The 235753-nt window shown below is 36.1% G+C and overlaps 4 protein-coding genes across 9 annotated transcripts; 2 read left to right on the forward strand and 2 right to left on the reverse strand.

Annotated features, from left to right (window-relative positions):
- Positions 1-524: 524 nt before the first annotated feature.
- Positions 525-77707, reverse strand: LOC149801746 (ubiquitin carboxyl-terminal hydrolase 3-like). Of its 3 annotated transcripts, none has more exons than XM_089956072.1 (16): positions 77692-77707; positions 69212-69364; positions 59746-59806; positions 57878-57964; positions 41802-41885; positions 37113-37197; positions 32220-32311; positions 30275-30388; positions 22313-22426; positions 20555-20775; positions 14977-15063; positions 11357-11475; positions 7486-7605; positions 6121-6194; positions 2298-2338; positions 525-1403 (listed from the first exon to the last, which is right to left on the reverse strand). In XM_089956072.1, exons 2-16 carry the CDS (start codon positions 69297-69299, stop codon positions 1267-1269), a joined length of 1524 nt encoding a protein of 507 aa, XP_089812198.1. In that variant the 5' UTR covers positions 69300-69364; positions 77692-77707; the 3' UTR covers positions 525-1266. The 3 variants fall into 3 exon arrangements, with proteins under 3 accessions (XP_089812198.1, XP_089812197.1, XP_089812196.1); XM_089956071.1 differs by lacking the exon at positions 77692-77707 and adding an exon at positions 77194-77311; XM_089956070.1 differs by lacking the exon at positions 77692-77707 and having other exon boundaries at positions 69212-69495.
- A 5148-nt stretch (positions 77708-82855) lies between these two features.
- On the reverse strand, positions 82856-133949 carry LOC149801747 (peptidyl-prolyl cis-trans isomerase FKBP8-like). The gene is made up of 12 exons (XM_089956073.1): positions 133865-133949; positions 128405-128494; positions 122702-122835; positions 119737-119884; positions 114254-114341; positions 108252-108362; positions 106746-106820; positions 101785-101902; positions 101253-101342; positions 100787-100864; positions 99675-99809; positions 82856-99002 (listed from the first exon to the last, which is right to left on the reverse strand). Coding segments are annotated over exons 1-12 (1173 nt in total). The 5' UTR covers positions 133866-133949; the 3' UTR covers positions 82856-98897.
- A 220-nt stretch (positions 133950-134169) lies between these two features.
- LOC149801748 (U11/U12 small nuclear ribonucleoprotein 35 kDa protein-like) lies at positions 134170-156139 on the forward strand. 3 transcript variants are annotated; one of them, XM_089956075.1, is made up of 3 exons: positions 134176-134398; positions 146676-147545; positions 151554-156139. In XM_089956075.1, exon 2 carries the CDS (start codon positions 146686-146688, stop codon positions 147508-147510), a length of 825 nt encoding a protein of 274 aa, XP_089812201.1. In that variant the 5' UTR covers positions 134176-134398; positions 146676-146685; the 3' UTR covers positions 147511-147545; positions 151554-156139. The 3 variants fall into 3 exon arrangements, with proteins under 3 accessions (XP_089812202.1, XP_089812201.1, XP_089812200.1); XM_089956076.1 differs by lacking the exon at positions 151554-156139 and having other exon boundaries at positions 134170-134272; positions 146676-147627; XM_089956074.1 differs by lacking the exon at positions 151554-156139 and having other exon boundaries at positions 134176-134341; positions 146676-147627.
- A 13782-nt stretch (positions 156140-169921) lies between these two features.
- On the forward strand, positions 169922-210982 carry LOC149801749 (cytochrome P450 3A24-like). 2 transcript variants are annotated; one of them, XM_089956077.1, is made up of 15 exons: positions 169922-170159; positions 181428-181524; positions 183619-183715; positions 186053-186105; positions 186913-187009; positions 187479-187595; positions 189786-189874; positions 190615-190763; positions 199179-199300; positions 203565-203670; positions 206977-207134; positions 207678-207766; positions 209313-209450; positions 209824-209986; positions 210682-210982. In XM_089956077.1, exons 2-15 carry the CDS (start codon positions 181445-181447, stop codon positions 210754-210756), a joined length of 1533 nt encoding a protein of 510 aa, XP_089812203.1. In that variant the 5' UTR covers positions 169922-170159; positions 181428-181444; the 3' UTR covers positions 210757-210982. The 2 variants fall into 2 exon arrangements, with proteins under 2 accessions (XP_089812203.1, XP_089812204.1); XM_089956078.1 differs by lacking the exon at positions 181428-181524 and having other exon boundaries at positions 169924-170159.
- The last annotated feature ends 24771 nt before the right edge of the window (positions 210983-235753 follow it).

Raw genomic sequence — 235753 nt, forward strand, 5'->3', positions numbered from 1 at the left:
AATGAATAGGAAACATCATATTAAACTTTGGATTCAAAAGTATCAAGCAAATCATGATGCTGAAAAAAACCCACCTTTATCTGGGTTTAATCTCAAAACTCCAAAATTGTAATTATTAAGTCAATTTAGATCTACATACAGGCTGTGTACAAAGGGTAAACATTTACACAGACAACACAACAACTAGCCCCAAAAGAGGACAATCAGCTAAACATATATGCTAACCATGTCATATGTGGCAATTCACAACTGCAGGTGTATACTCTGTTACGATTATTTTAAAAGTGCACAAACATGGTATGCAAATGTTGTTTAAAACTGAGCAAGTTTTTTTTTTACAACTTGGGAACAAATACTTGAATTCACTCATAGTAAACAGTGTGCAACCAAATTTATGTTGGGCAGCAAAGCTCATTAGGAAACCGTCCTGTTCAAGGACAAGTGGCTAAATAGGTAACAAGAAATGGCAGATCGATAGACTGATTAATATGACTGGTGTAATAAAAATAACACATTGACACCTGTACTACTTTTATTTTATTTTTTCTTGCACATCAAGAACAAAATTAACCACATTAACCAGAAGCGAACTTTCATCCAAACTATCAGATGGACATTCATGTCGGGTTTTCTTTCAAATTGTGCTTTGCTCTTTGAACACAGTTATGTAAACATGTCATTGGCTTTAAGACACACAAAAAAATATTACAAGAAATTATGCTTGGAATCAACAGGTTGAGATTCAAAGCCTAACAGTTTTACATACACGTACTACATTTACACAAAGCTCCAAAACTTGCACACCAGAAAGACTTAGGGCTTCAACAGGGTCATACAGACCCATCCTTTTCATTCTTATGAGAGTACCTTTACATGTTGGGCAGGTTTAATTTATCTAGATGCACACATTAATATAACACTAGTGTCACAGAAGCTGTTAGTGTAATATTTGTGTATAAAAAATGGTTGCTACTAATGTAACTGTTGAAAACAAAATTTAAAAAAAAAAGATCCCAAGATCACAGTCCATTTTACATGACCATGTATGCCTTGTTTGACACAGAGTATGCACTAAAAGAAACTTGCTTGTTCTTTACATTTTAGTAGCAACTTGTGACACTACTATTGTACCATGCTATGACTAATAACCAATCACACCTGCCCTATTATATATAAGATTAATAATTTCCATTACTGCTCCACCGTTCAGTATTAATCTGCATTAAGAAATAATCTACATTTAGAATTACAGTCCACACTAAGCAGTCATTGTCCATTGATGTTAAGATATTCAGGGAGTTTAATTTCTCTCCGCACATAAAAGAGGATGTAAGCTTTACACTTCGCCACAGTCTCGGTGTCACAAGCTGTCACTGTGCTGTCATTGAAATGATACCACTGACCTGAAAACAAGGAGAAAAAAACATGCAATGTACCTTCTTTTTTATTTTGCCTTTCACTGTCAACCATCATTAGAGACCATCTTTAATGTAATAATTTTGATTTGTTTTAACAACTGTTACACATACTACAGAGTTGAAATTCTTTATTACAGTACGAAACCTTTTACTAACTAGACAGTCATTTCTAATGCTGAAGCTAAAATAGAAATCAATGCAGAGATAAAGCATGATTTATATGTTTTCAAGAGGTAGTTTCAGTGATCACAGCATCATATGCCGCAATGTTGGTTTGTTTTAACAACTGTTATACATACTATATAGTTGAAGTTCATGATTACAGTAAGAAACATAACCTTTTTCTAACTAGACAGTCATTTCTAATGCTGAAACTAAAATAGAAATCAATGCAGAGATAAAGCATGATTGATCTGTTTTCAAGAAAAAGTTCCAGTGATTACATCATCATGCTCTATTTGTGCTCAGGATGTAAATCATCACAAACTTAAGTCATCATCAGCAAAGGTAAAAATATGTAAAGATAAATTAAAAGCTAATATAATCTGAGGCTTATTGCAGTCAATATTTTAATTTTAAATATTTTTCACCTTAACAAAACTTTTCAGCTGTAATGTGTATAGCACTGCAGTGAACAGGAGCCAACCTTACAAGGCAATGAATTATTTAGACATCCTCGAAGTTTTCATACCATCCATTCATTTTACATCTACAATATGGTGGTGCTGAATACCCAGTCAATATGCCAGATTTTACAAGTTTGAACAAAACAATTTCCCCAAACATGACATTTCCAAAATTCATTTATAATTCTCATATTTATGAAGTTAATATCTACTGAATACTAATGACTGACTTTCCTTTTAAATCCACACTAACCTTCATTTAGAACATAAGCTGTGTAATGACCAGACCCAGCTCTGAAAAGGAAAGAAATATTAATTACACATACTTGAACAACACAAAAAGGTTTGTAAAATGGATCATGAACTGATTTATGATATTTCCAAATGTAACCATCTACCAATTTTTCAAATAATAATTATACATATTCTATTTATTTTACATTTTGGCAGTAAATTACTGGATTTTCTAAAAAAAATATAATCATGGAATCAAATAATGTCATGTTGTCTCACTACCCATCAACAGAAACTGATAACATTATGACCAAGAAATCTGAGGTTTTTCTAAGATGCGTGAAGTTGACATGTATGCTGCTTCCGATCAGTATGCCACTTCCTGTTGAAGATAAAACGAGTACAAATCCAACAAAGTGTAATTCGTTGCTATTTTACCTTTAATAAGGATGAAGATTTATGTTACTACATGTATTTATATTTTCTTTGCAAATGTTCATAAAACAGCATAAACAATAAACCACTGATATCGCACAGGATCCAGTAAGAAATCTTCCACTTCAATCTAAGTATTTTCACTCTGGGCTTTGCCAATCATGAAAATATAAAGTTTTCACACACTTGATGAAATATAACCATTATTCACTTGCAAATATCTGCTTTATATATTTATGATCTTAAAAAAACTATTTTCTGAAAGAAGACATTTCACTGCCCCCTACCATTTATTATAACCTGTTGTCTTGTTCTGTGCTATAATTTCCATAAAGATTTGATCTGATGACTACAGAATAAGCATACTCTATGTCAATGAAACTGTAGTTTATTACAAAATAAAGCCTGAAATTTAAAGGATCACATTCTCTGTGTGTATTCAGTAACCTACTTTGTATATGGTTATTTTGCATAATACAACAGGGCTCAATTCAGGAACCTACTTTGTGTATGGTTATTTTGCATAATACAACAGGGCTCAAGTCAGTAACCTACTTTGTGTATTGTCATTTAGACAGGATTCTGGTTTAGACAGGATTTTAACCTGTTACACACTGCTTATGAGTGTAAGCTAATGACTAAGGAAGGAAATACTACCACATTAAACTATTACTCATTTAGATGTGTCAACATCCAAAGCTTTTCCAGTGTAGGACTGATACAAAATCTGATTAGTTATAATATTGTTAATGATACAGGGGATATGATAAACAGATGGCTCACAAACAGATCTTAAGCACAAGAAATAGGTCAGTGACCTAGTTTTGATTACTTTCCTTGAGCTGTATGTACATAACAAATTTCATGTTGAAGTGAAACAGCATTCAAGACATTAAGAGTATAATTAATGAATAGCTGACAATACAAAAGTCACATAAGCATGAAAATAAGGTCACCATGAGCTAGTTTGGGTACTCACAGAGTTACTCTTCTTGATATACATGCACAAACCAATTTCCTTGTGTATGGAAATTGGGGTTTACAACATTAATGGTGTAAAAAACAAAATGGCTGAATAGAAGTCACCCAATTTTGAAAATGAGGTAAGTGACATCGTTTTGGAAAAGAAGGATTACTGACTCCAAGATGCATAGCTGCCAACCTTCCAGGCTCGCAATTAGTGAAAATAGGGATAAAAATTAGTGAATTTGGACATGAATTAGCGAAAAATACCATGACAATAACTCCATCCACTCTGAGCGTCAATACTATAATATATCAAGATTGCAATATAAAACTAAAACACTACATATATGCAGAAATATATCTGCATTTCTATTTATTATGGTATTCATAAACTTTACTTGTTCTTGTGGTTATTTATCAAGATATGATACTGTGGCAGATTTGAACTTCCTCAATTGCTTGATCGTAAATTTGTTTTCAAACCAGTTCAGACTTCTTGCCTGCTGATTGATCTTGGTGACTAAAACTGCTGACAAATTTTCTGCACCTAAGGAATCCCTAAAGTCTGTCTTATTTTTCCTTACTAGAGAAAATACTCTTTCACTGTCACTGTTGCTGTGAAGAATGCACAGGAGCTGCAGCACTTTTGGTTCTTCTACAGGAAAATTTGGAAGTGATCTTTGAGTCTGGGAACATTTGTCAGAACAAATGTTTAGCATGGTCTCCAGCTAATAAAGGTAGATTATGTTCAACAAGAAAACTCACAAATAATGCTTCAGCATTGGTAGCCTGCAGGTCTTCCGTCGATGGCTTAAAATATTCCATAGCTGAAATCTGCAAATTCTTAATTTTCCCAACTTCTATGTGTTTTTTTCAACCGATGTGCTTCCTCACATTGTCTCTGCTATGGCAGAATTAAACTTCACTTTTTGAGTAATACATTTCTTTTTCCTTGGTGGTGAAGCCATTTTCAAGATCTTACATGCAATTCCGAACAGTAATTCATATCAGTGTTGGTGACGCATGCGCAGAGCAAAATTCCAGTTAGGCCCCAGTTTCTCAAAAGTATTTGTAAAACTACTCTTATACATATAGATTAAAATAGGCTAAAATGCTTGCTACTGGGTCAACCGTACCAATCGGCTGTAGTTCTACTAATATCGCGACCAGCAGTACCGGACCGTTTCGGCAACTGCCAATATCATGACTAGCGATTAACGGGAAATCGGTTATTTTATTAAAGATTTAAAATAATTAAGAACTGGAGAATTCATTAATTTTTTGCCTGCGGCGTGAATCCATGAATCGCTGAAAAAGTCGTGAAATTCATGCCAAAATCGTGAGGGTTGGCAGCTATGAAGATGCATTAAGCTGCATGTGTCAACAAAAGGACAGCTGTAAATACAATAGTCACTCCAACAGAAATGAAAGGTCACAATGACCTTGTTTGGGGTACTGAAAGTAACTTTTCTTTAGCTGCACGAAGATATTGCGAGCATAATGACCAAATAATTTAAAATACAAAATGTAATTAATACCCAAAAATTGGTCACAAATGACCTAGTTTTAATATTAGCTATTCCATTAAAACATACATGGGACCCAGGGAAGGCACTTTTAAAGTGGAGTACTCACCAATAGATGTAGTTTTGAATTTTCTTGTCATTTCAACATGAACTCTGTGAAAATGAACTACCCTGGCATATATTTTTTAAAAACTGCCTTCCCTGGGTAAATGGAACAGCCCTATGGTATTTACTAACTTTGTGTTGCATTTACATAGTGTATCATGATATTGAGGGTGTAAAAATATAACTGAAAATATGAACATCACTCAATTAAGAAACTTGTGTAACAATGTCCTAGCTTTGCTATGGTTCAAATGGGGAAATACAAAAGTTACCCCAGCAGAGAAATCAGAGCACACTGACAACTGAGATATATTTGCATAATAATTTTTCTAAGTGCAGTTCAAAATAGCACAAAAGATATTTAGAGTGTAAGAGTAAACAAACAAAAAAAAATACAAAAGTTAATAGTGTGAGAATTAGGTCACATTGGTTATTTTGCTCTCCCCAAGATGCCATTACATGCCTAATTTCAAGAATGTACATGAATTTGGTCCAACACAGATGGCATCACAACAAATAAATGAACAAGCAAACACTATATGACCTCCCAGCTATGGGATTAAAAAGGATGACATGGAATGTGTATGAAATATTGAAGTTGCTATGACTACTGCTTGTAACTTGATAGCCAGTACACGATGAACTCAGGTTATCTATACAATATTAGTCTAATACTCTTAAGAATGCATAACACAGAAAATGTCAAACTACATATGTGAACAAAAGAACAACAGATGACCTTTTTACTAACAAACATGTGAACACAGACGTGTGCAGGCCATAAAAATGTTTGTCAGTGACATGTCGTACCCTGATCCATGATGGACTATAACAGCAGCCAAATCATACTGATTACTGCCAGAACAGCTTCCTCTTGTCTCGTGCTGAAAAAAGCAAATTATTTACATCTAGACTGCACTGTATCTCATTACAACAAATGATGGGAGACAATTTGTAACCAAAAGTTACACAAGATTTGCAGAAAAAGCAAGTCTTTTACATTTAACTCAAAACTGACCCAATTAAACATGTTAAATATACCTATCAGATAATATTCATATAATCATTTTCACTAATTTTATTATACTCGACACCAAGCTGTAGACAGAAACGGCAATTTTGTTAGCAACAAAGCATGCATTTATAACACTATACACCATATTCTCACTTACAAGTACAGGCCAACTGCATACAACACAGACTGATCTGCCATAACATAAAGTGCTATTAGATCAGGGTCTGTCTTGATTGCTCTACTGATCACTAAAATTTCTTTACATAGACCCAGATCTGATAGCACATTATGAGTGAGTATATAAGGCTATAACTATTTATGTCACAAATTCTCATCTTACAGTTCAGGTAGTTTCTACCCTGATATGTACCAGTTATGCGATAGCAACAGGATTTATATTACTGATAGTAAACTTACTATTAAATTCGTAACAAGCTTATTCAGTAATTTTCATACGTTCCTTACTCACAGAGCCTATCCAAGTACCAGTACAGTGAAAATGTACCATGGTACATACCACCAGAAAAATGCACTGCAGCAAGTCTGTATACAGGTAATACAGTGTACTAAAAGTTCATGGTACACAGATGGCCTGCCACAGTGCCTGAAGTGTCCTAAACACAAAACTACACTAAGCTGTGACTGGTGGACAAACAAAAATATCATTGACGTAATATTGTGTACAATAAAAGTCGCAGTAAGGTCAGGTGAAAACAAGTCAACTATCTTTCTCAGTGTATTAGAGCAAATATAGTAATTTTGCTTAACTCTCCTCTTTTATCAATGAATCTGAATTATTATTACTGGTAAACTTTATAGCAGATCATCTGGTCAAATTTACAGATATTATGACACACCTTTGGCATGTGAATGAAATATTCATGCACATTGTAACTAAAGACAAGTCAACTATCTTGTTTAATTAAGCACTATCAGGGATCAAGAGCCTTCCCCAGAAGTGTAATTACTTAGGTCTGAGTAATGTCATATATTATTACAAGTAACTCTCCCAACATTCGATCTTTAGATGGCCATTCACACCTTGGTGTGAAAAGCCAGAAGATAAAACAGAGAAACCCAACTAAATGGCATGTTTCTTGGGTACAAACAATAAGACATTGACACAACATGCACAAAAAAATCACAAAAATTAACCATACCATATTATTCAAAAGGTATTTATTCATGTCAAGACTCTGTAGTGGAAAATCAACATGCGTCTCTATCTTGACTCGAAAGCTGGAGTTCCATCTAAACCTCTTCAAATGTAGACATAACACCTGGAATTGCAACAGAGTATTTTTTTTAATATTTCATTTTTTAAAAGATATATCATTATTTCAATTACAATACAGGGTATTCAAGTCCCTAAAAGAAAGAGGCATGACAATTTTCAATTTAATTACAAAATGTATTTAAACAGGAAATTAACATCACTCGGCTGCATATTAACAGAATTACAATAAATAAGTCATGAATGTTTTTCACTGAAAATTATAATCTTTAAGCAAAAGATTTTATTTTGTTGAATTAGGTTGTAAAGATGTTAACTTTTTGATTTTCTTCCCACTGCTTGCTTCTGTTTAGTAAGCTCATTCAAACTACTGTAATCAACATGACCATCTGGTTCCTCCCATCTTTTAGATATCATATTTTCAAAATTTGTAACAGTTTTCAGTAGTATTAAGACCTTCCGCTTACCAGAGACATGATTTTGGTCTTCCATAAAAAAAGCTGAAAAAATTTTAAGGTGGGTTTGGGGGTCCTCCCCAAACGGTGTTTCGAGGGGCAGCACCCCCGATCCAGGGGTCCAGGGTGCCAAAGTCCCCCGGCAAAAAACACATTTTACACTCATAAAAAAACTGCTCCTGGTGCAACTTATGACTTCAATACATTCACAATATTTATTGTCACATGGACTTGTTCTCCAATACTATTGATGCTGAAATTATTTCATGTGCATGTCAGTGTTCACATTATAATTAAGTCACAAAAATTTGTCAATTTTTGCAGCAAACATATTATACTTCTCTCTTTTCATAACAAATCTGTAATATAAACACCCAAGTACTTCAACTATATAAAAATAATCCCATACATTCACTTGTCTTTTTCTCCAATGGACACAACCTGTGCCAGTTGAGCTCTTTTTGTGGCTTTGGCAAAGATTTCTTTAGCCTTCCTTTTTGTAACCACTGACTTTTTGGGCTCAATGTGCAATCATTTTTTTTCTTCTCAATGACAGCCTTTTTCCTTTCAAGCTGGTGCTTGTATTGACAACATGTGGTGCACATATTCTGACAGAGGGCTACATCTGTTCTCTCATGCAAGAAATCATTCTTCTTATTGTAATTAACTGCACTTTTTCCAGCTTACTTCTGAGCTTCAATTTTTCCATATGTGGCTTCTTTTGTATGTGCTGTTCCAAACTCTTCCAATCGCAATTACCATAATTCAGATATTTCTTGCAGAGGTCACAAAATGCCAGACCTTTAGCGGTCAGTTTTCTTATAAACTGACCAACTAAATTTCTGTCAACTTTTTGCTCCAGCCATTCCCATTTCCATATGTTTTTGAAACATTTATCTATAATTTTTTGTGTCACAGTCTCTCTCAACAACTCGGGATGCCATGTTTTGCAAGCATGCTTCTTCTTTCCATTGCCTTCAGTTTCCATTACACGAAGATTCATTGGATGAATTTAAACCTTTGACTAATCAGAATACTCTTTCCAAGAGTCATGTGCTAATATATGGAATGAATAATTTACAAAGGTTGTTGTGGAATGGGACTGGAGAGACCAGTTTTCAACAACCAAATCGGAGATGATATAAAAAAAGGACTATATCAAGAAAAATCTGATTCAAGTCAGGAGATAAGTGGAATTCTGCTTTAAAACTGAGAAAAATCATGTCTGATACTAAGATTTTTTTAAACCAGCAAAAATATAAAACATTAAAGTTTGAACTCAGACTAATTCTGTTTTACTGATACTAGAAAAAGGTGTTTAAATATCAGACCATACAGATACTATGAGAACTGATATTGTGGCATGAGTCAACTGAGGGTGTTGTCAACAGGCAGCAATTAAAACATATGAATGAACTGGATTTACATTATTTGTAATAAAGCAGCCAGTATCTCCAATATCAGAGCTTGTTATCTCAATTTCAGTCAGTGACACAATCTCGCGTGATAACCTCATTCTTTTTATAGTTCAATCTTTCTAACAAAAATATTATTACAAATAATGTTGTTCTGTACTAAAATTACTGAACCAGTCCAACAATTGCTCATTTCCATATTTAGGGTAATCATTTCCATATTTTGAGTCATGGGATTTGCAACGAAAAATATGGATTATCTTTCAGACATCCAGAGGTAAGATAACATGAATAGATGTGTATCATGCTGGTGATGTTGCCGAAGACAGTTTTTAGATAATTAAACAATATCAATATTAGAACTGGCTCCAATCAGCAGTTTGCACAAATTATTACAACCTGAACTTGCCCCCAGTTTACAGAACTTAAAAGTAATTATATAATTTTGAGCCAATTTATATCTACCATCAATTGCAGAACATGTATACCATGAATTGACTGACACGGTCTTACAAACCAAAGCAAACACCAGAATTCATTATTTATAAAAGAAAATACCAAAACATTATCATGAAAGTGTTCTTTATTGGCAAGCAAGGATATAAAATTACTGAGGTCGCTTCCAACCAGCAATGAACTTGCTAAGTGTAATGATACATAATCCTGACAAAGATGCAACATTACTGAGGCTTGAACTTGCTGGATGTAACAATACAAAATCCTGACAATTATATAATTTTCAAGAAAAAATATTTGAAAAATTGAAACAGTTTTTATTGATACATGAAGTACACGGACAAAGGGATAATAAAAGAAAGACCAAGAATTTTATATCCCACAGCTATACTCTATCACCAGCAAGTTGCTGGAACTATTTTCAGCCAAGTGAAAGAAATGGCATCAATCTATTTAAGACATTAACCAGGGGAGGTTTTTATTATTTTCACCTGAAATTCGAGTAGGAAAAACATTTTGAAAGCTATTTCTGAATACAACCTAATACATCAACTTCTAGGTGATTTTCAAATAACCTAATGCCTAGTTGTGTTAGAAACATTGTTTTTCATTGGCTATTTGGCTCAAGCATGAAGGATAAAAGTTGGAGTTTTTATTACTTTTGTATCAAGACCACTCTTTATTCCAAATACCCATCTTATCCTACTTTTTGCAAAGGCTCATCTCTCTGTTTGCAGTTCATACCGGTCTGCCTTAGAGCTGAGACCAAAAAGTCTAAAATCCGGACACAAAATCGGATTCTGACCACGGGCGAATTTTGGGTGGAAAAAAATTGGGTCCAAAAAATAAGGTTTCCCTTGCTGTATTTTGTAGTGCAACTAGAATTTCCAGATTATTTGGTATCATTGTAGAGCTACATCTGTCTACCTTTCTATAATACCACCCACTTTAGTGTATCATACATGACCTTGATGCTACAAAGATCGGCAGTAGGCTACTACCTCCTGCCATGTAAACTCGTCGGCAGGGGTTAATGTGTTAAATAATGCTTACAGATGTAAATTTGTGAATAGAGTCATCTTTGGTTGTTGGTGCAACTGAAATTTGAAATTCACATTTTAACAAGCATGAATCTTTATGAATTTAGTGAACAAAATTTGCAGCAAATCTTCATTACAATGTGTAAAAGCTTCATGTTGTACCCACAAACACAAAATAACTCTAATGATCCATCAGTATTGACTGAATCTAGCCTACTTTTAGGTGTATTATCAAACCTGCATTTAAACTTCTGTGGATATTAGGCAATCACCCAACTGAAACATGATGTTAAGGAACTGTACAACTTCCACTGAGAAGAAATGACCCCCGTCTGAAGCATACACATGACGTAAGTGACCATTCTAATCCTTCACTCCAGTACAAAACTGCACTGGATAGGTTTGACTAATTATAAATAATAAAAACTTGCATTAGGCAATCTTCGAATCCAGAATTTCTTGGTAGACCTCTGCTTCATTTTACAGTTACTACATCGGTATAACTCTGACTCCTCCAGCTCCTCCACTTCTGTAAAGCTTGTCAAGCAGTCTGAAATATAGTTTGAGACAAAATATTTATCAAGCAGTCTGAATTACAGTGTGAGACAAAATATTTATCAATCTTTTACAATATAATCAAAAAACTATTAAACGCAGTGCTGTAAATTCTAAACCCTAATCAATTTTTGTCAGAATAAAACTTAATTCTGCATGGGGCACATCCCTGTCCAAAATACTTCAATCACCACGTTCCACCAACCCATTCCCTCCCCTAAGGACCAAGACAATTAAATTAAAGAGTGATGTAATAAAAACAGATTTTTAAAAATTATTTGCAACACATGTATTGCGATCCTTGAAAAAAAAGATCTGTGTTTGTAAGAAATGTCCACAATGCATTCCCAAGGATTCTCATTCCAAATGGTACCATTTAAACAAATATAAAAATTATAATGGAATCTGCTCAGGTCAACCACCCATCCATACATACAAGCTTATTAAAGTTTACATGTCTACATCATGGCAAAACCATGCTAATGAGCTTTATACCCAAAATAATAAAAGTAAAAGAAAGTTTAATTTTTTTAATTGGAAAAGGGAAAACTGCTTCAGAAGTAGACAAATTCATAAACATATGCACACAAATATGTAATACTTTTCATTTATCTACATCAAATAGATTTTGTGCAAACTCGCAAATAAACATCTCGGAAATGGAAAAGAGTGTTATGCGTAGATCAATAAATAAGTCCAAATCAAGATTCTCCAATCAAAGAGCAGACAGCATAAAAACTGGAAATATTACCAAATAAAGATATCACTCCATATATCCACAGAGGTTTGATTTGCTCATTTAAACTTCGAACAGCCACTACTGCAACCAATTTGTCTTTCAAAGAAGACTGAATAATTATTGTCATTAATAGTGAATTATGCTATAGGGAAGGTTTCCAAAGTGAAACTCATCACAGTCAATTTTCTATTCTTTTATAAAATATCTTAATAGTCCATTCCAGAATATAAATTTTAAGCAATAATACAAAAAATAAATGTTACACTTATTTGTCACAATCTGGCATTTTCAAGAAGAGAGACTTTAAACTCTAATACAACAAACATAAGCTAACGTCATCCTGATCAGTAATAGCCTGGCTTACATCAGTAATAGTTTAAAGGAAGAGCTACTGGCCATGGAACCCAAGTGGGACTGGGATTGCTCATATGGCCATGTAAGCCAAATGGGTCTGGGATTGCTCATCTGGCCATGTAACCCAAGTGGATCTAGGATTGCTCATCTGGCCATGTAATCCATTCCTGGGATTGCTCATCTGGCAATGTAACCCAAGTAGGCCTGGGATTGCTCATCTGGCCATGTAACCCAAGTGGGACTTGGATTGCTCATCTGGCCAAGTAACCCAAGTAGGCCTGGGATTGCTCATCTGGCCATGTAACCCAAGTGGGACTTGGATTGCTCATCTGGCCAAGTAACCCAAGTGGGCCTGGGATTGCTCCTCTAGCCATGTAACCCAAGTGGATCTAGGATTGCTCATCTGGCCATGTAATCCATTCCTGGGATTGCTCATCTGGCAATGTAACCCAAGTAGGCCTGGGATTGCTCATCTGGCCATGTAACCCAAGTGGGACTTGGATTGCTCATCTGGCCAAGTAACCCAAGTAGGCCTGGGATTGCTCATCTGGCCATGTAACCCAAGTGGGCCTGGGATTGCTCATATGGCCACATAAGCCAAGTGTGTCTGGGATTGCTCATCTGGCCAAGTAAACCAAGTGGGCCTGGGATTGCTCATCTGGCCATGTAACCCAAGTGGGCCTGGGATTGCTCATATGGCCACATAAGCCAAGTGGGTCTGGGATTGCTCATCTGGCCATGTAACCCAAGTGGGCCTGGGATTGCTCATCTGGCCATGTAATCCATTCCTGGGATTGCTCATCTGGCCATGTAACCCAAGTAGGCCTGGGATTGCTCATCTGGCCATATAACCCAAGTGGGCCTGATATTGCTCATCTGGCCACATAACCCAAGTGGGCCTGGGATTGCTCATCTGGCCATGTAACCCAAGTGGGCCTGTGATTGCTCATCTGGCCATGTAACCAAGTGGATCTAGGATTGCTCATCTGGCCATGTAACCAAGTGGATCTAGGATTGCTCATCGGGCCATTTAATCCATTCCTGGGACTGCTCATCCCTCCAGAGTTTGAGGGACATGCAACATTTTAAAGGGACAAATGAAAATTATAGTTGTATTTATCACTGTAGTATATAATGAACTATGAGTGCTATAAAAATTAGATAATCATTCTTTTGCATCAATAGCTTTGTGATCTGCAATGTAATGTCATATTTTCCTTCAACACTTACATTAGCACAATAAAAGTTATATCACATCCACAAGTAACTCATGAAAACATTAACATGTTTGAATATCTGGTAAACCTGAAACAAGCTACACCAAGGAATTCTCCATCTAGATATTGCTCCTATTTAACCTAATATACACTCCCTATCTACCAGTACTTATTATAATAAATACTGATGTTTCCTGAATTATATTTCTTTCCAAACAAACAAACTAATTAAATGACAAGTTGCATAAATTTAGTCTCATTTGTCATTATCTAAACCTTAAATAAATAGACAATTCCTTGTAGGGTTGACTTTAACCTCAAATATGTTACACTCACAGCCATCATGCACTTTACACTGCAACTTGGCTGACTATTACAAACTTTATATGTTTTCACTGTCAGATATATTGTTTTAAAATCACCACCTTACAGCTTTGTCACCTTTGGCCATTTCAAGTGCTAACAAAGACAATGGTGGACATCCAGTAATTAAACGTGTAGGCATATTTTTTTCTGACAAAATAGCATGCCTAGATGGTGCACAGGGTCAAGATTTGGGGGACACAGGATAAAAAACTAATGGAAACCTGCAAGCCATGGTCACTGAATAATGGCAGTCATATCTGATGACCAATCAGAATGTCTGGCTATAATATAAAGGACTTTGAGGCCTGCATGCTTTCTTTTAAATTTGGTCAAAATCTGTTCAGCAATATTGAAAAGCAGCCATATTTTATACCAGGTCAGCATCAACAAAACAAAATCAAAAGGCATTCATGGTAGAATAGTTTCCATTAAATAGAGTCAAAAGTAAAGGTTAAGTGATTTCTGAGAAGTATTCGAAAGGTGCTTCTATTTTCAGGAATGGTGGCCATATTCGATGACAGTTCAACAACCTTTGTACAAACTTGAAATCCCTAATTACAATAATGCTGCTTTTAATATCTGGTACTAATCTGTCAAACATTTGTTTTTAATGAAGAAAGGTGAGATCAGTACATGCTGATAGATTACAGGTAACATATGATACAGTAGAAAAAGAGCAATAATGTAAGCTCACAGTAAGACTTAGGGGGTAACCTCCTGTGTATTAACTTGAACATGACTTCATGATATAGTTTGGAAAACAAGACTATATTCTCAAGGCTTGAAAACAAATAATTTTAGTCAGACAATTTTCTCTTACCTGCCAACTTACAAACTGGTTGTTCATTGTTATCCTTCGTCTTGGAACTCTTAGATGTATATTGAAATGGAATATCTAATGATAAATCTGAAAGTACAGAACATTGAGAAAACCATTCCTTACATACACATTCATAAACACACTTGGAATATCAGCTTCTCTTTGAACTTGACTGTGTATATATGAAAATATTTTCATGAAATACCTGTACAGAGCAATTATTCAAAGAAGTATAAAAGAAAACTGCCTCACTTTGTTAACAAGCTAGGTACATAAATATATAAGCAGGTCAATAAGCTGCATCAGTACATGAAAGATTTACTGTATATATTTGCTTGTAAGTACAGTCAGATCAGCACTATTTCCTGAAAATTATAACAAGTTCTTTGGCAAAACTCCCATGCTGGTAACACCATCTGTTGCATATGAGTTGTGATAACAGTATTTTTAAGATGGACACCATGATGACCACAGTGGATGTCACCTTGGCATCAAGTCTTTTAGTGAAAACCTCAAACCAATATAACTGTTCAAGACAAGTAGCAATAACAAGATTTTCAAGATGGTCATATTTAATTTTCGATTGGCACCATTTTCTTTTAAGACCAACTAGACATCACAAGTTTTTCAGTGAAACTACATTAAGTCCTTACGTAGAGACAACTGTGTTGTGACACCACTCAAGAAACATGGGAAACTACATTCCAGCAAGGCTAACATACTGAATCATCAATACCAGTCAGTCTTCACACAAGAGGATAAGAGTGATCTACCAAGCCTACATGGAGATCATTACCCACCAATGACTGACATCCAAGTTACTGAAGAAGGTGTATACAGCTTGTTGCGGAAAATTAACCCACAGAAAGCTACAAGACCAGACATGATTCCAGCAAGGATCCTGAAAGATCTAGCAGAAGAGTGTGCACCATACTTGAGTTATATTTACCAGAAGTGCCTCTCAACAGGTTATGTCCCTGATGTTGGAAAATAGCAAACGTTACAGCTATGTTAAAAAAAGGAGAAAGATTCAAGGCCAGCAATTACAGACTTGTCTCCCTTACATGTATCTGCTTCAAAATGCTTGAACACATCATAGTCAGCAACATGATGCAACATCTATATCACTTCAACATTCTAACTGACTGCCAGCATGGTTTCCGTGCCAGATGAAGCTGTGAAACACAGCTCATAACCCTAGTGGATGAGGTTGCCATATACTTAGACAAAGGGAAGCAGTATGACCTTGCTATCCTTGACGTCAGTAAGGCTTTCGTGTCCCCATGAAAGACTCCTCAGTAAGCTGGACCACTATGGCATCAGGGGTAACAACCAATAATATCAGAAATTTCCTATGAGACATCGCAGAGAGTTATAGAAGATGAAGCAACACCAGACCCAGCACCAGTCATTAGTGGGGTACCTCAGGAGAGTGTTTTGGGTCACATCCTCTTCTTGGTGTTCATCAATGATCTACCTGCGAGTGTCAAATCCAGCACAAGACTTTTTGCAGATGACTCTATAGTCTACTGGGAGATAAATGTCTCCAAGGACTGTAAGATCCTTCAAGAAGACCTGAACCAACTGGCCCTCTGGAAAAGAACATAGGGTATGTTGTTCCACCCAGAAAAATGCAGCATCCTAAGAGTTTACAGGAAGAAATCACAAATCTTGTCTGAATATACTCTTAAAGGGTACAAGTTAGCCAATGAGCTGGCAACAAAATATCTCAGTGGAATCATCCAGAGACCTCTCTTCGAAAAGGCACATAGGCAAGATAGTGAAGAAAGGGAACAGTAACCTTGGTTTCCTGCGCCGCAACCTCCAAATCAACAATGAAGAAGTAAAAAGTGTGGCATATTTCACTCTGGTTCGACCAGATCTTGAGTACTGCTGAACTTTGTGGAACCCACATAATAAAGATCTAATAAATAAGATAGAGATGGTTCAGAGGAGAGCTGCTGGATTCACCTCAAATAAATATCATAACACTAGCAGTGTCAGTGCAATGTTGAACCATCTCCAGTGGGAATCACTCAAATCCAGCCAAACCAAGGCTCAGCTGACCATGCTGTATAAGATTGCGACCAATCTAATGGATATACCAGTGGACAAATACCTGATCCTTGCATACAGCCAAACTAGCGCAAACCACAGGAAAAAGTTCCAATTAAAGTCAGCAGTGACATTTTGTTCCAAGTTCAGCTTCTTTCCATGTACAATAGGAACTTGGAACAAATTACCATCAATAATTGCAGAAGCTCCTGACTTGGTATCTCACAAACAGGAGCTTTCCAAAATCACATTCTAATGAACTAGTCAGCTACAAGTAAGACCTGGTGATTCTCAGGGCTATACTAGTTGAGGTTCCATATCTCATCACTGCTAGAGTAACCAGATTGGTCTGAGTATGAAGCAATGAAGATAGATAGATAGATAGAGATAGATAGATAGATAGACAGATAGATAGATAAATAGATAGACAGGTAGATAGATAGATAGATAGAAGATAGATAGATAGATAGATAACCCCATGTAAATATGACCATCCATTTCAGATCAGCAGTGATAAGATTTTCAAGAAGGATATCAACACCATTTTCATTTAGAAGCAATAAGACAACATAAGAAGTCTTTCAGTGAAAATCCAACACTGACATGACCATCCGTTCCAGAAAAGTAGTGAAACAAGATTGTAGAGATGGCCACTGTGAAAGCCATATTGGTCATCAATTCATTTAGGACCAACTTAATATCACAAGTCTTTCAGGACAAATCCTACGCTGATATGACCATCCATTCTGAAGTAGCCATCCTAAAATTTTAGAGATGGCCAATGTCATGGCCATATTGGACATCAGATCAGCACAATTTTCATTTAAGACAAACCAGACATTATAAAAAGTCTTTTAGTTCAAACTTCATTCCAATATGACTCTTCATTCAGGAGAAGTTGTAATAGCAAAATTTTACAGTTGACCATCATTATGGCCATACTGGAGGTCAGATTGGTCACCAAGGACCAACTAAACATCATACAAAGTATATTGGTCAAAACCCCATGTTGATATGACTGTTCAAAGGAGTAGCTATAATAAGATTTTCAAGTTGGCCAGTGTGGTGGACATACTGAACATCAGACTGGTACCATTCTCATTTAGTACCAACTATTAGTCTTTAGTGAAAACACTATGTCAATATTACAATCTGTTCCAGAAGAGTAGCTATAACAAGCCTTTCTGGATGGCCACTGTATCAGCCATAACAGATGTCAGATAAATGCCCTTTTTAATTAGGACCAACTAGACATCATAAGAAGTCTTTTAGTGAAAAACCCCATATGTTGACAGGACAATCCGTTATGAAGGATCAGTAATAAGATTTTCAAGATAACTACCAGATCATCATATAGGATGTCCAATTGGTACCATTTTTGATTAGGAACAACAAGACCTTGGGATGAAATGCACAATTTCATGGCAATCCTGTAGGTAGTTTAAAAACAGTGACAAACTTGTACTTACATACAGTTAGAGAGCTATTTTTAACTGCTCCAAATTTCATTACCTGCAGATCTTGCTTGTAATATGAAGTATTTTTAAAATCAGATAAAAACAGAGTATCTCAAGTGTTAAAAGCTGAGGAATGTTCCATTAAAACATACATGGTACCCAGGGAAGGCAGTTTTTAAAAAATGTATGCCAGGGTACTTTGATTTCACATTATAATGAGAAAGTTCTAAATTACATCTATGGGTGAGTACATAATATTAAAAGTGTCTTCCCTGGATCCCATGTATGTTTTAATGGAACAGCCCTAAGCCAATCAGATGGAAGATCAATCAATAGTATGCATCAAATTCAATTAAAGATCTTTATCATATATGCCTATATGCAGATTTTATTCCCTGGCTTAGCTGAATAGCATTTCGGAGTACCAGCTATTATTCATCTGCCTTTTCAAGTCCCTTGAAAGACACATCATTCTTATTACCCAATCAAAACTAACCAAAGTTTCAAGCCAGAAGACCTTCAAAGTAGGCTTGACCCAACCAAAATAAAATGCATCTCTGATGCACCCCAATAGATCAAAAACATTTTACAGGTTTCTGTATCACTTGTGTAATATAATGATGAGAAACCGTAGTATTTATGTTCTTTGACCAAATAACTTCAAAGACTGCTTTGTGCATACCCTACAGCTTAAAACATTTATGTGGACAACACTAGCAAGTGCAATAATTTCAGTAAAAGTGCATGAAAATCAAGTCAAATGGATCTACTTTGGCAGAGTAGAAAAGTCATGCAAAGGAATTTCAAAAATATTAATGCCAAGTCAACAAAAGACAAAGTTTAATGCATTATCAATATAAATGCATCAAGTTATCACTGTCACAAGTTAACATGGAACTGAAAATGCCCATTTTTCTGAGAATGCTTCAATGTGGCAACCTAAAGCGCAGATAATTTACACATGAAAGGTTCCTGTTTAATCTGAAACTCAATCCATATACAGGACTGTGTTCCTGCATAAAGGAATGGCAGCAACAAAGACAGCAAATATTTGTCAGTGTTCTTAACATTAATCATCATCAATATGTCAAACTTGTCTATCAATATGTCACACTTGTCTATCAATGCAAGCATTTTTGTTTAGTCCTCACACAAGTCAGAACTAGAGAAACCTGTGCTGGGTGCATCACTTACTACAAGTTGGAAACTGAACTGATACAATATCTCACCAATATAAAACTGCATTCTAAATTGGGATGAATTTCAATAAACCTCAGTCAAGATATGTTGTAGAAAACAAAGGTCAGAAGGTATATCATTACTTCTGTAAATGTTCAACATCTTACTTACTGAAGGTCTCATTAATATTAAGCTGCAAACCAAATCTGGTTGAAATCCAACAATCCTCAGTAACATTTGTCTCTCAAAATTAAGGTTACAAGGACAGGTAGTCAGGGCTGTAACTCCACTAGATGATAAAACTGGAAATAAACTCTCTTCAAATATTATCAATGTAAAGCTGCTTACCAAATTTGGTTAAAATCCAATATTTCCTATGATGGTTGTCTTGCAGATACCAAACTGCTGACAAATGAACAGTCAGAAGGCTGGACAATGTGATTTCTACAGGGTCTTGTCAACCAAATCAAGTAGGGTCCTAATAATCAAGGGTATTTTGTAGCTAAGAACAGGTTCTTAAGATTGAGCCAGATTACCAATAAAAAGGGCCACATCTCTCTACATTCAATGAATATGTATTTCCATAAATAAAAAAGTTAAACTATTTCAACATTTGTAGAAGACAACCTAGGATGATGGCACTGGACAACGGGGGGAAACAGGTAATTATCTGAACATTAAACTAGGCAATTCAAGAAACCCTAACAAGAAAAGGATAATTAAAGAAAATTAATTAAACAAGAATAATGCTTCTTTAAACCCATTTCCCTTGTAGGAATAAAGAAGTAAATATTACTAAGACAACTGTACTGCTACAGTAAAGGGTAGCATTGGAAGGAAATGAATTTAGTCACAAATTTATGCAATGGTTACATCAGTTAACATACCTAGGAATGGATCATGTTTCTTAGACTCCATCCCACATATAAGACAGTTGACTTCATTTTGTAGCAGACCACCAAAGATAGCAGTTACGATGGTGCTGCGGCCCTTGGGTCCTATGTATGGGCTGTTGTTGTCAGGGTAGGGCAGCAGAGCTAAAAGTTCTGTGTGCAGTCTGTCCAGCAAATACCGCATAAACTCATGAGCATCCTGCTGCTGGTAACCTCTGTAATAACATCACACCCTTGCACTTTACAAATCATGGCTTTTAACTTCACTGCATGGAAATGAAAGTCATGTAACCCTTTCAATGCCTGACATGACCATACTGTGCTATCTGAACCCATAAGCATGTGCACGTAATCTTACATTGAAAGAATTATAGGTAACTTGGTAGCAATTCTGTGCTTAATGAATACCTTTCTTTTACTATTTTGTACCCTTCCAAAAGACTATCTTATCATTGTAAAAAGAGTCAAGTCATGTGTAGGGGGCCCATTAACTGGTAAATCTATTTTAAAAATAAGAAAGGAAAATGAAGTAAGACAGTGATAACTACAACTCATCTTTTTATAGTATATAGACTTTTATAAATTTAACTTGAAAAAAAAAAACTAAATTAGATTTTCTAAAAAATCCACCCCATTTAAAAATGCATGTTAACCCTTTACCTCATGCAAGCATCTTTGGATGCCTTTACTCCATTCGCATGTAAGCGCCTTTTGACGCCTTTATTCCATTCGCATGGAAATGCCTTTTGACGCCTGCTGTAAACATCAGCCATTTTTAACTGGTTTTCGTAGCGCCACCTTCGGGGAAAACCCCCCTATTAATACTACATTCATTTCTGCGAATGACAATTACGTCAGATCACGTGGTCGCTATGTATGCACTGGTCGATATCTGCTATTTAAAGTAACTGGGTCATAATCTCCACTCTCTAAAATGGCGGTCGCGGATTTCATTCAGTACGTACAAAGTTTTCAAGATCAGAATAACAACTATGAAAGATTCAATAACTTAGGTAAAGGCTCTGATATTGATGTAGGCAGCAATTAGATTTTATAAATTATCAAATTCTGATGACTTAGTGACGTAGACGCAGACGAAAACCTTGTAAATTTCGAGTATCAGAAATGGCAGCTACGGTTGGTCACGCGACTTCACTGACATATTGGTGAACGAGTTCTCTCTTGATTTTGAAGCACATAAAAAATTCTTCTGTGAAAAATAATTACACAGCTATAACAATTGGACTTTACTCTTAAATTTTTCCACATATAATAGATGTGTACCAAAAATGTAAAATGGTTAAAACTGCTGTTAAACGTAACACACACTACATTGCTTAACAGTTCAAAGGCAGACCTATGCGTATGCTGTCGACTAGGTAACAGGTGTTCTATTTATAGTGCACTGCACTTTGTCACTATGCTCTATGAGGTAAAGGGTTAAGAGTGATTCTGTACATCTTAAAATGTAAATAACTATCCATCTTCTGTGAAAGAGAACAGAAAATTTCCTTTACTCTCCTTTGCCAAGGTAAACTATCACCCTACCCATTTTTACTGACCATTTGTAATGCATTTGAAAAATTAAAAGTTTCATGGAAAACATGGAATTCATATCTGTGCAAGTTTTGGCATATATGGTCTAATTCTCTCTGAACCATTCATTTACCTAAATCAGGGAACAACTTTCCAAATAACAGAGAAGAGAGACTCTGTTGAGAATGCCATTTTACTGCCCTGCCATTCATTTACCTAAATCGAGGAACAACTTTCCAAATGACAGAGAAGAGAGACTCTGGAGAGATGGCCGTTTTACTGCCCTGCCAGAGGGCAATTAGAATCTTCCTCAACTCCTCTACAAGTAAGCTGCAAGAGAACAGAAAACCTACAATGTAACTTAATGTATATACTCACTTATAAATCAACATCAACTGCAATCAACACAGACCCAGACTGACTACTGCATAATATGCCAGAAAATCTGGGTTTATGTTATTTGTTCTACTAATTCATCCTAACAAACAACATAGACCCAGATCTGCAGTGAATTATACGATGGTAGATCTAGGCCTGTGCAATTTGTAGTTGGGCTCCACACAAGTGTGAACACACATACAGTAAACAATCTGACAGCAATATAATTTGAATATCCTCTATGTTAAATATTTGAACAGAAAAGTAAAAACCAATTTTCTTCTAGTAAAATGTTTCTTTGATATTACTTAGCTGATCATAATACCTTAAGAGTACTACTAACTTGCTAAAAAGCTAAATGTTGTCTGCCCATACAGGTGGCAGGTAAAGTGGTCTCCCCTTGATAATGTGATTAGTGCAAAATCCCATCAATACTTCAATTTCTACTGGAGTGGAGTATATACTTTCTACATGGATGTAACTGTGGAGAGGCTGGGAGAGTGCTTTTGTATTATGATTGGCTAAGTATCATCAAAGAAACATTTTACCAGGAAAAATTTACTTCTTCTTCAAATGCATTAACCAATCATAACACCTTTGAAGAATAGGTAAGAAGTGGAGGAAGTTACATTCCCTTACCCCAGAGAGGCCATCTCCTGTCCCCTAAGGTATTTGAAGCAGCTTCAAGATAATAACCCAGCTTGAGAATAGATTCCATATGCTGGGGAGTGGCTTCTGAAAGGGAACAAATTTCCCTGCCACAAATCCAACAAGTCATGAAACCACATCCTTTGGTAACTGCCAAACAACCTGGCAAGATAACCTGCTGCACCATGGCAAAAGGCCCCACTAAGTCTAGCTGAGCCTTTTTGGGATGAAAGAACTCTGAGGTAAAAGCTAGAGAAAGTAGAATCGGACCTCCAGCCCACATCTTGTATAATTTCAGCTAGGGAAGAGTTTCACTTGAATCTAATGCTTGCTGCATCTGCCATAACTTCATGAGCGGAGATCTGGAGCGATTTCATTTGATCTTGGTTAATCCATGATATGCAGAGCAGATAACCTATTTTATCCAGGATGGAAGTGCCTACAATGATATTTTGGCCTTTCCCATGTTACAAGGTTATAAGAAGCAGAATCTCCCTTGACACCCAGGCCTGGTCTTTTTCAGGTACCACTTCAGAGCTCTCACAGAGTCATGTACTAGATGACCTTGGGATAAAGTGTCCAGAGTGTAGCTGAATTTTAACACAAAAGCCTGATTTCCAATGAGTATAAACCTGTTCTTGGCAACGAAATCAAGGGTTGTCATGAATAAAACTGACCCATCCTATCAGAACTACAAGAAGTTCGGGTCAACTGCTATTGCAATTATTTTCCTGATTCTGCCTGCCTTCACTAGTCTGTGTAGGAAGGTCTTAGACAAGAGATGGACTATGAAGCCCCTGAGAATGGTTCAAAGTCTTATTCAGCAGGTTAGTATCCACAATAGATTCCACTTTGGACAGACAGCCAATGCCTTTGGATTTGAAAAATTACAATTTCCCATAAGATCAGATAGGTATTGTTTTGTCTCATATCCTCTCTTCCTGTGTGTTGAAGATCATAGAAAGGCAGCCTTTTATCATAACTGGTACTGTTTTTCATCAAAGAGCCATAGTTGGATGTTAGTTATCAGAGATATTGATGAACTCAGTAGCATGACATGTTCTTGCTCACACCAATGTATGAAAATTCTACATTTTCCTTCATACACTATCCATGTTAAGGGCCTTCTAGGTTATGCAATTCTTGGTGAGAGAATTGTTTGTTATTGAGTACTTGCTTAAAATGATCCACACAGGTTCAACTCCAGAATGGGATGAAATTTCTGCAATCATGTTGCTTGATTTCTAAAGATTTCCACTGCTACATTTATGCGGCCGTTGATCCACTATTGAACAGAGCAATCTGGATGAGGTTCCACTCTAATTCTTTTGCTTTCACTTTGAGAAGTGCTGGAGGGTAAGCATATAAATCTACAATGTTCTAATCCATGGAAAGTAAACAGACTGTCTAGGCCTTAGATCCAGGGCTGGTGGAACAAAGTTTGAGAGTTCTGCATTCCACCTTGTTGCAGATATATCTATTATTAGTTAAGCCCATTAGGCACATATTTGAGTGAAAACCATGGGACAATGAGACCATTCGGTTTGTATTAGTTTATTCTTCAAGGATATTGAGCCAGCTAATAAATTTAGTCAACATGGAATATGATTAACTTGTTCATGGATTTGTTGTTAAAGACACCTCCCTTAGAAAATCCCAAATATTAATGCAAAGATCTGGAGACTTAGTTACCCCTTGCCTTTCAGAAATAATTCACCAAAGTGGAATGTTGGACCAAATGAGAATGTCCTTTCCATAGCTCTTCCTGCCACAAATGTTGACATGCAAATGAAAATCCTAACTGGGCCTCCAATGGCTTCCTGGAATGGTGGGAGGAATTGTGCACCCATACCCTCTGTGCTTCTTTCATCCATAAAGACTGCAACTAAGATTGTTATAACTGGGTCCATGAGGCAAAGTCTTGGCCTCCATTGGGACGACATCTGTAATGGTCTTATAAAAAGGAAATGGAAGACAATGAGGTTTGCTAACATATTCAGCAAATCCAGTAGGCAAAGAAATTCTCAGGTTGGGAGACTGTAACATCATATGTCAGCAATGAAGACACCATTGTACTGATTTTCAGAGCTTATTCTTGAGGGAGATACACCCTATTTACCTGTGCTTTGAACGCCATACCTAGATGGACAAAATTGTTGAGTTGGTACGAGGATGGCTTTTTCCTTGTTGACAAAAAATCTAAGGTTAAGAAGATTAACAATGGATATCATGTTTTGCTCACAAATATAATGATGATTTTGCAGACTGTCATCCAGGCAGTTTGATGTGAAGGTGGTCCTGACATAGGGGCATGATTCTGTCCATCAGGAGGTGGTGGAGAGTAGAGCATCTCATCAGCTGTAAGTAGCTGTTGTTACAGCACTGGCAATGGTGTGCTGGGCAGCGCGGTTTAAAACAGAGGCCATTATTACAGAAACAGATTCACACACATGTCCTGTGGGATTTGGAGTGTGAAATGATAAGCTGTGTTTAGCTTGCTGGAAGATAGCCACTGATAAATAAAATCCAAGATAAAACCGACTGTCACTATGATCCATACCAACTGCTGTGTCACTGAGACTTCCAGTCCATGTGTACTGTGTTTTTGTCATCCCCAGTGTCTTTGTTGTGAGGTGGACTGCCCATATGAAAAATTGGAGTGTGGGTCTCATGGAACTTCCAACTAAAGTTTGAGGGAAGGCACCACTACAAGAAAAAGAGTTCACTGACACCTGGATCCTGTAACTCTTGATGTGGACAACCCAAATGGTCAGGAAATCTGACTGAGGGAGTAATTTAAATGTTAGTCTGGCATTTTTAATCAAAAAGTTAATAGATGCCAGAACTTTAACCCTTGAGAGAGAAAGAGGACAAAACTAGCAGCAAGTGGAAGACTTCCTCGACTGAGGCCCAGTAGGCAGTCATCTCTTGTCAAATTGAGATCTAACAGAGATTAGGGAGTTTGAGAGCAGGTTTTAATATCACTGTATAAATGTGGCACGGCCAACATCACCTGTGCCTAACCAAGCCTGCAGAACACACACATTCTCCCTCTGAGTGTGAAAAGCCTGAGAAGAAGGTGAATCAACATCCTGTGTCCACTGATGCTCAAGCATCAGGTGAATTGTGTGACTTTTATGGCACTATGCAGGTTATGCAGATCCATGAGAGTGCCTGCATGATGTAGGTTTGGCAAACTGAACAAAGACCTTTCATCTTTTGGCTTACAGTGTACAATTATCAAGTGTGGTGGTGACCCATTATAATCACAGCCATATAGTACAGTCTAGTCATAATGGAAAATATGCCATCTTAGTCAGCATGAGGTTGTCCAGTTCATTAAGTAGGGACTGGTCATGGGATATTTGAGTCATGTAACCTGTCTGTAATTCCCAAGTACAAGATGGCAACTGAGGTGGTTTACTTTGATCTCAATCTACTCAACTGCTGGTGATAAAGGCAAATGATCATCAGATCCTTATGGTAATTGACCTACTGGTTCTGCCAAGAAAGTGTTATCATGATGTAGTGTGGAAGTAACTGTAGATCCTTATGGTAACTGGCCTACTGGTCCTGCCAAGAAAGTGTTATCATGATGTAGCGTGGAAGTAGCTGTAGATCCTTATGGTAACTGGCCTACTGGTTCTGCCAAGAAAGTGTTATCATGATGTAGTGTGGAAGTAACTGTAGATCCTTTTGGTAACTGGCCTACTGGTCCTGCCAAGAAAGTGTTATCATGATGTAGTGTGGAAGTAGCTGTAGATCCTTATGGTAACTGGCCTACTGGTTCTGCCAAGAAAGTATTATCATGATGTAGTGTGGAAGTAGCTGTAGATCCTTATGGTAACTGGCCTACTGGTTCTGCCAAGAAAGTGTTATCATGATGTAGTGTGGAAGGAGCTGTAGATCCTTATGGTAACTGGCCTACTGGTCCTACCAAGAAAGTGTTATCATTATGTAGTGTGAAAGTAACTGTAGATCCTTTTGGTAACTGGCTTACTGGTTCTGCCAAGAAAGTGTTATCATGATGTAGTGTGGAAGTAACTGTAGATCCTTATGGTAACTGGCCTACTGGTCCTGCCAAGAAAGTGTTATCATGATGTAGTGTGGAAGTAACTGTAGATCCTTCCTTATGGTAACTGGCCTACTGGTTCTGCCAAGAAAGTGTTATCATGATGTAGTGTGGAAGTAACTGTAGATCCTTATGGTAACTGGCCTATTGGTTCTGCCAAGAAAGTGTTATCATGATGTAGCGTGGAAGTAGCTGTAGATCCTTATGGTAACTGGCCTACTGGTCCTGCCAAGAAAGTGTTATCATGATGTAGCGTAGAAGTAGCTGTAGATCCTTATGGTAACTGGCCTACTGGTCCTGCCAAGAAAGTGTTATCATGATGTAGTGTGGAAGTAACTGTAGATTCTTATGGTAATAAGAAAGATCCTTATGGTAACTGGCCTACTGGTTCTGCCAAGAAAGTGTTATCATGATGTAGTGTGGAAGTAACTGTAGATTCTTATGGTAATAAGAAAGATCCTTATGGTAACTGGCCTACTGGTTCTGCCAAGAAAGTGTTATCATGATGTAGTGTGGAAGTAACTGTAGATTCTTATGGTAATAAGAAAGATCCTTATGGTAACTGGCCTACTGGTTCTGCCAAGAAAGTGTTATCATGATGTAGCATGGAAGTAGCTGTAGATCCTTATGGTAACTGGCCTATTGGTTCTGCCAAGAAAGTGTTATCATGATGTAGCGTGGAAGTAGCTGTAGATCCTTATGGTAACTGGCCTACTGGTCCTGCCAAGAAAGTGTTATCATGATGTAGTGTGGAAGTAACTGTAGATTCTTATGGTAATAAGAAAGATCCTTATGGTAACTGGCCTACTGGTTCTGCCAAGAAAGTGTTATCATGATGTAGTGTGGAAGTAACTGTAGATTCTTATGGTAATAAGAAAGATCCTTATGGTAACTGGCCTACTGGTTCTGCCAAGAAAGTGTTATCATGATGTAGTGTGGAAGTAACTGTAGCTGACAGTGATCATGATAGCTTGGATTGCTCCACGGTTGATTAACCTTGTGGACTATGACACCCATTGAAAAGTAAATCATTCACTGAAGTGACATCATCGTGTATACTGATTGCATCACTGTCCTTCTAAGGTCACTTCTGCACCCCAATACTAAAGCCCACTGATTTTCAATCCATGAGGTGCCTATCTGACATGTATTTGTAGACTGGCAAATAGAGCAAGTAACAAACGTAGAATGGCTGTCATTCCTTGGTTTCCATTGTTTACATAGCTTACATCTGGTCTTGTCTATGGTCTAATTCTGTCAAGGCAAAAATAGAGCAGATAATATATACAGGTGTACCCCAGCAGTAGTACTGAAGTATTCATGGGATTTAGTGCCAATCCCTGTATTATGGGGAGAGAACTTCCACCTATGTGGGCAGACAACTTTCAGGTTCTTAGCTAAAATGTTTCAGCCTGGGAGGGCTGGATTTGTGAGGTAGTAGTTGTTATCCCAAGGGGCTGTCCATTTAGTACGTATGCATGGAGGGTGGGTGTCTACTGATAATGTACGTACGCATAGGAAACGTGCGTGTGTGTGAAACCTCGATAATAATTTGTATTATATGTAACCTGTTTGACTGGGATCAGTTGGCATTTAAATTTTAGCAGACACTAAACAAACTTTTTAAAGTTACACAGCTTATTTCTTTTTGATGCAGCCAGACATTCAATGTCGGTAGACTATCTGTTTTATTAAACATGTTAATATTATTAATCCTTGATCGTTTCTGTGTGGATTAAATATAAGCTATTCTATAGAATTCAGGTGTGTGTGTGTGTGTCAAGCATACATACTGAGGTGGGGGCAGGTAAAAATGTATGCATGTGTACAGGGAGGGGGAGGGGTCAAGCTTTGTCAGATTTTTGCTTACATATTAAATGGATGGCCCCTATGGTATTATGATCCAGTAACATATTTGATGAAATATGTATTCCGATCAATTTGCTGTTTAAAAAGAAAAAAGAAGATGAAGCAATCACCTAAACATTTCTGTACAAAACTCATGTGATCATTTAGAATGGTCAATTTCAATAAGTCATTCTTTGTTCTATTGCCAGAGGTAGGAAAAATATTCCAGAGGATATTCAGAATTTTCTTAAGATCAATCTTTAATAATATCATTGAATACTCATTAAATCTTTAATAATATCATTGAATACTCATTAAAACCTCTCCCCAAAATAAGATCTCTCCCTACTAACAGCCACTTTTGGAATTCCATTTACTTGCTACGAGCAAAATGACCTTCAAAATATATATGTTACCTACCAATTTGGACAATATATTTTACTTCATTCTTTGTTGAAAACAAAACAAGATTTTTATCTATATGACACGATGCTCCAACCACTGGCAAAAATAAAGTCGACATCCACCAAAATTCAAAAACTTCTAATTTTAAATTTGTTAAATTGGCATGAGATATCTATATATGTACCCTGACTTAATTTTTCTACAAACTTACCTAATTTCATTTTCAATCTATATATGCATAAAAGCAACCCTGATTTCATTTTTCTACAAACTTTCCTAATTTCATTTTCTATCTATATATGCTTTCAAACAAGCTTATGCAATTTCACTTTTCTATTTACATATGCATACAAACTAACCTACCCAATTTCATTTTTCTACCTCAGATAAGGTTTTTGCTTAAACAAGCCTACTCAATTTCATTTTCTACCTGAAGTAGGGTTTTTGCTTCAACAAGCCTGCTCAATTTCATTTTTCCACCTCAAGTAGGGTTTTTGCATAAACAAGCCTTCCTATTTCATTTTTCTACCGTAAGTCAGGTTTTTGCATAATGAAGTCATAGCTTCTGTCTACAAGTCTACATCCAAGAACTTAGAAACTGAAGCAAATACAAAGATCTGCCATGACAATGCCCATTTTTATTGCATATTCAACCCCACCCCCACTCAAGTTTCTTGGGATGGTGGGATACATGGAAAAGCTTCTTAGAATCGAATAACAGATGGACAAGCTTCTTAGGATAGAGAAATTGATGGACAAGCTTCCTGGAATGGAAGGATAGATGGGCAAACTCCCCAGGATGGAGGGATAGATGGGCAAGAACTTACACATCTTCATCACTCTTGTCTCTGGTCTTCCTGGAATGTGTACATTTCAATTTGTGACTCTTGTCCTCTAGTGATGGTAACTGCTTGATATAGCCACAGAACTGCTGTATATTACTGAAATATACCACATATAAAAGTAACATCTATGAGCTGCAGTGTCAAAAACTCTTATAGAATTTTAAAGTATAACATATAAACAAAAAGTGAATAAATGCGACTTTCTTTTCTTTATGTCATAATTACAACTCGTATTTGTTTCACTGAATAAAAGAATCTATTTAATAATACAGTAAGCCACTGACTTGAAGTAATTGTAAAAAAATTGTTATTGCAATAAAATAAAAAGTGAATAATGGATATTTGCTTGTATCTACTCAATTTTTGCACCCATGAGATGAAATATATCAGTTATCCACTCAGAAAAAGCAAGCATTTTTATGCTCAAAAGTGTTGGCTTGCTAAAGTGTGTAACAGATTTTAGCAGCATATGGTTATCTCTCGTGTTTATAATTTATGTTTACGCCATGTATGGCATATGTTTGCATACAAAATTTGAAAGATCTTTCTCTCATAATTTAATGGAAAAAAAAACACATACTTGAAACAAAACATTTAGAAAAAAAGACATTAAGTTCACAGTGGGATTCAGACACAGTTCTCTTGCATGAGAGGTCAACATGTTACCACTGAACCAAGCAACTGATAACATTGCAAATGAATTTTTTGGGTTATAATATTATTGATGTCTATCTGAAAAATGTTCTTGAGGGAAAATATTAAATTTATAATTTGCTCCAGTCATATATCAAAATTAACTCTCTTAGAAAATCCACTAATTTGCAGGCTAGCATAAACAAAGGTGTAGATATACATATAGATGTCTGAACTTTATTAAAAGCATCAAGTCGCATATTTAACTTTATTATATTTGCACTTACAAATGCAAAGGGTAAAATTACAAAATAACTTTGTATTTTCATCTATATGCTCATTTCTTTTTTAATAAAACAGTTCAAATATGTCTAAAAAACTTATTTTTGGTGACTTGGTCATATACATGTCTGTTACAATAATTTATTTCCAAGTTTTGAATTTATCTAGATCTAATGATGCATAATGCAGATATGGTTCTATTATAACATGGCTATACATTTTCCACCCATGGAACTGAGCCCATGGTTTTCTGAATAACCATCTGTAATGCAATAATAATAATGTTTGTTCTGCCAAACTGATACCCCATCTATGTAAAACTACAAAATGTTATTGTTATATTTTTGGTTTTGGATCTGATAAAATGGGTGTAATGTTCTGCACACAAACCACGACATCTATATAAAAGAGATGCCACAATGCCATATCTACCCTTTGCCTGGTCATTTCCCCAAGATGAATAATAAGCAAACTGGTGACACTAACATGTCCAGTGAAGCCACCTTTGTCCTTGTGAAAGGCACTTAGCTCCCTCTTCCTTGGTTTGACCACACCAGTGGCCTAGTGGTTAAAGCATCCACTTCAGATGCGGGAAGTCATGGGTTCAAACCTCGACCGACTCATACCAAAGACTTATAAAAATGGTACTAACAGCTGCCTCACTAGGCGCTCAGCATTAAAATGTTAGTGTTAGGACTTGTCAGCCTGGTGTCAGTATAATGTGAATGGGTGGGACATCATGCTACATTACTGCTGCATGATGACCCAGTGCTAGACATTACTATAAATTGCCACACTGCTGATATTAGTGTGATACGACTGATTTTTTTTTTACAGCTAAGTTAAAAATCCAAACTCTATGCCTGCCGCCACCACCCTCCATTTCCTTGGCTTGATAAAGCCAGTGATGTGTTGAATGTACCATAAAACACAACCAACCAACCAATTATCACTGAGCAGAATTCAATGTAAACACTACATGATCAATAAAATGTAAACAAACTCCACTTACTTCAGTGACTGCAAGACAGCATTCATAAAACAAGTGTTCCCAAGATTACGTAACCCTGAAGATTTGGGTCTGATGGCTCGCACTTTGTCATCCTGAAAGAAAATATCTTAAAACGTAAATTATGACAATCGCATTTAAACACACACATACTCCACACAAGAGGTCACTTCTCCCTAAAATTTGAGTCTAGCTTGATCAGTGCCTTAAACACGAAACTTTTCTGGCACTAGAAAATGAAACATGTCTCACCATACTTAATCCAAGGATACAATACAAAAGAATCACATCACAACTTTGGTACATAATAGTGGAGTTATTGCACAATCAGTAGCATCTGGTTACAGTCATATCCATGTACCATTTATAAGTCACATCAAACAGCAAACAACAAAGATCTTGATCTGCCATAGCACACCATGCCTGCAGATCAGGGTCTATATTGTTTGTTCTATTGATAACTCCTAACAAACAGCACAGATCCAGAACTGCCTGCAAATAATGCACCAGCAGATCCAGTATGCAACTCAGTCACGCTTCATTATGAATGCTACATTGATTAGTGTTTGATATTTATGCTAGTCTGGTCATCATTGGGGGACTAAAGGAATTTTGCTTGTTTCAGGTATGCTTATCGGGGTGGGGGGGAATGGAATTAACCCTGCAAGAAACTGTACAAATACCAAAATTTCAACTCACACTGCAGAATCTAACTGGCTATTCTAATGTCATCATGACATTTGATGGTCAAGTGGCTAAATGGCAAGGACTATATGACATAAAATCTGAGTGAGTATTGCAAATAGCACCCATCACAAGGCCTATATGACATATAATCTGAGTGAGTATTGCAAATAACACCCCTCAAAAGGACTATATGACATAATCTGAGTACTGCAAATAGCACCCCTCAAAAGGGCTATATGACATAATCTGAGTACTGCAAATAGCACACCACACAAGGACTATATGACATATAATCTGAGTACTGCAAATAGCACCCCTCGCAAGGACTGTATGACATATAATCTGAGTGAGTACTGCAAACAGCACCCCTCACAAGGACTATATGACATACAATCTAAGTGAGTACCACAAATAGCACCCTTCACAAGATACAACAAAAGTTCAAGATACTGGCTTATTTGTGACCACTAAAATCTCCTAGGAACTCAGGGATCGTCCTGGGCTTTGCCAATGTTGGAAATGGCGATTTTTGTTCCTTATTGGCGACAAAAATATCCCATCTGGCGATTTTTTTGGCGACAGACTTTTTGGTTATTTAATTTGTACATACAATCATGGATTTGGACTGGATAAATTAAAAGGGAGAACAAAAGGAAGCCACAAACTTGACTAAGCAATGCATTGGAATCAATCTGTTACACAAACGATCCTTTGTTAGTATTGACAACCCCATCTTTACAGTGCATTGTTACATCATAATCTGCTTATGCTGACATCTTGAGTATTGTATGCTGTGATACAGTCAATCATGCTACTGAACTATACCTACAACTGACCGACTTCTGAAGACGCGAATAGAACTGATACAATTAATTGAATGGCTAATCCTTCTGTTGTTTTTTTTTACATATACCAATAGTTTTGCTGAACCTTGATAGACAACTGATAACCTCTGAAGTACCAACTACTGTGTATAAATACAAAGCAAATGGAAAAAATCTCAATCACAATTATATTTGTCGCCAGTGCAACATTATCATGAGCAAACGAAGTTAGACGTTGCGTGTTCATCATCTCATCCTAAGTTACAAAAATTAACAGCGTTTGGATTTAGTGCAAATTCATCAGACAATACAGTCACTGAACCCGATGATAAATCTTGCAGTCCAACATCATCTACATGTAGTGCTTCAAGTGCAACACCACATTAGGATGAACAGGGCAAAAATTCCCGAAAATTTCTAGACAGTTGGAAACTTGGGCGTCTGTGGCTGAGATATGATAAAACGTTAAAACAGATGTTCTGTGATGTATGTATCAAGGCAAAGTTCGTCAATTCATTTACAACAGGCTGTGATAATTTGAAGAAGGAGTGTGTCACCAAACATGAATCCAGGCGGGGTAAGTAATATTTGTGCATTTTACTCATTGATCTTTTCCTTTTGCCATCAATCCCGTGTTACGGCTGCAGAGACTTAAACTATGCAACGAGAAAAAGCAAAAAAAACAAGTTTTGCATAATTAAAAATAATTATTTATTTCTCAAAATACAGGAGTGAAAGAATCCCTAAATTGGGTGTGAATTTATGCTTATATATACGGTCCAATATTGCCAGGTGTTGACTCGTGTAAGTTTCATTTGTGGGAATGGAGATCCTATTTTGCTTGTCGAGAAAATTTATACAGCATTCAGTGATCATTCTTGGGATTTAGGAAGCAATTCACTACAAGCTTTGTGAAGCTAGCCATGGGGGGGGGGGGCATTTAACTACGGAATGCATGCAATCGACGGTCACATTATACGTCACTTATCTTACATTGCAATGTACAATCATAGGGTTTTATTATTATTAAAATGTCAACTAAAGTTGATAATGCATTTTTTTTCAGGTAACAACAGTCATACATGTGCACAAATGGTGATGCGGGATGCCAACACCATGGAAGCAGCGAAGATCACTGCCATTACTAAAAGCAAAAATGCTATTATTAATGCTATGCGGAACACTTTCTTTGCGGCTTGCTACAACCTGGCTAATACAATTGTCCCAAAGTTGCACCAGTTGTGTATCACACAGGTATTGAGAATATTATATTATAGCTTGTTAACAGTAATATTCTATGGATTTAAATGACAGTAACATAGGGAAAAACACGTGTACAACCTTAATATATTCAATGTGATGTTACTGTAGTACACCGTGATTGTTGTATAAATGCCAATTTTTTCTTAATCGTATATATATATATATATATATATATATATCAGAACATGTATAATTATAAATGAAATATTTATGGCAGACAAAATTAATGATTATTTCTATTTCAGGGTGCCACCCAACTCTCAGACCTCAAAGTAGATAAGCACACATCGTATGACAGTTGCAAAAGCACCAGTGAGTTTCAGCAGTCGTTGCCGATGTAATAGTTGATGAGATGGTTACTGAGGTCAAGGAATCTCATGTTTACAGTGTCATGCTTGATGAAAGCACAGATGTTTCAGTACATCAGAATTTGATTGTTTATGTTAGGTACTCAACTAGTTTGGTTGGCAGTGTTGAACCAGTGACACAATTTCTAGGTATTCGTCAGCTTCAAACCACAAACGCAGAATCTATATATTCAGAGTTGTTAGGTTTAATTAAGTCATTTGGTTTTAGTCTGGACAATCTGACTGGTATATCAACGGATGGTGCTGCAGTCATGTTGGGTTGCAAGAGTGGTGTTGTAACCAGGTTGAAGGAAGCTACTAAAGGTTTGCTTGCAACTCACTGCATTGCACATAGGTTAGCTCGGGTACAGGTGCTGCAGCTGATGAGGTTAGATACATGGTCAAGTTTCAAGATATACTGAATAATATGTACAAGTATTTTGCATATTCCCCCTGTAATATGTGTAGGCTTGAGGCAATTCAGTCAGTGTTGGAGTGTTCTCACACTCGCTTGCATCAGGTATTCCACACAAGGTGGTGTACAGGCAGTTGTTGATAATTTTCAAGCTCTAGTTAGTGTCTTCTTGGAAGACAAGTCTGCAAAGGCTCTTGCACTGTATAAGCCCATTACTTGTTTCAAATTTGTTTATACAGCACACTATATGGCTGACATTCTGAGGCCTTTGGCAGTTCTGTGTCAAGCTTATCAGAGATCTGATATTGACTTTACCGAGGTTAATCCCCTTCTCCACTCCACTATTGAGCTTCTTGAAAGTCTGAGATTCGAGTCTGGTAGTAACATTTCTAGGTTTCTTTCTGAGATTCCAGCAGAACCAAGTTTAGATTCATCAGGTTTGTGTACTTTTGAGTACAAAGGCCATACAATTAGCGATGGTGCTAAGCAAAGGTCGGAGGCTGCATCATCTTGTGCCAAATTTATAGATATTGTTATAGACAATCTAAAAGCAAGGTTCACAGAGGAGGGTGATCCGATAGTTTTGAGTGCTCTAACCAAGTTGTTTGATCCCTATTTGTATGGTTCACAGGCTAACAGTTCCATTCTTTCAGAGGTTTCAGGTATTGTTTCAGATTACTTGTCTACTTGTGGGTTAGGTAATCAGTCAGAGGTTAGTCAGGAGTTGGCTGGCTTTGTGGCTTATGCTAGGCTTCAAGATCTCAGGAATGGTAAGGTGTATAGAGGTGTTAAGGACTTGATTCAGTTGGCAGTGAGATCCAGGGCAACATACCCTTGCGCGTCTGCAGCTGCTGAGAGACAACTGGTGTCACCTGTCAGCACTGTAGACTGTGAACGTGGATTCAGTAAGATGAACCTCATAAACATGACATTAGAAATAAACTCTGCATCTCATCTCTCGAGAATTTAATGAGAATCAGCATGTACAGATGTGAAAAATTAGACTTTGAAACTGCATTCAACAAGTGGGCAGCCCTAAAATCGTGACGGATCTTCATGTAACACTTTGTAACATTTTGTTAATGCTTCTTGTAATTAAAGTATTAACTAACCCATCTTTTGTAATTTTCATTGCCTGTTACATTAATAGACTAAATTAACACTTGGAAAAATGTACACTATTTGTTCTGGCGACACTTTTTGAAAATTGGCGACAAAATATTGAGGTTGGCGATTTTTTTGGCGACAGCTTTTTAAAAGCCAGGACCATCCCTGGAACTAGTAATCTTTGAACCAGCAGTAATCCCTGTGCTAGTAAACAATTTTTGCAGGCAATGACCCCTACTGATTTTAGATTTACCTTTTTGCACCTTTTTCTATCTTGATTTTCTATAGAATCTGTCGATCCTCGTCTTCTTGAATTTTGTTGCTTCAGATTTTGGGCACTATGAAAAAGATATAAAAATATTAAAACAATCTAGATAATGATCATAAAATCTGTATATAAGAAAAATGAGAAAAATTTAAATTAGTTTATTGTTTTCATTTCAATCAAATTTTGGACAATTTAATTCAAAAGAAAAAATTCTAGTTATATTCCAAGCTCTAAAATCTACCTGCAACAAAATACGTAACCAAAGCCAGTAAATTATATGGCTGTAAAATTCCACATTTAGAACCAGCAATATTGCATAATGAGTAAAATTACTGCGAGTTTTCAACAGAACCCAGTCTGTTGCCTTTGTCTGTATACTTGTTAGTGTAACACCTGCATCTTGCTTTCATACAATTTCACACTACACTGTAACATTGTTGAGCATTTTGCTTAAGCAGGTAAGATAGTAACTTCTCAACACTAGACCTATAACAATATTACACTAAAGTTTCAGTTTAATACAGAAAGTGATACTAAACATATAAGACTTGAAAAGTTTTTAAGTCCAGTTAAGGAGATTTTTGTGCAGCTATTAAAAGATTCCATTTAGTTTTTGTCCACAGTTTAAAATAAAATTGCACAGTAAGCCACATAACAAATATGGTAAAGATGCTATGAGAAATTATACGTTGCACCTCTTTTTTACAAAGTAAAAAATATATAAAAGTTGTGCAGCTTGTTTCCATGATTGGCAAATGAATACAATGTACCAGTCATGGCAAATGAATACAATGTACCAATCATAATACTGGAAGTAGGGAAGAACTAAGGATGGCTTATGGGTAAAACATCAATGCACACACATCATATTAAAATTTTTTACCACTGATGTAGCATACATGTATAAAGATGTTTTTCTCCAACTATCACACACACCGATGAGAAAGTTAATACAAGATCATAGGCATCCAGTGTGGCAGGTCAAAAATGAAATAAACCGATATCAAATGCTGATGTTTTGATAAAAACATCCCAATAATTGCAAATCTTATTCCTTTCAGGGTTCACCCTTAGGGATCAGTATTATGGAGTGTAATTACTTAATCAGCTAATGAGTAGGATATGTGGATTAATGTGACTTCTGAATGACAGTAGTCAATGAGTAGGATATGTGGATTAATGTGACTTTTGAGTGATTGTAGTCAATGAATAGATATGTGGATTAATGTGACTTTTGAGTGATTGTAATCAATGAATAGATATGTGGATTAATGTGACTTTTGAGTGACAGTAAGCAATGAGTAGATATGTGGATTAATGTGACTTTGGAGTGACAGTAGTCAATGAGTAGCATGTGGATTAATGTGACTTTTGAGTGACAATAGTCAATGAGTAGGATAAGTGGATTAATGTGACTTTTGAGTGATAGTAGTCAATGAATAGATATGTGGATTAATGTGACTTTTGAGTGATTGTAGTCAATGAACAGATATGTGGATTAATGTGACTTTTGAGTGATAGTAGTCAATGAATAGATATGTGGATTAATGTGACTTTTGAGTGACAGTAGTCAATGAATAGATATGTGGATTAATGTGACTTTTGAGTGATTGTAATCAATGAATAGATATGTGGATTAATGTGACTTCTGAGTGATAGTAGTCAATGAATAGATATGTGGATTAATGTGACTTTTGAGCGACAGCAGTCAATGAATAGGATGTGGATTAATGTGACTTTTGAGTGACAGTAGTCAATGAGTAGGATATGTGGATTAATGTGACTTTTGAGTGATAGTAGTCAATGAATAGATATGTGGATTAATGTGACTTTGGAGTGACAGTAGAGTAATACCTCATGCATTCGCGTTTCTGGATTCACGAATTCACGGATTCGTGAAATTTTCATTGGTACTCTCTACGCACATGTTTTCTTTATTTTATTGAATTGTACCTTCGTTATATGACTTCTGTGACATATGAAGTTTACCTAGTTTACCTTCCTGACAATGACAAAGAAAACGTCAGTCATTAAGTTTACAGTCCCATTTGTTATATGGTTTTACCTTACTATGAGTGCAAAAGAAAACGGCAGCCAATGAATTAGTATAGGGGTAATATTAGTATACATGTACCATACTGTAAATGCGCTAGTGTGGCAAATACCCATTAAGCGATACTGTACTCTATTTTTACATCAACCATTTATTTCTCTTTTTAAGGGTAACGTATTAAGCTAACTTTTAAATGAAATTAAAGTGCTTTGGGAGCATGATTTGGGTCATATTTAGGGTTTAAACCCTAGAAATAAGCATTTATTAGCATTTTTAGTGACTCGTACCAAACATTCGCGATTCCTCCTGATCCGCGACTGGTTCTGGAACCTAACCTCGTGAATGTTCGAGGTATTACTGTAGTCAATGAGTAGGATGTGGATTAATGTGACTTTTGAGTGATAGTAGTCAATGAATAGATATGTGGATTAATGTGACTTTTGAGTGACAGTAGTCAATGAATAGGATGTGGATTAATGTGACTTTTGAGTGACAGTAGTCAATGAATAGATATGTGGATTAATGTGACTTTTAAGTGATTGTAGTCAATGAACAGATATGTGGATTAATGTGACTTTTGAGTGATAGTAGTCAATGAATAGATATGTGGATTAATGTGACTTTTGAGTGACAGTAGTCAATGAATAGATATGTGGATTAATGTGACTTTTGAGTGATTGTAATCAATGAATAGATATGTGGATTAATGTGACTTCTGAGTGATAGTAGTCAATGAATAGATATGTGGATTAATGTGACTTTTGAGCGACAGCAGTCAATGAATAGGATGTGGATTAATGTGACTTTTGAGTGACAGTAGTCAATGAGTAGGATATGTGGATTAATGTGACTTTTGAGTGATAGTAGTCAATGAATAGATATGTGGATTAATGTGACTTTGGAGTGACAGTAGAGTAATACCTCATGCATTCGCGTTTCTGGATTCACGAATTCACGGATTCGTGAAATTTTCATTGGTACTCTCTACGCACATGTTTTCTTTATTTTATTGAATTGTACCTTCGTTATATGACTTCTGTGACATCTGAAGTTTACCTAGTTTACCTTCCTGACAATGACAAAGAAAACGTCAGTCATTAAGTTTACAGTCCCATTTGTTACATGGTTTTACCTTACTATGAGTGCAAAAGAAAACGGCAGCCAATGAATTAGTATAGGGGTAATATTAGTATACATGTACCATACTGTAAATGCGCTAGTGTGGCAAATACCCATTAAGCGATACTGTACTCTATTTTTACATCAACCATTTATTTCTCTTTTTAAGGGTAACGTATTAAGCTAACTTTTAAATGAAATTAAAGTGCTTTGGGAGCATGATTTGGGTCATATTTAGGGTTTAAACCCTAGAAATAAGCATTTATTAGCATTTTTAGTGACTCGTACCAAACATTCGCGATTCCTCCTGATCCGCGACTGGTTCTGGAACCTAACCTCGTGAATGTTCGAGGTATTACTGTAGTCAATGAGTAGGATGTGGATTAATGTGACTTTTGAGTGATAGTAGTCAATGAGTAGATATGTGGATTAATGTGATTTTTGAGTGATAGCAGTCAATTAGTAGGATGTGGATTAATGTGACTTTTGAGTGACAGTAGTCAATGAGTAGGATATGTGGATTAATGTGACTTCTGAGTGATAGCAGTCAATTAGTAGGATGTGGATTAATGTGATTTTTGAGTGATAGTAGTCAATTAGTAGGATGTGGATTAATGTGACTTTTGAGTGGTAGTAGTCAATGAGTAGATATGTGGATTAATGTGATTTTTGACTGACAGTAGTCAATGAGTAGATATGTGGATTAATGTGATTTTTGAGTGATAGTAGTCAATTAGTAGGATGTGGATTAATGTGACTTTTGAGTGGTAGTAGTCAATGAGTAGATATGTGGATTAATGTGATTTTTGAGTGATAGTAGTCAATTAGTAGGATGTGGATTAATGTGACTTTTGAGTGGTAGTAGTCAATGAGTAAATATGTGGATTAATGTGATTTTTGAGTGATAGTAGTCAATGAGTAGGATGTGGATTAATGATTTTTGAGTGACAGCAGTCAATTAGTAGGATGTGGATTAATGTGATTTTTGAGTGATAGTAGTCATTGAGTAGGATATGTGGATTAATGTGACTTTTGAGTGATAGTAGTCAATGAGTAGGATGTGGATTAATGTGATTTTTGAGTGATAGCAGTCAATTAGTAGGATGTGGATTAATGTGATTTTTGAGTGATAGTAGTCAATGAGTAGGATATGTGGATTAATGTGACTTTTGAGTGACAACAGTCAATTAGTAGGATGTGGATTAATGTGACTTTTGAGTGAAGTAGTCAATGAATAGATCGGTTACAGAGGGACAATTTAATGGTCAAATGCTTATCACTGGAAAACATGAAAAAATGCATTAATGTTTTTTAAAAAGATCAGTTTTAAAAATAATTTTGGTTGCCAAACTGGGCTTTCACATTGGGAAAAATTACTGCATAGCATTAACTTTAAGTTTTGGTTCCACGCACCCGGGTAATGCATTTTCTACCATTCCAATGTGTTAATAAGTTCACACACATAAAAAATACTACACAAGGGACTATATCAGAAACTATACCTTCTTAATGACTCGAGGTTTTTCCTCAGCTTCTCCAAATGGCCAGATTTTGTATCATTAACAACAAACTCATCGCAGACATAGCTGAAAATAAAAAATGCGGTGTATCAAATACATGTTTTAATTTGGGTGAAGACACTGTGATTCACTCTAAATTTGTGGATATCAAACTTCCTGGTTTGGTTTAAAAAAATACAATATGTGGGTACTTAATTTAATGGATTAGTCATTTGAAGGAAAAAATAAGGATAAATGATGTTTACCACTAAAACTGATTATCAGACATTCACAACCAAGCTTTTTTTTATATAGCAAAATGGCCTAATCCATACTGCAGTAATTAGTGACTGGAATGACCTGCTGATTGTTTGTTTCCTCAAAACTTTTGATGTGTAAAATGCCTATAATAACAGCAATGTATCCTTGTGCTCAATGAATTAGTGAAGAGTACTAATAAACATAAAAAATGCAGAGAAAACACCGATTGTTCTTCATGCAAGAACTGTCTGAAGCCTTAATATATCTATTCAGTATGGAACGGTCTCACACAATATATAATACACCGCTCTTGTGATCCATACATTTTGTTGGATATTTTCATGTATAAATAATGACTAACATTCTTAAAAAATGTTCACACTTAAAATAGGTGAAAACTGTATAAGAGACTTTATTATCTGGAATTCGTATTCTTTCAACTTAATCAAATGCCTCAATTTTTTTTAGGCTACATAAAGTTTTAGTAAGAGAATTACTTAAATGTCTCCTGGACTGCATGCAGGTTTGGTGAGAACAACCTATACATTACGTTTAGGGTGGTGTATATGCAATGCCATTAAATATGGAGTGTTGGATGAGGTGGGGAATTAGCTTGGTTTATGTTCCTCTGTGATTTTAAATACATGGTTTTGTTTACCTGTGAAAACCATGAATACTGATACCCAATGAATAATAATGAATTCACAATATATAATCTGAATTTCTAATAAATACCAGAATATATTATATCCTCAATATTGTTTATTTTTTTAAATAGGAAAAATAGTGTTCAACTTTGGAGTGTTTGGGAAATCAAAGTGTAGAGAATACTGATGGCATGGAGGGTTTGGGAAATCAAAGTGTAGAGAATACTGATGACATGGAGGGTTAGGGTAATCAAAGTGTACAGAATACTGATGACTTGGAGGGTTTGGGTCATCAAAGTGTAGAGAATACTGATGGCTTGGAGGGTTTGGGTTATCGAAGTGTAGAGAATACTGATGGCTTGGAGGGTTTGGGAAATCAAAGTGTAGAGAATACTGATGGCTTGGAGGGTTAGGATAATCAAAGTGTAGAGAATACTGATGGCTTGGAGGGTTAGGGTAATCAAAGTGCAGAGAATACTGATGGCTTGGAGGGGTTGGGTTATCAAAGTGTAGAGAATACTGATGGCTTGGAGGGTTTGGGTTATCAAAGTGTAGAGAATACTGATGGCTTGGAGGGTTTGGGTCATCAAAGTGTAGAGAATACTGATGGCTTGGAGGGTTTGGGTCATCAAAGTGTAGAGAATACTGATGGCTTGGAGGGTTTGGGAAATCAAAGTGTAGAGAATACTGATGGCTTGGAGGGTTAGGGTAATCAAAGTGTAGAGAATACTGATGGCGTGGAGGGTTTGGGTTATCAAAGTGTAGAGAATACTGATGACTTGGAGGGTTTGGGAAATAAAAGTGTAGAGAATACTGATGGCTTGGAGGGTTAGTGTAATCAAAGTGTAGAGAATACTGATGGCATGGAGGGTTAGTGTAATCAAAGTGTAGAGAATACTGATGGCCGGAGGGTCTGGGTTATCAAAGTGTAGAGAATACTGATGGCTTGGAGGGTTTGGGTTATCAAAGTGTAGAGAATACTGATGGCTTGGAGGGTTTGGGAAATCAAAGTGTAGAGAATACTGATGGCATGGAGGGTTAGGGTAATCAAAGTATAGAGAATACTGATGGCTTGGAGGGTTTGGGTAATCAAAGTGTAGAGAATACTGATTGCATGGAGGGTTAGAGTAATCAAAGTGTAGAGAATACTGATGGCATGGAGGGTTAGAGTAATCAAAGTGTAGAGAATACTGACGGCTTGGAGGGTTTGGGTTATCAAAGTGTAGAGAATACTGATGGCTTGGAGGGTTTGGGTAATCAAAGTGTAGAGAACACTGATGGCATGAAGGGTTTGGGTGATCAAAGTGTAGAGAATACTGACGGCTTGGAGGGTTTGGGAAATCAAAGTGTAGAGAATACTGATGGCATGGAGGGTTAGGGTAATCAAAGTATAGAGAATACTGATGGCTTGGAGGGTTTGGGTAATCAAAGTGTAGAGAATACTGATTGCATGGAGGGTTAGAGTAATCAAAGTGTAGAGAATACTGATGGCATGGAGGGTTAGAGTAATCAAAGTGTAGAGAATACTGACGGCTTGGAGGGTTTGGGTTATCAAAGTGTAGAGAATACTGATGGCTTGGAGGGTTTGGGTAATCAAAGTGTAGAGAACACTGATGGCATGAAGGGTTTGGGTGATCAAAGTGTAGAGAATACTGATGGCATGGAGGGTTTGGGTCATCAAAGTGTAAAGAATACTGATGGCATGTTGTGTTAGGGTAATCAAAGTGTAGAGAATACTAATGGCATGGAGGGTTAGAGTAATCAAAGTGTAGAGAATACTGATGGTCAGAGGGTTTGGGTTATCAAAGTGTAGAGAATACTGATGGCATGGAGGGTTAGGGTAATCAAAGTGTAGAGAATACTGATGGCATGGAGTGTCAGAGTGATAAAAGTGTAGAGAATACTGACGGCATGGAGGGTCAGGGTGATAAAAGTGTAGAGAATACTGATGGCATGGAGTTTTTAGGAATTCAAAGCATAGAGTATGCTGATGGCTTAGAGGGTCAGGGTGATAAAAGTGTAGCGAATACTGATGGCTTGGAGGGTTTGGGTCATCAAAGTGTAGAGAATTCTGGTGGTTTTGAGGTTTTGGGTTATCAAAGTGTAGAGAATACTGATGGTCTGGGTCATCAAAGTGTAGAGAATACTGATGGCTTGGAGGGTTTGGGTGATCAAAGTGTAGAGAATACTGGTGGTTTGGAGGTTTACGGTGATCAAAATGTATAGAATACTGATGGCTTGGATTGTTTGGGTAATCAAAGTGTAGAGATGGCTTCAAAGGTGAGGTTAATATGTTACATTGCACAGGATCAAACAGATGAACACAAACTGCAATATTTACAATAATGTTTCTTGGGGTTTTATGATCACAAGTAAATTTCTCCTTAAAGCACATAATCTTAATTTAAATATTCTTTTTTTCTCCTTATCTCTTAGTGTAAAGTCAACATTGGATTGATTATCAATTTATAAAACATTTTGACATAAAATACTCAAGCAAATACTTTTAATGAGCTTTTTCTATCAAAATGATTTTTTTGAAGTACTACACAGAAACAAATTATATCAAGTGAAGTAATGATCCTGAATCTAATCATTTCTTTCCAGGATTCAAACTTCAGTTATGTCCCATAACACAGCAAGACTTTCTAAGGCCAAATGATCTAAGTACAGAAAACTATTATTTGAAATACACATGTAAAAGTAGTCTCATCTCATTAATCACACACAAAAGTTGTCTAATCTCATTAATCACACACAAAAGTAGTCTAATCTCATTAGTCACACACAAAAGGAGTCTCATCTCATTAATCACACACAAAAGTTGTCTAATCTCATTAATCACACACAAAAGCTGTCTAATCTCAATAATCACACACAAAAGTAGTCTAATCTCATTAATCACACACAAAAGTTGTCTCATCTCATTAATCACACACAAAAGTTGTCTCATTTCATTAATCACACACAAAAGTTCTCATCTCATTAATCACACACAAAAGTAGTCTCATCTCATTAATCACACACAAAAGTTGTCTCATCTCATTAATCACACACAAAAGTTGTCTCATCTCATTAATCACACACAAAAGTTGTCTAATCTCATTAATCACACACAAAAGTTGTCTAATCTCATTAATCACACACAAAAGTTGTCTAATCTCATTAATCACACACAAAAGTAGTCTAATCTCATTAATCACACACAAAAGTTGTCTCATCTCATTAATCACACACAAAAGTTGTCTCATCTCATTAATCACACACAAAAGTTGTCTCATCTCATTAATCACACAAAAGTTGTCTAATCTCATTAATCACACACAAAAGTAGTCTCATCTCATTAATCACACACAAAAGTTGTCTCATCTCATTAATCACACACAAAAGTTGTCTAATCTCATTAATCACACACAAAAGTTGTCTCATCTCATTAATCACACACAAAAGTTGTCTAATCTCATTAATCACACACAAAAGTAGTCTCATCTCATTAATCACACACAAAAGTAGTCTCATCTCATTAATCACACACAAAAGTTGTCTGATCTCATTAATCACACACAAAAGTAGTCTGATCTCATTAATCACAAACAAAAGTAGTCTAATCTCATTAATCACACACAAAAGTAGTCTAATCTCATTAATCACACACAAAAGTAGTCTCATCTCATTAATCACACACAAAAGTTGTCTAATCTCATTGATCAGACTTTCATTTGTACAGCTACTGTGGTTTCATTACTTTTGTGGGGTATAAATTTTCATGGATTTTGTAGTTGAACCAAACTACATATATGAAAGCCCATCACAATAACTCCCCCACCGCCTCTTTTTAAACTGATGCACTACTGACTATCAGTAATAACCACCTATATGATAATCAAACTTCAATATGGAAATATATTATCTTTTACATGTGTTTGTTTTATTTTGACCCATTTAGAAGAAGAAAAATAATTATATAGCAATTTACACTGTTTCAATGCACATGTACAGGAACGCATACAGTATCCTGTCTTCACCACTCATGTTTTGTGAGATCAGTCAGGATAGAGAGAAAACAGAAAGTACTCATATTATCAAAAATGAAAGAAAGAATAATGAAATGATGCATGATCAATCATTCAAGTAAAACTGCCATCGTTACTTGTATGACAAAATTGCACTTACTTTATTCTCTGTACTCCATGATTTAAGATTTAACCAGTCGTGATCCATCTGAATGAATACTCTGCATAAAACAGAGATAAATACATACATATATATTTCTATTTAAAAGGAAACAAATCTTTCCTGTTGAAATTTAAATTCTCATTTTATCCATATAATTTTGAGTAACAAGATTGCAAAATACTAAGATACGCCATGATACACAAGAGGTAATTGAACACCATGTATATTCACTAATTACAGCAAATTTCTAATGTGTGCGCTTGATTTGGATTTTTAACATAGCTTTATCAATTTTTTAGTTATATCGCTATGATGTCTGCAGTTTGGCAGTTTATAGTGATGACTAGCACAGAGGCATCATGCCGCAGACATGTAGCATCATGTCCCACCCAGTCACATATCCAGACACCAGGCCATTCAGTCCTAACACTAACCTCTTAATGCTGAGTGCTAAGTGTGGCAGCTGTTAGTACCATTTTTATAAGTCTCTGATATGACTCGTCCAGGTTTAGAACCCTCAACCTCCCACATCAAAAGTGGATGCTCTAACCACTAGGCCACTAGAGTGATCCAATACTTACGTCCATAATTCACTAACTTTGAGACAAATTCGCTCAATTAATATCAAGCAAATCAAGACCTCTGGTACACACAAACATTTATCTCATAAATAATCAAGAAAACTCCAAAATTGTACAAAAGTGCAGTTTTCTCAAAGGCACGGATAATTAGGACAAGTCTCTCAGGCATTTAATTTTGAAACACTTTCATCCACTACACAAAGGATGCCACAGCCTGTTGACTGCAATGTGCAAAGCACAGGAGGTCATGTGTTTTTTGGATGCATATGGAATGATGTCATTATCCACATCACTTAATTATCAGAACATAGAAATGGTACAACTTTATGAACAGTGGTTTAAGCACACTGTCAGATAGATCTTTCAACAGCCACATGCCCTGGTTTGTTGGCTGAATCAGTATTGTTTGATGTTGAGCACTGATGAAAACTGGTTTAAGGCACAATTCTTTATAGATATATGAATTGTGCAATTACTGGAAGTAATATTGCTTTAACCATTCAGGTGATCACCATTTGTTTTTAGCATACTTTTTTATATATTTTTTATGTTGGTATTTGTACTGGTTATGTCACAAAATATAATAACTATAAATATGCAAATTTTGACAGGCAAATCAACAATTTTAAGTACCCACAAAATTTTCTTTCTTTTAAAAACAAATCATGAAAATTGATACCCACAAAAAATAAATGTTACCACAGCATTGCTTTAATTTCACACCATGGATGAGAATAACAGAAAACAAAAATTAAACCCATTTATATGACAACCTTGATTAAGCAAAGTTCAAAATGAAAAATGTCTAGGACAATTTCATGTTGACTAAATAGCATGATATAAACAAAAGCAAGAGTCACTCAGAAAGTCTGAGACTCTAATGTCTGAAAACTATTTCCATGAATTCAAAACCAGAACATTTCTGCATGACAACTACTGAGTGCTGAAACCATTTCTGATAAAGTACAGACTTTGATGTCATAAAATGCATGTCACATCTTGGACAAGGTTTTCCAATAATTTCATATCACCATGTTACTTAATTGCAGGAAATTTATTTCCGTGTGAATGGAGATAGTTCCTCCATTGGTACCGTATAACAAAAAAATTGGAGGGTTCCAAAAAAGATGTAATGTATGACACCAATGGGATATCACTGGACAACAAATTTTTACAAAAGTCATGTTACTGAAATAAAATTAGTCAATTCTTATCAATTTTTATGTGCTGAACACGAATATGACAGTCAAATTGCAAAATTGGCTCTAGTTTTTTTGTAATCTGCAAGAAATTAATGTTTACATAACGAAATGCATTCCAATAGTAAAAGGTCAACTGTAATAGCCTACCTATAAAAAATCAAGTCATTGACTACATCTTAGATTTCTTCGCCTGTCTCTTGTACAGCTGTTCGGGAGCATCTCTGAGGAGTGTCCAGCAGTAGTCAGCCAGCATTGTAGTGGACCATTTTCCCTGGTATCTTTGTTCCCTTGTTGCGATATCTTGATGAAAACGTTCGCCGTGTTCATCACTAACAATACCACAGTTGCTAGGAAAGAAATCCAAATGGGAATGAAGGAAGTGAATCTTTAGAGACATATTGCAGCCAAGTTTCTTATACTTCATCAACATGTCTTCTACTAGTTCCTTATAGTTTTCTGCCCTAACATTTCCGAGGAAGTTTGTAGAAACTAGGCGAAAAGCATTCCATGCTTGTTTCGCGTCACCTTCCAGCAAGTTGTTGAACCGGTCATCTTTGAAAAGCTCTCGAATCTGAGGACCCACAAAAACTCCCTCTTTAATCTTTGCTTCGCTGAGTTGAGGGAATTTTTCATGCAGGTATCGGAATGCTGGCAAAGTCCGGTCAATGGCTTTCACGAAGTTCTTCATCAAACCTAGTTTGATGTGAAGGGGTGGTAGCAAGATTTTCTGAGCCTCAACCAGAGCTGGGTGTTGGATATTCTTCTCTCCAATGGCTACATTCTGCCTGTGAGTCCATTCCTTCCTCATGTAGTGCATTTCCCTTGCTCGGCTATCCCACTCGCATAAGAAACACATGTATTTTGTATATCCTTGCTGCAGTCCCATTAAAAGGGCAACTACCTTCAAATCACCACAGAGGTGCCAGCTGTACTTGTTATACTCAATGGAATTCAGTAGCTGCCTTAAGTTATCGTATGTCTCTTTCATGTGGACAGCATACGCTACTGGAATAGATGGAAGAATGTTTCCATTGTGCAAAAGCACATCCTTGAGACTCAGTTTCGAAGAGTCCACAAATAGTCTCCATTCCTGTGGGTCATGAGTGATTTTTAAAGCATTCATGAGGCCCTCAATATCGGAACAGAATATCAGATTACTTTCCTTTCTGAAGAAAGGCTCCAATTGCTGGTGGCGCTTTCGATATGCAGTAATTGTGACATCTTCTTCTAGAAGATTCCATTGTTGGAGTCTTGATCCTAGCAATTCTGCCTTGTTCTTTGATAAGTCCAAATCACGAATCAGGTCATTTAGTTCTTCCTGTGTTATTCTGTGTGGGGTTGATGATGCACCACAGTGAAAATCTGGATCACTGCATGCTGATGGACCAGGAGAAGAACAGGTCAACTCACCTTTGTCTTCGTCAGATGAATCAAGAGAATATTCTGCTGGAGGTTCTGGAATAGGAAGTCCCTCACCATGTGGAACTGGTCTCAATGCAGACGGAATGTTTGGGTAGACTATTCTCGACTTCTTTCGCTTCGTTATTCCGCCGGAAAGAGGAGGAACCAAGCAGAAGTAACAGTCATTTAGGTGGTTGCTTGGCTCTCTCCACACCATTGGGACTGCAAACGGCATTGATGACCTTTTGCAATTCAACCACTGTGAAAGCTGTGTTGTACATGTAGCACAGCATATATGCGGAGCCCAAGGCTTGTCTTGGTCACCAACCTTGCATCCGAAGTAAAGATGATATGCCTTCTTCACTTGAGAATTGATACTTTTCTTCTGGTTGGCAAATGTCACTTCCCCACAAATATAGCAAAAATTGTCCGCGGTATTAACACACTTTCGAGGCATTACTGTTCTTTATTGTACGTAAATGGATAAAATAATAAGTTTTATGTAACAGTAGCTTGAACTGTCTCGCACAACGTCTAAAATATTTTAAATGCTGAACCTATCTGATTGGGCTTTATATAGTACACTGCTTACGTCAGCTTCAGCAGCCGCCTGGCATTAGTATAATAGGCCTACACATGTATAGTACACTGCTGACGTCAACTTACTTCAGCAGCCGCATGGCATTAGTATTGCATTGCATCATAAAATGATGCAATCAACTGTGGATGATGTGAGCATGATGGTATTATGCAATGTTACATCATTATTCCGGATGTTGCTGCAGTCCTACTGGAGAAATTTACACAGTGAAACATAGAAAATGAGGTATATGAATATCTTCAAAACGAGAGCCAATACAAATTTTTCACGGTTATATTCGTGTTCGGCACACCAAAATACTACAGATTAGGGCCTTTTCAAGTCAGTAATGATTTCACTGTTGACCAGTGATATCTGTCCTAAGATATTCCCAACATTACTGAAAATACACATCTGAAGTTGGGATTGTGTGATAACAGAGACTCCAAAGAACCTATCTTACTTACTAAAGTGAACACTAAATCACATAAATATATGAAATATGTAATTATTAATTGGTTGGAGATAAATATATGAAATATGTAATCATTAATTGGTTGGACATTATTATATAAATGTGTAATCATTAACTGGTTGGAGATACAACAAGAATCTTTCTGCATTTTCATAAAAAATTATGAAATACATTATAAGAATCTAAAAATGAATTATCATCAAACCCAAATATGTCTGATCAAACTCCTGTAAAGAAACTCGACTTCCAGGGGGAAGGGGAGACAGGCATCAAACCCAAATATGTCTGATCAATCTCCTGTAGAGAAACTTGACTCCAGGGTGAAGGAGAGACAGGCATCAAACCCAAAAATATCTGATCAAACTCCTGCAGAGAAACTTTACTTCCAGGAGGAAGGGGAGACAGGCATCAAACCCAAATATGTCCGATCAAACTCCTGTAGAGAAACTTTACTTCAAGGGAAAAGGGGAGACAGGCATCAAACCCAAATATGTCTGATCAAACTCCTGTAGAGAAACTTGACTTCAAGGGGGGAAGAGAGACAGGCATCAAACCCAAAAATGTCTGATCAAACTCCTGTAGAGAAACTTGACTTCCAGGAAGGGGAGACAGGCATCAAACCCAAATATGTCTGATCAAACTCATGTAGAGAAAGTTGACTTCAAGGGGGAAGAGAGACGGGCATCAAACCCAAATATGTCTGATCAATCTCCTGTAGAGAAACTTGACTCCAGGGGGAAGGGGAGACAGGCATCAAACCCAAATATGTCTGATCAAACTCCTGCAGAGAAACTTTACTTCCAGGAGGAAGGGGAGACAGGCATCAAACCCAAATATGTCCGATCAAACTCCTGTAGAGAAACTTTACTTCAAGGGAAAAGGGGAGACAGGCATCAAACCCAAATATGTCTGATCAAACTCCTGTAGAGAAAGTTGATTTCAAGGGGGAAGAGAGACAGGCATCAAACCCAAAAATGTCTGATCAAACTCCTGTAGAGAAACTTTACTTCCTGGGGGTAAGGGGAGACAGGCATGTGAGAACAACAAGTAGAAAATTTAGTCAAAAAGTTTTTTCTAAATAGTTGGAAAATAAATACAAAACAATACAAAATGATCATAATGCATTACTCAATCAAGTCCACATTAGCAATGTTTTAATATAAGTTTACCCCCCCCCCATGTTCAGGATGGATAAATTATATACACTATTTAAAAAGCAGGTTTTTTCAGTTGTGAAGCAATTGGTAATAAATCCCTTCAGCCTGTCCAACTGGGCATGAGTTAACTCTATGTGGTATTGACAACTGTAGCAACAACTGTGGTTGCACGAAAAATGGATCAGTATTGCATATCATGCAATGAATGTATGATCAGAGTCTCAATTCCTTTAAACATGGCCACTCATTACTGTATTCCTTTTTGAATGTTTGAATAGCCAACTTCACTCGTTCTTCAGCGGACTTTCTCCATAACAGCAAGGATTGTCAAAAATAGCAATATTCTTGGATGAAGCAAAGGCCTTAGTTCCAACTCAGATAAATTGAGGCCACAAGGACGGGAAGTTAAGGTTAACGGAAAACAGTCAAAATTGGGCTTTGCATTTTACACTTTGTGGATCCAGCTGGGCAAATCCAGAATATTCCATTATTATTCTAAATGTGTAAATTGTTATTAGAGCATATAGCTGTGAAAATGGGGGTTGAACACATGTAGACAGGTCTGCTTGTTACATGGATGAAATGACTTTTCTTTCCGATTTGACAATTTTGGACTCACACTTGATCTCATTATAAAGGTACAATTAAAGTATGCTTGTTCTGTTTTTCATCTTCTGTTGCAAAAAAAAAAAAAAAAATGTTACATCAAACTACTTACATGTTATCACTCCATCGAATGGGTACACGTTACAATCCTGGTGATCCAATATGCCACAACGTTTTTACTCTTACCGATTGTGCTTGACAACTCACATCTTGTTTTGTTCCATAAGGAATTACTGTTATCAAATCAATCCCAATTCAACATCAAAAGTGTTCTTTTAACTTGAAATCTATTGACCAATGATTCATGTAACAATGGACACAAATAAAACTGGTTATGCACCATGAACAGAGGCAGGAGAATTCTTGTGAAGGTGCTGCAACACTCGAACCATTTCTGCATTAATTTAAGGCAAAATATCAGGTAAATTAAACTCACACAACAATTTACACATATTTGAACTATTTACCATCTATATGGAGCAAACATTCCACAAACACATGGTCGTTTACACAGATGCATCTGTGTTGTGAAAGTGTACATCTGTCACATGCCCTGTATGATGTCAGGCTAGTGTAAATAGCTAGCATACAAATGTAAAAAAAAAAAAAATACACTGATTGATGCAGACAATGTCCCATATGTGGACAGTATTTATTAAGCTGATTTAAAAATTCTAAAATGAGTGTTGAAAATTCCATAGGTGCCATCTTTTATAAGAATTAAGGACAATACATGTACTTCCTTTGCATGGTAAAACACAGTTGGAAACAAATGAGACTGGCATAAATTGATCTGATTTTTAGAATGTCACACTCAGGACATGAATGTTTTGTCTGAATAATTTATAGAATAGTTTGACACTTTGCTATTTATTTCTCTGCATGATTTCAAATGGTCATGCTTTCTTGGTAAATGACCTCTACTACTAAACAGCTGGCAATATGACACCAAGAAATTATGACATCCTCAAAATTTTAGTCATTACATTTATCTACTAGCAGTCATTTAAATATATTGTTATGTATACAGTTGTAATTGATTTAATTTAATCTAACTGTTTGTTTGTTAACATTTTTATTACATTACATGCTATTGTAATGTAATTTTATTTACTGGATTTGATATTTTCCAGAAATTCAGTTCAGTTTTTCGAAAACCTAATGTTAGAACCTTGTATCTAAAGCTGACCTAGTTCTTGGCCTTATTTCATGATTGTAAGTAAACAACTTTTTTTAAAAAAAATTAAAATTCTTTCAGTGTGGATTTCATAGAGTGAAATCGAGGCTGTACTGGGAGTATGTGACTAAAAAGGCTTCTATGTTTCTCTTGAAACATGTAGTAATTATTCCAAAATTCTGGTTTTACCAGAGGGCTGACCCTTATCCGGGTGTTGGTTTTGTGCAGTAGCCAGATTTAATAGTGATGTTTTGAGAAATAATTTCAGCTGGGCTTTTAAACACTTAGACGTCAATGTGTTTTTTTTGGTTGTGACCAGTTGGAGTTAAATTTTAATTTTTCTTCAAATTATTTGGATTCTAAGAGATTATTTTTCCTGGAAATACTTGTGCTCAGAATTAATTCATGTACAAAGATAGTTATTGAAATTTACAGAATTCAAACACTGGATAATTATTTTCTGTGGTTCAACAAAGAACTGTTGACATTTCAGTACTACACTGACTACAGTATATGTCATTGCCTTCCGTTTTGGATTTTTGTTGGGACTCAACTCAAATTCATTTGAACAGTATATTACTAGGACTTCTCATATTTTTTATTCTTGGATTTTTTTTGGATTTGATTCATAAAACCGTAAGTTCTTTTCCTCATATTTACCTTATTTTTCTAGGGAAATAAATTACTTGTTAAGTTTTATACAAAGCTTGTTGTCTCTTCACTCTTTCTGTGTTACTGTTTATGACAGCCTAAACACATAATATATCAATGCTATCTTTCTGCTCTTGACTTCAATATGAAGCACCAGATTTAAGTTTTGTTAACTAATTCAGGAAATACCTTTCTTTTATTATACAGATATACTGATTTAATGACATCAAATTCTGTAGCATTACCTGTAATGACAGCCACATTGGCCATAAGATCAGCACCATTTTCATTTAGGTCAAACTAGACATTATTTGAACAAATTTTTTAAACCCAATCCCACTGTGATAATCCACACAGAAGGAATAACAAGATTTTCCAGTTGGACATCATGGCAACCATACTTTGTATAAGACTGACACCATTTGCATTTAGGAGCAACTAGATATGGTAAGTGATTTGGTGAAAACCCTTTTGTCAATTTGAACATCAATTCCGGAGGGCTCCTAGTGATAAAAATAATTTTGAGATCCTCACCATGATGGCCATAAAAGCCATCAGATCCTCACCACGATGGCCATACAAGCCATCAGATCTTCACCATATTGGCCATACAAGCCATCAGATCCTCACCATATTGGCCATACAAGAAATTAGATCCTCACCATGATGACCATACAAGCCATCAGATCCTCACCATGATGGCCATACAAGCCATCAGATCAGCATCATTTTCATTCAGGACAATGTAAACAACATAAGAAGTGTTTGGTGAAAACACCATGTCAATAAGCCTTTCCATACAGAAGTAGCCGTAACATTTCAAGATAGCTGCCATGATGGTCATATTTGATGTTGGATCAGCACCTTGTTCATTCAGGACCAACTAGACATCAAAAGAAGTCATCTGCTAAAAACCCAAAATTGATAGGAGCAGCAATAAGATTTCAAGATGGCAACAGTGAAAGTCAGATTGGAAAAAGCTTTCTTTAAGACTAACGTGACACCACAAGTCTTCTGATGAAAACCACATTTTGATATCACTTTCCAATCAGGAAGAGTAGTGGTAAGAATTTTTTAAAGATGGCTGACATTGAGACCACACTGGAGGTCTGATCAAACCCATATTCATAGGATCCTCTTTGTTCAGGAGGAGCAGCAATAACAAGAGTTTCAAGATGGCCATGGTTACAGCCATTTTAGAGGTTTATTTTAAGACCAACTAGATGACTGTGTATGTCTGTGAAAAGTTTCACAGCAATTCTCCAAATAGTTATAACTTATAGTAATGGACAGACAGATGTATGTCAGACAACAAGCCATCCCATAAGCTTGTCTGGTCTAAAAACTGCTTTGCAAATATAAGTAGCATTTATTCATTGACCATCAAGTAAGGCTGGGTGCAGTTCTCCTATGAAGTTTCTGTCTATCCCAGTTTTGGGAACAATATTACTTAAAACGGCAAAACTGTACAGCATTTGGAAATTTAATGCAAAATACTATTGAATTTCTTGCTAATTTTTCACAATAGGAGAAATTTTGAATGCATAAATTCCATCCATTCTTCAAAGATAGAATGCATGAAGTTTAATGTTGATAACAGGGTGCACTGTCAGGGCAGGGGCCGTGAGTGGCCGAGTGGTCTAAAGCGCTCTCCGTTACAGATCACTGCCATCTCACCTCTGCATGCGTGGGTTCGAGTCTCGGATTCGGCTAATGTGGGTATGTGAGAAAGCTTGCCAGTAGCTTCTCGCAGGTCGGTGGTTCTTTCCGGGGTTTTCCCGGGTTCTTCCACAACCATTAATACTTGCTGCCATGTATAGCCTATCGTGTGCTGAAAAATGGCGTTAAACCCTACAACAACAGTCAGGGCAACAGAGTGCAGTGAAAGAAGGAGAGGATGTCTCTGTTTTCTCTACGCTGCAGTTTAGCCCCCTTTTTCTCATAGTACAATTGGAAAGTTCAGCAACATATCACAAAACAGCTATCTACATATATACTGTTTGCTGCATGTATCACATACTCCATGTTTCAACTATTAGGAAAGTCTAATAACTTGTCAAGATTGTATGGTTCTCAATGAGCAAGATTACTTCCTGCTTATGTAAGTGAATGACACAAAATTTAAATAATGTCTTACTTTTTCATGAGAATGCATTATTAGAATATATCGATTTTCAACGCATTGGGGGAAAAACACCAATGAATTAAAATCAATGACAATGGAGACATTCTCTCAACAGCCGATACCAGTGATGGGAATCATAGTTCAGTCAATTAAGTAATTAATAATGCACAACAAAAGTGAATAATCACACTGCTTATATACCGGATAACCACAGTCATAAATAATCAGAATATCCAGAACAATCAAACTGCTCTGAAGAAAAAGGCTCAAAGTGACCAAAATGAAATAACGTAGCTTTCACAATTTTTCAGCCATATCAGTACGATGTCTGCAGTGTGGTATTTTATAGTGATGTCTAGCACTGGGGCATCATGCCACAGACATGAAACATCATGTCCCACCCAGTCACATTATTCTGACACCAGACTGACTAATGCTAACACTAACCCCTTAATGCTGTGTACAAGTGAGGCAGCTGCTAGTACCATATTTTTTTACAGTTTTTGGTATGACTTGGCCAGGGTTCGAACCCACAACCTCACGCATATGAGGCAGACAGTCTAACCACTTAGGCCATTGGAGCCATCCCTTCACTTGTAATGACCTAACCTGATATCCTCTTTTCTTGATAAGTACCCAGTTGCCACTGTTAAAGTCCATAGTGATTGGTAATTTTCACCTTGAGGATTTTAGATAACAACTAATATGTAGATTACTCATCAAACAGGAAATGAACAGCCTTCGGTAAAACAAAAATTAATATTTAAGATCGATAACATCACTTACATGATGTGCAGTATGCAGTTTAAAAGAGCTTCATATTAATGTTCACAACTGCTGTTATGTAGTAAGACAGCAATAACAACAAAATTAGGCCAGACCCTCTTAAAGTGCAAGAGGCCCATTAGCTCAACTCCAGGGTACCCCTCCATGCCAACTCCAGGGTGACCTTAGACCCCTATTCTACAGTTGGAGAGAGTAATCTCCATGCCATTTTGTACAAGATACATAGAAAATACATAGAAAAGTCTAATACTTACCAGAAGGCAACAAATGTCTCACAGTCCATACAAACAGCATGTTGATCTAACTGCTCCTGGTGTTGTTTTGCATGTGCATTCACATATCTGCAAGAAAAAAGAATTTTGATGGTCATACTATTTATCAAGACTTCATTTATCATAGCAAGTTTGTAGCTAACTTAGACTTCCAACCTAATGGACTAAAATCAAGATTCACAAGATCAACATTCCATCTAATTGAATGGTAGATGTGCATGCTATGTGCACTGAATTGTGCAAGCATTACAGTGACTTGAGCAAAATCTTTAGATCTTCGTTGATTGCAATGCACAGGGGTCAATGACAGTGTTTGTCGAAAAGAGGCTGTGACGAGCATTTTTGACATGCTCATAAATATTACTTATTATATATTTTCATGTGCTACTGTTTTGATATAAAATGTATTTGTTAATTACTAATCTCCTCTGTACAAATTACAGTCCAGACAGATCTAAATGGGATAGTACTAATCAACATAATAAAATTAAATTAGCTTTATTTATCATTGCAAGTACATAAAACCATGAATGTTTGGTACAAACTTGTGTATTCTGACTTCTAACCTGTAAAAATTACCTTTCTGGTTGGAAAAATGATGTTTAAAAATTTAAATATTTACCACCCGACTGTTAGCCAATTTTTTCAAGAAAGTCGGCAAATTAAAGGGCAATGAAGAAGCTGAATACAAAATATGAACAGATGTGGTGCAGCAACTTCGAGCACCAAACCTGTCAATCACTGGCTCCCAAATATTTCATGAATTTTAAATAGAGAAATAAAATTTTGTTTGTACGTCCTTGATACACAAGTTAAATTTTTTACCATACTAAAGATTTAAAACAAATTTAATGGAATATGAAACAATGATATATCTTTTGTTGTTTTATGCTAATTACAAATCCTTGCAAACATCTTAAAAAAAGAAAATGTTTCAGATGAGAATATTTATGAATTCCTAAGGTAACGTTTGAAGTAGTTAATTGATGGAGTACAAGTACATGATAAATGGACACATTTTTAAAAGTACATCTTGACCATACACATGCTGCTGTTGATGCAGCTTTTATTCAGTAGTTAGTTGTAATAGATTGATGTTAATTACTATCCAGATAATAAAAGAAATCCTTAGTTAAATATCTAATTTGACCATCCTGTTATAAGTAAATGACTGAAATGATCTGCCAAGCAATATTTTGAAAGGAAACCTGACAGACATCTACCAAGTATCATTTTATTGAAGATAGGATAATATATCACTGATCCATAACTAATGTGATGTGAAAGTGAAAATTTGGGGTATTTGTCACATAGAAGCATGCATATATATATATATATATATATATATATATATATATATATATATATATATATATATATATATATATATATTATACATACACACACACATAAGCATATTTTATTAGGTTATTGAAGACATTTTTGTTTATACATATTCATGTGAAATTAGGAAACCTTATCGCTGGGAGCCGTGCGTGAAAAGAGAATGTATTAGATATTTATCTGTGGCTTGTGACAATGACCAAAATAAGGTAAGTTATTTCAATGCATACTCTAGACTTTGATTATGCATGAAATCTCACGTAAAGCCATGTTTCAAATGCAACTTATCTCCAAGTGATCTTTAAGATTTTTTTTACCTCTGTGCCTAACAATATGTACCTTTACCCTGATGCTTTAAATTCACAAGCACAAGGTAAACAACAATATATTTAAATATACCATAAAAATTTTTTTCCTGCATTCTATTACCATATTGTCTATTATCAAGTAACAGGTTTATTTCTTTATGCATTCAGCCATTACCATAGCAATGATGTGATGCTAACCTGCCACAGTTAATGACTCCACAGTTCAAACAAACCCATGGGCTTTTCTCTGTTTTACAAACTGAAAATAAAAAACAGAACAATAATGAATTACTTTATTTATAAATAATAACAGAGTTCAAATATATATTATACAACAGAGGTCAAATTGGGGCTACTTTCCAATCATAACCAAATGAGCATAATCTTGACTACCTGTAGACAGCCAATTTTGCAATTCAAGATATAAAAAATACTGTCTTCGTACAAACATAATAAATGGGCTTGATATGACTCACCTGGCTTACATATTGTAACAGCTGACCACTTCACTAAGCAGGCTCATGTCGTATTGTAAGAACACAACATACGTAAACTGTCTCCAAAACTTCAGCGTCATTTTACCAATTGTATAATCTGGAAACAATCTTTTTTCCAAAGATAAAGATATAAGCAGCTAAAATATTGATGATAAAAACCCATTTCCCACGTTTTATCACAACAGATCAAGAAACATAATAATAACAACAGATCTAGCTAGGTAACAAGCCCAGCCAATCATCTATCTGCACAATAATAATATCCATGGATCAGTCATTAAATGGCAAGGATGATATAAGCTTAACGACCTTCTTGCAGCAAAATTTAATCTGAAATTTATCTTCTATACTGGTAACAATCTAGTACAAGAATACCTCATATATATGCAAATATTTTGCTCATAATCCAACTCATCTATCATCTTGACTATTTAAAAAGTTCAGTCAAAGTACACAAGTCCAGTAAATACTAACATGATCACATTAATATCAAGAATATAAGCATACTACCTCCTGCCCATTACCCCCCCCTTGCAACCGCTATACGTTGCTAGTTTTTAAGCTGAGCAACCTAACAATGAGGAGGCTCATCCAGTGGGTGACTGGGAGAGTTTTTATGTAATGTTATTGGCTAAGTATTCTTGGAGAAAAAAAATTCTCCATTGAATACAGTCCTCACTCACATCAACCTTAGGCAAATAGGTAACAGATGGAGGAAATTCTGAGCATCCTAACTATACCTCAGGTATTCTTCAAGGAAAGACAGATTGGTTTCCCTATGTGAATGACAACCTGCTCTTAAAGCAAAGCATCCTATGGCTGTGTGACCCATTTCCACTCTATCAAGTTACAATTTAAGTGAAATCTCAGTCAAAATTCATTAACAAATTCAGCAAAGCTAAGATGCTGTATTAGTTTAAATTGGGTATTTAGGTCATCTGAGTAGCAGCCACACAACCCACCTGATTCAAGTTTTGTCTCTGTGGAGCTTAATACCCGATATAAAGCTTGAGAAGGTTGACTCTGCATGCCAGCCAACAGGTTCTATGATTTCTCAGACTGAAATGCTGCATTTGAACATGAGGCTCACAGAGACAGCTTTAATTTCAAAAGCTGAAATCTTCACGATGCAACTCTGATCTTTTGAGATTTCTGAGCAAGCTGAGTGTGTAACCCACTTAGGCAAAGATAGAGTTTAAGAGGCGACATCATGCACAGGGAAAAAGAGTTGCTTGGAGTTGTTAGACTTATCTCTGCACTTGGTTATGTATTTTTGATTTGTATTGTGTGCTTGACCTTTGTCCATGAATGAGGATAAAGTTTGTGTCTTGTTTGTACATTATGAATAGATGTTTACTTGAATTTGAGTTTATAATCTAGCCTTGATTATGACCTCAGAAGGTTCTGGAAGCAAACTTGTTAACAGTTTGGTGTTTTTTTCTATTAATATGATGGGGAGGGGTTCCCCAGCAAATGCTATTGCAGTATAGGTTAAGTGGGGACAAATATAAAGATATGCTTGTCAACAAAGTCTAAATTCCTATTTTAATATTAGTCTGCAATCACTTTTAGCTGTGTCCAGATACAGTTTGAGCAGAATCATTTTTACAAATTATTCACTGGAATTACAAAGTGCTCACTGTTTGGACCAAAACACTTTGGGATAGTTGAGGACACGTTCAAAGAAATCCTGGATTATATCACTGTGATACATTTGGGTTACTGGTACATCAGTACACTAAAGTTTATTGGAATTCTTTTAGAACATTCTATTCTTTAAGACTTGTGATCAAACTGTTTTGAATATCTGAGATTTAACTCAAAATACTTTAAGTACCTCTTAAAGTCTCACTTTGCAACTTAATGAATTAAAGTATTTGCTGATTTTATTAAACTTTTGTTGGTTTTGTTTTAGTATTAAACAAAGTACAGTAACAGAAAAGCCAACAAAGTTGTTAAAATTCAACAAATAATTTATGGTATTGCAAATTATTGGTAAATCCCAATTAATCCTATAATTACTAACACAAGTCCTAATGAAGAAAGTTCTAAATAAACTTTAGTGGTACTCCAAAAATCCAATGCTGGAACTATGTATATGCCTGAGATGGAACTTATCATGATGATGAGCCAGCAATATTTTGTTGGATCACAATAATAAAATCCAAGAATATATCCTTATTTGAATTTCAATATAAATCCAAGTTTCAATGTCCGAGAATGTTATTTTTGAGCACTTTGTATTTCCTGAGAAAAATAATTTTAATTAAATAATTTCATGCAAAGACTTGTAAAAATTGTACTAATAGCTGCCTTGCTAGGCACTCAGCATTAAGAAGTCAGTTTTAGGACTGCTCGGCCTGGTGTCCGGATAGTGTGACTGGGTGCTACATGTCTCTGGCATGATGCCCCAGTGCTAGGCATCATATAAACTGCTATACTGCAGACATCATTGTTATAAGACAAAAAAAATTGTTAAAGCTACGTTAAAAATCCAAATCAATATACTGTTTAAGAATAATATAATTTGAAACTGCTCAAATGTTATCACACAAATGACGTAACTTATTATCCAGTAAACTAAAACATAAAAAGAAAATCCAGATGAGGGTCAAAAGTTCATTTTTCTAGAAGAATCAAGTTATAATAAGAAGGTCTGTCACCAAACTATAACAAAACATGTGACAATCATCACGTAGACAATATCTAAGTTAAGTGAAGAAATTCAAATATACATAACTCAGCTTAAGATAAGAATCCTAATACTTATCCTTCAGTCAGAAAAAGGTAAATATTGTTATAAAAATGTCATTAGTTTTGGAGCAGGTCAGCTAATATACAATACATATTAAATATACATAACAACAGTCATAACAGCTTCAAGTAGTGCTTAATGGTATTGACAAGTTCTTGCCAGTTGGCATGTTGTAAATCCTACTGACGACAGGTCACCCCTTATAAATTTCTCTTGGGTGCAATCTTTTTCAACCTCCTCCCGTTCCATCACCACACTGATGTAGCTCAACAATATTACCTAAAGCCCAAAGATGTTGAGATAAACAGGGTACAGTAGTACTGTATTGACCTTTGGTCAAGTGGACTAGAAAAGGGGTGACATTGAGCCAGCAAACTAATTTGCAACAGGTGCATACAAAGGCATTGTCAATATCTACCAAGTACTTACTTTATAGCCTTGCATGACATTAGGGTTGGAGGACAATCTTAAACTGACAACACCCGGTATATCCCTTCGCACAGACTTAAAGCTTAATCCAGTCTATTCTATGGTTGGATCTGAGTAAAGCTGTTCATCAGGCCCGGTTGTGGTGTGGAGATGGAAGGATAGCAGTCTTTCGTTTCCTTATTGGCTGGGTTCTATCATCCCCAGCAGAGAGTTCCTGACGACAAATCCAACACCAAACTTAACTCTCTGGCTTTGTCGGCACTCTTTCCTTGCCAGAAGAACATATAATTCTTTTCCCTGAGGCACCCGGAGTCTGGTAGCCATGTCTCCTGTAGTGATGCGATGTCGACCTGGAGTCCTGCAAGTTCGTCATTGATGACTTAAGTCATTTGAACATCGCTGATTGCCTGGAGGTCATCTGAGAGCCCAGTCAGCATGATCCGGACATTCCAGGTACCTAGCTTGAGGATTAGAGGCTTCCTTGTTGGTTATCATTTGTTGTTTCTTGGTACAGTAGTTGCAGTCTGCTTGTCAAGTACTCGCATACCTCAAGCCCTAAGCACCCAGCAAGGCAGATGAACTGTGGTGGGACAGCAACTTATTCCTTATTGGTTGGGGGCTGCCCAGCTTGAGGCAGGCGGTAGCTGTCCAGTGAAACCTGTTGGCTTCTCGGAAGCAATCCCTGGCACCTGAATCTGCGCCAATCAAGCAGTGACCTATAACCAGTAAACTGTTGCTTCCGTGTTGTGTCAACGTTGTGAGATGAAACTGGAGTGTCTTCTCCAGGGTGCAAGCCTGGGCAGGGTGATATGGAGAATAAGCTGTTGCCCATGCAGCCGATTCCCCCTCTCCACGCAGCTGATGGATCCAAGGTTGCTTCACGAGGAGTATGGTCACCATGGTTACTGACCATGCAGAAGGCAGTCTGGCTTGTGCCATGGGTGGTTGGAAAGATATATCACTAAAATCCCCATCATAATATGTTTGTATAGCAATACACCAGGCAAGACAAACAAACCTACCATGAAGATTCACATAACTGTATAGAAATTAAGCCAAAGGCCTGGTAAGATGGACAGATCCATCATTTAGATCTCCATAACTGTAAAAAGACTTGGCAAGATGTGTGTGTGTGTGTGTGTGTGTGTGTGTGATTTGGATTTTTAATGTAGCTTTAACAATTTTTCTGTCATATCGCTATAGTGTCTGCAGTGTGGCAGTTCATAGTGATGTCTAGTACCAGGGCATCATGCCAGAGAGTTGCAGCATGATCTCCCACCCTCTAATATTATCCTGACACCAGCATGACCAGTCTTAACACTAACCTCTTAATGCTGAGCACCTAATGAGGCAAACGTTAGTATGATTTTTATAAGTCTTTGATATGACTCGGCCAGGGTTTAAACCTGCAACCTCCGCACCAGAGAAAGATGCTCTAACCACTAGGCCACCATAGCGGTCCTTGACAAGATGGACATGTAACCAACATTCACCAAAGATGATACAAGGTCTGAAAAGGCTCCAAATTCAATTCCTGCTGTTATCTATTCTGACTACACATAACAAGAGTTCATAAAAAAAAGTTCTATAACACACTTTTAAAAAAGGTTCTTAACTGTTTACAATAATTTTAGTAGTCCCTCTTAAAGTTATTTTACAATGTTATGTATATTTAATTGTTTGTTAGTTTTAAAAAATTATATTTCATTACATGCTATTGTAATGTAACATTGTATGCTGGACTTGACCTTGTCCTAAATAAAATGAGTTCATTTCTGCTTGATCTGATTGACCTTTTTAATTTTATTTTGTGTAAACTATTCTCACTGTGTATGGGCTTAATATCATGATCATTATTAATAGAAGCAGTAAATATGTTTATTTGGGTCTAAGTTTTGGAATTTCCTGAGCGTATCAATCTAGAAGGTTATTTTCCATTATGTAATTTTTTTTATAAAGAAAATGCTAACTGTGACCTGAGGTCAAGTAGAGAACCATATATATTCTAACTGTGAGGACTTGGTCATTTGTGATTTAGCATTTAGTACTTTCAATTTGTATTATGTTGTTTCCAGATGGGATGAGTTTTATTTCTTCAAATTACCAAATTCAAGTGATTATTTTCTCTGGAAATACAAAAGTGCTCTGATAAAAATATTGGATAAAGACATTTACTGGAATTTATTCTGAATTCAAACCTAGAATTATATTATTGTGATTCAACAAAAGACTTGGCACAACAACACACTAGAAGCTATAATAGATACATCGTTGCCTTCAGGTTTTATAAAATATTTATTCTTAACTTTTACTGACTTTTATTCATGACTTTAAATTATTAGGACTTGTGTCTGTAATTCTTTGATTATTCTAGGACTTAATTTGCAATACTATAAGTTCAACTTTCTCATTTTCATGTATTCTAGGGAAATAAATTATATTTGTTAAATTTTACAAAGCTTGTTGTCTTTCACTCTTTTCTGTTACTTATTTTAAGAGCATAGACTCATAACAACAACCTAATGTACTCCTTCAGTTATGTGACTCATATCTGAACATGTGCAACCCATTAAGTGACAACATTCACAATGACCTTAGTTCTCAGCGTTCACGATGGTTTCAACACTACGAATCTTTTAATTCTGGAAAAAGCTAAGTCACATGGAGCTAAATATGGTTTGTATGGTTGGAGTTTCAAGGCCCAATTTTTGTAAGGTTTAGACTACACACCTGAACAAGTGTGTGAGGGTGAGAACATATACCTGGATAGAGGTTTGACCACATTTTGCAATCATACCATGCCACTCACTGACGTGTTCTCTGGCACCATGAGATTCAAAATTATGAAGAGTCTGTTGATGAACATAATGCACATAAACCTTCCAGCAAATCTGGAACAAAGACAAGCTATTATACCATACATACTCACACATAAGATAAGACCCACTGCAAACTGAACAGACCCAGATCTGCTATGGCATAATGCACTGGCATATCTGACTTTAGTTTGTAAGGAGTAATCAGTAGAACAAAGTACATAGACCTTGATCTGCCGGTGCTACAGCATATCAGGATCCTTTTTTGCAGTTTGACTCAACATATAAATGAAGCTGATTCCAAATTTGTTGACTTCAATACTCTGTTTTCGTCTCTTATTCTCGGGTTCAATGTAGTGTCTCAAGTTTCATCATATCTAGGAAATTACAGCCTTCAATGTTGTATCTGTATATTAATACTCTGCAGATCTTTATCTCTTCTCATAAGATGTCCTTAGCCTACCTTTTCCTAACTCATTTTAAAATAACTAAATGGTGATTTTGCATCGCTTACACTATCTCTGCATCTCACAAACATATGACATTGCCATAAATATGAGCATAAACAAGACATTGCAACATCTCAATTTCTGGGGCCTGGTTTTAAAGAACAGAGCAAATTAATTCCTAACACTGTACATTCCACTACTTTCCAACCTAATCAATACACCATTGTCAAGTTTTTTTCTATTTAAATAAAAAGGTACCAAGTCTATATACATCCAATTTTCTTATATTCTATTTTTATTTAACATAGCTTATTCAACTTTAAATTACATATTTTTTAATTTAATCTATAAGGTGCATTGTTTTGTTAATTTACAACTTCTTGTATTGACATTCATAAATCCTATATTCTAACTATTTTTTTCAAAATTTTACATTATCTGTTCAGGAGGATGAACTATCTTTACAAATCAAAAGCAATGATCATTGATTACTTCCCTTGCATTAGTATGGAAACTGCTACTTTGGCCTCCATAGTGGTCAGTCAATCTGATGCAATATTATCTCATAATTAGGCATGGATGTCTTTATGGTTTAAGTATATATGCTAAGTTTGATAAAATATCAGATGAGAAATGCTGCCTCCAAAATGGTAACAAGCTAGTCAGATGAAGGATCACCTCATTAATATGTGTGTGGATCTAGCTTGACCTCTTGATGACAAGCATATATACAAAGTATGACCAAAATCTGATCCAAAATATAGCTTCTACCAAATGCATCCAATAACATATCGATCTCATTCATTATTGAATTCAGCGAAGATACTGAGTATATAAACCCACATTCCAATACTTGACAGAAGGGTTACAATAAGAAATTGTTGTCAACATACAAAGGGCCATATCACAAGCACAAAGCTCCAATAAACACCTGCATTTTAAGCATTTCCATGGCATAAATTTAACCATCTAACTCTAAAGACAAAATATTCTATCATATGTGTCTTTTTGGGGGCAATGTCATAAACTTGTCACGTTCAACTTCCTCCCTAGACATAGGACAGATAAACAATATTTAAAAATCACATCTAATGTAAATAAACATATTAAACCAGGTCATGGGACAGGCGACTGATTTAATATGTTCAAAGCAATCTTTAATGCTGGAAACTAAACATTTATTTGTGCAGAAATGTAAAAAAATCTTCAACATGAGCAACTGTGATAACGATAATGTATTTAAATTTAATGGCTGAAAAAGAAGGGTGAAAGTATTTTGGAACTCCCAGTATTTTTACCTTTTTTAATTAACCCTTTTTTACCTGTTACAGCCACTAAGACGCTTTTTCCTTTGTTGGAATGGACACTGCATTCAAAATTGGCCAAAAACTCAATACTGTTGAGCAACACTAACAAGTTCAGTCTTCTGCACAAGAGATAACATTTGTGCTACCATACAATTTTGGTAAATGGAGTGGGTAGTCAGACATATTAATGTTGCAGGTTTTACATATGGATACAGTAGGTATCACACAGTATTTGGTTACAGTGCCAGGGCAAAAAAAATCCCATTTTGTAGTTTTTTTATTTTTAAATTATGCAGGGAGGGGTTAATTACATGCTTTGTGGAATTTTACTAATTAATTTGCTGTATATTACTGGAAAAAGTATCAGTCACAAAAATATGCAGAAGCTTTAAATATCAACACTTTCCACAATGAACTCCAATTTTACTTGTACAGAAGCACTAAATTCAAGCCCTGGTATATTGGCATTTTCTATTCATTATTTTGGAAGTCTTTCTTACTATACTTACTGAGCAATGGTTCTACTGCATGTCTGTATTTAAACATACACTGTAGGTCTATACTGTGTCAGTATTTAGTGGTCATGGCTGCAATTATGTAATCTATTTTATTTCATGGAACAGAGAATGTAGTGTAAGCCTTAACAAACAACACTACAGAAAGAACCTTCCAAATTAAACTGAGTTATGTCTTAATTAGTCAGTTTCTTAACATAATCTGTAGAAAAGGCAACGTTTACGTGGACAATATTACTGTCCATGGTAAAATCCCCGGTCCAATGGATTATATAACTGTCTATGGTAAAATCCCCGGTCCCATACACGAAAACTTTATCCCATTTCTCCTGCTGCTACAGAGTGGCCTTCTTGATACCCCCCAACTAAAAAAAAAAAATTACCTGCGCGCTGTTTCGTGTTACCAATATTTACTGTTGCTTGTAGAATGAAATATTTTGTAAAACAAATATTAGTTTAACATTTTCAACCCGATAATAATTGCAAGTGACAAAGTTTATAAATCGTAGTGGAACTGGGGGGAAAAAAACATACAAAATCACAATCCAAATCTGGAGGAAAATCTAGCAAAAAAACAAAACAATAAAAAGATCGTGACAGCAAATTGACAGATGACTCAGCCTTATGCGCACATACAAATATGTAGGACGAGGTGTTTATTATCTTCCTTACGGTGACAAACTATTTACAGCACGTGTCTTACAAAAAACCAGGGTGTGTAGCCTATTGTGGTCATTTATATTAGAGTTATCGCCCTTGATTGTGCACACCAAACGAGAAAAATCTATTACGTTTACATTAACTTGGTTATAGCCATAAAAGAACCAATTATATCCAAATCTCGTAAATGTAATCATGCAATCTGAACTTTACTATTATTATAAATTTAACCTTACCCGAACATGTGAACTGAATTGGTCTACTTTCGGTCTTGACTGATGGCGTCGTCACTTGCACACTGTCTTCCAAATGAGGACACTCCATTCACACAAAGACCCTCAAGGAATTGGTTGGGTGTATATTAATCTCCTTCCGGAGATTTCTTCAGTCTATTAAGACATAAATTATGAGTATCAAGCCTGTTATTCGAATACAATTCAGTTAGATAACAAATTAACTACCTTCTCTCTCTCCACATTAAACAAATTTTACTGAACGTTCAATAATAGAAATAGGTCATGCTAATTCCTCCGCGACATTGATTGGTGTTTATTAAGCATATGTCAAATCCTATAACTCTCAAACTGGGCCTATACGTAACACTGATTTCTTTAATTTTCCTACTATGTTCTAAAGAATTCGGGTTCAAGGACCATTTCGCAATTGATCAACATAGCTGGGTCTATTTTTTATTGAATGTAAGTCACAGTCGTAAATACATGAGCGGATTAGAATAAGTCACGTGACTTACGTGCTGGAAAAATAATACCAACAGATTAGAATAAAGACCTGGAGCGTCTGTTCAAGTTGAAAAATAATTTCGAACAAACTAATCAATAATAAACGCTGAAAATAGAATCGTAAAAGAATCTCTCTCTCTCTCTCTCTCTCTCTCTCTCTCTCTCTCTCTCTCTCTCTCTGAACTTTACTGCAAACAGAAACAGACGATCTCAGATTATTTAAAGTTAATAAACGTTTCGAAAGTGAATAATATGAAAGTGGGAAAGCTTCTTTCTCTCTTTATATACATTATTTACTGATAATAATAAAACTTCTTTCTCTCCTTATATAAATTATTTACTGATAATAATCTGTTTGACAAGAAAAGAAACCTAATTTTACATTGTATAAATACATTGATACAATTTTATGGGTTAACCCAAAACAAAATAAAAGTTAGCGAATTAAAAAAACAGTCTACTCTGTTTTAATCTGTATGTTCCACTGTATACATTTTATCAATACATTGATGGACTTTATCGTGTTTTCTGTATCGGATATTAATCTTGTTTTTTCTGTTTTGTTTTTGCTGGGATTGAAAAGGTTGTGAATTGGTTATGTCAGTCTTGCAAAGGTGTTTTTTGTAAATAGGTGATGTATTATAAAGAATTGAATATCAAAACCTTTTCAATAGTGGCGTAGTTTATATAACAATGGGGTCAGTTATAGTTGAAAACATAGCTTGAAAGATTAATGTACCTAAATGAAGGACATGAAGGAATAAAGTAGGAATATATTACTTATTTCCCTATTATTATTTACTTATGTCTGCATATGAATCTACGAGAAACATACACAAGAACAAAGAACAAAACAATATCTTCGCACATAAATCTACCAACAGGACATTATCAGCAAGGGAATACTGACAGCGAAAACGACTTTCATAACCGTGCCCATTAACCCATCATAAAGGGAATACTGACAGCGAAAACGACTCTCATAATCGTGCACATTAACTCATCATCAAATGGAATTCCACTAATTACAACTTAAAAGCCACGGAAAATAGCTTCCCAATTGTACGAACGTTTCAACAATTGTTTGGTTGGAGTGACCAAGTGAAAAATGTTTTGGAAAGAAAGATAATTATTAATTGCGAGAAACAAACAAACTTATAATCAAATTATACTTCACTGAAAGTGTGGCCCGAGTAGAGGTGAGCGGTATTATTGGCATACCGGTTTTCCGCGATACTTTTTTTTTTTTTCTTTTCTTCCCAGTACCATAATACTTTATCACTGTACCGGTGCTCCAAAAATTTCAATCACTAAGAATGTACGAAATTCCCGAGTAATCTTAGTAGACTTTACTGAATTTAACAGCGTATTTTTACTATACATGGCAAAATAATTTTTTTAAAAATATCTTTTTTTTTTACAAAAAGGTTGTATTTGGCACATATTGGTGGCGAATATTACAAATATAATTATATTTAAAGTCCTTTATTCACAAGTTTGGCGCGTGTCACGTATGCCGACGAGGTGGCCAAATGGAATTTAGTAAGATATTCGAGACAAATCCAACTTTTGGCAAAAGTTCGGATAAAAGAAAGGAAACACAAAAAAAAAAAAACAACCCCACATGTCATGTATTGGTTATTTAATAACGTATATGAATATGTTAAATACATATATTTCTTTCTAAGGCTACGAATCGTTATACGATTTTCTGGATCCCACGTGTTTGCTGTCTGAAATTTACGTGACTTCTCAAGTCCACTAAATATTTTCTCGTTTGTTTAGTCATTACTATGCTTTAGGTTTACTGGCCCGGTCTGGTAAACCTCTTGCCCGGGTACTAAAAGTTTCCCCGCCTGTGATATCAGTAGTGTAGCTAGTAAATATTAGGCAACAATATCAACACTTCCTATCTTTATCAAATCAATAGACTCTTTAATGTCAGCACGACGTCTTTCTTAATATCAGCTACAGTGTAAGCTTGATCACTCCACTTGTTTTTAGATTACAACTTACGCAACGATTAACATACACATCTTCTATATGGTACTGACCTTTTACTTTTCGGGGGGTGTGTGTAAATCAGACCAAGATATTTTTTCCAGTTATTTACAGACCGAACGTAAACAAAAAAGTATCAGGCCCTTGCCTCAGAACACTGAATTTTTTGTATACTGTTATAACGTATCGCTTGTATACTGTGATAACGTATCGCTGTATGTTCAGAAATACCACGATATACTCCGCGCTCGCTTGGAAATGCCGCAGTATATCGCGGTTCAGAATCGTTCGTAATATTCTGCTCCAGGTCCGAGTAACAAACTGTGTGATACGAGTAGATGTAAAACATGTTGTTGTTGTAGGTTTTAACGCCATTTTCAACACAAGACAGGCTACACATGGCGGCAAGTATTAATGGCTGAGGAAGAACCCGGGAAAACCCCAGAAAGAACCACCGATCCACGAGATAAAGCATGTTGTAAGATAAAAGAAGGAAACTCAGTTAAAAATTAAAAATGATAAGATAGTACAAGTTAAACAGAACACGGATTGCAGTTCTAAAATGTGATTTATGAATTGATATGTGTGAAAATTGAAGCCTTTTACGTGGGTCAGACAAAAATTTAGCTAAGATAGAGAATGACAACAGGCCGCAAGTAAGAACAGATCTCAGATTTTTCAATTTAATAAACATAACATAACTGTTCAAAGGACAACTTCAAAGTCTTTCCCCTATACAGACTGCTGATAATAAATATTTAAGAGAAGAAGAAAAGGAACTTTATTTCATATGCACTCTACAACGGAATCCTAGCAATTCTAACTAGTTGTAGGGATCCTAAGTAGCAAAGTGGTCTACAGTGCTAGCCTTTACCGATCACTACCATCCCACCTCTGCCTGCGTGGGTTCGAGTTTCGGGCTCGCTCAGTGTGGGTATCTTCACGTGGATCGGTGGTTCTTACTGGGGTTTTCCCGGGTTCTTTCTCCACCAGTTATACTGGCCATCATGTATAGCATGTGCTGAAAAGGGCGTTAAACCCACAATAACAACAACTATTTGGTTGAGATTCGTTAAAAACTGAAGCGATGTACTTTATACCTTGTGTCAATACACTGATACAGTTTCATGGTATGACCGTGAAAAACCAGTATTTGGTGAGTTTGAAAGGCTGTGCTTTGTATTGGTTTTATGTGGACCGATTTGTGCATTGTGTCGGTGCATTGGTGCACTTTCTTGATATGTGTTGAGCGCATTTCTATTCGGCTTTGTATTGGCGTTTGGTGGTTTCGTCAGTCATGTAAAATATGTTTTTGTATAAAAGTGATATAATTGAGTCATAGCTTGAAATAAAGCAAAGTGTGTTTGGCTGTGTGTGTGTGTGTGTGTGTGTGTGGCAACCATTATCAGCATTTGAACCTGTCTCTACGGATTTCGTACGTACAATCCTGATGAAGAGTGCACCAAAGTCATGTGAACTTGATCCAATTCCAACATCACTGCTGCTTGAGTGCTTAGATCCAGTATTGTCTTCACTAACTGATATTATTAATACCTCTCTCATCTGGAGAATTCCCATCATTTTTCAAACTGCCATTGTAAAGCCTCTGCTAAAGAAAACCAACACTAGGCCATAACGATTTAAAGAACTACCGCCCAGTTTCTAATCTCCCATTCATATCAAAAAATCTTAGAAAAGGTTGTTCTATCTCAGCTTGTATCTCATCTGAATTCAAACAGTCTTTTTAGCAATGTACAATCTGCATATCGCCCTTGCCACAGTACTGAAACTACTCTTCTAAAAGTAGTTAATGACATTCTCTCTGCTTTGGATGGCAGAAAGATTACAGTCCTCACCCTCTTTGATTTGTCTGCAGCATTTGACACAATAGACCATGATATATTACTTCACCGTCTCCAGCATGTATTTGGCATTCATGATACAGCCTTACTGTGGTTCAAGTCCTACTTGGTCAACAGGACACAAATTGTGTCTGCAAATGGAATACAGTCCAGCCCAGTTAATCTATGTTGTGGTGTTCCACAGGAGTCTGTTCTTGGACCTGTTCTCTTTATTATATACACTCAGCCGCTCTCAAGTGTCATAGATCATCATCCAGTGTCTCACCAATTGTATGCTGATGACATCCAAATATATAAATCTAGCCACCCAAGTGAAGTTGATGCTAACATCCAAGATGTAGAGAGGTGCATTTCTGATGTGAAATCATGAATGACATGTAACAAGCTGCAGATGAATGATGATAAAACTGAGATCATTCTGATCACAACACAATGACTTTCTCATTCACATCCTTTACCTCAAACAATAAATATCAGCAACACCAACATTAAATTCACACAATCAGTACGAAACCTAGGTGTTACTCTGGACAGTACTCTCACATTGCACCAACATGTCATGAACATATGCAAGACTGCATATATTGAGCTGAGAAGCATCAGCTCCATTCGCAAATATCTTTCAACTGATGCCACTAAAACACTCGTGTGTTCATTAGTACTTTCAAGACTGGACTATTGTAACTCAATTCAGTCTGGGTCATCTCAATATCTACTCCAGAAACTTCAAAAGGTTCAAAACACAGCTGCTCGGATCATACTTAGAGTACCACGATCAGAGCACACCTCCCCGCTGCTCTGTACCCTGCACTGGCTATCCATTCGATCCAGAATCAAACATAAAATTTGTTCTCTGTGCTACGTTTCACTGACGGACTCCAGTCCAACATACCTATCCGATCTCACCCATATGTACACACCAGCAAGATACTTACGCTCCTCTTCTGACAATTGTATACTCATTATTCCCACTATGAAAACAAAGTCATATGGACAGCGTTCTTTTGCATACCAGGGCCCAGCAACGTGGAATGAATTGCCCACTGAACTTAAACACAAAGACACAGTGATCCCATTCTAGAAATATCTTAAAACTCACTTATTTCGACTGCACGAACAAACTTAAAGATCTAATAATGTTTCCTACCTTAAATATTTTCAGCATGTTTTTATGTTTTCTAATTGAATGGTGTTTGTTTTTGTAATCATATCATTATATATGTTTTTTATGTTATAGGTGTTGTCTAATGTTGTAAAGCGCTTAGAACTTCTAAAGATTAGGCGTCATACAAAGTCCTCATTATTATTATTATTATTATTATTATATATATATATATATATATATATATATATATATATATATATATATATATATATATATATATATATATATATATATATATATATATATATACAGACGATGGGTATTAAAATAGTTCTGAGCATTATTGCGCAGTATAATAAAGTTCTTTATTAATCAACAATACGTTAGTGCATTCCCTTAAAATACCGCCATGCGCCTCTTCACACTTGTTCGGTTGGATTATCTAGTTATTAAATGCCATTTTGTACTTATATTTTTATATGTTGTTCATACACTGGAAAACTGCATTTTCGACCGCATGTCAGTTTACAAATCGTCTGCCCATTTTCGAATCTTTGATTAATCCAAAAATCAGTTTCCGTTAAATTAGGGATATATGGAGTATGTGACAAAGTTTGGATGCTCTGCACGTTTAGAAAGTATGTATACTACGGCTTATTTATGCTCTGGTGAGTTGTCATGAAGTAGACCAGGGCTCTCGAACACGCGGCCAAGCCGTATCCTGTGCCCCGCAAAATGTGGCCAAGCCGTATCCAGTGGCCCGGAAAATGATTGGCGTCACAAGGTTTCATGAGAGATAACGAAGGTGGAGCGGCTCTTGGGCCATCGAAAATGCCCTCATGCGGCCCTCAGGGTGGTTCGAGTTTGAGACCCATGAAGTAGACTGATAACCTGGGTACCTGTGCGCAGACGGGTGATTGGTTAGTGCTCCACAACTCATAGAAACACTTTGGAAGGATAACTCAACCACAGGTACACGGCATACTATAAGTCTTTGGTATGACTTGGCCGGGGTTCGAACCCATGACCTCCCGCATCGGAGCAGGATTCTATTATAGATGCCTTGCATCCGAAAAAATTTTTTTTATTATATGCTTATTTTCTTATTCTGTCTAAGGCTTAAATATTTAAACAAAAACATTACAAGAAACAAAGTAAATGAATGTCTTTCGTATTCCAAACTAAATACACAAGCGCAGATTCATCATTACACAACAACATTATTAATGCGCACATAACACCGCCCAGATAAATTTCAACTTAGTCGCGCGCTAGACATAAGTTTAGAAAAAAAAGTGGCGTCTTTGTCTACTTAAAATTGAAATTTGGAGTCATATTGTGAATGAATGCACATTGCAACAAGTTTTCCATTTGCTCTGGAATGAATAGATTTTGGTATTTTTGTCGATTCTACGAAATTTCGTGATTATAGACTGGATTTATATGTGACAATTCCACATGAAATACATCGGATTGAAGAAGCGAGGGAGGTGCGTGTAGATATCTGCAAATGTGTTTCTGTTTGTGTCACTGAATGTTTGAAATAATAATATCGGAAAAATATGAAGTCTTTAAATAGAAATGATCAAAAAGACGCTGTGGAATTTAATGCTTATTTCATTTTGAGTACAGTAAGGAGGATGTAATTGCACTTACGTTCGAAATTACAGTAAAATTTCGAAATAATGTCTAATCAAGATTGAGAACCTATGACATGGTTTGTGTAATTCGGATTTGCAGAACTAAGAAAGTACATTCTGAGGAAATTCAGGATGTAAAACTGTAAGTATATTTTTTTTTGCCATTCTTATTATCAGCTAAAGAAGACAGTTTATGCCTTGCCACTTGTATGTTATTTGTAAGGACCCTTTCTGATGTCTGTGTATAGCTAGCATAAATCCGAAACATTGTATCAAACAAGTTAACGCGGAATGTGCCAAAGCAGCTGGTATGTGGCACTCCACGAAACATTTGGTTTATTTCATTCAAAAACAAATTTCATCAGCCAAAACGTAAAGCGCCTACTACGCGAGTGTACATGATCTGTTTACAAATCAAAAGTGCTTGCGTCTGTGTCCATTGTTTGTTTACAATAGAAAGTAGTTCCTTTATGCACGTTAATGCAATATAAAGGTGTGCAATATCGTCAAATACTGAACGATTCTAACAATGTAAATTTAACAGAGAAGAGAATGAGCATACAATAAAAAATTATATCAAGAATATAATGCACAATAGGTTATCGCTGATTGCCTTCGTGTCTCTTATAGACATGGTCTGGTGTCAGAACGAAACATAGAAGTAATCAGAAGAACTTTTTTGAATTTTTTTCCTTTAGGCTATTAAATTTTTTCGACATTTAGCGTGCGTCACCCACATGTGACTGAATACTGCCAAAGGACCAATTAACGGCGGGCTTTATGGTTTTGAGCTCATTCTTAATAACTTAAAGAGGGAGGGGAGTCCAAAGACGGTAACAATAACACAAGGGCAGACAAATTTGTACTAACCTTAATATTTCTAACTTAGCTTGCTCTTCATATTTCCCTCTGCGTAGACCAGTATCTTAAGCTGGTGGCTAGTAAACTCTTTGTCTCCCAATTGGTTTCACAGTGACGTCATTCGCACAACAGTTACGTCATTCCCCTACTGGGTTAGTATGAATTAAGTTTGGTAACTACACCTAAACTATAATGATTGGTTGGGAGCTTCAAACCTGGCGCGGTGCATGATGGATAGACTGGACGAAAATTGTGTACTTTGTTTAAAGATAGCAGTTAATTGTTTTCGGCACAGGGGCTCGTATCGTTGCTTACAATATACCTGTCATACATGTACAATATAACAACTACAAGGGAGGACACTTCTCTCCTTTCTCGCGCGACCCATTTAAGAATAAACGCTGTTATTTCAAGCTACGTTTTGCGTAGCGTAACAAATATGGTACCGATGTTTAACTCAGTCATTCGACTTTGCATGCGTATCCAAAGTTTGGCTTACTATCGTACCTTTAAGGAATGCCAGGCCATTTTCCCACGCTACTGCTCGACATGGCCGTGATCGCGCCCGCTTAATATGCGAGAACAACGCGCTGAATGGAATACTACCTTCTCATTGGCCAACTGAAAATAAGTTAGAAATAAATGCAGGACGTCATTTTCTTTTAGCCTATGAGAGGACAATATTCCATTCAGTGGGATTTCTCAGATAACACTTATTTATTTTATATGTCTCTACATTTGTTTCTCAATACTGAACTTTCCACTGTGTCCAAGTCCTAATAAATCATATGGTAATCTAAAAATACTTTCAAAGATGAATTCACGGTGATGTTTTTATTTTAGGTTATCCGGCATTATGAGAGGCTGGACTTTAAACAGAGCACAATGCAATGGGTCGCATATTTCACTTCCGGGTCACCATTAATGCCTCATTCACTGTATAATTTCGCCGAAGTATACCCAAACAATCGCACCATAATGATAAAATCTAAAAAATAAACTATTACTTTTACATCAATGTGAAGAATGCCTAAATCTAATACTTGTATCATCATAAAATGAGAGAGGAAAGAATGGTCCAAAAATAGACTAGGACTACATACTAGAGAACTGACCCGCAAGAAATAATTGTTACCCGAGTTCATTACTGTGACCATTGGAAATGTTACAGTTTGCAGCTATTTGTCTTATGTCAGCCTGCATCACCTCTTTCACTGTCTGCTACTTCTCTGAGATTATTGTCCATTGCTGGTATTTTCCCTCATTCTCGAAACATTCCGAATTTTAGGTGAGGCTTCATATCACTGAGATCATTCATGTGTTCATTTGTGCTAATTTCTGAAGGATTTACTAGCTTGGCACTGTCAGTGTGAATCACTTTGGCTATTGTTGGCCGGTCCGGTCCACGTTTTTACCTTTGACGCGATTACTTTGTCTCCATTTTTACACTCTCCCAGCTACACTCTCCAGCAGAAAGAACGAAATAAGCCAACGATCTCTCTCTCTCTCTCTCTCTCTCTCTCTCTCTCTCTATATATATATATATAGATAGATAGAGAGAGAGAGAGAGAGAGAGAGAGAGAGAGAGAGAGAGAGAGAAAGTTTAATTGCTATTCTATGAAGTCATATATGAGAACGATGAATTACGTTAAGCTGACGCAGGTTGTTGGGGTCAACAGTGGACACAGCTTCAAAGAAAATGAGTGGATGTTTGAATTTGGGCCGGCATGTACATTATCCTATGTGGCTTTATATAATTACAATCAGATTTCAATTTATATATAAATCTAGCTTCATTATCTAATTCTATTTTAACCATTAATGGGGGCTGGAGTGATGTAAGATATTGTGAATAATGATCAAGCTGTTAACGGGGGCCCCCCGAGTGGCCGAGTGATATAAAGCGCTCGCCGTTACGGATCACTGCCATATCGCCTCTGTCTGCGTGGGTTCGAGTCTCGGATTCGGCCACTGTGGGTATGTGACAAAGCTTGCCAGTAGCTTCTCGTGTTTGTTTTTTTTTTTTCTGGAGTTTTATCGGGTTCTTCCTCCACCATTAATACTGACCGCCATGTATAGCCTATCGTTTGCTGAAAAATGACGTTAAACCCTACAACAACAACAATAACAAGCTATTGACCAAATGGTAAATACAATAGGTTCAAGAAAATATGACATGGCGTTTTGGGGTGTTTAATAATTAAACGATTTGTTTCTACAGATCAAGAAGTCCCGGTTTGCAGAATTGCAAAATCAAAACTAGTGTCGTTAGTTGCTTGTTTACAGACTTGTCAAAATATTAAATCTCTACTCGAGCCTGCTGTGCTTAGAAATTTTTCAGTTGGAACACCAACGTTTCAAAATGTTGTTTTGCTCTACGCACTGTGTGTGGCTTGAACATAGTAACGTCAGTTCCTGCCTGTTTATATCCACCTGCCATTTATGTTCTTGGGCATCACTTGAGAGTGTTTTTGGAAGCTGATTGACAAAGTAGTTTCATTTCTTGCCAGTGGTGTTGTTCTTTCTCGGTATCCAATCAAAATCTGTACAAAAACACATGGCAGAGTGCGGTGCATATGCTTGTGAAAGTAATTAATCTAAATGCAAAACTTGTCACGTTTATTTATAAATTTCACCAACAGCTATGTTTCTGATATGTAACTAATGCAGCGAGTGTAGTCTCCGTGTCGTCAAAACATCACGGTCAGCTTACAAGTAAAGTGTTCCAAATATAGAAAACTGATGGCACCATTTCTTTTAAATACTCTAGGACAACGTCCAGTCCCATGTCGCTGCGTATTGGGAAGAGCTGGTTGTAGAGGGGAAATTAGCTATTTTCAGTAAACGATATATTACAAAATTAAAATTTCCACAATGGTGGTAAGCGCTGATGTTGCAGATCGTGAAGTGCTCACCGAACCATATCCATGACCTGAATAAAACAGTGATGCCAAATATATTACATAGAGGATATCTACGTCTTTTTTTTGCAGATATAAGGAAATATTTTACCAATAATATGGAAACATTGTATTGTGACGAGTGGCTAAGTGACGAGCGAAAATTTGAAACAGTTTTTACCTCACAAGTGAGAGTAATTTTTTATACGTATTCAAGATTTGCATGTATTTGATGCTTCATTCTGTGGTAGCGATTAACGATCGCACCACAATATCGATAAAACGAAGTTCCTAAATTTAAAATAATTCAGAACCACGACTTTTTACAAATTTAGATTGCACACATAATGCTTCAGCTTCTTTAATTTGTCAAATGAATGGCTGTTTTCATACGAAAGTGAAGTGATTTCTATATTTGTTAACACATTTCTTGCCCAGATTTATAAAGTGGACCTTGTTGTAGAAACGATATAGACCGGTCTAACAGACTTCAGAGCGTAACATCATCAAACAACAAATTTTAATCATTGTGAGTTTAGTTGTAAGGACCGTCTTTACACATTTTTAAATCTATTCAGCCTGATGTGGAGAGAGAGAGAGAAAAAAGTATTGAAAATGGATGACTCGTGGTTGCTAGCTGCTGTTTTTAGTTCGATCGTTTATGAGAGAGAGAGAGACAAAAAAATGAAATGGGCCTAAATATGGATATCCAGATTGAATAACATATATAAGGACAGATATACTTACTAAACATAGAAACAAAAGTAGATCAAAAAGTGATATCGCCACTGTGGCGATATTATTTCTCTCCCATTGATATATATTTCAAATAAATCTAGATTTATAACCAGCAAAATGGTATCAATGTTCCATCCAATGCAAAGGAGCAACCACTTTTTGTTACAAGTTCAATATAATTTTTTTTTGTGTGGAATAGCGCCATAAAAATCATTCCGCAGCCTGGCTAGATTTACTCTGTATCATGAGGGATTATCGGATAATCTGAAAGTAGTCAGATTAAGCTTATGGGTAATGAGGAAGGGATAGAGGGCGCAAAAGTTTGGGAAAAATTCCGGGAAAGTCCACCAGGAGTCACAGTCTCCGAGGAAATTGACCCCGTGCGGTCCAAACTAGTGACAACTATCGACTGAAACAGATCTTCCTCCACCGTCTTCAATACCCTCCCTAACACTCTGAATGGTGGAAATACAAAATATAAATCATAATTCCGTGTCAGAGTAAATGCATCCACATCAGATGTAACAAGGTGAGGAAACCATTAGACGTATGGCTTGAGTTTATGGCTAAGTATAGATGCAAACAAATTTATGTCATGCCAAAGTCTTCTTTGTTGCGATTCAAAACATCATGCTTTCTCATCCATTCAGTATCAGTTTTGTCGTCTAGACACACCAGTGGTTGCAACATTTCGAAAACTAATCGTTTCTATCCATAAACAACAATCAAACCAATATTTTAATTGGAAAATTCTCACCCCTTCAGGTAAGAATGATTGTAGTCTATCTTCATGCACTGTGGGCGATTAGCACCGCAACTTCAACCAGTACACGATCACAATCTCCATAAATTAAATTAAGTTTGTTTAATACTCCTTATTTGTCACATTTCTATGCTTTACGGAGGTGGGTGGGTGAGTCTTAAAAATCATTTGCTATTCATGCTACATTCAGGACTGGCAATATCGGCCTCTTGAATCAGATGAACCTATGGTTTTAAAGTCAGCACGTGAGTCATGTATGACGATTAATTTACTTTTGTTAAATCGCCATCTAAGTCATTTACTTGTCTATTCTATGCTGATTACATTTCAGCTTAAAAAATACGTATGCACTTGGCTGATATAATGAACTACCAATACATTACAGCTATCAGACATACGTGAGCAGTATTTACTAAAGAAGACTTCTATCAAATCTGGAATAAAATTCAGTTTTGCAAACAACCGTATCATTTTAAATTTAGGTACAGCGATTATATTTGATGGCAAATCATCAATACAATTCTGAGAGACCCATACCGGGATGACACCTGTGAAATTTGGTCGAATTCTGTTAAGCAGTTTTGGAGAAGATCAAAGCGCTTTAATTATTAGCCCAAAACCGTTTTTCTTCTTTCAGTCACATCGACCTTGACCTTAGACCCTAAAATCAACAGATTTCTTTCTTACCCAACATACAAGTCATCCGCAAATATTGGTGAAGGTACATATGGAACACTGCACTTTTCGTGAAGAAATAATTTTTCTTCTTTTACTCTGTGACCTTGACTGTTGACATAATGACCACGAAATCAGCGTCTTCCTTATCCTATATACAAGCCAGATCTGTGATGTAGATACAATGTATTGTGTGGAAAATTTTTCTACTTTCAGACAATGAACTTGACCTTTGGACCCCACAATCGATAGGTCTCTATTTCTGTAAAGAACATAGTGTGAAGCCACTGCATAATATGCTCTGACACAAGGCAGATGAATAAAAATGACTGCAGTATACAATTTGCATTTGAAAATGTAAAATAAAGATACTTTCTGGGAAATTTCTCAAGTACTTCCCGCCATTAGATTTTCTTTTCTTCATGTTACAAATTCAGATATTTTATGTGCCTTTTGCCCCTCAGCAAATGGCGCCCTGTCAGTGGCAGCTATTGGGCATGTCACAGTCACTACCCTACCGACTCCTTGTGTCAGGGTTAAAATCTAAAGTGTGATGCATAACCAACTGGCTGAAAAGAGAAACAAAGCACTCTCATTCGAATGTTTTGTTTTTATTAAAAGTAAAAGATCTTTCTAGCAAAAGAATGTTGACTTTCAAAACATACTTTACTCCTACTGCATTCAATTTCTTCAAAACTAAACACCAGCACATACCTCACACAACACAAGCTACCATCACAGAATGTGAAGAAATACAGGGTAAAAGGTTGACACCTTGCAAACAAATTAAGACTGCAACATGTGAGAAAAAAACATAATGCTGCCTTGTTTAAAACGATTAAAATATAGCAGCCTGTAATAACCAGGTAAATGTCACGATGTCTTTAAGATTTCCTCCTAACTAATAATTCTGCTAATTGCTCTAAACCCAAACCAAACCTAATAAAATTGTTATTATTTGTGCTATAATAAATTCCACAGAATAGTATAAATTAGCTAACTTCATAATCTGAGCAAAACCCAATTAATACTTGTTGTTTCATAAAAGCTCTAAATTAGTATATATTCTCTACATTTCAGTGTACTATGTGGGACCTTGTCGATTTGGTGTGTGTGTGATTTTAATTTTTAACATAGCTTTAACAATTTGTTCAGTCATATCACTATGATGTCTGCAGTGCAGCAGTTTATAGTGATGTCTAGCACTGGGGCATCATGCTGCAGACATGTAGTACAAGGTCTCACCCTGTCACATTATCCTGACAATAACCTCTTATAGCTGAGCGGTCTCCTTGTCGATTTGGCTTTCCCAAGTTAACCTGTGTCATTTAACACTAGCACAATGACTTAAGTCAAGCAATAACTGGTGACCCTGCTACTGCTTAGTGGCCAACAGGTAAGCAGATGCCATGTTAGGTCGATCAACACGGCAGACCTATTGATATGAAAAATTATATGCAACAATGAATATTATATACACACAAATTGCATTGAAATGAAATGTCTTAATGCCTGGATGCTCATTTTGATATTTGATAGCAAGAGTCCCTGAAGGGTCCAAAAAGGGTTTGCATGTATCCATGAGAAGTCTGTTTGTCAGCTACAAAATACTGAAACCATCTGTAATATTCTTGACAATCTCAATGTACAAAATTTGGTTTTCTAACAGAAGATAAAAGTAGTACAAAACTCTAAACACCTTGAACACTGAACAGACAGCAGATCATAATTATTGAAACTGTCTTGCATACTGTCAAGATATATCTAAAGGCCAAGTTTGGTCAAAATCCATAGTTATTATTTGTTTGAAATGTTGTCTTCACAAACCAGTATAATTCACAAGCTATGTTATGACCATCATACTTGCATAAATTAAAGGTATTTTTTAGACAGATCAACAAACCTGGTTGCATAAAAATCCACACATCATCACCTTTGTCATAAAATACTGCCAGCTTGTTGTAAAATATTTTAAGCTCACATACAAGGTTTTACTCAGAATTTACAACCTGACTTAACGTATAAAAGTATAAGTGCACTTGATTGTAAGATTATTTTCAGCTAGTTTCCAAATACAACACTACTGAGATGTACCAAGATATTACCCAAGTTTGATTTGGATTGTTAACAAGTATCATTCATGTAGCATAATTATAAATTCAGAAGTCTGAAGGCAACATCTAAATGGCATAATGTTGCTGCTTCCTGCCTCATTATACAAAAGCTTTACCAAAAATAAACTCCAGTAACAAAAAACCTTACCAGCGTTAAGTGTTACTTGCTTGCATAAAAACTTACTGCAATACTGTACAAAATCAGTTCATTGTAGGGCTGTTCCATTAAAACATATATGACATGCAGGGAAGCCATTATTTAAAAAAGACAATTTAAGCCAGGGTATTCTGATTAATTCCGAGTTCATATGAAAAGATAAAAAGTTCTAAATTGCATCTATGAATGCTTATTCCATATTAAAGGTGTCATCATAGTATATTTTACTGAAACAGTCCTTACAATTTAAGTATGTTATGCATCATAATATGGAGTTTTAAAGTTTTCTGTGGCTTTCATTTTCCACTCTCTCTGTGTGAAGCTATCTGCATTTCCTGTATTCAAGTCAGTACTTTGTTGCTCACCCTAGGAAAGGTGCAATTGTACAACAAAGCACACATGTGTACAAAATAATAAATGGATTGATGCATAAAATCTAACTAGACACTATTCTATACTTCATATAACATATGATGTATAACACTTGATTTCTTGCTAGTTGCATGAGTACACTTGGCTAGATTGTCATGTTCATCAAGTCTCAGTCTTAAGACCTATCCAACCGTAACACAATGTACACACTCAAGAAACATATATTGGAGAAAAAAAAGGAAAAAGAATTAATGATAAAAATAAATATACAGTGCCAACACTTCTTAGCAGCCATGTGTAGGATGGAAATAGTTGGTCTGTTTAAGGGAAGTGGAGTTTTCTAAAGGAGAATTTGATAAATGGTTGCTCAAAAATCAAACAATTGCTGGACATGAGAAGTGAGAGATATTTAAGGATGGTGATCATCTGGATTAGATCCAATGTTGTCTTATATCTGTTCAATAATGATTATTCATTCTTTGCACAAAACTGTCTTGAAAGAACTATAAAGAATGAGTAATGTTTCAACATGTTTGTTGTTGTTTAGGGGTTTTATACCATTTCTCAGTGCAAGATAGGCTATATATGGCAGCCAGTATAACTGGTGGAGGATGAAACTGGCGAAACACCAGTGAAAACCACTGACCCACAGGAAGCTATTAGCAGCTTACCCACATTGGTGGAGACAGAGACTCAAACCCACATGGACAGAGGTAAGATGGCAGTGATCAGTAAAGGTGAACTGTTCTAGACCAGTTGGATACCCAGGGACCCTCACAACATGTGAATGATCCTGTACTGTAAATTCGATATTATTAATTGGGTATAAATTTTCATAGATTTGTGGTTACTACAAACCACCAATTTAAATTCCAAACAAACAATGACCTATTAGTAATTACAACAGAACCTTTTCCCCAATCCATAAATGTAAATATTGACCAAGATTTTATTTTTTGCAAAAACATGAAAACAGATGGGCATGAAAAAAGTGGTATTCACAGTATTCCATCACTTTATAGTCTGTTTCATTAATGTTGTATATGGGACTGGGAAAAATCTGATAAAAGCACTTGCTTTATAGATATGATGAATTCATATTCAATTAACAATTCCAATTTATAATAATTGAAACTTTTTGTTCACATTATATCACTTGCAGCCTATAGACCATATAAACCTCTTTGAAGCAACCAGAGAATCCACGAGAAATCATCATTCCTCTATGTGCAACCATGTATGTACCCTTTACACATGCTGTAATCTTGGATTCAACCCAAGATTTAAAGATACAGAGGAACCATAATACACCTAAGCTATCCATAGCCCTTAAGTTGGCTTTTGCATAATCAATGCATACTGTACAGCTCAAAATGACATGATCATTACATTATGTCATCATCAGTATGATGTCACTTTTTATCTAGGTGTATCTCAGGGCTATGGGAGAGAATGTAATATGACATGATTATGACCTCTATCACTTTTTAAATAATGAAAATGAAGAATTCTTATACAATTTTAATAACTACAATAATGGTTCTATAAAAGAAAATGACAAATTTGACAAAAAGTATATTAGACCTGTGGAGATCTTTAGCAATTTACAGTCTGTTGTAAATTGTAGGTTAGGTCTTTCTATTGTGGAAACGAATGTGATCTCAGTAACTGACAAAATTACAAAGCGACAGGGAATTCCCCCCTCCCATTCTTAGCTAACAATCCATACATTCAGATAAATATTTGACAAAACATAGCACAAAAGAATGCACACCAGCCTATAAATACTTTAGTGAGATGGTTTGTTTGGTCCTTAGCTATGTACAAAAAAAATTGGACAAAGGGTAAATAATCAAACATTTCACAAACAATGATCCTGTTAAAATTTTTGCCTAATAATACAATACCACAAATAGAATATACATGTATCTGGTGTACTATGTACGCATAAACTAAATTTAAAGTCAATATGATTCTATATAAAATCTTACACACAATGTATATAGTCATGTAGAAGTCGGATCCAATTTTAAACCACATACACCCAGATCTGACATCACATAATGGGCTGGCAAATTGGGTCTAAGCAGGTTGTTAGGAGGAATTAGAAGAACAAACAACAGATACCCTGATCTTTTGAAGCATTATGCAATGGCAGATCAGGGTGTACATAATTTAATGGTGGACCCAACTGATAAGCGAGTAAGTATGGTACAGTATGTACACTAAACATACCTCACAGGCATACAAAAAGTGGCCTCATAGATAACTTTCAAACTACTTCCTTCTGACCTGGGGGGGGGGTCATTCTCGTTCAGGTTCAATTACATAAAGCTTTTGATTTAAGCAGGTATTATCAAGGGGTAATATCATACATGCTGATATTTTCAATGCAAATAACTCTGGTCTCACCTTTTTGTAACATTTCCCCTGTACTTTATTATGGGCTGCGCTGTAAAAGATAGACAAGTGGGTGGCATGTAGAGGATTTTGAGCTGTTTTGCCCATCTCCAATGGAGAAATATAATTCCTAAAATGTACTGAGTAAATAAAATATTGGTCTAATGTAAGCCCATTCATATCACATGGTCCTTGATCATTAGTGTAGATGGGAAAATATGTGTATACAAGTGGCCACTTGGTTGACAATCAGTATTTAAAGTTATTGATAAAATAAAATCATTTAATATTATGATAATCTTGATTTTATGTGCATGTTGCTAAATAAAAAGTGACTTATTTGCTACCAAAATGCAAATCTAAAATTTAGCCATCAGCACAACCTGTTCAAGTGTTTACAGTCCCTGTGCAATGCAGGCTACCAATCTGCAACCAAAAGCCAACAGAAGAGTCCAGTCGGTGATACAACTGGTTTGTATTCTGGAAATGGTCTTCTGTATAGTGCAAGCCAAGTTGTGTGCTATATATATATATACCAAGATATGTCTTCAATAATGTGCCAGCAAATCAGTGTCTACTCCATTTGCTATATGTATGACTACAACTGAACTGTGTGGACTACAAATTGCAAACATACTATGCAATGAAGATCACCGACTTGGTTGAGCAAACTCTGCTCCAGCCATGAAGTTATGACTGTAAAACGCAATTAGGTCAACAATGACACATACTGGGGTGATTAGAGTAGGCTGCTGTTCTTTGGAATGTTTATCATGTAATAGTTCATTGATACAGCCACAGCCAGCTAAAATATCTATTGCCAAGAAAAGCTGACAACTGACTCAATTAGGCAAACATAACTCTTTAATTACACAATTGGATTACATGAATATTCATCTATGCATATAATGGTATTTATTGATGACATGATCAACATCCAACAAAATATGTAAATCCATGGCTGCAGTTTTGGCAAAGTAGAAAAAGAAAATACTTTTTTATATTAAAATTTCATCAAAGATTTTCAGTTTTGCATCTAAATGTACCATTTACGCACATGACACAAGATAAAGTAATTAATTTTAATAAAGATATTTTATAATATCCTATATTGCAAGTATAATAAGGTTCAAAATTTGAAGACATTTTTTTTATAAAGTACTTACAAAGTTAAATATGATATAACAAATATAAAGATGTATCAAAATATGAACCACTAGTAAATCAAATTAAAAATTTCAGGAATTTGTTCTATGATTTAATTTTCATGACAAAAAATTTTTGAATAGGTTTCAACTCTTAAGTTGAAGGCTACTCTACAAACAAAATATTCAAGAAAGGATACTGTTGTGCAAAGTTATGACAAAGCAGATCAACATTAAGCTTCAACATTTTCAGAATTACATGAGCATGAAGTATTTTCAACCCTTACATGGCAACCTTGGATTATATACATATGAAAGACTTTAAAATCCGTATAACATGTACATCATATTTAATGTGAAGACTACATTTCGAAGACAAAAAAGCTAAATTAAACCTGGTGGGTCACTATTTCAAATACTGGTAAGTGACTAGTTGAGCCGGACAATGCACTCCATCTATTAAACATGCTGAAGAATGAAGGGTACATTATTCTTGATAATGAACAAGCTGAAGAACAAAGGGCACAGTATTCTTGATAACGAACATGTTGAAGAATAAAGGGCACAGTATTCTTGATAACAAACATGTTGAGGAATAAAGGGCATAGTATTCTTGATAATGAACATGCTGAAGAATAAAGGGCACAGTATTCTTGATCATGAACATGCTGAAGAATAAAGGACACAGTATTCTTGATCATGAACATGCTGAAGAATAAAGGACACAGTATTCTTGATCATGAACATGCTGAAGAATAAAGGACAGAGTATTCTTGATCATGAACATACTGAAGAATAAAGGACACAGTATTCTTGATAACAAACATATTGACGAATAAAGGACACAGTATTCTTGATCATGAACATACTGAAGAATAAAGGGCACAGTATTCTTGATAACGAACATGTTGAAGAATAAAGGGCACAGTATTCTTGATAACGAACATGTTGAAGAATAAAGGGCACAGTATTCTTGATAATGAACATGCTGAAGAATAAAGGGCACAGTATTCTTGATAATGAACAAGTTGAAGAATAAAGGGCACAGTATTCTTGATCATGAACATGCTGAAGAATAAAGGGTACAGTATTCTTGATCATGAACATGCTGAAGAATAAAGGGTACAGTATTCTTGATAATGAACATGCTGAAGAATAAAGGACAGAGTATTCTTGATCATGAACATACTGAAGAATAAAGGACACAGTATTCTTGATAACAAACATATTGAAGAATAAAGGACACAGTATTCTTGATCATGAACATACTGAAGAATAAAGGGTACATTATTCTTGATAATGAACACGCTGAAGAATAAAGGGCACAGTATTCTTGATAACAAACATACTGAAGAATAAAGGACACAGTATTCTTGATAACAAACATACTGAAGAATAAAGGACAGAGTATTCTTGATCATGAACATACTGAAGAATAAAGGACACAGTATTCTTGATAACAAACATATTGAAGAATAAAGGGCACAGTATTCTTGATAACAAACATATTGAAGAATAAAGGACACAGTATTCTTGATCATGAACATACTGAAGAATAAAGGGTACATTATTCTTGATAATGAACACGCTGAAGAATAAAGGGCATAGTATTCTTGATAACAAACATACTGAAGAATAAAGGACACAGTATTCTTGATAATGAACACGCTGAAGAATAAAAGACACAGTATTCTTGATCATGAACATACTTAAGAATAAAGGACACATTATTCTTGATAACAAACATACTGAAGAATAAAGGGCACAGTATTCTTGATAATGATCATGCTGAAGAATAAAGGACACAGTATTCTTGATAACAAACATATTGAAGAATAAAGGACACAGTATTCTTGATAACAAACATATTGAAGAATAAAGGACACAGTATTCTTGATAATGAACATGCTGAAGAATAAAAGACACAGTGTTCTTGATCATGAACATGCTGAATAATAAAGGACACAGTATTCTTGATAACAAACATACTGAAAAATGAAGGGCACAGTATTCCTGATAACAAACATACTGAAGAATAAAGGACACAGTATTCTTGATAACAAACACACTGAAAAATGAAGGGCACAGTATTCTTGATAACAAACATACTGAAGAATAAAGGGCACAGTATTCTTGATGACAAACATACTGAAGAATAAAGGGCACAGTATTCTTGATCATGAACATGCTGAAGAATAAACAGCACAGTATTCTTGATAATGAACATGTTGAAGAATAAAGAGCACAGTATTCTTGATAATGAACAAGTTGAAGAATAAAGGTTACAGTATTCTTGATCATGAACATGCTGAAGAATAAAGGGCACAGTATTCTTGATCACGAACATATTGAAGAATAAAGGACACAGTATTCTTGATCATGAACATGTTGAAGAATAAAGGGCACAGTATTGTTGATAAATGAACACACTGAAGAATAAAGGACACAGTATTATTGATAAATGAACATAGTGAAGAATAAAGGACACAGTATTCTTGATAAATGAACAAAGTGAAGAATAAAGGACACAGTATTATTGATAAATGAACATAGTGAAGAATAAAGGACACAGTATTATTGATAAATGAACATGTTGAAAATAAGTATAATGTATATTCTTTGAATAGGCAATGTATTCAAGATATTTAGCTTGCTGAGGAAAAGGACAATGTGTTTCAGGCTATGAACATATTGAAAAATAGACCAATGTATTTAAGTTATCGAACAAACTAAGAAATCAGATAATGTACTTTAGTTAATGTATGAAAATAGACAATATACTTTAGTCACTGAACATGTTGAACAAAGATCAGACAAAGTATTTCAGTTACTGAACATGTTGACCAAAAATCAGACAAAACACTTTAGTTACTGAATGTGTTAAAAATCAGACAATATACTTTAGTTACTGAATGTTTTAAACAAAAATCCTTTATTGAACATGCTGAAGAATGGGAGAATAAATTGTAGCTCTGAACATATTTTTTTTTATACAAAAGACCTGCAAGAAAAACCACTCTGCAGAGTTTTTTCAGGCTGATTGAAAAATGATAAGTTACTACAATATTTTTTAAAAATATTTTAGTTCAAAAGTTGATCAAAAGAAAATGAATTACTAAGTAGCATTTTATATAAAAGATAAATGTGTTTTTTTTTGCACCACTAACATTATAAATGAAAAATGCTTCACTGAGCTGCATGCATTTATGTTCATAAACATTTAATTGATCTTGATGGGTTTCTAGTGGCCCTTTAACATACTGGCTATTCCATGGTCAGGATATGGGTTTCTTGTGGCCCTTTAACATACTGGCTATTCCATGGTCAGGATATGGGAGCAATTTGCTTTTCCCAAAAACATACTGAGGCAACCCACTTAGCTCGCTAATACATTTCCTGAAAGATTTCAACATGTACATAATGTGCATAAATGCAATCTGAGATGCATAATCTCTATAACACACTTTTGCAAATACAGGTATTCTAAAGACACATTAATTTCATAACAACTAGATCATTTAATTTGTACAATGAACCCATTCCAGTAAAATAAAAAACAGTTTTAAAATATAGATCACAGTGACCAAATGTTAATGGATAATTCAAAGAAATATATTTATCAAATTTCAAGTACTTCTGAAAACCCCTTCAACAATTACCAACCTATAAAATGCTAACTGCAACCTTTCTCACATATCCACACTGGCTGAGCCCAAGACCCAAACCCATATGGACAGAGGTGATTTAGGAGCAAAGGATCAAGAGGGATGAATTGTAGATCCATATTTAATCTGTCAATCTTCCTTCAAAAATGCTTTGCTCAAGGTGTGTGCTCGCATACAATGACTGGTTTAAAATAAGAGTGATAGATCTTGCTGATCTGTTTTTCTTCTTTTAAAGATTATTTAGCTCCAATGTCAGTCTGATGAATCACTGAAACTATATTGATGTACTGATGGTTGGGGTCTGATCTCACCTATCCATAAAACACTGCAATTATTGCCTATTTACTGGTCCACAACACTACATCTGCATATGTATCGACTGTTTGAGACATTTACTGGTATTTCTTGTGGCTGATGATTTACAGTCAATTGAAAGGCCTTACATTGATCTGTACAGTCACCAAATTTAATATTTAAACTGTAGATGCAATTGGAATAATCTAACTCAACCACAACTGCCATTTCAAATTACAATGTTACATTTGCAGATAACTGGCTGTTCCATTATTATTATTGAGAGGGGGGGGAGAGAGAGAAATAAAGAGAGAAAATGAGAGAAATAAAGAGAGAAAAAAAGAGAGACAGAGACAGAGAGACACAAACAATGTATGTGTGTGTGTGTGTGTGTGTGTGTGAGAGAGAGAGAGAGAGAGAGAGAGAGAGAGAGAGAGAGTTTTAAATTCCAGTGGAATAATATTAACACTACTTCTATAGCCATTTCAAATTATCAAACTACATTTGCAAATACCTGGCATTTTCATCATGAGAGAGAGAGAGAGAGAGAGAGTGAGAGTAGGCGAGTGAAAAAAAGAGAAAGACACAAAGACTGGAAGAAAGAGAAATAAAAAGAGAGAAAGAAAGATATGAGAAAAAGTGAGAGAAAGATAGAGACAACATGTAAGTTCAAGTGGAATAACATAACCTCTGGTTACCATTCCAAACTACCAGGTTATAATTGCATAGAACTATCTGTTCCATCATTATTGAGAGAGAGAGAGAGAGAGAGAGAGAGAGATAAAAAGAGTGAGAGAAAGAGCAAGAGAACAAGTGAGAGAAAGAGAGAGACAGAAAGAGAGAGAGAGAGATAGAAAGAGAAAAGAGATATATATATATATATTGGTTCAAAAGTTGATCTAATGAAAATGAATTACCTTGTTCTACATCAAAATGTTACAGAAATCCCATGGACAATTTTTATTTTTAAGTACCATTTTATATGAAAGGTAAATATATATTTTTAAGCCCCACTAACAGTATAAATGAAAAATGCAACAATGAGCTGCATGCATTTATGTTCATAAACATTAAATAATCTGATTGGTATTAAATGGCACTTTTAATATATTGGCTGTTTTTTGGTCAGGAAATGGAAGCATTTGACTTTCCAAAAATACACTGAGACAACAAACTTAGCTGACTACTGTGGTTCCTGAAACATTTATTTAAACAGTTATGTTCATGATGTAATCTGAGATGCAAAATCTAAATGTCAACACACTTTTGCAAATACAGGCATTGTAAGGACAGTTAACACTTTCATAACAAATATAGATTTAATTGTACACTGAACATATTCCAGTAAAATTAAAAAAGTTTCAAAATATAGATCACGGTGACCAAATGTTAATGGATAATTCAAATAAATCTATTTATCAATTTCAAATGCTTCTAAGTAGCAGTTCAAAGTAAGAAGCAAAAAAAAAAACCTATACAGTTTCTTTCACACAGATGGCATGCATTTGATTTTTTACTAAATTAGGATTTGCAGAAAATACTTGCAGTTTTGTTTGAGGGAGAGCTAATTTTAATATTAAAGAACCTTAAGTCAATAATACAAAGACCCACTGTTGTACTAACAAAATCCAATCCCAGGCTAACAAGATAAACAAAAACATGTACAAACCCAGACTACATTACAAAATTATGTCATGCAATGACAATTCATTGCTATACACTGCACTGGCACAAAATCAATCTCTAGCTTGATTCGCCAACGACGCTGCTCAGCAAACCAAATGCTGTTGCTAGCCACTTACTACAAGTGACAAGAGTACCCCTAGTGAAACAGCACCGACATCATGTATGAGATAAGTGGTGACCATACTGCCATTGGAAGTCAGATGAAATAGATAAAAATACTCCAGAGGCATTTATAACAACAGAGCTTGAAAAGCTGCTCTGCAACATCAAATCATGCAAAGCAGCAGGATATGATAATGCCAATGCCTGAGTGCTGCTTTGAACTGAAAAGTGCAGCCAGACCAATGTTATCATCTGTGATTATTCCTTCACACATCCTTAATTCATGCATATTAGATGTATTACCCAGTCACAGACTGTTAGATGTATTACCCAGTCACAGACTGATGAAATCTCCATGAAAAGTTTCTTACTGATGACTTTTCATAGCCATTTTTGGCATATAAGGCCATACATGGCAGACAGTATATCTGGTGGAGCAAGAATTCAGGCAGGTCCTGAGAAGAACCACAACCCATGGGAAGCTAGTGGTAAACATTCTCAGATACACACATCGGCTGAGTCCAAAGCTTGAACCCACATCAACTGAGGTGGCATGGCAGTGATCTGTGAATGCACTTAAGACCACTCTGCGTGCCCCCTCCTGAGGCCCCCCTGTTAGAATGTAATTGTGTTTTTGGGTGTAGACCATGCAGAAGATTGAAAGATCAGATTGATCCAGTTCATCAGAGAGGCTACCAGACCAATCTGAATTGTCATTTACTCCATGTTACATCAAAGAAGGGGTATGGGTGGTTGAACATCCTGCTTAAGTCGGCCAAATATTTTGTCCTACTTCCTGCAAATGAACATCTGAATTTTGTATCATATTTCCAGTCTATAAAAAATTTAAATCCTATTTTCCTTTTCCAAATGCCAAACTTATATCTCATATTCATTCTGATAATGCCAAAATATGTATCAAGTCTTCTATTTGTTATAGCCAAACTGATATATTTTTTCATACAATAGTCAAAATTTAAATCCTCTGTTATATATGAAAGCAAAATTATAACTCAATCTTCAAGTGAAAGCTGAAATTTACCATTTTCAGTATGAAACCCAATTTTGTAACAGAAACCCACAATTTATATCCACAATTTTTTGTATAAGAAACTCTAAATATATATTCCAATTTCATATTAAAAAGCTTAAATTTTATATCCAATTTTTTTTCATGCAAAAGTGAAAATGTATATTCGATGTTTTTCGTGTGAATCTTCCTAAAATGACAGCCAAATTCAAATCTCTTTTATGTGAAACTTCCCTTCCATGAAAGCATAAAGTTATAGTCTAAACAACTGAAAGTTACATCCCATTTTCTGGCCCTCAAAGCCAATATTAGTTGCCATTTTCTTCTGTGAAAACAAAAGTATATATCCTTTCCCTGCAAGCCAAACTTCAGATTTTATTTCTCTTTTGTAAAAGCCAAATTTTTTATCCAACTTCTTTTTGTGCAAGCCAAAGTTTATATTATTTTCAATGTGGTAAATGTTAACTGCATATTCCTTTTCATTCAAAGTCAGACATAAAGCTGACAATAATTTTTTTTCGCCTGCTCAAATTTATAAACTACTTCCATTTTTGTGAGAGATATTTATAACTACCTTTGGTAAAAGGTATTATTATTTGCAAATACTTTTTGAGAAAGCCAAAATATAAAACTTTTTAATGCCAAAACTTATGTCCAATCTCTTTTTATATTAAAGCAAAAGTTTGTTATATCTACATTTTGTGAAAATATATATATTCTAAATTAACTGCATGAGCATTAAAATTCCAGTTCCCAAAACCAAAATATATGAAAGCATAACAAACATCTGTCTTGGTTTCAACCAGTAATTCAATTTGGAACAGATTTGTAACTGTAATTATATATTTTCATGTTGAAACTATTTTTTACTTTAGCTCCTTTTGTAAACTGCTGAATTTTTCTCCTTTGTTTATTTAAATTCTAAACAAAGTTGATCTTTTTAAATTTTATAAAAGCAATTTTTGTGAAAAATATAAACGTTTATTATGCTCCCTACATTGGAAAGCCATACTTTAAATTCTACCCATTGCAAAAACCATGTAGTAAATACTCAATTATAAGGCCTACAAAGAACCTGATCTGCCATCACATGATAAGGTTACAGATCTGGGTCTGTGAACTCTGCAAATGGACTCTAAAGCAAGTGTTAAATTTAAGTCCTATTTTGTGAAAGCAACATGTTACATCTTATTTCTTTTAAATGAAGGGAATTTGTATTGCCTGCTACTTATGAAAGCTAAAGTTCATATCATAATTCAGTTTTTGATAAACCAAATTTGTTATCCAATCTTTTACTTGAGAAAAGTCAATAATACATATCCTTTATATTTTTTTAAATTGCCAAATTATAAAATTTTCTGAAACAAATATTTACAGACTACTTTCTGATTAAGTCACAACATGTTGCCTTCATCCTTGTTTGAAGCATAAAATGATTACCTAACAACAATGTACATCTACTTTCTAACATACAACAGAGAGAAGGCTACAGCATATACTTCCACTGATCACTTTTATTAGTAAATACTTTTTGTGAAAGCCAAAATCAAGAAGACAACTCTAAATTATTTCTGAATGCCTGAAATAAGATTTTACTGCCATATCTACCTCTCAATGACTGCTTTATTTTTAAGTATTAACTTTTGAAGTAACTTTTATCATTAATCTTTTTTTAATTAAAAATACTGAAAAATAATGTACAAAAATACCTGCAAAGTGGTTAGAAAAATAATGCATATAACATACCTGCAAAGTGGTTAGAAAAATAATGTACTCAATAAAGATGTGCAAAGTGCTCAGAAAACTAAACCAATCTGTACCTGCAAAGTGGTTAGAAAACTAAACCAGTCTGTACCTGCAAAGTGGGTAGAAAACTAAACCAATCTAAAAAAGTATTAATAATAACTTTCAGTGAAAACTATACCTGAAGAAATACTGAAGTATAAATGATGGAGGACTGTCATATGATAGAAATCCAAGCTCAAAAATATTTTTAGTTTCATGTATGAGAAGCAACATTCACTGTACACAGGAATAAACACAGGTTTAGGATCATTTGCATTATCATAGTTTCTTACAAAAATGAAAATAACCTATTGTTAGGGAAAGACAAAAATGTCTGCAGTTCTTAGATATCAAAATTATTCTATTTTCTTTAAAACCATAATTTTTGTTCAGCTGAAAAGCAAGACAAGAAATCAACCAAATTTGGGAAAATAACTATATTCTTCTTCATGCCTTTATAACTTCAGAATACTGAAAAGTTAAATCAAATCCTCCATCTGGTTGTCACTCCTAATACTTAATATTAATGACTGAATCTAAAAAAATGTGAAGCCGCTTACAGCATGATAACAGGCAAATTTGGCATCATTTAAAGAACATTACTGTATAGGTGATCTTGGATTTCTACCATGTGTTGCAAACATCTGAGGTTTTCATGACAATGGAACTGACATTTACTTTATGTCACAATGTTGGACCAGATAATGAAAGTTCATTGACACTTTTAATTTTAACACTTATGCATACAACTTTATTTTATCAGTCTTTGAAATATTTAAAATAAATTAAATACCAAATTTTAAATTGGGTAATTTAACAATATTCCTAGATTAATGGTAAAATGTGTAACATGCATTGTTAAAAAAATGTATGTAATGGTCTCATTTATTTAATGTACTGCTTATTTTTATTCTCTGACATAGTTAAGAAACAAATGCCTTAGTAATAACTTGTATCCAGTGATGATGAAAACTTAATAATCTTTATGTGCTGAAGAAAACACTATAAATATATTTTTAGAAATCTATTATTTAACGTAATATCTCTTTATTTCAGTATATTGAGATTAATTTGTATTTCCTAAAAATATAGTTACATTGTTATCATCAGTGTCAATGAAAAGTTCAAATGCCGGAAACTTGACTGTCATGCTCAGACTTAATTTCTAAGATTTCCTAATATAATAAACTCTGAGATGTGAATTTTCTGCTTACAGATGTTAAGAAAGAACCTTAAATTCCATGATAGAACATCTCTGAAGGGGGGGGGGGAGGATTTCAAGCATAATGGAAAAATTGATTCCTGTGATTCAATTCTTGAGTTTTTAAAATGGAATGAACTTAATTTACTCGAATTATAAAGAATCAAGTATGAAATAAAACTTCAATTCTTGAGTTTCTTGAGTTTTTAAAATGGAATGAACTTAATTTACTCAAATTATAAAGAATCAAGTATGAAATAAAACTTCAATTAGGAAAAATGAAGTGACTTTGTTTTCATGTTTGTGATATATGCAGGTACAAAGATACTTAAGAAATTTTATAATAATGGGTGAATAATGAAATTCTAGACTTAATTGTACTGACAGGAAAATTCAACATCTCTGAGTATAAACTAGAAAAATCTAATTACTACCTTAATCACAATATTAAAAAGACATGAAAGAATGTTACCAATTAGTCGATTACACAGTGGAAAAGATGTCTAATGTGGTAACTGAGTACAATGTTGGAAAATGTTCTAAATGGCGTGTATTCAGATCAAACTGCTTGGAAAATTTAAAGTAAAGACACTGAAATCACTGAACAGAAATATGCTATGGAATCCTTGACATTTCTATGGTAAGTTGAAAAGATCTTGATTAAGTGGCCAAAAGAATGAGATCATTTAGCTGCTGAAGTATCTATACACTCCAAAACCAATGGCTGCAACCCCAGCTAGCACTGCTCCACCAGCCAAAAATTTGGACCAAGACCACTTCTGCTGCTGCTGCTGCAAAAAATAAAATAAAATACAAGAATATTTATTTAAAAAAATATGTTGATTATCTAGATACATATTATCAAATTTATTTATAGTACTGACTAATTTCCGTTACAGTTACTAACAATCCTTTCAATATCTACTTGGGCTAAAAAAATCTAACTTTTGATTTCTTTCAACACTGGACATGGGAATATTTTAATCAATTTAAAAAAAATTTTTTACTCTATATTTGCAATCAATGATTGCAAACAAATTTATCACTCAATGGGACTGAATTATTGGCTTTCAATGAGAAGTTTAAAGGCAAAATGAAAATTTATAAATACTTCTAATCTCAGGTGTATGGCACTAAAGCATAAGCAATACAATATATTATCCTATTAAACAACAATTTAACCAAATCTGACACTTAACAGACTAATGAATGTACCAAGAGACTGACAGCTGAATATTTTGACTGCTATGTGACATTCACAACAGAATACATAAAAGAAACTCCACTGCACACTGGTTATTTGTTTTGGTCTAAATACTGTGGGACCAAACCTAATACTAATCACAACTATAATATAATGGCTAAAACTTGTTGTCCTAACATTATCCATTTAGGTAAGTTTAATTGCATGTTCCAAGTTTGCTAATCTGCCAGCATCAAATCTCTGCTGGATAAATGGGTACCTTTGAAGGCTTCTCTTTCTTGGTGTCCTGAGGAGGAGGTTTTTTGACTCCCATCATTCTACTATATGTTGCCCTCTCTTTTTCCAATTCTTTTTTCCTGATTTGATTAAGCCTATTGACTGATGAATAAGCTTCCTGCAAGGAGCAATGATGAATAATTTATAAATAACTTCAGCATAAACACATCTCATGATCTTTTATATCAATATTTTGCATAACTTTCCTTTGTTGATTGCTCCAGGATAAAATGTAACAAATTATAGATAAATATACAGTGCTTAATGATAATAAGCTAACACTTAATAATAAATAAGAATGTGTACAAGTATATGGTTTAATGGCACATCAGCTAAACCCTGTCTAATATAGAGTGCTAAGTTAAATTTAGGGATCCGCAACAAGGCATACACAAATCATCAACTTTTCAAAAAATTTTAAAATGTTTACTAAAGAGATAGTCTGAAAATAAGCCCACCCCATTACTTTTCAAGAAACTGATTAACTTGACCCCATTTCTTTAATCTAAAGAGAATTCTGTAATTTATACTATTCATTTTATGATATGGCTAATAAAAAGATTATAAGGTACCAAAAGAATATTAAAAGATACACAAGTAAAACAATATTTAATTATTTAATGCCTTAAAGTTTGTAGTTTTATCATGGAAACATTAATGAATGGTCCAAATATGAAAGATCCATAAAGTTATACAAAATTCGGTGAAAGTATGTGGTCAGTAATTCAAGTAATTTCACATAAACAGTTACTATTATTTTAACTTGCTAACCCAAAATATAAACCATACACAAAGTCTGATGAGCATATATTTACTATAGTGAAAGATATATCAACATTTTTTGTCATTTTGATTTTGAAAATTATAAACCCAAGATCCAAAAACTTGACCATTATCATAAGTATAAGCCATTTACACAGTTTGGGGCTAGAAGTAAAGCATTCTTGAAACAACAAAAAAAAAACCAGATGAAAAATAAAGAACTTATAGATAGATGGTGTTTTGACATCATTTGTGTAGCTTTGTCAAGCATTCCTGTTGTGCATTAATAGCAGGATAAAACAATAACAACAAAAAAGAAAGAAAACAACTGACCTTGTTTTGGCTATTAATAGTGATGGTAACTTTGTACCAATGCAGTGCTTCTTCTGTTTCTCCAAGTTTCTCCATAGCCTTAATAAAGCACAAATCAATTAAATTACACTCAAGCTGCAAGCATGTGCAAAGATTTAATGATGTTCAAAGGCATCAAATTCATGCTTACTGCATTACTCTGGATGGTGTAAATATTACATTTTTTCAACAACACTATAATGTCACGAAAAAATTTTGATTTCATCCTGTACTCTGAAAGCAAATTTAATTTTAGGAATAAAATAAATCTGGCATTAAAGCAACAATTTTTAAAAGAGTGCGAAATAGATATGATCTTCCTGTTCCCCTTTCACATGTTAATCTAAATAAATGTGTCCTAGAAGATGAAATATTACCGATGAAATATAAAGACCATCATGAGGAGTCATTAGAGAAACAAAACTGAAAATTGTGTCAAGATTCTTACATTAGCCATTCTGAATGTTGCTTTCTCATTCTTGGGATTTATCTGGAAAATCTTAGAACAGCTTTCAACAACCTCCCTATACGCATCCATCTGAAATGATTAGGAAATATGCTTTTATTGACTTCAAGTCAAATACAATTTTATTTGTCTTTATTGCACATACAATTGTCAATGGAAAGACAACAGTCTGGTTACTGTAGCATTATGGTTAAGCTATTGCTCAAAATATTTTTATAAACCAAGTCAAATTCTTAATGCTACAGAGACAACAATGTTTGAGAACCAAACTTAAAGGTAAAACTCAATAGCAGTCAATGATAAATGACAAGCAATTATTCTGTTTGAGGAAAATATAACATAGCTATTACAAAAAAGTTTTAATTATATATACTGATAAAGTTTAAATGCTTGGAATCCCATGTATTCTCTGACAAAAGCATACATATCAGTGATAAACATGAAGAAAGACAAATTTCCAACAAAAAGTATCTGTTTGTTGGTCTGTCTTTCAGCTATATCAATGTCTGCATACCTTAAGCTGAGCAGCTGCAATGTTGGAGAGCACTTTTACTCTCTCCTCTAAGACTGACTGTAAGATCTCAGGGGACTCATTGTAAGTGCAATTCTCAGGATCCAGAATGGAAAGAGCTCTGAAACACCAGATAACCATGAAGTAAAGATAGTTTAGACCGTGATTGTCTACTATTCTACTGCATAAGTTCTTCAACTATCTGTTGTAGCCCACTTGATGCATGTAATGATGTTAGCATTGCTAAGAATACCTGGAAAAGGGGTGCTGGTGAAAAGGTTTGATAACCATTGATCTCCTGTACTATTTCTAGTGTACATTTAACTGTGATTATCACAGGCCTAGATCTAACTTTGTATAATGTGCAAGAAAATCAGGATCTACACTATTCTACTTATGAATTCAACTGAACAGCACAGACCCTGATTGGCTAGCACAATGTACGCTGGTATATCCTAACAGCATAGATTTTGATCTGCTAGCATGTTATACTGGTACATCATGATGTACACTATTCTTTCTACTTATGAATCCAATTTAGCAGCATAGATCCTGATCTGCTAGCATTTTATACACCACAGTATGAGGGTCTATGATTGCAACTACACAGCACAGATTCTGATCTGCTGCTAGCACATCTTATTTTGGTACATCATGATATACACTGTTCTTTTTACTTATGATTCCAATTCAACAGAATAGACCCTGATCTGTTAGCATATGATACATCACTACATGAGGGTTTATGATTTCAACTGAACAGCACAGGCCTACTCTGCTAGCAAATTTTATACTGATGATCATGATGTAAACTATTCTACTAAAAATTCAATTGAAAAATTTAAATTTTAATCTGCTAGCTTATTATACCCTGGCAAATCAGGATTTAAATTCTTCTTCTTTTGACTTCAATTGAACAGTACAGACTCAGAACTGCTGGCATTGTATGTATGCTGTATTGCAGCAATAAAGCTTGCTACCTTCTCTTTTTGCTGTGTATCATTGGAAAACCAAAGTTATCATGATGTATTTTAATTTTTGCTGGGATTATTTCCCTTTTCTTTTCAATGACTATCTGAAAATGACTTGTCTATTTGTTGAGAATCCCTCTTTATCCATAAAAATGAATAGTCTACTCACAACATAGCTGTTGCAGAAACACGTTCTCAAATAGTTGGCTCTGGCAGATACAACATTATATTGTTTACACACATTATATTGTTTACACAAGCCACAAGGCCATTTCACACCAATTTCAATGTACATCTTGTGTATAAAATGAAGTAAATAACTGTGTATGGCTTTTAATTACAACAGTTGTTTAAAAAGTCAATATTTGAGTTTCTTATGGCTTAGCAGAAACTCCCAATGTATGGGTTCAGGAAAACCATTTGTCCTCTTGTCCTGTACCATTAACCATATGTACTTGCTTATGAGTCTAATCCAACTGCAAATGGTACAGACCCAGATCTACCGTTGCATAATGTTCCAGCAGATCTGAGTCTGTGCAGTTTGTTAGGAGTAATCAGTATAACAAACAACATATACCCTGGTCTGCCAGCACATTAAGCTATGGCAGATCAGGATCTTTGTTGTTTGCAGTTTGTCTTGACTTTTAACATGGTTCCCAGGCTTTTCTAAATATAAATTTCCAGGTTTTTTCCAGGATGAAATAAAAATTGTCAAGGTTAACATATGACCATTACTGAATGGAATTAAAGTATATTTTGGATTATAAAATATGCATTTTCCAAATCTGAAGATGTTTCTATTTCAAGACTCTCCAAAACATATATGTCAGATAAGATTATCATGCACAAAACCACAAAATGAGTTACATGAAACAAATTTGAGTATATTCCTATAAATTGGCATTTAAAGCCATTTCAATGTACAAAATACAAATTCTAACTTCACTTTGCTGACCTGCATTATGTTGCTACATGGAAACAACATAATGAGCATAAATTATTTTGTTTCCTTTCAAACTTTTAATTCTAAAGAATTCTAGAGCAATATATGTGCATGTTTTACAAAGTAAACATTTCCTATCACAGTGTGAAAAAAATAAAAATAAATGAAAAGTATTAGAAACTTATCTTGTAACAAAAATAAGTTTAACCCTGAATTTATATGTGCCAATAAAATCTCAAACAAGATTTTTTTCAACCAACCTAAACTCCTTAAGACAATTTGGTTAAAAATTCCATCATTTAAAGACATTTACAAAATGGTTGATGTAAATTTTGACAACAGACCTTCAAAATTATATATTGTTGTATAAACAAGGACTGAATTTTCTGTAAAATCAACTTATCTTCTTGTAGTTCAATAAACCAGTCCCAAAACCTGTAGTGATACATGGGCTCTTATTGTTTCTTAATATATAATAAAAGGGACGACAATTCCCCATTTCAACTGTGTTCTATTTAAGATCAGAAACCAATGCTTCAAGCTACGTGTCACTGTATTAGATTCGCGCCAAAATTCAGTTCAGAGATTCAAAATTTTTCTAATCTGGGTCTCCTCCAAATATTCTAACCCCATTTTTCACATTTGGACATTAGGATGGAGTGTGGGTTCAGAGCAATTACATATATTAAAAAAAATGGAATCTGCCGCCACCGTAATATAGCTTTCCAGGTGGCCTAGCAAATTTAAACTATGTTATATCGACTTATACCTGCATAAAATCGACAGGAAAATTATTTATTTTTCAAACATGCGAAGTATTATAATCGTTATGTTGTTGTTGTTGTTGTTGTTGTTGTGGGGTTTAACGCCATTTTTCAGCACACGATAGGCATTGCATGGTGGCCAGTATTAATGGTGGAGGAAGAACCCAGGAAAACCCCAGGAAGAACCACCGACCCACGAGAAGCTACTGGCAAGCTTTCTCACATACCCACATTTGCTGAATCCTAGACTCGAACCCACGCAGACAGAGGTGAGATGGCAGTGATCCGTAATGGAAAGCGCTTTAGACCACTCGGCCACTCGGAGCCCCATAATCATTATGTCTTTAATCCGCTGACAGACTAGGTGAAACTTGGCATAGACCTGTCCCAGTACTTGCCATTTGTGTTAATAGTCACATGACTTCACAACTCGCACACAATGACATTGGAAGTCCATGAGTCACGCGATATCAACAACTCCTTTTTAATGTTGTTGTTGTACAACATTTCAATTATATTAAATGAAAGTCTGATACTATTTGTACAAACTAGAAAGAATATATAATTCTCAACATAATACTGATTTTGAGAACAACTACAAGAAACTTGGCTAGTCTGATTCATCAAGCAGAGTAGTCTTTTCTCTGACAAGTTATATATTCTCCAACTTTTAACTTCTCATATGTCTAAATTACAAAGATGTGGTACCTTGATAGAAAGGACAATTTCTGCACATTAAAATCACACAAATTAAATCAAGGACTAGGTGTGAAATTGGAATGTCCTGAGTTACAGATATTTATCTAAGTGGCAATGTACTAAAACAGTTTTATGCTTGTAGTCTCAACTCCAAACATAACATTTTCTGGGTCTGGACACATTTTAGTGTTGAGCTTGTGTCTGTTACCTGTGGATTTCTTAGTTGTTGTTGCTGTTGTTGTTGTTATGGGTTTAATGCCATTTTTCAGCACAAGATAAGCTACAGACAACAGCCAGTATATTTGGTGGAGAAAGAACCGGGGAAAAACCTGTGAAGAACAAACGAGCCCTGTGAAGCTACTGGCAAGCTTTCTCACAAACCCTTGTCACCAGGAGGTCTCTAAAACTATCATCTTGTTTGTATTTCAAATCAAACTGTAGTTTCTTTATTAACATGGCCACCATATATGCATAGCTGAGTCTATTTGTTCAGACAATAGGAATGAACTTATTCACTATGTTTTACAAGCTCTGAATAATTCCATAAATATATTTAATTTCATCACTCTGAACCCATGTAAATAAAAGTTACACTGCTTGCCTCTTCATTTTGTTCAATTTTTGTTAGAAATATTGGATCCAGATGACAGTTTTACCTTGACCAAGGAACCTCACCCCTTCATTGACTTTTTCAGGAGCCAGAAAAGGACAGAGAACAGGCTGGTTGTTCACATGTAAAACTTCAATACTGGTTTGACAAAAAACAATGAAACTTTTGCATCCTCTCTCTCTCTCTTTATATATATAAATCTGTTTGGAAATCTGGTTGATATATATATATATATATACAAACCAGATTTCCAAACAGTATACACCCACTGCAGACCCAAAAATGAAAATGTTTTTAAATTTTTTTTTAAAGTTGCTACAATGGCTTGAAAATCTAATTATCCACATTTACATTCATACTGATTTTCATTTGTCTAACTCACATGGTTTCTGCTTGATCATGCTAACATGTAAAAAAAAAACACAGTAAAACAATGGAGAAAAAAGATGTAATGGATGAAATTCTAATTAGGTCATTTGCACACACATATATAAACATGCTAGCCAAATTTCAATTTTTTCACATTTAGTGGTTTTTGTGCAATCTTACTAATAAACTTTTTGGGATGGATGGTCATACAGATGGACAGGACAAAATCTGCAAAGCAATGGTGGCTTAAAAACAATATGAATTCATTAACTTTGGAGGTTGTTAATTTTCATAGTTTTCCCCAAAATTTAAGTTTAAATTAGTACTAAAACTCCTGGATATGCTACTGGGATAGCAAGGTTCTTATTTTCTTCATAAGTTGATCCTTTTTCATTGAGTTTTAAAATTTGTGTTTTATATCAATCAAAAAATACATGAAAATTGGTATTATCAAAACAGAAGTCAAAATTTCTTACTATCAAAATATTACAGGACTGAGGAGATAAAAGTCTAACAATATATTAAGATAATGATACCTAAATTCTTAAATCTAATGGAAGATGAAAATTACATTTTCAGTACTGATAACTTCTTGTTAGTTTATTTACCTTTGATAGGAATGCAGAGCTCTCATCCACTCTGAGCGGCGGTAATAATAGTTGCCTCTCTCCTTCTTCTTCAGGCTGAAACAAACAAAAAATTTACTGAAGTAGCTGTTCCTCTACTGCCCCATAAGAATTTGCAGGAATACACAAAAATACATTCTTCCATTTTTTATCCTTCTTAATTGCTGAATATTGAAATAATGTCAAATATTCTCAAGAAACCAATCTTTTTATAGTAAAATGTTTCTTCAAGAATACTTAGCCAATCATAATACCTTTGGATAACTACTACCTCGCAAATCCAGCACTCCTAGATAACACTTTTAGCTATGTTATCTGTCAACCTATGTGTTAATTGGACAGAGTGATCTCCCCTTGTATTATAAGTATCGGTACAAATTCTGGTGAGGTTGGGCAGAGTCTTCTCCCCTTGTATTATAAGGATTGGTTCAAAATCTGGTGACTCAGTTACTACTAAGGCATGTGTAAGGCATGCAATGTGGTTCTAATTGTGGGAAGGATGGGAGGGTGTATGTGTATTATGATTTGTTACCCAATCATAATACCTGAGGAGAATAGGTAAGAGGTGGGTGGAGATACATTCCATTACCATGGAGAGACCATCTCCAGTCCCCTAATGTAAGACAGCTTCTAGATAAATCAACTGGGTGGAAGTCCAGCTGATGAGTGCTGCACTGTAGCTGAAGAATTCTTGCCAAAAGTTTAGTGGGGGCATTGAACGTGTATCGAGTCCCCAGGAAACTTGCTGGTTCCCCATGACGTCATTGTAAATCTTACATCAGCCACAAAAGTTTGGAAACTTCTCCCTACTGGGATTTGTGATAAAGATGGGATGGGGAGCTTGTACGTATGTCGTTCAGATAGGGATGGTCTCATTATACCTAAGATATACAAGGTCTTTTTTAAATAGCCAGTATAACCAGTGAGGAAAGCCGGGGACATTCTTTTTCTTTAAATTCCTAACCCTATGCAAAATGTGAAACTGTATAGCGCCACCAAAGGCACATCTACATCTAATAGGTAATTGGTCTATCAATTAATATCTGATTATCTTCAAGCGTTGCAGAGCCTAGACATTTACAAGAAGCATGAATGTATGGACAGATGGAAGAAGTGATAACTACTGGGCTCCCTAATGAAATGCATAACAACTATATCTGTTAAATTTACTACAGACAATTAGATAGTCCACACCCACTATATTCCCCATTTACTCTTGCTAGTTTGTTATCATTTTATTTTTATAACATATGCACAAAATCAACACATAATCCCAAACTGTCTGAAGACAGGGCAAAAATTTCATATAAATTTTCTACACTGCAAACCACATTATAACATTTGTTATATGAATTCCAAACATTTGAACACAAAGCCATCACAAAATTTTAATGATGGTGTTGTAACTGCCTCTTGAAAAGCGAGTCCCAAATCTCATTATTTATTAATGCAACTGAGAAAAAAACAAAAAGAAAAACTAATAATTACACATGCTCAAGCCTTTCTGGTGCAGACAATGCACTATATTCTGGTCCAGGTTCCTTCTTCAGCAACTCCAATGTGTAGATGATCTTTGCATTAGGAGGCACTTTATCTGGGCTGGAAATAATAGTGACCATATTATTTTCTGTGACAAAATCACCATCCTATGTGAAATGATATCATGTGACAAAAGCATCATCCAATGTCATATGACTTCATGTGACAAAAGCACCATCCTATGTCATATGACTTCATGTGACAAAAGTAACATCCTATGTCATATGACTTCATGTGACAAAAGCACCATCCTATGTCTTATGACTTCATGTGACAAAAGCATCATCCTATGTCATATGACTTCATGTGACAAAAGCACCTTCCTATGTGATACTATAAACAAGAGCACTACAAACAGTACACTTGATGCCTTTCTTCTGACCCTTTCCCAACCAATCACATTGCCCTTTGTTATAAGGACTTACCTACTGAATGATAAAGTGTGGACAGGTAAAATGTAATCAAAACATACAAATGGGTTAGAAAACGACAGCCTGGACAAGGAAATAAGACACATTATCTTTATTATGACTTTGACCTGCTGGGGTATGAATTTTAACATACACAACACTCAAATCAAGAGATACAAAAGGCTTACATTACATTAAAATATCTTCACAAAAAGTTTTATTCATACATCAATGGAGATGATGGAGTCATATTTACCATGCTTTGACCTCAACCTTGTAACAGGGAGCATGACTATTGTACTGGTACATGGTACACTATTTTGATATATTACTGGTTGAAGTTTCATTCAAATTTCTTCTGTAGTTCAAGTTATACTCCAGGCAGGATACAAGTCTGGGTTACATATTCCATAACTGACCTTCACCTTCGAGGCAGCGAGCATGGCTATGATATGTGACACACTGTCTTGTTTTGATGCAGTACAATGATGTGACCTTGACCTTGTAGCAGCAGTTGGCTATGGAATTTGACAAGCCAACTGTGATATATAATTAGCTTAAATTTGAATGAAATATCTTCAGTGCTTCAAAAGTTATTCTCTGCACAAGGATGCAAGTCATTTAATTATTTCTCCCTTGACATGAGCTTGAGGCAGAGGGATTGGCTATGGTATGCAACACACTGACAATTATGATATATGACTGGCTAAAGTTTCATCAAAATATATTCGGTGGTTCAAAGGTTATATTCTGGACAATGATACAAGTCACTGAGTTATATGTTCCTTGCCATTTGATCTTGACCTTGAGACAGGATGCCTGACTATGGTACAAGGCATACATTCTAGTCATGACTGATAATATACTTAGGCAAATTTCATAAAAATCTCTATTAGTAAGTTAAGACTGGACAAGCAATGGTTAAGAGACATGCTCAGTCTTTGAATGCCATCAATAATACATTTGGCTTAAGATGGAATAGTCTATCTGAGGACATGTGATTGCATTATTCATGCTTAGTTCTGCAACAATGTCCTTCAAAATCAACAAAAACTGATATTTTCACACATCATATTTTCAAACCCTAATTTTATTTCTTCATTAACCCCATCCTATAATAAGAAAATCCAACCCCCCATTTTAAAATGGAAGGGGCAGTTATCTGATGAGCAAGAAAAGGGTCATGAGTACTTTAACAGTGGTCAGCATAAAAAGGGTGGCACAATTCTGCACCAGCAGTTTATTGGTTGATGACAATGGTGTAAATGATAATCAACATGTGTAGGAGAAATTTCCTCCATCTATTTTTGAAGAATGGGAAGACTTTTCTGAACATTGGCAGGATTTTATGAAGCAATGGTTTGGCCTGAAAATATCTGGCATAATTTCATGAGCTAACATTGAGAACTGTAGAATCATGCATCTCTGAACAGACCTTCATACAATAATACACAGTTGTTTAAATGTATCCATTCAGTAAAGCAACTGTACAATACACTACAAAAAACCCTATTTAATGGTACTCAGACCATTAGAGAACAATGATTTTGGCAATCTAGATACAAGTAACAGAACTCAGTCTACTGGGTAAAAACCTCAGTTGACTGAATCTATTAGACGACAATGATTTTGGAAACTTAGCTACAACAAAACTTAGTCTATTGGGTAAAACCTCAGCTGACTGAACCCATTAGGGACAATTATTTTGGCCATAAACTGGCCATCCAGATAATTAATATTTTATCATCAGAATATTTAAATTGTATGGGGTCATAATGGGAGCCCGTGGAAGTGACCCAAGTCCAGATTATCAATGTTTTACACTATTTCTCACATGAACAGTCAAGGGGGCAAACTGGACCTTTTATTTCTTGAACAATGAGGATGGGCATATAATTGGCTAATATTTTCCTCAAAAATGAAGTTGTTGTTTTTGTAAAAGTCATGGATGGTGGTGTTATCAAGCATGGGCTCATGGGATTAGCTGGTTGAATGCCTTGTGTCTTTTGTAAACAGAACAAAACTCTCTCCCCATTTACTGAGAAATTGTAACACTCAATGACTGTCTTACTGATTTGAAGTAGATAATCAGATAATCATATACAAATATAAAACTCCGTTACGGATCACTGCCATCTCACCTCTGTCTGCGTAGGTTCAAGTCTTGGATTCGGCTAATGTGGGTATGTGAGAAAGCTTGCCAGTAGCTTCTCGAGGGTCGGTGGTTCTTTCCGGGGATTTCCCGGGTTCTTCCTCCACCATTAATACTGGCCGCCATGTATAGCCTATCGTGTGCTGAAAAATGGCGTTAAACCCAATAACAACAACAACAAATATAAAAGTATACTTGATCATTTCTAATATATATAATTGTCTCAAAGATCATTTAATAGTTAAAAAGAGATGGAATGCACCTGTCCCTGTGTATTAATCTGAAAATTGTTTTGATAATTTTATGAAGGTTTGCATTGCCATGAATATATGCATATTAATTTTGTGAGAATACATTGAATTGCCGGATAATAATGTCTTAATTGTAAGTCAGGTCAGTAATGTGAGGAAAACACAATGTCTCTTAGTTGTATACTTCTGATATTCTGTTCAGCTGTTTCTACTTGTCTACATGCATAGTACCTACTGTTAGAAACATGATTTAGGAATAAATTGTTATTTAAGCTACTGCATTTGGTTCTCAATCGTGTATGCTGGATTTGATTTACCTGATCACTAAGAAAATAATGTGAATGAATTTTATGTTTCTTCTGATTCAGGTGAGTTTTTAAATTTTGAATGAATGAGTTACTAATTATTTCAATGGGTAACATGTTCCATAGTTGAACTGTGGAAGATAGAAATGATTTCTGATAAAGTGTCACTCAGCACAAAGGAAGTCAAATATTATTTGACGATTGAGTGGTGTAGGTATCACTGTTAGGTGAATTATATCTTGTAAACAATGTGGAGCAAAACCATTGTTCATGTAAACAACTGAATTAATTTATGCTCATAGTGCTGATGATTCAGGCTAACCCACCCGATTTCCTCATATAATACTGCCTGAGCCACATTTCTGGTAGCACCTGTTACTATTTTCGTAGCCTCCAAATTATTGTTTCCAGTAATTCTTTTTCTTGCATAGTACAGTTATCACAGATACAATCAGTATATTCAAATATGGGAAGTATGTAAGAGTTATACATTCTTCTCAAGGACAAGTGAACCAATTTATATTTTAGAATCATCAAAATATTAACTGTCTCCCAGACCTTTTCAGGCAAATGGTTGCCATACAGCATCACATAACAATATAATACCTAAGTGTTTATGCTGCAAAATGTCTTGAATATCTGTATTGGACATCCACAGTTTAGGAAGGTTATTTGAGTTTTGCTTTCATGTTATGACCACTGACCTTTGTTGTATTTATGAATGTTCAAACTTACAATTTGACCAGCCTCATTTGGATATTAAATGATTGTAGATTGTGTAGTATGATCAGCAAATTATCTTAGTGATGATTGTATATACAGTATCATTTATATATACTAAAAATAATAATTGTCCAAGGATTTTTCCTTGAGGAACTCCTGCATTTATAGATTGAAAATCTAATGTTTGGGAATTAGGACAACTCTTATTTTCTTAATCACAAGTAATGTTCTAATCACAAACAGTAAACTACCAATCTTCTTATGTTTAATAAGTAATACAGAATGACAAACGTGATCAAATGCTTTACTTATAGTAACGAAAACAGTTCAAACTTCCTTTCCATGGCCTAGGGCTAAACAAATCGTATTATAAATGTCTGGTAACTTATTTGTTGTATAGTCACCAGGTGTAAAGAAAAACTGAGTAGATGCAATCAAGTTATGTTGAACAATATAATTAAACAGATATATGTAGACACATTTTTCAGATATGCTAGACAAAATACAAAGGAGTGGTATTAGATGATAGTTTCAAACATTCATTCTACATTCTTTTTTATATGTTGGGACCACATGTGCTAATTTCCAAGAATCTGGAAGTCTTGAGGTATTAAGATAAATGGTAAAGATCCAACATAGTGGATACTTAATTGAACTTTTAAGAAACATGGGATCCAGTAAGTCTAGATCACCTGATCCTTGGATTGATTTATAACAATGCTGTATATCTCATCTCCAATGATGCTGATGTAAGAGATAGTGGGGTATGGCAAATGATGTATGTCTAGTTCAACAAGTTCACATTGTGTTATATTATCAATCTGTATGCTAGACTGTTCACACAAGAAATTGCTAAATATTTTAGATTTCTCTCCACCATCTGTCACATTAGCCTGGTTATTACATGTAATCAATGAGTCACAAAATTTCTTGTTGGACTTTATCTGGATGTCTTTAACAAATTTCTACCACTCCTTAAAATTGTCTGAACAATTTTTAATTTCACCAGCCAACCGCTGATTGTGGAAATATTTGGATGCACATATTTTACTAATAATCTTATTTGGGCTTGGTTTGTGATTTGTCCAACTGTAAAGCCATTTTGATTGTTGAATGAGTTTTCTAATTTCAATGTGCATCCAGGGTGGATCTTTAGCACAAAGTGTTTTTTTTATACCCAATTTTGCTTACTGCATCCCAAAGTAGACCTGTAAATTTAGTAATGATATCATTAATATCATTATTTTTAAATATCTCATCTCACAAAACATTCTGCAGAAGTGAATTTAACAAAGTATAGTCTTCTTTATCATCGAGCCATATTCTCTCAAAGTCTGGATCTCCTAAGTGCTATGGCAAGATCATTATTCTTACACAAGTCTGGAGTTCCAAAGTTCGAATTGAGCAAGTACAAACTATAAACCGAAGGCATGAGTGATGTCATATGTTTATCACACAGTGAATATATGTTTCTTCTTCAGAATAACATCTTGCAGTCATAACCACAAGCATGTTTAAATCACAGAACAAAAATATGTTGTTGCTGTAGGGTTTAACGCCATATTTCAGCACGCAATAGGTTGTACATGGCGGCCAGTATTAATGGCGGAGGAAGAACCCAGGAAATCCCTGGAAAGAACCACTGACCCTCAAGAAGCTACTGGCAAGCTTTCTTACATACCCACATTGGCTGAACCAAGACTTGAACCTACGCAGACAGAGGTGAGATGGCAGTGATCCGTAAGGGAGAGCGCTTTAGACCACTTGGCCACTCGGGGCCCCAACTACAGTATGCAGTTCATGCATAATAAACCCACGTTGACTTATAGGATCATCTTCTCCTTTAATAAAGTTTTAGCACATTTTTATTGACAAGAATTCTTTAACTGATGACAAGCTCACCTCTACCCCTATTTTTAATGAAAATTAACATGGCAGTTCCCTGGGCTAACCATATAAGAAACACAGTAACCAACATATAACAGTTGATAGAAACTGTGGACACGGTTTTGTGACCACTTAATATGTGAAATTCATCAAAAGTCAAACAAATTACATGTATATAAAAAAGAGACCAATCTATAAATATAAGCAAGTGAACACTTCTTACCTTCCTAGTTCTCCATAAGCAAATCTGGCATCTGTGACAAGCTCACAAGTTTCTCTCACCTGCATCAAACACACAGCCAGGTCCCAGGCTGAGAAAAAACAAAACATAAGAAATATTTACATAACATATGGATACAAATTATATTATATAAATAAATGAACCAAGTTAAATCTGTTTCACAGCAAGGAGCACATATCACTGGACTAACTAAAAGGTCTCAACCAGCCAGGCTAGTTAGTAAGTAGCCCCACATACCTCACTTTTGAGTGAGAGAATAATGGAGCAAGATTGCAATCTAAGAAATCTCCACATGAACAGGACATAATTAGGCTGTTCCCACAGGAATAGAAAGGAAACAGAAAGATTAGTTACTGAACCGATACCTTCCTCCTGCTGTCTGGCCCACAGACCAGTGGTCAAAACTTGGTACTTGGTCCAAAGACCAATGTCAGATGCCCAGCATATGTTGATTGATGCTTGCCACCTGGTGCTGTGTTTGGTGACCAGTGGTTAGTGCCTGATAATCAGTGACCTGAGAATGAAAATGGAAGATCAGCAATATAAAACAAACCCAGTGATCAGTAAGTGGTGCCTAGTGCCAGGCAACAGATCTAGCTAGACGTCACCCAGTACACCTCCAAGTGACCAGTGTCTGGTGTCCTAAGCCCAATGGCTAGTATCCAGAGATCTGGTACTTAGTGACCAGTGACATACCTTCTATAACTTATAACTGTCAGACATATCCCACCTAGTACTGATGACCCAGTGACAGATCTTCAATAACTGTCATCTGATACGCTATCTTATAATTGTTGATTTGGTGTCTGATCTCTGGTCAATCAATAGTCTAAAGATTAGTCTTTACTGGAAAGTCTCTGTTTGGGGCAATTCAACTCCAACTAACAACTAATTCAAGGTGTAAGACATTCACAAACTATAAAGAAAGTATGAGGTCAAAAAATGTAAACTTTGTGCAAAAAATCTTGTTTCTTAATCAGTCATAGTGATCCTGACCTTTGATTCCAAAATCAACAGGCCTTCAACCTTACTTCAAGTACAGGCCATTCACAAAGTTTAGTCTAGAGACATGATACAGAACTAAACTTATTGAACACTAATTTTCTTCTCTCAGTCACAGTGACTTTACCTATTGATCTGTTGATCTAAAAACTAAACGGCTTCATTGTCATTTTCCATTCAAGTTATCTAAAAGCAGTCTCACATACCTTAGGGGAATGGAGATGGTCTCTCCAGAGATACCTTAGGGAAATGGAGTTAGTCTTTCTGGGGCAAGGGGATTTATTTAGCCCTCCACCCTATACCTATTCTCCTAAGGTATTATGAATAGGTAATGTATTTGAAGAAGAAACCATTTTTGTGAGTAAAATATGTTTTATTGATTATACTTACCCAATCATAATACTCATACACTTTCCCAACCTTCCCCCAGTCACATCCATATAGACAGCATACTGTCTGCTTCAGTAGTAACTGATTTTACAGGTTTTTGTGCCAATTCCAGTATCAAGGGGGAGTCACTCTATCTAACTGCCACCTAAGTGGGCAGATAACTTTTAGATTTTAGCAAAACATTTTAGCCTGGGAGGACTGGATTTGCAAGGTTGTTGTTGTTTTTGTTGTTTTTGTTGTGGGGTTTAACGCCATTTTTCAGCACACGATAGGCCATACATGGCGGCCAGTATTAATGGTGGAGGAAGAACCCAGGAAAACCTCGGAAAGAACCACCGACCAACGAGAAGCTACTGGTAGCTTTCTCACATACCCACATTGGCTGAATTTGAGATGTGAACCTGCGCAGACAGAGGTGAGATGGCAGTGATCCGTAACGGAGAGCGCTTTAGACCACTCGGGATTTGCAAGGTAGTAGCTCTCCTAAGTTATTATGATTGGGTAAGTATTAATAAAGAAGCATATTTTACTAGAAGAATGTTTGTTTCTACACAACAAAATTAATTAAACATAGCATACTTGGACCAAACTTTATGGATGGCTTGCTGTTGAACAGCCCAGATAGGTAGCATTTTGCACCATGGGTAAAAATTCCGCCAGATCAAGTTAAGCCTTTCAGGATGAAAGATCTCTAATAAAAACTGGAGAATGTACTTGGTTCTACATCCCACTGCATGGTTAATAACAGGTATAGAACAGTTTTTCTCATATTCGTGGCAAATGTCCTAACTCTGAGAGCCAATATGCAATGTGAATTTATTGGCGTAGGGTTATTTCTGATATGTGAAACAGATAGCCCACTTTATCTAGGAACAAAGTGTCCATGTTGATACATCATCCTTCCCATTTTTGAAGGCAAGATGAGGCATGATCTACCTTGATTGTCCAGGCCTCCTGCATCTGGGACTGGTGAGACAAAAGTTGGGATTTGGGCATTCCACCTTGTCACCAATTTGCCCATCATAGGAAAATCCTGTTGCGCATCTGTTGAGTGAAAAATGGGGGATGAATAAAACAATTCTGTTTGTATCAGTATTTGTTCTTGCTGGATATGTCACTGAGGACACCACTTTAGAAAATCTCAAACAAGAATATAAATGTCTGGGGAATTGGTTCCACTCTACTGTTTGAGATAAGTCATCACAGAGTTGTCGGACAGATTGGTAACTCCATTCCCATGTAGGTTCTCCAGACACAAATGAAAAACTTTCAAAATGGTTTTCATCTTGAGCATATTACCACCTTTCTATTGCATACCAAATAGGTAAGAGACTTGTTACCCCAGTCTTCTGTGTTTGCATCCACACCAGTCACTATTGCCAGATTCTGTACTTGCAAGGTGTTCTCGATGTGAGTCAAGAGTGTTTTCCCTGCCTTTGAGATACAACTTCATAATCACAAGACTTCTGGAAACCTTTGAGTGGGACACGGAGTCATGCTTCTTGCAAGTCCACAATGATCAAGCAGTCTCCCCACTGGACATCATTTAGAACCCATTGCTGCATCTCATTATGAACTCAAAGCATATAAGAGTTCACTGAATGTGTTTAGGTTGACAATCAATAGATAAGTGCTGCATTTACTGCAGAATGAGCTCTGGATGAAGGCTTAGGAGATGGGATGAATGTGATAAAGAGTCCACCAAAACCACCTGTCAACTCCACATGTCATTATGGTAAACCTTCCTCAAGCCATTGAACTGGATACATTCATTAGTCTGGTGGCTGATGCTGTGTGATTGTGGCCCATTGTGATCAGAGTCATTGGTCAAGTACAGTCATGAAGGAACATGGCCATGTTGGCTGGCATGACATTGTCCAGTTCTTGAGGTTGGATGTGGTATGGGATATTGATCCACATAGCAGGTCCGTAATTCTGATACATGAGACTGTAACTAAGGCTGATGTTGCTCTCCATCTCACTCCCCAGTAAATGATATGGTTTCAAACTCTTGCATGCAAGCTGATGATGTTTTGTCCCTAAAGGTATGCTTCTGTGTCTTTCCCTAAGTCCCAATAGATTTGTCTCCCATGGACTTCTGTCCATAATATGCAAGTCTGACATGTATTCAAAGAATGACAACTAGATAAAACTCCACATGTACAATGGTTGTCAGACTGGTCTTGCCCATTGTCTAAATCAATAAGACAGGCAGAGCAGACAATTTATACACATAATGTAGCGCACATACTGCTTTTAAATTATGAACTTAGTTGTGTCCATGCAGAATTATACACTATGATAAACAACTGTAAAATGGCTCAAGTGACCTGTACAGGTAGCTAAGGATTACAGTTTCGCTATTAACACAAACGAAGTGGATGCTAAATAAGTAGCTCTAGTAATAAGTTACCTGCAGGAAGGCCAATTTTTGACTGTCTATAGAGGTAAAATCACTGAAACATTACTTATAATAAATACATGTACAAACTGAACCAATTCTAGCAATAAGTTATCTGTAGGAAGACTAATTTTTTTTACTGCCTATACAAGTAAAATCACTGAAACATCCCTTATAATAAATAATTTTACAAACTAGATGCCAAATAACAAATTCTAGTAATAAATGATCTGTAGGACAGCCAATTTTCCACAGCACAGACAGGTAAAATCACTGTAACATCACCTAAAATAAATACATCTGAGAACTGAATGCCAAATAACAAATACTGGTAATATGTTATCTGTAGGAAGACCATTTTTGACTGCCTATACAAGTTGTTGTTGTTGTGGGGTTTAACGCCATTTTTCAGCACACGATAGGCTATACATGGCGGCCAGTATTAATGGTGGAGGAAGAACCCGGGAAAACCCCAGAAAGAACCACTGACCCACGAGAAGCTAGTGGCAAGCTTTCTCATATACCCACATTGGCGCCTATACAAGCAAAATCATTGAAGCATCACTTATAGTAATGAATGAGCTGGACGCTAATGAGTCAAGAATGTATAGAAAACCTAACTGTACATACCATATGTTCTATAAAGGTAAAATCAGTAATGCATCATGTATATAACTATGAAATGGATGCTAAGACAATATAGAAAAATTACCTGTAGGTACCTAGGCATAGCATAAATTGTACTGAAATATTAAAAAAACTTTCCATATCAGACCAAGCCTGCACTTATTAATACAGTTAGAGCAATGTGAGTGGACACCATGACTACCTGTGCAGGCATGTATCAAAGGCACCTACATGTGTGAAACTGGCAATGTGACTTTAACACTGAAAGTTAACTTTGTTTTCAATGATAGAAAGAACAGAAAAGTTGGAAAGTTATAGATGGAGTATACTTCCTTTCAAAAATGAAACTCCTCCAACTTGTTGTAAGGTAGAAAACTTCTAAACTGCTGGTATGGAATTTATGAGGCCTCTCTGTCTGCAGAAAGTGTGCTACTCGGCCTGAACAGAAGTAGAAACTGATGTTTTCATGGGATTTAGCACTAACCCTGGTATCAAGGGGGATCACTCTAACTGCCACCTAGGTGGGCAGATAACTTTTAGCTTTTTAGCTAAAAAGTTTAGCCTGTTATGGGTGAATTTATGAGGTAGCAGTAATTCTCCAAATGTATTATGATTCGGTAATGTATGTGAAGAAGAAATCATTTTTCTTCTTTCAGCCTGTGACCTTGATCTTTGCCATTTTGAATGCCAAATGAATTGGCTTCTTCCTATATCACAAAACAAAAACCATTAACAAAATTTGGTTCAGTCTGTGATGCAGAACTAATATTACCATGTAGCAACCATTGTGACCTTAACCTTTCACCTGCTGATTATGAACATGGCAGGCTTCTTGCTTGCTCCAAAATGCATACTATTGAGAAAGCCTGATTACATGCTGTAGAAATCGAGCTATTGTGCAAAAATGAAATAGGGAAGAGATGGCTGGACAGATGGATATTATAGCATCATATGCTCTGCCTTATGGTAGTTATATAAAAAGTGAGATATGTAACTTCTCAATTGAGATCATGATTGAAATGTCTGAGCATGAGTTCTGTCTCACCTTGGTGGACATCGCCATCTCCCAGGGTGAACACAATGCAATCCTCAACATCAACCTGGGTGCCATCTTCAAGCTGGCCTTTGGTGCACACAGAAACAATATCTCCAGGAACTGGTTTAGTATCATCACCCTGACCTGGTACCAACACCTTGGAAAAAAAAGAAAGAAATGAGTTCAAAAATGAAATCTGAAACCAAGATGAAGATGACTACTCTAGAACATAAACTCACTATTTTTTACAGTCCCAATTTTCACGGATTTCATGAATGCTACAAACCATAAAGTTAAAAGTCAACAAACAATTATCCTTCTGTGTAAACATGAGGTCATTTTCCCCAATCCACAAATTTAAGATCCCAAAAAGTGACTTTTTAAAAAAACAAAACCATGACAATTTATCCCAAAGAAAAGAAATAAATTCACTGCAAAATGCATATACAGTAGTCCCACCAACATTTGAGGCCACTGGCTGTAGCAGATTTAACTTAACTTACTGCATATTGACTTCTATTTGTAGGGTACTCATTTTTGTGGAATTGTTAGTTGCTACAAGCCAAGAATTTAAATACCCAAACATGTAGCCAATTAGGTTCGCACCATTTTCATTTAGCCTATTAGGTTTGCACCAATTTCATTTAGGACCAACTAGACACCATAAGAAGTCTTTTAGTGAAAACGCAATGTGTATTTTGCCATCCATTCAGGCGGAGTAGTGATGGTGAGTGATAACAATATTTACAAGATGGTCAGTGAGGTGGCCATATTGGATATCCTGGCTGCAGCATTTTCATCATTTACCAACTAGACATCTTAAGAAAATCCCATGCAAATATGACTTTCCATTCAAGAGAAAATAAGAATTCAATTGAAAACTCCATGGAAAGGTGACCATCAATTCAGGAGAAGCAGCAGTAACAAAATTTCAACACAGCCACTGTAGTGTCCATACTGGATGTCTAAGAGGAACCATTTGTTCCATTTAGAACCAACCAGACCTCAAAAGAAGTCTTCAGGTGTAAACCTCGTGTTGATTTGACTTTATGCCCAGCAGGAGAAGTGACAATAAGATTTTCAAGATGGCTGACACGATGGCCATATTTGAATTTTATATTGGCACCATTAACATTTAGACTCAGTGTGAAGTCTTTAAGTAAAACCCCCATGATTATATGACCATTTTTTCAACAGGAGTATCAATAACAAGATTATCAAAATGGTCACTGTGGCGTTCATTTAGAACCAACTAGATCTTGGGAGAAATGTGTGTGTAAAGTTCCATGGCAACCCTCCATGTAGTTTTGGAGGAGTAGCAATAAAAAGCTGGTGGTAATGGACAGATGTCAGACAATGGACAACAGGCCATCTAATTAGCCCTTCTGTTCTATGACCAGTTAAATCAATAAAAATATGAACCAAAACAGCTACTTTCAAACAAGAGTACGATAAACAGCATGTTATATGTTTACTCTTTGGTAAACAGTATCATACATCTAAGTCTTCTATGTCAAACCCTCTTTCATTAGTCAAATACTTGAGTACTTCAAGACATAGTATGCATTTAACTACGTCCTATGTTAGAATTACTAAGTGACATTGCTTAGCAATACTAAATTATGCTCTCCACCAGATCAACATATGTCTTCCTTATCTAAAATGCAAGCTAGGGTATATGTTCAGGGCAATTTAGGCACAACAGTCACCCTCAAGGCTGTCATTTTGCCAAAACATGTCCCCAAAGCATGTTTGTTTAACCGTGCCTCAATCTCATGCCAGTTCTGTGTCAATACAATGCATCAATATACATGTACATAGCAAAATGTTGACTTTTGTATAAATTTTCCCTCAAAGAGGAAGGTGTAAAGATACAAGTTTTATGCTCTGCAAGTCAATTTATTAATTAATTCCAGCAACTAAATTGCTGTCTACAGAAGTATGAAAAACATTAACTCACATATTATCCTTGAAGAACAAGTGATAATTATAACTTTTGGAGCCCAATTGGAAGCGAATGACTCAGTGCACCTATCAGGTCCATTAATAATAAAATTAATCAATATATCTAATAATTCACACAATTAAGGTCTGACAAGTTGATTTCTTGTACGTATACTGATACGTTGCTTTGACTGTAACCTATTTTAGAGGTTTAGGTCAATATGTTATTGCTGTGGTGAAGCAACATAAAGAAAAGTTTCAAAATTTAAAATACATTTTTAAAATTATTTAATTAGTATTTTAATCATGTGACATGAAAATATTTTGTTGAAAGCCATTTTTTATATATGACATTTCAGCTACTGATCCCAAAACCGACAGGTGCCTTCTTGACTCCAATGCAAGGCATGCAAAAAGTTTGGGCATGTTTTGTGGCACAAGACCACTAAGTTATATTGTGGAAACCATTTTCTTCTTAGAGATTCCCTCTGACCTTGACCTTTGTTTATCCTACATTTAATAGGTGTCTTCCTTTTCTCACATGCAAGCCATTTACAAATTCAAGTCTAGGTATATAAGCCATAAATGAATCTAGTCAAAGAAAGTGAGAAAAAACCCAAAAATCTTCAGTCTGGAAATCAATTTTCTTCTTAAAGTCAATTTGACCTTTTGACTCCAAAATTAACAGATCATCAGCTTATCTCAAATACAAATTATTTATAAAGTTTAGTCAAGGTCTCTTCTATACAGGTCAAGTTCTTGTGAAGAAAATATTTTCATTTTTTCAGTCGATACGAGTTTGACTGTTAACCTATTGACCTTGAAACTGACATCTTTCTTGCCCTAAATGCAAACTATGTTTGTTAATGGCAGATGGTGGAGAACTCCAGCTACTGTGCAGAAAATGAAAAAGCGAACAGACAGTTGGACTTGTAGACAAATGTCATAAAATGATTTGCTCTGCCCTATGTTGGCATATAAAACAAAAGGAGGAATGGTATACAAATTTTGAAGATATATTTTCACATACCTTCTTAACCAAAAGACCATTGCCAAGGATGTCCACTGGTTCCCCTGTAGTATTGTTGGAATTGTTGGTATTGCCTTCCTGGATTTCTTTTGTCACACTGCCATCCAGTTCCTTCTCTATGACTTTAGCCACTCCTGACAAAAGAAAATTTCAAAACCAGGGATGGAAGTCATTGCAAATTCCATCACTTTTATTTTGTCCTTGCCTCCTTTAATCCCCCAGGCTGCATTTTGGACTCAAATCCTTCAATGTTATATGCTCATCTTCCCAAAAATAATCTAAAATATCATTGCTTTTCCTCAAAATAGTGTTGATGGAATTACAACATAACATACATATTACTAATAAAACAATTTCATTGACCCAGAAGAGGCAGGGATGGAGGGCTTTTATTGCATTGGGATCTAAAACCTTCACTGACTTATAAAAGAGATGAGAGAAGGATGTTAACTATGCAATACTTTAAAACATATGTTAATGCTTTGGGATAAAAGGTAGTCATGATACTCTTTTTCATGGAATGAGATAGCTTTATTTTTGTTGCTTGATCCTTGATTGTAATTAGTACATGCTGAACTGTCTGTACAAATATATTTCCAATTTCAGAAGAATAAAAATTATTTAAAGTGATAGGAAAAGTTCCTGGGTAAAATAATAATAATAATAATGAGGACTTTGTATAGCGCCTAATCTTTAGAAGCTCTAAGTGCTTTACAACATTAGACAACAACTATAACATAAAAAACATATATAATGATATGAGTACAAAAACAAACACCATGAAATTAGGAAACATTAAAAAACATGCTGAGAATATTTAAGGTAGGAAATATTATTAGGTCTTTAAGTTTGTTCTTGCAGTCGAAATAAGTGAGTTCTGAGAGCCCTCTTGAATGTGATCACTGTGTCTTTTGTCTAGGTTCAGTGGGCAATTCATTCCACGTTGCTGGGCCCTGGTATGCAAAAGAACGCTGTCCATATGACTTTGTTTTCATAGTGGGAATAATGAGTATATGATTGTCAGAAGAGGAGTGTAAGTATCTTGCTGGTGTGTACACATGAGTGAGGTCGGATAGGTATGTTGGACTGGAGTCCGACAGTCAAACGTAGCACAGAGAACAAATTTTGTGTTTGATTCTGGATCGAATGGATAGCCAGTGTCGGGTAAAGAGCAGCGGGGAGGTGTGCTCTGATCGTGGTACTCTAAGTATGATCCGAGCAGCTGTGTTTTGAACTTTCTGAAGTTTCTGGAGCAGATATTGAGATGACCCAGACAGAATTGAATTACATTAGTCCAGTCTTGAAAGTACTAATGAACACACAAGTGTTTTAGTGTCATCAACTGAAAGATATTTGCGAATGGAGCTGATGCGTCTCAGCTCAAGATATGCAGCCCTGCATATCTTCATGACATGTTGGTGCAATGTGAGAGTACTGTCCAGAGTAACACCTAGGTTTCGTACTGATTGTGTGAATTTAATGTTGGTGTTGCTGATATTTAGTGTTTGAGGTAAAGGATGTAAATGAGAAAGTCTTTGTGTTGTGATCAGAATGGCCTCAGTTTTATCATCATTCATCTGCAGCTTGTTACATGTCATCCATGTTTTCACATCAGAAATGCACCTCTCTACACCTTGGATGGTAGCATCAACTTCAGTTGGGTGGCTAGATTTGTATATTTGGGTGTCATCAGCGTACAATTGGTGAGACACTGGATGATGATCTATGACACTTGAGAGCGACTGAGTGTACAAAATGAAGAGAACAGGTCCAAGAACAGACCCCTGTGGAACACCACAAATAGATCAACTGGGCTGGAGTGTATTCCATTTGCAGATACAATTTGTGTCCTGTTGACCAAGTAGGACTTGAACCACAGTAAGGCTGTATCATGAATGCCAAATACATGCTGGAGATGGTGAAGTAATAGATCATGGTCTATTGTGTCAAATGCTGCAGACAAATCAAGGAGGGTGAGAACTGTAATCTTTCTGCTATCCAACACAGAGAGAATGTCATTAACTACTTTTAGAAGAGTAGTTTCAGTACTGTGGCGAGGGCGATATGCAGATTGTACATTGCTAAAAAGACTGTTTGAATTTAGATGAGATACAAGCTGGGATAGAACAACCTTTTCTAAGATTTTTAATATGAATGGGAGATTAGAAACTGGGCGGTAGTTCTTTAAATTGTTATGGTCTAGTGTTGGTTTCTTCAGCAGACGCTTTACAATGGCAGTTTTGAAAAATGATGGGAATTCCCCGGATGAGAGAGAGGTAATAATAACATCAGTTAGTGAAAGCAATACTGGATCTAAGCACTCAAGCAGCAGTGATGTTGGAATTGGATCAAGTTCACATGACTTTGGTGCACTCTTCATCAGGATTGTACGTACAAAATCCATAAAGACAGGTTCAAATGCTGCTAATGGTTGCTGTTCAAATTCTGTATCCCAAATGTATGGTGATGACGAGTCAATTGTAATTGTGGTGTCAAGCTTATCTCTAATGGTTTGTACTGTGTCACGGAAGAAATTTGCAAACATGTCCGGAAGGTCAACTGGAGAGAAGGTAGTTGGAAGTGGTGTAGATTTGTTCCTTGACATCAGCTTGTTAGTAATCTCAAAGAGCTCTTTGCAGCTGGACCTTTCAATGATCTTAGCAGTATAGTGGGCTGATTTCGCTGCATGGACTATATTTGTGACATTCTTCTTAGCGGCTTCATAGATTTGCTTAAGAATAGTGAGTCTGGTGGAAAGCCAAAGCCTCTCAGCTTTAAGACGGTCTCTTAGCAGTGCAAAGCTGGTCCCTAACACTGTTATACCATGGAGAACACCTTTGAATTGATACTCTGCACTTGGTAGATGGGGCATGTTTGTCAAGCAGTGAACACTGGCAGTTATCAAGTTGTTCTGCGGTAGGAGGTAAGCAAGTTGTTAGGTTAGCTTGGATGTTGTGCATTAGTTTGGTTCTATTTATCATACAGAGATTTCTCTTAGTAGCAGATAAAGGTGGAGGGTGAGGGACTGATACATCAAGATGGCATATAATGCAGAGGTGATCTGATGCAAGGTCATGGGATACCAGGGAGGACCGCAGAATGTTATCATCAGGTCTATGAAGAATCCAGTCTAAAATGTGACCATGTTTATGGGTGGGTTGGTTAGCTGATTGTTTGAGGTTGAAAACATTAATGGAATCTATGAGTTTTGATGTATTTGGGTTTCCGGGACAGTCAAAGTGAAAGTTGAAATCTCCAAGAATAATCAGGTTGCCACCTATCGAATTTCCATAGTCCAGGAGATTTGGAAACTACTCCAAAAAGAGAGAGTCAGCCAGCTTGTTTTTTCTACTAGGAGGAGGGCGGTACAGGCAGAAAAAATGGACTGACCTTTGCTCCAGTGTGAGTGTGGTTTGGACTAGTTCAGACGATGTGTGGTCGAAATTGAATGTTGTGGTGTGGTTAAGACGTTTTATCATGGAGTTCTTTGTGATGACTAGGGCTGTCAAAAATCACGAAAAACCAACCCGGGTACCCGTTGCGAAATTTAACGGGTACCCGGGTACCCGTTAGCACATGAATGACATGTACAACCGTAGACCAACTAATTGTTATCCCCATTTCTTTAATATTTTGTATGGCAATAGAGGCTAACCGTGTAATGCACTACTCGGTCTGATGCGTCCGCACCGATGTAGCTGCGAATGATTTGACCGCACGCTATTAATTAATAAATTTATTTAGAATGACCTTTGTACACAGATGGTAGGTATAATCCAACTTTTAATGATCACTGTGATCAGCCGCGTTAAATCCTTTAGAACACTCACCTTTTTTTAAAGTATAAGTCCTTGTTAGAACAGACCACGTTTATTCATCGGCTTTTGACCGCAGATTTGAATTACCCACGCATGCGTGTAAAGCAGCTTTACCACATGTCAAGAGTAATGCGTTAAAACCGTCTGTGTGTGTGTGTGTGTGAGTGAGTGAGAGAGAGAAGACCACAAACTGTATTCACTACACAATAATAATAATTCAAACTAGATAATGTAATGTTTTCTGACCAAGAATGAAGCAATGCTCGGAGTACTATTTGCGCTCTCATTCTTATCAACGTCGATGCGATGTGTTCCAACGAGATGTTTCCGCAAAGTACTTGTGTTTCCACCTTTTGCAGAAAGCACCAGTTCACACAACTTGCAACGAGCATTATTATCATTTAGTCGTTCAGCATGCGCCCACACTTTAGAACCTTTGCCCATTACTCTTTCTTAAAAATTTATTTAAATACAAAAATAATATTACTAAGAGTCGCTATAATAACTGTTTTGTTCGACACATGAAGCTCTTCTAAAATGGCAATAACAAATAGGGCTATTATGCCCCAGTTATACCACGTGACCACGCAGTCGCAGAAGTGATATTATTTTGGAATTATAATTCTTAAGATAGTTATGACAAAAACGCAGTAGTATCGAAAGTAGAAATATCGGTATATGTATGATGGCTAACTTTCAAAATTAGCAGAGCTAGTCGACTAGAAAAACAACGAGCTGCTCAAAGATTACTTTGAGGCATTACGAAGATTTCAAGGTGTCTAGGTGATAATTGTTCATAATATAAATTGTGGGATTTCTTCGACATGTGTGTTCGGAAATCAAAGGTATCCATCTGGATTTCATTAAAAGAGCACGCAATGTACCGATCATTTAGCACCCACAATCAATAGTTATCGTCTACAAAGAGGTTTATTACCTGTAGAACAATGCTATGTTTTAACCTTGGTATATAATGCCTCGGGGATAACGGTTTGTCCTGTTGCACAATGCCAATGAATTTTATTAATCCAAACAGACTCTCTGATGTATTGTTTATTTATATTAAGCAGGGATCTGGTTTCTAATTAAAGCCATAGCTGTCACACCTGTTTGAAGTGGTTGGCGAGTGTGGCGAATTTTTTTTACGGGTACCCGCGTTTACGTTTCAATACCCGGGTTTTTCAATACGGTCGGGTACCCGGGTACCCGAGTACCCGTTGACAGCCCTAGTGATGACAGCAATTCCACCTCTGCGAGAATTACGGGGAAACAACTTGATGGAGTAACAACATAACTTACATTATTAACCAATCCTGGTCAGCCTAACCCATATATACTCTATTTCATGTTCCCACATTTCCAGGCTGGTTCCCATTTTTCCATATCATTAGTACCATGTGTCCTTCAAGTCCAAGATGTAAAATCTTGTATTCATGCCATCTCATCTATGCACACCTGAACATAAATGCTGTACTTGATATTCCACATCCTTAAGGCACTGCGGTCAAAAGTGTTCACACAACCTGTACTATGCACACCTGATCTTGCACTTTCCTAATGTATTTTGGTCAAAAGTGTTCACACAACCTGTACTATGCACACCTGATCTTGCACTTTCCTAAGGTATTTTGGTCAAAAGTGTTCACACAACCTGTACTATGCACACCTGATCTTGCACTTTCCTAAGGTATTTTGGTCAAAAGTGTTCACACAACCTGTACTATGCACACCTGATCTTGCACTTTCCTAAGGTATTTTGGTCAAAAGTGTTCACACAACCTGTACTATGCACATCTGATCTTGCATTTCCCTAAGGTATTTTGGTCAAATAAGTTCACACCTGTGATATGCAAACCTAAGGTACTGTGCTCAAATAGTAACTTACCATTTATACATTCACCAGGCTCTTTCACAACCTCTCCTAGCACAGCCTCCACAGGATCAAAAATTTCCTCAATTCCCTCCTCTACGGACACTTAAAATAGAAGAACAAATTATTTGTATTTTGTCTTATTTATTAGAAAATAAATAATCATTAAAAAAATGCAAACAGAACACTTTTTTCCTCTACCAAATGAGGTCATCAAAAGAATACAACGATGAATTCTTACAGTAACCCTTGTGACAGAGTGTTACGTGTTTAGGCTCTCATAAATAGTAACAAGGAAAAAGTGAGGACAACAAGCTTTGTAAAATTTAACAAATAATTTATTTCCCTAGAAAAACAAGGTAAAAATAGGGAAAAAAACTTACAGTTTTAAGAATCAAATCCAAAAATAATACAAGAATTAAAAATTAGAAGTCCTAGTAATAAAATGTGCAAATGAATTTGAAATCCAAAATGGAAGGGGATGATGTATACTGTTGCCAGTATAGTACTGACGTGTCTACAGTTCTTTGTTGAACCAGAGAAAATAATATTCCAGTTTTGAATTCTGAATAAAATTTCAATAAATGACTTTGTCCAAGAATTCTGTATGAGCACTTAAATATTCCCAGGGAAAAGAATTAACCTCTTGGAATCCAAATAATTTGAAGAAAAATTAAAATTTAACTCCAACTGGTCAAATCAGAAAAAAATATCACCTGCACATTGAAGTGTTTAAAAGTCCAACTGAGATTATCTCTCAAAACATCACTATTAAATCTGACTACTACACAATTCTGGTAAATCCAGAATTTAAAATAAAGGCTATTCACATGTCTGAAGTCATGTACACCCAGTACAACCTCGATTTCACTAAACTACGAATGAAAAAAAGAGAAAAGAAGTTCTTTACTTTAACTCTTACTAATTCTGAATCAAGGTTAGGAACTAGGTCAGCATTAAGATACAAAGTTCTAATATTAGGTTTAAAAAAATTAGTCTATACTATAATATGAAATGGAATAAAATAATTTAAAAAAACAAAACAAACAAACAAACAATTAAATCAAATCAAATATAAATTAAATCAAATATACGTAACACTGAGAGATAGAGGTTACCAAGCAGACACTGAAAGTAACAGTTTAATGTCTTTATCTCAATAGGCATTCAAGTAAAAACGTTTATAGAAGTGGAAGAAATTGATTAATGACCTTGACCTTGAAGACTAAACCCTAACTTTGAAACAGGAGATGCCACAAAGCAGAGTATGAATATATGTATGAGGTTTAACAGCACAATCATGGCGGAGTGCTGAGTAAATATGGAATCCCCCAATACACATGTAGCCCTCCGATACACATGTAGCTAAGTTACCCAGTGCAGTGCTCTATAAATAGAACACCTGTTACCTATTTGACTCCATACACATTGGATAGCCTGTTTACTGTTAAGCAGTGTAGTGTATGTTACGTTTAACAGCAATTTTAACCATTTTACATTTTTGGTACACATCTATTATGTATGGAAAAATTTAAGAGTAAAGTCTGATCATTATAGCTGTGTAATTATTTTTCATAGAAGAATTTTTTATGTGTTATAAAATCTTGAGAGAACTTGTTCACCGTCAAGTCTTTGAAGCCGCATGACCAACAGTAGCTGCCATTCTCATACTCAAAATTTACAAGTTCTTTGTCTGCATCTACATCACTATGTCATCTGAATTTGATAATTTATAAAATCTAATTCCTACCTACATCAATATCAGAGCCTTTACCTAAGTTATTGAAGCTTTCATAGCTGTGATTCTAATCATGAAAAGTACTGAACGAAATCCACGACCTCCATTTTGGGGAGTGAAGAATACAACCCAGTTACTTTAAATAGCAGGTTTCTACCAGAGCATAAACAGCGACTACGTGATCTGGCATAATGGTAATTCACGGCAATGAATGAGGTATCTAATAGGGGGTTTTCCCTGAAGGTGGCACTACAAAAACCCACTAAAAATGGCTGATGTTTACAGCAGACATCAAAAGGCGCTTCCATGCGAATGGAGTAGAAACGTCAAAAGGCGCTTCCATGCGAATGGAGTAGAGGTGTCCAAAGGCGCTTGCATGAGGTAAAGGGTTAATATATGTGACATTATATATGTATACAACTGACTAATCAGGACCCTCTGTTCATGAGCCATAGTTCCACCAACATTACCTCCATGTGTGTGTCTTTGATAGCATTCTGTGTTAAGACCTCACTGCTGTCACTTGTATGTAAGTTATTGGTAGTTAGAGCATGATGTCTCATCTTTATGTTTTAACCCAATAAAACAACAATATACAAAGTTACATTTCTATATATACCACAAACTACAGCACACCTTTGGTTGCCCAATCTGCCCCAAAAGAGTACTTGGTCAAGGTAAAACCTACTGACCTTATCCTGTTTCCAAGTCACCATGATCTTGCTCCTGGTGTAATGCTGGTGCAAAAGCAAAACACTACCAACACTATTTTGGGTTAATTCATAACTCACTGCAGCACTACTCAAAACATTCCAAAGGTTTTGGCCCAAGTTTATGGCAGTGATATTTCTGACCAGGACAAATATATGCGGCTAACTTTGGGTATGGTTCATCTGGCCATTACTACAACAAAACTTATCTGGAGGCAGCTTTACAAACATCTTGCGGAAGCTACTCTATGCAGCAATGTAAGGTTGATAACATAACTGGTTTCTGATCTCATTCTTTTGGTTGAACTGGTGCAGCAAGAGTTCTTGGAGGGATAAATATCAGTCTCTCATCTGATTCTTGACAGTATAAATGTGTTTTGGCATCAAATGGTGTCTATCTTGATTGCACTTCAGACAGACTATGTTTACACTACATTTTCAACCAATGAAGCCAAAGTATGCAAGAAAAAGGCTGGGTTTCACTTTCAAAATTCCATACAAAAATATAACTCAGACAACATGGGTCTCCTGTGCACTGATGAGGTTAGCCACCCACCATAAAATGTACTGGATCAGGACTCTTCCTACTTCTGCAATCCATTGCCTAGAGTGGTTGCAACAGTCACAAATGGGAGACTACTTTGATTCATATGCCCCAAGCTCATGTAAGCAGCTCACCTCTCATTCTTGGAAAAGGTACAAACAATAGAAAAACAAGCCTTGTTGAAAGATGGTGTTTGTAGAGCAAATGGCAACTACTAGTAGTTTTGTCATCAAATGCCCTTTGAGAAAAAATGTCATAAAGGCACTGAGGATAATGTGACATTTGAAATGTTTGATATTTATCTGTATTATGCCATATTCTTTCATGAAATCATTCTTTATTACACACATAAACTCAAGTGGATCCACTGCCTGGTGCAAAAGTTCAGAGCTCCAACCATGCTGTTATTGAATGCTCAAACAATGTGGTCAGTCATTATGTAATTCTGCAGTTTCTTCCCAGAGCCTGGAACAAGAAACCAATTTTGTCTACTAAAATGTTTTTTTTTCCTTCAATTATACTTACCTGATCATAATACCTTAGCAGAACTACTACTACTACCTCACTAATCCTGCCCTCCAAGCTAAAACATTTCAGTTAAAACGCTATAGGTTATACAGGGATTGACACCAAATCTTGTGAATACTTCAGTTACTACTGGATCAGAAGACATGATCTCTATATGGATATACCTGTATAGAAGCTGGGAGGGTTATGAATATTATGATTGGGTATTATTGTTGAAGAAACATATTTTACTAGAAAAAATTGTTTTGTTCTTCAATTATGTTACATGATCATAACACCTTAGGAGAATAGGCAAGTGGAAGGAGTTACATCCCCTTGCATTTGAGAGGCCATCTCCAGTCACCTAAGGTATATGAGTTAGCTTCTAGATAACCTGACTTGAGAATAGACTTCATATGTTGGGGTGTAGTTTCAAAAGGGGAAATTTGTTCCTCCCACAAATCCAGCAGAAGTCATGAAGCTGCATCCTTATGAAGCTGTTGAACGACCCAGGAAGGTAACTTGTTGCACCACTGCTATTGGTCCTACCAGGGTGAGCTGAGCCTTTTGGGATGAAAGATCTCTGAGACAGATTCTTTTGGGGAGACAGTGAAATCTGATCCCCATCTCACAGCATTGGTAATTTCATTTAGGAAACAGTTGTGCACAAATGGAATGCTTGTTATGACTGCCCTAACTTTGTGAGCTGAAATGCTTAATAAATTCACTGATCTTGGGTTATTTCCCAATATGCAGAGTGACTACCACATTTTATCCAGGGCAAAAGTGCCTGTGCAGATATGTTGTCATCTCCCGTTTTGAGGGATAAGAATAGGCAGGATCTCCCCCTAGCGTAATGACTTCGTCCATTTCAAGTAGCACTTTAGAGCTGCACTGGGTCCTACAGATGACCTTGAGATGAAGTCTGCAGAATAAAGAGTAATATGGCCACAAAAAAAATGCCTGATTCCTCATTAATGAGATTCTGTTCTTGGCAATGAAAGCTGGGGCCATCATGGTTGATACTGACCCATCTTGTCGGACATGCAAGTAGTTCAGGTCAACTGGTAGAATATTTCAGTAACCATGCAGTGGGTACAAAGGCTCTAACTGGCCATATAGGTAGTGAGATTTGTATAGTCATGTGACTCAGAATGCAAATGGCCAGATCCAGGTCAAATTTCAGCAACAACATACTTACGTCTCATCTGTCAATGGATTAAAGACATGACGAATGCTATGGTCATGATTTTTTAGAAAATAAATCATATTCCTATCCATTTCATACAGATATATCTCGATGAAAGGTCGTTTAAGTTTGCTGGGCCAGCTAGTAAGCGGCTACCCCATGCCTACACCAGATGGTGTCGGCAAATTCCAACTTTTTGATAGGGAATGGTCTCTGACCCTACACCCCAAGATAAATGTCCAAATATCAAAAATGGGGTGACAAGGGTGACTAATTCTGAATTGGTCAAGGCACATTTCACCAAAATTTCCTGTTATATACCACGTACATTTGTAAATTATATCTCAAACACAGTCTGTTTATATTCTCTAGTGACTGTTTCATTAATTAACCCAAAAAAATTTAATTACTGGATTTTCATTAATATATACACTGTACAAAAATTGCTCACTTTTGGAAAATTATTTTGTTGTTGCAGGCAATAAAATAAGTTGTTTGCACTTGATATGAGCATAAACCATAAAAAGAAGTATATTTAACTTGCTAATTTGTTATTTTTTATACTCTGACCTTCTCAAAAAAACATATTTATTTACCTGTGATGAAATTTACATTTGGCCTGTTATCCCTACTGTGTATATTCCCATATGTAATAGCTGGGGGGTGGAGTAAACTTGACGTTGCCCCTTGGTAAAGTACATGATTTTGACTTGAAATTATATTTTGCTTATTCAGTATTTGTTATATATACAATTCTATCAATATAATCATATTCTGTCGCACTTACTTATTCCAAATCTGCTGAGACTTCAGAATGATCATACGATTGAAATCTCATGTCTTCTGCTTTCGGTATCGAAGCCGTAAACTGGTGCAACAATAGGACAATCGGAACATGATACAAATAGCATGACTGATTCCAAAGTACCTCTAATGACAATTGTCTACTACGACATAAATTACTTACTTAAAGATAAGTAAGAAATCAATATTTTGTTAAACTTTTATATATTTTTATATTTATTCACTCTTAAGCTTAATTTAATGTAAATATTAATTGCAATAAAATAACGTATATATCGTAACTTCAATGCCGTTTTCCGATAAATGTGTTACTAAAATTCGACTTTTGGATCTTTAAAAGACATAGCGCTCCGTTCATTGAAAGAACCAAAGAATAACTTTTGTGAATTGAGTGTGTATATTCTTATATCGTGTAAATAGATGTAAAGCAACTAACTGAGGAAAGAAAAAAGACAGAAAGGTTACAAAGCGTTACAAGTACATAATAGTCGGGGGGACACAAGTCAGTCTAACTTGGGTACGCTGTGCACTGTACATCGCAAAACTCTAATTCAGAGATTTAATCTTTTCATTTTTGCACTAATCAAGGCGAGGATTGATCCATTAGAATGATTTTTTACATTTCGCACCAAACCATTATAGTGCATTTCATATCGATGCCTTTTCGTGCCTACGAAATTTTTGACCCTTGAGTTTAGTCCAACAATGTAAGACCTCGACCCTGATATTTATGTTTTGGGCGTAGAAGTCTTACTGCCCAGATAACATCTTTCTTAGGTGTGGTAATATACGGTTCTAACATTCTGTTGCTACAAATGATCTGACAGTTACATGTCACATATGGTCAACTCCAGGCTCCACACTCAGTTGTAACTCTACGTCTTATGATAACATTAACATAAGAAACTCGTGTGCATGTGTTTTCTGTTTAGGAGTGTTGTGTCCTAGCCATTAAAGTAGTTAGGCCAAACCTTTGTTTTGTGTTAATCAGAAAAACATGACATTGAGGTGCGTAAATTTATGTACCGGCGACGATTTTTCTGTGTCAAATTGGAAAAGTTTGCATATTTGATGCATGTCACATTGGTCGATAAAACACTGCAAATGCAAAAGGTATAGAATTGTGACATTATCCTAAAGACATCAATACTGAATGTATACCTTTAATTCATAATGATTTTTACCTAAAGAGAATAATTCAAACTTTTTTCTTAATATTTCTTTGCTTAAGTACATTTCTATTAAGTCCTTCTTATCCGGTTACTAGAAACACCAAAATACACTGAAAAACCGAAATACACAGAAATACACATGTATTTACATATTCTCTCTGTATATATCGGTTTCCACACACAAATTATTATTTGGTTCTGTGTGAATAATAATATAATGCAAAATAAAATATGATTTATGTGATTTTGATACGAATTATTTACTTTTTTCCTATTTATAGCAAAATTCATGTAACGATGTCACTCGGTTGTACTTGATTCGACAGACCTGATACATGGCGAATCATAGTAATACATACACAGAGTGAAAGGGAAAAGTATCGAAGTATCAAAAGTATTTGCCAACATTATATTATATATTTACTATAACTTTTAATGATATAGTTTTTGACAAATAAATAACATTTAATTTATTTTTTGTTTAAAAGGTCTCCAAATATGTAGCATTAATATACTGGTTATGATAATAAGACAGTTTGCAAGGATGTTAAGAAAGTATTCTTCTTGGAAATATGTGAACGGGGAATAGTCATACATGTTTGAATAATAATAAAAAGCAAAATAATCTAAATTTATATGAATTATTTATTCTTTACTTGATCTGACATATATATGATAAACGGCGAATTGAAATACATACACAAAGTGAAAGTGAAATGTAACAAAGTACCAAAAGTGTATTCGATAATATATATGCAAGAGTGGGATTAATATTGTAATCTTAACAAGCCACAATACATGATGATAGACAAAGACAACTCAGGTATGCATTTTTGTTAAAAACATGTATTATTCATTATTTGGCAGAATTTAATATTTACGTTTAATTTCACACATAATGTATCAGGTTTGAACGAATGCATAATTTGAGCACGCAGATATTTAATCCAATAGTATTCAGGATTATGTTCCTCTTAAAAATTGAACTACAAGTCATGTTGCACAAGACAAGGTAAAATAGACCTAACTGAAAATAATAAAATATAGCACATTATGACGAAATCTCTGGTTCATGTTTAAATTGTTTAGCTGTAATTGTCACAGTTTGTATTTGGTGCAACAACAGTTGTCTGACTGTCTGTCGAAATCATGTATTTTGTGTCTATGTCGATGTGGCGTCTGAAGCGTTTGAACAAGTTTGTGCGTTGTTGCTCTGTCATCTTTATCCAGTCTGTTTTTCTTGACTCAAATTGTTTATAGCTGTCTGCAAGCTGGAATTCTCCAGTGCATACTAGAGTACTCCTCAGATTTCTGAATTGTCCGGTTACAAATTCATGTGTTAGTTGTACAAATTCCGTCAGCGTTTTCGTCTTCCAGTCAACTGTCTGTTTTAAAACGTGGTTCATGGACTCACAATTATTTTTTTCCACATGTGGTCTATTTGATAGATTCTTAATGGATTATTGACTTTTAGTTTGATATTTGTCTTTAGTTTTTTCTGAAAGTAATTAAGAAATGTTCCTGTCATTTATGTAATCTCGTCTAAAACAAGGTCAGGAGTCCACAAATACTCTGTCATCTGTTGCGAGTTTCCATGTGGCGTTAACCCAGTAAATTTACCTACATATTCAACCAGTGCCAAATTACTTGCCAGACCCGCCTCCCCTAGCCATGTGACACTCTTTTTGTACATATTGTCCTGTTTTAACTGAGTATAGTACCTGTGGATCACAACAATTTGATCTTTGCCAAGTTGCGGATCAAAAGGTTGATACTCAGTTTTCCGCTGGACTTGTCTTTTTAAACAATACTTCCAATTTTTTAAAAATATCATGGTCAGATTACCGTTGTCAGACAGCAAATAGTAGGATTTAGGGGATGCACCAGCAGATGTATCCCATACACCACAGTCGTCTGAAATAGAACTTTTGCCATTATTTAACCTCTTTTCGAGGTTTTTCGCATTATTAACAATGAAATATGCATTTTCTTTCAAACCACATGGAATGCATTATACGCTAGATTCTGATTTTAACAAAAATTCCACTGCTTTTCCCGTGTCAAGAAAATGACACTGGTCAAATTTGCCTTTTGCTGGATGTCTGCATGTGTCATTTCCGTCTTTTACCTCATTGTGTATGTCAGTTACGTCGTCGATTCTATCATTATGTGACTCGTTACTAACGTGTTTTGCCGTCAAGTCAGAATTAACAGAAATAGCATCCAATGAGTCATCTAATGAATCATCTACTGAGTCATCTACATTTACAATGACCATATGCTCCTTGTTTTCATATAACAGTGGCACAAAGTGATTGGGAATAAACCCGTTTGTTCTTTCTGGGCCTGACTTTTGAGTCGACATTATGCATGCTGCGGGAGATGCGTCCTCCACAAGCTTTGAATAGTCACTAACAACAATGCGATTATCACAAATCAAATCTACAAAATTGTTGGATTTTTCATCATAGTACATAGGATTCAATATCAGTTCTATTGCAGTTCGTAGTCGCAGAAGTTCGTGAAAGTTTTCTGAACCAGTCAGTGCTCTAGAAACTGCTCTGTATAAACAGGTACCATCACCATAAACTGACATTGGTACAAGTTCCCTTAAAATTGCTGGATTATACAATTTTAAAATTTCCACAGAAACTGCATCTTTCTCTCCATTGAAAGACATGTGCTCTGATTCTGGAATCAAAATCCCGTAGATGATGAGAAGCTTACTTTCTGACTTTGAAGCATTGGTCAGGGCATTCATTTTCTTCAAATGGAAAGCTGTCTGCAGCCTGGAAATATATTTTTACAGTGTCATTTAAATATAAGTGAAATTCTTGTTATATTTAAATGACATTGTAAAAATATATTTCCAGGCTGCAGACAGCTTTCCATTTGAAGAAAATGAACGCTTGTTTGCTTTATCTTAAAACTTATGTATGCATAACCACACCCGCTATCAAAATCAGGGCCGTTTCTTTAATGTACTCAACATTGTTATCTTAGTTTGAATAATAAATGAGATCACGGGGAAGACAATAAAGGGTGTGCAGTAAAATAAAAATGAATAATAGAACGCGTGCAGGACAAATCGAGAAAAGTATTTTATTTTAAGAAACTTTGTCAATTGCAATTACAAACGGGGATTTAGTAGAAAGCATGAGCATATTACTCTCTCCCCAAATAGTAAGAGCAAATGTAAACAAAGAATAGGAACTACATAAATATATGACTTAAATCAATACATTCAATATTTTTGTCGTCCTCGCGAAGTTCTGCGCAGACAATAATAACATTAAGTGATTTCTTGTTCTCAACTGAAGTACGCTTTGAAATAAGTAAGTCAAGCAATTCAATAGTACATAACATTAATAATGTATTGAATGGACAGAATATATAGATGGATACATAGAGAGATACAGGAAAAGTATGTAATTGTCGCAAACATGTACATTCATTTCAACGAGAAAAGCGCCACGAATATAATCTTGTTTAATTCTTTGAATATCAAGATCAAAATATTTATTTGAAGAATAATAATGACAAACAATATGTAATTCATCAAAGGATCTATTTATCTATTTATAGAGAGAACATAAATTTGTATTACCTTTGTAAGGCCTGTCCAGCATCATATACATCTCCATTGAAAGAACACGTCGTGCAAAGAAACTCCAAGTAATCGTGAGACCATGATCTCAAGCCTTTTACACTCATGGAAATACAGTCAGTGGACCCATTGTCGGCAATTTGTGCATTGCAAAGCGTCAGTTTTACATTCACCGGAACAAATAACACATGGATATTGATCCATCCTTGTTGCTTATGTTTGTTGCGTATGTTTGTGTATGTGATAATATCAGTATTGTATAACGCTTTTATATCAAAACATTTACTTCTCATTTCCGGAGATTAAGTTCGTTCCGGAACGATCAGTCGTTATCATACTACCTCCGTTCCGGAACGATCAACATGTCCAATAAAGTACGACCAATTGACGCCTGCTATAACTAGGAAAAAGTAAATAATTCGTATCAAAATCACATAAGTCATATTTTATTTTGCATTATATTATTATTCACACAAAACCAAATAATAATTTGTGTGTGGAAACCGATATATAAAGAGAGAACATGTAAATGCATGTATATTTCGGTGTGTATTTCGGTTTTTTCAGTGTATTTCGGTGTTTCTAGTAACCTCTTCTTATCAGATTTTTTTTGTAAAAAATGTGCCAAACTAACAACATGAATACAGGTATTGGCTCACTTCTGTAATTTTGTTGTCATTTTGCTCAGTTCATGATTTTTTATTTGTTGTGTATTTTGTGTTGTAATGACCAAAAAGTGGATGAGATCATGCATCTTCTGAATATTATCATTTGTCTTTATTCAGTCTTAATAAATAATTGTATATCACTCAATGGTTGTCTTAAATAGACTTTTGAATTACCACATGTTTGTTGTGTCTTGTCTAATTTGTTTATTCCCCTGATGACAAATTTGATTCGAATTAAACATTGGAAAACTTTTTTAACTGTGCCAGTGCAGTGTTTGTGTTAGCATATATAAATGTTTGTGTGCAGGGCATTGGAACATGATCTCAGTATCAAGGATTAGCTCATTGTCTCAGTGAGAATGTAGTCCTGTATGGATTATATTGGGTACATGTATTACAATATGTATGATTGACAGAGACATGGTGGAATTTACAATGGATTATATTGAGTACATCTATTACATTACGTACGATTGACAGAGACATGGTAGAATTTACAATGGATTATATTGAGTACATCTATTACATTATGTACGATTGACAGAGACATGGTAGAATTTACAATGGATTATATTGAGTACATCTATTACATTATGTACGATTGACAGAGACATGGTAGAATTTACAATGGATTATATTGGGTACATCTATTACATTATGTACGATTGACAGAGACATGGTAGAATTTACAATGGATTATATTGAGTACATCTATTACATTATGTACGATTGACAGAGACATGGTAGAATTTACAATGGATTATATTGAGTACATCTATTACATTATGTACGATTGACAGAGACATGGTAGAATTTACAATGGATTATATTGAGTACATCTATTACATTATGTACGATTGACAGAGACATGGTAGAATTTACAATGGATTATATTGAGCACATCTATTACATTATGTATGATTGACTGAGACATATGCATTTTTCTTTCAAACATGAATATTGACTTGATGTTTTAAAAGCAGTTGCATGTACTTTTTGACATAGAATGATTGAATATTTGTCCTACAGATGCAGAAGAACATGGTGGAATATACAGTTGATTATATTCAGTACATCTATTATATTATGCATGATTGACAGAGATATGGTGGAATTTACAATGGATTATATTGAGTACATCTATTACATTATGTATAATTGACAGAGATGTGAGGGAATTTACACTGGATTATATTCAGTACATCTATTACATTATGTATGATTGACAGAGACAGTGGAATTTACAATGGATTATGTTGAGTACTTCTATTACATTATGTAAATTGACAGAGACATATTCATTTTTCTTTCAAACATGAATATTGGACTTGATGTCTTAAAAGCAGTTGCATGTACTTTTTGACATAGAATGATTGATTATTTGTCCCACAGATGCAGAAGAACATGGTGGATTTTACAATGGATTATATTCAGTACATCTATTATATTATGCATGATTGACAGAGACATGATGGAATTTACAATGGATTATATTGAGTACATCTATTACATTATGCATGATTGACAGAGACATGGTGGAATTTACACTGGATTATATTGAGTACATCTATTACATTATGTATAATTGACAGAGACATGGGGGAATTTGCAATGGATTATATTGAGTACATCTATTACATTAACTATGACTGACAGAGACATGGGGGAATCTACAAATCTATTATATTGAGTACATCTATTACACTATGTATGATTGACAGACACATGAGGGAATTTACAATGTATTATATTGGGTACATCTATTACATTATGTATGATTTACAGCAACATGGTGAAATTTACAATGGATTATATTATGTACCCAGTGTTTGTTACCTATTACAAGAGAGTGAGAGAGTCATTCCCTATTGGATCAGCATCTTTCCCTTTCCTCTATGATCTCATTTAATTCCTGTGAAATGTGTGGACCTCTGTGCTGGTTGTATGATTCAGGAAGAGCTGGGTGTTGTGTGCTATGTAAAGGCACTCCAGGAAGAGCTGGGTGTTGTGTGCTATGTAAAGGCAGTCCAGGAAGAGCTGGGTGTTGTGTGCTATGTAAAGGCAGTCCAGGAAGAGCTGGGTGTTGTGTGCTATGTAAAGGCATTCCATAAAGAGCTGGGTGTTGTGTGCTATGTAAAGGCACTCAAGGAAGAGCTGGGTGTTGTGTGCTATGTAAAGGCACTCCAGGAAGAGCTGGGTGTTGTGTGCTATGTAAAGGCAGTCCAGGAAGAGCTGGGTGTTGTGTGCTATGTAAAGGCATTCCATAAAGAGCTGGGTGTTGTGTGTTATGTAAAGGCACTCAAGGAAGAGATGGGTGTTGTGTGCTATGTAAAGGCATTCCATAAAGAGCTGGGTGTTGTGTGTTATGTAAAGGCACTCCAGGAAGACTTGGTGTTGTGTGCTATGTAAAGGCACTCCAGGAAGACTTGGTGTTGTGTGCTATGTAAAGGCACTCAAGGAAGAGCTGGGTGTTGTGTGCTATGTAAAGGCAGTCCAGGAAGAGCTGGGTGTCATTTGCTATGTAAAGGCACTCCAGGAAGAGCTGCATGTTGTGTGCTAAAGGCACTCCTTGAAGAGATGGGTGTTGTGTGCTATGTAAAGGCACTCCATGAAGAGCTGGGTGTCATGTGCTATGTAAAGGCATTCCATAAAGAGCTGGGTGTTGTGTGTTATGTAAAGGCACTCCAGGAAGACTTGGTGTTGTGTGCTATGTAAAGGCACTCCAGGAAGACTTGGTGTTGTGTGCTATGTAAAGGCACTCAAGGAAGAGCTGGGTGTTGTGTGCTATGTAAAGGCAGTCCAGGAAGAGCTGGGTGTCATTTGCTATGTAAAGGCACTCCAGGAAGAGCTGCATGTTGTGTGCTAAAGGCACTCCTTGAAGAGATGGGTGTTGTGTGCTATGTAAAGGCACTCCATGAAGAGCTGGGTGTCATGTGCTATGTAAAGGCATTCCATAAAGAGCTGGGTGTTGTGTGTTATGTAAAGGCACTCCAGGAAGACTTGGTGTTGTGTGCTATGTAAAGGCACTCCAGGAAGACTTGGTGTTGTGTGCTATGTAAAGGCACTCCAGGAAGACTTGGTGTTGTGTGCAATGTAAAGGCACTCCAGGAAGAGCTGGGTGTCATGTGCTATGTAAAGGTTGTAATAAAGATATGTAGGGAATAGTTATTTGCATGAAAGTCTGTAACCAGACACAATGCTGAAATGACATGGAAATCACCTCTCTAATTGATAAACCAGTCATTAATATTTAAACTTGATTGTGGTGATTGCCCAAATCTTGTTTTTTGATTACTTTAAAATGTAATTATTTAAATTATGCATACATTCTGCAGATAAATTGAAAGCTTAAATCTATTCTTGTATTCACTATATAATCATATACTATGGCCCATAAATTTCATTAAAAAAATCAGATTTCAATCAAGTAAATCTGATTTAAATAAAAACAAATAAGATATTTTTATTTAAGAAAAGTTATGATTTTATTCAAACCGTCCTCTTAGAGAAGAAAGTGAGACTTCCTTCTCCTCTCCTCATAATGTCACAGATGTCTCTGTCTTGGTTTCAAAGTATGGTGGACATGTCATGACATGTTCCTGCTCTGTGATGCTTGGCCTTGTTCAGCAAAAACTATGGACCTTCCCCTCTCCTCCAAAGATTGTTGACAAGGAATATGTGATCCAATTTGCCTCAGAGGACAGCTAGTAGGGAAAGTCATACACACACTCATGAGTGGTTACACGACTGTGGAAACCCCAGTTTGACACCTTCCTTTCCAGACAAAGGGGGAGCAGGCTGACAATGCCCTTTTCATCATGGTGGACTCCATGAGTTCTAAAGGAACAAGTGACTAAGGTTCTTCCCCTTCCAGTCTGGTTCCCTGCCCCTTCCCACCTGTTGCGTCAGGTGTTGGAGGAGATGAAGTTTGGCAATTCTGTAAGGTGGTGAAGAGAGTTTACCATCTTCTTCCAGACTTGTGTCCAAAGCCTTCTGGCACTGAAGACAAGAAGGTTATCTCCAGTCAGAAGAGATTTGGTGGGTCTCCTGTCCATATTTTCTGTTGCTCCTGCATTATGCAGTGGTCATCTGCAGTAGTAACTAAACTGGGACCAGTTTCTGACCAGAGTCCCAATTCCGACCACCACCACATCTTTATGTACACTGATACTTCAGATTCGGGATGTGGTACTTACCTGAGGAAATACTTGTTCAGGGATTATGGTCTTAGGAAGAAGAGATCCTCATATGAACAACTTGGAAATGCAGGTAGTGCTCCTAGCTTGGAAATGCAGGTAGTGCTCCTAGCTCTACAGTGGCATGTCAGCCTCATAAGGGGTCACTGAATTATCATCAAACAACAGCAGTAGCATACCTTCATCATCAGAGAGGTATGCAAGCTCCTTCTCTTTGCTTGAAAGTCTGGAACTTCCTCCAATGGGCAGGTAAAAATCTGCCATATTCAGGGCAAAAGGAATATCTTGGTAGACAATCAGTCCAGAGATGGCTATATAGTCCTTCCTTTTTTATATTTAACCACTTGGTAACAGAGTCAGATTTTCCCATGTGACTGAAACTCTTGTTCACTACGAGATTGAAAAGCAAGCGTCCCCTTTGTCTCTCCAGTAGGATCAGAGGTCCTGAATGGTGGATGCTTTCAGTTTGAGGTGGAATCATCTGTGCATATACCTTCTCACCTATCAAAACAATTTTAGTTGGGATCTCTACTTTTGTGCTCATCCTGGTATCCCCACCATGGCCTTAATGGTTGTGGTTCAGTGACTGACTTGACCTCTTGGTAGACAAGCCTAGGAGATTGCTATTGAACAGCAATCTGTTGTCAAAGTTCAAAGGTTCTTCTACACAACAAATTGCAGATTCTACACCTTGATATTTGGCTCATCTTAAGCAATCGATCCACCAGAACCAATTTTCAAGCAAAGCTTTTGGCTGCATCATCTTGGTTAAGAGGCAATCGAAGGTTTATGTTCCTGAGTTGAGAATATTTTGTAATTGGCGCAGTAGGAAATGCATTGATCTTAGCTGTTTCCATTTAAATGCAGTTGCAGACTCTCTTCTTTTCTATTTTGAGGATGGAGAATGTTATAAGGTGTCCCTATTTCATGTGCCTATATGGAGCCTTTCGTATTCTTTGGGTGTTATCTAAACAGCTTTATGAACCTTCATGTGAAATTTCTTTCAAGAACCTTGCCATTTTGTTCTTACATGGGTGGACATGATCAAAACCCCCTTAGAACCTTGGAGTGAAGCTTGTACTGAGAACCTTACCCACAGGACTTTTCCTGTTGTCCTGTTTTCCTTAGTATCAGCAAAAAGAAGGATCAAGTTTCATGTCTTATCAGTGAAAATGGTTATGTATGGTTCAGCAGTAATTATGTTTAATTTTATCTTCTTTGCCAACCTGGGTTTCTGGCTAAGAATCAGCTACTTTTATTAGCTCTACTTTCCACGGAGATCCACAGTTTCACTTGTGTCTGTGCAGGGGATGATAAAGATCGACTCATTTGTCCAGTTAGGGACATGAGGTTCCACAAGGCTTCCTTTAGATGGAGAAGGAAGGAGTCATAATTGTTTCTTTCTGCATTTCAAGGGTTCCTCTGATATTATGATGACCACCATTTATAGGTGGATGGTCCTCCTTATCATAAAAAGCTTATCGGTCTCTCACCGAAATAGACCTTTCTTTCATGAGAATTAAAGCCCATGAGGTTGATAATAATAATAACAATAATAAAGACTTTATTTAGAGAAGGTAACTTGACTAGTTACATAACTGATCTACCTTGAGGCCTTCTAGCTGTTATGTACAATATATACAGTGTATATAACATGATGTGAAACATCTGGGCTATTGTTAAATCTTGGGCCTACTTGAATCACTGTCTGGATATGTTATAAAAACTGCATTCTGACAGTCTCACTCCCATTTCATTTATTTACCGTTGATCTTTGGCACACCAAGGTGAGGGTATAATTCTCACTGGATCCTACAATAATAGCATATATATAGCATATGGCCCTCATAACTTGAAAATTTAGCATTGCAATAATAGCAGGTAATATATTACAGTTTTTACAATGTAAATATGCAATAATTACCTGCTACTGTTACAAATGATTGCCTCTGCAATTCCCACTCTTATGTCCAGTAATGTCAGTCCAAGTCAAAAGAATAAGGTATTTCATATGTTGGTTATTACATAACAGTATGACTAACTGGTCTTTAAGTAATAGAAAAGAGCAAAAACTGACAAGGTTTCTAAAAATTCAACAAATAATTTTATTTCTCTAGAATACAATTTGAAAATTTAAAAAGATCTTACAGTATTGCAAATTAATTCCCAAATAGTCAAAAAGGTTCTTTCATCTGTCTTAATGAATAAAGTTCTAATTAAATTTCAGTGGTGTTTGAAATAAGATCTGGTGTTGAAGGTGTTGATGTGCCTGTTGTGGCCTGTGACATAGTGATGTGACAACAGTCTTTTGATGAATCACAGTATTATAATTCAAGATGTCCTTGTTTGAATTTAATATATTTCCCAGTTAATGTCTCTGAACCAAGAATATTATTTATGAGCACTTTTTATTTCCAGTGAATAAATAATTTGAATAAATAATTTCACCCAAATCAAATAATGAACACAACAAATACAAATGATTCTGCTACAAGATCTTACAGCATGAATAAGTAATATCTTGCTAAATATAATACGGCTTAATGAAGTTTTCCATTCTAGAACAATCTGTTGCTAAAATTATAATAAAGAACATGGTAAACATAATGTCCTTGACTCAGACCATAATAGTCATCCTAATATTTATCCCACACACCTATAAAACTATTAGCTATATTTTATTTGTTTACTAAAATAAAAAAGCAACTTCCTTGTCTTTAGTCAGGAACATAGTTAACTTGATTTGGACAAGGTCATGTCCAAAATACAATTTAAAAATACCAGTTAACAAACAATAGTAATTAAATATACATATCAATAAGCAGTCAGGCTGGGATCATGTCCTTTATATTTGGCCCTCAATCCTAATTGGAGGAGGGAAGATTTAGATTGGACTAGGAACTTGGCATCCTTTAAAAGGAAAGTAATGCAGAATTAGCAAGTAAGTAACAGATAATTAAAATTAGCCCCCCCCAAAAAAAAAACATTGCATGTTGCTACATATATCTCATTAATCCACAGTGATGGCATAATTACATTTTTGTCTCACATTAATACAATAGATGAATAAAGTTCGATGAATTTTGACAAATTGTATTTAACTTAAAAAGCTTGATCTTATTAAAAGTTGTTTTTTTTTCTTTTATTTCAGAACCTGCAGTATGGAGTGGTCTCCCATTGCCAAAGTGTATGACCCATTAATGACAGGAAGCATTGATGGTACTGACATGGAACCACATGACCTGGGGATTGTGAGAGCCATGAATTCAAAGTATAAGCCAAACAAAGATGTTACAGGAATCCCAGAGAATACTATTTTTGTGGCACATTTAAATCCAAACACAAGTGAAACAACTTTGGAATCTGTGTTTTCTGAATATGGTGAGATAAAATATCTGCGATTAGTGAGAGATATTGTTACAGGCATCTCAAGGGGATATGCATTTATTGAATACACTGATGAGAGATCGGCACAGAGAGCAGAAAGGCACGCTGACAAAATGGATTTAGATGGGAAGAAGATTTTGGTGGATTTTGAATGTGAAAGAACATTACCTGGCTGGATTCCAAGACGCTTGGGTGGAGGTTTCGGGGGAAGAAAAGAATCTGGTCAACTTCGATTTGGTGGGAAAGAAAGACCATTTCGAAAACCAATTCTTTCAAATTCAGCAAAATTGGAAATTGGTGATGGTGTTGCTAGTTTCATGGAAAGATTCAGAAACTTGGATAAAGGAGACAGGCATGAAAGGGAAGGCAGTTCAGGCCGCAGATACGAAGAAAGACATAAAAGACAAGACAGAGTATACAAATCACGCAGTAGATCAAGAGACAGGTATTATCACAGAGATAAGAGAGAAAAATATTCTCAAGACAGAGATAAAAGAGAAAAAAATTCTCTTGACAGAGAAAGACACAAGGATAGAAAAAGAAGTAAAGAAAGAGATTCTTCTAGGATACGAAATGGTAGTGATACAAGTGAGAAATAAACAGTTCGATAACAGTTGAAGATAAAGCAGGAAAGGTATTTAATAAGTTGAGAAGAAACAACTCAGAAAAGGTGATATAAGGGTAACAAAAATGAAAATAAAATAAAATTTATTTCAGATGTATTTTGCTTATTATTATGTATATTTTCAATATCACAGATAATGTATTATTCAATGAGACCATTATACATATATATATATATATATATATATATATATATATATATATATATATATATATATATATATATATATATATATATATATAAGATTATTAGGTCATCAAGGTCATAGGAAGCACTTCTGTAATTATGTTGTCTATCTGTTCTTTGACATTTAGGTTTCTACAACATAACTTGATAGTTTGGTTTACACAACATAACTTGACAGTTTTCTGCATAAGAAATATACATTTTGTGTGGGTGTATCATCTATGAAATTGCTGAAATATTCATTATCTGGGGTTGAATCCTGGTTGTGTTCTTTATAATGCGACATTTTAAAGTAAATTGATTCAATGTCAAAGAAATGGAGTAATTTTTTTGTCTCACAATGTACAGGAGACACAACTTCCATAGTATCTAAAAGAGCAAAGGATTTAATTTTGAATGACAAAATCAACATGATTGAGTCAAAGGCACAGACACATACTTACCATGTGAACATGTAAGTTTTCAGAAATATATTTTGCAAAAATTTGGCAATTGTTGCAAACATTATCAATGTTGGAATGACAGTGTCATTTTATAACAAAAAATGAATGCCTTCTTTTTACTTTTTATTTACAGAATGTTAAAGTTGAGTTTTAAACAATTTGCCAGACTCAGCCAAAATTAGTTAATGATATGCTAGGTAAAGAACATGTAGAAAACAAAAGTATGCAGACAGGAAACTATTTCCTTTTCTTATGAGGTCTTGACTCTTGTGCTCTTGTGATTGATGTTTTACCCATCAGTCTTCCTGCCTGTTGCATACTACTCTCTCCGTCATCATGGATCTCCCTGTCTGGTACATACTTTTTCAGTTTCAGACATCATGGATCTCCCTGTCTGGTACATAATATTACAATTTCAGTCATCATGGATCTCCCAGTCTGGTACATATTACCCTCTCAGTCATCATGGATCTCCCTGTTTGGTACATATTATTACAGTCTCAGTCATCATGGATCTCCCTGTCTGGTACATAATATTACTCTCTCACTCATCATGGATCTCCCTGTCTGGTGCATAATATTACCCTCTCAGTCATCATGGATCTCCCTGTCTGGTACATAATATAACAATGTCAGTCATCATGGATCTCCCTGTCTGGTACATAATATTACCCTCTCAGTCATCATGGATCTCCCTGTCTGGTACATACAATCTCAGTCATCATGGATCTCTCTGTCTGGTACATAATATTGCAATCTCAGTCATCATGGATGTCCCTGTCTGGTACATAATATTTCAGTTTCAGTCATTATGGATCTCCCTGTCTGGTACATACTATTGCCAAGTTAGTCATTATGGATCTCCCTGTCTGGTACATACTATTGCCAAGTTAGTCATTATGAATCTCCCTGTTTGGTACATAATATTGCCATCTCAGTCATCATGAATGGCTTTCTAAGGTCAACTCTTACACTATCCTGACAGAAAACACTCTTTTCAACCTGTTTCAACCAAACTGCTGGAATGTGGTCAGAGGGTTAGATCCCCTCAGTCTGTTCAGTTTTTAATCTTGGGTTTCATCTTAATGTCCCTTAAACATTTTGCCTGTGGTGATTTCATGGATATGTTCTATGTACCCACAAGTGTTTCCCTGGGATCTGTGTCATTTAGGTTTAGAATGTATGTGTGCATGTGCATGCATGCATGTGTGTGTTTGTGTGTGTGTGAATTGTAACTTGCTTTGATAATGTGTAGGTACAGTGCTAATCCTTTCTGGATCACTGCGGCTGGTTTTCCTTGACTAGCTGAAGTGAGCAATTCATCTCCTCTCCAGGATGATTTTGCTGGAAGTACAGCAAGGTATACAATACCACTGAGCTGCTTTTTCACTGGACATGAGAACATGTTTATTTTTCCTTGAAAATCAATGCATACCTCCCAGGTGTAGTTGGATAATTCTCCAAGCATGTGGATATTGGGGATTTCAGTGGTGTCACTGGTGACACGATAGTCCATTGTATCTTTTTCCCAATAGTCATTACTGATCTTTTAGATGTGTGCATGGTCTGTCTGATTTGTTCTAGAAGGTGAAGTCATTGGACTTGAGTCTTTTGAAGATGTGGACACCTCTGAAGTTGATAAATTTGTTTTGTCCGTGACTGTTTGAGGAATGGCAGTTCTCAACGCCTTTGAACTGAATCTCTTTCTCTGGGCGTTTTGCCTTAGAGCAACTCACCATCTTGTAGGTGACATTGGTGGCTACCATATAGCCAAAGTACCCAGAATGGATATTTTGCTCATGGTGATATCTGAAATGTTGAAGGAACAGTTATTGGTTTGCTAGTTAAACCCTGCATACTGTGCATGAGGCAACCATTCTGATAAATGTACACAGGAATGCCATTAAGCCCTTATTCTCATAACACACACACACACACACACACACACACACACACACACACACTGTTTAACACACAAACAGTGGTACCTAATACTTTATAGCAGCTTTTATTGTTTGTTTTTCAGAGTTTATCTCTTGTAGAAGCAGCCTGTATGGTGGCATGGGCACAAAAATGCCTAATGGGATACCCACCACCAAATGCTTCACTTGTATTAATTGTAAAAAGATGTATGGTTGTCATTTGTACAGTTTTTGATCAGGCGAGGTGAGTCACGCACTTATGTGAGGTAGGACCAGTGCCGTCTCTAATCCTGTAGGTCTGAGAGTGAGTTGCACCCTTCTGTGAGGGGGTGCAGCACCAACTTAAATTACATAGGGATCATAGCTAGTCCCAGTCTTAAGTGAAGGATGAGCAGCATTCTCTGCTATCTCACATTTTGGAGCTGACTGAATGTGAATCACCCCTCCCCAATAAGGGGGTGGGGTGGAGCAGCACCCTTTCAATTCCTGGTGTCCATTTTTGTCGAACAGGATCAAGCCACCCGGTGACAGAAGAGCTATGATATAAGTCCATAAGATATAAGTCAGGGTCTTCCTACTGATCAGAGTCGCCTGACCAGTCAGTGACTGGTCATTGGGTGCATGTCATCGGTAAGTGGTCATTCGATCTTCCTTGAGACAGGGTTAGGGATTGATTAATCCTTTTTTTCACAAGTGCAACAACATTGTAATATATACCATTTTACTATTTCATGTCTAGACATGTGATATGCCCAAAACTTTTGATGAATTATTTTGAGCAAAATGTTCAAGGTAGCAAGGAGTATTTTTCATAATTTGGCCAGTGTCAGATAACTTACCTTAAGGTTATGATTTGACCTTTTAGCTATTATAGTTTAGTAATTAAAGGTATGGATATATTTGTGAATTATGTGTTTCAGGTTTGTGTCGTTCTTAAAAAAGGTTTGAGACTTACACACTTCCCATAGTTAGTTGAAATACCTAGACATTGAAATAGCAACTGCCGACTCTAAAGCACAACTAGCCAACAATAGCAGTAGTCGCATTGGTTTCAACCTGAATGGCAGCCATTTTGAATTGCATCAGATTATTTAGTACACAATTCTTTTCAAAATTATCACTTAGGGGAAGGGCATGCATTTGTGCTGTGAGCATTACAGTGTGCCGAAAGTAATGTCAGGACAGGAAAAATGCATGTATGAATTTAGAGTTGGGGTGCATAAACTTATTTGCCATTGAGCTTCCAATGACTTGTCAGGGAAAATAAACTATGTGCTTTGATTTGTCCAAGTTATTCAGAAACATGGACCTTTTAACCTCACTGGTGTACTCTTTAGATGAATTTTTATATCATGCAGGTTGATGCAGCGTCAGATTTGTGTATCAATGTTATCCCTTACTCTAGAAAACTGAGCATCAGTTGTGAGTGTAAAATCCTGATGAGTTTGGTCATTATTTATTTTCAGGCCCTGCTGAATCTCACTGGGTGCATTTGGGAAAGGGAATTTTGGTAATATGATGAGAACACTGTCAAGAAAAGAAAAGGACAACTTAAAACAACTTAAAACTGATTTTGTGATAAATTTATAGCAGAATGTAAAAGAATGAATAATTTGAAAACGATTTTACTGTAAGGTGATAGAGGAGTGTTTAACAAATTTATTGTAGAACCGAGGAAAATATAGAGTTACAAGTAGATGGATTCATAGGAAATGGAAAAGTTAAGATTGACAAAAACAAGAATTAGATATGTCAGTTGCTTTTATCGTACAGTGTTAGATCAACAAAGACAAATATACGCATTCTTTTATATCTGAAATCACTAAATTTGACAGTAAAGCTGCAAGAAACATGTAGTTTGCCTGCTCTTTTAGGCTGAAGTATAATGGAAATGAGCTCTTCTTCACTGATTCAAAAACCAATTGAATCTTGCCTTGGTCTTACAAAGCAGTAGGGAGGGCAAACAGACCATTTGCTTGAAAGTACATTTACGAAAAATAAAGCCTTTTACAAAAATGAAAAATATAAGGTCAATAACGCCAAACCGAAGCCTCTAACCAAAACCAAGAGTTTCTCTGATTGGGTTGGTTTATTTTGTTACTTTATCTTTGTTGTTCGTGTTTTTCAAAATTTGTATATGCTTTGTTTACCATTCGGACACTCATTTGTGGTCACACCCTACCTGCTGCTGTTTCTTTTAACCAAAGATTTTATCAAGATTTATACGATATCGTGATCGAGGATCATGTAAATGTATTGTTATAAATCTGTGTGGAAGTAATTAAATCATTATTATATCAATAATGGAATCTCGCACAGCTAGATTAGCCCAAGAACAATTAGAGGCAATTAAGAAATATTTTCCCATCCGTGATTCTGTCAAACAAAACTTACAAGCTCGTCAGGAGTTACAGGTGGAATTTGCAGAAGGTACAGAATAGGTTTTTAAATCAATTGTCAAACAAAGAAAATTGTTACAGCAACTGAGGCAGTTCAAAACACTCTTGAAACAACGCCTGTTGATATTGCTGGCTGTCTTCAAGCAGCTCAACCACCACCCCAGCAAACCTCCCCAAACACAACCTGAAATTCAACCACAACCTCTGCCAAGAGCCAGAACCAAGATAATAGATAAATTTGCACCTGAAGGGATTGCCGCTATCAAGGACCCAGACCAAATAATTAATATTGCCACGTTTGGATATCAAGAAATAGATATAGATAAGTATGTAAAACCCGAATATGTTTAAACATTAAAACCTGCCGATTGGGTCAAGGATGTATATCGTGTCGCCACTAATACTCTGCAAATCAGATTTGGGGAAGATGTTATTAATTTTGGCATCTTTATCAAGACAGTGGATGAGCATATTAGACAAGCAATGCAGGAGAGGAGACAAAAAGAAATGAAGTTGCAACTTGAAGAAATTAAAAAATCAAGAAAACGAAAAGAAAAAGAAATGTCAAAAAGTAAAGAGGCTGAACGAGCAAGGAAACGAAAAAAGCAAAGAAGATTTGGAATTTGAAAAAATTAGACAAAGGAGTGAATCATGTTCACCAAGTAAGAAAGAAGCGAAAGAAACAACCAGAAGTGGTCTGAGAGATTGGGTCACTTGAGGAAGTGGCTTTATTACCTCATGTCCCAATAATGTCCTTGCCAATGTTGAACGACTAGAAATTCTGATTGGCGGAAAACAAGCCAGTAATAATTCCCCAGAAATTATAAATGAAGCAGCTGATGTTTGTCAGAGATTATTTACAGGTCGTATCATGGACATTAATGTTTACGGATAAGATGATCGTACATAATGCTCAATGTGGACCGATCATGGTCAGGGTGATAAATTCACGATTACCAATGTACAAAGCGATCTACGGAGATGGACTCAGTGATGTTGTTCAGGTTCTATTCAGAAAGATAGCCCCAAAATTAATACCGATTGCAAAACAATTATCAATGAAAGCTATTGACATTGTCATGATAAAGGTATTGGTGCTGATGGTGATGTTGCTAGTACAGCATTGTCAGCAATCAAGGATAGTCTAGTAAGATTAATACGACGAAAACCAGAGCCAGTAAAATTACCCCTCACTGAAGTTGCGCCTGCAAATGTCAGTAAAATAATAAATCAAGCTGCAAATCAAACACTAACAGAGTTGGCTGGTGAAGTAGAAAAAATATAAATAAAAGTCTGATAGCAGGAAGTGGTTTTTGTTTTAGATGATAATAAATATAATAAAATGTTCAAGCATATATCCGATTCAGCGTTGGACATGGACGCACCAGTTCTCAAAGATGAATATGTGCGTGATTATCAATATTACTCTTATGAAGCATGACAGCCAAATCAGCGTGGTCGAATTGAGCTGCAAGTTCAAGATACAAGCAGATATTTCTTACCCGCAGAAGTATTTATTGAAGTAGAAGGAGAACTTGTAACAGACATCGTCACTAATACACCATACAGAGTTGATATCAAAGCTGGTTTTGTTATTAATGACATCATGGCTTTATTCAGAAGTGCTTTATACATGATTGATGGAAAAGAGGTTGAATCAATTCAGGATAAAGTTGACGTTGCCACAACGATATTAGGTCTAGCAAGATATTCAGATCAGCTGCTCTGTCAATGATGTATGTCAAGGATAATTTTGACCAAGCTGATGATAGATCACATCTTAAGGTACAAGTAACATGGGATAGTGCGACTGATCCACAACCAGCTGGAATGATAGATAGACCCGCCATTAATTTTTTGATATTATATGAAGTCAACCCAAATTACAACTTAGGATTCACAGCCCATCGATTAATGCTGAAAGGTGAACGTAAAAGATTTTCATGTTTAATTCCATTGTTACATACCTTTGGATTTTGCAGAAATGTTAGAAAGGTTATTTTCGGAGCCAAACATACAATTGTACTTGTGAGAAAGGGCGATGGTAATGATGCAATCTGGCATGAGGGTGGTGCTGCTGATGGTAAAATATTATTTAAACTTTCGTTGTGGATGCCAGTAATGACTCCATCGCTTGCTGAAGAACAGAAATTACTTTCTTTTATGGACTCAGATGGTAAATCATTATTGTCGTGGTTGACAATAACTACAGACAGCGTTCAAAGTGTAGTTGACGGTTTATTAACATGGCATATAGCATCACAGCAAGGTGTTTCTGCACCACGATATATATTTATTGCATTTCAGAATGTTACACGATTAAACTCTCAAGAACATAATCCAATGATTTTTGACAAACTTGGAGTTACTGAGGTTTCCTTAAGGATAAACAGACATCAAGAACCATCTGACGATATATTGTTAAATTTTGTTATCGTTTGATGACGTTCATGGGACATGATCAAAATGTTGATTCTGGTCTACAAATATCACAGCTGGAGTTTATAACACTATCTGATTTATTACTGTTCGCTGGAACATCTTGATTTATTTAGACAATCAGTTGTTGATATACATTTTCGAGCTCGTGTGAATAAAGGAGCTATAGATAGCTAGAAAGCAATTGCTGTTATACTTAGCGACAAAACAATGCTGCTTGAAGGTGTTGGTGGAAGAATGAGAGTTATTGATGCACCAGTAGAAAACATGTAATTAAATCGCTCACATTATTTATAATGTCACATCATCATGTTAGTGTCAGTCTGACTCCTGGTCAGATTAAACTGCTACAGTCAAAGTCAGCACAGAACTGTGGAATAAAAATATTGTTACATATATCTGATTTAATTTGTGTTTGATTTGATTTGATTGTTTGTGGGATTTGGAATCTTTTTATTTTCGCTACATGTCAATGTAATGTAATTTCGTTTACTAGGAATTTGATATTTTCCAGAAAATTCAGTTTGACCTGAGTTTTTCCTTAGATACCTAATAATAGAAATACTTGTTTCTATTTTTGACTTAGTTCCTGGCCTTGATTGAGGATCAAGTAAACAACTTTTTCTCGGGGTAAAATGATTGTTTCCTATCAAGGACATACAGGAGCTATGTGACTTTTACATGTAAACATGATCACATCATCCTCTATTTCACAGTTAGGCATTTCCAAAATTGCGAAATACTTAGTATTAATAGTGATGTTTAGAGAAAGATTGAGAGATCTGAGAGTCTGGGCTTTTAAATATCTGATGTCAAGTCATTTTCTTCTGTTGTGACCAGTATTGGAACTTTGTGTTTTTGAGTTATATGTTAATTGTTCTTCAGATTATTTGGACTCTTAAAGATTAATTTGTTTCTCTGAAAATATTATTGTATTCATACAGAATTCTTGAACAAGGACATTTCTTGAAAATTTTATTTGGATTTCCAAGGCTGGAGGATTAATTATTATGTTTGTACAAGGAACTGTATACTTTAACACAGTACATCCTACAGCATACGTCATTGCCTTCCATCTTGGATTCTTCGTCAGGAATCAGACTTGAAATCATTAGAACATTTCATTATTAGGACTTATAAAATTTTAATCATGGATTATTCTTGGATTATTTTTGGATTTGATTCTGGAAACCTAAGTTTGTATTTTTTTTCTTCTGAACTTTTCCAGGAAATAAATATTTGTTATATTTTTCAAAGCTTGTTGTTTTCACTCTTTTTTGTGGTACTATTTATTCGAGCCTAAACACTTAACAATATCACTAATAAATCAAATCACAGGTGGTCAAAATAAACCTGTCAGAACGTCAACTCAATGACACCAAACAATCAAAAACCAGAGTTAATCTTTCTGCTGGTGCCCTTAAAGACACAGTTAAAACGGGTGGTATATATCCACTTCTTGTATCTATACCAGTGTTAATATGCCACTGAAGTCCCATCTGTTGCAAAAGCAGCTGCACTTGGTGCTGTTGGAACTGCTGCTGGAATGGCATTAAAAAAGCAACAGGAAAAGAAATAAAGACTTCTAGAAAAAGGGAACGAGTCTAAGATTACCAGGAACCCCTCATTGGTACGGAAAAGGTCTGAGACTACCAGAAACACTTCACTGATTCTTCCTATGTCTAATTTTGATTTACTTGATGCTGCTAAAAAATTAAATATAAAAAATTTCAGAGGTTTTTTATGCGTGATTAATTACCAAAACAACCAAACCATGTTGAAACCAGTATCATCGATAAAAGTTCTGGTCCAGGTTCTCAATGGGTTGCATATGCGATTGATCTACGTGGAACTGTTTATTTTGATTCATATAGACTGTCACCACCTAAAGAATTTTTAAAATATGTCAGCAGGGATAAAATCAATGTGCAAAATATTCTTGTCTGGTATTCAACATTACCAACACAGACAATAACTGATCCGCCAATATGTAGCCGTGAGGTAAATTCTGTACTCAACGGTGTGTCATAATCAACAATACCACCTCATAAAGTCATGCATGATTATACAATTCGATGGTATAACCATCCACCGTTGTTTTTAACAGATCTTTAAGTATAATGGTTGATATTTACGGAAGATCGTTTTCACAAAAACAAAAATCTAACAGAGTAACTCATGAAAATGTGAGTAAACAAATTAGTGATGAAATATCTGAATTATTAAATATTGCAAATGTAGATTGAAACAAAGTGGTTGTATTTCAGGATAAGCAAGAAAAATTAAAAATGAGTAATCTTTCATTGCAAGATATTATTGTTAGAATTAATGGAGAAAATGAAAATAGAATAGCTGTGTTTGATAGCAATGGAAAAATTAAACCTGGTATTATTATATCAATGATATTAGATAATATTCATGGTCGAGTACAAAAGTCCGGTGATACAATATCTGGTTCTCTCAATATGTCTAATAATAAAATTAATGGTCTTGGAGAACCTGAATCAGACAATGATGCTGCAGTGAAGAAATACATCAAAAATAGGAACCTTCCAATGATGAACTCATTAGTTTTAGTTAATAAAATGACCACATTTAGATGTGCGTATTCTAATCATATGCAATTATGAATTTTCATAGAAACAAATAGATCCATTATTGATTTTTAGGAAGTTCACCAGTCATCGTTATTAAGTTCTCTGACATAATGTTTTTGTGACAGTTTAGTATATACAGTAGTGTTTGGACAAGCATTATGGTCACACTGAATAAATCTAACAAAAATCGCGCTGAGGTTACTGGTATATACAGGTTCTTGGCACTTGGCGTTAAAGCATTTCTAATATTCACCATAATACCATGGCGTTATCCACTAATTGGATCTATGTTATTGATGTTGGAGCAAAACAACGAGGAAACATTTGTAGTGGAACCCGAAGAAAAATAGATTGATTTACTATTGGTGTCTTGAATTAGTAGCTACACTACCACCTACTTAAAATAAAATGAACCTTCCAATCAATGTTCAACATTTTAGATACAATCAAGCATGTGAGTGGCAAACAAAACTAAACAATATCATTGACGAGTATACAGTAAAAGTAAAAAATATTGCAGACGTGTAGTTGTTGTTGATATAATTGTGTATTCGGTGTCTGCTTTTATCACTGGAACTGGCATATTGATATCAACAATAACAATGACATCACCAACACTTGCAACAATTTGTGTTTCAGCTGCACCAATAATTGCTGGTATTCTTAATATCATCGCAAAAAATATGTATATGCACAAATACAAAATTGCACGAGTATACAATAAAATTACGTACAGCGACACTAGCATACTCCAAATTATCTTCGTTAATATGTCTCAGTGATGGAAAAATATCAGATTTTGAGTTCACAGAGTTGGTTAAAATTTACAATGCGGTAATGACTGACAGAATCTACGCGTGATTTAGAAAATAGGGATTTAGAAAATAATAATGATGTCAACGCCGAACGAATTACTGCAACAGATCGTCGTTAATACAAATCCGTCAAAAACTACGATGATGTCAGTAAGCTCAACCAGTCCTGAATTTAGCGTCAACTTTCCAACTGCAGTTCCAATGAAAGAAATAGCACTAGCACAATTACAAGTATATCATAGTTGGCCAAATATTAGATCAAAATCATTTGGTGGATTACCAGCAAATAATTCACTGGTATTTAAAACAAAAAAAATTAAATAAACCCGATGGAACTCCCGATTGGCAAGTTGTCGGTATTCCCAAATGCAGTTATCAGATTGAACAAATCAACAATGAATTTCAGCGCAGAATTAAATCTGTGATTTTTAGAGAATCTACAATTGCTATTACTGTTCATGAACCAACGTTATCGGTCGCGATAGAAATAAACTAGCTAGATTATGTCGTCGATATATGTTATTCGTCAATTAAAAGTGTGTTAGGATGACATGAGGTTCCACCAGAATATCGAGGACCATAAGAACCAAAATGAGATGATTTTTCCACTAACGAATTTTTTTAAATAAATGTTCCAGAATATTGACATAGGTATCCATAGCGTTGCATGGATTAATTATGTTCAACTTCACGATGGTAGAAGATTTCCTAAAACACCAATATCAATAATCAATTAAGATCATAAAACTTCCGCTGATGTTGTTTATGTAGAAGATCTCAGATCATTTGCTGATGGAATTAAAAATGAACATATAATTATGTCCATGACATTAGTACAGTTATTTAAAAAATATATACTGGAGTATCCTAATAACGATCTAAAAAGGCAAATCATTTAAACAATACATTTAAATCAAATTATATCAGACCTTGAGTGTGCTAATCGAACTATTGTTGAAGTAATAAATGCTAGTACTTATGATATAGGAAATGAAAAAAAAAGCCTACAAAAAAACAACCAACATTTGGTGACTATTTGCTAATCATTATAAAATAGCTAAGTAGATCTTTTAAAATTTGTACTGCCAGGATTTAACACCGACAAACTAAAAAAAATCACTCAGACACGTCATTGATGAATATTGTCCAAAAAATATCGAGTCATGGAGAAAAATAGCTTCACCAGCAATTATTCTCAGATATAGCAATGATCCGTACGGTTGAGGCAGGCATATTTCACCAGGAATAGTAAATATAACATCAACGATCGCAGTCAAACTTATATGTGATGTAATTGGCTGCAATTGTCTACTAGACCTTGAAAAATCCAGTCAAGCTCAACAAGGATATATTCTGTACACATTTACACCTCAAGTTCCTCCTGGATATTTGATCGTACAAGAACCCGTTAATCCGGTTTATCTGCGATGTCATAATCCGCTATTATCAAGCATACATATCAAACTTACTGACCAGACCACACCTTCTTGATTTGAGAGATGAAGTTTTGAACTTAAATCTGTATATAAGATCATAGATCTTCACGTTTATGATTGATTTTCAGTCCTGATTCCTAATCAGGGGAAATAAAATATAACAGAATTTATTTTTACTGATTCTCGTTCAGATGTCAAGCAAATGTTACTCAAAATAACGAAAATTAGATTGTATAATTAGATGGGGTAAATGATACGCAAAATTGTTAAAATCCTACTGAAAACAGAAAAAATAAATACATAACAATTTAACCCTTAACTTTGTCAAGAAACAAAGAAATATATCATAATTTTTATTATTATTGATCATCAGTTAGATTTTAGGGGTATATGATATTCAAAGTTGTGAAAATCAGATTTTATAATTTGATTGGTATATTACCTATAATGTTTCAGATTATCAAACAATTTCATCAAATTGATGGGTATATTACCCAAATTAAATCAGAATACTAGTCAAATTCATTAACAATTTTATGTTAAATTTTTTTTATCGTTATTAATATTATTTCAGATTAATGGTTAATTTCATCAGATTGAATGGTATATTACCCAAATTAAATCAGATTATCAAACAATTTCATGAAATAGTTTGGGCAAATAATACTCAAAACAATAAAAATTTCATCGAAAACAGATTTTTTCCATTATAATAATAAGTTCACAAATAACAAATAAATATATTATAACAGAAATTATTTTTTACTGATTCTCGTCCAGAATTAAGGTAAATGTTACTTAAAAGTTTCAAAATCAGTCAGATTTTATAATTTGATGGGGAAAATGATACCCGAAATAGTGAAAATCATTCAGATTTTATAATTTGATGTGGTGAATGGTACTCAAAAAATTGTGAAAATCCTACTGAAAACAGAAAATTACATAATAAATATAATAATCTGAATCTGAATAAATATTATCAGAATAAATATTATTATCAAAATATTATTTTCAGAATAAATATTATAATCGTATTCTTCATTGATTCTCGAGTTTGATGGGGTATATGGTAGTCGAAATTGTTAAAATCAGTCAGATTTTATAATTTGATGGGGTAAATTTTATTATAAGAATAAAAAATATAATCTGAATAAATATTATAATATGATTAAATATTATTATCAGAATAAATATTATAATCCGAATAAATATTGTTAGAATAAAAATAAGCATTATTTTTCTACAGCTTATCGAATTTGTTGGGGGTAAATGTTATTAAAAAACAATAAATATAGGACTGATTTCATAATTTGTTGTGGTAACTGGTACTAAAAATAATAATTAAGGGCTGAATCAGAATAAATATTATAATCTGAATCAGAATCAATATTATAACCAGAATAAAAATATATCTGAATCAGAATAAAAAATAATCTTAATAAAAATAAATTTGAATCAAAAGAAATATTACCTTTCTTGTGTGGGGTACCCTTCAGTGAAATTGAGAACTCACATCACACTACTTTTTTTTCCTGAGGTTCCACAAATTCTTGACATTGACATCCCCCAGCTAATCCCTGAACGAAACGAAATTTTAGTGACTCGGAGGGTTGACTAGGTCTTTTAATTTCATGCACCCCTCAAAATCAAACCCCGGGGAGAGTGCAAAATGCACTCACGACGTTGCTCGACGTGATGAGGAGGTTTACATGAAATCTCTTTGGGACTAGAGCCCTCGCTATTAATAATATAACCGTCGACAATTTTTCAGTCACGGGATTGGATCGCCAGACCTTGAGTTTGAGAATCAGCCACGCTAAAACTGCGCCACGTAGCAAACTTGCTCATATATATTTCGAAAGTTACCTATGCTGGATTATTATAAAGTTATTATTATGCTGAGTAAATTGTTGTAAACTGCAGCGAGGATTTATTTTCATTTCTAAACACACCGTATAATATATTTCGCATTTGAATTTGTTAAGGTTACACGCATGTCACTATACAGGAGATCTAAAAATAACTTAACTGTACTGTACACATAAACGGGGCGTGACTCTCTGTTTTTCTGTCTTTACTTTGTCGATGACGAAGTCGTTTGGGGACAAAATTAAAGGTGTAAATGTCCTTCTACTAATTTGAACTATTACAAAATTACGTTACTCCTTTAACAGCTAATTACATACAGACAGTTAAGTACTGAATGATGACAAAATATATACCCTCCTGGTCACATAATATTACACAGTAAGAAGGGAATTAACTACTTAAAAACTCTCCCGGAGAGAGCTTAGCTTGACAGAGTTATCTCCCTTCATCTGTTTTGTATCTGTAACAATGGGAGAGACTGAAATATTTATTTTCTGTTTATATTTCTTCGAAAATGCTGATTTGTATATTTTATTCGTGAAGTTTTGTACCGAATTTGGGTGAATATCAAAATATTTAACAGCTGCATTAATCGATGGAAATAACATTTATTCGCAAGCCTCTGTATTTACAGATTTAACCACCCTTTTTGCAATCATTTTGTGCTTACCAGTACCACCACGTGCAGAATTCTCGCTCAATGTAAGAGCCTGTAAATTACCCAAGGAATTATTAGGTTTGTGGACATTAATATGATCGATCACAAGATATTTTTCGATTACTCCGTGAAAGCATTCGTATATAAATTTATGATCAAGATGCAGTTTCTTTCCAAAACCAAATCTGAGCTAACCATTATTAATGACATTACCGACTTGATTGTTTATTCGACAAACTCTGATGATACCATCACGAGATGCTTCATAATTCTTGATGTTAGGATGTTTTACAAACTCATTTTCTCAATTTTGTATAATAATATTATTTGTCTTCATACTTATTTTGAAAATATGGCGAGATAAATTTCAATATTTTTATAACCTTGTCATTATTGTTGGTGTTATTCTTTTATCATAATTTCATTTCAGCTCTCTGTATTTGTTACCACCGCATTGCACACTGCGTTTGTCCTCTAACATCAATATCACACTGGAAAAACGGTTTTGGTCCTGATCTCCCTCTACGTACACTTTGTAGATGATGTCCACATTATTCGTTTACGCAGGCTTTGTGACGGGGAGTTGCAGAACCTCTCATTAGCCATTTACAGTATTCCTTGTTTGAATCATTATATATATATATATATATATATATATATATATATATATATATATATATATATATATATATATATATATATATATATATATAAATATGTATATAAATTTAATTATATTTTTGTCATAATTATAATATGGAAGAGTATAAGAGATTATCTACAATCGAACCTTCTAAATCTTGATTAGGTATTGACAGAAGAACCTCTGACTTGCGGAGGCGAGCTCTGGTTGATCTGACGGAAACTGATTAAATATATTCGTGACGCGAAGAAAGAATTTCTCGACTATGGTGCAGCTCATGTGTGGTCAACATTCAGAATTATGCACAAGACCAAAGGTGTTATTGATGCTACAATGAACGATGATCGAGCGGCGACGATTATTAATTATCTTTATAATGAAAAAAGTTTCAGAGTAAAATTTGTTGTGAGGGTATACGATATTGGATTATCAGTGACAAACATGATCGTGTCCGTTTTCACACTGGAAATATTGTTACGTTAAATACAAATTCCAAACCAGGAATTTTGACTGGTATTGATAAACCGTATTATGAACGAGCGTATCTGTGACCGCAGTTATTTATGAAATATATCCGCTTAATGATGAATCCAGCGTTCGTGATCTCAAACCAATGAAATTTTCGAAGATAAATTGTGTAGCTGAACGAGTAATGGATCATTTTACAAACGCGATACGTGGAAATAAACTAACAGATCTGCGACGTGAAAATATAAACAAATGGGTTGGATCAGTCAGGGATAAAGAAGCTACTATAAATGATGTTGCTGAATTAGGAAAGAAATTAAAAGCTCCAATAACAATAAAACAATAAAAGGAGAAATTTTGTACGAATCGAAACATAAATCGAAAGAAGCTTCGATTGAAATTATTGATCATAATGCGCATGCGTGGATTAATGCTGAAACAATATTTCCAGGAAGTCGAACTTTTAAATTCTATGACGATGATATGTTCGATTTTATCAAAAATATCAGTAAAATCAACCCTGTATCAGTATGGCTGTTTTAAAGTTCCGATGATGGAAATTATGATCAATATGTACGAACAAATCGAGACATTTATCGTACAGAATTTCTCCATGAGGAAATGAAAAGTCTTACGCAGCCATTTTCATCTCTGAAATATACCCATGACCGTACTGAACAATTAGTGAGTAATTGTTTTACCGTTTCGTCGGTTGCTGCTCATTTTGCTCAGAAGAAAAATTCACGGAAACCAAAACTATTGGAATTCCTTAAAGATGTCCATCGCAGTTGTATCGAATACGGGCATGGCGGATTGTGGTATAATAAAGACAGTTATAAAGATGTTATCTCGGTTGATATTGTTGCATGTTATCCCGGAGGTTTTCTTGGAATGGGAGAATGTTCTGTATATTTTAACAGAGTTGGACATCCAGCACAAGAGATAACCAGAGTATCGATAAACGGACCATTACCAGATTTTGACCTGACTGGATTCCTTGTATTAAGTCATTTAAGTTTGCCAAAAGTCTTCATCCTATTTGTTCTGTCAAGTTTGACAAACATTTTTCAGAAAATTTTTTGGCACCAATAGTTTTATTACGATATATGCTTGATGTAAAAATATTATAATTGTAAATAGTAAATGAAGCAATTATATCATATAGTCCGCATAAACAATTTTGGTTACCACAACGAAAGAAATATTCTGATGATGAAAATCGTGACATAACTGATTTTGAGAATAAAATCACAAAAGATCTTGGCAGAGAAGTAATTGGTAAATTTACCCAGGGAGGATCATATGATCATAAACGACATTGTACAAGATTAATTATAGATGATGCTGAACTCGATTTTATAACTGCTGATACAACGAAGAGAAATATATTTATAAGTCGAAGTAATGTCAATGTATCGTACGGAACTAAATTAGGTACAATTGTGAGTGACACTGATGGTGAGTCACCGCAATTTACTCAGTTAAGATCTTCAATGTTAACGTTTCGATAAATGTATTATCGATGATAAACATACTTAATGATACCGCGGTTATAGTCGCTACGGATTCATTTTATATCAATTGAAAAAAATACAGGATTGCTAGAACAATTACATATCGGCGCTTATGCATCATGTGGTGAATGGAGAATAAAACAAAAAAGATACTTAGTTATTCCGAATCTGCCGACGTTGAAATTAAGGATTTTTTTTATAAAAATAATCAGATATCAGAATTGTCATCTGCACTCTCGGTATATTATCCTGTAGCTATACATAAAACAGTTTATCTTAATGAGCCTGGAGATTTTGGTAAAACAACACGTGTTGTCGAATTATTTCGTGGACTTGATATACTTGTGTTAACACCTACACATAGACTTGCCAGAGAAATGAACGAACGATGAGTTAAATATCATACTTATCACATTTTCTTTAGATGGAAGGGAGATACATGGAGTCCTGAACGAATGGGCGAGAAATATATTCCAAAGATTATTATTTGGGATGAAATGTGGACAGGATCGGTGGAGACATTAAAAACATTTCTTGATTGGTTGTTGACAAAAATACTGCTGTGATAATGTGCGGCGATCACGGTCAACCACCACCTTTTGTTGGATTGTCTCCACACCAATGGCTAAAAAAGTTCGTAGATTATTATGAAGAAATAACTGATGATTATGGAGCACTTGATCCAGAATTACGAGAGTTTAAGAAATTAATCAGACTACAACCTAATAAAATTCAGTGTGAAATAATGTGTAAGATAATTTCAGAAACACATATAAAGAATTTTTGGAATTTATGGAGACCAGATGATTTGATAGTTGCAAGTAGAAAGATAGTACATGATACACTTCAACAACAATTATTTCTGTTACATAAAGAACAATTTTCAAATCTACCTGCACCGTTGTGTTATCGACCAGAAGATACGCGACGATAGAAGATCAATGTTGAAATTCCAGGTTGCATTAGTAAACATAATCTTGTGTTAAATGATATTGTTTTAGTTCCTGTCAGTGTTGATGAGAGCGCGTTAACGATGGACAAAACTCCGTGGACTCTATGATATGATATAACGATTCATTAGTCACAAGGACTAACTATTTCTGATACTAATATTTGGATTGTTGATGATCGTATCGAATGGTCAAATTTAGTTCATCACGCAGTGTCTCGAGTCAGAAGAATATCTCAGCTGCGGAAGGTTATCATAGACTTTACAGAAACAACTGGTAATAGCGATAATGTTATCGAAAATCATGTAGTAAGAAAAAAAAATGGTTAGTTATAAACAGTGTGACCCAAAAATAAACGTGGCTTTAATCTCGATGTTAAATTTATCATGACGCTGAAGCAACAGCAAAATAATCATTGTGCGAGCTGTAACACTGTAATGTTGTGACAGTATTCAAATAATAATCCAAGACAGTTTAACATAGAAAGAATTATTAGTAGTCTTGGTCACACACGTGAAAATGTGATGATGACCTGTCTTGAATGTAATCGACGTCGAGGCGCTAGTTCACAAAAGTGAAGACGGTGGTAATTGTGTGTCTTCAGGAATTACTTGTAATTGTTTGCGTACAAATCCGCGTCGAGGAACAGTTGAATGTAATCTGTAGATTGCAGGTCTACCAGTGGATCTTACCAAGCTGGAAATTTTATGTGTCGTCATGGTCAGATAGGATCAGTCGCTCTATTTTTTACCACCTTCAAGTTCACTAGGTTCATATAAATACCTCACAGTCACATTACCTAGTACCTGTTGTTTTGAAAAGTCATGTCGTTGTATTGATATATGTTTTTTTTTTTTGTGATCGCATTGATGAGTTTCACAGAAATTGCACGAGTAATTTCATTATTTAACGCAGATATAACACTTGGTAATCTTGCAATCCATTCACGAGATTTCATATCTTTCTGAATTATTTCCTTCGCATATTGATATCCAAATAACCAATAACCGCTCAGCAAGTGTTCGATTAAATCGTTTAGCAATTGCCTGATCACGATGAATTGCGATATGTCCTCGTCCAATTTTGTAGTAACTGTGAACATCGCATGGGTCCTCGTTGATAAACTCGTTCAAAAGCAGATACAACTTCAGCTGCTATTTTAGTTGATAGTGGTTCTACTTCTTTATATCTACTTGCAATGTCAACGACAGTCAACGCGTATTTGTATGTGGACGATTGACGTCTACCAATTTTAATAGTATCGTGTGGTATAAACAAAATATCTGCTTGATGAACTTCATTAGGAGTGCTGACATCAAAATGTGCGTACTGAAAATTTGTTTAGGTGGTGGTAGATAATTTTGACATGTTGCCTGTAGTGCTAACCAATTTTCAGCAACACAACGTGTGACGTTTGCTGCATCAGCAAGTTTGCTGATCGCTGCTCTACCCCTCCAACATCCTCTTGGACTATTAGAAATCTATTCCACTATTTTAATAATCGGTTGATTAATTACCAGCCCCAGCAGATTTTACTAGGAAGCTAGCAAGTTTTTCTATGAGATATTTTTTTTTAAAAAAAAGAATTTAACGAGTGAATCAACTTCACATCTGCAATATGTCGTTGTTTTAAATCCTTTTTTTTGTATACGCTACATCATGAACGTGACATGCTTGGTCAATCGCATTTATTGGATGATCTCCAGGTCTTGATTGATCTCGCTCGTTACGTCGAATATCAAGTCGGGTTCCGTGACCACAACAATGATTTCCAGGAAGATGTTTTTCTCCTGGATACTTAGCCCATGGAGCTACTGGTAATTTTCCTAATGTATCAGCGACAATTACCACCTGTCTTCAAAGAAGACGAAATAAATATATGGGGTTTTTTTTGTATAACATTTCACACACTTGCCTGTAAGTGCATGCTTTTTAGTTTTTGTTATTATTGTTGTCAACTAACTTGTGGGGGTGGATGCTCTACATCGAACACAATATAAATCCATTTATTTATTATATTTGTATAAGATGGATGTCATTGGTTTTTCAGCGACACGAAAGCAAGACTCAGTGAAACATCATCCAGCGCTGCCAAATTCTATCAGAGCAATTATCATAGGTCCATCTGGATCTAGTAAGACGCAATTATTACTTAATCTGATTATGAGATGGCTGAAGTGGGGTAAATTATATTTAGTGGCACCATCCGTAGATGATCAACCATGCTATGATGTGCTTAAAGATTTTAATAAATATGCAAACTTGTTGGACGAAGATGGTAATGATACTATTGATTTTATCACCGACATTGATGAAGCCCAATATTTAGATGATCACGATGGATTTATTAATAATTTCGTAGTTTATAATGATGTAATGCTGGACAAACAAACAAATCCAGCTCGGATATTTTCTCGAGGAAGACACAAAAACACCAATGTTATATATGTTACTCAGCGATATACACAAATACCTAAACTGATCAGAGATAACTGTGATAATTTTTGTGTTTAATGGAGCTGATAAATATACTGTGCGAAATATTCACCAGACTTGGTGTTCAGAGGATATAGATATGATTAAGTTCAAAAACTTCTTTTCAAAAGCTCAGTCTACTCCACACGGATTTATCTCGATAATTTACATGATTCTTGATCGCGATATCGTATAGGTCTTGATAAAATATTTGACTGAGAGCCTGATATAATGATGATTAAATTACTCACACACTACATCAGCTGGGATGGCGCGACCACAAATGAGTGTCCGAAAGGTTAACAAAACATATACAGATTTTGAAAAACACGAATGACAAAGATAAAGTAACAAAATAAACTAACCCAATTAGAGAAACTCTCGGTTTTTGGTTAGAGGCTTCGGTTTGACAATATATTTTTCATTTTTGTAGTAAGCTCTTTTTTGCGTAAATGTACTTTCCAGCAAATGGTCTGTTCACCCTCCCTGTTGTTTATGATACTTTTGGGTAATAAATTACCCCATAAATGGGAACTAACTCCTTTTGTGATTGTATTGGTTGTTACACTGCAAAGACTACTCTGATACTGCATCTAACTTCAACACTTCGTGTGTGTGTGTGTGTGTGTGTGTGTGTGTGTGAGTTTTGATTTTCAACGTAGCTTTGAAAAAATTTAAGTCATATTGCTACGATGTCTATAGTGTGGCAGTTAATAGTGATGTCTAGCACCGGAGCATCATGCTGCAGACATGTAGCATGATATCCCACGCAGTCACATTATCCTGACACCAGGCTGACCAATCATAACACTAACCTCTTAATGATGAGCGCCTATCGAGACGGCGAACTCTTACTGTACTAAAATAATAGTATGTTTGATGGAGTTGTTTCATAAGAAATTCATTATACGTTTGAGACCCATCTTCTTTTTTTGCCTCGCTTCCTCATTCAGTAGTGCGTGTATTCGTATTATATGTAGTAACTTTTTTTAATACAAACACCACCAAGTAAATAACTATCGTGTCTATCCATCCATTCATTCTTCCCGTCTTCCATCCAACCATCCTGACCTGACACAGACTGGATAGTAATACGCTATAATATATGTATAACTTGCGTCCAGGGCAATCTGTTTGTTGGTGAATTATTGAAGTAAAGTGATCAATTTGTAGGAACATTTAAAATATTATAGAAGATTATAAAGGAATATGTCAAACAATAACTAAGTTTCATGGTGACATGGATAGGAAATATTTAATAATTTTATTTTCCGTCGAAATATAATAAATAAAATTGCGATGCGTAGGTACGTGGTTTATCCTTTCAACGTTCTTTTTCAAGTAACACAGTTTTGCTGATACGAGGCATTTAGTCCGTCCATTCACTATTGCATTGCACAACGCAAAGCAACACGCTGAATAGTCGTAAAGTATTTCACAATATAACGTAACTGTCAACCCAAATATTGCCCCCACTTCAGTCAAATAACTTAGGAGCTCTATATATCACGACCGCTAAGTTAAAGATAAAACAACTACACTATAGAGTCTTGTATGTTATGCAAGTTTATCACCCAGCAATATCTCACCCAGTGAGATAAGTTTGGGCGAACTAATGACATACGTGTTTGCTATAAATTTCCCCGAGATAGTGGATAAGTGGTTATAGACATCAATTTGTCAACGGCAGTGCTGAGCTAGCAAACGGACAGAAAGACTTCTTGCATTGAACACAATGGAGGTTCTTGGCCTAGTTTCTATTCCAAGCTGGCTCTTGGTGATAGTGGCCTTCTTGTTTCTATTAATTATGTAAGTCTCTCTCTCTCTCTCTCTCTCTCTCTCTCTCTCTCTCCTTATGTATACATCTTTACTTATCAAATGGAAACGAATAGTCTTACATCCGTCAGCGTTCTATCCAAGGAGGATTCGAGCGTATCATACCTGTCAACTTTTCATAAGTCAAGTAGGGAGATTGAATAAAAAATAAGGAGATTGGACCTAAAATAAAGGGATCGTTTGCAACAAGTCATCAGCGTCGTTTAGTCTATAACCACTTCCTTCTTGCAACGTGGTATTGATCATGCTGAGACTTGAGAATCCAGCAGATACTGCCAAACCATGATGGTTTTATTTTTCAAAGATACTTCATCCCTTTTGATTGCTTCGAGTGGTTCTTATCAAGGGCGCTTACATCTAGTTCGCGTTTGGGCATTCTGAAAATGTTTAAAATGTTGATCAATACCTTATATATGTACTCGGTCGTATGCAAATTACTCGTTCCCTTTAATACATATTTCATAATACCATGGCCCCCTAATAATGAAATATTTCGCATTTAACGTTAATTCAAATATAACGATAAAAATTGTCATTAATTCCACTAGTGAACGCAGTTTAGTTAAATCTGTTGTACTTATCATTTTGTCATAAAGTTTAGGTCACGTGATAAGTGTTCTGTGTAATTACGTCACAATAACATGCACAGGTGATAAATTAGAACAACCGCTCTGGTGGCCTAAGTGGTTATAGAGCATCCACCTTGGACGCGGGATGTTGCGGGTTCGAACCCTGGCCGAGTCATGCCAAAGACTTATAAAATGGTACTAGCAGCTGCCTCGCTTGGCGCTTAGCATTGAAAGGTTAGTGTTAGGACTGTTCGGCCTGGTGTCAGGATAATGTGTATGATGTCACATGTCCGCGGCATTATGGGGCATTATGCCCCAGTGCTAAACATCACCAAAAGCTGTCACAATGCAGACAATAGCGATATGACTCAAACTGTTAAAGCTACGTTAACCCACCCACCCCCCAAAAACCCACACACATATACTATAGAAAATGGATTCTGTGAAGAGCATACCTTGGATAGCTATTTATGATGGATTTTTTTGGAGAAAAAGAAGAAAAGAATGTAGAATGTAATAATCGTGAGTTTTTCGCAAATTTCAGGAGACATTATGAGATCAGGTGGTAGGCATGGATCGATACTTTTTTTCCCCGGCTTAAGAGTTCACAATATATGTAGTGTATTGTGCCCCCAGTTTTACAAAAATGATAATACATCTTACTTGTTGGTGAATATGAGAGAAAAAAAAAACAGTTATATTTGGGATTATCACTGGTCTCTGCTTATGTTTTCTATACATTACTCGCTCCAGAGTCATACATATCGAAAACTCTTGGCGACGAAAAGTGATTAGACCCCCCCATCACATCCACAACCCGCACATGTATCGTTTGACTTCCAGCTTATTTAGTTTCAATCCTATCTTTAGTTTCCTAGGTAATTAGAAAGTCTGATATACACAACGGATACATAGGAATTGGCAAGAAAATAAAATGCATGCTTGGTGTTCATTTTTTAGTTAATATTGGTTGAATTATACATCTTAGCTCTTACTTTTTACGCAGCGATGCACTTTCGCACAATCAAATAAAACAAACTAGAGCGTAGGGTAGTAATGGAAAGATAATGAAGTTCTGAAATGGGCAGAGAATATTTATTTGAAAGCTGGGAACATCGCAAGTTAGTGAATAAAAATAAAGATGTAAAAATAATTGATCAAATATTATTTCTTTTTAAGATAGTGAGATATCGATCCTGCTTGCATAATGTGAGCGGTCTGTCTTGACCTACATCTGCCATCTTAATTGATTGAACTATCCGGAAGTGAGTTGCACCGATATGCCCTCTGGTGTTTTCAAGGGGAGATACTAACCGTGAAACCCCCTATAATTAGCTTGGGTCTTGGGCGCCGTAACCACCATTAGATTCCTAAATAGCTTAACACCATTAGCGTCATAATCAGGCTGGGTCTGGGGCACCGTGACCCCTCCCCTTAACAAACAAATGACAGTTTTCAGTCATTGTATATGTAAAATTTACCCAATATATATTGTTTGTTCCCACACACTCAATATAAAGAATTGTATCTAAACGTTTGACATTGGGACTCCTTATGACAGTATGCACATCTGTAACGCATAAAGAGATCAATAAAATCTTAAGTCAGAAAATGAATGAATAATTGTTCAGTCAATAAAGGATAATCAATCGGTTACTTATAATTGTACTATAGTTTACATTTGTACCAGTTGTAAATAGTTCATTAAGGGCCTTTAGTGGCTCATCATCAGACAGTCTTACGAGATTCTGCAATCTTATGAATTATATCTGAGCTATATGAATGGCCTACTTACACAAGTTAGTGTTTGTAAATATAGTCTGGAATTTCATCCATTTACCTACGGGCAGAATGACACTCGAACAGCAAAAGAATATACAAGCATTATTAAAGGAGTACCAACACTGAGACAAATTATATATCCATATGAAATCGTGTGCTCTGACTTATTCCATATGTGAATAGGTTACAGCCATTGTAACAACTATTTCTTTCTGCTAGCACTACGTTTGCTGCGACCGTATTTTGTCATTGAAAGGCATGGGTAAGACGACGCGGAACCTTTTATATCTATTCTTCCTCTTCATGATGGTCTTCAGTTTAGGTAACAGTGTCATAGTGATTAATATTGCCACGTATTGCCTATGGAAACAACAAAGGATATGGCGGAAAGGCATTCGGGTCTATATACAATTTCATTAGATTTAAGTGTACAACTGTTTAGTTTGTCACAACTGATATTTTACAGGTGAAGTTTTCGTAATTATAATATGTGGGCCACTCCACAGCTGTAACAATTTTGTAGAGTTGGCCTTGTTTGCTGGCTGGTGAATATAACAACATTTGCTGCTTACTTTGAATTCTTCATGTTCTTTGGCATTTTGATCTTTTGAACGTTTCTGTTTTCGTTTAGCTGATTCGATATTTTGTGACACTCGAGTGAATATTTCTTTTAATTTTGTTAGAACATCTATCTATGAATATTTGTTTCGACTCCGCCAATGTCTAATCGATAGGCAGACGATCGTCCCGATTACACATCATGAAGAAAGGTGTTTCTTGGGTTGACTTCTGAATGCTACTGTTATAGGCAAACAAGACAAAAGGAATAAACTGGACGCAGTCTCTCTAGTGGTCTGACTCGAATATAGCACAGTCCAAATCCCATAGTGTTTAACTCATGCAAGCTTTCAGAGCAAATACATTCTGTTTCTTTTTATCGTACTCTCTGATTGGTACCTGATTGCATCCTGACAAGCAATCTAAACAAATAAAGTATTGAAAGTTGCTGATTTTTTTTAAAAAGTATTTCTTCCATTCTTTGGAGGGGATGGACATCCTTCTTGCACACGGAATTCAAATGGCGATAGTCAATCACGAAACGATGTTTTCTATCGGGTTCCTAACTAGTATGACAGGACTTACCCAATTACTGGCTAAAGGTCTGTTATATCCCTATTTAATAAATCCTACACCTGATTTTTAACTTACTCTCTTTCAAAATATCTTTCGGAAAAGAATAAAAAAAAAAAATGGAAAACATCAAGCAGCATGGTCTTTATGGAAATATTTGAAGAGAGAATACCATAGAAAGGTCAACGAAGGAAAGGAATTTTATAAAATAAAAGTCAAATTGTGCCTCCAAACGAAAGAATTAATAGAACTCACCAGAACGTGGAACTATTTTACTGAAATAGAAAATGGGCAAATATATTACAAAACAATTTTAAATCCTACAGTCGATCTATAGATATGTCAACAAGGAATGCGAGCAAGAAATAAAAATACATCCGAATTAAAGGTTAACGTGTTCAGCTTACATTAGATGAATATGGAGCGCCCAATTACAAATTAGTTGAGAAAGTCAGGATTTCACACTATAAGTTTAATTTTGCTTAATGCCCTCTTCCTAATTTCACGGAAGAGATTTAATCAAAGCAGTCATCTTAAGAGACCATGTAGTATATAAATCAGAAGAGACAAATTCAGATAATATTAAAATATTTAACAAGGATGACTTACCTATACGACAAGCAAGACGATGCCTTTAAGAATAAGACAATTTTAAAACGTGCACAAATGAATGGCATAAAATATTTGCTAGCTAAATAGAAAGGTGTGACAAATATTTTAATAGTTGGATAACGGAATATAATGTTGCCCAACTAAAGCTGCCCCCCCCCCATAAATAGTCATAAACATCAAAGTAGTATATATATATATATATATATATATATATATATATATATATATATATATATATATATATATATATATATATATATAATTTAGACTATATTAAGGAAGTAAATTAAGCCTATAGGTGAAATGGAATATACAAACCCTCGCTACTCTCGCGATGTGAATATTGTGCAAATATCATGAAAACTTAAAGGTATTACACTGGAAAAAAATAACATAAGAATATAAAGAAGCAAAATTAAATTGTGAATGTGGAAAGCTATATAAAGATGCTCAGTGTGCTATCAGCAAAAATGTAGATTTAAGACTAATTACTGGGCATATACAAAAAGAGCCTATGGAACGATCTATTGTCTAACATCCGTCTGTCGTCGGACGTACGTACGTCCGTTAGCACAAGTTTATTTTCGCTAATCCCAAACAATTTCCAGGATTGCCTTGAAACTTTACACGGACATGCATCTCATGATCTAGTTGGGCCTAAATGAAAATGGTATTGCTCGGACTTTAAATATGGTAGCCACAATGACAATCTTGAAAACTGTGGAGAGAATGTTGGAATACCTCTATGCTACTTTGATGTAATGTGGTTGACATTTCTTTAGATATTGTACTTACGGAAATTGTATATGATCTAATCGCACTGTTAACTAAAATGACTGCTCCCTTGTACTAAAAAAATCAGCCTGATTGAGTCTAACGTACACTATCTTTAGCACCTATTAAAATAGGGAAAATGAATCTTGCCGAACTAGAAACTACCAGCTTCTGAATGGGCAATGGATGAGTTACCAAATATATCAAATGTAAAATGAAACAGTTATCGGCTCTTGTTTCATTATTGGAAAGACCCTAAAGTAGAATAACATTTTGTTACTAAAATTTTGATTGAAAGAAAATGGTACTATGTAGATGACACACAGTTTGCATGATACGAAAAATATCAAAATATGAAAGGAATATATTAGTCTTCTTTGTTTCGTCTTTCAACTAGACGTAAAGTAAAACGAGTTGCAAATTAAACTAAAAACGGTTTAAAAAGCATCCCCAGCATAAATGTTGAAAGAAATATACAAGACTTGTTTAAAAACAGCAACAAAAAGAAACATGAATACAGTCTCGAAATTACAGGAGAAAGCCTACCGGGATTTTATTTACGTTTTTAAAGACGTTGAGATGTAGTTATGGAAAATAGGAGTTTTAAAATTTTGGCATTTAGGTTCAGTGAAAGGATTCTCGATAAATCTATGTAACTAGTAACAACGGATATCAGTATAGGTCACAAAAGTATAACATTGGTAAATATAAACATTTGCCCAATAAATATATGAGATATATAAAATTTCAAATGACACTGCATATCCGTCTATATTTATGAATTGAAAGAAAGAAGATAAAAGAACTTAAATATTCTACTGGTTAGAACTACAGAACAGTAACATATTATTCAATAAAACATTTAACACTATTATATATATATATATATATATATATATATATATATATATATATATATATATATATATATATATATATATATATATATATATATATAAACTCCTATAAGTGGGTTCTGATGTTAGAGCTATACACAACACAACCAAAATCAACTAAAGGCCTCTTTTAAAAATTATTAAGATATTGAAAGTACCACTAAGCTAATAAATACTTATACTGCAAATAGTCACAAAAGCATGACACTGACACAAGTATGGACTTAGCGAACGGGATGGCAGGGCTGCTTCGCTCATGAAATCAATAGTTTACAGGGGAGAAGCCTACAGAGTTAAATCTATGAATATTTAGGATCAACTTCAAAATCTGTTTAGCAAAGACCAAGTAACGCTGCTGAAATGATATTCAGTAACAAATCTAAAAAGGCATTATAATTCCACCGATATATGACATCTGTGGAAAAAAAAGCCGACAAAGAAAGAGATCACAATCGTTTAACTCTATCGAGGTATCGAATATCCACATCATACTTTGAATTATAAATATCCAAAATAAATTCGACTATTTATACATCACTTATTTGGGTTGAAGTCTCATCTCCTTACTAAAAAGCAATCTCCAATAAGAAATATTTAGCTACTAAATTTGGAAAAGACGGCCCCAAGAGATTTTGTGTGTGTGTGTGTGTGTTTTGGAATTTTGACAATTTTTCAGGCATATCGCTACGATGTCTGCAGTGTGGCAGTGTATAGTGATGTACAGCACTGGGGCATCATGCCGCAGTTATATAGCATGATGTCCCACCCAGTCACATTATCTTGACACCAGCAGTCCTAACACTAAAGCTGAGCGCCAAGCGAAGCAGCAGTTAATACCATTTTTCTAAGTCTTTGGTATGACTCCGCCGGGATCGAACCCACGACCTCCCGCATCCGAGGCGGACGCTCTAACCACTAGGCCACAGGAGCGGTCGCTTTTTTGTAAAGAGAATAATACAACGATAAATATTGTTTTATGGGCCAATCACTATAGCAACGTGCTGCAAATCTAAAGGATGACAAATTCACAGAATCAATTAAAACATTTCGATGAAATATAGGAGAGAATGGAAAAAGTTCTCTCGATTTTTTTTTAGAAACTTTGTTTATCCATACAAATAGGCCCATTTAGATTCGTTGGAAAGATTTGATAAAACTGAACTGCCACCAAATGAGAAATTTTATGGACTAATATTTAAACAAACACATATATATTTATGCTCAATTTTGCTGCTACTGCTATTTTGCTGTTGCTGTTGCTGTTGTTGTGGGTTTAACGCCATTTTTCTACGCACGATAGGCTATACATGGCGGTTAGTATTACTGTTGTGAAGACGTGCCCGGGAAAAGCCAGGTAAGAGCCATGGTGGCTCTTACTGGCAAGCTTTCTCACACAGCCACATTGGACGATTCCGATATTAAAACTCACTCGGACTGAAATGAGATGGCAGTGATCGGGTAACGCGAACTCTTAGACCACTCAGCCACCCGGGACCCCGCTTCAGGTTTTATAAATTCTTGTTAAATGAGTTGTACAAAGTCTTTTATGTAAGGTTACCTTCTCTAGTGATTTAGGAACCTTTAAATTTACCTCACGTTTGCTTTCAAGAACTTATTCGCTTTTTTACATTTATTTTGAAATTAAAGGGTTTCACCAACAGCGGTTCAAATTTCGGGTTATTTTTCTTAAGTTACTGAGAAGTTAGTTTTAGTCACTTTCAAGTTATTATCAAGTTACCTTTAAGTTATTTTAAATTATGTTCAAATTACCTTTAGTCTACCTTTACGGTATTTTTCGAGTTACATATATACTAAATATCATTTCTTGCTACAGACTTTTAAAAGTAACTGTCTGTTCTACTAGAACTTGCTCGCTTTCTTCGTTAAAATTAATATGTTCAGAAATGATAAATCTAGCACTTAATGCTGAAACAGGTAATCCAAACTTAAACGATAAAAAGTCCACTAAAATATCTAATTAGTTCCGTTTGTTGTGGTCTTCATTAAACTCTTTCTGTAATTAGTTTAGGCAATCAACTGGAAGAAATTTACGCATCAAAGATAGTGTTCCAGATATTATTGTATCTGAAAAAGATTTGTTGACCTGCCTTTCATTGAGATCTTCTTTCTATATTTGCTTAAAAACTATTTTGTCCAGTCTCCTTGTTGGCTAAGTATTTACCAGCTGTTTCCTTATATGTTCCGGTTACTGTCCTCGTTTTTAATTAATGTTGGAGGCTTGTATTAATCCATCTTCGTACGAAGCACTGACGCGCATGTCTTGCTTAGATTTTAAATAAACTAAAATAAGTTTAAAGTTCATTTTGATTGATTTAAAGAATGTTGTTGTTGGGTTTAACGCCATTTTTCAGCACACGATAGGCTTTACATGGCGGCCAGCATTAATGGTGGAGGAAGAAACCGGGAAATCCCCGGAAAGAACCACCGACCCTCGAGAAACTACTGGCAGGCTTTCTCACATACCCACAATGGCCGAATCCGAGACTCCAACCTACGCAGACAGAGGTGAGATGGCAGTGATCCGTAACGGAGAGCACTTTAGACCACTCGGCCACTCGGGGCCCCTTTAAAGAATGTACAATGGCGGATGTGGGAATAGATTATAGAAAACCTACAGACAATGCTATTTAAAATCCTACCAAAATAGAAAATAGTCCAGATCATTCTATAAAAGACAACGATAAATTGCCTACTGTTGTTTCAGAAAATAATACAGCTACTGTTTTAGCAGATCCGTTTTGATCCGCTACACAATTAACTGGACTGTTAATAAATGGAATGAATTAAATAAACATGGATTACAAATGAATTTTATTATGATCCAAATAAACCTAATGTATGTATTGCAAAACTCAAAACACTACTTTAACAAGAGCATGGTAAACCTGTGTCTCAATAAGGCTGATCTACGCAAAACGTTAGCATTTTCCTGTGCAGCTAGACACACTGGTGGAAGTAATGTTTACATTGGTTACTACAGGCAAAAGAAGGAGATATCTGGCATCGACCAGACGAAGTTCAGCCTTAACTATCACAATACCTACAACGATAAGAAGGTATAACAAGACAAGGAAATATAACTGACCGTAATTAATACGTGTGTGTGTGTGTGATTTGGATTTTGAACGTAACTTTTTTTTTAAAATTCAGTCATATCGCTACGATGTCTGCAGTGTGACAATTTTATAGTGATGTCCAGCATTGGGACATCATACCACAGACTGTCACGTTATCTTGACACCAGGCCGATCAGTCCTAACACTTAACTCTTAATGCTGAGCGCCAAGCGAGGCAGCTGTTAGTACCATTTTTGTAAGTCTTTGGTATCACTCGGCCGGGGATCGAACCCACCACCTCCCGCATCCGAGGTTCTAAATGTAAGAAGTGATCATCAGGATATACCAAACAGGTTACCAATATATGATTGAAAGTAGAAGGGCACACTTATTACATCTGAAAATGCCTGGAAGATCGCTAACAAAGAGGTTGAATTGGAAATGATTTAGACCGTCTCCTTTTTTAATCAGCTAGACACAACGATGGCAGTAATGTTTGCATTGGTTACTACGGGCAAAAGAAGGAGACCTCTGGCATCCACCAGACTAAGCTAAGCCCAAACTATTTCAATAACTACTACGATTGGAAGTTATAACAAGACAATGGATAGTACTTCGTATGGAAATATAATCGACCGTAATTAATACGAACAAGTCATTTAATGAACAAATAATAAAAGTAGAGTCTATGCGAGAATATCTAAAATAACTTTGGAGAAGAACATCCAAGATTATTAATGAAGCTAGAAGAAGGCGAATTAGGGATTTAGCATTTGCGGCAAAATAGATATCTCAAAAACGTAATGAATGAAAATAGGTCATTCTTAAATAAAAAAAGATAGCAGATATAGCAAATATCATTGCCAAAGAAAACGATGCAGCTGAACATTTAAATTAAAAAAAACTTTGGACAACATGAAATCAAAAGAGTACAAATAGTAACATGTACGGAAAGTAGCTTTAGAAGTACCAACCAAACAAGAGAAAGGTTAAAACAATTGCTCAAAAAGATGAATGTGCAACATTTGCCACTTTCTGACAGCCATTTGCAATTTTGTAAAGGACTTACCATTGGGAGCGGTAACAGAGGTAGCGACAAAGGTGGTGGAGGTAACAGTGATTCAAAATATTATTGAATATTTGCTTAAATTAGCTAAAGGATCAGCAACGACATTCCCTCGTACAATAGCTAGTGCAGTGACTTGGTTGTTAATATCAGCCGGAAAAATTCATTTTCTAAAATAATATTTAATAATTCTATTTTGGTAATTCTTACATTGATTAGTAGATTGAGATTTTCGTGTTTATTTTGCCTTTACTGAAAATCATCATTTTTCTTTTATTTGTGTCAACTTCCATCTTGAACAACATTCATCAGACAATCTTGATGACCAAATCTGGGTTCTAAGTGTAAGAAGAGATCATCAGGATATAGCAAACAGGTTACCCATATATGACTGAAAGTAAAGGAACACACTTATTACATCTGAAAATGCCTGGCAGATCGCTAACAAAGAGGTTGAATTGGAAATGATTTAAACCGTCTCCTTTCTTACTCCACTATTACATTTTGATGAATAGCACACATTTTTGATGATTTTCTGCTTTTTTTGGTCACTTACCTCTTATGCTCCAAATAATGTAGATTCCTGAAGATTCTTGGTATCAAAACCAGAGAAAAAGGTTTGAAGAAATCTGTAATTGCTAAAAATACAGGTTTCTTGTTGGTGTTGAAAAGTTTGTTTAAAATAGCTTTTAATGTATAAAGATGGTCCATAGTCTGATAAACAGGTAGACACCTTCTAGAAGTCATTAAATAAATTGTCTTTATAAAAAAATCTCTATGTAATAATTATGACAGCAATTTACTTGCATCATATAAAAAGGTATTTCGTCTGTGAAAAATTTCAAACATTTTTGTCTCCAGATTTTTAAATTACTAATAAGGTGATAGCATTCCAGTATACAGGAAATAATTCCTAACTTTAAAATATTGTTTTAAAATTAAACACGAAGATCGATAAATACACTACTACCTTCTTACATGAATGTATGTGGTACAAGACAACTGTCCACGTTATTTTTATTCGGTCATGTTTTCATCCTGTCTGTAGCTTCTTTACCGGTACGTTTAAAATTTAAACTTTAAGTAGACATGTTTTCTGGCTTCTTTTGCATATCCTTGAAGATTATTCTTATGTTTGGTAAACAGATAAATAAACAGTCCATATCTTTATTGGAATAAAATTTAAATCAGTATTTAATACAAATTTTTAATCGGTACCATCTTTTTCAGCTGCCAATTGTTTGGTTTTATATCATGTAATGAAGTAGTTCTATGTTTTCTTAGATAAGTGTAACAAAAATATAGTCCTTGTTTCTTTTCTTTTCTTTACATAGCAAGCACTCCTGTTGAAATGGAAACGTTAGTAAAGGTGCCTATCTGTTGGATCTATCTGGAAATGTTTACCCAATTTTCAGACCTACGGTCTTACAAGTAAAAACATTCTTTGTTAAACCATTTAAGATGAGGATGATGTTTTATCTTTCCCATTTTTATCGAAATACCTTAAAAGCAGAAAGTATCGTTCTAACTCATACACATTTATTACTTTATTTATCTGTTATTGGGACCTCTAATCTAACATTGTCATTGAAGCACTGGATCAGCAAATGAAAACGTCTTGAAAATCAGCATGGTTAGAAATTATTGCCATTATATTTCCTCGGCAAAGCTTTTGTAATTGAGTGCTTATATGGAGATATATTGGATCTGTCTTTCGTAGACTCTATTGCCGATTACAGTATACAATGATCCGACAAATCATTATGGATGTGAAACACTACAAGAACGGTATAAAAAGTGCCTTAGGTTATCTTAAATTTAAGAAACAATTTTCCGGTAATTTTTTGTATAACATGTGAAGCTGGCCATACAGTCTCGCGTCATTCATATTATTTAGAACAACCAGACTGGTTTCCGTACAGGTACATAAGAAAATGATCCATCTATATGCTAATATGTGTTTGTGTTGGGGTGCAGACTTTACATGCATTGAAATGTTCTACAGGCACAAAGGTATCGAATGCCTGGAAACTATTAACGCTTATTAGATAATCTTGGTCTACCCCTATTGGATTTTTCAATCTCCTGTTAACAAAGTATTCCCTTTCAATGAGTTAGTAAGTCCTCATGGTCCCGTCTGGAACAAAAGGCTACAACTATCTTCCGCCATCTAGATCGGTCTTGAGCAATGGCTTGTGCCTCACTCCTGGAAAGACCCATATATTCCAGCTCGGTCATCGCTGTCCTTCGCCATGTTATCTTTGGCCGTTTGATTTTGCGCTTACCAGCTGGTGTCCATCTGAGGACTACCTCCGGCATCCGTTCTTGGGGCATCATCATTATGTGCCTGAGCCATTTGATCCTGCACATCTTGATCTCCAGGGAAAAGTTATTACATTCCGTCATTTTATGTAGGTTCACAGATGTTACGGAGGCAGCTATTGTGAAATGAATTTACTCTGCTCATGGTGGTCTTCTCAAGTCTCTAACACTACGCCGTACAACAGTACAGACTGTTAATAGTCGTTATAAAGTCTGATCTTTGTCTTGAGGCTATATTGTTTTGATTTCCTGTATGTAGCTAATCTCCTGATAAAGCTTCTGATAGCAAACATTATATATGCACTGTGTAGTCAAAGATGTTCTTTTTAGGCAAAGTAAAGAAATGATGTCTTGCTTAATCCAAGTATTTATTTTGCATTTTATTCACTAAAGTTACATTTCCATTTGGACTACTTATGTAATGTCTTATTTTTGTATTCTTGAAGCAGGGGTTAAATATGTTTGTAGCCCGGCAGAGAAATGTGTGTATCTTTGATAACTGTTTTTACAAAGACAAAAAATGTGCAGCACTCTAAAAGTATCCGACTTTAACTTATTTTTATTAAAGCCTTTATTATTTCAGTGACAAACAGTGCACGTAATTCAATATGACTGCACTACAAATGTTATCTGTGTTTACATTTTGTGTTTTATATTTCATGTAATAACTATTATTCTTTGCTAATTGACAACATCACATACAGGTTCAGGCGCCATTTTTGAAACTGTATCTCCGTCTGTCTCCGTCTCTTTGTCTGTCTGTCTGTCTGTCTGTCTGTCTGTCTCTCTCTCTCTCTCTCTCTCTCTCTCTCTCTCTCTATATATATATATATATATATATATATATATATATATATATATATATATATATATATATATATATATATATATATATAAATGGGAGACTTATCATGCTGATTTCACATTTATTTTATGTATTAGGTTTTCATTCTACATGCTAATGCGATTTTTACTTTTATTTACTTCATGGGGTCCAACAACAACCAATGGTATAAACTGAAAATTCTGTCCTTACCCCTCTTTCTTCGTTAGTCTTTTAAAAACTCTTACCAGGATGCATATAAAAATTGTAATGGTTTGAAAAATTGAAAAAGAATTTAGAAATTGAGAATAAAATTAAAGAGAAAAGTACTTGTGCTGGCTATGGCACGCATGAACAACATCTTGTCAATTTTATTTCAGGTACTCGGTCTATAAACAGAGCTACTTCTGGTCACTTGGTATACCAGGTCCGACTCCAATCCCATTCTTGGGAATTATTCCTTCCATTGCTAAGATGGTAATGTAAACATACAACATTTTAGGTCGAAGGAACATAATATCTGTTTATTCTGTATGACTTTGTCCAGCAATACCTATTAATACGTTATATGGTGCTATTTAAGGGACATATGCTAGGCAAAGTATTACGATTGTAATTATTATTAACCATATATTGTATGCGTTCTTTGTTACTGTTCTATTTTGTTCCTAAATATATGTACTTGTGCGTCATTGACAAGAATACTTATTTAGCCTATCCTGGCTGAAAATAGTTAAATAATTGAATAAATTTCTGCTGTTGCATAATTATTAAATTCATGTCATACTTCAGAGACATATTTTCATTAGGATATTAACATATCTAGTACTGTTGACAGAGCTATTGCTATATAATGCTATTGAAAATCTATTACTATTGACATATGTATCATGTCAATTGAGACTCATATATATATATATATATATATATATATATATATATATATATATATATATATATATATATATATATATATATATATTACCATCCATTGAAACTTGATGACTGTTGACATATATTACCACTGAAACTATATTATCATTGATATATATTACCATTGAAAATCTATTACTTTTGGCATACATATATATCACTACTAAAAAGATATATATATATATATATATATATATATATATATATATATATATATATATATATATATATATATATATATATGAACATTGAAAATATATTACTATTGACAGATCTACGACATACTTAAAACTTTTGTGTTCATGCAAAATTAATGGAAAACAACAAAAACAACAGAAAACAAAAAGTGACTTTCCGGAATCTGATGCAATACCACTGAATGACGTTAAGAACTCAAGATAACTTTATGAAAGTTTTTTTCTTCTGCCACCCTTATCGTCAAACAAACAAAATGTATGCACTAAATTCTATTTACTGAAAATCACTTTGCTGTCTGAAAATAATATATTATGAGTGAGCTAGGATGATAGCCATGGTTTTAGGTACATCATGACGTCGTAAATAAGTTTTGATGTGCAAAGTCATAGTTAGGTACGATATGATATCATCGATAAGTTATGATGTACAAAGTCATGGTTAGGTACAAGATGATATCATCGATAAGTTATGATATATCAAGTCATGTTTATGTACAACATGATATCGTCAATAAGTTATATATAAAGTCATTGTTATATACAACATGATATCGTCAATAAGTTATGATGTATAAAGTCATTGTTATGTACAACATGATATCGTCAATAAGTTATGATGTATAAAGTCAGTGTTATGTACAACATGACATCGTCAATAAGTTATGATGTACAAAGTCATGGTTAGGTACAAGATGATATCATCGATAAGTTATGATATATCAAGTCATGTTTATGTACAACATGATATCGTCAATAAGTTATGATGTATAAAGTCATTGTTATGTACAACATGACATCGTCAATAAGTTATGATGTATAAAGTCATGGTTAGGTACAACATGATGTCATCGATAAGTTATGATGTACAAAGCCATGGTTAGATACAACATGATATTATCAATAAGCTATGATGTACAAAGTCATGGTTAGGTACAACATGATGTCATCGATAAGTTATGATCTTCAAAGTCATGGTTAGGTACAACATGATGTCATCGATAAGTTATGATGTACAAAGTCATGGTTAGATACAACATGATATTATCAATAAGCTATGATGTACAAAGCCATGGTTAGGTACAACATGATATTATCAATAAGCTATGATGTACAAAGCCATGGTTAGATACAACATGATATTATCAATAAGTAATGATGTATAAAGTCATGGTTAGGTACAACATGATATCATCAATAAGTAATGATGTATAAAGTCATGGTTAGGTACAACATGATATTATCGATAAGTTATGATGTGCAAAGTCATGGTTAGATACAAGATGATATCATCGATAAGTTATGATATATCAAGTCATGTTTATGTACAACATGATATCGTCAATAAGTTATGATGTATAAAGTCATTGTTATGTACAACATGACATCGTCAATAAGTTATGATGTATAAAGTCATTGTTATGTACAACATGACATCGTCAATAAGTTATGATGTATAAAGTCATGGTTAGGTACAACATATCATCGATACGTTATGATGTACAAAGTCATGGTTTTAGGTCGAACATGATATCATCGATAAGTTTTGATGTACAAAATTGAAGAAAATGAATTGTCTATCATTTTGTTTTCTAACCAATTAAAAGGTAGCCAATTTGTTTGCCAAAATGTATGATAGAAGTTATGTTAAATCTGAAAAGAAACACAGTGTTATAAATTTTGACAGGGATTGAAAGAGACCGATCTTAGACTGATGCAGAAATATGGAAGACATGTTGGGTACATTTTGATCTTTTGCTCCATCTCTCTTTCTCAACACGTTTTATTATTATTCGCTTTATTGGTAACGACAATTAACATTAATGAAGACCCGTTTTAGTACCGACAAGCGGTCATGCAGAGTTAATGTTTACTGACTTTAGTTCCTAAGTAGGAAACTGAGGTCAATATATTGGTGTCTTGTCCGCACGGAACTAAAGGTGAAGCATATGGGCTTCTTCAAAACATATCTAGATGTGATTCCTTGATATCCCTATAACCAAAGTACACTCATAAAACTCATATTGACTTTGAAATGGCAACCATCAATAACTTTCAAGGTTGAATTAGCTTTTATTTTATAATTTTTTAAAATAAAATTTCGAACAAAATCCATCCTTTAAGGTTTACTGCTTTCATATTATTGGCAATGTTGTTTCCTTTGCCCCTAAAATCATTTTTGCAAGATTATAAACCTTACTTATTTATATATCAGTCCTACACTATAGGCCTGTAAAAAAAATTGTCTTTGTTAGATATGCAGCATACATTCTTACTGATCCTGTGTAAGAACATATACTTATGCCTACAGGTAATTTAGGCACATATATCTTACTTTCATCCACACGAGGCTTTGTGATTAAGACATTTTATTGAAATGAAAATGTCGATACGTTTTGAATGACACAATGTCATGCTGCGGCAATAACTCTGATGTCTGTTCACTGTGATGTATATTTATTGTTTCTAAATAATAGTTTCATTATTGTTGTCATTAGTATTGTTGCTGATGACATTATTATTATTATTATTATTATTATTATCTAGAACTTTCTTTGGAAACTTGCCTCAGCTGTTGATTACCGACCCGGAAATGATCAAGGAAATATTAGTGAGAAGATTTTCAGAATTTACAAATAGAGCGGTGAGTTGTTACTCGATTCATTTACTAATATTTGATTTTCTGTATTTAAAACATATTAGAAACAATAATAAATATTCACAAACATTTTTTCTTTCCTTTTTGAGACACATTTACTTCCTTTAAGCAACAGTATTTTTGTCTCCTTCATTTGAGAAGGTGCTAGACAGTTGAACTGTCATGTATCTAAAAATGCAACATGAATCGTCTATTAATAATATTCTTGAAAACTAAAATATTTTCAATGGAATTTCATAGCTTAGGAATTCAAGTACCAAACAAAATGATTTCAACAGTAGTAAAAGAGCATGTACTATATACAAATATTCATTTGTGTGCTTTTTATCATCTCTTACGTAACTGTGCATTCAAGTCCACGATATCATTGTTTTAGTATGATGCTCAGTAAATATGTCACAGCTTCAACGTGTTATTGTTTCTGTAGTTATTATTATTATTATTATTATTATAGCAATCTTTCCGAGATGTCGAGTTCTTTGATTCCGCAGTAAATGTGGCTCTGGGGGAACACTGGAAATTCCTACGATCAACACTAAGTCCCACATTTAGTTCTGGCAAAATGAGAAATGTAAGTTGTTTGATGTTTTTTAGCATTCATATTTGTTTTTGCTCCAAACATTATTTATCGTTTCAACTAAATACAAATGTAGGCTAACAAACACCGTTGTCATTAGATTTATTTTAACACGGTGCGATTTAGAGAGATAAATTAAAAATGTGAAATAACAGGAAATGTAAGTAAACGTTCAAAACATGCATGGAATTTTGCAATATGATACCAAAGGAAATCTCGAGTAGTGAACGGTACGTCTTGTCATTGGATGAAAGAGGTTACAATGTATTCGATCTACTAATAATTTTCAACATAAAAACTCACTGTCTCCCCAGAAAATCTGTGTGATGAATACGTATAACATTAAGCATTCTAATTCTCGGCATCACTTACTACTCGGCAACACTAGAATCCTCGTCATCACTTACTACTCGGCAACACTAGAATTCTCGTCATCTCGGCATCACTTACTACTCGGCAACACTAGAATCCTCGTCATCACTCAAATCATTCGCAGCGTAAAACCTTCTCTTGGCTACAGCCTGCATCCTCGTCGGATAGAAACAACCGAAAAGTTGAACATGAATTTTAGGTGACAGCATTTCAATTTTCCCAAGCTTTTCTGAGTATATGTTACAATGTTACCTTGGAAACGGAGGTTATATATACACCGTTGAAAGGATAAAAGTTTTAAATACTAAGAAGCACATTCTATGCTTTGATTTTCATATTTACAGAAGCCAAGAAAAATAAAACCCTGAACTATTTACTTTATTAGACTGGCAATGTAAATCAACAAAATGTAGTTACAAATTTAGATTAAAATATCACATGAAACATCTCGAAATGTAGCAACAACATGTTTGTTTAGTGTCGGGGTCGGAACTGCGAAGTACAACTAAAGATGGGTTTTATCCTCCCAGCAAATGTGTATTATCCATATAGCTATATAAAAATTTCTTTGGCCTAAGTTTGGGCTAAGGACATTAGACGAGCACAATACGTTGATAATAATAATAATAATAATAATTCCTACCAAGACTCAAGAAGTATTCATATATATAGCAATTACCAGTGGAAGAATCACGTTCGTAAGCCTGTCCAAGTTTGCATGCCTTATGTGCTTGAATATTTGGACAATATTGCAGAAAGAGAAGGGGTGGGTCTGCGATATAGCAAAAAAATAACAAGGCATATATGTTACTTTAATGCGGACTTATAGGATATAGAGATCCTTACTGCTTCATCAGTTCAAACCAGAGCTCCATCCATTGTTCGAGCTAACCCAGGTATCAAAAAACCAAAATCCGTTTAAAATATAATGTTTCTGCTACTATGCATAAACAAAGTTTTTGAAAGTTTATTAGGTCAAAGTAATCGACATTTTGACCTTTGATCCCAAACAGGGATGAAAGGATAGGATGCCAAAAATGATATCCCTCTTGTTCATGGTTTACGTATGGACAGATAACTTACAAGTTTCGCGAATTTCATTCCAGTGAATTAGGACGATGAATGTTAATGAAGGAACGAAAGGGCAGACAGACAGAAGGATGATATTTCTGGTGCCAATGTCCATCCGTCCGCCCGTTAGCACAAGTTTTATTTTATGCTACTCGTCCTTACCTACTTAGGAATTGCCATGAAGCTTGATACACATATTCATCCCATGATGCTAGCTGGTTCCAAATGAAAGTGCTGCTCGGACATCCTTCATGAAAATTGTTATTGTTACTCCTCATGCATGGATGGCCATATCAACAGGGACCAGTGATGCCTAATTGGTCTCAATAGAAAATTGAGCTGGTTTGACGTCCAATATAGTCGCAATGGCAGCCATATGAAAATCTTGTCATTTCCTCGTACCTTGAATAGAAAGTATTGCATTTTCACAAAAAGACTTCTTATGATGTCCAATTGGTCTTAAATGAAAATGGTGCTCATCTGGTATACAATTTAACAGCGACATAAACAGATACACACATATACAGATGTTTAAAGTATTTCATATATGTGATTGTTTTATCACCCTCTTTTTACTAAAACAATCAAAATATTTCAATCTTGCAAGTGTTTCAGTTCATTGATTTATTTTAAATTTAGTCTCTTAAACACTCAGTGTGTTCTGAATACCACATATGCATGTGAAGAGCTATAATTTATTCGTATATCTCTTACTTATGCTTTCACTGTACCTGGTTTTAGATGACGCCCCTCATATCTCGATGTTTGGAGAAACTGACCCGAAATGCAAGGAACATGTCAGAAGGTGGAAAATCTGTAGAAATGAAAAGGTACGTGTTTTAAGTAGGTACTTTTGCCTATTATTTTGTCTATACAGAATAAAAAGAAGAGAAGCTTAATAACTTTTGACTTATTCCTGTCGATTCGGAATACCATTGAATAAGCAGTCCTTCTCATTATGACTTTTGTTGAAAGATTCCGAAATTTGTGAGGTGTAATACATTTTCTAGGAATATTATAGCTAACGTTTTGTGAAAATTCAGCCTATTTTGTAAAAACACATATACACATATCACAAAGCAAAGGAGGCATGTGCATCTTCCCCCAGAGCTCGGCGTGAACAGCATTTGTTAAAGCCGCACCGTGTGATGTACAATGAAACCGGGATAAAACCACGTCACTGATCCGATGCGGTCCGCAAGCCGTTGCTTGCGCATGCGTGGTTTACAACGTTATAAACCACTGATTTTTCTCCTCTTCAGTATTATCAGCAGACTTAGTAACATCTTTTGGACTATGTTATTTTCCATGTACAACTATTTTATAATAGAATATAAAGATTCAGCTTTGTGCTTTTAATTTCCAAATGAAATAGCAAGGATAGATTCCGATAGCGCTCCATGCAAAGTTTAATATTAAGATTGCTACGATCAAGTTCTATTTTCTTTATTATCATATATGTTTACTTAGGCCATGTCACTTATGATCTGACTTACGTATGCAAATATTGCTAGCGTGTAATAAAATTTCTACCGAGCATTCAAATGACATTTCCCAACTTTGCTTGCAGCTTGTTTGGAGCCTTTACGCTGGATGTGATATGCAGTACGGGATTTGGCATAGAGGTTGACTCCCAAAGTAATCCCGAAGATCCATTTGTTGTGAATGCCAGGAAAGCCATGTCAGCCAATATACTCGGGATACGGTTTCTATTAAGTAGTAAGTGCAATCATTCCACCACTTGTGTTAGGTTAACTAACATACTTACATTTACTATCCAATTTTCCGTTGAACATACAAATGGAAAGGGGTAATGTATATGCCATTACTAATCATCCAACACACCATTACACAGTTTTATGGGGCTGGGGGTCATGCATACACACATACGCACACATACCAATGGAGTGACGTAGGTCTAGTATGATTTTAACACATAATGTTTAAACAAAAACACCATCACATGTACACAGAGGGAATGGGGTAGACGTTTGACTCCACATAGACTGCTATCAGTATGAAACTACACACAAGAGATAACTGTTGACGAATTTTTGCTTACCCGCATCTTAATTCTTTTAATACGGATGACAAGACTGGTAAAAAGAAATCCTGAAGTCTTTAATATGCGTTGTATAGGGATTCCTTTGAGATTTGGAACGTTGCCAACGAGAGCGCTCTTTGTTCTGACTGAACCAATTACAATGCATCTTACTTGACCAATCTATGGCCTGTTTGTATTCTCCAAAAACAACACTGAATAGATTGTCGCATGATTCAGTTCGTGTTTAAGATATTATTTTTACTCTGAACCACGACAGACTAGGGTTGATTACAGTTCAGTAGAGTATCATGTCTGACATGACCGCGAATAATGTGTGTTTGGCTAGGTTTTGTGGGATTTACCTTCATTTTTCAGCACATGCTATGCTGTACATAGCAGCCAGTACGTATGGTGGAGGCAGTTACCAGGAAGATCCCGTGACCCACAGGAAGCTACTAGTAATCTTTCTCACATACCCATGCTGGTCGAGCCGGGACTCAATCCGGACAAAGGTTAAATAAGGGCGTCGAAGATCACTCTTCCGGCCCAGGCTCTGTATTGGGGTAGACCTATAATCCTTCCTTATAGCACTCATGACAATACCATTGTGACTGCTCATGCTGCTGCTGATTATGCTGTTGCTACAAATAAATCGGTAGCATCATAATTTCCAGACGCTTTTTTAACTTTTTATCATCATCGCTGGAATTTCTAATGTCATCGACGGTGCCCACGTTAGTATACCATTATTTCAAGAAGAAGCAAGACGATTTCTTCAAAGGCAGAAATGGGTAGAAGCGACATGTCTACAGCAACAAGACGATGAGAATACAAGCGATACATTAAAAAGATGTCTCAGAGGTCTACATTGTGAGATCAATAACACCGTAGATATTTAACAACTGATCGTGAGTAAATTATAATAGATAACCGCATTATATCAGTCTTCTTCGTTAAAGCCAAAGAGTAAAAGACTACTCCTATAAAACTAATTAAACCATCAGCTACAACAAATATAACAAAATCTGCAAAGAGGTCTATGCCAGTGACAGTTGAACGAAGGAAAGGATTGAGACAGTTAGAACTCACGATGGAAAGTCTATGATATTTGAAGATCGTTTTCAAACCCGTATCGCTCAGAAAAAATATGATCATTCTTGATTGCCAATAAAGGATGTGTTTTGGTAGGAAGAAAAAGTCTGAATGAAAACGAAAATAGTTATCCACGCATTGATAGAATTTGGAAAATTAGGAAGATGAAACTAATGAAAGAATCAGCATAATTTGTTTCTTACTTAGTTTGGGTGTACCGTAGTAAAGAGAAATAACAATACGTTTGAAACACGCGATTTCACAAAAAATCTATTTAACTTTTTCTGTTTTATTTCCCCTGGCCTCTGGTCATGTCTTCTTGGCGTTTGGGTTTGCATTTATTGGAGGGGATATCTTCTTCACCATCACTTTCTTCTTCTTCCGAAATCTCCAGTATTTTTTAAATCTTCTTTCGTTTCCTTGTTCGTTTTTATTTACCTTAACTTTTCTTTTGTGTTCAAGATACACCAGGAACCAATGTTCTCGCTTGAGACACATTAAACACGCACTTGTACTTTTGTCCATAGACTAGGTTTCACGGTTGCTATGATATTTAGCAACTTTACTTTGACCTTGTGGACATTCTGGATCCCAAGGTCCTTTTCCTTGACAGGCATAACTCGTATAGTCACTTTTACCTCGGGAGTAGTTTTAAAACCTCCCCATATACAGTGCTTGATGACGTGTAATTTAATTTAGTTTAGCCCTTCTTGTCATATAAGAGAAGTGCGCGATGATCTGTAGTCCGTCGTCCGTCCGCACCAGGTTGCTTCTGTTCCTAAACTATTTAGAATATTGCATTGAAACTTAACACACACATTCATCCCATGCTGGTGTTGGTTCTAAATGAAAATGCTGCTGCTCGGGTATCCAATATGGCCAACACATCGGTCATCTTTAAAATTTTGCTAACGCCACTCCTCCTGAATCGATTTTCAAAAGAACTTGGGGTTTTTATCGAAAGAGATCTTATTAGATCTAGCTGTTCTAAATGAAAATTACCGCCACAGTGTACACCTTGAAAATCTTATTCTATTTCTAGTGAATGGATAGTCATATCAACATGGGGATTTTCGCTACAATACTTTTTATGATGTCTTGCTGATGCTAAATAAAAATGTTGCCGAGCTGATATCTAATATGGCCGCCGCGGCAGTCATTACGAAAATATTATTATCGCTACTTTTCCTGAGTGGATGGTCATATCAGCATCGGGTTTTCAGTAGCTGATCCAAATAAATATGATGCAAATCTGACATACAATAAGGCCACCATTTCATCCATTCTAAAAGTCTTGTTAGCACAAAGCTACTTGAGTAGAAAGTCACATTGATTTGGGGATTATCACCAATAGACGTCTTATGATCTTCCAGTTGATCTTGAATGAAAATAGAGTGTATCTGACGTCAACTATGGCCGTCACAGCAGCCATCTTGAAAGTCTTGTTATTGCTGCTTCTGACTAGATGGTCATATGTCGAAAAGTGTTTTAACCTTTATTCCTCTCCAAATTCACGGCTATATCAAAACGGGGTTTTCTTCAGTAGACTTCATATGTTACAGAGTTGGTCCTAATTGAAAATGGTAACAGTCACACATCACTTATGGCTGCCATATCGAACGTCTTAAAGATATTGTCATCACTTTTCCCCCTGAATGAGAGGGCCCCGAGTGGCCGAGTGGTCTAAAGCGCTCTACGTTATGGATCACTGCCATCTCACCTCTGTCTGCGTGGGTTAGAGTCTAGGATTCGGCCAATGTGGGTATATGAGAAAGCTTGCCAGTAGCTTCTCGTGGGTCGGTGGTTCTTCCCGGTTTTTTTTCCGAGTTCTTCCTCCACCAATAATACTGGCCGCTATGCATAGCCTATCATGTGCTGAAAAATGACGTTAAACAAGACAACAACAATTCCCCTGAATGGATAATCATTATGAAATGGAATTTTCACCCAAAATTTTCTAATGACATCCACTTTGTCCAAAATAAAAATGGTGCCAAGTTGACAGTCAATATATGTGCCAACACCAGCTCATTGGGAAATTTTGTTATTGCTGAAGAACATCAGAGATGGTTTTACCACTCGGCATTTAAAATGAAAAATTCGGCTTATCTAGAATTCCTGGAAATTCTTTTCGTATTGTATTGCGCCAATTCCTTCTAGGGACTCTGGTTATTATATCGCTCAACAGAAGTTGGATCTTTTGTTGGTCTTCCATCTTTAAAGGTTGAAAGTCTTAGGAGAACTGTACGATATCGTCACAGATAGATCCCTATCACGTAATGATAACAACATTCTATCGAGAAGCCCGAAATAAACCGACCACGACAACTTTCTGTGTCGCCTAGCAAAAGGAGAACAGTGTTTGCAATAGCGCACTTGCGATTTCGAGGAACAAAACTTATCACCACCATCATCACAATTTGGATCGTCAAAGAGTAAAAGTCGCTCGGTAGTCCATGAGTATTAGTTCCATATCCTATTTATGAACAAGGTGACTTCAATAATGTTTCGAATGACAGCATGTACCCACACAGTCCAATTTAGAGATTTCAGAAGTCGCCGCATGGAAATTGGTTGCGTTTATCGTGAACAAGTCAGAGTCTACGATGTGCAAGTTGAAACGATAGTTTTAGAATCAGGATCAAGATTGAGTGGGAAATTTTTATTACCAATGAAAGTTTAAAAATTTCCCGTATGGGTCGAATTTAGCAAACCTGCAGAATTAAAGGTTTCCAAAATAGTTACCAAAATTGACTGCATGCGGTAATCTAATGAATTCAACATCACACATTTCACCTCCTTCAGTTACTGGACGAGGTCGGAAATTGTGATTAGCTGATCAAATCCCGACACTCAACAGAGGTATATTGAAGACTCACAATGACCAAGACATTATGCATTAGCACGTGCCATCATGGTAGCTAGAGTTAAACAGAGACCATCACTATACCGGAATGAAAGCCATTATGGTTGAAAAACTAGAACATTGTACAGACCTAAACAAAGAAGAGATACAGATACACTTTTTTTTAAACAGGATATAATTCTAGAAAAAAAAAGAGCCGTAGTCTGACCTCATAAGGTACGGAAATTTCAAGAAGTGTTACTTCAGGTCATACTTTGAAAGTTTACCCACAAGCAATACAAGATCGTTTGTTTTGTGGTCATACTTTTCTGGACGAAAAATGTATTCACATCAGTAATTAACAAAATCACTTTGATGACATTACTAATATTAAATTTTATCGGATACATTGACTTTTTAAAAACAAAGGTGACAAAAGAGTCAAAGATTGAGAGAATCATTTAAATAGTTACTGTTTGATGATGAATCCTTGTTTCCGAGGGGCAAAGAAAAATTCGATGTTCCACATGCAATAGCCAATTTGTGATTGAAATTATAAAGTGAAATAGTTTCAATAGAACAAAAGCGTTTGCGAATGATTGTAAGTGTGTCAAGATGTAACCAGGATGTTTGTTCCATTTCGAACGATACACATTTATTCAGGAGAGAAACCTTGTCCTAAATGTCATCGCTTCCTCGTCGGTGTTACTTTCATCTAATCATCAACGAGGAAGACGAATTAATGGATAACCAGAACCATAAGGAAACTATATTGAACCATCGCGTAGACTTAATCTATTTTAAACGTCCACAAGACACGATAATTCGCATTCCTAACAACTAAGTGTGAACCATGGTTACGATTGCCACCTTAAGTGTATCAATTGTTGGACCGTAGATATTCAACCAAGGCCTTTTCTATGATACATTGAATTACTCAATAGAAGTGGATACATGTCAAAAAACAGTAGAAGAATGGAGGTTAGACATTACTCCGTCGATGGTTTTGATTTGGAAAAGCTGAGATCGTATACCAAGGGTGCACAACACCCAGCCCGTGGACAGGATCCGGCCCGCGAACGTTTTCTGTACGGCCTTCAGGACAAATTAAGTTAACTCATAAATCTGTTGCGCGAAGAGTAATTATATTAAAGAAATTAGTGTTTGCGGCCCTCGAGTATTCTTAGAAAATGCAATCTGACCCTTGGCCTTAAAAGTTTATGCACCCCTGTCGTATACCGACAAGACTGGACAAGATATGAAATATATGTCATACACCAATATCATGCCAACAAGGAAAGGAGGAAGTGAGGAAAGTAGTGGAAAAAGAACTGATCACTTTAGTTTGAGTATTATCTTCCACACCTATTTCTCTTGGTACACGAACGCATCCATGAAAACGGAAAAGCACCGGAAGTTGGTTCACTTAATGAGCAACAAGAACCCACTCTTGGGCATGATTTACTGCATTCTTGGATGTGCTGATGGTTACAGACGAAACACTATAATTTGCCGACAAATCCATATTCAGAAGTGTGATATTCCATTACGTATGATATCGTTTCAAGAACAATCGACATGCGCGCTGTACAAACCGTGGCGACTCAAATTTCCAAGAAGTTTTTGGAACAGGTTGATATCGATGATTTATTGCAAGTTGTTTTCATAATCTGCTTGAGTTGTAGCTTATACTTTAAAAACAGGTTCTGAGTTTGTGCGAGCTTGGAAAATGATGTTCAAGCAAAGTGGTCGACATACTCGTGTTTGCAAGGGACATTGGCTCCGAATTTCGCAGTCAACAAATTGGAAACGAACTAAAGAAACGACACATTCATTTTTTCACGACCAAAAATTCTAAAATTAAATCGGTTGTCTTCAAACACTTTCGATAAATATTGAAAGAACTTATGTAGGAATATTTTACACTCGAATAGATACTAAGATTCAGCGATCTTTCTTTTTCTTTATTAATCGATGACTTTTGAGGCAATAAACGAAGAATAGACACTAGGTCGATAACCTTTCCAACATACGTTTACTTCTTTGCTGTCACGTATTACTCATTACGTGTTCTATAAAGCATCTAATATCATATATGTTTTTCTTGGTCACTCCTTGAAAATCGGGAAAATAAAATGATCGTTTAAAAGTGTATTTGATCATATCTTCGAATTTATAGTTAGGTAGGTGACGTAAATGGACGTGTTCCGTCCCACGAAACAATTATGTCGTCCACTTGGGTAGATATCTCTTGATAAAAGTCCGTTTGGATATGAAATCTTAATTTGTTTTTAACACAAAGGTAGGATGTAAAAAACGATGACACGTTATCAGAGGCTTTCAAACAATCGAACAAAAACTTCCACTTAATTTTGGACAGTCACTTGTTCTGGTGCAAGTCCGAAATTGTGACGATACGATTGATTGTTAACTTTCACAAGACGTGGAATCCATGCATATACATTTCGGCCTCTTCGTACAATCCGTATCATCCAGAGAAACAAACTCTGCAGAAAAAACAGTAGCAACAAAACAATTGTGAGTGTGGCCTGCACAATATGTCCTAAAAAGCACACCGAATTTCCTGTTAGATTGCTGTTGTGTATTGTCAGGTTTCTGTGGTGCATTGTGAAATTTCAATGAAATTCTGTCAATACCAACAATGAGCTTTGTACCAGGGTCAGTTGTGTACAAGTTTGTTAAGTAGCATCGTGGGCAATGCGAAGGAGCTGTTGATGAGATATACCAAACCAGTTCCATCACTACAGCGTCATCCGGGACTGCAAGACGTTGTGTACCAGACCGTTTGACCATAAAGTTTATCCGCAATAATTACATCAGATCGTACATATTTCTGTTTGAAGCCACATGACAAATGGGTAAACAACAGTACACATAGCATTTCTAACAACAATGGAGAAGGGTACTGTTTCTGCTTGGAAGGAAGACAAAGTAGAAGAATAAGAAATAGTATTGATAAGATGGTCAGGTAATGAGAAATCGTCATTGAAATGTTTTGTTCAACTCACTGACGCAAGAATCTAGCCACAACCTCGGGGCCCCGGTTGGCCTAGTGGTCTAAGGCGCTCGTCTTTAAAGATCACTCACGCACCAAATCTCTGTCAATATGAATTCAAGTCTGGGCTAGACCAACGTGGTTGTGTGAGAAAGCAGGCCTGTTTCTTCCCATGCGTTGGTGGTTCTTCCTGATGTCTTTCGGGGCTCTTCCTTCACCAACTATACTGACAACCATGCATAGCTTATTATGTGTTGATTTATATCGCGAAACCCCACAAAACCAACACCAATAAACCTTCCTCTTTGTATGTGTAATCGTATATTATATGTTAAGTAAATCTTTATATGCCAGAATCTTCTGTTTGAATGTGTAATGCTATAAACTAAGGTCTGTATCAGTTTATGAGCTAACCCCATCCCATCTACACACCAATATTTCCGTGTGTAATGGTATATTGGATTGTAAGTATAAGAACAATCGCATCATAAGTTTCGATACTATCAAAGATCCATGAGGCCGACACAGATCCTACATTTACATTCAATCCCCATAATTCCCACAATGCCCTCATAAAATTAAAGTTCTGTAAGGCCGACACAGACCCTACATTTACATTAAATCCCCATTATTCCCACAATGCCCTCATAAAATTAAAGTTCTGTAAGGCCGACACAGACCCTACATAAAATCCCCATAATTCCCACAAGACCCTTCTAATGTTAAAGTTCTGTAAGGCCGACACAGACCCTACATTTACATTAAATCCCCATAATTCCCACAATGCCCTCATAAAATTAAAGTTCTGTAAGGCCGACACAGACCCTACGTAAAATCCCTTTAATTCCCACAAGACCTTTCTAATGTTAAAGTTCTGTAAGGCCGACACAGACCCTACATAAAATCCCCATAATTCCCACAAGACCCTTCTAATGTTAAAGTTCTGTAAGTACCATAACGACATCCTCATATTAAAGGTCAATAAAGACCATGGCGATAATAATTTATAGCGGTATACGAGATACAGTTGATATTTTTCAAGATTAGATGACATTCTTGATTGTTCATTTTAGAAATGATATCAACAAAATTCTATTTGCAGTGTGAGGTCATACCATTTAACATTTTATATTACAGTGCTGTTTCCAGATTTTCAAATATTTTTTCGGAACATACCACTGATGGACCAGAAAGCACTGGATTTTTTCATAGAGGCAACCAAATCCGTAATGCAAGAGCGTAGGAAAAGCACGTCAGACGTAAGAATGTCTGTAGTTACTTTTAGTAAAATAATAAAATAAACTAGAGACAAACAGTCATACATATAATTATATTGTTATAAAGGATATACAATATATCAATTTAAATTATACATTTTTATATAGTGCATTAGCATTAAGTCCATTAGGATATAGAGTATCTAACTTATGAATCCAATAAGTTTCTTTCTATTCATGTCACCATGCACACTATCTATTGGCATGAAAGAAAAATCAAGTAGAGAGTGATTATTGGTGTTAAAGTGTGTTGAAACATTAGAGGAAAACTGAGGATCTCTATCATTTTTTTATATGAAAGCGATGATTGTTCATTCTCGTAGAAACTTGTTGTAGTATTTGTCGAACATATTGCATGCTACATTTTTACAGGTTATTAAATAAATCACATCAGTTGATATGCAGTTAGTGTTATCGCGTAGAGAAAATACCTCTTTTGTATTAGCACTACTGAAAGAAGTACTTTCTCTTATGTTTGCACATTGAGAGCACCGGTGTCTGTTGCATTTAGATGACGAAAAGTGTATTTTTTATTTTCTGTATGTTTAGTTCTGATTAAAAAATCTTGCAAATTCTTGGGTCTTCTATAAGCGAGAATTGGTTTACTTTTGAAAAGTGATTTGACGCTAGTTTTATTGGATAAATTTAGGAGACTATAATATTTATTAATTATACGACCTATATTAGGCAATGAAGGATTATATTGTATTGTGAAAGGAATTACATCTCTCTCTATTTTACAATCTGCTGTGTTTAAAGCCTCATGTTGAGTAAGATTACGGGCTTTGTTCAGTGCAGAATCAATTATGTATGTAGGATAATTTCTATTTTGGAAATAAGTTCATAATTTATTCAAAGAATTTTGTAATTGACAATCATCTGAAATAATGCGTCAGAATCTTTTGGCCTGGCTATATGGTATACCTTTTTTACATGACATGGGATGACATGAAGAATATTCTACATATTGGTGGATATTAGTTTCCTTGATATGAATATCTGTAGAGATAGTGTTTTCAATATTTTTTATTACATTTGCATCTAAAAATGAAACATGCGTACTTGATGCAGTATAAGTAAATTTAATTATCGGATGAAAATGATTTAGGCGATCAATAAATTTTTTCAGTTCTTCATTTGAATGGTTCTAGATCAAAAATATGTCATCTAAAAATCTTAACCAAACAGATGGATTAAACTTTTCGTTTTGAGAAAATCTTTTTCTAATTTACCCATGAAAAGGGAAGCGTATGAAGGAGCCATAGGACTACCCATTGCTGTACCCATTATTTGCATGTAATTCATATTATTGAATTGAATATAATTGTTTTTCAAGATAGGTTTTATTATTTTACATATATCTTCACTAGATAGTGTGCTATTATTAAGATTGTTATCAATAAAATATTTACATTCTTCAATACCATCTGCATGCGGAATGTTGGTATATAGTGATGTTACATCTAATGATACAAGGATTGAGTTATCGATAGCTGTGGAGTAGACTTCAACTTTTTAATGAAATCAGTGGTATCTTTAATGTATGAAGGAAGTGATTTCATTAAAGGTTGTAAAACACTATCAATAAATTTGGATAGGTTTTCAGTATATGAATTATAACCTGATATAATTGGTCGTCCTGGATAATTTAAAGGTAAATTATGGTCAGGATTTTTATGAGTTTTGGGTAATATGTAGAATTGAGGTGTACGTATGTTAAGAGGGAAAGTATCAAATTCCTCAATTACGGAATTATTATTTTTAGCAATCTCATTAATGCATGTTGAAATGTTTGATTTAATTTCTATTGACGGGTTTTTGTCAATATGTTTGTAGTATTTTCATCATTTAATTGACGTTCAACTTCTTTAACATAATCATCTTGATTCATAATAATAATAGTGTTTGATTTATCAGCCTTTTTAATAACTATACTGTCGTCATTCATTAGATTATATAAAGAATTAATTTCGTCCTTAGAAATATTACTATGATATTGCTTTTTATGATTATCAGTTAATATCTCTTTTGTGATCGCGTCAATATAAAAATCTAAATATGAATCACGTCCACTAGCTGGTGTAAAAGATGATTTAATTGTGTTAAAATAACCCATTTTTTTAGAATGAAAAGAAATCGATTTACTCTCTGAATTGTTGTATGCTTTATCATAAAAAAATTCTTTCAATTTTAAGCGTCTAGAGAAATTAAAAATTTCTTCAGCTAATTTAATTTTATTGTGACATTTTGGTTTGGGACAAAATTTTAGCCCTTTGCCTAACAGTATATAGTCATTATCAGTTAATATTCTACGTGAGAGGTTTAAGACTGTTTCTTTACCTCTCTTAATTTGTTTTCTTCGCTTTGTTTCTTTTTTCCACTCTCTTCTACTTTTGAATCTGTCGAACCTCCTATTATTTTGTCTTGTGATGTCGTCTCTATTAGACCTTGTAAAATTTTTACCAGGTTTGACAGTCTTTCTCATGGTCACTATTTCTGATTCTCCTCGTTTTACGGCTTCTGCGTATGTCTTCTTTGTTGTGCCCTGGGGAGTCAAGTTTTTTCGCTGTTGTTCATCCTGTTGGTTCTTGTTTGAAGTTTCAAAATTCCTACTTATGTTGACTCTTTGGGTTACTGAAGTTTTGGGAGGTGCTATAGGAGTATTACTCTTCCTTGCAGTAGTTTCTATGGGTTTTGAATACTTCCTTTCTTGCTGTTTATTACTCTGTTTTGTGATAATTTGTTGCTTTTCTGCTGCTGTTTTTTCGGTTGTTGATGGATTATATGCTGTTCTTCATTTTTTTGCCTTGATTATTTTTCTCTTCTTTACTCTTTCGTAAATTGTTCAGTTTTTTATTTTGCTTCAGAAGTATATCATTTTTGGTTGATTCTGTTTTTTGATATACTTCTTGGTCGAAACTGAAAAGTCTTTGGCCATCTATTTTCTTCCTCAGTTCTTCCCTAACATTTTCCATCTGTTTTCCGACGTTTTGTGATATTTTCTGCTGTTCTTCTGCTAATCTCTCAACTATGTTTAGCGAGACTTTATGTAACAGACTGTCGATAGAATCTTGGAAATCTTCATTTCCGCTTCCTATGTATATCTTCATTTTCAGTCGTAAACCTGATGGAACGATCCCCTCCTCAACACATTTGTTCAAGAAACTGCTGTGAAGGCTGCTTTTCATTTGTTTTTCAGATAGTTTCAATATTTGATATTTCAAAGACGTCATTACTCTCGGCGGATCATAATTTGATGCCATTATGTTGTTGAAAAATTTCAGAATTGTGATAAAAAACAACACAAACGCCGAAAATTTTGAAAAAACATTTCGTGCCTGAAGAAGCGTACATTAAATGCGAAACTAGTTGCACAGAATTTTCGTCGTTTGTGTTGTTTTTTTTAATCACAATTCTAAAGTTACTTTTAGAATTTTGAAGACGAAAAACAGTTTAAAGGTATGTTAGAGAATGCTTAAAGTGTCGTATGAAGATTATAATATATTCAATAAAAATTTAGACGTCAGAATATCTAGAAGACTATGTTGCTGCATTTTAATTAAACATTCGAAATTATCTGAGTAGAAATAAATATTTTTAATTCCACGATGACCGTCCAAGGAATATTTCTACCTTATGAACGAAAAGTATTTTTAGTGAAGTAATTCTATTTTGCATTGATATTGTGTTCGTTAAATTTAGTTCATTGCCGCAGTTCCTTCTTGGTGAATAATCTGACGGAAGCTCAAACCAAGGTCGTTGGATTGTTCCAGGTTTTCTGGATTATTCCTTGATAACTTGAAGCCAAATCGTGCGCCGTTTATTAAAGTATATAGACCCTAGATACTATCCACGAAACAATTCAAGTTTAATATTAGTCAATCACGTAGTCTAAAATACTCTTATTACATAGAACAATATTTATCAGACTGTTTTCCATTTGTACAATTGTTGGAAGGCGAAGCTTTTTTTTTCTCGAAAATTTCATTAGTTTTGTAGCTAATATATATTAATTTTAATAACGGCCCCGTATCAGGCAAAAATCTGTATTCTTTCTTTTAATATTTTCAAAACAAAATCCATGTTATTAAGTTATAATACATATCCTCGTGTCCCCAGCATAGCAGAAAAATGAGAATTAAACGTCTATGCGAAAATGGACCAATCAGAACCAACACAAGCAGCTGGTTCTGGAGCGACAGCTTATTCTAAGAGAATGGATCGTGGGTTTTGTTTTCCTTTACAGAATTATAAAGACCTCATTCAACTGATGATTAATGCACACAAAGAACAAAGCGACAAGACCACAGAAAATGAAGAAGGCATGAACTACGAGTCGTACAAAAAGAGGGGTAAGATCTTTTCTGTTACCGTAATTGGATGGTGGGAGGGATCATACGATAACGCCCAGTTTACACGCATGAGTACATGCATTCTTCCATTTCGAATCTTCCAAAAATTAATAGAAGACTGGGATGGTAGATATCTATTTTATGTTTTCATTCAATTTTGAACCATCTGCTTAGACCAAGTAAATGGAAGTGACTGGGTTTTGAGTGTATTGAGGAATAGTATAAAACACTGAGTCTTGGAAGATTTCTGGCTTCTACTTTCAAAACCAAATGTATCGGCCGTTACAGTAGGTTTTGTATTTTCCTTCATGTCTAATTTATCTTCTTGAAAAATTACCCTACCCATTTTTGTTCATACATAATTTTGTGTGTTGTGTTGAAATTTGATATTTCATCTGTGGTGATTTCAGAGACATGGATATAAGAAAAAATATCACAATCCAACACACACTCTCTAAAATAAAAACGATTATTTTCCTATACACAGTCTTTGATATTACAGAATTTAATTTTGACAAATATGCTGTCAAACCTACTTAGCGCACGACATACACATGTAAACCACCTCTGTGTCAAGATCCATTATTTGATACACTTCCCATTTTAAGTTTAGGTCTGAGTCTCTCTGCCTCTTGCAGATCTCGACCAACCATATTTTTTGTGTCCCCATACACATGGTGATATGGCTCATCCATTTGTCGGTCGATATAAATATATATACATGATCAGTCAACCTGAAGCCAACTAATTTAAACATAAAACACGTTCAAGCTTTTATTCAAGTAAAACAATAGTTATGTAAACGTTTGTAATCTCATCGCCTGTTTGTTTATTGTTTATCTTGTCTAGATGTTTGTATTCGCCTTTGAAAAAGACTCAGGGCTAGTGGCAAACTAGTTTCGCACTGTTAGTTTGCAGTTTAAAATTGAGAGGAAAATATCAGTAGATTTTGTAATTATTTTGCGGAAAAAGAAGAAAAATATTTTCTCGTTTCATTGCACTGATAAATTATAAGAACGCGCTTAATAACTTAATGTTTAATTTAGGACAATTGTTTGTTTTCATTTTGATTAATACTCTATATTTCCATTGAAAGGAGGTGTTCACGTAAAACATCAGTCTGATATACCCAGATTTTCACTCTAAACAGGTACCGTTAAAAGCATGAGTTTTCTTTAAACAGATGCCCAAATATGTTGCAATGTGTGTTTGCGTGTATGTCCAAATTATTGGCTCTGTGTATGTGGACCCATCTGTCTATCTGTAGGCATGCATCATATATATTGTAAGCAGCCTCTACTTCACGTCTGCTAGGAAGAGTTCAGTGAAGAAGTTCCACTAAAAAATAAAGTCAACACAAATGTTTAATGAGAGTAATACAACTAAAACGCTGGAAAGCTGTCATCTGTACAAAATATTCACTTGGATAAGATACTTATACTCTTGCAAAGAAACACTCGTTTCTTGCACTCTTGCATCGTAACAATTAGGTACTGAAGTTAATTTTCGATGGCTTGTAGCTGGATCATTCCAATAAAATGTCTTAGAACATAATAGTCCTTTTTAATGTTTAATGAATGGCATAATGACCGGAAACCATTGGGTGACTCCAACTGACGAGAATTGAAGATTTGCCTTGAATTCATTTTAGCTCAGGTTACCAATGAGATGGCAGATAACTGCACGACAATTTGGAAGATGAATTTACTTACTCCGGCATTTCCTATGTAATTACCAAAATGCTTGCCTCTGCATACTGTTAACAAAACGGACATTCAGATGTTCGAAATCTTGCTACTTTTACTAGCTTTTCACCTGAATAATGTCGAAATAATTTAAAACATTATTATTACGTTGACAGTCCTGTATTATTATTATTATAGCAATTTATATATGTCATTACTTAAAACGGGTGCTGAACTTCAAAATTCACTAATATTATGTTCCAGTTTTGAACTTGACCACGCTCTGCAGTTAGCTGGGAAGTATTGTCTTCCTCTCCAATATATAACCTTTGGTTTTCAACCATGTGACAGTAATGAACCAGTCAGAATTGGCAGACCAAATCCGCCAACGAATCAGATGTGGCGAAATGGCAGATAGTCTAACACAATTCTTTTGGTATCAGCCACATGTTCCATATATTTCAGGATATAAAACATTCTTGCATCTTATATCTTATTCTGTAGAAAACTCTGAGACTGAAACTCTATATCCTAATTTGTCTACATAGTTTTCAGTAGCAGAACAGTTCTCTAATGGATAAACAGGCACAAACTAGTGACAGGGTATAAAGGTACTATAAAAAAATTGGGGTTGCTACGGAGGTTGCAACTATGCGTAAAATAATTTGCATTACTCAATAAATCTAACAGTTTTTATGTAAGGTCAGTATATTTCAGATATTACTTTCGGCAATAAGTTCACCGTGACTTCATCTGAGTGTAAATTTATGTTAATCAACTACTGTAGTATCGAACCATCATTGTCATGGGTCACAAAAGTATAAAAATGGCGTCCATACGAACTTAATACTTTCAATAAAAAGTTCGTTTTCCGCGAAACACAAGCAACCTGAAACTTCATATTTAATACACGTGTTGTGGTGTTCCCCTCAAGCACCCACATAATGGAGAAAACACCTTTGATATTAAATGGGGTAATACAGACATGTAATTTTTGCAAGAAATGGTGCTGAATGTAAAATGTCAAACCTTGATAAGCCAAGTGTGATATAATGATCAACATGGCGATAGCTAAAGCTTATTGTTAGAGATTTCCTACGGGCATAATAAATATGGGATTAGCCAACTAGTAATTCAATATAATTTGGCTTGATGGACCGCAAGAAGTCTAAAAACATGTATATGAAGTGACGCGTTATCGAAAATAGGGAGACGCTATATGTTAAAATTCATGTAACCACATAGCAACCAATTCGCCACAATTACATGTTCCTGCACTGCCTAAGCTCTAATGAGCTAAACATGTAACACTAATATCTTAAAAGAAACATCTCTAATAACATATGGAGAATTCACATACATGATAATATTTTGAGAGTTCACGCCTGTACTAAATGTCAATCACAACCCCATTATGGTGCACACCTGTCTAACCCTGAGTCTATGATAATATATTTCCATTACTGGCTGACTGGTATTTGCATCTGTTTGACTGTCTGTCTGTCTGTCTGTGTATCCGTCTACCTGACTATGTATGTATGTATGTATGTATGTATGTATGTATGTATGTTTGTATGTATGTGTTTTTTTATATATGACTTTCTTTAATCAATGGTTGCAGGCTTGACAGACCGTGAGATTCTGGCAAATGCACTTATTTTCCTTCTGGCTGCCTTTGATACCACGTCCAGTTTGCTGACATTTGTATCCTACTGCCTTGCGGTGAATCAGGATGTTCAAGATAAGCTGATATCGGAAATTGACAAGGAATTATGCAAGGTAAACCACAAGTAATGCATGCCAGAAATTGACAGAGAATTAGGCTAGGTAAACTACAAATCGTGTATACCAGAAATTGACATGGAACTAGGCAAGGTAAATTACAATTCGTGTATGCCAGAAATTGATAAGGAATTAGGCACTATAACTGCAAGTCATGTATGCTTGTCCTGATAAATACAATATTTGAAACGATTTAAAGGGATGTCAGCTACTGATGTATTAATTTCTTCCTACTATATCCGTTTTGTCTTTAATTTAGCTACATATCGTGAAAAATTAATTTATATTTCCTTCTAAATACTTCTGCTGCATATTTCAATCTTACAATTCAGAATGGGCCTAATTTAGGATACACAATGCTTTTAATATCAAATTCATCGTCACACAATGGCCTATATTTTCAATTTTGCTAGGGTATCATTACTTCTGCCTTATATTTAAAGTTCAATATATATATATATATATATATATATATATATATATATATATATATATATATATATATATATATATATATATATATATATCTTTTTTCTTCAGAAACAACCAACTTATGACAACGTTTTCAAATTACAATACCTTGATATGGTAGTGAATGAGACACTTCGAATATACCCGCCTGCGACAAGGTTGGTATCTTCAGTGTTAATTTCGAAATATAAGTCGAACAGCATGTTACTCTAATTTAAAGCTCTAAAAGTCACAAACCAGTAGAGCTTATGTGAATTTCGTCAGTCCGTCATCTAGCACGTTTGTTATCATTACTAGTTCTAATCTACTTACAGGATTGCCATTAAACCTTACATGCACGTTCATTCCACAGTTTAGTTTGTCGTAAATGAAAATTTTCCGCTCGGACATCCAGTATGACCACCATAGTGGCCATTTTGAAAATATTTTTATCGTTACTCCTTCTTCATCTGTGGTCATATCAACATGGGGTTTTCACTGAAAGACTTCACATGCTGTCTATTTGGTCCTAAATGAAAATGAGCCGACCTAATATGGCTACCAGAAAGGCCATCTTGAAAATTTGTTGTCACTATTCTTCCTGAACGGATATCGTATTGACATAGGCTTTCCACCACGTTGAATGGAAATTTACCAGAAGGCTTCTTACGATGTCTAGCTGGCCCTAAATGAATATGGTGCCAATCTCATATCCAGTATGGCTGTCCAACTGTCCATCTTATGATTTTTGTTATGGCTGCTTCTACTGGATTAAATTTAATATTGACATGAGGCTTTTACTAGAAGACTTCTAAATGAAAAAGGTGCTAAGGTATATATATCACTTGAGACTACGCAGTGATCCCTCGTGAGGTATTTAGCTGAATCATAAAATCATCACAAGGCAAAACTTGACTTATATTCTGGGTTCTAGGTGTAACATGTAAATAACTAAAGAAATTTTGACGATATCTTAGCCTGGAATACAACATGAAAATACTGTGTGTCTTGTTACATAATGATGTCCTCACCCCAAGTTCCAAATGATCACAAAAGTGAATATCATTTTGTGACCTAATTCAGTATATGGACACTTGTGCATCACTAAATATATTTTGATTGACACCCACTTGTACATCATGATCATAAAGCATATTGAATGTGAAGGTCACATCAAGGTTAAATTTTACATTCTTACCTTTTCTGTGGCTTGCAATTTTAATAAAGTATATTCCGTCACGACTTATTCTGAGGTATTGTCGCTTACTAGATCCATGTCTCTGGGCACAGGGTCCAAGTCACTGCTAGATATCAATATTGTATTATCAACACGGTACAGACCCTTTGTCATGCGTTTGCGGGGATATTCTGAAAGCTATTCATTATATTACCCGTCTATTCAGTATTACTTTCAGCAATAGAGGAATTTATTTTTGGAAAAGAGTCTACAGTTTCATACCCAGACTTGATTTTGCTATCTCATTTTGTGCTTTGCATAGAATTTTATTCCTTTTTAAAACTAATTCGGTACATAATTTCTTCAGTATTTCATCAGATTGTCTCTGCGTGTCCTCTCCTTCCCAAAAGTCTAGTTGTCATTAGGAATGAAAATCTAGCGTCTTATTGTAGTACTCCATCTTATGCTACCATGCTTTGTTAGTAGAAATGTGCATACAGAGTAAATATTTGTGGTATATCATCTAATATTTAGGATATTTTTAACAGATTCAATAGAGAAGCATCAGCGGACACGGAAGTCTGCGGAGTTAAGATTCCGAAAGGGCTCAACGTGACGGTTGTGGTCAGTGCTGTTCATTATGATCCGGAGTTCTGGCCCAATCCGCGTAAATTTGACCCCGAAAGGTGACGTATTGAAATGTTTGGAGAGATTGAAGAGAGTGGAAAATTAAATTACTGCGAAAATTATTTTAAAGAGGAGAACACTATTTAAATGATTTCTTCCTGATCCGAACAATTTTAATTGTAAAGAAATAACAAGAATGCAAATTGATGATCAGGTTGTATATAACTTGGTAAAACTATTATATCTGTTAGATTTTGACTTAAAGAAACAAAGTAACTATAAGGATGATCAATAACTGTATTTTAAATCTTCACAATTTTATAGTCATTTTTATCAAAGTTGGGAACATTCATTCAGTCGTTCTGAGTACACATTTTAAAGCAATATTCCAAATATATAACGAGTGGTACGATACCTCCTTGATATTTGCAGGTTTTCCCCGGAGAACAAAGGAAACATCAAACCTTTCTCTTTCCTGCCGTTTGGAGCAGGGCCCAGAAACTGTATAGGAATGAGGCTGGCCTTATTGGAAGCCAAGATGGCGATTGTTGAAATGTTGCAGAATTTCAGATTTGTGACAGCACCCGAAACAGAAGTAGGCTGCTTCCATGTTTAGTGATATTTAAGTTTTATTTTTTTTGAATTGATTGTAGCATTGTTTGTATTAAAATAATCTAGGAATTAAATCAGTATAGCTACATACAGAGATAAGATTATAATATAAAATAAATATTTGGAATTATAAAAAGTAAAATGGTTGATCTGATGATGGCTATTTGCTGCTACTGTCAATGTTCATACGTATTTTTATTCTACATGTCGGTGTTAGTAGCGATTTGCTGCTACTGTCAATGTACGTAAGTATTTTTATTCTACATGTCGGTGTTAGTAACGATTTGCTGCTACTGTCAATGTACATAAGTATTTTTATTCTACATGTCGGTGTTAGTAGCGATTTAGTTCCCAGGTGATACATTCAATAAAGCATATTATTTTAAAAGATGTAAGGATGACAATCAAATTTGAAAGGGGAAGCGGTGGATCCCTCGTGAAGTACATTATCCATTAAAAACCCACACATTCTAACTTTTCTTTAATATTTATTTTAATTCAAACAAATAATGGGAACAGGTGCATAACGGGTCCTCCCGAAAAAATATAGATATAAACGATATTCAGAAGTCTATACCTTTTATCCGCATTAATTTCCAGGTTCTTTACGATATACCGTATATGCATAATAAGTGAATATCGTGGCATTAATGTAGACATTTTTTGGGGTATTTTCAGATTCCACCAAAGTTAGGCAAAGGTGCATTAACCAAACCTGCAAACGGAGTGTACCTGAAGCTTGAAGCTTTATGAAACCGGATACGTTTTGGTGCATGGAGTGCATTTTCAATTCAACAGCTATTGAATTACATCAACGAGTGATATGTGCTAATTCTTTTCTACTAATATTCTAACGATGGGACACTCCAGACCAGCCTTTAGTGACTGATATGAACACGAGATGCAACCACATTTCCATGTTTTTGTTTTTCTTATTAATGTTATTGTGACACATAATCTTATTAAGATTTCCAGCAGAGCAGTTGTTTCCTGATTCTGTACTAGCACAATATTTACCACAGTTTTGCTGATACGAGACATCTAGTCCGTCCATTCACTATTACATTGCATAACGCAAAGCAACTTGCTGACTAGTCGTAAAGTATTTCGCACTATAACGTAACTGTCAACCCAAATATTGCCTCCACTTCAATCAAATAACTTACCGGTAGTAGCTCGGTATATCACATGATAGACGACAAAATGGTCATCTGCTCAAGCAACACGACCGCTAGGTTAAAGATAAAACAACTACAATATAGAGTCTTGTATGTTCTCCAAGTTTATCACCCAGCAATAATCTCACTCAGTGAGATAAGTTTGGGTGAACTAAATGATATACATGTTTGCTATAAAATTCCCCGAGATAGTCGATAAGTGGTTATATACATCAATTTGACAACGGCAGTGCTAAGCTCGTAAACGGACAGAAAGAATTCTTGCATTTAACACAATGGAGGTTCTTGGCCTGGTGTCTATTCCAAGCTGGCTCTTGGTGATAGTGGCCTTCTTATTTCTATTAATTATGTAAGTCTGTCTGCCTGTCTCTCTCCGTATGTGTATATCCTTACTTATCAAATGGAAACAAGTAGTCTTACATCCGTCAGCGTTCTATCCAAGGAGGATTCGAGCTTATCATGCCTGTCAACCTTTTCAGAAGCCAAGTAGGGAGATTGAAAAACAAATAAGGAGACCAGGACGTAAAATAAGGAGATTTGTTTGCAACAATTTATCAGCGTCGTTTAGTCTATAACCACGTCCTTCTTGCAACGTGGTGTTGATCCTGCTGAGACATGAGAATCCAGCAGATACTGCCAAACCATGATGGTTTTATTTTTCACAGATACTTCGTCCCTTTTGATCGCTTCGGGTGATTCTTATCCGGGGCGCTTTCATTTAGTTCGCGTTTGGGCATTTTGAAAATGTTTAAAATGTTGATCAATACCGTAGATATATACTCGGTTGTATGCAAATTACTCTTTCACTTTAACACACATTTCATAATACCATAGCCCACAAATAATTAAATATTTCGCATTTAACCTTGATTCAAATATAACGATACAAATTGTCATTAATTCCACTAGTGAACGCAGTTTAATTAAATATGTTGTACTTATCATTTTGTCATAAAGTTCGTCACGTGATGAGTGTTCTGTGTAATTACCTCACAATAATATGCACAGATGCTATATTAGAACAGCCGCTCTGGTGGTTTAAGTGGTTATAGAGCATCCGCCTTGGACGCAGGATGTCGCGGGTTCGAACCCCGGCTGAGTCACACCAAAGACTTATAAAATGGTACTAGCAGCTGCCTTGCTTGGCGCTCAACATTAAGATGCTAGTGTTAGACACAGTAGCGATATGACTGAAATTATTAAAGCTACGTTTAAAAATAATAATAATAATACCTTTTTACAAGAGACAACACATATAAAATGGAAATTGCAATCTGTGAAGAGCATTTTTTGGATAGCTATTTCTGTTGGAGTTTTTCGGAACAAAAGAAAATCAGCAGGCATAATGTAATAAATGGGTTTTCCGCAAAAAAAATTGGAGAAATAATGAGATCAGGAGGTAGGCACAGATCGATACATTTTTCTCCCGGCGTAAGAGTTGACAATGTATGTAGTGTATTGTGCCCCCAGCTAAAAACACGCACATTCATCCCATGATCTAGTTGGGCCTAAAGGAAAATGATATGGCTCGGACTTCAGATATGGCAGCCGCAATAACAATCTTGAAAATATTGTTGTTTCTACTCCTTCTGAATGGATCGACATATCAACACGGGTTTTTCACCAAAAGACTCTTTATCACGTCTAATCAGCGCTAAATGAAAATGTTCTCAATCTGATGTTTGATGTGGTCGCCACGGACACTCATTCCGAATGGATGGTCATATCGGCATGGGAATTTCACTAAAAAAGCTTATGGAAGTACCCGTCTGATTTTCAATATGGCCACCACGTCAGCCATTTTAAAAATCTTGTTATTACAATTTCTGAACATAAAGTCATATTGACGTGTTGTTTTCACCGAAAGACGTCTTATGATGTACAATTAGTCCCAAATGAAAATGATGTCAAGCTGATGTCAGTGATGTCAAGCAGCGAACATCTTGATAATATTGTCATTGCTACTTCTCCAGAGTGGAAGGTCATGGCAACACGAGCTTTTCACTTTAAGACTTTCTTGTAATGCCCTGTTGATCTTAAATGAAAATTGTTTCTAGCTGACATCCAGTATGGTCATCACATCAGATTTTTTAAAAATGATTTTATTATTCTCGCTGCCTGTCCTGAATGGATGGTTATATCAACACAATGGTTCACTGCAAGACTTCTGATGGATGATGTTTAGTTGGCCCTAAATAAAAATGGTGGCTAAGGTTCAATATGAGTAGTGAATAGGGGCACCCTAGCGACAATGGGAATTAGCATTAAAAACACCCCTGGGCAACTCTAGCGACAATGGAAATTTAACATGGAGAAAAATCGTGGGCAACTCTAGCGACAAGGGGAATTTAACATGGAGAAAAATCGTGGGCAACTCTAGCGTCAAGGGGAATTGAACATGGGGGAATAAAGTGTGGGTCTATCTAGGGACAAGGGGAATTGAACATGGGATTTTTTTTATAAAAAAAATAAAAAATAAAAAGGGGTAGGCAATTGAAAGTCATTCTCTTTTCGAGAAATGTGGGTGGCCCTGAAAAGGGCCTTTGGTTTTTCTTCTTCTGCTTCTAATTTCTTCTTTTTCTCAACCAACTTCTTATTTTCTCTCCTACACTCTTTCTCTTCTTTTTTTTTCTCCTCCTCTTCTTTCTTCTCCTCCTCTTCTTTCTTCCTCTTCTCATTTTCTTCTTCTTTTTCAATTTTTTCGTTCCATTCTCTTATCCTTATCCTTTCCTCTTCATCCTCCTTCTCCTCCTTTATTTCTTTCATGACACCACTTATTATGTCCTTTACTTTTCTTAAATTGTTGATCTCCATCTTTACTCGATGGGGACTATAGGAATAGTGGTCTTCATTGAGTCTCACTAACATCTGCTCCATCATTCCTAAATTGTCCAAAACGTCTTGTAATTTTTGCATTTTGTCAAGGTGGTTCGAAGCCATCTTTTTTATTCTTTGTAGAATGGTTTGAACGACGAATACTGTGGGTTCTTATACGAAAAGCGCGGACGTGAAGGAAAACATCCCCCTAAAACATAAAATTGATCTTACCTAGATCATCACCAAACAACGCGCGGACGTGGAGGAAAACATCCCCCTACTTTCTCATTAAATATAATAAAACCCTAACTATACTCTCCACATACGCTAAGAAACAATAAAGAAACCCATAATCTACTATTCACACAAACTTACGTGATCAGTTACAAACACAAACACTCACACTATGAGAAAAGAGTCAGTGTTTATATTCACACTACTCTACCTACACATTGGCAAATTGATGGTTATTTCTTTTCTAGAGTATTGGGGTAGCCCTGAAAAGGGCTGTTTTTTTGGAACTTCATGGACACCTGGTTAATGGTGGCACCTTCCAGGCCTGGCGCCACATACGCATCTTGTTCCCCAGTTGCTTTTTACTTTTTTGGGGGAGAGAGCAGAGGCAGGATAAATAGCTTCAGAATCCCAATTTTCTGTCTCTGGGATTCTGAAATTTCTTTTTCTTCTCTCCTTTTCCTCCTCTTCTTTGTTTCTTCTCTCCTCTTCCTCTTCTTTGTATCTTCTCTCCTCCTCTTCTTTGTTTTTTCTTTCCTCCTCCTCTCTCATCCTTCCCTCTTCGACAATGGCCTCCGCGGCCAGTTCGTTCAACAGGCGCCTGGCATATTCCAGATGCACATGAAGTTCCAACAGTTTCGCTAGTCTGGTGTTCATTCTGGTGTTGGTCAATCAACAAGGGTAGCTGGATTGCCGAACGAGTTTCACTTTATACTAAAAGTGCGGACGTGAAGGAAAACATCCCCCTAAAACATAAAATTGATCTTACCTAGATCATGACCCAACAACGCGCCGACCTAAAAGAAACACTCACTCACTTTTTTATACTACGCATCACTATTCTAAAAAAAATTTTCATTAATCACTTCAATGTATTATCCACCTACGCAAAGTAATCTAACCTTAAATCTACTCTCCCCACACCTCAAACACCAAAAAAAGACATGATCTTACTATCCATACCAACGTACGTGAGCACTTACTAACACACAATTCTTTACACAAACACATACCCTCACACTATAAAAAAGAGTCAGTGTTTATATTCACACTACTCTACCTACACACATTGGCAAATTGATGGTTATTTCTTTTCTAGAGTATTGGGGGTAGCCCTGAAAAGGGCTGTTTTTTTTGTTTTTTTGTTTGCTATGGCAATCTTTTAGTTTCTAAGAATGCGATGTCCTCTGAGGATAGACCTTCTGGCGATAGGTCTGCTTCTTCGGAAAGAGAAGAAGAACTCTTTGGTGTCGATACGACAATCGACAAAGCCTCTGTCAGGTTCAGGTTGCTGCTGTTGTTGTTGTTGTTGTTGCTGTTGCTGCTGCTGTCTCTGAAGTCTGTACTTCTCTGTCCATTCTTCTTTCTCCCTGTTCACTTCTTCTCTGAAGAGCTCTTCTATCAGGTCTTCAGTGACTTTTAACATTCTCACATTCTCTATCTCTTCTGGCTTCGGTATCAGACTGTGTCTGACCCTATGCAAATTTACGTAGGCTTCGTTTAGCTTAGGTAGTTTGGAGCACATCTTCGTAGGAGGATTAGTCAACAATGGATGGTTAGACTGGAAACTTCCCCGGTTCTTAAAGTCATACGCGGACGTGAAGGAAAACATCCTTCCACGGTTTTCGAGCCGCAACGTTCAATGAGTGTCATGAGAGGGATAGTAAGAAATTAAAGAGCATGAATCAAACATTCTTATAGCCAAACAAACGACAAAGGCATTTTTTTCAAAACACAACATTTTTATTCAAAAAATCACTTAACACTAACCAACAACTCTAACATTTTTAACAATAATCCAACATTATAACATCAAACATTTTTTTCTAATGACAAACATTTTTTTCTCAATTCACAATCTACTTTAAACAGGGCTGACAACGTTGTGAATGAAATTGTAATTTCCACTGTTGGAAGTCATTAGGCCATTGATGGACACTACGTTTCCTAGCTTGAGACAAAAGATAAGCATAATGGTCACAGAACCATCGATCTACTTTCACATCGTTTCTTGAAGAAGAACGAGGATCAAAATGAGTCACTAAATGTTCTAAGGAATAGCCCAGGCTCCGATGATGCAGAAAATACACACAATATTGTCCACACACCAAGGAATCTGTGCCTTGTAATTTCACATTATTGAATCGGGTGGTCTGAGCATTTCTTCTCATAAAGTCGATGATATCGTCTTCCAAAGGGGGCAATCCATACGAATCGAAATATTCCACACATCCTTCTTGAGGAAAGTAGACGGCTACCCAGTGGGTTCCTGGGAGATGACTGTCGTCCGTGTTGATCACATAAGCTTGATGGTCTTGAGGTTTGCGATGAGGGAGTTCATCTTTAGCACAGACGACAGGATTCCAAGAAGCCGTATACGAACTGTGGTTCAAAAGGTAATAAAGTTCCCAGGTATCCATGTTTTGTGTGGTTTTTTTCTTCTTCACAGGTAATAATAAGTCATCAATTCGATCCTGACCTTTTGCTTGAAAATGTTTGACAAATAACCGTTTCTTCGTTTCGTCTCCTCACTCTGATTCAGGAGAGCTTCGATACGATCGATCTCTTGAGTGTTTAATGGTGGACAAGAATGTTCACGCAAGTCTTTATACCACTGATGCAACACGTCTTCGTCCGAGATGAGACTCCAAGCCTCGTGCAGATACTCGTCCAATTTTTCTTCTTGACTCAACATCAGGCATTTGTCGTGTTGAATTTGACTGGGATGATCGTTTTGACATCCATAGCACTCTTTCTTGATCAATTCCGTCATTTTTTCGACCAAGTGTTTGGCAAAACAGCAGACTAAATGGGCTTCTTGTTCTGGCCATCTTGACTTCATCATGATATCTTTTTCGTCTTTGTCTTGGGATTCTTCTTCCAGTTTCCTCACAATTCATCTTTAAAGTTTCTCCACTAGGTAAAGAGGGATAACAGTCTTCCATAGCTTCTAATAATCTAGAATGACTTCTCTCAAACTGTTGATTTCTATGGTATTATCAAATTCTGCAAACAGGAGGACGTTCACCGTCTCTGGTAGATTTGTAGTAAACTGAATTTCCACTCGAATCTGGCCAGATTTTATAGGGTGGAAATGTCCCTCGTCGCTGCCTTGGTCTGGGGTGAAATCGAAAGCCCACAAAGCATAGCCTCCTACGTAATCCTCGTACGTAATACCGTGACTGGTGTTGGTTCCTAACTGACCGGTGGCTTCGTACAAGAACAAGTACGACCTCAAGTAATTCTTCGCGACACCAAAGTTAGGTTCGAAAGGTCGGGTACACAAGGTCTTGCCATCGCGACTGACTTCGATCTTGGACACATTGTAGGGTTGAAAGTTGAAAGGATTTTCGTTGTAGGCTCCGTTGAAGGCTGCATTGCTTACGATGCCAAGGATTAAACGCTTGGGTAACTGTCCTTGGAACAGATGATCTTCGATCATGGATCGCTGTCCAGTGGGAATCGTGAAGGTTTTAACTTCCACGCGTCGTATCGGATACTTGGCGGTCGTTCTGCTCAACGTCTGACTGATGTCGTTTCCCACTTTAGGTAACACTTCCACGCGACGCACGTAGAGGCTGGCTTCTTGAATGATGGTTTTGTAAGTGGAACCATCAGCAGCCATCAAAAGGAAAGCGGCACTGCTGCGATTCAGTCTCAAGCGGATATCCACCCCGTTCAGCAAATACTTTTCTTGCAACCACATGTCCAAATGCAAGCGATCCATCAGTTCTAAATTACGACTTAGATGAATTTTCTTTCGTCGTTCTACAAATCCCGATAAATTTTGAGCATCCCCAGCAACTGTAATGCTGTTGAACCTATTCGCTTGGTCAGGTTTCCATACCACGCAAGCATCCAGATGAGTGTTCTTGGCTTCTTTTCCGTACGTCAAGAGATTTTCCAGGTACGCTCGGTAAGGGTAAGTATCCATGCTGCTGCTGACCAGTTTGTTATTCAAGTACAAGTCCACTTCGCTAAGCAAGGAATGCATGAAATTATTGACGGGAGCTACTGCATCATCATTGTCTATGTTAGCGTTGGGTGGTTCAATCAATTTCACTTTCAAATACAGGTAACTGCTATTCAGATCGATGTAATCTTCGGGCTGTCCTTTGATTTCAAACTCGATAGGAGCGGAATGCGTCAATGAGGAGACGGGATTAAATTCCACCCACTGGGATTCTTGCATGGTCATCATGGTGGGGGGCATGGCAAACATATCCAGTTCCGACTTGGAACAAGCACATGACTCTCGGTGCATCATTTTTTGTCTCTTTCTCAATAATCGAAAACGTCTAAGTCTCGAACGGTTCTTCTTTTCTTTGTCTTTTTCGCTTTAGACGTGTGAAGTCTGGTGAAAGGGTGTTTTCTTCGTCGTCTCTTTCTGCCTTGTCCTTGCTGAATGCCTGACTCGGTAGCGTGCAGGGCATTTATAGGTGTTTCTCGTCGGCCCAAAAGGTCTTTGCCCGTTTGCAGCAAGACATTTTTGCCAGCCCTCATGAAGGCTTCTTTAGGGTTTTGTTTGTCGATGATGACATTTTGGAGAAATTCTTTGCCTTGTGTCAGTGCCGCATCTTTCAAGGCGTGCAATCCGCGTGTCACCATCGGTTTCAACACCGGGGCCACCGAACGAAAAGCCGATTTTAACATATCTCCTAAACCGTGTCCTCGCTGTCGAGCAACCCCTCGGTACACTGGATACATGACTTACCAGTCCTGAGAGAATCGTTTTCGAAAATGGAGTTTCACCGTGACTTTTCCTTTGGTGAATGAAATATTTTGTCCCAAATCTCCTTTCATAGCAATGTTGACCGTGTCCAAATACGACTTGCTGACAGGCAAATAGTGAGGATGTACAAATTCGCGGTGGACGTGATAAGTGTTTCCACCTTCCTCGTCAGCGTTCGTGGCAGAATCCACTTTGAAAGGAATGACACGCAGTAACGGCACAGAGGTGTGTCTCACCACGTTGTACTCCACCACATCGGAATACACGAACATCAAATTCAGTCCTTGGTTCAGTTCTACCGGGGCACGAAATAACTTGCTAAAAGACTCGTTGTCGTAAACGATTGGTAATTCCTTTTTCTTCATCATGGCCATTCTCATGTCCATGTCTCCGCCCAACATGTCAAACAATTCAGGACAAAATAAAATGGACAGGATTTTACTCCCGTCAAATTTCATCAAGAAGCGACGAGCTGCTTTGTGGTATTCCATGGTGACACTTTTTTTGACACTTTCCAAAGCTTTAAGAAACACGACATTAAACCTGGAGGCTATGGTGCTGACCAAATGTTGACCACTAAAATAATAGCCTGGAGGAATGAACAAGTGATAGGTGGTGTACTTTTGATTTTTTGTGCCAGATGTTTTCTTCTCATATTTGCCATAGGTATCCAAGTACTGTTGCAATGGTTCGTCATGAACTTCCACATCAAAAAAATTTTGATTGGGAAGGACATTGAGGACTTGGGTCGGGTGAATGATTTCTACTAAAGCCACTTCCCAATGGGCTTCGTAATCTAACGGGATGGTCTGAGGTAATTTGGCCGTGTAACAGCACAACGTGTTGTGGGGAGACACCTCCATGGAACTGTCACTGGGTAAGGTTAAGTAAAATTGGTTTTGGTGACTCATAATTCCAGAGTTCTGTGGCTGTCCGAAGGGTTACTGGAAGTCAGAGGAGTGTCTCCGCCCAAAATGGGGTTGTTGTTGTTGTTGTTGGAGTGGTGACTGACACTGGCACTGGACACAAGGTTCCCGTGGTTCCCGTTCGAGGAGGATTTCAGGGAGGGATTGGGAAGCTGGTAACTGATGCAACTGCTCAATAAAATGGTCCACAATTGTTTGTCTCCTTGTTGCAAACTCAAATTGGCGATGGCTGCCCCGATGGCAGAAAAAGACGATTTACATTTTAGGCACACGTTCTCCACACCACACCCACAAGGGTTGTTTTTGTAAATCTTGCACAGAAGAACTAGGTGAAGGAGTGGTCGACGTAGCTGCGTCTGTGTGAAAGGGCATGATGGTCATTTCTTTTTATAGTCGATGACTTGCGAAGCGTCGATCCAAGAATCAAAACTGGGTGGATATCCTTTCCAACGTACTTTGACTTCTTTGACACGTCGTTTGCCCACTTTACAGGTTCTGCGTTCGAGAATGCTTTCGATGTCGTACACGTCGTCTTCTTTTTTGGTGACACGTTGTAACTCGGGCAAATAAAACGTTCCTTTGAGCACTTCTCCGTTCATGTCTTCCAATTTATAGACGGCAGGATGACGACCATGCACGCGTCCAGTGACGCGAAACAATTCGGTCGTCCAGTTAGGTAAGTAACCTTTGTCGAAAGTGCGTTTGGTTTTGCCAATGCGCACCCAATCTCCTACGACCAACTCTCCACTTTTCTTGTGGACAGCCCTCGTCGGGGACGTACCAAACAGACGCTCAAACACCAGCACTTCGTTGTCGGGAGTCACTTCTTGTGGGGCACGTCCGATGCTTCGATGGTAAGATTGGTTGTACGCTTGCACTAGGTGCGTTAAGATGTCGATGTACTTCAGAGTGTGGTGATGCGTAAAATATTTCCACATGCGTTCTTTCAAAGTGCGTTGAAAACGTTCCACGATGCTGGCTTTGGTTTCGGGATTCTCGGTGGTAAAAAAATGAATGTCACGTTTCTTTAATTCTTTTTGGAAAGCTTGGTTCAGAAATTCGGTACCTTTGTCCGTTTGCCATCGAAGAGGGTGACGACCGCTTTGTTTCAACACCCGTTGCAGGGCTCGCACTAACTCGCTGCTCGATTTGGAAGTCAAGGGCACGACCCAGGCAAATTTGGAAAAGACGTCGATGACACAAAACAAATATTTGTAGCCACGATTGTAGCTGGCCAAATGAGAGACATCGGCTAAATCGGCTTGCCATTGATGATCGATGCCTTCCACTCGGGTGCGACTTCTGGCAAACTTACATCGAATGGGTTTGTGTAAAGTGTAGGTAGCTTGTTCTTGTAACCATCGTTGCACTTGAGGTAAACGGAGACTTTTCAATCGACTTTTGGCAGCACGATACAATTTTTGAACTCCTGCGTAACCTGCAGGATGGGAGGGATCGTAGTAAATGCTGGCTAAGACGTTTTCCATTTTTTTGTGTTTGTGTGTTAATGAGACACCCACTCTTGGAGGATGCTGCTCTTTTTCTCTTGGGGTACTTTCTTGGATTGCAATGCTTTGCGTGTGCGACCAGCAATAGGTGTTGAAGAGGAGGATGTCTGAGCGGGGAATATCGGTTCTTGTTTCACTTCTGTCTTCACTTTCGTTTTCTCTTGTGATGAAGAAGGTGTGACCATCATCTTTTTAATCCATCCAATTATGGAGGTAGGTGGTGTTGTTAACTTGTGTACTTTTTCTGGTGGAGTTTGAAACCCTTGTTCTTCTCCTTTTTCTGTCTTGGTCACTGGTACTGGCACTGGTACTGGTGATGGTGCTGGACTTTTCATCAAGGTCTTAAAATCTTTCAGAGTGGGTAGAGCTGTTTCGTCTAAAGCTTTCTGGTGAAAGAGTTGCAGTCGTTGCAAGAGTTGACCGTACTTTTGCGATTTTTCTGTTTCGGACAAATCTTGGCGATCCATCAAGGACTGCAATTCGTGTTGTAACTGGGACATCTCGCTCAAATGGGGATTGGGAGGTAAATGCGGGGTGCGTTGTTCTTGTCAACGATGGTATTCCATCCATCGTTTGTAAGGCACTAAAGCTAGTTTTCGTCCTTCGATGGGGTTGTCAGGGGTCGATTCTGAGATCTTGGGACTTCCGAGGGTCTTTTTATCTTGCTCCCACCAGTCCTCCCAACATGGTTCCCAAGACTCCTTTCAGTAAGGGGCCTAACAAGAGGGGTAAAATGCCTCCACGTTGGACCAACATCTCCTTCTTTTGACGAATGGGAAATTTTCTTTTGAACCATTTGGCGAAGAACGTGACGAAGTTTGCCTAAGCATTGTTTCTGGTGTTTGGACAAAGGGATCGTGCCTTTCAAGACGTTCAAACAACATTCGCACACGGTATCGATGACCTCTTTGGAGGCCGATTGAATGAGTTTTTTTCGTAGAGGTGGAGAAGCTTTGGACAGGACAGATAACATGTCCCCATGTTTGACTAAACGTGGTGGTAGTCCATTCCTTTTCTTTCCTTGGGGTTTTCTGGAGGGTGACATCTTTGAGTCTTCAGGAGCACCAAAAAAACACTGATACCTCGACTTGGTCACAGGCCTTTTTTATACTGGAACGCGTCGACACTAATTGTCTTTACGTCGCATTAGTTTGAGGACAGGCATGACACGTCGTGCAGGGGTACGTAACGGACTAAATCGAGCCAGTTCTTGCTTGGACAAATCCAGTAAACTTTGTAACATGCCCGATCTTTCTTGGACTTTGATTTTGGGAGAAGGTACTTTGTGAGCAGCTGCCACTGCCGCTAAATTGGAGGGTCCTGCCACTGGGGAAGTTCTTTTTGGGGTCATCAACGGAGAAGTTCTTGGTGTGATCAACGTCTCCAAGTACTCTTCAGTTCTTGGTGTCATCAACGGAGAAGTGGATGAACGTGAGGATGCCAGAGACGCAGTCACTGGTTTGCGAGTGTAAGGTTGCGTCCTGGCCGAAGTGCCTCTCTTGCGACTAGTTTTCTTCTGTCGGCTTTTCTTTTTCTGGTGACTTTTTCTCTGTTGCTTTTTCTGAGGGCTTCTTTTATTTTTCCGGGGTGGTGTCTGGTAAGAGGAGGGTCCCGCCACTGGAGAAGGTCTCCCTGGTCTTTTTCTTTTTCTTCTTGGGGTTTCGTTGGACCTTTTTTTCTTGGGGAGAAGTTTGGGGGCATTAGGATCCCATCTTAAGAGAGTGCGAATGATGACCCCTCCTAGAGTACCGCTCCCTCCAGGTTTCAAAATGATTTGTTTTTTGGTTTGAGTGTCGATGCGGCGATCGGCCAGTTGGACCAAAGCAACTTTGTTTCAATCGAAAAAGCGTTTGGTTTGATGAGGAATCTGAATGATACCTTGGAGTATTTGACGTGCAGTCACCGTGAACCATCGTAAGACTTCTTTGAGACTAGCTTCTAAGACACAAGCTCGTATTTGTGGATTTTTTTCTCGACTGATGCCATACAAGGCACGAATCAATTTGACGGGAAGATGCGACTGAAGGGACGTCATGTTCAAAATGTGTGTGAGACAGACGAAAAGGGTCTGAGGTTTTTATAGATTTTTTTATGTGGAGTGAAATTAAGTCGAGGACGGAGACGTGTACAGGACAGGCCCTCCGTCTTGGCACCAGTGGTGAAACAAGTGGGTACGAAATCGCAAATCCTCGGGGGTTGTAGGTTTCAAATCTACGAGTAAATAGGCGAGTGGCATCGTCGTACGCCTGAGTCAGCCAAGGCGTTCCTAACTGTTTGGCTAAGACTTGCACTTGCGATTTATCTCGAGGGCTTTTAAACAAGACCACGTAATGCGCATTGAGACTGATGGTGCGATGGGCTTTACTTTGTTGAAACAAATTTTGGGTGACGTAAACGACACTGGGCTTTACTTTGTTGAAACAAATTTTGGGTGACGTAAACGACACTGGCATTACGGTGATGCCCTTTGCGCGTGAACCACAGATTAATTTCTTCTTCGTCTTCTCCTAACATGTCGTCGAAAATGACCAAATGGGTTTGACGGGAGTCAGAGACGATGCCGTCGTCTTCTTTAGGAATGCCTTCCGCAAACACGATGGAATCGCCTTGACTTTCTCGCAAGAGGCTGTACGCCGATTGCCACTCTTTGTAACACCACACGATCCGCTGAGGTGGCCTATCGATCAAATGATGTTTATGTTCGATCAAACGTTTGACGAATTCGGTTTTGCCTGAACCGCTAGGTCCAGCAATGAGCATGTTAAAGGGATGGCGAAGATACAAAGCCTCCCAACTGGCACGATCTAAGTGTTCGTCGATGACTTTGACAGTAGAGGAAGAGGGAGCAGAGACAGCAGAGGTAGCCATAGTGTGAGAAATGTCACTTGTGACACGAAAACAAACAAGACAAGAGTTTATATACTTTTTTCAGAACACGTTTATTGAATGTTTCAAACATGAATACGAAAGACAAAAATACATAAAAGCCAAAGGCTTAAGTACAAGGATAAAAGGCACATGGTAACCATTAATGTGGAATAAACACAAGTGTCTGTACAACATGTTTTGGGTAATGTTCTAACCAGTTCTATAGTAGGGGGTAAGGTCACACAAGTGTCCTCCCGAAAGGGTCTTTCAGGCCTGTCCACGACAGTCCCGTCCTGGGTGACGGGTTCTTCTGGCACAGTCACTAACACGGGTTGAAAAGTAACTTTTTTCCTTGAACAACTCTCGTGCATACTGGGCCACTTCTTGGGTCCAAGCCTCAAAATCCCATTCTTTCCAGGCACGGACATCTGTCCAATGGGGATGTAAGTCACAAGCTACACACACATCGTCATACACGTCTTGGGTAGCTAAAAGTTGACGAATCTTTTTTTCCTGTTGAGGTCGAGAAGTATCCAGATGAAACCGCAAGGCTTTGAGCAAAAGGAGTCTTTCGTGACCATTTAAGGCCATTGAGGTGGTAAGTACCGATCGTAAAGAGTCCACAAGGAATCGGCTGGTAAACGAAATCCCAAAAAACAAGTCACTAAGACACACACCACTTGTCGTCCCAAATTGAATGGATACAGTTCTTGTAATAATTGATGGTAATGATCCACGGTTTGAATATGGTCACTGAGTTCCTTCCACGGAATCTGTTCAATCACTTGTGACATAAGCCTTGGCATGGATTCCTGTTTTTGTACTCTTTTTTTCGGAAGCAATACACATACATTCTACCCAGACATCTTCGTTCTTCAGTAGGAAATCTAGAATACTGTAACCTACAGTTCAAACTTCGATTAGAAGTTTTCTCTTCCACTAAGTAGATTCCACGTAACATATGTTGGTAATCCTTTAACTCGTCTTCCTCAATGCGTTGCTCTAGGTGAATCTCGAAGTAGCCAAAATGATGAACATTTCGTTCATTCACTAACTCACTAACAAGGTCTGACCACTGAAACAATTTCTGACGAATCAGTCCTCTTATACCATTCAGGTACCAGTGGTTAGAGATCTGGTGACGTAACGGATGCAATTGTTCTTTACGTTTGACTTGTATTTTCACCAGCTCTCGGTAAATCCTTTCTCTCAACTCCTCAGGCAAGCCCAAAATGTTCTCTTGTAAAGTATCCATAAGTATATACACTGTTTTTGGAATCCTTGGGTGGTGGCCAATAGCCTCGTTTACCTTTGTGCCTAATGTAATATCCACTCATAGTCAGTCTTCTTGTACTTTGGAACAGAGCATAATTTAAAAACGGTTGAATAACTTTGCGTTTGCGTTTCACTTGTATTTTGATCAGTTCTCGGTAAATGCGTTCTCTCAACTCCACAGGCAAAGCACGAATGTTCTCTAGCAAAGTATCCAAGAATAGGTCATACTAAATCCTCTTTGGTCTGACACAAGAAATGTACTCTTTGCACAAACATGGTTTTACTTCAGTGTCGAATTTAAATCGTTTAGTCACTAATTTACACGTTACAATTCGTTCAGAAGTTTCCTCTTTCACTAAGTTGACATTGTGTTCAAGATGTTGGTAATTCGTTAACTCTTCCTCTGGAATTCGATGCAGTAAGTTTGCAATGATGTAGTAGATAGAATCGTCGATAACAAACCAATCCTTTTTAAAACTAGGGGATCGTTGATCAATGTCTGTACAATGGAACACTTTCAATTGAATCAGTCCTTGTATAGCCTTCAGGTACCAGTGGTTCAAACACCGGTGACGTAACGGATGCAATTGTTCTTTACGTTTCAATAGTATTTTGACCAGCTCTCGGTAAATGCGTTCTCTCAACTCCACAGGCAAAGCACGAATGTTCTCTAGCAAAGTATCCAAGAATAGGTCATACTAAATCCTCTTTGGTCTGACACAAGAAATGTACTCTTTGCACAAACATGGTTTTACTTCAGTGTCGAATTTAAATCGTTTAGTCACTAATTTACACGTTACAATTCGTTCAGAAGTTTCCTCTTTCACTAAGTTGACATTGTGTTCAAGATGTTGGTAATTCGTTAACTCTTCCTCTGGAATTCGATGCAGTAAGTTTGCAATGATGTAGTAGATAGAATCGTCCATAACAAACCAATCCTTTTTAAAACTAGGGGATCGTTGATCAATGTCTGTACAATGGAACACTTTCAATTGAATCAGTCCTTGTATAGCCTTCAGGTACCAGTGGTTCAAACACCGGTGACGTAACGGATGCAATTGTTCTTTACGTTTCAATAGTATTTTGACCAGCTCTCGGTAAATGCGTTCTCTCAACTCCACAGGCAAAGCAAGAATGTTCTCTTGTAAAGTATCCATGAACAGATTATGGTAAGTTACTTCAATGTCTCGGTCCCACTAAAGGTAAGTAATGACAATTCGGTGACCATCGAGCATGTTCTACGTAGGCCGAATCTTGCGGTTCCCAGTGGTGAAGTGACACACCGCAACTGAAGCACTTGACTTTATCTCCTTCGCCCAAGTAGAAAAATCCGGCTCTGGCTAATTCTTCGGGGGTCGGTCCTCCCAGATACTTAGGCCATTTTCCTTTGAACGATTGAAGACGATTTTCAAAGTCGCAGTATTCCGACGAACGCACAGGAAACGAATATTCGTCTTTCACAGGTTCGTTTCGCTGAGGGTTGGGTGACATGAACAGGAGTTTGCTCAGGGCTGGATGACATCCGTAGAGGGGTAGACGTGAAGGTGAACATTCCCTTTTAAAACGAAACCCAGCAAAATGTCCAAGAGGACGAGCGGTATCACTTTCGCATCCCTCAGGTTTGACACGCACAGCATCACTTTCCATGATAGGGGTAGTGACACTAAAGTTCCCATGATGCTTTACGGCATCGCTAAGGTCACAACGTACAGCATCGTACCCATCGCAAGGCTCACAATCGCATTCCACTTCCGAAGCCTCACACTGGAATTGTGCCTTTCTAAACAACTTGTTTTGTGTTTCTCTGAAAGTATTCATCTTGTTCGCTCGGTCTTGGTAGTCACAATGAACTATCGATCTTGACCATAGCCCCCTTTTATACTAGTCGCAATGCAGTCTCCAGCTTGTACATCTTTCCTTTTTTACGCTTTTTATGTCTTGTTCTGGAAGGTACCGTCTCTAAGGTACCGTCAACATTGTACCGTAGTGTGATGGGTGGAAAGGCCATAGATAGGTAAGGGCAGTGCGGAGACCATCGAGTATGTTCCAGAATAGCTGAATCTTTATAGATACATAGATCCATTCGTAACTTCAGCCCGCAAGCGAAACACTGTACCTCGTATCCCAATCCTGACTCAGGTCCCAAGTAGACAAATCCTGTTCTAGCTAAAACATGCGAAGAAGGTAATCCTTCCCTATCCGTAGGCCATTTCTGAAACGTGTCCAATCGACGGGCACAATCACAATAGTCAGGTAAGAAGACTGGAAAATGGTAGGGTTTGAACTTGGAGTTCTCATCGGGTTTATCACTCGATTCTTGCTGTGGCGAAGTCATCCTTCTAGCGGGTGACTATCCTCTTACAACCAATGTTTTATACCAACGTGTCCATACGGTAAGGTGAAATGATTGGGAAGTCGCACTCGCTTCTGGTACACGATTTGATAGACTTTTTTAATGGGTCGACTGACGATGTGGTGAGTGGGTAAACGTACAATCTTGTTCGGTTGATAGGTGGTCACTTTAAAGTGTTCATCCTTTCCCGATTGCAAGGCTTCTTTCAATACCCCAAAGTTCACCACACGACTAGTACGATAATTCAGAGTCAGTCCTTTCACTTTGCACGTCGTGTGCACTTCTCCTTGTTTGTCCCGGTATTCGTAGCCGTAATTTTTGTGACCGCCACTGACGAAACTTAGAATATTGTCGTCGGGATGCTCGTCTGTCCAGGCTCCTAAACGGTCTCCTTCGATGTTAGGGTGCTGTTGACTCGGGTGATGGATGTAAATGCAACTGTCCGTGTCAAAGTACAGGACGCGTTCCCCTAACAGTTCTAAAGCTTCGTACAATTTTAAACGAGCATGAGCTGTCACGTAAGCCGCAATGATGACATTTCCAAAAGGGTCGTCTTGTACAAAGTCCAGATCTTCTTCGTAATTGACCAAGATCAAATAATCGCGAACGACGTCCACGTGTTTCATGTATTTGGTTTTGTCGTGAATCATCTGGAAGTAGCGGGAAGGTTCTGTCAAATATTCTGTCTTGGGTAAACACGGTCGTTGTGCCATTTTACCCCACAAGCAATTTAACATCACTTTGGCAAACGATCGCCTGCCTTCGTTTTTCTCGATGTGGTCTAAAGAGATGCCTTCTTGTTCATAGTATTTCTCTTTGAATTGTATTTGGTGTTCGGGAGTGTGACACCAGGAAGGATAGGCGCTGGCTTCTTGTTTCAGTTTCAAAAAGGCATCCACGTAGTCAGCGAAAATGTCTTTCTGACTGGGATCACCCTTGTGGTATTGTTGTGTCTTGGGAAAGTGGCAAATTTCGTACACTTCTAACAGTTGGCATCCCATGTCCAGAGCTTTGAACAATTCCACGCTGACCCACGTCCCCGTCAAGGCCCGTTCTTCCTGGGTGTGATGGCAAGGTTGGTCTTGGTTGCACGTTTCGGCACAAGTACGGCACAATGGAAACATCAGTTTGCCTTGACAATGGTGAGGTAAGACGGGATGGTATAGGTTCTTGGGAGGCAAAACTTTACACTTGATCAAGCCTTCGTATTGTCGAATGTTTTTCAGGTCGATGTGTTCCGTCAGCAATTGCGGGTGCCCTACAGGAAAGCGACAATATTTGCACACGTAGGGATACAGCGAACACACGTCCAAGTATTTGATTTCTTCTCCGTTCTCTTCGTCGGCTTGGTACAGCAAACAGGTGGCATTGGTCCTTCCTCCATACAAACTATCCCTCGGGTTCAGCGGGTCCATGAACTGGTAACTTTCCACGAGGCGTTTAAACTCGGGATCGGTTTTCATACGGTGATCGTACTCGTGTTCCCACATTTCCACCACTTGGTATCCTTGCTGTTCCAACTTTAAGCGCCGCTGACATGTGTCCTGGTACAAGTCTTCCATGGTTCGTTGTAAAAACTGATTTTTAGTGCTACGGTCAGGGTAACAGACGGGACATCCGTGAAATAAGCAACCGTTAAACTCGTACACGATCTTGGGGTTTTCTAAGTCCCAGCCATCGACCGAATACGTTCCGATGGTCTTTTCACCCCCTCCGTTGCGGGCATGCTGAATCCACTTGTCTTCCTTGTCGCACAAGTAATGTAACCAACGTAGGGCTTTGACCGAGTATTGACGTTTGACAAAGTTGGTCGTTTGAGGGCTGATGACAGCCACGGTGTTTTCAGGCATGAATCGTTGTCGATACACTAAGGAACACGCTTTGGCAATGGTGCAAGCTTCTTTCAAAGGGTCGACCCCTCCGTGTTCCATGAACAGTTCTCGAAATTTTCCACAGCAACGTCGTAAAATGTCCACGTCGGAACGACAATACTTTAGCATTTCTTCCTGAAAGTCGAAAGGGTCCGAGGCGTGAGCCTGGTACCAAGCGTAGAAAGCTTCTCTTTGTTCGGTACGCATGTTGTCGGGGTCGTAATAGTGAGCCTCAGGTAAATGGGGTAGAACGGCGTGTTGATTGGCTTCCGTATTGAAAAAGTGTGGAAAGTACCCTTTAGCCATTTCTGTCATTCCAAACGTTTTAGGCATTCGACTCAAAGGCATGGCCAAATAACTCATCGAATCTTTAAACTGCACTTGTCCCACTTGCATGAAAATGATTTTGGCTCCGTTCAAAGTCACTTTAGGACGCTCGGTGCCTTGTTCCGTATAGTATCTCAAAAGAAACTGTCCATCGTATCCGGAGAAATTGTGAGCCATCACTGTGGCATGACGATGACAATCTCCGTAACGTTCGATGTCCTCTTGGCTCCACGTCTTGTTGATGGGGTCTAAAACCCATTGGGCAAAATCGGCTAGCGTGTTCGGTCCCCGAAAGATTTTTTCACGTCCTCCAGGAATCTTGCTGCAGTGAGGGCAATGACTGAAGATAGGTTCTTGAATGCACTTCTCGCACGCTCGATGAGCCACGCAGAAATTAGGAATGTGAATGCCGGTCTCTTGCATGCATTCGAAATCGAAAAAGATGAAATTGCCTTTCTTCTTGTGACCGTCCTCTTTCTCTGGTGGAGGTTGGTATTTTTGCACGTAGCATTGGTATTTCAAGTCCACGATGTGATGACAAATGTGACATTTCTTTTTTCCTGAACACTATTGGTACGTATGCTTTGTCCACACGTAGGGCACAATCTCAGGAGTTGACAAGCACATTCCTGCTGTGAACCTTGCGTCTTCAGATGTTGTTGGTAACAGGTAGGGCTGACAAACGTGCGCAGACAAGTTGAACAAGGCACTGGTCCTTCGCTCAGACAGGGTGAAGAGACCAAACATCCTGGGCATTTCATTCCACAATGTTTGTGTTGCTCTCGATTATTATAACCACGGTCACATTTCTCACAGTAATATCTGTATCCCAGGAATGCAGTGATACTGGTAATGGTATCGAAATGGTCATCGTGATAATAAACATGAATGTATTTTCCGTCCTTAAAGTCTTGGCCTCGAAACAACAGAGGTCCGCGCACTTCTTGAGGGTGCACTTTCAAGGTGTATCGTGAAGCTAGGGCATCTTGCAATTTTTGCATCTCAGGAATGCCACAGGGTGTGTCTTTGGACAGGCCGGCTTGTTGCAACAGGAGTTCTGCTTCGTTTCGTTGTTTGGCTCGGTTCGATTTTCGAATGTTCTCCCAGGTTCTTTTCCATTCTACCGTGTCGTTCTTGTTGGCATAGGTTCGTCCCACCACGATGGCACGGGCTAAACACATCTGGTCTTGAGGGTTGTTAATTCGAACGAGACTTGTTTTGGTGTTGCGAAGGTCGTCCACCAATAACATCTGTTTGCGTCCAGTCCCTTGAGGAGGAGAGACGTGGGCCATTTTCAGTGTGGCTTTACCATCGGTGATGTCAAACTGATCATTAGATTGTTGTACGTGTTGAATCTTGTCCATGATTTTGGAAGCGGTCAGTTCTGCGGGTCTGCTAAACTCGATCCAAACAGGGGATTTCAAACCGTCGTGATCTATGGATAGTGTCAAGCGATCGTCTTCTTTGGGTTGACATTGTCGCTTGAGTGCGGTGAGCAAAGAATCCCACACCCCAGTGATAAACCCTTCTGCTTTCTCCAATGGTACGTCTGACTTGAAATCTTTAAACTTCACCGTGTATTTGTAAGCCGTGGTTCTAAATTTTCTAGAGGAGCGCTTTTCCGTCTCTCGAATGGAATAGTATTTTTCAGGGTTGACTAAGGGTGGCGAACTTGGTTTAGAGGGTTCGGATTCTGGTTCACTCATGTCCTCTTCAAAATCACTGGCATGAATTTGTGCCAAGATTTCAGCCCTGGTACGAACCGATAGATCACGTTTCTGCCTCTTACTTTCTTCTTCTTTCTTCTCGAATGAATAGGATCGTTTCATCTTGAGTGAAAAACATCAAATGACTCAAGTTTAAACACCATAGACTGATTTATAGTCATGGCAGACCAGCGTATATAAAAGGGTGTGTGTCTTGTCCTTTCACTATTCATTTCACTCTCAAGCTGAGCACATCGATGGAAGAGACTAGCCAAATCGAACGTTTCGTCAGAGCTTTGCGAGGGGTCATTAGAAAATTCTCTTCAGACCAGCCCACGGACTACTCTCCTTCCTTTCGAGATGAAAGTCAAGATACTTGCTATATCTGTCAGAAGAAAGGGCATTGGTCTTCAGAGTGTCCAGACCGTCAAAAAAGAAAAAAAAAATGGCTAAAAAAGACAAAAGTAAAGATACCTGTTATTATTGTCAAGAAAAAGGACATTGGTCTCCAGACTGCCTAAAAAAGAAACAAGAGGAGTCAGAAGAAAAGAGGAATTATTCAGAAGAAGAGAGGGATTCTTCAGAGAAAGAGAGGGATTCTTCAGAGGAAGAAGAGGAAGATAGAAGACAATTCTATTTACAAGAGGCAAAGAAACAGGAGAAGAAAAGAAGAAGGGAAGAAAATGAGGAGAAAGAAGAGGAAAAGACGGTGAAGAAATTCAAAAAAAAAAAAGAGAGACTAAATAAGGAGACAGAAGAAGTAAATGAACGTTTGATTTTCACCCTCTTGTTTCTTTGCTGCTACTTCTTCTTGCTGTTGTTGCTGTTGTTTTTTTCTTACCTCTTCTTCTTGCTGCTGCTGTAAGAGAAAAGCTTGTTCCGCTTCCTTTTGTCGTTGTATAAATTTCTCCAATTCTTCTTTCTGTCTCTGTCTAAAATTCTCCACTTGCGGTAATGAAGAAGGTAACGAAGGTTCCGGAACAAATTCTTGCGAGGTAAGAAAATCCACAAAATCCCAATACACCTCTTCTGAAAATAAGTCCGGGTTCCCTTGGGCGGTCTCCCCTGCTGGTGCACCCCAATGGATCGTTTTCTGAGTTTCCTTCATGTTGAATCACTGTCGCATAGATTGACTGCACACAAGCGCTAGCGAATCTATATAGACCACGTGACGTCACAGACTGCTCTCTTCGGATTGGATGCGGGCTGACTGAATTTTGTAACGCGTGTTCGGATTGGTGAATGAACTCAATCCGTTTCAATCCTACCTCTACCTATAAATAAGCGCAGTTCACTGCATTGATTCACCTGTTCTCGTCGCTTCAAGATGTGGACCACAGTCGAATCATCCACCCTTGTGTCTTCAATGATGTTTAGGACGGACATGCTCATGTATGTCCGGTCTAAGTGGACTGTTGTCCACAGGACAGACACGAGTCTGTGGATACGTAGGATCTACGTAGAAAGACAAGGATGCCTCAAAAGAGTGCTGATTTACGGGCCAACAGTGAAACGCAGCCTAAGGACAAGAAGAAGACCAATGCGGTGCCCTTTATGTTAATGGATACATTAACATAAACCCAAAGGCCCTTTTCAGGGCCACCCACATTTCTCGAAAAGAGAATGACTTTCAATTGCCTACCCCTTTTTATTTTTTATTTTAAAAAAAATCCCATGTTCAATTCCCCTTGTCCCTAGATAGACCCACACTTTATTCCCCCATGTTCAATTCCCCTTGACGCTAGAGTTGCCCACGATTTTTCTCCATGTTAAATTCCCCTTGTCGCTAGAGTTGCCCACGATTTTTCTCCATGTTAAATTTCCATTGTCGCTAGAGTTGCCCAGGGGTGTTTTTAATGCTAATTCCCATTGTCGCTAGGGTGCCCCTATTCACTACTAATATGGCCACCACAGCAACCATCTTAAAGATCTTTTCGTTACCAATCCTCCTGAATGGAAAGCCATATAGGGTGCGCCCACCAGTTATTATGTACTTTTGAGAGAGTGAAGTATGTAAAGTGAAATTGTTTGCGTTTGAAACATGCACAGTGGAGAGAATGTTAGCATACCTCTAAGCTACTTCAGTTACACATCAAAATAAAGGAAATTAAAGGTTCTTTGAACAATACCTAAGATGTACAAGGTATGTTTTAAATAGCCAGTATAACCAGTGAGGAAACCCGCGGAAATTCTTTTTCTTTAAACTTTTGACCCAATGCCAAATGCGAAACTGTAGAGCGCCACCATAAACGCCGTGTTTTCACTAGAAGTCTTCTTATGGTTCGAATGATGTCGATTGGATGTCTAACATGGTTACCACATTGGCCAGTTAAAAAGTTCTTTTCATAATTTCTTCTCCAGAACGAATGGTCATGCCAGCATGGTGTTTCACGAACAAGCTTTTTATTTTGTTTGTTGATCCTAAATTAAACTGCTGTTGATCTGACGTCCAATATGGGGTAAGCTTGACAATATTGTTTTCTCTGCTCCTTTTAAAGGGAAAGTCAGTTTGACACGGGAATTTCATCAGAAGAGTTATTATGGTGTGTAATAGGTCCTGAATGGAAATGCCTAACCCTTAATATGGGCATCACGATGGCTGTCTTGAAAATATTGTTAATCTGCTCCTCCCAAGAGGATGTCGATTTCAACATGGGGTTTTGACCAATATACTTCTTATGATACCTGGATGGTACTGAATGAAAATGGCGACAGTCACACATCCAATATGGCTGTCACAACTGCTATATTGGAAATCTGACTACTCCACTGAATGGATTATTATCATGATGTGGGTTGTTAACAAACAACTTCTAAAGTCTCTACTTTGTCCTAAATGAAAATGGTGCCAATCCGACATCCAATATGTCCACCACAGCAGCTAATTTTAAAATCTTGTCACTCAAAAATATCAGAGACGGTTTTAGCACTCAGCAGTTAGAAGAAATAAGCTGTCTTATCTTGAATTCTTGAAAGTTCTTTTCACCCAGTAGAGCGTCAGTTCCCTGGAGGGACTCTTGTTTTATAATTGGAAAGAACGTAATGTAAAATAAAGTTTTGTTACTGAACTTTTGATTGAAAGAAAAGGTTACTATGTAGATGATACACAGTTTGCATGATACCAAAAATAGCAAAATATGAAAGAAATACAGTACAGTTTTCTCTGTTTCGTCTTTCAACTAGACGTAAAGTAAAACGAGTTGCAAATTAAACTAAAAACGGTTTAAAAAGCAGCCGCAGCATAAATGTTGAGATAAATATACAAGACTTGTTTAAAAACAACAACAAAAAGAAGCATAAATACAGTCTTGAAATTACAAGATAAAGTCTCCGGAAATTTTATTTACGTTTCTAAAGACGGTGAGATGTAGTTAAAGAAAATAGTAGCTTCAACATTTTGGCATTTAGGTTCAGTGAAAGCATTCTAGATAAATCTATGTAACTAGTAACAACGGAAATCAGTATAGGTCACAAAAGTATAACATTGGAAAATATAAACATTCGCCCAATAAATACATGAGATATATAAAATTTCAAATGACACAGCATATCCGTCTATATTTATGACTTGAAAGAAAGAAGATAAAATAACTTAAAGGTTCTACTGGTTAGAACAACAGAAAGAGAATACTAACATAGTATGCAATAAAACATTTAGCACTATATATATATATATATATATATATATATATATATATATATATATATATATATATATATATATATATATATATATATATATATATAATACTATAAGAGGGTTCTTTTGTTAGAGCTATACACAAAACAATCAAAGTCAACTAAAGGCCTCTTTTAAAAATTATTAAGATATTGAAAGTACCACTAAGCTAATACTTACACTGCAAAGAGTCACAAAAGCATGCCACTGGGCACAAGTATGGACTTAGCGAACGGGATGGCAGGGCTGCTTCGCTCTTGAAATCAATAGTTTACA

Source organism: Sinohyriopsis cumingii, chromosome 4, assembly GCF_028554795.1.
Source record: "Sinohyriopsis cumingii isolate HCF-2022 chromosome 4, ASM2855479v2, whole genome shotgun sequence".
NCBI lineage: Eukaryota > Metazoa > Mollusca > Bivalvia > Unionida > Unionidae > Sinohyriopsis > Sinohyriopsis cumingii.

Excerpts from the sequence above, each read along its gene's own strand:
- LOC149801746 (XM_089956072.1), bottom strand. The coding sequence starts at position 69,299 with ATGGAGTGTCCTCATTTGGAAGACAGTGTGCAAGTGACGACGCCATCA. Across the intron at positions 37,198-41,801 it reads AACCTCGAGTCATTAAGAAG|TGCCCAAAATCTGAAGCAAC; the intron begins GTATAGTTTCTG and ends TCTTTTTCATAG. Across the intron at positions 6,195-7,485 it reads AATACCTTTTGAATAATATG|CACGAGACAAGAGGAAGCTG; the intron begins GTATGGTTAATT and ends TGCTTTTTTCAG.
- LOC149801747 (XM_089956073.1), bottom strand. Across the intron at positions 122,836-128,404 it reads GCCTGGTGAATGTATAAATG|GAGTGGCTAAAGTCATAGAG; the intron begins GTAAGTTACTAT and ends TTCTTTTGTCAG. Across the intron at positions 119,885-122,701 it reads ATGGTCTTTTGGTTAAGAAG|GTGTTGGTACCAGGTCAGGG; the intron begins GTATGTGAAAAT and ends TTTTTTTCCAAG.
- LOC149801748 (XM_089956076.1), top strand. The coding sequence starts at position 146,686 with ATGGAGTGGTCTCCCATTGCCAAAGTGTATGACCCATTAATGACAGGA.
- LOC149801749 (XM_089956077.1), top strand. The coding sequence starts at position 181,445 with ATGGAAACGTTAGTAAAGGTGCCTATCTGTTGGATCTATCTGGAAATG. Across the intron at positions 203,671-206,976 it reads CGAGTCGTACAAAAAGAGGG|GCTTGACAGACCGTGAGATT; the intron begins GTAAGATCTTTT and ends CAATGGTTGCAG. Across the intron at positions 209,451-209,823 it reads CGTAAATTTGACCCCGAAAG|GTTTTCCCCGGAGAACAAAG; the intron begins GTGACGTATTGA and ends TGATATTTGCAG.